General features: G+C 40.0%; 2 pseudogenes; both read left to right on the forward strand.

Moving 5' to 3' along the window:
* Positions 1-194,172: 194,172 nt before the first annotated feature.
* LOC147451966 (putative aquaporin PIP2-8) lies at positions 194,173-198,310 on the forward strand (annotated as a pseudogene).
* A 35,721-nt stretch (positions 198,311-234,031) lies between these two features.
* Positions 234,032-237,038, forward strand: LOC147451967 (putative aquaporin PIP2-1; annotated as a pseudogene).
* Positions 237,039-288,358: the final 51,320 nt, after the last annotated feature.

Genomic DNA, 288,358 nt, shown 5'->3' on the forward strand with positions numbered 1-288,358 from the left:
GGTGATTTTGGTAGGGTGAGGTAACTCACTGTGACAATTACAAAGAGCCGAAAAACGGCTATCAATACATTCATTGTTAACATAGAAGATATGTACCACTCCAGCCTATGTAAACTACTAATCAATTAACTTTTTGTTGGATGCTATAACAATAGGGATCACATGTGGTTTCAAATACAAAAGAAATGGCTTTACCAAAACATTCCCAAGAACACGAGGTGGACACAGGGAAGTTAAAATTGGCTCCTTGTTCGGTCAATTTCTAGTGTTGTAAATTTTAGTGCACAGGATTTGTGAGGCCTTTGACCCGGGGAGCTCACTAAAGTATGTGTAGCATAGAAAATGTGTTCAATAGAAGGGATTTTATATTCTTGTAAAGCTACATAAACATGTATAGATAAGGCCTATAAGGGCTACTTTTAATCCCTTATCGCGAACACACGTGATATAGGAAAATTTTACATAGTGAATGCTCGGGGCCTTTGAACACAAAGAAAAAGGGGGGGGGGGGGGGGGGGGGGGTGTTCTCTAAGTACATCAAATGCTACACCTCTATCTCATGGACATACATTGAAAACAAGATCTATTTGTCATTTTAAATTCCTAGGGACCCTCAACAAGAGGGGCCACAAGGGAACACCAAATGGCCCTGTTTGGCCATTTTGTACGCCCTTGTGGCCGCTCTTGTTTGTTAGGAAATAAGACGTAGCTAAATAGATTTTTGAGTAGATTACTTAATGGAGAGAGATAGATTTCACACACAAGAGATTATAGAGTAGAGAGAGAGAGAGTACACACGATATACGTGGTTCACCCAATGTGGGCTACGTCCACGGGAAAGCAGCCACTCAATGGCTTTAGCACTTCAAAAGAAGAAGTAGTTTACAAAACGATTAAACCCTTAATAGAGCTCCCACCTTGCTTCACTCTCACCACCTCACACTCACCTTGTTGCATCAACTTCACTGTAACATTTAATGGCCTAAAATCTTATGTGTAGCGGAAATTAGCATGAACATAGTGGGCATTTCATTAGAATAAATTCCTAATGAGAATTACAAGAGTGCTTGGGTGGAGAGAGCAACAAAAAGCATAACACCTAGTTAGATAGCATCGACAATACTTTCAAAAGAGAGAGCAATTAAATGTTATTGACAACAGTTGAGGACCGGATTTGCATGGAGCCGGTCCCCCCTCCAAAAGGCTTTGTATTATGGTTTCTCCCATCAAGAGAGACATTGTACAATACAATTCTTTGTGTTCCTTCAAGACTAGCTAGTGCAATGAAGATGGAAGCTTCATACACCAAGCAAAACACTTAATCAAACACAACTTGAATTATCCCCGTTCTCAGACCCAAGACCTCACACACCTTCGAAGATGGTGAGAGCTAGCAGGGTATGAGAGTAGATTGAGAGGAAAAAGAAGTATCTTACGAGAAAGATGTACATCTCCTCACATAATCACTCATATTAGCATAGCTTAGCTTAGTAATTAGCTTGTTAGAGAAGATGAGCATGCATTGAAGCTTGGCTCTTGGTTGGATTTGCATCCACATGCCAAGAGAGTGTTGATGTAGGCTTCTATCTCACAAGCTTGGAGTAGGTGATGAGCTCTCCATTAAAGCTTGGGAGGAGATAGAGTATTTTCCCTTCACACATGGTCAAGTGTGAGTGTGTGTGTGTCAATGCCAAGCAAAAATCAGCCCCCCCCCTCTCTTGGGCGAGCCCTAGCTGCTAAATAGGTCTGGCTTTTGCCTCATTGGACCTCCCCAGGTCAAGCCAATAGGAATTAAGCAGCATAAGTGATAGCCTTTAGACATGTGTCCCCCTTTCCCCTTTTGTGAGAGCTTTAGATAATTAAATAATTAAACAAAACTCTCATTGGACCCCTTTGTCTCCTGGCCAATAGGAATCAGGCAAGCCATGGGGCTCCTGAATGCTCATTGGACCCTTTGGGAGACCGCCCAATAGTCTTCTAGGAGACTTAATTCTCATTGGTTTCTTTTATTAAATGTTTTTAAATTAATTAAACTAGATTTACTCTAGCTTAATTCTCATTGGTCCACTTCAAGGGTCTTCCAATAGGAATTGGGCACACCTTGTGGGCATCTGGCCTAGGGAGCTGACATGTGTCCCTCATTCCCTTTGTGTAAAGGGAGCCTGTGTGTGTGTGTGTGGCTTTCTCTCTCATCCCCTAGCTTTGGGGCTCGCCCCCTCCCATGTAGGGATGTGGAAAGACTTTTAGGGCACACACAAAGCATCCAATTTTTCCTAGGGTTGACCTTTGGACACAACCTTTGAATTTTGGAACCTTAGCATTTTGGAAGTCTTAATGGGCTGAACCTTAGGGTCTTTTTGGCCCATTGTTTCACATGGCTCTTTTGCAGATGGCCCCCCCTTTGGATCCCTATTTTCCCTCCTTTGGATCCCTAACTGTGGCCGGTCTGCTAGCTTAACCAATATTCTATCTTTTTCTCCCTTGGCACTTCCCCACATTAAATGATCAGTTTAATATGAGAAAATCATTTAGGAGAATTAGATATTGATTATTATGACATTACCTCTCTCTTGAAATCATAGTCGTCCTCGACTATGGTGTAGGGAAGATAAAGCATATGCATGAGTCCTTTTCTTAGCGGGTAGAGGATCCCTATGTTACCCTACGACATCATTCCATAATGGATGACTAGTCCATTTGGCGCTTGAGAGCCTGAGGCTGCCGCAAGCATGTCCGCACATTAGTCCTATCAGTCTTCCATAGTAGAGTGACAAGCTCTACTTGGTGTTTGGGAGACGTCGTCTCCGCAAACTTGATCTAAGCATGCATACTACTTCATTTTTGTGCACTAATAAAGAAAAAGAGAGTCTTATAAGACAAAAATTTTGTTCATTTTTAACATTTTGTACATTTGCTTACTCTTGGGAAGCATTGTAAGCATTGACAAGGTTTAGGTTATCCTTTAATTGTATGCCTTGCATCCATCTAGCATCTTCAAAAGGATAATTCTTAAACTTAATAAGATATCGTCGGATAGTCTTACCGCCTCTTAATACCTTGTCTTCATGTCGGAGAATGGACTCGGGCTGCAGCACCTCCTCGTGGTCCTCGATCTCCGGTGGGTCTTCAATAGTTGGTTCTTGAGGTGGCTCTCCTTTGTAAGGCTTTAATAGGCTCACATGAAAAGCATTGTGTATGAGCCAATGATTGGGCAACTTAAGTTGATAGGCCATCTCATTGATTGGCCTAAGAATCTGGAAGGGACCATAGTACCTTTTTGCTAGTTTAGCATAGTACTTTTGGTGGCCCGTAGGATTCTTGCCCGTCGTGTGCCTTAATCGAGCCTTGGGAAACTTTAACAAGACCCAATCGTTTTCTTTAAAGGTTTGGGCTCTTCTGTGCTTGTCAGCAGCAGCCTTTTGCCTTTGCTGTGAGATAGAGATAGCATCCTTAATCTTTTGGAAAGATTCTTGTAGGTCTCGGCTATACTCATCTGCAGCGAAGATCTTCCCATGTACCTTAAGTAGAAAGGGACTTTTTGATCTTCCCTCAATTACCTCGAAAGGTGCTTTTCCTGTGGAAGTATGTACAGTGTTATTGTAAGCATACTCTACTAAAGGTAAGTACTTCTCCCATTGGGATCTTTGATCTACTTCCGTTACATAGGCTTTTAGTAGATCGAGAATGGTTAGGTTAGCTATTTCACTTTGGCCATCAGTTTGTGGATGATAGGCCGAAGAGAAGTTTAGCCTTGTTCCTAAATTCTCAAAGAGACCCTTCCAGAAATTACTGGTTATTCTAGGATCTCTATCCGACACTATGGACATTGGCAAGCCATGGTACTTGAAAATTTGTGAAATAAAGAGGGTTGCCATTTGATGGGCTTTGATAGTCTTTTTGACAGGTATAAAATGAGCTTGTTTACTGAACCTGTCTACTATCGTCCATATTCCCGTATTCCCATGGATAGACTTAGGCAATCCAAAGATAAAATCCATGGATATGCTCTCCCAAGGTGAATTAGGGATTGGCAAGGGTTGAAGCAATCCAAGTTGCTTCCCTCTATCAAATTTTGTCTTTTGATATACCACACATTTGGAAACATACTCGTGTATGTTCACTCTCATGGTAGGCCAATGTAACATTTAATGGCCTAAAATCTTATGTGTAGCGGAAATTAGCATGAACATAGGATTTTAGGCCATTAAATGTTACATTGGTATCAGAGCTCTTTATTGACTTGTTGAAAGCTGGTGTATGTACAATGGGGATGGTGTTACCCATCTCCTTAGCATCTATATACATGTCCTTTTCCCTGAACTTAAAGGAGATTCTCCTTTCAGGAAATTTAACATGGGCAGCCAGGCGGTCAAACCATGGTGCCCCTAGGATTACATCCTCATGCTTGAGAGGAGAGATAAAGAAGTCCTCTTTGTCCACATAGCCTTGGACATGAAGCCTCAATTTCCCGATTAAGGGAGTGACTGAAGCTTCTTGCCCCTTGAAGGCACTGTCTGCGGGTAGGATATCTCCCATCTCGTAGGATTGTATGCCTAGCTTGGTGGCTAACTCCATAGATATGAAATTGTGAGTAGAACCAGGGTCAAAGAGAATAAAAGCATCATGTTCTCTTACCTTTCCCCAAGCATGGCATAGAGGAGATCCTTTGTGGTGAGTTTGATGAATCTCCTCCTCTTGGATTTCAACCAGAGAAGCTCTAGGAGGATCTTGGCGGTTGTTCTTTTGGGGACAAGCGCGGTACGCATGCCCTTGTTCGCCGCACTTGAAACACCGGTTATCTTTACGATAACGCTCAAGCTCTTCAGGAGAGAGTTTATTCTTTCCTTTGTAAACTCCCTTCTCTTTAGCTTTGTTAGAATTGCCCTTAGGAGACTTTTGGACATTGTCCTTCCCCTTAGGCTCATTGGAACCCTTGTTTTCCGGGGGCTTATTATTTCTTTTACCCCCCATTTGGAAATTGATTCGCAAGGCCACCATAGTATGGTGTATTACCGCCGATATGGTACGTGGCCTTTGGGAGTTGACATACTCCGCCATTTCTTCGGTTAAGCCCGCACAAAATTGTTGCTTTTGCTCTCCAAAATCCAACTTTTTGAAGACAGTGGCTTTGAGTTGTAGGTCCCAAAACTTGTCTACATATTTGTGGATGGATTCATTGGGAGAGAGATTTAAGCTTCGCCATTCAGTGTGTACTTTGTCTTTGGCATCGGTGGCCAAAAACTGCTTCATAATGGAAGCTCTTAAAGCCTTCCATGTTCGTGGAGCTTCACCGTTGGCTCGTAGGCTAGACCACCATTGTCTGGCGGACTTTTGAAAGTGCATAGATACATGGCGTAGCTTAGAGGACTCCGTGAAGCCCTCATCTCCAAACGCCGCATCGAATTGTTGGATAAAGGCCAAAACTTTGTCTGTAGCACCGAAGGTGCCATCATAGGTAAGGAAAGAGATACTCTTCCCTCCCTCTTTGAATTTCTTCAGCTTGGACGACCTCTTCCATGCGGCATAGGATTTCCTATGGCCTCTTCTTTTTGATGGTTCAAAAGTTGCACCATCACTTTCTTCAGAAGATGAAGAATTTGAAGAAGGTGGAGAAGAGGGTGACCTCTTTCTCGCCTTTTTCTTGTCTTGATCTTTGTTGTCTTCACCATAGCTTTCATAAGAGGAAGAGGATGAAGAAGATGGAGAAGAGGGTGTCCTCTTTCTCGCCTTTTTCTTCTCTTGCTTTTTATCATCCCTCTTTGAATTATGGCGTGGAGAAGAGTGTGATGGTCTTCTCCGCTTTGGTGGTGATGGAGAGCGTTTAGCCCGCCGTCTTCATGGAGCCATCTCCGCCGAGGTGGCGGGAGACTCGCTTCTTTCTCGTTCCTTCGGTGGAGGCTCTTGAGTTCTCCTTTGGGAAGGAGATGCATCATCAAGAAGTAAGTTCTTGAGCCCTTCATATGGATTCTCTTCTTCTTCCCGAATCGGAGAGAGACCTCTTTTGGTAGTCTCACAAGGAGGCTTCCTAGGTGTTCTCTCGTCATGGTGATGAGCTTGGAGAATCCCGTGAGCACGGAGCTGCTGTTGCACTTCACTTTGGAGAGATGGATTGCCCATGGCTTGTTGAAGCCTAGAAACAAGATAGTTAACAAGCATTGAAGCATCATTAGTAGCTTGCTCATGAGCAAAATCAAAGTTATCAACATTAATTTCACTCTCTTTACTATTGTCAGCCATTCTAACAACTTTTAGGTGTAAACTTTTTAAGTGTACTTTGGCACTTCAAGCCCTAGTTGCTACTCCTCTTTACCCCTTTAGAAAAAGCACTCAAGCTACTGTACCCGCGGCTCGAATACCATTAATTGCAAGGAATAGAAGAGAGGGTCTTTCGACACCAAAACAGCACCGGCTCCTGTCAAGCTTCTAATAGCTCAATAGTGGTTAAGCCGTAGGCAAGCCCCGTAGGACTCCACTATTAAGACCATAGCTCTCGACGGTGATGCCCCGTTAACTGCACAAAGGCAGGCGCACTGCAAGGCTGAAAAATCCCTATTCTACTTACTCACAGGCAATTAATAATACCAACCATTTGTAGCTAGCTTGAGGACCTCCCTTCTTGAGCAAGAAAAGAGAAACCTTGAGCTCTGATACCAATGTAACATTTAATGGCCTAAAATCTTATGTGTAGCGGAAATTAGCATGAACATAGTGGGCATTTCATTAGAATAAATTCCTAATGAGAATTACAAGAGTGCTTGGGTGGAGAGAGCAACAAAAAGCATAACACCTAGTTAGATAGCATCGACAATACTTTCAAAAGAGAGAGCAATTAAATGTTATTGACAACAGTTGAGGACCGGATTTGCATGGAGCCGGTCCCCCCTCCAAAAGGCTTTGTATTATGGTTTCTCCCATCAAGAGAGACATTGTACAATACAATTCTTTGTGTTCCTTCAAGACTGGCTAGTGCAATGAAGATGGAAGCTTCATACACCAAGCAAAACACTTAATCAAACACAACTTGAATTATCCCCGTTCTCAGACCCAAGACCTCACACACCTTCGAAGATGGTGAGAGCTAGCAGGGTATGAGAGTAGATTGAGAGGAAAAAGAAGTATCTTACGAGAAAGATGTACATCTCCTCACATAATCACTCATATTAGCATAGCTTAGCTTAGTAATTAGCTTGGTAGAGAAGATGAGCATGCATTGAAGCTTGGCTCTTGGTTGGATTTGCATCCACATGCCAAGAGAGTGTTGATGTAGGCTTCTATCTCACAAGCTTGGAGTAGGTGATGAGCTCTCCATTAAAGCTTGGGAGGAGATAGAGTATTTTCCATTCACACATGGTCAAGTGTGAGTGTGTGTGTGTCAATGCCAAGCAAAAATCAGCCCCCCCCCTCTCTTGGGCGAGCCCTAGCTGCTAAATAGGTCTGGCTTTTGCCTCATTGGACCTCCCCAGGTCAAGCCAATAGGAATTAAGCAGCATAAGTGATAGCCTTTAGACATGTGTCCCCCTTTCCCCTTTTGTGAGAGCTTTAGATAATTAAATAATTAAACAAAACTCTCATTGGACCCCTTTGTCTCCTGGCCAATAGGAATCAGGCAAGCCATGGGGCTCCTGAATGCTCATTGGACCCTTTGGGAGACTGCCCAATAGTCTTCTAGGAGACTTAATTCTCATTGGTTTCTTTTATTAAATGTTTTTAAATTAATTAAACTAGATTTACTCTAGCTTAATTCTCATTGGTCCACTTCAAGGGTCTTCCAATAGGAATTGGGCACACCTTGTGGGCATCTGGCCTAGGGAGCTGACATGTGTCCCTCATTCCCTTTGTGTAAAGGGAGCCTGTGTGTGTGTGTGTGGCTTTCTCTCTCATCCCCTAGCTTTGGGGCTCGCCCCCTCCCATGTAGGGATGTGGAAAGACTTTTAGGGCACACACAAAGCATCCAATTTTTCCTAGGGTTGACCTTTGGACACAACCTTTGAATTTTGGAACCTTAGCATTTTGGAAGTCTTAATGGGCTGAACCTTAGGGTCTTTTTGGCCCATTGTTTCACATGGCTCTTTTGCAGATGGCCCCCCCTTTGGATCCCTATTTTCCCTCCTTTGGATCCCTAACTGTGGCCGGTCTGCTAGCTTAACCAATATTCTAGCTTTTTCTCCCTTGGCACTTCCCCACATTAAATGATCAGTTTAATATGAGAAAATCATTTAGGAGAATTAGATATTGATTATTATGACATCACACTATGAAATGTGTGTAGAAATGGCCTCCTTTTATAGGCCAAAAGGGCTGCCCTCTCTTATGAGAGACAGCCATGTGTAGCCGCCCTTGTGCGAATAAGTCCAAATCGGACCCTCCAATCCGCCCATGTGTGGCCGCCCTTGAGAAGACAAGTCCGCTTTTGAATTCGGCCACCGGCCACCGGCCATTGACTTCGGACCACCGACCATCGGATCGGCTGTTTTCCGACCACTTTTCGGCCGCCGTCCGGCCATAATATTCCGGCGAAAAAAAAGTCTCGGGGGCCTCCGCCCCCGAGGCCTCTAAAGTTGCCCCTGATTCTTGTCCGTGAAAATTTTGGTTTCCGGTGAGTGATTTTCCTTCACGCACGATGGCTTCTCCTCATAATGGGGGCCTTACAAATGTGCGCTTTTACCATAGAAAATTACAAGGGTAAATCACGCTCCATACTTGACAGTCTCCCACTTGGAGACTGGTCTCCAAACCAAACTTGTGACTGCTTTCCATTCTAGCTTCTTATCCTTGAATGTCGATTGAAGATGAGCAAAAACTCAACTTCTCCTTGTTGACCACCTTTATAAACATGTCTGTAGGATTTTCACTTGTATGCACCTTTCCTAGCTTTAGCTGTCCCTCTTCCAAAAGAGTGCGTATGAAGTGATATCTCACCTCAATGTGCTTTGTCCTTGAATGAAAGGCTGAGTTCTTTGCAAGATGGATAGCGCTTTGGCTATCACTGTACAAGACACAATTGTCTTGTTTGAATCCAAGCTCTTCTAAGAATCTGTGAAGCCACAAAATTTCTTTGCTTGCCTTCGTCATTGCTACATACTCTGCTTCCGTGGTACAAAGTGAAACCACTTTCTGGAGCTTTTAAGCCCAGATTACTACTGTGCCTCCAATCGTGAACACATAGCCAGTAGTGCTCCTTTGAGTATCTTTGTCACCTGCCATATCTGCATCAGCATACCCTTCTAGAAAAATATCAGTTCCTCCAAAATACAAAGCATTTGTTGTTGTCCCTTTTACATACCTAAGTATCCACTTCACAGCTTGCCAATGCTCTTTACCTGGGTTTTCCATGAACCTACTCACAACTCCCACTGCATGTGCAATGTCTGGCCTTGTCCAGACCATAGCATACATTAGAGAAGCTACCGCTGCAGCATATGGAACTTTAGACATATAGGCTATCTCCTCTTGTGTCTTTGGACACATATCCTTCATTAGTTTAAAATGACCAGCCAAAGGTGTAGAAATTGGTTTTGCATTTTGCATTGCAAACCTTTCTAGTACCTTCTTGATGTAATCTTTTTGAGATAGCTTTATTGTCTTCTTCGTCCCGTCCCTTGATATTGTCATACCAAGTATCCTCTTTGCAGCACCTAAATATTTCATTGAAAAAGATTTGGACAGCTCCTCTTTTAGGTCTTTGATGTCCTGCATGTTAGCACTTGCAATCAACATGTCATCAACATACAACATTAGGATGATGAATTTCCCATCTCCCAAATTCTTCGTGTAGACGCAGTGATCCGAGTTGCATCTTGTGAATCCATGATCCAACATCCATCGATCAAACTTCAAGTACCATTGCCTTGATGCTTGCTTTAAACCATACAAGCTCTTCTTTAATCTGCAAACCATTTTCTCCTTACCTTTTACTTCATACCCCTTTGGTTGAAGCATGTAGGTTTCCTCCTCTAAGTCACCGTGAGGGAATGCCATATTTACATCCATTTTCTCAAGATTTAGATCATGAGCAGCCACAAGGCTTAAGACAAGTCTAATTGAGTTCATTTTTACAACAGGAGAAAATATTTCATTGAAGTCAATACCTTTCTTTTGAGAAAAACCTTTTACCACAAGCCTAGACTTGTACCTTTTCTTCACACCTTCTTCTTCCTTCAGCTTGTACACCCATTTGTTTTAAAGTGTCCGCTTACCTTTAGGCAACTCAACCAACTCCCATGTTTGGTTGCGATGTAGTGAGTCCATCTCCACTTACATGCTCTTCGTCCATTGTTCTTTGGATTCATGTTGCATAGCTTCTTCGTATGATTCCGTCTCTCCAGAATCTGAGATCAAGAGATGGTTGAAGGAAGGAACAAACCTTTCTGGAGGTCTACTTGCTCTTGTAGATCTTCGGGGAATAGGTTGAGGCTCCTCATTTGGTTGGCGTTGTTGCACATTGTCACCGTTTACAGTCCTTGAGTCTTCACCGTCCTCAAGCTCCATGTACTCATCACCTGTTTCTTTTGTTTGTTTTCTTTCCAAGTAATCTTTGTACATATTTTGTTTGTTAAAAATTACATCCCTACTCCTTAAGATCTTACCATCTTCAGGATTCCATAGGCGATACCCAAAGTCACCTTCTCCATAGCCAATGAAGAAACACTTTTTGGACTTTGCATCTAGCTTTGATCTTAGGCTTCTATCTATGTGCATGAAAGCCTCACACCCAAACACTTTGAGAAATGCATAATTGACCGATTTACCTGTCCATGCCTCTTCTGGACTCCCCCATCCAATGCCGTTGAGGGTGACCGATTGATTAAGTACACAGACGTACTTACAGCTTCCGCCCAAAGCTCAAGCGGTAGGCCTGCATGTAGCCGCATGCTTCGTGCTCGTTCCATGATTGTCCTGTTCATCCTTTCCAAAATCCCATTTTGTTGAGGTGTCCTTGGGGTTGTCCTTTGCCTCCGAATGCCATTGCTAGCACAAAAGCTTTCAAAAGCTTGGCTGAAATATTCGCCTCCATTGTCGGATCTGAGGCATTTAACCTTGGTACCTGTTTCATTTTCCACAAAGGCTTTCCACCTTTGAAATATGGAAAATATATCGGATTTATTCTTCATGACATAAACCCATGTTTTTCTACTCGCATCGTCTATGAATGTTACATAGTACAATGAGCCACCAAGTGATGGTGTACTTGCAGGACCCCAAACATCAGAATGAACCAACTCAAGTTTTGTATTTTTTCTTTCATTTTCTGATTTTTGAAATTTTACCCTCTTTTGTTTACCATAAACACAATCTTCACAGAACTCTAAGTCCACTTCTTTCAAACCTGGTAGAAGCTTCTTTGTTTGAAGGATTTGCATTCCTTTGGCACTCATATGCCCAAGTCGGTAGTGCCACACCGCACTGTCAACTTCTGTAGTTGCTCCACAAGCTGAAGGTTGCGTGCTAACAGTACACAAGTAAAGTGTACCGACTTTTTCTCCCTTGGTAACCACCAAAGATCCCTTTGAGATCTTCCACCGTTTGTTTCCGAATGCAATGTTGTGACCTTCATAGTCCAATTGTCCTGTAGAGATCAAATTTTTGTGAAGAGAAGGAACATGCCTAACATCTTTAAGCTTCCATTCATTTCCGTTAGCAGTTTTGACAGAAACTATACCTTTGCCGACAATCTCACAAGCTTCATCATCTCCCAAGTATACATACCCAAAATTACCTTTGGTGTAGTCTTGGAAATGTTGCTTGTGTGGTGTCGCATGGAATGAAGCCCCGGAATCTACTATCCAGAAATTAGACACATTGTCTAATGAGAGAGTTAGAGCATATAGCTCTACTTTACCTGCCACATTGGCCTCCGATGTTGGCTTGTTGTCTTGAGACTTTGTCTCCTTCTTCTTCTTGGACCAGCAATCCTTCTTGACGTGGCCCTTCTTGCCGCAGTTCTAGCATTCAAGAACTAAATTTGTGCGTGACTTGCTCCGCCTTGAGCGATCACGACCCTTTTGGTTTTTGAACCTCTCCTTAGGCCTTCCTCTTGTTTCCACTGATAGTGAAGCACTTGATGATTCTCCTGTGCTTCTCCTTCGCATTTCCTCGCTTAGGAGAACACCCACAACATCATCAAACTTAAGAGTATTTGTGCCAGAGATAGAATTACTTACAGCCATCACAAGGCTGTCCCAACTATCCGGTAGAGATGATAGTATAAGGAGAGCTCGCACTTCGTCATCGAAATTTATTTTCACTGATTGAAGTTGACTTATGTTTGTGTTAAAGTCATTTAGGTGTTCTGCAGCTGAACCATTCTCTGCCATCTTTAGATTGAACAAGCGCTTCATAAGAAATACCTTATTGGATGCCGATGGTTTCTCGTAGAAGTCGTCAAGTGACTTCATCAAGTCCTCCGTGGTCTTCATCTCCGAAACATTGAAGGCAACCGTTGACGCCAAGCTTAACCCCAGTGCCTTTCGATCAAGGACAATCCATGCTTCATCTGCCATTGTTGCGGGCTTCTTCGCAAGACCGCCTAGTGGCAAATAGAGGTCCTTCTGGTAGAGATAGTCTTCAATATGCATCTTCCAATGTTGGTAGTTTTTGCCATTGAACTTCTCAATCTTGAGCTTCCCTTCCTCCGCCATAACTCCCACTCAATTCAAGGAATCCTTTCCTTGAGATAATTTAGCTACGAGCAAACCTTGCTCTGATACCAGTTGTTAGAAAATAAGACGTAGCTAAATAGATTTTTGAGTAGATTACTTAATGGAGAGAGATAGATTTCACACACAAGAGATTATAGAGTAGAGAGAGAGAGAGAGTACACACGATATACGTGGTTCACCCAATGTGGGCTACGTCCACGGGAAAGCAGCCACTCAATGGCTTTAGCACTTCAAAAGAAGAAGTAGTTTACAAAGGGATTAAACCCTTAATAGAGCTCCCGCCTTGCTTCACTCTCACCACCTCACACTCACCTTGTTGCATCAAATTCACACTATGAAATGTGTGTAGAAATGGCCTCCTTTTATAGGCCAAAAGGGCTACCCTCTCTTATGAGAGACAGCCATGTGTAGCCGCCCTTGTGCGAATAAGTCCAAATCGGACCCTCCAATCCGCCCATGTGTGGCCGCCCTTGAGAAGACAAGTCCGCTTTTGAATTCGGCGACCGGCCATTGACTTCGGACCACCGACAATCCGATCGGTTGTTTTCCGACGACTTTCCGGCCGCCAGCCGGCCATAATATTCCGGCGAAAAGGAATATTCCGATGAAAAAAAAGTCTTGGGGGCCTTCTCCCCCGAGGCCTCTAAAGTTGCCCCTGATTCTTGTCCGTGAAAATTTTGGTTTCCGGTGAGTGATTTTCCTTCACACACGATGGCTTCTCCTCATAATGAGGGCCTTACAAATGTGCGCTTTTACCACAGAAAATTACAAGGGTAAATCAGGCTCCATACTTAACATTGTTGAGGGTCCCTAGGGCTTTAAAATGACAAATACAATAATATTTTAGTTTTTTGGCGATGCCTTTACCAAGACATTTCCAAGAACATGGGGTGTACACAAGGAAGTAAAAACTAGCTCCTTGTTTGGTTGATTTCTAGCGATTGATGTTAAATGCATAGAGTTTGTGAGGCCTTTGAACGGCCTTTGAACATAGAGCAAGGAAGGGGGAGGGGGGGGGGGGGGGGGGGGGGGGGGGGGGGGGTCCTTGCTTTGAGTACATCAAATACTACACCTCTATGTCATGGCCATGCATTAAAAAAAGCCTATGTTTGCGGTTTTAGTCCCCAGGGACCCTCAACAAGAGGGGCCACAAGGGCGTGGGCACAAGATTTGTGAGGCCTTTGAACACATAGAAAAATGGGGGTGGGGGCAGGGGGGGGGAACTCTTTATTTTTGTCCATCAAACACCACATCTTTATCTCATAATCATGCATTAAATGAAGAATTTGTTTGCCATGTAAACGCCCCCGGGGCCCTCAAAAAAAGTGGCTAAAAGGGTGCGTAAAATGCCCAAACTTTTAGGATGTTTAACTTTTAGACTGTTTTCTAGATTTCTACTGATTTCTAATTGTATTCAACAATTATTGGAGATTCTTTACCTTCTCCTTGATTTCTTGAAGTTGTAGATTGAGAGAATCCTTCAGCTATAGTAGAAAATGGTTTTCCAGCTTCAAAATGTCCCTCTCTGCCTACAAGGTTTTGTGTATAGCCTAATAGCCCTTTCATACCATCTCCAAAAAATCTTATTAATGAATTGAAAAATTATGGAGTGCATTTGGTGATGGGGTCTATGGGATATAATCTACCATTTATCCATAAATCAATGTGCTTCTTTTGTTCTAATCTCAATGATTATATGACAGAAGTAGAAGTTTCAAAAAGCCTGTTTCTTTTTTGGAGAGGGAAATATTCATCTTCCAACTCAACATGGAGATGATAGATACCTCTTTTAAGAGGATTCTTGGAGATGATATGGGGAAGATGATGAGTTGAATATGGTGTAGAGAAAGGTGTAGAAAAGGGGAAAAATGAGTAGAGGGAATTTGAAATTTGGGCCAAAGAGAAAAAGGATACATTGGGAGGGAGAAATTTTGGAAAAGAGAAACACTCCCAAGAGATTTGAAAACAACACCACATGTGGGCCCCCAAAAAGTGACATCCCGTACACCTAGTAAAAAAATAGAGTTTCACCCCAATTTTGGGTTTTAAAATTCCTTGTTCATTTTTTCAAACATAAAAAGTGTTTTCTCTCTCTGCCATCTCTTAGAAGGAAAATTTGAGACCTCAAACTTCCCCTAATGAAAACTACTAGAAATGGCCATTCAAGGCCACCTTAAGTAGCTACAATAGAGAAACATGTATCCTACCTAAAAGAATTATAGATTTAGTCACCAAAAATGAGTGCTAATTAAAATAGCACTAAACTAGTTGTTGGTATCACCATCGACACATATGGGTGCATATATCAATGTTCATACTAGCATCAATATTGGTGAAATAACACCAATGCCTATTTTCATACTATTCTGATGATAGGGGATTTTTAAAGCCATTCTTGAACACCAATATAAGTGTGTATACTGCCCCCCTTTGTTGTGGTGAAGTGAGTGCTAAAAATATCATTAAAATAGCACTAAACTAGTTGTTGGTATCACCATCGACACATATGGGTGCATATATCAATGTTCATACTAGCATCAATATTGATGAAATAACACCAATGCCTATTTTCATACTAATCCGATGATAGGGGATTTTTAAAGCCATTCTTGAACACCAATATAAGTGTGTATATTGCCCCCCTTTGTTGTGATATGGCGACTTGGACTCTTATGCTCACCTATACGAGCATGAGTGACACAACGTAATTATGCTCAACTCTTCCAGCTTGAGCAGTACCTATAATAACTAAGATTCTTAGACCACAGAGAATATTACATGAAGCTTTGGGACTAACACCTCGCTCATTTAGTGGCTTAGCTGCTTGGCTTTGACTTTTATGCCATGTTTTTTTAATGGCGACTTGGACTTACCTGTTTAATGCCAGAAACACAATTCCATAAGTTCTAGAAACTTAGGCCTCTTCCATTGGGTTTTGGTCATTGAATGCCACCATTTTGTCGAGTAGGTTGGGAAATTTTGGCTCCTCTTGACTTGCTTGTCATATGTTCACACTGCTTTGTGAAACAAGTCCTTCAAATTTTGTAGGGACTGATGGAGCCTTTGCTTTATCTCTCAAGAGAAGAAATTGTTGAGATGTGTGGGTTCTTTGTGTTTGAGTTTCCACAAGCGGTTTTGGAACCCATCTTGTGTTTGGTCCTTGTGTGACCATCTTTGGCATTTTCTCTTTTGCTTTGGCTTGATGGATTCTTATGCTTTGGTAGCCATAATTGATTGTTTACGTTGTAGAATCCCTGATTTTGTAGTTGATGACGAGGTATCCATCTCTAGATTGCAGCAGCCTTGGTTGTAATTGGCTTCTTCTGGATGTTGGTGTCTTTGCTTGCGTTGGGATAGAAGCTTGTGCTACATGATTTTTCTTGGTTGCCCTAGACTGAGCTACAATTTTTGGTAACCATAACCTGGATAAAATCATTGAGCTTCAAGTAGCTTGACTGGAATCATCTGTTGCTTTACCTGTTTTTCTTTGGTAGCTTGACTAAGGTCTGATTTCAGCATCCATACTTTTCGGGTTGCCCGCTTGGAAGGTCTTTTTGTCTGCCTTTTGTTGTTGTTATTTTGCTTTCCTGAGTTTTCTGTATTTCCTTGATAGCTTGGCTCGCTCCTTGTAGAATGTATTTCTTGAGGTGAGTAATCCAAGCTGTTAGTTTAGGCTTTTTTTCCCAAACATTAGTGTTTTCATGGAAGTAGCTGTGAGTAGTGATTGACTCTTGTGATGCTACCCACCCTATCACCTTTTGGTGTTAAGGTTGAACCAGTGCTTCATGTATCCAAACTGGGTCTTTTACTTGGATGTGCTCTTTGGATACTAACACTTGGTTGATTATCTTTGGCTTCTTTCTAATGCTTTGATGTGATGGAAACTTTGGTTGATAAGCTTTTTGTTTCGGTTTCCATTATATTGTCGATGGTGTGGCTCTTGATTTAGAGGCTTCATGGGAAGTTTGATGGAGGCTCGTCAAAGGTAAAATCTCCTTGCAAGGTTGTTCTTCTTTAAAATTTACCTTAGCTTTACCTTTTTCCACGATGGTTGGTTGCTCCTTTTTTGCATTGACTTGAGGTGCTTTTGGGATTTTTGATGGTGTTGTTGCTGAAGATTTTCCTTGTGGTTGAAAGAAGATGCTCCTCCAGCTTTTTGTCAGGATCAGACTCTCTTTGATATGATGGGATTCAATTATGTAGAAAGTATCCTTGTACTACCCAGTACTCAACTTGAGTATGACTTCTACCATGCCAAAGCTAGAAATAGGTATTTTTGAACTTGTATATACTATCTTCTCTAGCTTGGTGATTGGCGGATTACCCATCATTACCTATGTACCATAAGACATAATATTCTTTGTCGTATCTGGATCTATCATACCTTAACATGTGATTTTGATTCCTGTATCTCCGTATATGCTGAATTTGATTGTCGTAGGAGACAGACCATCTTATTCCTTGTCCCTGTTCTCCTTTTTATCTTGCATTTGTTGAACATCTGATGTTAAACTTGGAAACTTTGCTCCTTCGTATGCTTTCATTTTCACTTTTTTGTAGTCGTATTCTTTGAAACAATTTTTGTCGATAATTCAGGTATGTCAATGATGACATATTCTTGTGGTTGCTCCGCCTCCTTCATTTTCAGCTTTGCCTCATGCTCCAAGTTGTAGCTATTTGTCTCAACTTTTTTGCCTTGACAACCTTCGTTAGCTTCCTCCAACACCTTTATCGTAAACAAGGGAGTTATATCATACCAATCTTCATCGCAAAATTTAGTCAGGGTCACCTCATTCACACACAGATCAAGAGTCGCTAGTATTTGATCCCATCCAAAGGGTTCAAATAACTCCTCTAGAAATGGTTTTGGAATATAGTGTGTGTCCTCCACAGGTCGAATGAGAATACAATCCTCCTTCCTCAAACTTACACTCTCAGGAGCTCCGTACATCCCAATATGCACTTTGCTGTCCAAATTAGCCGTGGAGTTTAATTCTTCCCTTGGGGTTTGTTCTACACCTCTATAACTATGATCTTTGACACTGATTTTTGTAGTGATCTCTTTGTGTCTCAAATAGATATAGTCATATCCCCAATCTTGTACCATTTTGAGTTGACACATGAATGGTCTACCCAATATGATGTCAAAGTTTCTACTCTTGTCAAAATTCATTATGACAAAGGTGTGCTCATACTCTATGCCACACTAGGATACAGTGATCTGTTCTAATATACCTATTGTTCTCTCAACGTATCTATATGCTAATTGCAGTTTCATTCGAGTTTTTGTAAGAGTAGGCTTTTCCCATTTTTTCCATATTTCTCTGGTTGCAATGAAAAATTCATGCCCCACTATCTAATATAGCAATTGTCTTTATGCCTTTGTACTCAAGTGGTAAGGTGGTGTTTCCTTCTTCTCCTGCACAGTAGTCACCCACCTTATTTACTAGTACTGGCTTTGTTTGTGGCTTTTTATGCATGGTGTCATCCATGTTTTTATCCACAAGTTGGTGATGTGAAGGGATTCTCAACCCCATGTTTTCCAAGTTTTTGCCCATTTGGCCCCATAGATGCGGTCTAGTTTTTAGTAGCCTTGAGATATAAAGTGTGCATTGTATAGGAGAAGACATCAATTCATGCAAGGTCTTGGTATCCATCATTTTTGGTGTGGCTTTCCACTGAGAAGATACCATTTGAACCTCCGATTTTGTTTCAAGTTCTCCTATGAAAGATGTAAAAGTCTGTAGAGAGCGTGGTTTTCTCTCTTCAGATGCGACAAACCCAACATCCCATATAGAGGTCCTTTATCTCCTGGGAAAAATTTGTGATCCATATTTATCTCAGGGATAGATGCTACCTGTAAAGTAGCACTACCATCTTATTGGTTTTAAATCGATTCCCATAAGGATTGTGGCCATGGTTCTTCTACCTCTGGGAAAGGAATCACTACTCGTGAGCCCACTCCATCTATAGTATTGGCTACTTTCCTTGTATCTAAAGGTGTCTCAACAACTAGCTCTTCCTCTTTGTTTACAGTACCACGACTTTCCAATTCTTGGATTTTTTTGTGGATTAGCAACTCCGTTTTTGGAGCCTTTTGGATGAGCTCCTTACACATTTGCAACCTCTCTTTTTCATACCCCGGGTGAGGGTACGTTAGCCATCTATCCTCTTGGGTTTGGTTGGTCTTTAACCTAGCATCATAAGCTTTCAAGATCGCATCCAAAGGTTCAAAGACTTTGTCGATCAAGACTGAACCTCCCGAGTTAGTCTTTGATTCTTTAGGTCCCTTTGCATTTTTCTTGCTTGTTGCTCTCTTCTAACCTATTCTTTTGTTTGATTTAGTTCAGCTTTCAAAGCAACTTTCTCCTCCTATAGCCTTTTTGCTTTTATTTTGTCTCATTTGGCTTTCCATGATATTCTTCCTGTTCTCACTATTAAGTTTTCAATTTCTGTTTGAACAGCCAATGTGGCTTCCTCCTCAACGATTGCATTTTTGGCAGCTTCTTGAGCTTGAGCTTGAGTCATCACCTTTAAAGGAATTGTAGGCTCTACCTCTAATCCTCTTGAGAAAGGGATCATGCCTACAACGTTCATTATTGCTTTCCCCCTGTAGTTTGGATTTTTAGCACACTGTTGGCGTAGATGGTCTATCCCACAATGTTCACAAAATACAAATAATTCAAATTGTAGACCCTTGTTTGGACAACTTCGTGCCCAATGATCACTTTCACACTCATAGCATGGACCTTCTTGTTTTAGAGCTAGTGATCCAGCCAATGGGTGTTCTAGCCTGGTAAGAATGTTCTTCGAACCATATTCTTAATTGGCTATGAACATGAGCGTATTCGCATCCATGGAGTACTCGTTTTTTCATGGGTTGTGGCACATGCATTGGTTGAGAATAGTTGATTGTCACTCTCCCATCATTCAAAATATGTGGTTGTTGACCTAGCACACGTAGTGACTTTGGTTGAGTGCTACACCATGGAGTGCGATGATCCCCTCCACAAGTATTACATCTCCTCAATTGAGTTTGTTGTATAATCAGGTTTTGTTTGTAGCCTTGGTTTATTATTCTAATTACCCCCTCAACCACTTGGTCAATGATTGGTTCCCAAGGAGTTTGACCATCTCTATTTGTTGTTGATTTTCTCTTTAGAGATGAGGCACTACTAGTTGCGTTGTCTTTATCTTCAGTCACCTCTTCGTAGGCCTTGCAATTGTCAACTAGATAAAGAGATTCTCTAGTGAATTGCTCAAATGCCATGCATCCTTTCAAATGTAGGTCCTTTTTTAGAGTTTCATTCCTCAAGCCCTCTATGAAGAGATTTGACAATCTCTCATCTTACGGTAGCTCTCTCACATGACATCTATCTATGCATTTTTTGAAGCAAAGTAGAGCTTCCTTCACTCTCTCATTTGTTTTTAGTTTGAAAGCGTAGACTTATATAGGACACTATGTTGTGTGTTTGATTCCTCTTTTTGAGAACTCCTCTACAAAGTCTTGTGAGAGTTGTGCTATGTTGGGAGATTCATCTCTATTTACTGGTGGGAACCATGTCAAGGCCGTTCCTTTCAATGTTAACCCAAATCCCTCATACTAAATATGGAAATCCGCAATTTGCTTAGTCCTCAAAACTTGTTTGAAGATTGAGACATGAGCATATGGATCCTCTAACCCATTGTACTTTGTCTTAACACATTGAGCCACTTGATATGGTCTTAATTGTTGTGGTTCAGCCACTAATCTAACCAATTTGTGGTCTCTTGGAAAGAATTCTGTAGTGCTCTTGTTTTCTTTTGGAAAGAATCCTGGTGGAATCCTCTCTAAAGTGTACTTTGGCATCGTTATTGGCTGAAAGTAAGTAGAGATTGGAGTAACCTTATACGTGTATTGCTCTAAGTTAATTGGATCTACAAGTTTTTACTCTCTTCCATACTTATCTACCATTAACACTTGCCCTCCATGGACATCTGTATACATGAATGCATAAAGGTTCTTATGGAATGTCAACTCTCCAGCATAGGGCTCTACACACCTGTAGAGGATTAATGGCTCCTCGTTTGTGAATCTGTATAAGCCATCATGATCATAATCTGTAAGCACTCTCATGGATTCGTTGGATTTCATGAATCTCACATTTGGTTTGTTGATGAGAGGATGCTTCTCCTCTATGTATTCTCTGAATCCCCTTGTTGTCGGCATTGCATCTTTTTGATGTCTCTGAGTGGAGTAGAGAACCCTGGTGGTGGATGATTTCTCATGGTCAAGGCTCACTCAAATCTCTCAACATAGTACTTGACAAGCCCAACTTGGATTAGAGCAACTTATCCCTTTTTGCCCCTGGTAAGGTCTCTCAAAAGTCAAAAATTTGTGACTTTTTCGTCTCTAGAAACTAGTCTTGGGGTACCCTAAAAGTTGGCCCTAGGAAACCTGCTAAAATTCAACTTGAAAACCAAAACTTGGAGGTGTCTATCAGAAGCTAGAGCAATTTTAGTGAACTGTACTTAAAACAGCACTCAAAAAAGTCTCAAGACCAGAACACAGGAACTTTGGCTTGTATCTTGGTCTCTAAAAGGTATTTTTAGCTCAAACTTGAGATTTGCAATGTACTCAAGTATATCTGCAAGATCATTAAGTCGGATACCCCAACTATGCTGAGGTACATGGATGGCGATCCATGCTCAACCACATCTGGACTTGATCTCTTGGAAGCTTGTTCCTGACTATGTCCACAAGCTAAATCTCAAATCTTTTTAAATTTGGACTTGTTTAGACAGCTCAAATGCCTAATACCTAGGTCTGCACAACAGTTTTCTGTGTGTCACTTGTTTTGCTCCGTTTTGACTCAAATTTGCTCAAATATTTTCAAAACTGGTCTTGGGAATATGTTTCCCTGTGTATGCACTATTGATTTGGAAAGTTCTAGGTCAAGCTGTCAATATGGGTACATGGATCACGATCTATGTTTGGAGCCCAAATTGACTTTTTTTGCTACCATCAGATTCATCATGATGTGTAGGTCCTATGGTATCTGTAAGGTCCCTCCCTAAACCCTAGAGCCATTCAGAATTTTTTCGGCCTAGAAAATAATTTAGAAAAAGTAAGACTGTCATAGGAACGGAATAATAGAGATAGATAGCAAAAGATAGAGAAAGAGATCTTTGTATTGATGGATTTTTGTAGAGTTTTGATACAACATAGGAGCAATTGAATATGGGCGCACTCCGTTGTACGGAGCTCAAACCTTCGGACCACCCCCGAGCTTGTATGCAGCGTCTCACTCGCACTAGCACTCACATTCGCAGAACAGGAGATTTCTGAATGATCCCCAAATGCACCACCGTCGTACTTTCATCCTTCTTTTCCTCGAAAAGCCCGCGACTTCTCAAAAGCCGCTTTTTTAGGCGTTCAGTCAACTTGATTTTCACACCAAGTATACTTTCATAATCTCAATTGCAATAGTCCACCATGAAGAAACAAATACACTTCTTGGTTGATAGCAGAGAGAGCAGTATGATGTTGTATGTCTGCCTGTCCCTGTGTATACTACACTGCTGCTGCCTTCTGTTTGTTTTCATCATAACTTTTACAAACAAACTCAGAACGGAGCAATCCAGGAACTCAAAACGACGGGAATTGGTCTGGTCTACAAGTCTTTACAAACAGAATTGCGAAAAACGTCTTTCTTTGGCTGAAAACGTAACTTTTAGGTCACGACTCATAAAAGCTCTATTTTTGGATCTCCACTACTTTTTCAACTTATTTTAAGCCTACCCATGCATTTTAAGCTAAAACATATAAATATAAAACATTGATGTTAATAAAAATCTCAATTTTACTGTTCATAGACAGACTATCTGTTATTCATTAATCTTTATCAAATACGTCTTTAGTGTATTATTGAAAAAAAGAATATATGTTCTCTCTTAATATCTCAAACTCATTCATATAAGCTCTATTTAATAGACTATTCAACAATCTTTCAAATCGTGCTAAACAAAAGATATGCCCTACTCCATTCTTTTCGACTTTTAGAACTTCAAAAATTAGTCCCATTACATTCTCCCCTTATCAAAATTAACTCTGTCCTCAGAGTTGGAAAGAGAGGAAAATTCTCTCTGCAAAACACTAAGATAAACCCATGATGCATCCTCTACTGGATAGTTCTGCCACTTAACCAAAACTTCCACAATGTCTTTATTTCTTAGATGTTTAACACGCCTATCTAGCACTAAGTCTGGTTCTACTGTCAATGTTCCATCATCTTTCAACTTAGAGTTGTCCTGTAAAACATGATGCACGTTAGGAACATACTTTTTCAATAAACTCACATGAAATACAGGATGCACTTTGACATGAGAAGGCAATTCCAATTTGTAAGCTAATGAACCAATGCGCTTCAAAATTTTAAATGGCCCAGCAAATTGTGCAGACAATCTCTTATCCTTTCCAAGAATCAAATGAGACTTCTCGGGAATAACCTTTAAGAAAACCATATCACCAGTTTCATACTCCACAACCCGATGTTTCTTGTCATAATACAATTTATGTCTCTTTTCAGCTTCTCTAATATTCCCCCTGATTTTGGCCAGCTCGTTATCCATTTTCTCAAGCATCTCACGTGATAGTTCTACCTTATTCCTGGAGTTAAGAAAATTAATAGGTGTGGGACAGTTATAGCCATATATTGCCTCAAACGCAGTCATCCTAATAGATGAATGATATGAACTGTTGTATGCAAATTCAACCAAAGGCAAATATTCATTCTAATTAGATTGGTTTTCATTGACATATATTCGTAACATATCTTCTAAAATACGATTCTCTCCAGAAATGTGAAGTGAACTTAGAATCTCTGTCAGACACTATGCTCTTGGGAATTCCATGCAAACGAAATATCTCTTTCACAAACAAGCGTGCAATGCTCAAAGCAGTATCAGTTATTTTTATAGGAAATAAGTGAGCCTGCTTTGTGAGTCTATCTACCACCACAAAGATCGAGTCATACCCTCCACGAGTAGTAGGAAGTCTAATGATAAAGTCCATGGATATAGACTCCGACTTCTGTAAAGGAATGTCTAAGGGTTGAAGGTCACCAGGCATCCTCTTATGTTCAATTTTAACTTGTTGACATTGAAAGCATTCACGCACATAATTCTTAACATCCAATTTCATACGCGGCCAAAAGAATGAACTCTTAATCTTTTCATATGTCTTATTCAATCCAGGATGACCAGAAAAAGGTGAGTTATGACACTCATGCAGAATTTGACTCTTAAAAGCAGAATTTGCAGGAGTACACAAGCGGTTATAATAATACATATTTCCCTTATACAAGTGATATCTGTTCTCATACATCTCACCAATATTCTCACGTAATAATTTCAAAATAGACATATAAAAATAATCATTTTCAACTTCAGCATCATGTATCATCAATCAAATTGGATCGCACAACAGTCAACAAATTACACATGGGCCTACGACTCAATGCATCTGCAACTTTATTTTCTTTTCCACACAAATACTTCAAATCAAAATCATACTCAGCCAGCAATTCAATCCATCTCCTTTGTCTGTTGTTTAACAATGGCTGAGTGAAAATATACTTCAAACTTTGATGATCAGTACGCAATTCAAATTTGACACCAAGCAAAAGATGACTCCAATGTTTCAATGCATGAACAACAACAAGAAATTTTAGATCATGTGTTGCATAGTTCAATTCATGTTGTCTTAATTTCCTAAAATCATATACAACCACTCTTCCCTCTTGTGTCAAAACACAACCTAATTGCTCACCACTAGCGTCACATGACACAACAAATGGTTTCCCATCTCAGGAACTTTTAAAACACAATTTTCCGCTATTTTAGCCTTCAAGGTCTCAAAAGCAGTCTCATAGGTAGAAGTCCACACAAAACCCTTGTCTTTCTTGGTCAATTCGGTCAAAGGACTTGCTATCTTAGAGAAATATTTAATGTTTGCTCTCTCATATTGTGCTAGACCCATAAAGCTTCTCACATCCCTTAATGACTTAGGTGTTGGCCACTCCACAATAGTCTTAACTTTGTCAAGATCAATGTGAATCCACTCTTTAGAAGTCACTCTTCCCAAATACACAATCTGATCCTTTTCAAAAGAACACTTACTTGCTTTGGCATACAATTTATGTTCACGCAAAACCTCAAATGTTTTCTTTAAATGCAATGCATGATCTTCTTCATTCTTAGAATACACAAAAATATAATCCAAGAATATCAGAATGAAGTCATCAAGATACGGATGAAAAATATTATTCATTAAGCACATGAAAGTTACCGATACATTAGTCAAATCAAAAGCAAGAACTGTAAATTCATAATACCCATAACGTGTACGAAAAGCAGTCTTTGGAATGTCCTCGGACTTAATGCGGATTTGATGGTAGCCAGAACGAAGGTCACAACTTTGAAAATATTGTGGCATTACTCAATTGGCTAAGCAATTCATCTATGTGAGGAAGAGAATATTTGTTCTTAATGGTCTGTTTGTTTTATCCCCTATAGTCAATGCATAACCTAGATGTACCATTCTTTTTCTTTTGAATTAATATAGGACTACCCCAAGGAGATACACTAGGTTTAATGAAACCCTTTTTCAAAAGATCATCAAGTTGTATCTTGAGCTCTTTAATCTCATCAATATTGAACCTGTATGGAACCCTTGAATCAGGTGTTGCTCCTGGATATAGATCTATAGCATGGTCTACAGCTCTAGGTGGAGGTATACCAGGAAGATCATCCGGAAACACATCCTTAAATTCATGTAAGAGATCCTCTACAAATTCTGGATTTGTCTCTTTCTGTTTATCCCCAGATTCTTCTTTAATCTCATTAGCAAACACAAGAAACGTCTCACACTCGTATCTAAGTCACCTTATCAATTCCATGGCCAAAACTAAATTTAGAATCTCTTTCTTTCCACTAAGAGTGTGACTTATCATCATCAAATGATTAAAGATATTTTTTTCTTTCTTAACAATCAATCAAAACATGATTTTCAATTATCTAATTGATACCAATGATAACATCATGCATATTAATGTGAATAATATAGAAATCATCTTTATGCTTCCGACTCTTCGAAGAAAAAAAAAATTCTACTAACTCTTTCGTGAAACTATGCTTACCACTAGTTAAGTCCACAAGTCTTTTAACTTCTCGATTTAATTTCAAATTTAATTTTTTAATCAATTTAGACGATAAGAAGCAATGAATATTATCCAAATCAATTAAGAAATTCAAATTTTAATCTCAACTTCTACGCATAAATTCGATCTCACAGAAGCTTTCAAAGGACGTATCAAAGACATAAAACATCACAAAGAAGGGGTAGATGACTTACCTTTATCGTACGCATCGCCAAAAGTCTCCAATTGAGCCATCTTGGTACGTATTGTCTTATCGGTCACCTTGCTCGAGCATTCAAAAATCTGGTGGTCGTGTTCTCGATATTGAAAGTATAATCCAAATCTTTGAGTTCTTCAATCCACGCTTCTAAATCTTTGCAAATCTTTCTTATGCCATCAAACTCTTTAAACTTAGCTTTCATTAAGAATGATTTGGTTGTCACTTCTCCCATATCCTCATTGTTTCTTTTTTTGCGTTGACGACCACCACCACTGTTCCCACCATCAGGTGTCCCAGCGCTGCCACAATAATTATTGTTTCATGGTGGAGTAGCATGGTTTTCGCCTTCATGTTTGCCATCAAGTCCACATAGATATCAGGCTCTCGTGCTGCTTTTCCCCGCAGAGCCTCAGCACGCTCCCGATTTTCTTATTCCAGATCTTCTCGTAGTTGTCGAATCAGGTCTTCTTGCTTCTTCATCCTTCTCAAGTATCCTTCCATGTCCAGAATCAACCGCTTGCTTGTAGAGTTTTGATACAACATAGGAGCAATTGAATATGGGCGCACTTCGTTGTACGGAGCTTGAACCTCCCGACAACCCCCGAGCTTGCATGCAGCGTCTCACTCGCACTCGCACTAGCACTCGCAGAAGAGGAGATCTGTGAATGATCCCCAAACGCACCACCGTCATACTTTTATCCTTCTTTTCCTCGAAAAGCCTGCGACTTCTCAAAAGCCGCTTTTTCAGGCGTTCAATCAACTCGATTTTCACACCAAGTATACCTTCATAATCTCAATTGTAATAGTCCACCATGAAGAAACAAATCCATTTCTTGGTTGATAGCAGAGAGAGCAGTATGATGTTGTATGTCTGCTTGTCCCTGTGTATACTACACTGCTGCTGCCTTCTATTTGTTTTCATCATAACTTTTACAAAAAAACTCAAAACGGAGCAATCCAGGTACTCAAAAAACGATGAGAATAGATCTGGTCTACAAGGCATCGCGAACAGAATTGTGAAAAACGTCTTTTTTTTGGCTGAAAACGCAACTTTTAGGTCACGACTCATAAAAGCTCTATTTTTGGATATCCACTACTTTTTAAACTTATTTAAAGCCTACCCATGCATTTTAAGCTAAAATACATAAATATTAAACATTGATATTAATAAAAATCTCAATTTTACTGTTCATAGACAGACTATGTGTTATGCATTAATCTTTATTAAATACGTCTTTAGTGTATTATTGAAAAAAAGAATATATATTCTCCCTTAATATCTCAAACTCATTCATATAAGCTCTATTTAATAGACTATTCAACAATCTTTCAAATCGTGCTAAACAAAAGATATGCCCTACTCCATTTTTTTGACTTTTAGAACTTCAAAAATTAGTCCTATTACAAAGACCGACAAAGAAGTTATACGGACAACGGAACTTTACTCCAGAATGAAAAGACAAGGATACTTCAGATAAGAAATTACGTTATCGCTATATTTTTCCTTTAAGATTAAAATTATTTTTATACTTCTTTGTCAAAAGCCACGTGGGAACTAATCTAGATTGATAACTACGAGAAAAAAAAAGGAACTAACTTAATTGAAAGATAAAGTTAAGGGATAAGAACTTAGAAGAAAATTGGGGTCCAATAGTAATTAAGAAGAGAATTGGGGTCCAATAGCATTTGAGAAGAGAAATAGGGTCCAATAGCATTTGAGAAGAGAATTATGGGTCCAATAGCATTTGAGAAGAGAAATAGGGTCCAATAGCATTTGCGAAGAGAATTTGGAGTCCAATAGGAATTGAGAAGAGAATTGGGGTCCAATAGGAATTGAGAAGAGAATTCCACCCACCATTTCCTATATAAACACCCCCTCTCCTTTGTATTTTTACACACACATATTTCTAAGCTACTTGCATACTTGCCATGCTCAAGACTATGCTTAAGTAACTCAAGGTTCCCATTAAACCTTGGTCTTTCTCTCTCCCTCTCTTGAAGGCCAAACCCTCAACTCTCTTCCTCTCTTGAAGGCCAAACCCTTGAGGGTTTTGTGAAGAAGCTCCTCTCTCCTCCGTCTTCACCATAAATCCCTTTCCTTCCTCCTTGAGCCTCACATCTCTTGAAGAAGGACTTCACCCCCACTTTTTTCTTGTTTAGAGGAGGTAATCTTCATTTTTTGTAGGATTAATTAATCCATGTGTTTTAATACTAGGAAGGTTTATGTGCATCATTTTAGGTTTAAGCTTTACTGAAAACCTTGCAATTAGGGTTAAGTGATAAGAGTATCTACGTATCATAAAGTTAAGCTTCAAAAGTAGATTTGTACTCGTAAGCTAAGCTTTAATGGTAGCTTTGCACTTAGATGTAAGCTTTAGTGATTACCTTGCATTTTTAGGTTTCAAGCTTTAATGGAAACCTTGAAATTAGGGTTAAGTGATAAGAGTATCTACGCATTATAAAGTTAAGCTTCAAAGATAGATTTGCACTAATAAGCTAAGCTTTAATGGTAACTTTGCACTTAGATGTAAGCTTTACTGATTACCTTGCATTTTTAGGTTTCAAGATTTAATGGAAACCTTGCAACTAGGGTTAAGTGATAAGAGTATCTACGCATCATAAAGTTAAGATTCAAAGGTATATTTGCACTAGTAAGCTAAGCTTTAATGGTAACTTTGTACTTAGGTGTAAGCTTTAGTAACTACCTTGCATTTTTAGGTTTAAGCTTTAATGGAAACCTCGCAATTAGATTAAGTGCTAAGAGTATCTATACATCATTAAGTTAAGTTTCAAAGGTAGATTTGCACTCTTAAGCTAAACATTAATGGTAACTTTGCACTTAAGTGTAAGCTTTAGTGACTACCTTGTATTTTAGGTTTAAGCTTTAACACTAGGTTGGTAATGGGACACTTTTATGTCCTGTTAAGTGACCATTTTCCTTGAATTATGTCAAGAGTTTCAAAATGGATTTTGAGGTGCTATCTGTCTAGAAAGTTGTCTCATGAGCTGAAAAAAACTCGACATTTTTTTGGAATATCAATTCCATCTTTAACCTTGTCCTTGCACAACATTTCACAACCTAAACTGTGTGAAAAAACGAGTCCTGTTTTTTGGCTTTTTTCAACTTTTTGCAACTATACCACTCTAGAATTCATGTTTGTGAGGTCTATAATGCTAGAGAACTATCTTTAGTAGTCCTCAACATGTCCTGATGCTTCTAGGGAGAAATAAATGTTAAAGTTGTGTGTTATGACCAGATTACAAAAATTGTCAAATCCTGTTTTTTAGCCAATTTTAGCTCTTCTATGATTTTTTTGGTGGCTTTCATGACATCCAAATGCAGTTTTGATTTTCTATGTCACATATTGTAACATAAAGCTAATATTCCTTGAGTTTTGGGGCACCTTATACCCTATTTTGCATTGTAGACAACAATGGTTGATTTTTTCAATTATAGAAGAAAACGAAACATTCTAGTATATCACGTATAGCTTTTTCAATATTGTTAGTTTCTTGTGACAACTACATGCATTTTGTAGGTAGTAACCATATCTAGTCATAAGGATCAAATTTGGCTAGATATTGAATAGTTTCTATTGGATTCTACAACTCATAATGTTGAACCCAGTTTTTTCATGTTTGCTGTATTTAGCACTTCATCTTTGTCCGCAAGATTCCCCTTGGTAAGAGATGTATTATTCTTTTGACATGCTCCATGGCTCGTTATGAACCTAAAGGACAATACGAAACTAAGAAAACATGCATATATTATTTGTATTGAGTGTCGCTATAGAAACTTTGATGATAGGTTCGCAGAATGGTAAAAATTCAAATTTTTTGTACCTATTTCTTTTGGCAAAACAAAAAATAGTGAGTGAGAAGCAATCATATGTTCTGATCACCAACCCATTGAAGTTAACTAGGGAATTTATCTCAAGTCCTACAAAAATCCCTAATCTTAATTTTATGCAACAAAACGTAAGAAATGACTGTTTTGATGAAAATGTACTGGTCCATCAACTTTGGAGGCTTGGTGTGACCAAAAGATGAGAAATTTTACAAGTTTCTTATTTTTTCCATGTGTAGTAGGCCTTGAACTATAACCTCATGAAAGGATTTTACAAAATGAGTGGATCTACTATGGTTTTGGAGGTTTTTTTCAAAACCCTGAAAGGACACTTTTATGTCTTGTTAGGTTACCATCCTAGTGTTAATGGAAAGCTTGAAAACTCATAAATTATAGGATGACCTTCTAGCTTTCTAAAATGGAAAGCTAGGTATCATAAGAAAAGAGTAGTTGTCTAAGATCGATAGACGTAGTTCAATTTTTGGTATTGAAGAGTATTTCTAAAGTTTTCAATTTCAAGTTTGTTTGCAAATACGGGATGGGGGAGATAGGGGATAACTTCGTGGAATTGATCTCTGTGTTGGTTGAGCCGAAAACTCTACAAGCTTCCATGGAGATGCCCCATGGATGGCAAAGGATTTCAAAAGAAACCTGGGACTAAAAAAAAACGGGGATTGAGCTTAAAAAGTTGACATTTCCGAAGAGATATTAACCATCAAATGCCTATGGCAAAAACTCGCTTGTATTTTCTAAATAAACTTGGTGGTAGATAATTAATGAAAGTAGGAATTAAGGTTGATAAATGAATGAACTTGGAAATTACCAACTAGGTGTTAAAAGGAATCTCGAGAGGTGATAGGGATAGCCCATTTCAAAACATAAAATTAACTAGGAGTTTTGAAGATTGTCTGGAAATAAACGGGAACCAAGAAGGATCTTCTTGGGGTCCATTTGATTGAAAGGCCAGCCCATTGAGAGGATTCTCTTGGGGAACTTGTCGGAGATTGACTCTTTTCGGCTAGGGCAGTGTAACCGGAAATTTGTTATACCTAGGTCATTCATGCCGGAGGGATAAGGGATGAATGGGTTTGTTTGATTTTTGCCTGGCCGGGTGAAGTACCCGCGGTATCTTATTGGAAATCGGACATAATCCGGGTATGGCTTGATGCCAATAGTTGGATGAAAAGGTTATACTCAGGGAGGATGATGTGAATTTAATTAAGGAAATTTATTTGACTTGGTTGCTTAAAAAGGAACTGGAAAGGCTAGGAATATAGAGGCTATCCTGTGCATCTGTCACCAGATGGTGCTATAACTCTCAAAATAAAATGCTTAGGAAAGAATGATTAAATTACTTCATGAGACTTTCCCAAACACTTAATTTTGGGAAATATTATGAAGGTGCTGCCATTTTGATTGCTTGTAACCGATTATCTTGGCCTGAAGGGGGAGGTAAGATGAATTGGTTGAAACTAAATGTGTTGCATGATTAGTTAGGAAACTAGTTACAAGCTAATTATAGCAGATAAAGTAAAGAAAATGAATTAAAAGTTTCTAAATAAAGATCTGGTGGGAACAACCAGATGAATTTCCCTAAAGGAGGGTATGCAACAGATTGCATGCTGCTTATTGTTTGATGATGTCTGATAGACTACAATCTTCCTGATTTTGTATTAGTTAAGTACTACCTTGGGAAGGGATTTTCATGAAATGGTTCGGTGGGTGGGCGGATCCGGAGGGTCAGATGGCGAATGTTGATTTAAATTTTTTATATTAAACGTTAGGACTACGTGGGATAAAAATGGGTAATCGGGGACGAGCGAGACCACGTAGGATTGCAAGATCCCTGTTCTTAGGGGAAAGTGATAACTGCCCTGCCTGCTTGTCAAGAAAAAGGGGTTATCGCCATGAACCAAGGGAGAACAAGAAAGCAAGAGCAGATCCTCAAGTTAAAGATCAAGAGATTCAAGACTAAGGACCACGATTTTGGGTGCGGAAAGTTGTCAAGGACAGATTGATTATGAGAAATGAATAGAATCATTGAATGAAGGGATGTACCCCCTTGGGTTGGCAATCGAGATAGGCCGGAGTCCTATCTAAGTGTCGGTCCCAAGTGGGAGGGATACCTGCAGATAGATCTACGTCATTCCCTAGAACGGTCTGGAGGACTGAGGGAGATGAGTAGGGTGGAGTCTGGGTATGGCCCTCACATTGGGATGGCGTTCGAGGTAGGCTGGAGTCCTGTCTTAGTGTCGGTGCCAAGTGGGAGGGATACTTGTAGATAGATCTACGTCATTCCCTGGAACGGTCTGGAGGATTGAGGGAGGTGAGTAGGGTCGAGTTTGGGTATGGCCCTCACAAGTGGTATCAGAGCTTAATTCTGAATCTTGGACCTAGGAATCTAGAATTTTGAATTTAAGATTAATGCATGAGAGAAAAACAACTCAGTCTAGCACCCAAATTTCAATTATATTACAAAATGAATTCTTGATGTTCCAATAAATTATTCAAAAAAAAATTCAAGTTGGCTTGGGATCTGCCAGAAGTAATTCAACGGATTATCTATGAGAGGATGAAAATTACGATACTAGAGCGAAAGCTCGCTATGCTGGAACATTTTAGGAAGTTCATAAATGAGAGATTTATGAAGGTTAGAATTTCTCAAGATTGGAAGACTACATGGAATGGCAAGGATGGCTTTTTTGTATAGACATGGTTATGGTTATTGTTTTGTTTAACTTTATGGTTATGGTTATGGTTATTGTTTTGTTTATGGTTATGGTTATCATTATGGTATTGATCAATATGGTTATGGACGGTTATGTTTTTAATTTGGTTATGGTTTTGCACAAAGTTTGTTTCATTTATTTCATTTTCCTTAAATCTCATGTTTTTTTTTTAAAGTTTATGTTAAAACGAAGGGAACTCTGCCAAAATTTCTGTGGGAGCACGGTTGGTTTTGGTGCTACTCGCTTCCTTGGGCAGAGGACAAGCAGTCTAGCTGTGGCTGTGTCCATCTTTTCACTGGGTACAAGCCAGGTTGCCTGTCCTCTGTCCAAGATTTTTTTTTTCTATTATAGTCGTCGAAATACGCGTCGATAGAGACGTCGAAATACATGTCGAAAACAATACCTTTCGACACGTATATCGATGCGTATTTCGAAGTTTTCACAGGGACAGGTATTTCAACGAACTGCGTCGAAATCTACGTCGAAGGCACCTTTTTTTGTTGTAGTGGTAGATCTTGTGATCCCTTATCCTTGATCTTGAAGATATAGATGATCTTCATGGGTGTTAGTTGTCTCTATTTTGCATGCGAAGTCCACATAAGATCTTTTACATTTCTATCCTCCCAACAATAGACTTCGATCCTAGGATTATCCGTACTAAGCCATTTCAAAGGCTTGAAATCAACTTGATCATATCCCTCAAATTCTAAGGTTAGTGGTCCTTTTTTAGCTGCCATATTTGGGATTATGGTGTTTACTTCTAACCCCCATTTGTCTATCATGTCAGGGTTTTCAACTTGTAAATACTCAGTTCTGTTTCTATCCATGTACATTTTTCCTTGTTTGTTTGTCCTGATTTCTTCTTAGAACTCAATACCATGGTCAAATGCGAATAGTATACTCCTCGTTAGGATCCACATAAACCAGACCTCCATGGCGATTAGTCTTATAAAATGAGAGTATATGCTTATAGCGCACTATTGTTCCAGTTTCTGATTGAGTCGAGTAAGAAGACATTTCAGATTTTGAATCTGAAAAAGTGTCTGAGACTTCTTCAGGGATAGTGTCCAAGTGCTCGCCTTGATTCATGCTTTCTTCAGTGGAACCTGATTCCTGTATCAATTTGGATCAAGTTAGGTATTCTTTCACAAAGACAGTGTGATTTTTGCTTACTATTGTGATTGGTCTGTGTGTATCACTTCAACTCAAGCTATGGGAGTCAACAATTGACTTTTAGATTTGACTTTTGTACAAAATTAAAGGATTAATCTATAACCTGGAAACTCAGTGAACATGTACCAATTTGGATCCGATTGAACCCAAATTTTCCCGGTGGCCTTGTATTATGCTGGTCTAACACTGTACAAGTTCAAAAGTCAAAACTGGTGTCTCTATTTAGCAGTAGTAAATAATTACGATTATTTACTTTTATCAAATTTTTACACTTTCTGCTTGGTTTTCCAAGCGTACAACCAGTTAAGGTCCTTGGACAAGCTTCAACAAGTTTGGACAAATTCTGTTTACGTTTATCAATTGTTTTGTGTCTGCAGACTCTGATTTTAAGAATCTGGCTTAAGTATCACTTTTGTGATCCAAATTTCACCAAAATTGATTTGTGTGGTCTACATGATATGCTTGACCTTGTGGTATGCTCAATTATGGAAGATTGTCAATTTTTGAAGCAAATGTAAATAATCGTGATTATTTACTCTAGCTAATTTTTTGCAAGTTTTTGTCCCAACCTTGACACAGATCTGTTAAGCACCTCAACTTAAGGTCTCTAGCCAAGTTTCATCAAGTTTGGATAATTTTTTATCAAATTGTCATCAATTTTCTATCTGCAAACTAACTTTGCAAATTTGCTCACAATTTTCAATCCAATGATCCAAATCTTACCAAATTTGGGTTTTGGGCTAATTACAGCATGTAAAAACTAGTGGTATGCTAACTTGGTCAAAAAAGTTGAAAAATGGGGCAGATATAAATAATCGTAATTATTTACAACTGACAATTTTTTGCATCTTTTTAGTCAACTGAGCATATACACATGTCTATCATATCAATATAAGTCTATGAATCAAATTTCATTAAGTTTGGATAATTTTTTTTAAAATTTACACTCAAGTTTTTAAAAGTCAGTACAACCTTTAGTTTTTATCCAATTTTTTGCGAGTTTGGTGATTCAATCCTATGTGCCCTTACAAAAGTTGTTTGCACACATGCAATGAGTCACTGGTATCAAGATTGGTCAATTTTGAGTTTAAAGTAAATAATCACGATTATTTACTTCATATCCAAAATGAACAATTTTTTTGCAATTTTTCAATGGACAGTCTTTTCATGAGCTATTTTAAGCCCATGAATCAAGTCAAAACTTATTTGGCCTAAATGTCAAGAAAAAGTAAATAATCAAAGTTTTTGCAAACTCTTGAAATTTTTACCTCATTGTTTTCGTAAGCTTACCCACTGGTTCATACAACCTTTAAGCATACTCTCCAGTCGGATTGAGTGGTTTGGAGTTTTTATGTGCTACTTCTAGCCGTAGACCTAAAATTTTGCAACTTCAAATAACAACTCACAATGATTCTTTTGGAGAGAGCAATGCTGTGTTATCCACCCCAGATCCTACTTACCCTATTTCTAGGTTCTCATGCAATGGGGTTGTGAAAAATGTCCACAAACACTAGTTTTCTTGTTTTTTATGGTTTATGATCATTGATCTTAAGACTTGTTTTCTCTATCAATCATCCTCAAAATCTAATCTAGTTCTACAATCCTACAATAGTAAAGGCACTTGGCAAGTTCAACTTACCTCCAAGCTACCTCTACACAGCAAAAGACGACAATCTTAAGCTATACGGTTTCTAAAAGAAAATTTTTACTCTAGAAATCCTACAGGAAGTTAAAGGATAACTTCACAAGATGCTGATATTTTACGCTAGTTTAGGTCTCTTCGATCCCTGGCAACGGCGTCACAAATGTGGGATGGGTGTCTAACCTCACTCCTATCTTATTGCAGATTTAGCGAGAACCACGATTAAATTATCAATCCATGGGATGAAGCTGAATTGTCTAGTGCATAAAGACTACAAGAGGTTGTCAATCCCTCTAAAAACAACAAACAACTCGCATCTAACTCTAAGTTACACTCAAGTGACTAAAATCACCAAAAGCCAATCGCTCATCGACAAACAAATCACATCCGTTACAGCATCCAATGACATCCAAATGTAACGGAACTTCTAGGATGTGTTTATAAAACCTAAGCACACATGCTTATGGTGTCAAATCCCACTTTAGGTCATGTGCCAAAATTGGGATTATTAATAGCAATGGATTTTTGACCTAGTTGTTTTTGACCCAGAATGCACCTAAATTCTTAGCAATGATGCCCCAATACCTCTCCTATGCTTATTTTATTATTTTAAAGTGTAAATTACTACTTATGATGAAATAAGGTTGTGGATTGGAGACGCCAAAAGCTACAAAATACTGTGAAGTGCTTATGTCAATGCATAGAGCTCTTACATGCGGTTGCAATGCAAGAAACGTGACTGTAATGTGACAATTGCGGAGGGAGTAGGAAGCGTGAGAAGGACAGGAGTGAGCATTGTTAGCTCACGTTGTATATTTCATTATCCAAAAATTACAAATAACTTACAAAAAATCGTTTTTATACCTTAGCCATGGTTTTTGGTGGTCAAAACTAATAATCTAGGAGCTCTAACTAAATATGGGTAATGATAGGTTGATATAATCTAGAACCTTGTAGCCCTGGCTTATCCCTTACAAGGTTTATTAAAAAACTAGGAGTTACAATATTATCGATTTATCAAAATAATAAGTGTTTTTATAGTGAGAGCTCCGAAAAATGGTATCCGAGTTAGCTTGCTGCTAACAATAAGCGACATGTAATACAACACATAATTCTAGTCATTCTTTGCAATACAACCATGAAGCAATCACCTTAAACTCTAAACCACAGGTCCACATGAATGTAATTTATGATTAATACATACAAGAACGCACACAAGATTATGCATGATGTAATTTATGATTATTCATATCATAAAAAAATATGTTATGAATTTTTGAATCAAAAACCTCGCATGTATGAGATATTATCAATAGGAATGTAACAAAGTTATACAAATATGCATTACTTTACAAATCACAAAGATCAATGTAAAGTGTGGTGTCACGTATGTATCCCTCTCATTGTCAGGATCTAAGTGTTGAAAGAGAAAGAGAGAGCACAGAAATAGAACCCCAAAGTGTGTAGAATACACACATGAGATGATGTATATATAGAGGGGACCTGGGTGCCATATATAGAGAAGCCATATATTGAGTAGCTTCACATATAAGATCAACACCCCCGCTCAAATAAGGGTCCCTAACTGTGGATGAAAAAACCCTTGGGGGATCAAGGAAAAAACCCACAGCTCTATATACACCCACCGTTATATTATAAAAATCATTGAATATACAAATGTTCATGAGGAGCTACATCACTCCTTTTACAATGAATATTTTATGAGGAGCTACATCACTCCTTTTACAATGAATGTTTTATGAGGAGTTACATTACTCCTATCCTATCAAATACAATTATGAATACAAAGGTTCAATAAAGAGGTGTAAAGGCTATCGATTAGCTCGTAATCAGAAGTGTCTCCATGAATTTGCTATGTAGCTTGTCATCACTATCGTATCACCAAACATATCTTCATGTTGTCATCAATATGACATCCCCAAACATATCTTTATAAATCTTTTATTGTCACCAAGTTTGTCTTCATAAAATCAATTCTTTGATGAATCCTACATAGATCATAGACTCAAAAAAAAAAAAACATAGTCATGAAAATTATTAGCATCGTTAGTGAAATAATTTACGTTCACAATGCCATAAGAGATGGTTCGCGACGCCACTCTTTTGACGACATATATACGCATGAAAACATATGGTACATAGAGTATGAACGTAAAAGTACAAGATGTGTGATTACGTGATGCAAATGATATGTGTATATACTACATAAAACAACATTTATCAACGTAGTGATCAATGAATATCATCAAAGTATTAACAAAACATCATCATTGTATCAATAAAAATGAATAAATCATCATGGTATCAACAAAAAGCATCATGATATCACCAAAAATAATCATTGTATCAACAAAACAACATCATGGCATCACCGAGAATAACCATGGTATCAACGAAAAAACATCATGGTATCACCGAGAATAACCATGGTATCAACGAAACAACATCATGGTATCACCGAGAATAACCATGGTATCAACGAAACAACATCATGGTATCAACAAAAATCACCATGGAATTCTGATGATATTAACGAAATATCCTCATGGAATCACCGAGAATAACCATGGTATCAACGAAACATCATCATGGCATCACCGAGAATAACCATGGTATCAATGAAATATCATCATGGTATCGACAAAAATCACCATGACCAGAGTACTAACAAAACATCATCAGGGTACCATCAAAACCACTATGGTATCAACGAGAAATTATCAATAAAACGACGAAACTATATCTCTAAAAGAATAATTATACGAGAATCAATAAACGAGTATATCATATAACAAAAGATCATGTACCAACAGTAGCTCGATAGAATTTGGACGATTATCAACTACTCGACTGAATCGGAACGATATGTAACTGGCTTGCAGCAAAGTTACATCAGTATCAAATATATGATTGATGAAGAAAAAATATAATTGAGAAGTTTTCAATTATGAGAAAAATCAAAAGCAAAAAGTAAAATTTTGCTTTTCAAACATATTCATAGTCCGCGAACGATAATCCAAAATCGGTGCAGAATTTAGAGAAACTTTCTTCTGCAAAGTTATAGACCACATCAATTCCGATGGCTCAAGCGAATAGTTTCTCATCGATTCCGATGCCTGTAGCGGCTAGTTTCTTTTGCAAAGTTGTAGACCACATCGATTCCGATCCCTCACGCGCGTAGTTTCTGCAAATCGTTTTCAATTAGCAGAAAAATCAAAACATAAAACGAAACTTTCTTTTCGGGTATGTACGCAGTCTGCGAACGATAACTCAAAATCGGTGAAGAATTTGACAAAACTTCCTTCTGCAAAGTTGTAGACCACATCGATTCCGATCCCTCTACGCGGGTAGTTTCTGCAAAATCGTTTTCAATTAGCAGAAAAATCAAAAACAAAAAATGAAACATGCTTTTTAGGCATGTACGCAGTCCGCGCACGATAACTCAAAATCGGTGAAGAATTTGAAAACACTTCTCTGTGCAAAGTTGTAGACCACATCGATTCCGATCTCCTTCGCGGGTAGTTTCTGAAAAATAGTTTTGAATTAACAAAGAAATCAAAAACAGAAAACAAAAGTTGCTTTTCAGGTATGTACGCAGTCCGCGAACGATAACTCAAAATCGGTGTACAATTTGAAAAAACTTCCTTCTGCAAAGTTGTATACCACATCGATTCTGGTCTCTTGTGTGAGTAGTTTCTGCAAAATTGTTTTCAATTAGCAGAACAGCTTAAAGATGTTTCAAGATATCCCACAACATTCCATCAAGTTTAAATTTTGAAAAGTACACATTGTCAAAATATACTTGGTAGATGCTATTTAGAATACTTAACTAGTACACTTAAAATGGCCTCCTTCTCTTGAGATTTTGAGTCCTTTGAGACATATAACATTGCATTACATAGTGAGTCTCGGGATCAGGATGGAACATTACATAATTTCTTATGGTATAGTCTCTCTTGTCTTTAGCATACAACCATCCATATAACCATGGAACAATTTCATCTTTTAAAAAACTTTGAAGCAATTGAGTAGGTTGGTTCCAAAACTTTGGAAAAATCATATAAGTTCCTTGCATATTCCACATCTTTCGATATGGACTATCATCAAAGATTATAGTGTTGCCCCCATCTAAGTAATCAAATAGCTTTCATATGGTCGAAAGATTTTTGTGATAGGCTCTTTTGTAACCGATCATGAAATTTGAATTTTGGCAGCACCGGTTATCCATAATCATCTTGAATTTGTGACTTTGTGTAGGAAAATAGGTCTTGATTATGTGTTGAGCTTTTTGTAAACGATGGCAGCTCCAAATCCAAACCTCAAAGAGCTCAAAGAAAAATCTTAAGAAATACTCTGCATCTGGACGCACCGCATACACCTCATTGTTATCTTCTACAATGCACATGTACTTGGTCCAAGTTGGCCTTGATTGAAGCTCAAATGTTGCAAGAAGAACACCCTCTAAATCCAAGATAAGCGTTCTTTTGTCCTATTTGAAAGATGTTGGTAGATAATGAAACCATTGCTCTTGGTTTGAATGTGATATTTGATGTAATATGAAAGGGAGCTCCTCTATTTTGTGATAATCTAATAGCAAAACATTTTTTTCTTAGAAGCCCTGAAATGATTTTTAAAAAAAACTTAATATAGAGATCTTAACTGTGTTGAAGACCTTAGGGACATAGGGTGCTAATTTTTGGTTACACTTAGTAAGTCCTATGCAAGAACACATGCCAAACTATGACCCTATGGCCTTAGATTCACATAGGGTGTTGAGACCATAAAGTGAAATTCTCCCAAGGACATATAGGGTGAGATTTGACCTTATGAGCATGTAGATTGTCCTTGATGGCATAGAGAACTCAAATTTCAAAGAAAACAACTATAAAAGGTTTTTAAAAAAAGAGCATTTGGCACATGAAACTCAGAAGTTACTTATAGTATTGAAAGACAATTTAAAAAACTATTAATCATTTACATCTTCATATATCTTGAAACCCTAAGCACTCTAACAAAGTCTTTGAGTACATCAAGATCTTTGTAAATGACAAAATGTTACAAAACATTGCTTCATCATTTCTTGATATAGGGCTATTTGAGATCATACTGAATTTTTAGATGCTTTATATAATTCCTGGCTTCATGTACTTTGATCATAGGCTCCTTGTATCCCAATTTTTGGGCAAGCATGATTGCTTATGTACCTTTCAAGGCTGATAATGATTTGATATTCTTTAAGACCCTTACTTTTTCTCGATCACGTGATGAAAGTTTCTTGTCTTGACTTCGAGTGGACATTCCACTAGTGCTAGATGTTGTAACTTTCTCATCGTGAAGAGGAGGAGAAACTTCTGGTAGTCTTCCCGTGGAGTAGGTTTTTCCTAGAAAAATTAGATTTCTCTCCTCCCACTCTGCAACAACCTTGTGTATACGGTTATAAAGCTCATGACCTTGAGCAATGGGTGCTTGTCCATATAAATGAGACCCTGTAACTGTGCGAATGTCATTAACATGATTGAGAGCTTTGATATATGGTAGCAGCTCCCCAAGGAGGATATTATCCTCCTCATCATCAACATTAAATGATGGTGGAAAAATACAATTCAATGCAGGATTCACACATCCCTTTAATGGTTCATCATCTACAAGAAGCAATCTTCTTGCATCAAGCCCAAATTTTGATGATGCAATAGCCATCGGTTTGAAAAGTGCTTCTACTCCTGGATTATCTAAGCGAGTGATCCTTGATTCTACGCATGGTTGACATTGGCTTTGCCCCCAGATCATAAAGAATGGAAATTTTTCTTTAGCTTCCTTTTCTAAAATCTTGATGATGTCCACAACATGCATGTCATTAGCAGCTGACCATATCCCTACATTGAAATTGCTAAATAGAGCCTTTAAAAACTCAATACATCCTGGAAGAAGAAAAATATGCTCATGTCCAAACTTTAAGCTCTTCATTTTCTTGGACTTTTGCCAGAATCTCCTCAGGAACAATCCACACAAGCTCACTATTATAGTCAGCATTGGTTTGTTGGTGGATGGAAGGTCTGACTCACCATGCACTTCGATTTCCAAATCCTGGGGTGCTAAAATATTTGTGTTGGATTCTCCTTCTGGCGTTGCACATGTTCTGGAACTTCCATTGCCTTCTACTTCCATTGTGGTGTCATGCAATCTAATTCCCAACTCTTGGGCTACTAGAATATTTTCATTGGATTCTTCTTCTTCCCTTGCACATGTTCTGGAACTTTCACTGTCTTCTTCCATTGGATTACTCTTTAAATTTATCTCCAGACGTTGTAGCAGTTGACCTTCAAAGGCTTGTAGATTCTTGTCATCTTCGTCAGAAACTCTTTGGTTGACATGTATATTGATAGAATCTTTCTCAGTAGGGTCAATGGCATTAGCATCCTTTATACCAACAATCTCGAGTAAAACTTTGTCAGCCGCAATATCTTGTTGAAGGACTGCAAGTTTAAAGAACACCTAATTTTAGATTCCAAAGTATCTACATTTTGATAACTCTGTTTTGTCACACTCTTAGAAAAATCTAATCGCAAATAGAAAACAACACATCTAAAATGAATTTATTTTTATGCTCCTTATTGTCTAGAGATTCCTAATCTTTATCTAGCTACATCAGTTCTTTGTCCATGATGGTGGCGCCTAGAAGTATACTTGGAGAAACATTTATGCCTTTAAGCTCTAGAGCAGAAGTCTCATTTTGTATTGCCATGATCTTCTTGCATTGGATGATTTCCTTGACTAAGTTTCTTATGGCCTTCAGGCCATACGGTTCTCTTTGTAGATATCTCTATGACTTTAAGATAATCCAAAATATGTTTTTTTTATGGCCTCAAGGCCATAGGGTTAGGATTGTTGGGGGGTCTCAACATATAAATAGATATATGGCTTCAAATCCATATGGTACTTTATTTATGTGTCACCCTATGGCCCTAAGGTCATGGGTTGTCATAGGGCCACAAGATGCCCTCTATGAGCACTAGTAAGAAACCATATATGCTTTAGGTTGGCACCCTATGACCCGAGGGCCACAAGGTCTACCTTTTATGCTAGTAAGAAACCCTTTATGCTACATGTTATCACTCTATGGCGTTTGGGCCATAGGGTGCCCTATGTGCTAGTAACAAATACTCTATGCTCTATGTTTGCACCCTATGGACCTAGGGCCACAAGGTACCCTCTATGATAGTAAGAAATCCTCTATTATCTATGTTTGCACCCTATGGACTTAGGGCCACAAGGTAGCCTCTATGCTAGTAAGAAATCCTCTATGGTCAATATTGAAACCCTATGGCCCCAAGCCCATAGGATGTCATCTATGCTAGTAAGAACAACCCTCTACGCTCTATGTTGGCACCCTATGGAGACTTGAGGGCCACAGGGTACCCTTTATAATGCTACTAAGAAACCTTGTATGCTCTAGGGGAGCACCAAATAGCCCCTAGGCCACAAGGTTCCCTTTATGCTAGAAAGAAAACCTCTACTGTCTACATTGGCAACCTATAGCCCTCGGGCCATAGGGTGCATCAAATGGCTCCTACTCCACATGGTGCCCTCTATGCTAGAGAAGAAACCTCTGCGCTCTACATTGACACTCTATGTCCCCAAGGCCATAGGGTGCCCCTTACGCCTAGTATGAAACCATTGAAACTCTATATTAGCATCTAAAGACCGTAGGCCACAAGGTGAGCTCTATGTTAGTAAGAAACCATATAAACTCTATGTTGGTAGCCAAAGGCCATAGGATAGCCAAGGAACCCTTTAGGAGAATTCCCCACAAAGACCACCTTATGGCCCCATGGTGATTTAGTGGCCTAGGTGCCCTTCTTAAGACTCTTTTATTTTTGTATCATATGGCCCCAGGGAAATAAGCTATCCTATATGCTATCAAAAAACCGTTTATGCTCTTTGTTGGAATCATATGGCCCCAAGTCCATAGAGAGCCCATAGGGTGCTCTCTATGCTAGCAAGAAACCCTCCATGCTATATGTTTACACCCTATGGCACGAAGAACACAGGGTGTCCTCCATGATAATAAGAAACCCTCTATGCTTTAAGTTTACACCCCATTTGACTATGTTGACACCCTATGGCCCTGGGGCCATAGGGTGCTCCCTAGGGCCACAAGGTGGCCTTCAACTTAGGAAGAGACCCTTTATGCCCTAAATTGGTACTCTTTGGCCTCAGGGTCATAGCATGCCTTCTATGCTAGTAGGATACATTATATGGTCTAGGTTTCCACTCAATTGCGTAGGGCTAAAAGGTTTGTTCTATGAAGAAACCATGTATACTATATGTTGGCAGTGTATGGCCCTAGGGATAGAAGGAAACCCTAGGCTTATAGGGTGTCCTCTATGCTACTATCATATGGTCCAAGGGCGAGATAGTGACCAAGGTATCATGTGTGTCCCAAGGGTAACAAGGTGGTAATAAAAAGCCCTGTATGCTTTATGTTGGCACCCTATGGCCCCAAGGCCATAGGGCAATCTTCATGCTAGTAAAATTCCCTCTATGCACTATGTTTACGTGTATTCTTATAAGAAGCCATTTATGCACTATGTTGGAATCTTATGACCCTAGATCCATAAGATGTCCTCTATGGTAAAAGAGAAATTGTACATGGGATATGATGGCATCCTATGGTCCTAGGGCCATAGGGTGTCCTCTATGCTAGCAAAATGTGTAAGTTAATACTCCGAAATTGAAAAATCTTTTGAGAAAAAAAAGAAAAAAAACTTCTACTTCCATTGTGGTCTCATGCAATCCAATTCCCAACTCTTGGGCTACTAGATTATTTTCATTAGATTCTTCTTCTTCCCTTGCTCATGTTTTGCAACTTTCATTGTCTTCTTCCATTGGATTACTCTTTAAATTTATCTCCAGTCGTTGTAGATTCTTCTCATCTTTGTCAGAAACTCTTTGGTTGACATGGAGATTGATAGAATCTTTCTCAGTAGGGTGAATGGCATTAGCATACTCTATACCAACAATCTCGAGTAAAACTTTGTCAGCCGCAATATCTTGTTGAAGGACTACAAGTTTAAAGAACACCTAATTTTAGATTCCAAAGTATCTACATTTTGATAACTCTTTTTTTTCACACTCTTAGAAAAAACTAATCGCAAATAGCAAATTGACGAACTGACAACACATCTACAATGAATTTATTTTTATGCTCCTTATTGTCTAGATATTCCTAATCTTTATCTAGCTATATTAGTTCTTTGTCCATGATGGTGGCGCCTAGAAGTATACTTGGAGAAATATTTATGCCTTTAAGCTCTAGAGCATAAGTCTCATTTTCTATTGCCATGATCTTCTTGCATTGGATGATTTCCTTGACTAAGTTTGTTATGGCCTTCAAGCCATACAGTTCTCTTTGTAGATATCTCTATGACTTTAAGATAATCCAAAATATGTTTGTTTATGGCCTCAAGGCCATAGCGTTAGGAATGTTGGGAGGTCCTAACATATAAATAGATATATGGCTTCAAAGCCATATGGTACTTTATTTATGTGTCACCCTATGGCCCTAAGGCCATGGTTTGGCATAGGGCCACAAGGTGCCCTCTCTGAGCACTAGTAAGAAACCATATATTCTTTATGTTGGCACCCTATGACCCGAGGGCCACAAGGTCTTCCTCTTATGCTAGTAAGAAACCCTTTATGCTACATGTTGTCACTCTATGGCCTTTGGGCCAAAGGGTGCCCTCTGTGCTGGTAACAAATCCTCTATGCTCTATGTTTGCACCCTATGGACCTAGGGCCACAAGGTACCCTGTATGATAGTAAGAAATCCTCTATTCTCTATGTTTTCACCTTATGGACCTAGGGCCACAAGGTAGCCTCTATGCTAGTAAGAAATACTCTATTCTCAATATTGAAACCCTATGGCCCCAAGGCCATAGGATGTCCTCTATGCTAGTAAGAAAAACCCTCTACGCTCTATGTTGGCAGCCTATGGAGATTTGACGGCCACAAGGTACCCTTTATAATGCTACTAAGAAACCTTGTCTACATTGGCAACCTACAGCCCTCCGGCCATAGGGTGCATCAAATGGCTCCTAGGCCACATGGTGCCCTCTGTGCTAGAAAGGAAACCTCTGCGCTCTACATTGACACTCTATGGCCCCAAGGCCATAGGGTGCCCCTTACGCCTAGTATAAAACCATTGAAACTCTATATTAGAATCTAAAGACCATAGGCCACAAGGTGAGCTCTATGTTAGTAAGAAACCATCTAAACTCTATGTTGGTAGCCTATGGCCTAAAGGCCATAGGATAGCCAAGGAACACTTTAGGAGCATTCCCCACAAAGACCACCTTATGGCCCCATGGTTATTTAGTGGCCTAGGTTCCCTTCTTAGGACTCTTTTAGTTTTGTATCATTTGGCCCAAGGTAAATAAGCTATCCTCTATGCTATCAAAAAACCGTTTATGCTCTTTGTTGAAATCATATGGCCCCAAGGCCATAGGGTGCTCTCTATGATAGCAAGAAACCCTCCATGCTATATGTTTACACCCTATGGCACCAAGGACACAAGGTGTCCTCCATGATAGTAAGAAACCCTCTATGCTCTAAGTTTACACCCCATTTGACTATGTTGACACCCTATGGCCCTGGGGCCATAGGGTGCTCCCTAGGGCCACAAGGTGCCCTTCAACTTAGGAAGAGACCCTTTATGCCCTAAATTGGTACTCTTTGGCCTCAGGGTCATAGGGTGCCTTCTATGCAAGTAGGATACATTATATGGTCTAGGTTTCCACTCTATAGTGTAGGACTAAAAGGTTTTCTCTATGAAGAAACCATGTATACTATATGTTGGCAGTGTATGGCCCTGGGGATAGAAGGAAACCCTAGCGCTATAGGGTGTCCTCTATGGCGCTACTATCATATGTTCCAAGGGCTAGATAGTGACCAAGGTATCATGTGTGTGAGAATGCTCTACTATCTATACAAAAACCACTTTATGGCACTATGGCGTCCCAAGGGCAACAAGGTGCTATAAAAAGCCCTCTATGATCTATGTTGGCACCCTAGGTCCCAAGGCCATAGGGTGGTCTTTATGCTAGTAAAATTCCCTCTATGCACTGTGTTTACGTGTATACTTATAAGAAGCCATTTATGCACTATGTTGGCGTCTTATGACCCTAGATCCATAAGATGTCCTCTATGGTAAAAGAGAAATTGTACATGGGATATGATGGCATCCTATGGTCTTAGGGCCATAGGGTGTCCTCTATGCTAGCAAAATGTGTAAGCTAAAAAATGCGATAAATATGCAACACGATATACAAAATTGAATCATTATCATACATCATACATTTGTTGCTGGATCATTATTTGTGCTGGATTCTCCTTATGGCATTGCAGATGTTTTGGAACTTGCATTGCCTTCTACTTCCAATTTACAAACTTAAACAATGGTTATACATTATACAATCATTTCTTTGCAATAAACCTTGATACAATGTTCCGATTGCTACATGACAAGCTAAAAAATTCTACTAGTCCTAGCTTCTCTCTATTGGAAAAAATTCAAGATATAAATTCCAATTCTCTGCATCATCTAGAAGACAAAATCATAGTTTGGAACAAAATACTCGCATTTTATATCTTTGAATAAAATCTTGTTACAATCAAAGAACTAGATCTTCACATAATCCAAAGGATAAATGCTTCAATAACCATTTATACTCGATGTTTACTATCTAAGAAAATAATTGGCATTTACAACAAATGTTGAATATATGTTTAATCTAGTTAGTTGCAATGCAAAGATAATTATTTCAAACACTTACACCATCAATTCACAAAAGAAGAACTTACACCCAACAAAAAATGATCATACATCAATTGTTCAAACTCTTATTTTGGAATTTTGAGGACTAAATACTTTTTAGTTTTTTCTAGCTTATTTCATTCTCAATAGAATATTAAACCTTAATCACAAGATAAGAAATATATGTCCCTAATGTATATGGACACAAGATATAAGGCCATTGAAAAATGTTCTTGAAACACTTAAAGAGTCTTTAGGTGACCTAGAATAACCAACCTATGGTCTAAAGGCCATAGGGTGTCATGTGATGTTTTATAAGATGTGTCCATAAGAGCTAGGTGATTTGCATCCATGGGGTGATTTAAGTGCCCCTGTGGAGATTCTATGTCACCACCCTATGGCCCTAAGGCCTTAGGGTATCCCAAATGCTCTTGGATAACTTATGTTTCCTTCTAGAATAGCCCAAACACTCATGTGCCCGTTTAAAGACTTTATGTAATCTCTCTATATACATAAGATTGTAGGATAGCTATGTTGACACCCTATGGCCTTAAGGCTGTAGACTAGCCCAAATGCTTATGTGACCTTTTAAAGACTCTATGTAATCACCCTTTATCCGTAAGATTGTAGGGTAGCCAAATGATTTTGGGGGATTCTATGCTGACACCCTATGGGCCTAAGGCTATAGAGTAACCCAGATGCTTATGTGCCCTTTTAGAGACTCGGTGTAATCACCCTACATCTGTAAGGTTGTTGGGTATCCCATTTTCTTTTGGGGGATTCTATGGCCCTAGGGCCATAGGGTGTCATGTCTACAAAGAAATCTATGATCCTCAAGTCTACAAAGAACTCTATGATCCTCAAGTCATAATGTATTCTTCCCAACCCTCATATGATCAATTAACTTTAAAGTATTACATAATATATATCTTATGACTATATATAAATGTAGAATTCTATTTACCAAAACATGTCAATATAATATCATACACTTAAGTCTAGTTCATTTATTGTGAAAAAACTCAAACTCACAAGTTCACATTTTTTCAAAGAAAATAAATTGAGAACAATAACAAGCCAAACATCAATGTTTTTAACATCATGGGAAAATTTGAGATGGGACAAATAAAATAAAATTACAACAATAATAATCTAAATATCAGTAATGTAATATCATGGGTGGCTAGCTTAACCTGTTTCCTGTAGACTTTCTAGAATGGCCTCAGCACTTGCATCCAATGGTTCTTCAATTTCTTCTTCCTCTCAATCCTTGGCATTGACTTTCTCTATGTTATCCACACCTGCCCACCTTCTAAGATCAAGGTCTTCTTCCACTATGGAATGGCAAAGAGATTCCAATTGCGTCATTTGATCACTACTACATGCAACTGATATCACCTTTCTCTGTTGTTGTAGTGCCTCTTTAGTCCCATAGCCTAATGAGAAGATGTCTATCACTTGATCATCTTCTTTGAGACAAATGCATTTGATTGCACGACGTACAAAAAAGAATTTGGCCATGGTCACAGCATCATACTCGTCGTCATTGATGCAGAGAGTATGCATTGGCTCCAACAATGACTCTTTAACACTAGAGTAGTTGGTGTACTGCTCTCCTTGACTGAAAAATGCCCAAACCCCAAAAACTACTTCGCGAAGAGCACGTGTTTGGATGGTCTCTGATCCCATTAAGGAGCTCAAAGGTAGAACGTGCATTTCATACCATTTAGCTTTTTCAGAAATTACCTTCTCTAGAAAAACAGCATGCTGATACTTGACTAAGCCGGCAATTAAAAACTCTGATGGTTGATGTGCTACCCCACATACTCCATCAATTACTTTACCAAATTGGGCAGCACTCCAACCACTAGATGTAAGACTTTTGTGTGTTGTGTCTATGATGCAAATACCAACACGAATTTTAGAGTTATTCTCACTGCAGAGAAACTCAATGCCTTCCAAATTCTTTCCAACACACTTGATTGTCCATGGTAAAATGAATTTCAAACTAAAAGTGCCATTCTTTTGTGCAATGATCCACTGCACATATCCCCTAGTGATCTCAGGAATTGGCTCTTTCTCCTTTCCTTTTTGTAGTAGGAGATTTAGCCATTGCGTACAACTCGTGAAGAGAGATTTGTAAATCTCATCTGTAATGTTATAATGAGACTTACATTTATCCCATGAAGTAACTGCTATTGCTGATGGATCTATCTATCTCATTAAATGCCATCAACATTTGAGGCTCAAAAACCTTGCTCTTCTTTAAGACCGTTGCACGTGCAGTGAGGTCGAGCATGCCCGCTTGTTGACGTGGTTGCTTCACTAAGCAAATCTTCTCATCTACCAGCTCTTGTTGTAGTAGCTTGACATCATTATCTTCTAAACCAGCTAGGCATCTAAAGGTTGTTATGCTTGGTTGTCGCCCACGAGAAGTTGATGTTTGATGCTTCTCCAAGATGTGTATCTAGTGATCATAGATTTCATCATCATACATGACCATGTGTGCTTCTTTGTTGGCAAATGATTTATGGTTGAACACGATGTTCGCCACATTTACAAAGGCCTTCAAAATAAAGAAAAGAAAATTAAATTTATTTCAAGACATAGTTGTAACAAAAACAAGCATAGGGAAGTGGAACTTACATCCCAATCTGCTCGACTTGGATGACCGACAGGAACACCTGCCTTGGGTTTTGTTGGTTTAGAATATGCAATCCATTGACTACGGCCATGCTTTAAGACCTCCACATAAGGCTGGTAGTTCATTGATGTTATTCTCTCCATGTTATCCATTTTGGAAATTCGAACAGCAACCTCTTTCGGAGCGTCTACCACTATCCTTGCAGTTCTAAACTTGTAGAACTCTTTTCTCAAAGCATACTTAGTGCTGTTGTTATGCAAAAAATCTATAGCCACTATGATGGAATGCTGACCAGCTAGAATCCAGTAGTGGTATGTTGATAGCTTGTCTCCATGCACTTCAGCTATTTGTAAAGGCATTTTTGTAACTGGGTTATACGGCATCAAGTCTGCTGCACTGGAGACTGGCCTAGAGTGCCCTGCAAATTGCTTCAAGAGATATCTCACATATACATCTCATAATGGTCTACATCTATAGCCTTCTGGTGCAAGGTTGCATTGCTCAACTGGGATCAATTGGGTAAATTGTACATCAAGTTTAAAATAGTGGTCAATTCCGACATATCCATCTAGCCCACTCTTAGAAGTTTTGGAAACTTCTTTATCAAGATCTTTTTCTTTGGGCTGTATAATAGAGTCCAACACAGCTAAGGATGCTGAGTCCACAACCACTGCCACTGAGGGGGTTCCAACTGTTAGGGTTGCAAGTCCACTAGAATCTCCTGCTTCTTGAGTCTGTAAGGGTATAACTGCAAGATTTTCTTCGACTACATTTCCACTATTTTCTCCAAGTGAGGGAGTCTGACTCTCCTTGGGCGTCTTAGATTGATTTGATGTACCTGTGTCTTCATTCTTTCGCTTCTTATTCTTCTTTGTGCTGCTCAATTTACCTAAATATTGATTGACTTTCTTAAAGCCCTCAATATATAAGTCTATAAAGTTCTCACTTGGAGTGTCGTCTTGAAGCTCCACCCACCCTGATTTTGTCATTGTCACTCCTTCATAATCAACCTTCACCAATTTTTGAGCAAAGGCCACAGGCTCCAACAAGTAGAAGTCACCATTGAGTAGTTTTACTCCAAGGCATGGAGACATTTCAAGATCTGAACAATCTTTCTTTATCTCCTTGACAATACCATGGTCCTTGAAGGGCAATTTCTCTTTATCTTGAAAGAACAAGTGGACTTTCTCATCACTTCCACCATTTGGAACGTGAAAATCTAGATACCAAGAACTTGGTGTTGAGCCTGTTGCATCAACTGACTTTGACTTTCTCTTCTGAGACATTTTCTGTAAAAAGAATGACATATATTTAGACAAGATTGAGATTATTACATCCATATGGACCTAGGGCCATAGAGTCACCTCTATGTTAAACCATGTGGTCCTAGGTCCAAAGGGTGCCAACAAAATGGTTCTACAAGTGTACCTAGGCAACTCTACGGTAGTGTGATCACATGTTCCCTTATGAAATTAGAGGACCTTCAAAGAAGTATCCTTTGAATGGACTAAATACCCCTTTAGAGCCTCTACACCAACACCATATGGCAATCTGTGGCATGAAGGCCATAGGGTCCCCTGCATGCTAGTAAGAACCTCTCTATGCTCTACATTGGCATCCTATGGCCCCAAGGCCACAAGGTGGCCACAATGTTTTAAAGAAACACTTCATGAGGGTTTTCTGGTAACCTATGACCCTAGGGCCATATGGTGCTCTCGATGCAAGTAGAAGCCAATATTTGCTCTATATTGAGGAGACCTTGTGGGATGAAGTCCATAGGGTCCCCTCTATGCTAGTAAGAACCTCTGTTTACTCTATAATGGCACCCTGTGGCCTGAAGGTCATAGGGTTCCCTGTATGCTACTAAGAATCTCTTTGTGCTCTATGCTTTATCGTCTATGCTCTATGATCTATATTGACTTCCTATGGCCCCAAGAACACAAGGTGCCCTAATCGTTTTCAAAAACACCTCATTGTTTTGCTATGTCCCTAGGGCCATAGCTCTCTATGCCGATATAAAGCACCATGCTCTATATTAGCTCCCTAAGGCTTGAAGGCCATAGGGTTGGCCTCAAGGGCCCCAAGGGTGCTCTGTATGCCAATGAAAAATACTATTTGCTCTATATTGAGAAGACCTTGTGGGCTAAAGGCCATAGGAACCCTTCTATGATGGATTTTTGACAACCAATCCCCCTAGGTCAGGATGTTCTTTATGCTAGTAAAAACACTATTTATCTATATTGGCACCATGTGACTTGAAAGCCATATGGTCCCCTATATTCTAGTAAGAGTCTCTCCATGCTCTATATTGGCACCCTTTGGCCTGAAGGCCATAGGGTCCGATCTTTGCTAGTAAGAACCGATCTATGCTCTATATTGGTACCCTATGGCTTGAAGGCCATAGGGTCCCCTGTATGCTAGTAAGAACCTCTCTATGCTCTACACATCCGATGACCCTAAGGTCACAAGTTTCCCTCTATGTTTTGAAGAAACCCTTCAGGAGGATTTTTTGGCAACCTATGGACCCAGGGCCATAGGGTGATCTCTATGCCATTGAACAACCCTCATTGTTTTGGTACCCTGTGGCCCCAGGTATAAAGCACTATTTGGTATCTCTATGCTAGTAAGAACTGATCTTTGTTCTATATTGGCACCCTTTGGCTTGAAGACCATAGGGTCCGCTCTGTGCTAGTAAGAACCGATCTATTCTCTATATTCAGGCCATAGGGTCCCCTGTATGTTAGTAAGAACCTCTCTATGCTCTACACATACTATGACCCCAAGGGCACAAGGTGCCCTCTATGTTTTGAAGAAACCCTTCATGATGGTTTTTTGGCAACCTATGGACCCAGGGCCATAGGGTGCTCTCTATGCTAGTAAAAACACTATTTGCTCTATATCCTGGAGATTTTGTGGGCTGAAGGCCATAGGTTCCCCTCTATGCTAGTGAGAACCTCTGTTTTCTCTACGTTGACACCCTGTGGCCTGAAGGCCATAGGGTTCCTTGTATGCTAGTAAGAAGCTCTCTATGATCTATGCTCTATGCTCTATATTGACATCCTATAGCCCCATGTATAAAGCACTATTTGGTCTCTCTATGTTAGTAAGAACCAATCTATGCTCTATATTGGCACCCTATGGCCTGAAGGCCATAGGGTCCCCCCTATGCTAGTAAATAACTCTCTATGTTATACACATCCTATATGTTTTGAAGAAACACTTCATGAGGGTTTTTTGGCAACCCATGGACCCAGGGCCATAGGATTCTCTCTATGCCATTGAGGAGACCTTATGGGCTGAAGGCCATAGGGTCCCCTCTATGCTAGTAAGAACCTTTATTTTCTTTATGTTGACACCCTATGGCTTGAAGGACATAGGGTTCCCTCTATGATAGTAAGAAGCTCTCTGTGCTCTATGCTCTATATTGACATCCTATGGCCCCAAGGCCACAAGGTGCCCTCATAGTTTTGTAAAAACCTTCATTGTTTTGGCACATTATGCTCCCAAGCATAAAGCACTATTTGGTCTCTCTATGCTAGCAAGAACCAATCTATGCTCTATATTGGGACCCTATGGCGTTCAGGCCATAGGGTTCTATGTATGCTAGTAAGAACCTCTCTATGCTCTACACATCTTATGACCCTAAGGCCACAAGGTGCCTTGTATGTTTTAAAGAGACCCTTCATGAGGGTTTTTTTGGCAACCTATGGACCCAAGGCCATAGGGTGCTCTATATGCCAGTAAAAAACACTATTGCTCTATATTGATGAGACCTTGTGGGCTGAAGGCCATAGGGTCCCCTCTATGCTAGAACCTTTGTTTTCTCTATATTGAGGCCCTATGGCTTGAAGGCCAAGGGTTCCCTCTATGGTAATAAGAAGCTCTCTATGCTCTATGCTCTATTGTCTATGCTCTTAATTGGCATCCTATGGACCCAAGGCCACAAGGTGCCCTCATTGTTTTGAAAAAACCCTCATTGTTTTGACACCTTAAGGCCCCATGTATAAAGCACTATCTGGTCTCTCTATGCTAGTAAGAACCGATCTATGCTCCATATTGGAATCCTGTGGCCTTCAAGCCATAGAGTCCCCTGTATTCTTGTAAGAACCTCTCTATGCTCTACACATCTTAAAGAAACCATTCATGACAGTTTTTTGGAAACCTATGGACCCAGGTCCATAGGGTGCTCTCTATGCCAGTAAAAAACACTATTTTCTCTATATTGAGGAGACCTTGTGGGCTGAAGGCCATAGGGTCCCCTCTATGCTAGTAAGAATCTCTGTTATCTCTATATTGACACCCTGTGGCCTGAAGGCCATAGGGTTCCCTCTATGGTAGTAAGAAGCTCTCTATGCTCTACATAGAGATCCTATGGCCCGAAGGCCACAAGGTGCCCTCATTGTTTCAGATGGAAACTAGGGCATCTTGTGACCCTAGGGAACATAGGGAATCCTATTGCCCTTGAGATTGTAGATTGTCACCCTATGGCCCTTGGATCACAAGGTCTTTAGATGGGAAAGAGGGAATCCAAGGGCCCGAGGGTGGCCTACGTACATAGGGTACACCATGGTGCATATTAACGGGCCCCATGGCAGCCCCATGCACCTAGGGCTCTAGGGCCATAGGATCTCCAAAAGGAACATAGGGAATCATATATCCCTTGGGATTGTACATTGCCACCCTATGGCACTTGGGCCATAGGGTCTTCAGATGGAACGTAGGGCACCTTGTGACCCTAGGGAACATAGGGAATCCTATGGCCCTTCAGATTGTAGGTTGTCACCCTATGGCCCTTGGGCCACAAGGTCTCTAGATGGGATGTAGGGCACCCTGTGATCCTATGGATATAGGGCCATAGGATCTCCAAAAAAAACATATGGAACCCTATGGCCCTTGATATTTTACAAATACACCCTATGGCCCTTGGGCCACAAGGTCTCAAGATGGAACATAGGGCACCTTTTGATCCTATGGCCATAGGTTCCTTTTGGAGATTTTATGACGCTAGGACCATAGGATCTTCAGAAGTAGCATAGAAGGAACCATATGGCCCTTGAGATTGTACATTGCCATCCTATGGCCCTTGGGCCACACTGTATCTTGATGGGACATAGGGCACCCTGTGATCCTATGTCCATAGGGAACCCTATGATCCTATGTTCCTTTTGGAGATCCTATGGCCTGAGGACCATAGGATCTCCAAAAGGAACACAGGGAACCCTGTGATCCTATGTCCGTAGGGCCATATGTTCATTTTTGAGATCCTATGGCTCGAGGACCATAGGATCTCCAAAAGAAACATAGGGAACCCTATGGCCCTCGAGATTGTACATTCCCACACTATGGCCCTTGGGCTACAAGGTCTCCAATAGGTCACCCTTTGATCCTATGGACCTAGGTTCTTTATGTCGCTTTTGGAGATTCTATGGCCCTAGTGCCACCCTATCTCCAAAAGGAACATAGGGAACCCTATGGCCCTTGAGATTGTACATTGCCACCCTAAGGCCCTTGGGCCACAAGGTCTCTAGATCGGACATAGAGCACCATGTGATCCTATGGCCATAGTGGAATATATATGTTTTGGAGATCCTATGGCCCTATGGCCATAGGATCTTCAATAGGAACATAGGGAACCCTATGACCCTTGAGATTGTACATTGGCACCCTATGGCCAGATGGGACATTGGTCACCCTTTAGTACAATGTGAGACCACCCTATGGCCTTATGGTCATAGGGTGCCTTAGGGCCATATGTTACTCTTTAGTATGAGGTGAAACCCTATGTAGCCACACCCTGTTTTCCCTTCTAAAGATTCAATTTCTAGTTTTATTTTAGTGACTACAAATGAATATAAAGAAACTATATTACACCATATCTTACAAGCACATATAGTGTACACTTTCTTTCCCACCTTCTTGCCTCTTTTTTTTTCCCATCCTCCTGCAACTGAACCCTAATCCATCCTCATACAACAACGTGCTCTACTCGTCCTCTTACAACGTGTGCCCAACTCTCCACAACCCAATTACAGGTATCCATAGTTTCAACATTTTCTGTAGTTGTTGTCTTTTGCATTTGCAGGTTTATAATTTTTTGTTGTATTAGAGATGTTTGCAGTTAGAGTTTTACAATTTTACAGCATTAGGTCACTTATGAGGAGTTTTCTGTTTTACAGATTTAGGTCCCTAATAAGAGTTTTTGGTTTTACAAATTTAGGTCCCTAATTAGTGTCTTCTGTTTTATATTTTTAGGTCTCTAACTAGAGTATTCTATATTACAGTTTTAGATCTCTAATTAGATATTTTTATGTTTTATAGTTCTACAGTCTACAATTTTACAGTTTTAGAGATGTAATTAATGATTTTTGTTTATTGTTCTAGAGAGAGGTGATTCACAACTTAGCTAAAATGTAATTAGATTAAGAACAGTTAAAACCGAATTAAGAAAAAAGATTAGGGTTTCTACAAGTTACCTCTGAGTAAATCTGTGTTTGATGAAAACCGGCTGCAGCAGTAGCAAGCAGTAACTTAGGTGTGTTGAGGCCGCGACGATGATGGTAATAGATTTTTGTTTGGGAGGTCGCGACAGCAGTCCTTCTGTTGAAGGTTGTGGCAATGGATTCGCGTAGATCTGTGTGCCCGTCACAACGATGGTGTAGAACTATATGCGTAGGGAGAGAGGGAGGGAGAGACAGAGAAAGACAAGCTCTGTGTGTGCAGGTTTCTGTGTAGGTTTCGAGCAAGAAACGAGAGAGAAAGAGAGCGATAGCGTGGAAAAAATTGTGGTAGAGAGAGAAAGAGAGAGATAAGGTTGGTTAGGTTAGGTTAGAAATTCAAAATTTGAATTTTGAATGTAGGGGTTGTTCTCATGGGGGGACAGTCGAGATTACTAGAGTTTCTAAGCTTTGTGCGAAAATGAGACATAGCTCGTCGGCTCCGAAATTGAAAGAGCTTAAAAAAAAAAAAGTTGGTGCAAGGCTTTGTCACTATCCATATCTTTGTAGTACGAGTGGAACGACACCCATGAAGCAAAATTTGACTTCAGAATCAAAATCTGCATAATAAAAAATACACTAAAAATATCTAAATTTTTTAAAAAATTATCCCGAAAATTGTGCGCTATTGTTTTGTCCGATATCAATAAGTGTATTTGAAAACCCATTCTGACAAAGTTTGTTGTAGCGTAAATTATTTTTTATTTTTTTTAAAATTATTTTTTAATTTCTTTTTAATTATTTTTTTAATTTATGCCACTTGCGGATATCCCTTGAATGGCCGATATTGTTATGAAGACACCTCAGCCACCCCTGGGCTCACACCATAGGACAGCAATGTTGGAGGTTAAGGATCAAAGCGTGCACTCAGTTCCATTTGAAAATCCTATGTCCTAGGGTTTTCTTCTTCTATCTTGTGAGATCCTTGTGGCCCTACGGTGGCAATGTGAAAGCTTGTGGACCTAGGGCCATAGGGTGGCAATGTATAAGCTCAAGAGCCATAAGTTGCCCTATATTCCATTCGGAAATCCTATGGCCCTAGGGTTTAGGGGCGACACTAGATAAGCTCCAATACATAGCCCTATGTTCCAGTTGGAGATCCTATGGCCCTAGGTCCACGACAATGTATAAGCTCAAGAGCCATACGTTGCCCTATTTTTTAGTTGAAGAACCTATGGCCCTAGGGTCATGGGGTGGCAATATGTAAGCTCAATGGCCATAGGGTGCCACATGTCCCATATGGAGATTCTACTGCCCTAGAGCCATGGGGTGGCAATGTAAAAGCTCAATGGCCATACATTGCCTATCTTCCATTCGGAAATCCTATGGCCCTAGGGTAATGGGGTAGCAATGTATAAGCTCAAGGGCCATACATTGCCTATGTTCCATTTGGAAATCCTATGGCACTAGGGTCATGGGGTGCCACATGTCCCATATAGAGATCCTATGGCCCTAGGACCATGGGGCTGCATTGATATCTTGGCCACCCTTGAACCCACACCCTTGAGCTTAGGGGCCTTAGGTTCTCTTATTGTATGTTGTGAGATCTTGTGGCCCTAGGGCCATAGGGTGGCAATGCATAAGCTCAAGGGCCATACATTGCCTATGTTCCATTTGGAAATCCTATGGCCCTAGGGTCATGGGGTGCCACATGTCCCATATAGAGATCCTATGGCCCTAGGGCCATGGGGTTGCATTGATATCTTGGCCACCCTTGAACCCACACCCTTGAGCTTAGGGGCCTTAGGTTCTCTTATTGTATGTTGTGAGATCTTGTGGCCCTAGGGCCATAGGGTTGCAATGTATAAGCTCAAGGGCCATACATAGCCTATGTTCCATTTGGAAATCCTATGGCCCTAGGGTCATGGGGTGCCACATGTCCCATATAGAGATCCTATGTCCCTAGGGCCATGGGGCTGCATTGATATCTTGGCCACCCTTGAACCCACACCCTTGAGCTTAGGGGCCTTAGGTTCTCTTATTGTATGTTGTGAGATCTTGTGGCCCTAGGGCCATAGGGTGGCAATGTATAAGCTCAAGGGCCATACACTGCCTATGTTCCATTTGGAAATCCTATGGCCCTAGGGTCATGGGGGGCCACATGTCCCATATAGAGATCCTATGGCCCTAGGGCCATGGGGCTGCATTGATATCTTGGACACCCTTGAACCCACACCCTCGAGCTTAGGGGCCTTAGGTTCTCTTATTGTATGTTGTGAGATCTTATGGCCCTAGTGCCATAGGGTGGCAATGTATAAGCTCAAGGGCCATACATTGCCTATGTTCCATTTGGAAATCCTATGGCCCTAGGGTCATGGGGTTGGAATGTATAAGGTCAAGGGCCTTAGGTTCTCTTATTGTATGTTGTGAGATCTTGTGGCGCTAGGGACATGGGGCTGCATTGATATCTTCACCACCTTTGACATCATGGCCATAGGTTGTCTTTTTGTATGTTTTGAATTCTTGTGGCCCTAGGGCCATAGGGTGTCAATGCTCACACCCTTGGGCTTAGGGCCATAGGTTGTCTTTTTGTATGTTTTGAAGTCTTGTGGCCCTAGAGCCATAGGGTGTCAATGCTCACACCCTTGGGCTTAGGGCCATAGGTTGTCTTTTTGTATGTTTTTAAGTCTTGTGGCCCTAGGGCCATAGTGTGTCAATGTATAAGCTCAAGGGCCATACGTTGCCCTATGTTCCATTTGGAAATACTACAGCCCTAGGGTCATGGGGTTGCAATGTATAATCTCAAGGGCCATACATTGTCGTATGTTTCATATGCCGATCCTATGGCCCTAGGGTCATGGGGTTGCAATGTATAAGCGCAAGGGCCATACATTGTCGTATGTTTCATTTGGAGATCTTATGGCCCTAGGGTCATGGGGTGCCATAGGATGTATATATACTTGACATGAAACTCCGTGAGGTGATCTTGAGGAAAACCCTATGGACTTCAGGCCTTAGGGAGCTAATATAGAGCAAATATGCTTTATACCAGCATAGAGAGCTATGACCCTAGGGCCATAGAAAAACAATGAGGTTTTTTTGGAAACAATGAGGGTGCCTTGTGGTCTAGGGGCCATAGGAAGTCAATATAGATCACAGAGCATAGACGATAGAGCATAGAGCACAAAGAGATTCTTAGTAGCATAGAGGGAACCCTATGACCTTCAGGCCACAGGGTGCTTCTCATACATACTTGTTATGCTTTATGCTACGTAAATCAATATACTCTGCAAGCGGGTTTTTTAACAATTATTCTTGCAATCTTCTTGCAGGTATCGCTAATTTCAATCATGGTGATAGAGTGTGCATGATTGTAGAGACACAAAAGGTTGCCATTGGGACTGTATTTGAAATAAATCCAAGTGCATATTGTTCTGGAATGCTTATTGGGGAAGGCAATGTATCGGTGTCAGTTGATTTGTGTTTTGAAAAGAAAGCACTCATCCCTTTTCCAACAATGGATGTATTGACAGTGGGAGATGCTTTTCATAGTATTGTGAAATGGAGTAGTGGGTTGTTGCAGCATATAAATGAGATCCAGTACAAAGGGGCTTCTATGCATGAGGCTGACAAAGGAGAAGGAGCATTGGATGCACAATGTAATGGAATGAGCTACAGAGAGGTTTGGAAGGATAAGAGGGTTCAGCTTTGGGATAAAAGCAAAACACATGTAGTAGCCGAAGGGGTTGTCATGTACGTGTGTCTGTTTGACTCTGTAAACTTTGGTGAGCTAGGTGAAGATAACATTGGTATTGGTATCAAAACATCCTATGCAGATGAGGCTACTATTTCTGTAGAAGCTAGTGTATGCAGCATTAATCTAGTTTGTTGGCCTATCAAGAGAGTGACAACTATGGATGGAAAAAAATTGTTATGCTGTGAGGATCTACATGCTATGCATGCGTTACAAGACATACGCATTGAATCAGCTTATTTGGTAGAGCCTATTTCAAAAAAGCGGAAATATTGCTTTGTAAATAGGAAGCCAAAAATGTCAATGAAAGCTTCTAAGAGATCCAATCAAGCATCTTGAGAGCGGGGAAAAGAGCAGTGCAATCGGGTGGCCTCTGTACTCGTGCACACTCCACAAACCACGCCTCATGCAAACAAGCAAAGAACAAAACAAAGGGGGCACCACCCTAAATTAAGAGGTTTAGGGACCTCACACATAGTGCACATAAGCAAGTGAGACTTTTGGCATTATGATGGCATCAAAACATATGGAAAAACACATAGAAACGAAGCTTAGGGACCTTATGTAGCATATACATACACAAGACATTATCTTAACAATACAACGGCATCTGATCATACATAACAAGGATATAGAGAAGCAAGCCAAGGATGGCATAATCCCTTGTCAAAAACAATCAACCCAGCAAGTAGGTATGATCCTACTAGCAACACATCAATACCTTAGAGAATGATGGCGAGGATGGTGGCCATGGAGCATGAGAGAAGACTCCTTATTTAGGTTTTAGGGCTAGTAATGTAGCATACTAGAGGGAGAGAGAGAGAGAGGGAGAGAGAGTAGAGCTCCATCCATAGCTCCTCGTTGTGAGCAATGTCGTCATAGATTCATTGCTTGGTGAAGGGGGTGAAGTGTGAGTTTTGAGTGAGAGAAGGCCTCCTTATATAGGTTTCTGAGAGGGTTTAGGATTAGGGATAAACATGCTAAAATCCACTGATTGGGGTTACTTTTTTCTTAGGGTGGTCAACAGATTGAGGTCATCTGATATGTCACCATCAAGATATTCTCTAGAGTGATGTGAGAGGGGAGGGTAAATGCTGATTTTTCTGATTCTGACACATGGGGATAAGGCCTTGACCAGCATTTAAGAGCAGGTAGGTGGCTGTTGAAACTGGAGGTTCTGCACATGTCAGGGGGGGGCCTGCGGGGGTCCTCCTGAATATCAAATTCTCAAAAAATCCTCAACCATGGCTTCTTTTGACATGTGTTCTTTGAAAAAATCAGCATGTCTGTTTTCAACTCAAAAGTCTTTATCCCTGTTGACTCACCTTTACCATAAGATTTTCTCCTTTTCTCCTCCTGTAACTACATTGTTGATGCCCAATCACTGCTTCTAGTAACAGTGAACTGTTACCTACCAAATACTTATGGTGCAGTAAAAAATATTTACCATGGGTAAAAAAAGTTACTGTAGGTAAAAAGTGATTTGTATTTACCATGTAGGTGAAAAATATTTACTGTAAGTAAAAAATATTTACTGTGGTAAAAAATATTTACTGTCGGTAAAAAAGTGAAAACGGAGTATGCTGTGCTGTGAGTCCACACGAACATCCTCGTGTAAATTTCACTAGAAATTCACACCTAGAATGGGCTATTCTGTAAGATATAGGTTGTAGGCATGCATAAGAGCTCGTTCCCACGTATCTTCTGTCCATGGCACTTTTACTCTTTGGTGCTTGTGAAGTAGATTTTTCTTTTCTTTCGAGATCCCTTGGACTACAGTATCCTCATCTCCCGAACAACTGACTGTGCCTTTATTGCATCTTCAGAAGGGGTCCTAAAAACCATGCATCATATAGCCCTCCCCCTTAAGCTAGAGGTATTTGATGCCTCTAGCTGTAGGTTGTGCTACAATAGGGTTCTCTTGAATACTTACCAACCTGGTACCAATTGAATTTGCCATGTCACTGCTTTCTTGGCTGATGCACCCTGTTTAGTCCTTTCTGATGAATAATTGTATCCATCCATGACTAACAACTGGTCTCCTAGACCCTTGAAAGCCATACCCCATCCATTGTCAATATCCACTTTCACTGGTAGCATTCTCTTTTTTTCTTTTTTTCTTCTCTTTTTTTTCCTTTTAAAAAAAAAATAAAAAAATTTGCCCAACCCCTCGTTGAGCATTCATGCTCAACCATAGTATTATTTAGGTAAAAGATGACTGTATAGGGAGAATTATATAACATAGAGCTATAGACTGTATAAGAAAAATGATAGTATAGTGGCTATATAGATAGGATAGAGATAGAGAAAAAAGCATCTGCTACTGCATCACCCTCCAGGGTCAAATGGAAAGCTCAAATCTCCCCCACGCATGGTGTAGAATCCACCTGGATCAAAAGTAAAGCATTGCTCATTGCCATCAACCTGTAAAACATGTATATCCAAGCCTTCCTTTGCACTTGTAGGCCAGTAGACAGGCCACCCTTCCAGCTCTTTATAGCACGGAGCTTCGTCACCCTGCATCCATAATCCTTCGTGTCCACTATAAGCATACTTGCCATCACTTGAGAAACCTGAATCATAAGCAGCTATCCTACCATCTGCTACAGAACCCTCCATGGTATAGTCCACTTCAATAAAAACTCGCCATTGACACAAAAATATATGTAAAGCAACCTCCAATAACACATGTATCCATAGCATCACATAACATAGAAAGACCCTGCCATTTGCCTCCACTTGCTGCATAGCCAAGAAAACCTGATCACTTTTCAAACCTGTATCCAAACCCTCTGTAAACGTCTCCACAACCATCTCTTTATACTCGGAAACATGACCTACTAGAGCTTCAACCTGTGCAAATACCTCATCACCAACAAGGTTGACGGCACCTTCCTTTAATTGGATATGGTGTTGGGTTACCGTCACTCCTTTAATGTGCTCGTAATCAGCTATAAAGAGGCCAGCATGCTTCTTTAGTACCTGCAAATAGGGTTCTCTCTCTTCTTCTAGTAGGTCCTTAGCTAGCATCTCCTCTAAGCCTGTGGCTTCTTCCTTGTTTAGAGAGTCTTGACAACCTTCTCCTTCTGGGTTTCGCAGTATTATACCCATGACTTCCAAAGAGCTAGCATCCTCCTCAGATGACTCATCCTCAGATGAAGAGCAGCTTCTTGTGCTCCATTCATCCATAGAAGTCTCCATCTCTAGGTCTTGTTGTCTACCCTGCTTCATGTCATACACAATTCTTTGTTGCTTGCCACCTACCTTATGATTTGGTCGCAACTCAAGGGAACGTGTCTAGCTTTCATAGCCATAAGCCAAGGTCTTCCAAGGATTAGCGGATAGCCCTCCCCCTTAGTTGGGATCACATAAGCATCAATTGAGATTGCCACACCAAAAGCTGAAGCCACCCTTACATTATTTTCCATCTTAGCTTGTAAGGAAGTTTGCTCGTTTACTTCCAAACCCAACCTGTGCATTAATTTCTCTGTCATAACACAAATCTCGGCTCCACCATCTACGTACACATTGGAGACTCGCTGACTCTTAATCTCTGCATCAATGACTGGTACGATATCCTTCATGCCTCTTGCACTAATAGACCCAACTAACTTTGCCTTAGCCCTCCTGGTGCTGACCATCTTAGACCAGGTTCTACACATCTTTGGGGAAAGGTGGAGGAGTTGCTGCCATGAAATCTTTGGTCCTTGCTTACTCACATCTGCTACCAGGTCGTAAGGTATAGATCCTACCCCAAGTGGAAAGTATTCTACTCCTATGTGCCTCCTTGACCTACTCTTCCTTTTCTTGTCTCCTATCACTTAGGAGGAACCCTCATTCCCTTTATCCGGCTCTGAAGCTTCCATTTCATCAGTTCTTTGTCTCCTAACTCTCTTTATTGGCATGGCAACAGCTTCCTCCATTTTTTCTTTCCCTTTATCCTTACCATTGTCAAGACTTATGACAGAGACAACCCTGTCCTCCCCTCCCAATGGTAGTGGAGGGATCTCTGCTGGTGCTTGTGGTGGTGGAGGAGGGGGTCTCAATATTTGGATTGGTGGAGCCACGTGTGCATTTTGTCCATTTAGTGGCCTAGCTTGAGGAGGAGTGACTTGCTGGCGAGGAGGCCGTCTTTGATTACCATTTCCTTGATAGCGTCGTGGATGGGGGCAATAATACATGCCGTGACCTACCTCTCCACAGTTGTAGCAAATGTACTCACGTGCTTGCCTTTGTCCTTCTTGTCTATTTCGTTCATTTCCTGGTTGGGGAGCCCTTACACCTTGAACCATATTGATGGACAGGCTCTCTAATTGATTGGTGATTTGTTGAAGTAATTCTTGTTGAGAGGACTCTTGGTCTGTTGCTCCTATCCCTGCTACTACCCTTGCCGTAGGTTGAGCTAGCGGTGGAGGCTCCATTCCCCCTTGTAGTTGAGCTTGGAATTTTAACTTCCTATCCTTCTCCCTTGCATAAGTCATAGCTTTATCAAAGGTATCTGGGAATTTACCTTTTACCTTTTCTCGAAGGATGGGGTAAAGCCCTGCCAGGAAACAGTCCTTCTTTAGGCATTGTGGCGCCCTTTCTCCTTCACCTAGTGATGCACACCATTTCTCCCACAAGTTGGAAAACTTTCCTTCATAGCTTCTATAGTCATTGGGTGATGTTTGGCGCAACTCTAAGAGCTGTCTCCATATCTCCTCTGGAGGCTCATGGCGGCGAAATTTTTCGATGAAGGCCATCTTTAAGGACTCCCAGTCTCTTCTTTCTTCAGGTGCCAAAGTTAGATACCATAATTTTGCACCTTCCCTCAAGACCAAAGAAAAGGCCCTTAACTTAGTAGCTTCGTCATCCCTTCCCGATACCAGAAAGGCCATTTCCAATTTATCCAAAAAGTCTAGAGCAACCTCCCGAGGCTTACCATAAAAATTAGGGAAGGCCATAAGTGAGAGAGTAAACAATTACACAAACAGCTCCAATTTATTTTAAAATAGAGTATGGTAATTACAATTTGGAGCTTTAGCACAACTTAGCTCAAAATAGGATGAAGATCGACACATCAAAGGAATGGTAATAGTCTAGTAAGGGTAGAATGACAGGATGAGGAGAGCGCAAGATTTCCCCAAGTCTCTCGGCTCCAAACAACAGGGCTATTCTTTGCTGATAAAAGATTTTTCTATCAATACAAATATTCACACGGATATGACGCACAAAATGGAAAGGAAACATGCGGGGATCATCATTCTCATTATTGGCATCCATACTTACACACAAGAGCCTAGCTTAGTTGCACCACCTTGGGACCAATGAGCCTGATCAGCCACAGAAGGTCAGCACCTCGGATCACTTCGACTCTTCCTGATGCATCTGTGAAGACGTAAGGCGTGATGGAAACACTTTGTACAATGCTGAGCCTTTTAGCAAGCAACAATTGGATGCTATTACCATAATCAGCATGACGAATGAAAGTGACACCATTAATGTGCAGCACATCATCAACTAAGATAATTTCCTTAGATTGAGATAACTTCTTGAAAATTAGCAGCAAAGGTAGGGCAGGGAGGCTTTTCACCCGGTCTCCAAAGCACTTTGGACAATATCCAAAGTGATCTTCACGCGGACAGGAGGTTGGCTTGGGATTGGTGGTGTCTGGATTCACAAAGTGCACTGGGAGCACTCGCAGACGGGCGGCAATCTTGTAGGCAAGCCTTCGCCTCTTTGCTTCAGGAGGATTTAGGGGTGAGAGTCGTGTTTGCAAGTTGGAGGTTGAAGTTGGTTGCTCACTAGCCTTTTTCTTGCCTGTAGTGGTCATGTAATCCCTTATTAATGAGATTAAGACAAATGTTACCTTACGCTTGAGCACACGCTGCGGACTTGGGCCACTTAGGTGTAGGGGTGATCTTCCTCCTCTTAGTCGGCTCCTCAGGAAAGAGAGGTCTGGTGATGCTTTCTCTTCCCTTAATGTGTGTCAGAGTATCTTCGTGTATGTTGATGTAGAATATTTCAAGCTCGTGTGCGTTGGAGGTTTCTGGAGCACTCATAGGTTGAGAGGAGAGGTATATCAAGCTCTTCTTCTTACTCTCCTTTGTTGGCGACGATCACGAACAAGGCATGTAGAAGAACTTACTTCTTGAATTTCAATGACACTGCAACCTGGTAACAAGACCTCGATGAAAGCTTTTAAGGCCTCTAAAGCCTCCTCCTCTTCTGTTCTCCAATTTGCAAACTCCTCACGCCATTCGTACATGTTGTAGATTGCACATCTTCATTTCTTGTGGACTGAAGGTCTATGTAGCCCTCCTCAGTGGGGGCACCAAAATGAGAACGGGAAAAAGAGCAGTGCAATCGGGTGGCCTCTGTACTCGTGCACACTCCACAAACCACGCCTCATGCAAACAAGCAAAGAACAAAACAAAGGGGGCACCACCCTAAATTAAGAGGTTTAGGGACCTCACACATAGTGCACATAGGCAAGTGAGACTTCTGGCATGATGATGGCATCAAAACATATGGCAAAACACATAGAAACGAAGCTTAGGGACCTTATGTAGCATATATATACACAAGACATGAGCTTAACAATACAACGGCATCTGATCATACATAACAAGGATATAGATAAGCAAGCCAAGGATGGCATAATCCCTTGTCAAAAACAATCAACCCAGCAAGTAGGTATGATCCTACTAGCAACACATCAATACCTTAGAGAATGATGGCGAGGATGGTGGCCATGGAGCATGAGAGAAGACTCCTTATTTAGGTTTTAGGGCTAGTAATGTAGCATACTAGAAGGAGAGAGAGAGAGGGGGAGAGAGTAGAGTTCCATCCATAGCTCCTCGTTGTGAGCAATGTCGTCATAGCTTCATTGCTTGGTGAAGGGGGTGAAGTGTTAGTTTTGAGTGAGACAAGGCCTCCTTATATAGGTTTCTGAGAGGGTTTAGGATTAGGGATAAACATGCTTAAATCCGTTGATTGGGGTTACTTTTGCTTAGGGTGGTCAACAGATTGAGGTCACCTGATATGTCACCATCAAGATATTCTCTAGAGTGATGTGAGAGGGGAGGATAAATGCTGATTTTTCTGATTGTGACACATGGGGATAAGGCCTTGACCAGCATTTAAGAGCAGGTAGGTGGCTGTTGAAACTGGAGGTTCTGCACATGTCAGGGGGGGGCCTGCAGGGGTCCTCCTGAATATCAAATTCTCAAAAAATCCTCAACCATGGCTTCTTTTAACATGTGTTCTTTGAAAAAATCAGCATGTCTCTTTCCAACTCAAAAGTCTTTATCCCTGTTGACTCACCTTTACCATAAGATTTTCTCCTTTTCTCCTCCTGTAACTGCATTGTTGATGCCCAATCACTGCTTCTAGTAACGGTGAACTGTTACCTACCAAATACTTATGGTGCAGAAAAAAATATTTACCATGGGTAAAAAAAGTTACTGTAGGTAAAAGTGATTTGTATTTACCATGTAGGTGAAAAATATTTACTGTAGGTAAAACAATATTTACTGTGGTAAAAAATATTTACTGTCGGTAAAAAAGTGAAAACGGAGTATGCTGTGATGTGAGTCCACACGAACATCCTCGTGTAAATTTCACTAGAAATTCACACCTAGAATGGGCTATTCTGTAAGATATAGGCTGTAGGCATGCATAAGAGCTCGTTCCCACGTATCTTCTGTCCATGGCAGTTTTACTCTTTGGTTCTTGTGAAGTAGATTTTTCTTCTCTTTCGAGATCCCTTGGACTAGAGTATCCTCATCTCCCCAACAACTGACTGTGCCTTTATTGCATCTTCAGAAGGGGTCCTAAAAACCATGCATCACATCTCTAGCATCTGTCCAGCTTGTTTCAACCATAGATTGTTGTTCCAAAAGGTGTTGTCAATATGCCAATCGAGATAAGGTCATGGCTATGCGCAATGAATTTTGGGGACAGAGTTTGAAAAATAGAACAAACTATGTGTATGATACAATGTTGACTGCATGGCGTGAGAACAAAACAACTACAAAGACATGCTATGTGTTTTCTTTTAATGGAAGTTAGGTTTGCAGTAGAGCTTGGTATGAAATTCATGGCATTCCAAAAACTTCATTTTATCGTTACCGTGAACATTTTGAGAATGGGGTTAGACGCTCAGCGCATGGTAATGATGCTGTCATGAGAAAAGGAAGAGACCATACAGAAATGGGAAGGGCATTGATGCGCTCTTTTGTTGATGAAAACTCAGAGAGAATGCCACATAAGAGTAGAACCGTGGAAGATGGTACTAGGGAAACTTTGCTTGCAATACCAAACACGTACAAGCAAGTAGACATTTTACATGATGTCAATAAAACACTTGACAGTATGAGTCTCAAGCCAATGTCTAGAACGACATTCAATAGGATTTGGAATATAGAGTTTGCTAATGTGACATTGTCAAAAACAAGTGAGTTCTCCAAATGTGTTGTGTGTAGTCTCAACTAGAGTCAACAAAGGATGACGAGATGATTGCACGTTTGAAGGATGAACGTCGAATTCACATGTTGCAACAACAAAGTTGTAGGAATGTGTACTACACTTGGCGTAAGTTCTCCTAGTTGCAAAAGGATAAGTATTTATGCATTATACATGATGAAATGGATCAAAAAAGACAGCAATACCTAGGTTGCGTGTGAACTCAAAAGATTATGCGAATGCATATCAATTGCAAGTATCATTAACATGTATGATAACACATGGACATGGTCATGGAATGTATGGTCACTTCTCACTTAATGGTCTATGGCCTTCAGATCCCAATGCTACAATTGGTTCCCTTGTATTATGCTTACAGAATCTGGAAAGAACAGAAAACCATGGACAAGGAGATTTATGCCATGACGGTATGCCACGTAGCAATGTAACGTTATTCAATGCATTGAGCTCAAGGAGAGCTCTAGACCTCCAAAAAAAAATGAAGCAAGAGCGTGAGAGGAATGCATCAGCAATGACACCACCGTTGGCCATCCAGGGATGTAATGAAGAGATTGTACACATTTAATCAACTTCCTCTCAATGTGTTGTGGATACCATATCCACTCCTGTATTTCAAAAATTGCCTGAGAATCTTTTGCTACAGCTAGATAGTTGTGCAGGAGAGAATAAAAATCGATATTTGTTTGCATACTTATCCTTGTTAGTAGCAAAAGGAGTTTTCAAAACCGTGCATTTGGGATTCTTAATGGTTGGTCATACACATGAGGACATAGATGCAATGTTTAGTAGGTTCTCAGAAAGATTGCGAACAGGAATGACATTCAATTTTCCACATCTGATGGAACATTTTCAAAAATGTGAAAGCTCATCTCAAGCACCATTTTTGCTGACACAAGTTCCCGACTTTAAATCCTTTGTGCAAGGGTACATGTGTGACGGACAAGATGCTCTAGTCGGACACTCTAAGCCACTTCAATTTTGTTTCTATATGCAAGGTGAAGTCCCAGTAATGCAGTACAAAATTCATCCCAAATCACCCGATTGGATGCCAAAGGAGTCGGGAATTGAGTTGTGGAAAAAAGATGACCAGGGAAAACCAAAATTACCAACAGGCTGTCCAGATGTGGTACCTATAGCAGACTATGTGAGAGATAGTCCGCTTGTTATTCAAGGGATTAAGTCATATCTTGAATTTTGGAAAAGATGTTCTCTATTAAAGGGAAAGGACCATGACTCCACAAAATACATGGAGCCTGTTATCACTTATTGGCAAAACATAATCAATGAGCTTGAACAAACAACCAATAAACACATTGGTGAATATACAACATTTTGGCCAAAGACTGTAGGGAGTCATAGAATGCAAGAGATAGAGGAAGACAGAGATGAGTTTCAAGGATATGAAGAATTGAATGATCACTATGTTGGTTCTCAAAGTGCAAGGCCACAAGAGGCCTTCAGGCCTCAAATTGATGTAAGAAAAGGGGATCTTGTTCTTGTGAGACCCGCAGATCCTGAATATCCGATATGGCTAGGAGTGGCAGAGTCAAACGTTGATGTAGACAAATCATCTCCTAACTACAAGAAAGTTCTGATTCAGTATTGGGCACCAAAACATCGAAAACGAAATCCCACAATCCAAAAACCGTATGAGGATTTTTGGAAAAAGAGTTGGTGCTTCAAACTTACTGACCCAAAGCGCAGGGAGTGTGTTGATACAATTGTATAGCCATGGACTCCAAGGGGTGGAAGAATTGCGGAAACAATCAAGATCCCATCAAATGTCATGGAGAAGGCACAGGCTAGCTTAATAGGAGAAATTGAATAGCATTTCATATCTTGCTCATTGTTTTATTTCCCCAGCTTATGTATGATTTTATGAAGTATTTTTAAATACCCACATAAAAATAAAAATTCTAAAAGGTGTTTCTCAACACCACCATTTTCTTGGGAATCTATCTCTTTTATGAAGTGTTTTGAAACACCCACATAGAAATAAAAAATTTAAAAGGTGTTTCTCAACACCACCATTTTCTTGAAAATCTCTCTTTTATGAAGTGTTTTGAAACACCCACATAAAAATAAAAATTTTAAAAGGTGTTTCTCAACACCACCATTTTCTTGAGAATCTATCTCTTTGTCACATTCCCAAATTAAATGAAAATTTCCCAAATTTAATGGGAAATAGGAATCCATAGGCGTTGAAATTAGTCCCAAAGTTGTGGGATTTTCCCATTTCATCTAAAATGGTGTTGGAATCAAATCTACACGGTGGACTCTAGTGTGCATCAAACAAGATACGACAGCTTAGTTCTACCATGCAATTGTGAGCAAGTGAGTGTTTACCAAATTTACCTTTATTTGTTTGTACTATAATATCAATGTCACTCCCTTGGAACTTTTTTTCTACACGTTGATGGAGCAAAAGACGCCATGCACACACTCACACACCCAGACAACTCAACACACCACAAGGAATTTTCTTAAATTCAAACCAGCACACACCACCACTCAAGAGCTCAATAAAAACACCACCCACAAGCTCGATTCAAACTCCAAATGCCTCGACCCACAAGCCCTTGCCTGCCCGTAGACACTACAAGGTGAGTCGAGTTGATCAACACTTGAAATCACACTTGATGGTGACCAAAATATACAAGAAAAACCATCACAAAGTCAAAAACTCCAGCCACAAAAGGCCACTCTCCCTCAATTCCTCGCACACACACATCCATGGAAACCTCAAAACTTCCATAGACTCTCTAAAGTGCAAAATTGAAGAGAGAAAGCTCTCGTTCACTCCTCCACACACTCAAAAACAGGACGGAACGCTACGGGACTGCACTAGACCACATGTAGGAACCCTGCTTCCTTCCCCACACAGAGAGGTGAAAGTTCCAAGACATGGCTTCCAAAATTCTCCTTCAGCCCAAGCACTCACGGCAGCGTCACTGATGTGGAAAATTGAAGCCTTTTCACACCATTTTTGGTCATTTTTTGACCCAGTTTTGGCCATTGTGGACCCCTAACGGGCATTTTTCGTGGGAAAAAACCCAAACAGACTCAAAAATTTACCAAATTTTTAACATGATCCTTGATACCCAAAGCACTTTGCCACATCCCCAAATTATATTTTTGACCACTTCTAGGGTGGTGCATGCATCATCGCAGATTAGGCACCGTAAATAGACGGTTACTGCATGTCCCAAATTTCTCGAGCCGGATGAGAGTACCCATACTTTTATCTTGCATTATTTACATTCTAGAAAGATCAAACACATTCTCTGGATCCAAAATAAGACACCTTGAACCATATCCAAGGCCCTGATACACTATCCGGGCATGTACATGTGTCCGACTGCTAGCACGCAAACTTGCCTATTCACAATCTGTATACGTTACATCTTTTTCGAGCTTGAAACCACTTTGCAAAGCTCCCAAATGCATATATTTACATATATTTGTACATATGACCATGCAGATAAACGCTACTTTGTACACGCCAAAAGCGGTCTATCATCATTGCCCACCCTCTAGGTAGAGCATTTATGCTCAACCAAGAAACTATTTGCATCTAGAATCACATCCCTCGCAAAATATTTCTTCAATCTATAACCATTTATTCTATAGTGAAAACTTTCACCAGAAAATTTTTCCAACTCATATGTGCCATTAGAAAATACATGCTTCACTCTGTAGGGACCCAACCATCTGTCACTCAACTTCTTTTGAAAATTAAAATCCAAGCGAGAATCATACTTCATCACCAGATCTACCTCTTTGATCTCTTTCTCTGGAAGCCTCTTATTCATTTTCTCCATCCTTGTCTCTGCTTGTTGAAGATGATAATCACTGGCTTTCTCTCTATTCATTTGCAACAACTCTAAGAAATAATTCTTTCTTGCAGCTTGTCATTATGCTCACCTTGCATTCTGCACAACAATTTCAAGGAATCCAACTACACTTGTATAAACATAAGAGCTTCTTTTTCATAAACAAGCTCATATGGTGTAAACTGTGTTGACACTCTATATGTAGTTCTATAAGCCCACAAACACTTTTCCAAGTCGAAGTCCCACTCTTTAGGATGCTCTCTAGCATACTTTGATAGCATCTTCACAATTTGACCATTGTAGTTCTCAACCAACCCATTGCATTTTGGGTAGTAAGGAGAAGAATGCCTATGCTGAATTTTCAATTTCTCCATGAGAGCAGCAACATTTTTTCCCCTAAACCCTGGTCCACGATCAGAAATGATAACCATAGGAGCTCCAAACCTGCAACATACCTGTTCATATGAAGAAGAGGCAACTCTTCCTGCTGTTACATCTTTTACTGCTCTTCCCTCCACCCGTTTTGTCAAATAGTCCACAGTCACAAGGATATACATTTTGCCAATGTTGGTCTTTGGCATTGGACCTACAGCATCTACTCCCCATTTTGCAAATGCATAAAAATACATTATAGTTTTTTGAGGCTCAGCCAAAAGCTTCCGATTTGCAAAAACTTGGCATTCATGTCATGACTTGCACAAAAAATAAGCATCTCTCATCATAGAGAGTCAACAGTAACCTGCTCTCAAAACAAAAAAGACAACCTGATCCTTGCCTTGATGGTCTGTTTCTTCATGGCAGTGCTCCAAAATCAAGCCCATCTCTTCTTTCTATGGCACTTTTTTTCAAAATGCTATCCTTGCCATAAAGCATGATATCCTTACCTACCAATGTGTATTTTCTTTCTTTTGCAACTATTCTCTTACGCTGAACCTTTGACATGCCCTCTGGACATTGCCCTTTACCAAGAAATACTTCTACATCTTGCAATGATTCCCTTCCTGCATACAAGGCTTCCTTGACCTTTAAAGGAGCTACCAAGGGCATCCAACTTGTCCCTAGCCAACTCACCAACCTCTTTATTCTGCTCACAAGGAACATGCTTAAACTGTATCTTCTCAAACTCATGTAAAAGCTTCTTGATGCCATATAACCACTTCTTCAAGTTGTCTTTCTTAACATTCCACAAACCAAGCAACTGATTCATGACTACCAATGCATCCCCTTTTGCAATGACCTTATTCAATCCAAACTCAACACACTACTTCAACCCAAGGAAAAGCGTGAGATACTCGGCCTCATTGTTGCTTTCAGCTTCATCAAAGTTGTAAGCTCTAGAAAAGATTACATCACCTTTTGGGTGCTTAATGACTACCCCATCACTTGCCTTTTGAAGAAATTTCTTGTATTCACCATCAAACATCATTATATATGCATCTGTAATATCTACTTTCTCTTCATGATCATGCTTGTCAACCCTTGGGTAAGATTGAAGCTCCTCCCCCTTATGTACCACTATGTCTGCCAAGTGAGCTTTAACAGAATGATCCACTTTAAACCCAAACTCATACTCTTAAAGCTCCAAAGTCCACTTTAAGATGCACTTGCTAGGCTTCAAATGTTGTACTACATCATGCAAAAGATTCGATGTGGTGAGCACATAGAACTTTTGGGGCAATAGATAGGTTTTGAACCTTTGACAAGCAAGAACCAAGGCAAATACCCATTGTTCCATTTGCGTGTAGGAGAACTCCCTTACATTTCTCATCTTGCTCTCAAAATAAACTGGCTTGAAGTTCCTTCCTTGCTTTTGTAAGAGAACCGACCCAAAAGCTATTGACCCCACACTAATAGATACATAGAAAATTGATTGCAAGTCGGGAGGACTCACTATTGGTAAAGCACACAATACCTCCTTGATACCATCAAAATCCTGCTGCATGTCTTCATTCCACTCAAACCCTTCAACTCTAATTTGACTCAATTTTTGGAGAGGATACACATACTGACATATCCAAAAAAAACGTGACAAGTACCTGAGCTTATGCACGAATGATGCCAAATCCTTTGTGTTGTTGAGCGGATCCATAAGCAATTAAGCCTTAACTTTTTATGGGTCATCTTCTATTCCATTTTGGGAAACCACATGTCCTAGAAAATGGACTCTGTCATGAGAAAATTTACACTTCTTTGGGTTGAGTTGCCCACCCTCTTGCGGAAGCCTTTCAAAACTCAACCTCAGCTTCTTCAAATGTGTGACCCTGGAGCTATAGCACCCAATGTCATCCATGAAAACACGAATGAACTTACCCAAGTTGGGACCAAACACTCTATTCATCCATCCTTGGAAGGTAGAATATACATTAACCAGCCCAAAAGGCATTCTTTTGTAGGCAAAACAACCCCTAGGAGTAATAAAGGTCGTCTTATATCGTTATCAAGATCTAAAAGTAGCCAGAAAATCCATCCATGATTGAGTAACGTTCATGACCTCAAACCTAATTGAGGATTTCATCTAGGAAGGGTAGTGGATAATGATTTCTTTTTGTGGCAGCATTCAAAGTTTTAAAATCAACACATATCCTAAATCTTTTGTTCTTCTTGGGCACAATAACAACTGGAGAGATCCGTTCAGACTCCTCCACTCGAAAGATGAAATCCGCTTTCAAAAGATCCGTCACCTCTTCATGAAGTGCCTTCTCATGAAAGACCCTCAACCTTCTAAGCTTTTGAAACTCTGGCTTGGCACCTTCTTTTAGGTTGATTCTATGCTCGACTCCTTTACATCCTTGAAACTCTGTATATTCAATGTGGAAAATAGATTTGGAAACTCTGTGAACATGTCATCATACTCCTTTTTCTCTTTCTTTGTCAGGTCCTCTCCTAGCATGCTCCTTGCGTTCACTTTGGCACGCTCTACGATTGCTTTTGGACTATCCTTCTCCTCCTTGACCTTCACATCATGCACCAATGCTTCCTTTTCAACACTTATCCCAAAAAGATCAAGACATAATTGCATCAAGACTTCCTCTACACTTTCTTATGATTATGTAAACGAAGCATCACTATCGTATGACGTGGTTTCTGTCGAATCCGTATCTTGCATCTCCACTAGGGGCTGTGTACGGCTCTCATGTGTCTTCATGTTGTAGACAATGGTCCTTCCTTTCTCTTTGTTGGGGATGCTGATCAAACCCGTGCCCCAATTCTGCTTAGCACCAAGGGTTACAAGCCATGGCCTCCCTAAAATGATCGGATAAGCATTCTCACCCGCTTGCATCAGGTAGAAATCAACCAAGCACTCAATCCCCAACAGTTTTATCTTCACACCTTCAGCTATTCCAAGACACGTTGCCTTTTTGTGGTTGGCCATCCTCATACGAATTGAAGCATTCATTAACATCTTAACGCCTACTTCCTTCACGATAGCCTCGGTCATGACACACACCTAGGCACCACCATCCACATATGCTTGCACTTCCGTCTTCTTTCCCAGCATAGCTTCAACTATTGGCACCATATCCACTCGGTGACCAACCCTCAAGGATGACACCATGCTTTGATGCTTTTCCTTCTTGGAAGGAAGCCATGTACTCACACACTTGGTCCATTGCCTCCTCAATTTAGCATTCAAAGCCACCAACTGACCAAAAGATATATTTGCCTTTTGATTTTGTATGTCGTCGACAATATCATAGTCTTCAACACCTTGGCCAAGGAGGTAGTCCTTTGGACCAATTTTCCTTCTTCGCCGCCTCTTGCTACTTTCTGGTTGTCTTCTACCTTAGCCTTTCCTTTCCTTGCTCTTGTTTCCCTCTCTTCTTCTGTCTCTTTCTCCCTATCATGCCTACCTCTCTTATTGGTAATGATGTTAATAGCTCTACCTTCTCCATTTCCAGGCAACGGGTTGTGGTTGTTTTTGTAGCAATGCTGCTTCTAGTGCCCGCTCTTGATGATTTTCTTCTATTCTCCCTTGACCACGTCCATATAAGGGGTATATCCCTCCTCTCTCTCTTGGTGGTTCAGGACAATCACGGGCGTAGTGAACCTCTTCATCACAATTGTAGCATCTACCTTGTAGCCTTCATCCCCTACCTCTCCCAGCTGGCCGCTCTTCTCTTTGGTTCTTATTCATTATGTTAATTCTTAATTCTTGCAAAAAATTACTGGTAAGATCATGCAAAACCCGGGCCATAACAGGATCCGGACCTTGAACCACTCACTCCACTCTATCATCCGTTGCCAGAGGGACCATTGGTGGCACCACAATTGGCCCAGCGTGTGTCATGCCTTGCTCCCACCTTCTCTTGATCTTCTTGCTCTTGGCCTTGGCAATTTCCACAGCTCTCTCGAATGTAGCAGGCTCATCTTGATCGACCTTCTCCCTTACACTTGGATGGAGACAATCCATAGACTGATGCACTTTAAAGAAATCCCCTGGAGGTGCTTGGGATGCCACCTCTAATTGAATCCAAAGTCCTTTGAAGTGTTGCAAGAACTCTGTAAAGTTAGCATGAACATCTTGCTGCAAACCTCTCAATTTTGTCAATGCTTCTGTTGCAGTTAGTTTCTTCCCAGACTATCAAAAATTGCCAGCTTCACCTACTCCCATGTTTGCTTTTTGTCTTCCTCTAAACCTTGAAACCACTCCCAAGCTTCTCCTTTGACCGCAAGAGGAAATACACAAAGATTTGCTTCGTCATTCACAATGTGCATACAAAGCGTATGCCACTCGAAGTCCGCAATCCAGTCCTTCACATCCTCCTTCCCTCTGAACATTGAACGACTATAAGCCATCTCTTTAGAGTTGCTTCTCCCATGCGTGAGTAACTCCACAAAAGTTGAAGTCTTGCACCTCAACCAAACCACCACTTTTCTTCAATGAAGCTCGAACTTCACAGCAAAACCGCTTCACCTCGGTGCACAACCGGAAAATTTCCGCTCCCCATTGGGATCTCCAAAAGATGATGGAGCAAAAGACGCCGTGCGCACACTCACACACCCAGACAACTCAACACACCACAAGTAATTTTCTTGACTTCAAACCCACACACACCACCACTCAAGAGCTCAATAAAAACACTACCCACAAGCTCAATGCAAACTCCAAACGCCTCGACCTACAAGCCCTTGCCTGCCTGCAGACACTACAAGGTGAGTCGAGTTGATCAACACTTGACATCACACTTGATGGTGACCAAAATATACAAGAAAAACCATCACAAAGTCAAAAAATCCAACCACAAAAGGCCACTCTCAAACCATAGCAAAGCCTTCACCAAAATCCACTCTGTTGGACTCTTTGGAGTAGGGCCAACCCTAATGGCACCGATACAAGGTCGCATGGTCTTGCAGAAAGCCACACGTTCTTCCCACAATTCCTTGCGCACACACACATCCATGTAAATATCATAACTTCCATTGACTCTCCAAAGTGCAAAATTGAAGGGAGAAAGCTCTCATTCACTCCTCCACACACTCGAAAACAAGACGCGAATGCTACGGGATTGCACTAGACCACCTTTAGGAACCTGCTTCCTTCCCCACACAGAGAGGTAAAAGTGACAATAATTGGCTCCCAAAATTATCCTTCAGAAAAAGCACTCATGGAAGCATCACTGATGTGGCAAATTGAAGCCTTTTCACACCATTTTTTGTCATTTTTTGAGCTTTTTGACCTCCGATAGGCATTTGTCATGGGAAAAACCCCAAACGGACTCCAAAATTCACCAAATTTTGTACACTTTATCCTTGATACCCAAATCACTTTGACAAATCCCCACATTATTTTTTTGACCACTTCTAGGGTGGTGCACGCATCATCGCAGATCAGGCACCGTAGATAGATTGTTATTGCATGTCCCAAACTTCTCGAGCGGGATGAGAATACCCATACTTGTTTCTTGCATTATTTACATTCTAGAAAGATCAAAAACATTCTCTAGATCCAAAATGAGCCACCTAGAACCATATCCAAGTCCCCGATACACTATCTGGGCATGTACATGTGTCTGATTGCTAGCACGCGAACCTGCCTATTCACAATGTGCACACATTGCATCTTTTTCGAACTTGAAACCACTTTACAAAGCTCCCAAATGCATATATTTACATATTTTTGTACATATGACCATGCATATAAACGCTACATTGTACACGCCAAAAGTGGTCTATCAACGTCATCTATATCCCATCAATATGCCAAGCAAAATTTCCGTTCGTAATTCCTATAATGTTTCAAGAAAGAACCACTTTTTCCGCTAATGAAGGGGATACAATCATCGACCCTCTCCCACCTACTAGTTTGGATGAGGAGGAGACCAAAGAGAGAGAGATATCAATGAATCAAGTCCTATCACCAATATTAGCAAGGAGGATGATTTTCATGATGATGAGGATAAGATTGAAGATGAAAAATCCAAAGATGATGAAGCCAACACATCTACAAATGATGATTCAAGTTCTCTCTTTGTTGATTTAGGAGCCATGGATTTAGATCCAGATGATAACACTTGTAGAGATCTTCTTAAAGATGATCCATTAACACTAGGTTGGTAACCTAACAGGACATAAAAGTGTCCTTTCAGGGTTTTGAAAAAAACCTCCAAAACCATAGTAGATCCACTCATTTTGTAAAATCCTTTTATGAGGTTATAGTTCAAGGCATACTACACATGGAAAAAATAAGAAACTTGTAAAATTTCTCATATTTTGGTCACACCAAGCCTCCAAAGTTGATGGACTAGTACATTTTCATCAAAACAGTCATTTCTTATGTTTTGTTGCATAAAAATAAGATTAGGGATTTTTCTAGGACTTGAGATAAATTCCATAGTTAACTTCAATGGGTTGGTGATCAGAACATATGATTGCTTCTCACTCACTATTTTTTGTTTTGCCAAAAGAAATAGGTACAAAAAAGTTGAATTTTTACCATTCTGCAAACCTATCATCAAAGTTTCTATAGCCACGCTCAATACAACTAATGTATGCATGTTTTCTTAGTTTCCTATTGTCCTTTAGGTTCATAAGGAGCCATGGAGCATGTCAAAAGAATAATACATCTCTTACCAAGGTGAATCTTGGGGACAAAGATGAAGTGCTAAATACAGCAAACATGAAAAAACTGGGTTCAACATTATGAGTTGTAGAATCCCATAGAAACTATTCAATATCTAGCCAAATTTGATCCTTATGTCTAGATATGGTTACTACCTACAAAATGCATGTAGTTGTCACAACAAACTAACAATATTGAAAAAGCTATACTTGATATACTAGAATGTTTCGTTTTCTTCTATAATTGAAAAAATCAACCATCCTTGTCTACTATGCAAAATAGGGTATTAGGTGCCCCAAAACTCAAGGAATATTAGCTTTATGTGAAATTCATTTGGATATCATGAAAGCCACCCAAAAAATCATAGAAGAGCTAAAATTGGCAACAAACAGGATTTGACAATTTTTTTAATTTGGTCATAACTTACAACTTTAACATTTATTTCTCCCTAGAACCATCAGGACATGTTGAGGACTACTAAAGATAGTTCTCTAGCATTATAGATCTTACAAACATGAATTCTAGAGTGGTATAGTTGCAAAAAGTGGAAAAAAGAAAAAAGCAGGACCCGTTTTTTCACACAGTTTAGGTTGTGAAATGTTGTGCAAGGACAAGGTTAAAGATGGAATTGATATTCCACAAAAATGTCGAGTTTTTTTCAGCTCATGAGACAACTTTCTAGACAGATAGCACCTCACAATCCATTTTGAAACTCTTGACATAATTCAAAGAAAATGGTCATTTAACAAGACATAAAAGTGTCCCATTACCAACCTAGTGTTAACATTTTGTATATTTTATTCTATGAGAATTTTTTTGTGTCTCCCCTTCCTCTCTCTCTCTCTCTCTCTCTCTCTCTCTCTTTGGGAAAGATTCTATATTATATTTACAAGAGCATTTTACAATTTAGCATACTTCCTCATCAAACTAGGAGTTTGTTGAGGATATGCAATACTCTATCTCTGAGGTCTTTATCTTTCAACACCATGGTGTCCTCTAGCATCCTATCTGTGATGACTTTCATAGGAACTGTATGGTTGAACCCTGTATACTTCTCAAAAAGCTGCATATTTCTCATTGACCAAATGAACCACATAAACTAGATTCTGAAGGATTGTAGAGAAAACTGAAGTGCAGAGTCTTGTTGTGTGTTCACTTTATCAAAAGTGAGCTTGTGTTTTGTTATCTGAACCCCCCAAGATGTAATCCACATGTACTCAACCCATTTCCACCATTCTGCAACAATTTTACAATGCCAAAAAACATGTCTCACAGTTTCCCTTTTCTTACATCTAGAACAATTCCCATTTGTGAAGCCTTTCCTGTTCAAGTTTGCAGCAGTGGCCAAAGTACCTGTACACCCTCTCCACAAGAAGAATTCAAATTTAAAATGATTTGGTACAAGCCAGATTTTACTGAGTACATTGTTTCACCATGATACATTCATATTGAGAGCCCATTGCTTGTTACATCTTTGATACATATTATTTGGGGGTAATAGCTCAGCATAAAACACTTCTGTATGAGAATTCCACCAGTTAGCTGAGTGGCCGGGCAATGTCTAGTCTCTGAATCTTTCTTCTGCATTGATTGAGTTGAATACTGCCAAGCTGTATACATGAGCTCCAAGCTGGTGCCAATCTCTTCTGCATCTGTACCCAAGTCCATATTGCATCCTTGCCACTGCAAAAATTTTCATTATAGGTTAGAGTCCAGCATTTGACTAATTTGAGAAATTCCCTTCTTTGACAAAGACAATGCAGATTTTCCAAGAAATTTAGCAGGAGGTATTTTAAAAACAAAGCTCCAAAACAGATTTTCAGCACCTAAAGAGTTTCCAGTATATCTCATTCTGCCCTGCCAAATGAGAGTAGAACATATTTTCTTCCAGGACCTAACAAGCATTATGGAAATGTCAAAACCAATTTTTAGAGGGGCTGCAGTAAAATCTGCTAGGATCCATGGAAATATACTACAGCCAGGTCTATAAGTTTCCACATACATAGGGCCCTGTGTCAGAGTCTAACATATGTTTGATGAGGCAGGCCTTCCTAGCATGAGCATGACTCTGCAAGTTCAGGATATGCAAACCACCTAGCTGATATGGGGAATTGATTTTCCCCCAAGACACCAAAGAAGAAGATGCTGAGGAGATTTCCCAAAGAAATTTATCCATCAAAGAAGTACACTTCTGAAGCATGCTATTAGTCCATGCCAGCAAAGGAAGGTATTAAAGCAGGTTAGGGATCAGAATAGCTTGGACTATTATGAGCCTCACATGAATTGGCCATTCATCACAGTGCCAACCAACTATTTTGGTCTGAACTCTATCTACAACCCATTGCTGTAGTGTGTTTTGGGGCACTTGCACTCCTATAGGGTAGCCTAGGTGTCTAAACACCTGGCCTTTATGCACTCTCTTACCAGGCCACACAAGGGCAAAAAAATCTATGGCTGATACATCTATCAAAGAATATTTTTGTAGATTTAAATGCAGACCATCTACTATAGCATACACATCTAACACTTTCATACACCTCATGATGTTTACATTATGAGCTTTCAAGAACAGGAAGGTGTCATCAGGAAAACCTTTCCCTGAGACTTGCTTAGAGCCAAGGTGCAGAGTTTGTAGGTGTACTTTATGAGCCAAGTTGTCCAGATATGCATACAAAGGATGAGTGGCAAGAGAAAAAAAAAGGGGGCTTATAGGACAGCCTTGCCTAACACATCTGGCAATATATACTTTATCAAACAATCTTCCATTGATTATGACTCTAGAATATGCATTCTGGACAATAAGATAGATGAAGCCACTGATTGAGGGTCCAAACCCTAGTTTATTTAAGACAATAGATACAAAATCCCATTGGAATGTATCAAAATCTTTCACAAAGTCAATCTGAAACATCACCATATCTTGCTGAGTAGCCAAAGCATGCTCAATACCTATCTGTACTGTAAGAATATTATCAAAGATAGATCTTCCTACTATGAAACCAGTTTGAGCAGGGTGTATACTCTTTCTAAGCTCAGGTGTAATTCTAATGGCTATGGTTTTAGCCAGGATCTTGTACAACATTCCCATCATGGTGATAGGCCTCCATTCTGCCAGAGATTTGGAAAAATTACTCTTATGAATCAGCTTTATGATACCTTGCTTGAGTGCAGGATCCATGCATTGAGAGATCCAAACTGCATTGAGCAATGGACAAACAATTTCTTTCAGTTCAGGCCAGAAGGAGATCATGAACTCCTTTGATAATCCACAAATGCCTGGACATTTCTCATTAGGTAATTTCTGCAATGCATACCAAATTTCCTTTTCTTGCAAACGTTGCTCCAATATATCAGCTGTGATCTTTTCAATGCATGGATTCACTGTATCAAGCAGGGTGTGAATAGCTGTCTGTCTGCTTTCTGAGTTTTGAGGTTGCACATTAAACAGCTCATTATAGTAATTTGCAACCTTTTCCAGGATATCACATCCCTTGGTCAGAGGAGGCCCATCATCTTGATGTAACACCACAAGATTCTGTCTGCTCTTCTTACATCTAAGTTTCTTATAGAAAGCTTTGGATACATCTTTACTATCTTTCAACACACCCACTGTCTACATAGAAACCTCTGTTTAACTGTTTGGGCCATTTTCCATTCCAGAATGGTGGCCCTAGCCTCAGCCAGTTCATTAAGCTCAGCTTGACAGAGAACCAGATTCTGACCAGCTTTGTGAATAAGCACCTGGGCCTTGGGTTTGGCTCTCAACAACTTCAAATTCCCCTGCTTGGCTACTATCTTGCCCATAGTTCTAATACATTGTTGCATCCCAGATACAATACATAACCATGCAGCCAGGGGGTTAGTGTAATGTGCATTTGCATACTGTATGAGAGCATTCACTTGCTGTTTAAAATATGCATAAGTTAACAAAGAATTGTTGACCATAAGAGGTTTAGTATGACCATACAGATGCATACTTTACAAAGCATAGTCAATAAGGTTCAAAGAAAGAGGAAAGTGGTCAGACATTACAGTAGATACATCAATAAACATCTTCTCAGAATTAGGCAGCCAGTGTGAACCAATGTAATAGATCCTGTCCAATCTAGACAAAGAGGTCTCGTGGGACATAGCGTGAAAATTAAAATGAGAAGAAGGTCTAACAACAGCCTCCCAAGAATCTATGAGTTTAGCAGAGTTGTGGAATTTTTCCCAGCCAGCACTCTCAGTAGCATTCATGACAGTAGACATGGAAGTGGTGTGAGCAGCATTCACAACCATATTAAAATCACCCCCAATTAAGTCGTGAGTCCAATCCAGATCAGATAACCAGTGCCAAAGGGAGAGCCTGTCAGCTGTAGCATTAGAAGCATAGATATTACAAATTTGCAGTGTTCCTTAGAGGGAATCAACACTGAAGAGAGAGCATCTTCCAGATGGGTGGTCTAGAATCCATTGAGGGTTCAGAGAGCTCTTAATGTAAGTCAAATTACTTGAGTAGCCACCCTTTTTCCCTCCATAAAAGGCATTGTACCCTTTAAATTGGGTGAGTGTACCAGCCTTATCATGAACTTTGTGCTCTTGCACTAAACAAATGTCCAAATCAGAGGTCAAAAGCCAGTTGTGAAAAGTAAGAAGCCTTGAAGGGTGGCTTAACCCTCTCTCTCTCTCTCTCCCTCTCTCTCTCTCTCTCTCTCTCTGTGTGTGTGTGTGTGTGTGTGTGTGTGTGTGTGTGTGTGTGTGTGTGTCACTGTCTCTCTATCTTTAATTTTATCAAGCATGCTAACTTATGTCTATCAAATGTGTGGCATTAATTTAATGATCAAATATCTAACATTGTTTATTCAATTGTTTATCAAAAATATCAAATGCTTTATAAATTTTTTGGCAAAATAGAAAGAAGTACTTGAATTTAAATATTTTTGCTCCAAAGTGCTGCATGATGATGCTACACTTCCACCTTCACACATTTTATTTTGTAGTTTCTTGAAGAGTTATGGCTGCAAGTGGAGTCATTGTTTTGTGTTTTCCGCAGTGTGAAAGTGCTTGTGCTATTGTAGAGTGATTAAATTGAACAAGAGCTCCTTTATTGTACTCCTTGATCAACATCTCTTTACAACAAGAGAGTTCACCACCATCGCTATGTAAAACCTTTCAAAATATGCAATGAATGCAAGAATTTTGTTTCTCGGGTGGAATACATGTGATGTTTGGGCGAAGAGTACAAATCTCTTCTATTTCTTGGAGGGTTGCCCACATAGGGCCACAATGGTTGTTGTACTTGCGAGCCATCATTCATGACGTAGTGACTACATGCCTAATGCAAGCTAATCCATCCAAATAGAAATTGTTTAATACCTCAATATCATTTTTTTGTCCATGTTTTATGAAGAATATCATGTTCTTTAATATGTTACATAAAATAGAAAACACCTAAATTTGAATATTTTAGCATCAAAGTGAGGGGCGATAATGTTTGCAATAATCATACAGTAATTTATAATGTTTGCACTAATTTATGTAGTAGTAACAATGGTAGAAAGCATTAAAATACACACAAAAATCTTTAACTTATGAAAAAAAACCCTCCCCATCCCCCTCTCTCCTCCTTAGCTGCCCCATTTTGGGATCTCACTCTACAAAATGTGGTAAATGGCCATGAACCTTTTGAAAGTTTTATAGTGGGAGTTGATATGAGGGATGTTGTCGTGATGTGAGCTTGTGACCTAGAGGTAGTGTTGAAAAAGTGATGGATGTGAACTCAAATGACTATTGCAAGGTGGTGTTCATGGATGCCATGGTGGAACGGCATGGAAGTAGTGGGGGAGATGAGGGAATTGAGCATGATGAGCTCACAACAAGAGCATATGATGAAAATGCAGAAAGAAATAGCAACATGAACAAAGCTAAGTGTAGGGTAGGATGGGCGACGAGCTAAGATGTTAGGGCTAGCAAGAGGATGGGCACAAGAAAAATCAGTGTGCTCTAGCCTCTGATATGTCAGCATTCATTCTTTATCTACAGAAAAAGTATGTCTCCTCTTTAGGGTGATTGAGATCCTTCAATAACATGTGCGATACTTTTTCTCTTTCCATCTTTGAGAAACCAAAAACAGCTCCCTAGTATGGTCAACTCTCTTTGTGTATGTGAGGGCCATGCCAAGGACCACCGGTTGCACCATCTCCAAATGGATACACCACAATTCATGACATCCCTCTCGCTTGAGAGCGACACCAAGAGAGGACTCCTCCTACTCTTTGATGCCAACTCAAGGAGGTGATAACAATCACTTTTTCTCATATGAAACCCTTAATCCCAAAATATCTTTTCTTATTGATTTAAAACTTTCCAAACAAAGCCATCATACTAAATTTGAACTCTACCTTAGACGGTCAATCGGTGAGAGTTCTCTAATTCACTCTTGGTTCAAGGTCACTAACGCCTTTTCCTCAACTATGACCAAGCATAGCCGTCAATGCATTCCCCTAAGATAAGTGTATTTACTAACTCCATGAATCGCTCCTTTCAAAGTTTGATCTCCACTCCATAGATTGAAATCCCTTCTCTCGTTCTTGACTTAATTTAATGGACAACATAAAATTGGGTCCGACTCTCAAGCCAACAAATTAACCTTCCAAAATACACTCTCCCACTAAACTTTTTGGTAAATGTGTCATTCTAAGGTAGTACTATGATACTAGAAAAAAACATTGAAAACATGTCAAACCCAGCATAAATTTCAAGCATTTGAAGCAGCTTGCAAATTGTTGTATATGCTTGTAAGTGTGCATTTATCAGGTCGCTCTCACCTTTTTTCATTTTAGAATGTTTTACTTTATTTTTTCTTTAATAGTATTAAAGTCATCTAGTTATCTCTCAAGAAATCACATATACTTCTTAAGGTATATCCCTATCCTCGTCCCAGGACTCACGTATCCTGTCTCCTCCACCGCTTGTAGAGGTGGTTTCTTTACACAACTTCCAATTCTTATTTTTCTTTATATTTGGGACATCCTTACAATTAATCTACCTTAATTTCTTTTAAAATAAATATTCCACAAAGCAAAGCAAAGGTCCAGCTGTTGATGAGGACAATTGTGGGATAGTACATTTAGATTCCTAGTCTTTCCAAGGTTCATTTTTACCAAAACAATTAGAAGAGTTCCTTAATTAAATCACATCCTCCTCCCTTATCTAATCCCCTCTTGGAATCTCTTTTTCCTTCCTCTTTCTCTCGTTGGTATCGGGCCTACCTAGAGTAGGCCGATTTCCAAACACTTTTATGGGTCTCACTCCTTTGATTATGATAAAATTACCCTTCATGTGTGTATGGTAGAGTCTTCTCTTCACTTTGGGTATTATTGGAGAATCTTGGTGGCGTAGTTATCTCTCTCTCTCTCTCTCTCTCTCTCTCTCTCTCTCTCTCTCTCTCCACCTTCACTTGAACACCCACCAATTGGGGTACTTGGAATGAGAAAAAAGGAAGGAGATAAGGGATATTCAATCTATGAAAATCTTGAGGGTTAGGAGAAAGGAGAGGAAGAGTGTAATGGCAAGCTTGATTATGATTTTGGCCATGGCTTCTCTTAGAGCGAGGTATGTGTGTAGGAGGTGTGTGTAAAAGGTTTGTTTGAAAGAGCTTTAGCTATGAATTTCCCAAGCTTACTCTTAAGTTTGCACTTAAAAAATGAGAAGAGAAGTGACGAACAAGTAGAGAATGCCTCCTTTTATGCTTAATTTGATAAAGGTATTAACTTACCTTGAAAAGTTATTTTTACATATCTTGATAGCTTTTCTTTCTTTTCAAAATTTCTTCAACAAGCTACTTACTCACCTCGTCCTTATCCTTATCTTCTCTTTCTTTTTCCTTTTGGTAATTTCCATAAGAGAAAAATTTAATTTCTCATGCATTGGTTATGCCCATATACCCATGGCGTAAGCCGGAACTGACTTGTGCATAAACTTTGGAGCTTGGTTTTAGCCCGAATTAATTCAAAAAAGATATATTTATTTTCTTTTTCTTTTTCTTCTTTTGAGTTTGTGGCTTAGATGTGTTGTCCATGCATAAGGGCTAGGACGAGGGCCTTACAAACTTTCCAACGAGAAGAAATTAGTGTTACTTAGAAGTTAGAGATGTAACTTGCGGCTGAAGATTTATTACCTTCCTTTATTGTTCCGAGCTGAGGATCTATACAAGGCGCAAACTATCCTCAACTCTTAAAGTATTCTTACCTTCATCTTTCTCTTTTCTTCCCATATTCTTAAGATTCTCTCTTTTAATCCTTTAGGGTGGCTCTTTGCTCATTACCTTACTCTGGATTGGTGGCAAGAGCTGGTTTTATCTGTGGCCATTTCTCATCTTCATCAAACAAGTGAATCTATAAGGAGAGATTTTGTGGAGGGATATGAGTGTGTGATCTTCCCTTACTTGTTAAAACATCAGTAGCACAAACCAAATGGTGGACATTTCATATCATAACAAGGGTGACACTTTGGGGTCAAGGTCACTTTCACAACAATGTCCGCTTGGCTATGGTAGTTGAAACTATGGGTTTGGTTCTTCAATATTACTGCATGATGAGGTCAATGCATCGGGGGTTTTCTGAACGAGTCTTTTTGCTTGCACAAGTACTTCCTTATCCTTTGGTATTTCTACCCTCACTTTGGTTTACCTCTTAGAGGGCCCTTTAACTTTTCACCTCATACTCAAGAAACAATTTCACAACAAACTCGTCCTATGGATGAAAGGCCTACTATGTTCCCTGCTACCCTCACTTTGGTTTACCTCTTAGAGGGCCCTTTAACTTTTCACCTCATACTCAAGAAACAATTTCACAACAAACTCGTCCTATGGATGAAAGGCCTACTATGTTCCCTGCTTGTGATAGTTTCTTTTGTGATCATGTGATGGATGGGCTAATTGACTTGTAGAAAAAAAAAAGTTTTCGTTGTATCTCTTAACAAGTTCATCATATATTAAGATCTTGGTTCTTGTCTTGGGTCCTTCTTTCTCTAATTTTTCTTGACAAACATAGATAAATTTGTTCCTGACTTCCTATGTATGCTATTTTGTAGAAGTCCCTAAGAGAATTTCAAACGTAACTTACTTTATTTATATATTTATTTTGCAATTCCATATAGAAACCCAAGTCACAAGAGTTAAAGGACAACACTAATCTTGCTATTATTTACCAAAAAGTAGTCATATAACAAAAGGTGGCATTAGTTAGATAACACAAAAGGTAGCAAGATGGAGTTTGTACTCATCAATTTCATCGGCTAGGAATGATGAGCAGGATTACAAAAAGGATAAAGTACATTACAAAACGTGAGAAAACGAAGAATTTAGACATTCCTAGTCCTCCTAGGAAGCATCTTTTGTGGGATGACCCTTGTTCAACACTTCTCTTATCATTTTGTAAAATGCAAGCTTAAGAGTAAGCTTGGTAAAGCCATAGCTAAAGCTCCTTCACACACACACCTCCTAGACACACATCTGTCTCCAAGAGAATCCATGGACAAAACTATAATCAAGATTTCCATTACACTTTCCCTCTTCTTTCTCCTAACCCTCAAGATTTCCATAGCTCGAACCTCCCTTATCTCCTTCTTTTTTTCTCATTCCAAGTAGCACAATTGGTGGGTGTTCAAGTGAAGGTGAAGAGAGAGAGAGAGAGAGACGACTACGCCATCAAGAGTCTTCAATAACTCCCAAACCGAGGAGAAGACTCTACCATACACACATAAAGAATAAGTTTATCATAATCAAAGGAGTTGTCATTGAAATATATTTTTTCTTCCAAGTAGGGTTATCCTCCATCCCTCTTACCAATTGGAGATAATCCTCTCCAAGGTTGTGGAGTATGCTTAGATCCCAGCTCAAAAAAAACTTCTTATTCATTTATACTTTATTTCATGCACATTTCCCACTACACTAACATGTCCACCATTAGGAATGATGCATTTTTACTCTTGAACTACCATTCATTGAAGGGTTCTATTCTTGCATAATCAATTTTAAAGAAGATGAAGTTTTGAGGATATATATCTTAGTATTATATATATTTTTTTAACGACAAGTGTGTTTACAACTCATGGTTCACACTAAAGAAAAGATTATTGTAGATATCATATGCATCGAGTTTGTCTACTTTCAAATTTATTTTGCAATTACGAAGAATGGGGGAGTAAGGGGATAGCTTACGATCATGTTTCTTAAACATAAAACTCCCATCGCTTCCATGGAGATTCTCCATGGATGGCAATAATGCAAGAAAACCAAATAGGATTCACCCAAGATGGGGCTAACATGAAACTTACATTGAGACAAAGCCTTCAACTCCAAGAGATTCATTGTATTTCTTAAGATTTTATTTGAGTAGACATAAAAAAGAAATAGAAACTAAGGGATTATAACTGGAGGAACTCACGTGGATAGACCTAGCATAACATAGAACTTTTAAGTGTGAAACTTATCTTGCATGTTTGGAAAAAGACCGGCATAGGTGTTTACTTGTGGGATGCAATGGGGATGGTTCTTTGTGGATAGTGCTTATAATTGTTGGTCTATGTTTTGCGCTTGGGCTCTTTCAAGGCCCTAGAACTGGGACTGGATGGGAGTGTGTCCCGACGTGGGAGGTGAAACTCGAGAAAGCGTCTAGAAATCAGCCTAGATCGGTAGGCGTGATATTGACGAGAAAAGCAGGATGGAAAAAGGGATTCCAAGAAGGGATTGGATAAGGGAGGAGGTGTAGTCTGATTAAGGAACTCTTCTACTTGGTTGGTAAAAATGAACCTTGGAAAGCTGGAAAGGCTAGGAACCTAATTGGGATATCTCACAATTGTCCTCATCAACAAGACCTTTGCTCTACTTCTTGAAATATTTATTTAAAAGGAATTCCAGGTAGAAAGAGGCGTTGAAGGCTTGTGATGACCTTAGTGACAAAAATAGATGGGGATGTTTTTATCCCTGCCATCGCTAAAAACTTCCCTATTAGGATCACAATGCTATTGTCGCTATGTGCATTGTTATGGCCGTCACTATGATCGTTGGTATAATCATCTCTATATAGTGACACTTATAACAATGATTATAGTGACTATATAAGTTTGAATATAGCGATGCTACAGAACCCCAAAGAGTGTCGCTTATAGTGATGCCCGAGGATAAATTCTCACTATGGGAGAATGCTGATGTTATCGCACAGCATTACCGCATAAGAGAAGAGAGAGAGCTTCAAGAAAGAGAGAGATTGTATGTTGCAGCCCCGCCGGCGCGTTTTCCAATTTTTTCGCGAGTATTACCGCACTTATTACCGCACATATAGCCACCCAGATTACCGCAATAAGAAAAGAATCCACGCGGCCCATTCCTCTCCCACTTTTCCCTTTCTATAAATCCTATTCTATTTTGTTACTTTTCAGAAATTGGTACCCCCTTTTTGCATGGAGTGTAAGAAATCCCATTCTCATTGGGATTTTTAGTACCTCTCTTCTCTTTGCTTGCCTCATCTATTGGTATGATTCTCCTACTCTACTCATTTGTACTCCATGAGATTCTACATCAAAAAATATTTTGTTTCCACCTCAAAATCTTATGTCAACTATGCATTCATATGGAAATGGCAAGCGAACGATGATCAAAATTGTATTGTCACCCCCTTTTTGCACGGAGTGTAAGAAATACCATTCTCATTATGAGATTCTATAAACAAAAATATTTTGTTTCCACCTCAAAATCTTATGTCAACTATGCATTCATATGGAAATGGCAAGCGAACGATAATCAAAGTTGTATTGTCTTGCGTTCATAAACAAATAGCCCTTTTGTACAACATAAGTAGAGAAAGAAGGAAAAATCCAAAAGATATTTATTAATTTTCATCCTCCAAGAGATCTCTACAAGTGCTTACATCCATGTTCAACCCCATGGTAGCCAAATCAACAAATAAATCTATTGATTCATTCTCTACAGCCTCTCCTATTGAATCATCATCATCCTCTCCATCCTCGTCCTCCTCCTCACTATGGTTGGTTATTGGGAATGGTTGGTTCTCCTCGACCTTAACTGCATCATCGTCATTGGTGTCTTCGTGAGATGGTATGGTGGGATCTGCCAAAGTCTCTATGCACGTATGTGCAAAGATAGATCCGCTCCATGGTGTGACAAGAATAACATACCAAAGTCATATTTGATACATACAAGGCACATAAAACACCTGTAGTTCATAGAGAAAACAACAACATGAATGTAGTTTTGTATGTATCATATAATGTTTTAGTGAGTTGCACATGGACTTTACCTGCTCACAACTACTAGGCTGCACCAAGTTGTTGGTCTTCCCGCGATGAAATTTTCCAAAGTCTACCATATAGAGCCCATTCTCATGTCTCTTAACCTCACCCGCAAACCATCGGTAGTCAAAGAGGTATTTGTGAAATGTTCTGAAATCCACTTTGATTATCCTCTCTATTGGTCCACATTCCCTCACCTCTTGTGTTGTCGTGTCAAAGTTGCCCATAACTCCGCTATCGTGAGTGGTTCGACGCTCATCTATCTTGCGGGTTCAAAAATGACGTCCTTCGGACCACATAGAGTTGAATGTGAAGGCCTGCAAAAACCAATCAAGATAGATGAGAGAGAGAGAGAGAGAGAGAGAGAGAGAGAGAGAGAGAGAGAGAGAGAGAGAGAGAGAGAGATGACACACATACACACAGACACACCCACACACACACACACTAAACACATTGAGTATATTACCCTTGGTAGACATCCTCGTGCGTACTCTCATTCTTTAGGGCTTATTTGTTCTCCTTGTGCCTTGGCCTTGGTCATGACATTGTGTATCCACCCAACTGGAACTAGATCAGGGTATTTGGCAAGCTCTTTAGGAGAGGGAGGTTCTCGCCTACCGCCATGGACCTCTTCCCTGCTTCTCTCTCCCTTTCTCTCGTTGTACGCACCTCCACATACATATCCACCCATTTTCCCATGATGGGAGCATTGAGTAGACAATGGTTGTTGACTATGGCTTGAAATTCCCTATCCAAAATCAAGAGAGAAACTTTCCCACTTGGAATGTTTGCGTGTTTATTTGGATCCTCTTCCTCCGTCTTTAAACGAGGCAATGATGGGTCTATTGTGAAAAGATATTGAGAGACATACACAAAAGCCTCTTGTACAATCCAACCCTCTTCCATGCTTGCCTGAACACATGTACATGAAACCATTAGTGATTAAATTTGTTGAGATGTAGAGAGAAAGAGAGAGAGACGAGACAAGAGACACACCATATACGCTCCCAAAGACTGACTCATATTGAGGACAAGATACAAATATATAGGTGAGACCAAGTTCAGTAGAATGAGCCATATATAGCTCCAACACCCCCACTCAAACAAAGGTCTCTAGCTTTGGATGAAAAAACCCTTGGGGAGTTCAAGGGAAAAACCCAAGCCCCTATACAATGTGAAATATGAACTAGCGCTGATGATGTGAAAGTGAATTGTGCATCTATGTAAAAATATTCAAGTGACTTAGATATCACAAGGTGCAAATGTGGAGTGTGCATAGTTCATGGTACCTAAAAGATTACAATGTCATATGTACAAAGCTATTACAATAGAAAAGAAGCTAATCTAGAAAGAGTGAGGCCGAAGCAACTCCAAGCTCCGAGCGCACGAGGATGAAACGTGACTCATTGAGGCCTTTGGTCAAAATGTCTGCAATCATCTGGTCACTTGGAAAGTGTTCAACCATAATGGTTCCCTTGCGTACTTCATACCTGACATAATGATAATGGACAGCAATGTGCTTTGACTTATTATGTTGAACATAGTCTTTTGCAAGACTAATAGCACTTTGGTTGTCACACCGCAAGGGTGTGCTTGAAAGAGGAGAGTGACCAATATCAACCAGCATTTGTCGAAGCCAAATCAACTCACGAGCTACAAGTGATGCCGCAACATATTCTGACACAGTCGTAGAAACTGCAACACAACGTTGTTTCTTGCTGGTCCAAGAAACAAGACAACCATTTATAAAGAAGCAATTTCCACTCGTAGATTGCATAGATAAATGTGAGCTTGCCCAGTCTGCATCTGTGTAACCCAAAAGAGAAAGAGATTACACAGAATCCAATGTGAGTTGTTGTCGATAGACTAAACCAAAATCTGTAGTGCCTTTCAAGTATTTCAATACACGCTTTGCAGCAGACCAATGCTTAAGAGAAGGACATGCAAGATGCTGTCCAAGATAGTTAGCAGCAAACAGAATATCAGGACGAGTGTTCATGCCAACAAATTGAAGACATCCAATCAAGTTAGCATAAGGTTGATTTGTGACAAGTTGACCGCCATTGTCAGAAGTATTCTTCGTAGAGCTCGCAAGACAAGGTGTGTTGGCTGAATGTGCAGATTCCATACCAAATTTTTGAATAGTATCTGCAATAAACTTTGACTGTCGAAGGAATAAAATACCTTTTGTACGGTTCCGTTGGATTTTAATGCTAAGACAAGAGTGAATCTCTCCAAGATCCACCATATCGAATGCAGAAGACAATAACTTTTTCACTTGCTGAAGAAATCCCAAATCATTGGAAACAAGGATGGTATCATCCACATAAAGAGCAAGAATCACAAAACTGCTACCTTGGCGTTTTATGTATAAGTTGGGGTCTGACGAGCAAGAGATGAATCCTTTAGAGGTGAGAAAAAGATCAAATTTTGTATACCAGGCTCGCGAAGCTTGTTTGAGACCATATAGTGCCTTATGGAGTTGAGCAACAAGGTCTTCTTTACCTGGAATAACAAACCCTTCTGGTTGTTCCATATAAATTTCCTCTTCCAAGTCACCATTAAGAAAAGCAGTTCGCACATCCATTTGATGAGCTTCTAAATCAAATTGAACAGCAAATGCCAATAAAAGTCGAACACTTGTAATGCGAACAACTAGTGAAAAGTCTCTTGATAATCAACACCAGCTACTTGGGAGTAACCTTTTGCAACTAAACGCGCCTTGAACTTGTCAAAAGATCCATCTGCTTTTACCTTTGTTTTATACACCCACTTACATTTAATAGTTGTACGACCAGGAGGTAATTCAGTTAGTATCCATGTACCTTTAGAGATAAGAGAATCGTACTCTGCTTCCATAGCCTCTTGCCATTGATCCTTTTGTGGTGAAGAGATAGCTTCATCATAAGTAACGGGATCTTCAGAAGTAGAAAAAGAATTATCACCAATATCGTCATCATAAACATGACATGAGCCATGTTCAAAATCAATAGGCAGATCAACAAAAATATCAATATCATCATTGGCAACATTTGGAATGGATGGTTGTGAAGAGGAAAGTTGCTCTATAGGAAGAGTTTCATCTTCTGAAAGAAATGGAAAAGCCTGAAGCAATGATTTAGTATCATCAGAAGCATCCATGGACCATGAGCCTCCCATAAGCTGTTCGTTAAAAGTAGCATCACGATTCACAATTACTTTCTTGGAGGAAGGGTCATAGAATTTGTAGCCTTTGGAAGTGTCAGAATATCCAATAAAAATAACTTTAAGACCAGGAGCATGAAGCTTTGTTCGTGTTTCTTTGGGAACATGAATATAAGTAATACATCCAAAGGTTCGAAAATGAGATACAGAAGGAATGTCACCTGTCCATGCTGTGATGGGTATCTTACCAGAGGGTGCAGTAGTAGGAAGATGATTCTGAATAAATGTTGTTGTCAAAGTAGCTTCAGCCTAGAAAACACGAGATAAGCCAAAATGAATCAGCATACATCTTACAACATTGAGAATAGTGTGATTCTTTCGTTTAGCAACACCATTCTATTGAGGCGAATATGGAATAGTATGTTCATGATGAATTCCACTGTCAGCACAGTAACTCACAAACTCTCGAGAAACATATTCGCCTCCATTGTCACTACGAAGCTTCTTAAGGCGACGACCAGTTTGAAGTTTCGCAGCCTTATGGAATTGTTTGAAAACAGATAAGGCCTCAGATTTTTGTCTAAGTAGAAATACAGTCGTATACCTTGAGAAATCATCAATGAAAGTAATGAATTAGCGATATTGTGATCTCGAAGAAGGTAGAGGTCCACATATATCAGTATGAACAAGATCCAATATGGCATGTGAATGAGTTGTATTTGAAAGAGGAAAGGATTTACGATTGTGTTTCCCAAGAGCACAAAATTCACAAATTCATATATGGGGATGGGTTTTAAGATCCATGCCATGAACAAGATCACGACGTTGAAGATCAAGGAGTTTTGAGAAATCAGCATGAACAAAACGGTGATGCCATACTTTGCAATCATGATCACCTAGAGCAGTGACAATATTTGCTACAGCATCGTTGAGAGAGAGTTCAAACAAATTACCGTTTCGAGGAGCAGTGCCTATAGTCTACCCATCTTTCTCAATTCGGCATTTGGTATAATCAAATCCAACAAACAGACCAAGATCAACAAGTCTAGCAACTGAAAGAAGATTACGTTGAAGATCTGGTACATGTAATACTCCTCGCAAAATTCGAGTGGAAGAAGATAAGGTACCAAGATATAAGTCTCCAATACCCTTTACTTGACAAGTAGTATCATCAGCAAGATAAACAACACGTTGAACTGGCAGTGGATGATAGTTATGGAGCCAATGAGACTGATATGTCATATTTCTTGTAGCACCAGAATCGACAATAAAAAGTGATCCATCACGTACATGAAGTATTCTGTCTGGAGCAACTGAACATAGGACGCAACTTGTTTTTGGTACAATGTTGTTTCGATGTTCAGTAGCATATGCTCTATTCCGATCTGTGTCGAATCGACGCTTATAGCACATATGAGTGGAATGATCATATCATCCACAATATTCACAACAAGAAGAAGAAGAGTCTCTAGATAAACGTGGTTGTTTTGTGGTAATACTGTGTTCTTCATCATATTGACGTGCCCAACAATCATCTTCAGTATGGCCATTTCTGTTGCAGTAAGAACATTGCTTATTAGGAAATTTGAGACGAGAGAAAATATTACCGCGACGGCCACCTCTGCGGTTTCCTCATTGAAATGGATGCCTTCGAGCATAAAAAGGACGTTCCATCTGTTGTGACTCAGTCTCCTCTTGTGAAATCATAGCTGTATCGTGACCAGCATTCCGATATTCTTGACGTTGAGAGTATTCAATTAAAGACATGCAAGCTTGGTCGAAATCAAGACCATATTTATTAGAGAGAATAGTAACAATGTTATCATAAGAAGAGTCCTTCACCGTATCAAGGAGAAGTGTAATCAGTTGCTTTTTGTGGAACAGGATCACCGACAGCAGCAAGTTGATTAATAATAGATTTGAAAGACTCAATATGTCCCGTCATGGCAGTACCAACTTCATATTGTAACTTGTTAAGCAACCCTCTCAAATAAAGTATTTCTGTAACAGATTTCTTCTGAAAGTTTGCAATAAGGTACTTCCATACGTCATGGGAAGTAGGCAGTTCATACATATCAAGAAAAAGGGAATCAGTAAGAACAGAAAGAATATACTCGCAAGCTGCTTTATCACGTCGTTGCCAATCTGTATCGGCAACATTCCAATCTTCAAATATAGGTCCTTCAGTGATAAGCACGTTATCATTATCCGTATCAACAGGCTGAGGCGGACAAACACGATTTCCAAGAACAACATCGGAGAGTTCATCGCCTTCAAGAATTAACAACATCTTTGCTTTCCAGCCTGGAAATCCTTGACCTTGGAAAGGAGGAACAGAACGCTGGCCAGAAGGAAAGCCGTTGACGAGAATATTCATATCCATATCTTGTTGCGATAAGACGTATAAGATAAGATCGCAGAATCTGCACACCATATATGGTGAAGGCCGCAATTGAGAATGAGAGAGATATGAGTACTGCGTTCTGTCAACGATAAACGTAAGAAGGATGCTCAAGGAACGTCCAAAGATGTGAGAGACGTCACCCAAAAAAGACAGGGTAAAGGAGACGTTAATAATAAACGAGTCCTCAAAATAGAGTGGCGTGAGACGCAAGATTGACGGCCACAATACGAATAGCAAAAAGCTAAATCTTCTCGAAAAAGTTAACACCAAAATAAGAAAAACGATCGCGGACGCTTCACGAAGAAGTAGGACGAAGAAAGCTGCGTCAAGCTCTATTGCAGTAAAAACAACATAACTTTCTGCTGCGAACTCCGATTGACGCAAACCTAGAACTCAAATCGAAGAGCTCGAGGAGACGAACAAGTTTTGGATGAAAAGTGACATTGCGCTATGCTCCATTGCGCTTTTCGCGTTTCTTCAAATTTTGAGCAGAACAGCAAGAAAAATTGAGATGAAGTTCAGGGTGTCATTAACAAGAAAACGTAATCAACGATTAGATTGATTATAAATAAACGCCACATAAAACACTAATCATATTCTTCTTAACAGAAAACAACCAGAGTTAACAAGAATCAACGCTCAAAAATAAAATTTGTAACAATTTTGAATCTTACATGCGAATCGCATACACATATTGTTGTCACCATGAATTGAATCGGCGCGTGATCGTTACCGCGCTGATACCATGTTGAGATGTAGAGAGAAAGAGAGAGAGACGAGACAAGAGACACACCATATACGCTCCCAAAGACTGACTCATATTGAGGACAAGATACAAATATACAAGTGAGACCAAGTTCAGTAGAGTGAGCCATATATAGCTCCAACAAAAGTAACCAATAAAAACCGTTGTGAATACAATCCAATCGTAATAAGGTTTAAAGCTTAAGATTGATGAATACCTCTGGTTGTGATCGTAGCCTTACAAAGTCTTTCAAGGTCTTTAGGAACCTCTCAAGAAAGAACATCCACCTGGAGTGAACCACACCACAAATGGCTATCTCCTCAACAAGATGGGGCAATAGGTGAACTTGGCTAACAAGGATAGAACGTGGGAATGCATCCTCAATAGCACAAGTTGCTTCAATCGCTAGAAGTCGAGCTGTTGGAATGGCTGAAACTTCGATTTCTTTGGAACTCAGAAACCTGTAACCATAAAACCCTTCATAATCTTCATAGTAAAGTAAGTCTTCAAAGTATAGTTTAGGAGGGAGGATCAAATCTTCTATACCTGACAACTTCTCCCACCTTGAATATTGCAGTCTTCACCTTCATGTCCGCAAATCCACTAATGCTAATTGGAAGCACAAACTATTGCACAAACAAAAAGACTTATTAGTATCCAGAACCCTAAATCACATACACACACACTCACATATACACACACATACACACATACACACACACACACATACACACATTACCTGAAGAATCTTGTGCCGATTATGGGATTTGAGCCCATACAATTGTGTGGATCCTCCTTTCTTAGTTTTAGTGAAGGAACCCTTGAGCAAACGCATATAACCTGTTGGAGTACAGATGGATGCAATGACTTGTTTCATCCGCTCTTGATCCACCCTTGATAGAATCCAAGGTGCCTTTGGAAGAACCATCTTCCCCCGAGGCCCCATGCGAGGTGTGGCCGAAGGAGGGAGCCTCCTTATGGCCCTCATGCCCTCTCTAGCCCCCAATGAATCTTTCTTGCCTACTATGTGATTCCATATAGCTTGCCCAATATTTTTGAACACATGCATTGGATCGAATAGGTGTTGGATTTTTAATGAAGCCCAATAAGGTAGTGATAAGAAAATAGAGGACCTAGACATACCCCTTGGTGGATCATTGGGAGGAGGCAATGTGTTGTGATGCTCGTTCCAATGTCTTGCCCAATCGGCCATGGTCCAATGGAGTGGCTCCATCCCATTGCACGGTGGAGCATAAGATTGATGTGTGGGCGCAATAAGCGATGGTTATTGGGGTAGATCACCTTACCAAGTAGAGCGGGTCTCTCTGTCACGAGTGAGGGTCCACAAGTTGGGCATGCCCTATGTCCAGATGTCGATAGTCCTACAAAAACAAAAGACATAACCGCATATAAGTGACCAATGCAAAGACATTAAAGAGAGTCACAAAGTAGAAGCTTACCAGAAATCTCTCCAAGCCCGGGGTAATCATGCATGGTCCACATGAGAATGCACTTGATCATTGTGTGCCAATCACGAAGTGGTCTTGATACATAAAAAAAAATCTATGCCATTCCATAGCTCTTAAGGCTCTTCAATCAAAGACGCTAAATATACATCCATGTGCTTCACCTTGTGTTTTCTTGGGACTAGAAGAGAGAGAAAAATGTTCCCCTTCTTGGTTGACTCCCATGGTGAAATGTTGTAGTTCACAAAAACCACTGGCCAAGTACTCCATGAGGTAGACCGATGCCCAAATGGGTTTACCCCATCAAGTGACGAGGCTCTTCTCTAAACTCCGGCCATGTCTGCTCAATGTGTTGCCATGCCGGCGAGTCAGCCGGCACTCTCATAACCCCATCGGTGGAGCGATTTGTCATATGCCATGTAAGAAGCTCGCTTGTTCCTTTGGTGTTGAACATGTGCTTGATGCGGGGAATGAGGGGGAAATTACGAAGAACCTTGTGAGGTAATGTGGTTCCTTGCATTCCCTCTTTGTACCTTGATTCTCCACACTCGGGGCAAGCATCAAGCCCTGCATGTTCATTGCGGAATAGCATGCAATCATTGACACATGCATGTATGCGATCATAGTCCATCCCAAGCCCTGTCACCACCTGTCGTGCCTTCCTTCGATTTTCTGGAAGATGATTGCCTTTAGAAATCATCTTGCCTAATAGCCTATGACATAATTAAAGAACACTCGTTATTGCATATAACCACGAAAAAAACTCACAACTAACATTTATTACACTTAAACGTACCTGAATAGTGTATCGACCCCTGCATTGCTCCATCCAAACATTGCTTGAATATTCAAGATCTCAAGAGATGCTCGTAATATGGAGTAGGAGCATCCCTCGTGCAAGAAGATCCTCAACCATATTGTGCAAATGATCTTCCTCCACCTCCATGTGGGGCAGGGTGGTGGGGAGATCCCCATATGTGGTGGATGTAGGATGCGCATGCGCTCGTGTGGACCCACCCACATCGGAGGGCGGGTGTGACCCCCCTCCCATGACAACTTCCTGGCGCAATCTCTCTTCCGTCCTCCTCCCGCCTCCACCCCCGATCACACTCCAATGGGGAGCGACATCAATGGATGCCAAACCCTCGGATCGCTAGTTTCCATTCGAGCGCGTTTTCGCAGATCGTCCCATAGTCCATAATCATCCATGTGAGCCAAGCATATATGCCGAAGCCATGCAATCACACTCTTCATTGTGTACATGGACATGGTAATCGCTCGCTCAACCATTGAGTGCGTTCTGCGCCAACCGGTGGACCCACGTCATCCCAATCGTCCTGCACACACGACCACACACTAAATAAGAAAAAATTAAATAAGAAAAAGAAGAATCAAGAATGTTGGTACTGACATGACTGACACTCATTAAAGATAGAGTGGAGGTGGGTACAAGAGGTCATGCAGTCGGCGTAACCTTAATGTCTCATCTGAGATTTTTACGATAATACAGGCAGTAATACAAGCGGAACTGGCATGGTAATATACGCGGTAAAATCTCAAGCAAATTTTTTTATATAAAGGGGGCATCTGCGTGCCCCCGCAAAATTGAATGCATAAAATTCAAAAACGAGCTCCTCTTCTGCACGGGCCTGTTTTCCTCTCCATCTCCAAGCTCTCTCTCCTTCTCCCTCTCCATCTTCAACCTCTATTACTCTCTTCATCTCCATCCCCACCATATCCAAGCGATCGAGGTCACGACTGTAAATGCTCGAACTCTCTCTTTCTTCTCGTTCTTCTACACACACACACAAACGCATACACACACACACACACACACACACACATGCACACACACACAATTCATACAAATTGCACACACACACACAATGCATACACACACACGCACACACACACACAATTTTGTGCACAATCACACACTAATGCTTGCATTAGTGTGTGCATGCATTATACACACACTAATGCTTGCATTAGTGCGTGCATGCGTTACAAGCACACACTAATGCTTGATTTAGGGTGTGCTTTTGCATGAATTAGTGTGTAAACACACTAATGCATTATACACATTAGTGTGTGTGTGTATAATGCATGCACACACTAATGCTTGCATTAGTGTGTGCTTGTGCAAGCATTAGTGTGTGCATGAATTAGTTAGTTTTTACACACTAATTTGTGCCCAAGCACACACTAATGCAAGCATTAGTGTGTGATTGTGTACAAATTAGTGTGTTTCACACACTAATGCCCGTAATGCAGACACTAATGCTTGCATTAGTGTGTGCTTGGACACAAATTAGTGTGTAAAAACTAACTAATGCGTGTGTGTATAATGCATGCACACACTAATGCTTGCATTAGTGTGTGATTGTCCACAAATTAGTGTGTTTTCACACACTATTTTGTGCACAATGCATGCATTATACACACACACACTAATGCTTGCATTAGTGTGTGATTGTGCACAAATTAGTGTGTTTTCACACACTATTCACACACAGTAATGCAAGCATTAGTGTGTGTATGTATTATACACACTAATGCTTGCATTAGTGTGTGATTGTGCACAAATTAGTGTGTTTTTACACACTATTTTGTGCACAATGCATGCATTATACACACACACACTAATGCAAGCATTAGTGTGTGCATGCATTAGTGTGTTTCCACACATTAATTTGTGCCCAAGCACACACTAATGCAAGTGTTAGTGTGTGTATACCTCTCTAGCACACACTAATGCTTGCATTAGTGTGTGCTTGTGCACTAATTAGTGTGTTTTCATACACTATTTTGTGCACAATGCATGCATTATACACACACGCACTAATGCTTGCATTAGTGTGTGATTGTGCATGCATTAGTGTGTTTTCACACACTATTTTTTTCACAATGCATGCATTATACACACACACACACACACTAATGCTTGCATTAGTGTGTGCATATCTCTCTAGCACACACTAATGCTTGCATTAGTGTGTCTACACACTAATGCATGCACAAGCACACACTATTGTGAGCATTGGTGTGTTTTCACACACTAATTTGTGCATTAGTGTGTGCATATCTCTCTAGCACACACTAATGCAAGCACACAGACATGCATTGGTGTGTTTTCACACACTAATTTGTGCATAAGCACAATGCAAGCATTTGTGTGTGCATGAGTTACAAGCACACACTAACGCTTGCATTAGTGTGTGCTTGGGAATGCATTAGTATACCAAAACATACCTCCATTAGCATTAGCATACCAAAACATACCTCCATGTGGCTGTGCGGTGAAGTTGATTGAGACCCCAATGGTCTCACTGAGAAGCCCAACGGTAGATTAAGGTCCAACACACACACACTAGATTAATTTCTTTGCCACACACTAACGCACACACACAATAGATTAATTAGAAGCACACACACACACACACACACTCTAAATTGATGCAAAAAAATAAGCACACAAACCATTTCTTAAATAGGAGATAAAAGGACTCCTATGCAAGGAGGAATCTTATGCAATAAAGAATCTCACTTTTACTAGAATCCAATGTTAATTAGGGTCCCTTTTTTTCGTGAAATTGTAGGATATAGCATCCTCTTTCACACCCGGCTATCGATCCATAGAGGACTTTCTTGCCGAGGGCCTCTCTTATGAGGACGCTTGTGATGCTTACTACTCACAGTCTTCCTCCCACCAGTCACAATCCACCTTCGGCTTTTGATGGTTCCGAGATGCAGTACACGACCTCGACCTCAAGAGGGCATACCGCGCCCAGGCAGAGTGGCTTTCCTCGTAGCAGAGTCTTCAAGGGAGGTACGCACCAGCACAATTGGCTGTCTATGGGCTCTCACCGCTTGCAACACTGGGCGCCGGCACTCTGATCATGCAGAGTGTGCCTCCCAGTGAGCCTCCCTCCACCTTACCCTCGACTTTCCCGTCATGTGGAGCTTACTCCACCTTGCATTCGTAGAAATCCACGCCCGCACCATCGAGTTATCCGTCGCCTACACCACCCAGCAGTTTCGGGCTCGGGCCAACGCTCTTGGGGTGGCCAGCGCTCTTCCCGTAGTGGTGGCTTACGCTCTCGTTGAGGTAGTGGCTCGTGCTACTTTGGTGGTGGAGGGGACAATGCTACAGATTCACCTCCTCTTACACCCCGACCTCCTCGCTCACCCCTTGGAGCTCCACATGAGGATGAGGACCGCGATGCGCCCGCCCCGGATGCTCGTGGCTACTACTATTATATACATCGAGGGGGGGAGGTGGATCTAGGGTCCTCTTTGGGGAGGACATTTTGAGGGCACCTGAACCAGCTCATCCACTCGACATACCAAGATTTCTTTAAATCTTTCAAAGATCAGGCCCATCCGACTTGACGTACATTCACACGACATTGCTCATGTGGTTCCCTAATCCGAAAGTGGAAGAGTTCTCGAGGCAGTGGGTCGAGGAGTACATCAAGAATTTCTTGAAAAATAAGAAGTCCAGTGTGCGGAGGGTGGCAAAGCGAACATTTGAATCTGAGCGTCACAACTATCCCCTTGGAAATGTTCACGACGTGGAGTGGGAGAAAGCCAAGGGCGAGCTGGAGGATGAGAGAGCGGCAGGTGATAGGGCGCACAGTCGGCAGGTGGAGGCGAGGGCCCAGAAAACGCCCACGCATTACCGCTCGGGCGAAAAAGCAGCATGGAAAGATAAATTTATGAGTGCGCGTATTTTCATTTGAATTGATTTAATTTGTGGTAATAAGGTTAGGTTTGTGATATTTTTTAATTGATATACAACAAAATATTACTATGACCCGCCCAAGCCAAGAGATCCAGAGATACAGAGAGAGCCACTCCGAATATCAGACATGGTGCTACTGTATGAAAACAACAAAATCAATCGTGAAGAATTTGAAAATGCATGTCATACACTACAGCCTGTAAGTGTGATTTTTTTAATAAAATCAGTGCATGCAGAATTATGTATCTATTTGTATTAATTAAAGGTTTTGTTGTTTTTTTCTTTTCCAGAGTCAAGGACTCCCTCGAGAGGTCCCAGGATCCGAGTAGCTCAATCCTCCAAGTGTTTTTGGGCCCACGCGTCTTCTTTTCGCCACAATTGTATAGCCCCCATGTATCGCCTATTTGGGCAATTTTGTAATATCCAATATAATTAAACACTTGATTTTGGCCCAAAGTCTCCTTTGGCCACAGTTGTATAGCCGCCATGCATCGCCTATTTGGGCAATTTTGTAATGAACAGTTTCTCCAATATAATTAAACATTTGATTTTGGTCCAAAGTTTTGGTGCAATGAAATTGTTGTTTTTTTAAAATTAAATGTATAGGAAAAAAAAGACAAATGACCATTTGGATGGGTCCTACCAAGGACCATCCAAATGTATAGGGAAAAAAAGGCAAATGACCATTTGGATGGGTCCTACCAAGGATCATCCAAATGGTCATCTGCTTTTTTTTATAAAATACTCACGTGCGCGGTAATGGTTGCGGTAATACTGGCGGCGGTAAGTACAACGGAAATAAGGGCGGAAATGTAGCCGGGCCGATTACCGCATGCATTGCTGAAGGACCATTACCGCGAGCATTGACTCGAGCATTACTGCCCCTGATATTTTTTGACTTGAACTTTTCCTTTGTTTTTGTGCGTCTATCTAAGCGGTAATGTGCTCCAAATGTCATAGTGTCTTTTGGTAGTAGGGCATTTTGAAATTTTCGGTGGCAGGCACACAATGCCCAACCACCCGATCAACCATATTGAACATAATACAAAAGCATAAATTGATAAAAACTTAAAATTTTCAAAAGCATAGAATTGACAAAAGCATAGCATAATGAGAAAATTGTGGGAAAATAAACCTGATCACATTGATTGATTGTTAAGCTGGATCAAAATGTATGAGTTACAGTTTATACAAGATTCATTCTAGAAAACTGTAGCACTAAATTACATTGTTGTGAATCATCTACAAAACTGAAGTATACACGTTATCTCCTGATATATGCGATATAAAAGTAAGACTAGTGTTAACTAGGACTGGTCTGATGTCGACTAACCTGATGTCTTATCGTGACCCAATGACAAATTCGTCGGATTGTGAAAAAAATAATAAGAATTTTTATAAGTATAAACATACAGATATAAAACAATCTAACAGCTTATTAATAAAACACAATAAATATCATAGAGTAAAGTTAAGTAATTTCATATCAAGTTGGGTCAAGAGCTCAAAATATCCATAAGGGCGTTTTAGCCCTTTCTATCCACATACTCGCACTCATACGATGTGGGGTCACGTTGTCGGGGGAGATGTGCTCGCTACATGAGCGGGGCAGGCGTCGGGCCTCTGGCTATGGGAGGTGCGAGAAACTAGATTCCAAACACAAAGCAAAAGAGTCTGAAAACACCTTAAATGCTTAAAATTTCACAACCGGAATGTTTTAGGTTGCTAATGATTAGCCGAATTGAAATTCAATTACAAATGTTTGTCGTTAATGGCACTGATGGTGTAAGGAGAGTTTAATGCTCTCAAATTAGATCACGACTATAAATATCTCACTTATGCCTGCCATTAGAGCCATTTGAAGCTGATCAGGACGTACATATCTGGTGAAATTCCCTGCTTGATGTCCTTGTAGTTCCCAAATATGTACCTCTCTCCTGGTTACCTTACTGCTCCCTTATCGTGCTACTTAACCCCAGACTCCCTGAGTGATTGCCAAGCGGATATTTGCTCTTGCCAAGCTTCTCTCGCCTTGCCAAGATCTACCTTACCTTTATTGCTCGGGTTGATGATGTATATCCCATACAACTCACAGATCTCCTCTGTCTTGATCAACGCCCCCCTCTGGCGGCTCTTGATCTCCTCCAATTACTAGCGACCTTAAACTGATATGGTGATTCCCTTTGCTTTTCTTCTCCCCGTTATCTCCTCCTCTTATGCCCTAAAAACCCTCATTTATCACTTTGCCCTTGCTTCATTTCTCCAACACGAGAGCGAGAGGAAGTGACTAGCCAAGGACAAGAGAGAGGAAGAGAGATCGTCTCATTTCCTTGCTTATCCGAGCCGAGGACAAGAGAGAGGAAGAGAGAGATTTGATTTGATTCTCCCCCGCTCTTCCCTCGTTGATGACTCCAATCTCTTCCCCATGCCCTTCATCTCCCTCATACCTTTAATCTCGCTCATACTGCCTTAAAATAGCCCCCCACCCCCCCCCCCCCCAAATTTTTCCTCGGCCCATCAGTCACGGCGCTGTGACTGACGTGGCGCGAGACACGACTTGATGATGTGGAAATCGACGGTCAGAGCCGCTTCAAAGACGGCGAGAGTGGGGCGGAACAGTGGCGTCGAGAGCTCCTGAGTGCATAGTTTTCCTTGCGCAAGCTCATCCGAGCAATGCCTCGCCCAGGGCGCGCTATTCTCCTTCTTTGCGCCCTATGCACCGCCTGCTCATGCTATCGACCTTTCTTTTCTTTGTTTTTACACACACCTCTATAATTAGGGTGGCCAATAGAGAGGCCTTTGGGCGGCCTTATTATTTGAGTGGGCGGTCATTGGCCCTTGGGCACCACACTTAGCATACATGTTCACTAAAGCCGTCCTAAGAACAATATCTTCCTGTAATAGTCCACTTCTTCTAATCTCTGCATGTATCTCATCACCTTTCTCAACTGCTCCAATGCTCCCACAGGCTTTTAGGATGCAAATGTAAGTAGCTGTACTAGGGGGAAATCCCCTCTTTTTGCATCCATCCAAAACAACTCAAATTTCCAAGCGAAATTTCCTCTTCAAGAAACCCCCTATCAAGAATGTCAGCATGTATTTTGGTGCACATCTGTAGGTCCTTTTGTTTGCTACAAGACTTGATAATGTGGAAAAGAGATCGAAGGTCTTCAGTTGTCCCTCCCTACTTCAATATGCTTTTACCCGATCCTCCTTCCACGCAAGGTGGGCTTCGCTTGTTTCTTAGCCTTGATGGCTCCTAAAGCACTTGCTACTCCCGCATATCAAAACCTGAATAAAGCTCAAAAAATCCCAGATGGCACTCCAACCGAGCCGACTAGACTCGCACGGAACCGTAACTCCAATCGACGAGCCGTAAAGACAGGCTGGTAGAGCACTTCAAGCACTGCAGTTCTAGATCCTAATCTTCCATCTATGCTCACTTCAAGAATTCTCATTTTTGGCATCTGTTGGCCCTTTTAAGCCGCATCTGGCATACATTAACCATTAAACTTAGCCTGTTAACAAGCCCTGATCATTGACCATTAAATGTGTAGACTTCAAAGAAGCTTAGCTTGCATTTCTCTCTCTTCATGGTAGCGGAGCTGCATGACATCCACCCCCTCTGAACCTGCACAACCTCCGGTCTGTGCCAACTGCACTTCAATCTGCATCTGCTTTAGGTACCTTAAGCTCTTTTCCATCATCAGACTCACATAACTGGTAAAAATTTGAAAAATGAAATAAGTCTTATACCCTATCATCAGTGTTCTAACTTAATCATTAGGTAGCTGCCCATCAAAAATCTATGAACTGTATGTGCCGCATCTTCAAAGCATTCAATTATGGAAAATCTGTTTAGTGAACCCTGCCAGACTCAAGTGCTCCAGTTAATGATGCACACGGCTTGACCATTAAGCTCTCTTTAAGGAACCCTGTCAAGCTCAAGTATGCCTTACTCTGTCTGCACACGGAATGGCCGTCATGTCCTTTACCTCAAGTTCTGGTAGCAGAACCAACTCAAAAGATGTGAAGATACTTCATCAATTGTCCAAAGAAGTCAGTTGAAAGCTAGTCATGTAATCTTATTGAATGCATAACGAAACACTCTTCTAACTTAGTGTAATCTAGAAAACAAAACCTTGCATCATGCAGCTTGCTACATCAGGCATTTAGTATCCTCTGCATCTGCAACTTGCACTTTAGTAACCCCTAGGATCAAATGGAATAATAAGGAATTGTCCACACACTAGAGCATCATAATATCCACATGAGTATACATTTCCTATATCAATCAACATCAAGAATTTTTGGTTCAAATATGCTACCCTTGGTGCAAATAGCACGCAATTACTATGCATACTGATCAGTATCCATCCATATTGAATCTGCTTATGAATATCCTTAGAATCTCTTGGATTAAACACCATCAAGATCACATAGCATTGATGGGCTCCGCAATATACTAGAGCTTCACCTGAAGCATAGTGCAACACCCATATCCTGTAAATTGTTGGTAACTTAAGCTCGTTACCAGAAAGCATTAAAGAAACCTGACTCCCTTTTACGGGTAGCCAAGACATCACTGACATAAGCATCAATAGGAATAGCATCCAAATCGAGCTACATTTGGCACATTACCCAAGGAAATGAAAAACCCTGTGCACTTTATGCAACATCAAGGATGATTTAGCATCATCACCCCCTCTAGCTTCATAGTCATTTGAAAACCCTTGGGAGTCTCTCGACCTGTATCATCAGAGGAATTTTTACCTGTTGGGTTTTCATCTTGATCATGCAAAGCAGCTTTATCCTGTAGATCTTCATCCGTAACATCCTCTGGAAAATCACCCTTGGAAGTCTCAACATTAATAAAGACTGTAGGAGTTATCTCCTCATGCAGCCCATGTAAAATCATAGATGTAAAATCCCTGTCTATAATCTGTTCACAATCAGCATGATCCAAGCAATCTTCATACTCATCCATATCATCCTCTGCTTCCTCATCTGCACTTAGCAATACATTATAGAACTATAAAGGCTCATCTGGCACCCCCTCTGAAGAGGTATACGCATCAGAAAGCTCTTCTATACTGCCATAAACATCTCCTTCAGGTCTAGACAGAAATTCGTCGATTATTGCATCCTCTTCTGTGATAGCATCATCTGCAAGCATATTGTTAGTAGCAATCATAGGTTCATTGACATCTTCAGGCTCATCCTGTGTTGGGTCCACAATTTTAGTCACTTCATCTATTGTTTACATAATAGCTTTATTTATGCACTCATCTGCACCAAACATGTTGTCCTTCTCGCCTATAGTGTTGATATTTTTAGAAATATCCTATAAAGGCGCATCTTCTTGATGAACTCCTTCAGAATAACCCATGTCAAGGTCAACAACTTGCGAACCGCATGCTGCACAGTCTATGTCTTCACTAGAACCATTACTAGAGGTAGCGTCCATGCAAGCAATCTTTGAAAAAAAATCATATAAATATGTTCCTACATTAAATTCATTGTTTACCTTTTCTTCGTTGCTCAAATTAAGATCCTCTGAAACTCAATCTGCTACTTCCAGCTTAGCATTCTCTTGGCTTTACTTCTTGCAGAAATATGTTCCCAGAATTCATCATCACCTTTACTGAAGACAACCTTATTTAGTTCAGTAATCTCCTTTATTTCCCGATCTAGAATCCTTGAGCTTTCGTAAATAAATTCCTATGCAAAATACTCCCACCGTGTGGGATATTTTTCTATCAGTTTTTGAACCTGCTTTTTAAAATCCGAGTTTACAACTTCCTTAAAAGCTGCAATCATCTGATCTTCTAGAACATTTCGGCTCTTCATCTTAGCTTCGTAACATGCAATAAAACCTTCTGGATCATATCCCTGATAAACATAATACTGCTCACATACAACATCAAGTGCTAGCTCTATAGCATCATCAATCTGCTTTTTTATCTGCATGGCTTTTGCTTCCTGCAGATACCCCTGAACCAATTCCATCATTTTTGGCAAATCTGTAACTGCCAGATTTTTATCAAATCCATTGGCACTGAAATATTCAATAAACTGCTTTAATTGTTCTGGCATCTCCATCTTTACCTCCCACCCCGGCTCATTTTGCATCGGGTTCACCAAAGATGTCGGGGGATATGTGCTCGCTACATGAGCTGGGCAGGCGCCAGGCCTCTGGCTGTGGGAGGTGTGAAAGAGAGAGAACAAGAACAACAAACGTAATTGACTCTGGCAATCCCCATACTCATCAATTAATCAATTCAACCTCAAAATACAATGTAATCGGTAGCCAAGGCAGGCTGTTACCAGTACCAACACTTGGATCAATTGAAATAGGAGTTTAAGCTCCCTTTATAGATTAACCGGCCCGTTAACGGCACCGGGCTTACTAAAATGCTTAATTAATTCCTTCAAACTGATGAAGTTGATGATAATTACTCTACCGCTTTAAACTGTCTTTGAATTACCTGCTTCAATTGCCTTCAAGAGCTCTCTACAGTGCTCCTTTTCCTTGCTTAACCTCGTTTTCTCCTTGCCTTTTTAATCATGTCTGCTCATCTTATGCTCATCAAAAGAGAGAGACTTCATGCTTGCTTAGCTTCACCTCACCTCTCCAAGAGTCTTACTTCTCAAGCACGAGAGAGTAGGCCTTCTATTTCTTACTTACCAAGGACTAGAGTGAGAAAAAGAGACTTTTTCGTGTACTTCTCCCCATGCTTATTCAATCCCTTCTTCCTCGATGCCCTATCTTCGCTTTTTGACCTTCCTCGCCTCTTTTCCTTTTTTGCATGCCGAGGAGAAGAGAGAGAAGGATTTCTTTTGCTTTTCTTGCTTCTCCTTCTCAAGAGAGAGAGAGAGAGAGCCTTTCCTTAGTGCTTTTCTTCACCTCCTCCTCCCTCCAAGCTTTGCTCGTTAGCTGATGACGAGAGCAAGAGAGAGGGAGTTTTGATTGTTGAGGATTAGAAGCTTCTCTCTTTTTCATGCCGAGGACGAGCCGAGGACAAGAGAGAGAGATAGATTTCTTCACCTGAGGTTTCTCGCCTTTCTTGCTTGCCTTAACCAAGCTTTTCTCATTTGCTTGCCTCAAGCTCTTCTCCCTCGTTTGCTTGCTTCCTCCTCAAGCTCCTCGCATGTAATGGCCTCCTCTTTGCTTTGCTTGGCGTCCGAAAATCATGCAGGAAAAAAACCTGTTAATAGCATGCTCTCCCTCCCTTAGCAATGACGGCGCCGTCGTTGCTAGGGAGGCATAAAAAACCCCCCTATGATGTGGCAGGCTCGGAATTCGACAATGCCGTTTGCGGCGGAGACAAAACCAAAATTGTTGGCCCTGGGCTGCTCACCAACACTCACTTCATGGCCACCGTGATCCGAGGATCACTACACTCGCATAGTGAGCGGATTTCTCTTCTACGCACTGCCTACTTGCAGCTTGCACGCCATCCCCCCAATTTCCTTCTTTTGCTTCATACTTTTTAACCTTAATTTACCCATTGGGTGGCCTTATTATTTGAGTGGGCGCCGGAATCCCTTAATTTGGTTGCCTTTGGGTGGCCTCACTTGGTATGCATGTCGGCAAAGCATTTCCAAGCACTGGATTTTCTCAGCATTACTTGAACAAATCCCGCAATCCACATGCTCTACATGACGACATTCAGACAAAGAGCTCATCGGGAACCTTTCGTGCTTTCATAATGGCACCACATTTAGCATACAATTCGGCCAGGCAATGTCAAGCACGATATTTTTCTCCAGTAAGCCTTGACTAACAATATCTTTGAGAATCTTATTGTCCATAACAGCATCCTGAATAATGCAAAAATTACCCATCTCACGTGCCAACAACGGACACCGGACTCTGCGTGCTAAGCCGGTAAATCCCATAAGACTTCTTAAACTACATAAAATGCATACAAACCCTATCGAGGCTGTAAAATTCCCAAATGGCACTCCGATCAAGCGGAACGAACTGGTATGGAGCCGGCCCCCGATGAATCTTTAACGGCTAATATCTTGGCGACCGGGACTCCGATCACTGATCTGAAAAGAACGACGCGCTCCAAAAAGTGAGCACTTTAGGCCCATGCATTCATTTCATCTCTGTCACCTCAGCTCCAGTTGCCCAATCCAGTACAGATCTACAATCGACTTAAACTGCAAACTGCCTTAACTTCTTCATCGTAGCTCCAATCGACGAGCCGTAAAGACAGGCGGGTAGAGCACTTCAAGCACTGCAGTTTTACATCATAATCTTCCATCTGTGCTCACATCAAGCATAATCATTTTTGGAATCATTAAGGAATCTGTTAGCCCTTTTAAGCTACATCTCGCAGACATTAATAACTAAACTTGGCCTGTTAACAAGCCCTCATCACTGACCATTAATCAAGTAGGCTTCAAAGAAGCTTAGCTTGCATTTCTCTACTCTTTTTCTCTTCATGGTAGCGGAGCTGCACGACAACGTTCAGTCATCGATCACTGTTCATAACATACAAAGAAAATGTAATGTTAAATTTTAAGATTATAAATACCCAAAATTACTAAACCTAGAGAGCAATGCAATAACAGTTACAAAGTTGTTCTCAGATGATTCCCATCCATCACTCCCCAAGTGGTGCAAGCTCCCTGCCTCTACTTGTGCTCTGGGTGCCTCCTTTTGTTGCTTCCACTTGTCCAAATTCTCGTTCACTTCTTGCTTGGAAATAATCCAGTTTTCTTTAGTTATCCATGTTGACCTGCTCCACACATTCTTTATTGCTTTCCGTACTTTGAAGCATTTGTGCTTCCAGTACTTTCCTCATTAAGTCTTCATTGAAGCGTATTTCTCAATTTTCCACAGAAAACGCATCATGCAGCATTTTGACGACTCTGTATTTCAATTCATTGGGCATACACACTCAAAAAACATGATATCTATGCGTGTTTTGCACCATCAACCATGAAGATTACATCCTCAACAAAATGGACTAGTAGAGATAAAGTAGAAGACGACAATGACATGAAGATAAATACAACAACAAACAACAATAACAAGATGAAGGCAAAGAAAAAGGTGACACAAGTTTGAGAAACAAATTTGCAAATTTGAAAACGGCATCATCAACACATTTGACCTTTCGACACTAGAGGCAAATACAAAAAACCATTTGAAAGCATCACTTTTGTATTTTTACCTACCGCCTAGTTGCCTACAAATCTATCGGGGAGGTGCACACTTTGATCCTGCACTTAGCTGACAAATTCTCTGGGAGGATTTTGTGACTTTGGCCTGACACCTAGTTGGAAATTCTTTATGGAGGAAATCTTTGTATTTTGTGTGCTACATTTGACACTCACTCAGATGATTCCCAGATACACATGAACACAAGAAAGCTTTGTAAACCCCAAGTTTGGCTTGAGGGGGCGTATGTTAGGTTAATCCCAACTTGTGGCACCACAATGGGAAATCTCTCTAGCCACCTAGGAAAGGACATATGAGGACATCGTCCAATAGCAAGAGGATGAAACCTACCTAGCCAGTGATTGTAAAACACCAATCCTATATAAAGGCTACTTTCTCAATCAATTTCACATTTGAATCTTATCAGTTGTCTCTATACTCTCTCTCACCTTTGATATTTCATCCTACAAAGTCTGTATCAAACTGGTGGTACGTCATAGAGGTAGCCCCTTGTAGTGCACGGACGTATGAGGGCTACCATGTGCCAATCAGAGTGGCATCAATGGAGGATATTGGAGAAGATGCTCAGGCAGAAGCCACTAAGGTGGTGCTAGACGAGCATCAAGTTGCTAATCTCTATGGGGTTCATGCTGAGGATCTACAAAATGAAATAGAGGATTTCTCCCTAAACGCAGAGATCTATATTGATATAGGGAGTTATGCTGAGCTATGCGAGGATGAGAGAGAGACCTCTTAAATCCATAAACATTGTATTTGAACAATTTTTCTCTGTTTTATAATATATATTGTATTCATGTGGCTATACTTGATAAATTTAAATTGTGTTTAATCGTCATTGCGTCCACTCAAGGTACGTATGCTCCAAGTATGTTCTCGAAACATTCAATATGGTTGATGGGTGGTAGGGCATTCAATGCCCTGCTACCCAAATGTTTTTACTCTCGGGCGTTGCTATAAGCGTCACTATATAAGGCTTTGCAGCATCGCTATAGGTAGCCTATAACCATCTCTATAAGCGTCGCTATATACATTGCTATATAGACATGAGTATAGCTACACATATAGTGACAGTTATAGCAACGTCAGGGAGTACAAAAACCCAATGTATTTCCGTCACTAAAAATGTCACAAGTGGACACAACCTCTTGTAGTGCTATGCTCTTGGATTTGGCATAACCTAGCCCTAATCACCATCTCTCTAGTCCTCACCCTAATTCTATGGTTAATTTAAGGCTTCACACTTTCGTAGGCTAATGCTAATCATCAATGATTAGGGAGTAAACTTTTGCAACCACTAACCCATCAAACATTGCATTGACCTACATGTTGGCTCATATCCACCACTTTTATGCATGTCCACAATTGTTGTATCTCTTCCAATAGTGGGTGAAGATATAAATCCATATTATTCACTTTATGCCGCCCCAATAAAATAAATCTTAAAAATAGGTAATAGGCTACCTATAGAGATGCTCATAGAGATGGTAGCCTCTCTCTATCTCTCTTTGCACGACCAACCGTGGGGGGGCACACACGCCGACACCACACGGAAAAAAACACACGCACACAAGTAGAGAAAAGAAGGGGGAATGACGTCGAGAGACAACAATGATGGCTTCCTTTGCAAATACACAGCCATGTACAACCACTTCCCTACCTGCACAACCGTCGGCAAAAAACTTCAACATGCCAAAAAGCCCTATGGCAAAAAAACAACATTGGCAAAAGGCCCCTAAAAATTCACATTCATCCCCTTTTATACGGATGGATTAGGCCAAAAAAAGAAAAAACGAGAGCTTCCTAAGCTCATACAATTCAACCTCAACTCCTTTTAGCATTTTTGTGAGTTGCATACACTTGGGTTACTCTCTTTAGTATCATTTTTACATGGTGGACATCTGGATTGGTTGCTTGCTTGGAACTTCCGCTTCCTTCTAGGCCCTTTGAACTCGCCCTTTGGGCCCCTTTGCATACAGCATCCCCCTTGGGGGATATTTGAATCCCTTCTTTGTCTCACTCTCTTTCTCTGCTGATACAGGACCGCTCCCTTACCTCACCACTAGCAATATCGCTACCGAGGGGGGGGATGATGTGCTCGCTTGCATTCAAAAAAGGGGGGATCCCTCACGAGCGCGTGTGAACCGCCTCATCTAGGCACACCCAAGTGCCACATCATCACAACCTACCACCACCACCCACCCTGCTAGACAGAACCACCACCGTCGACTACTACCATCACGCACCCTTATCGGCCAAAATTGTCGCATACGCGCCCAATGCAGCACCCAAGAAGTTCCGCCATCACCATGCTCAACAATAGTTCTCCCTCTCACCTTCACTTCCAATAGAGCTCACGCGTCACCCTTTATATCTTGTGGTTTCAACTCTTGGACTTGCCTATGGGCTTAATACCCACCACGTGGCACCCTTTTGGGCATTCACCCAAGCCTTCAAAAATTTCCAAAGCTCATCAAAGTAACCCCTTTCTGTTGCCCCTCCATTTCAAGGCCCTGCCATTTGTGGCTCCAAAATTCGGCTCTCAATCCACAAAGCCTGACCAAAAGTCCTTGCTTCCGGCTTCAATCCGCGTAACCCCTGCCTTATCTAAGATTTGGGATGACCTCACCGAGGCCGAAAAAATATAAACTTTTATCTACAACCAATTGCGAGAAAATGCACCCAACCTTTCAACTGCTATAACTTTCTGCTCCAAGATTCATTTGACTAGTAGTCAATTCTTATTAGCTCCAAACACCACATATCACCTTGTCAAACACGGTCCAGGCCCAAAAAACACTAGGTGGCATGACTCCCCATGAGATGAGGTGGACATCAACCTGGCCCTCAACAAAAATTTAATTGACCATAACTTGCTGTCTATACCTCAGATTTGCAATATGAAAAGACCGGCATGCTCCATAACTCAAGCACTATGCATCTATACACTGACATCCACTTGGGACACCTGTCCCCATCTACCCTTGCTGGCAAGGATCTGCAACACATTGCACTTTAAACTTAAATATATTGGGCTTCGTAGCTCAATTTGATGAGCCATCTGGACCTTCTCCTTCAACACCTCAAGCTCTACATATCTAGGCCCAAAGACTGCACCTTGAACCTCTCTCATATACTACCAAAATTAGCCCCTTTTTGAGCCTTTCTTCGGCTATAAACCATATCAGCCATACATATCCACTGCTACCTGTCTGCCCAGAATTTTTATAGCTGCTCTAACCCTTTGCTATGCATCTGCAAGTCTGTACATGTCTTGCCATTCCATCTTCTACAATCCACCAACTTTGGTTGTAGCAACGCTATCCATATGCAGGACGAGACTCAAATTTCAAGCTTCCCTAGAAAAATCCGACCATGTGTTGTCAATATGTTTCCATGCCGCACAATCTGCAAGGATACATATAGCACACCATTCAAAGATCTATTCTCCTCATGCCATGTTGCTATAACGGCCATGGAGTTCCATTTGAAAAAATGCTTGATGCAAGCCAACAGAGAAAAATATCGCAGCACCTTCTACAACACTTTTTTCTATGGAGATCCGTTTGATATCTCTTGGAATTACACCTTGAACACTTCTATAAGTCCACACATTCCCCCCTAAATAGAATGCGATCATTAGGACAATGTGAATGGAATTGTAATCCATCCCCAAGTTCACAAGATCTTTCTTGCATCCTCTCTAGAATCTGGCATCACATTATTAGCTGGCAATATGTGTTATAGAATTGATATTTTATTATCTATTGCAGCTGACAGGTGGCAAAAGCAACAGTAGATAATGGATTATGTAGAAGGATATTACATTTTATGTATATTTGATTATTCAAGTGCTCTTTATGAGCTTTGGCCAAATATGTCCGGTCGGCCAGTTTGTACTCATTTTTGGGCATTCAAGAAATCTATAAATAAATACGTGCAAGAGGGAAATGCTCACTCTTGCACGGGGGGAGATTGCACCCAGTGTCTGTGTATTCTTCTCTCCTCTCTTCTCTTCTCTCTCATCGTGCCAGCCGTAGCACTCCATTGTACGAGGTGTGTCTGCACGTGCGTTGTCTTGCTCTTGATCTCTCTATGTTCACTTATGGCCTCCATTCTGTGCTATGAGACTTGTCAGGTATGTGGATTGTGGAGATGTAGAGAGAGAGAGACACGACAAGAGACACACCATGTACGCTCCCAAAGATTGATTCATATTGAGGACAAGATACAAATATATAGGTGAGACCAAGTTGAGTAGAGTGAGCCATGTATAGCTCCAACACCCCCACTCAAACAAAGGTCTCTAGCTTTGGATGAAAAAACCCTTGGGGAGTTCAAGGGAAAAAGCCAAGCCCCTATACAATGTGAAAATATGAATGAGTGATGATGATGTGACAGTGAATTGTGCATCTATGTACAAATATACAAGTGACTCAAAGATCACAATGTGCAGATGTGGAGTGTGCATAGTGCATGGTACCTATACGATTACAATGTCATATGTACAAAGCTATTACAATAGCAAAGAAGCTAATCTAGAAATAGTGAGGCCAAAGCAACTCCAAGATCTGAGCGCAAGAGGATGAAACATGAATTGTTGAGGCCTTTGGTCAGAATGTTTGCAATCATCTGGTCACTTAGACAGTGTTCAACCATAATGGTTCCTTTGCGTACTTCATACCTGACATAATGGTAATGGACAGCAATGTTCTTTGACTTATTATGTTGAACATAGTCTTTTGCAAGACTAATAGCACTTTGGTTGTCACACCGCAAGGGTGTGCTCGAAAGAGGAGAGTGACCAATATCAACCAGCATTTGTCGAAGCCATATCAACTCACGAGCTGCAAGTAATGCTGCAACATATTATGACTCAGTCGTAGAAACTACAACACAACATTGTTTCTTGTTGGTCCAAGAAACAAAACAAGCATTTATAAAGAAGCTGTTTTCACTAGTAGATCACATAGATAAATGTGATCTTGCCCAGTATGCACCAGTGTAACCCAAAAGAGAAAGAGATTGTATAGAATCCAATGTGAGTTTTCGTCGATAGACCAAACCAAAATCTGTAGTTCCTTTCAAGTATTTCAACACACGCTTTGCTGCATACTAATGCTTAAGAGAAGGACGTGCAAGATGTTGTCCAAGATAATTAGCAACAAACAAAATATGAGGGAGAGTGTTCATGCCAACAAATTGAAGACATCCAATCAAGTTAGCATAAGGTTGATTTGTGAAAAGTTGAAGCCATTGTCAGAAGTGTTCTTCACAGAGCTCGCAAGACAAGATGTGTTGGCTGAATGTGAAGATTCCATACCAAACTTTGAATAGTATCTGCAATAAACTTTGATTGTTGAAGGAATAAAATACCTTCTATACGATTCCGTTGGATTTGAATGCCAAGACACGAGTGAATCTCTCCAAGATCCACCATATCAAATGCAGAAGACAATAGCTTTTTCACTTGCTGAAGAAACCCTAAATCATTGGAAACAAGGATGGTATCATCCACATAAAGAGCAAGAATCACAAAACTGCTACCTTGGCGTTTTATGTATAAGTTGGAGTTTGAAGAGCAAGAGATGAATCCTTTAGAGGTGAGAAAAAAATCAAATTCTGTATACTAGGCTCACGAAGCTTGTTTGAGACCATATAGTGCCTTATGGAGTTGAGCAACAAAGTCTTCTTTACCTGGAATAGCAAACCCTTTTGGTTGTTCCATATAAATTTCCTCTTCCAAGTCACCGTTAAGAGAAGCACTTCGCACATCCATTTGATGAGCTTCGAAATAAAATTGAACAGCAAATGCCAATAAAACTCCAACACTTGTAATGCGAACAACTGGTGAAAAGGTCTCTTGATAATCAACACCAGCTACTTGGGAGTAATCTTTTGGAACTGAACGTGCCTTGAGCTTGTCAAAATATCCATCTGCTTTTACTTTTGTCTTATAAACCCACTTACACTTAATAGTTGTACGACCGGGAGGTAATTCAGTTAGTATTCATGTACCTTTAGAGATAAGAGAATCGTACATTTCTTCCATAGCCTCTTCCCATTGATCCTTTTGTGCTGAAGAGATAGCTTCATCATAAGTAAGGGGATCTTCGGAAGTAGAAAAAGCATTATCAATAATATCATCATCATAAACATGACATGAGCCATGTTCAAAATCAATAGGCAGATCAACAAAAATATCAATATCATCATTGGCAGCATTCGGAATGGATGATTGTGAAGAGGAAGGTTTCTCTATAGGAAGAGTTTCATCATTTGAAAGAAATGGAAAAGCCTCAAGCAATGATTTAGTATCATCAGAATCATCCATGGACCATTAGCCTCCCATAAGTTGTTCGTTAAAAGTAGCATCACGATTCACAACTACTTTCTTGGATGAAGGGTCATAGAATTTGTATCCTTTAGAAGTGTCAGAATGTCCAATAAAAATAACTTTAGGACCAGGAACATCAAGCTTTGTTCTTGTTTCTTTGGGAACATGAATATAAGCAATAAATCCAAAGGTTCTAAAATGAGATAGAGAAGGAATGTCACCTGTCCATGTTGTCATGGGTATGTTACCAGAGGGTGCAGTAGTAGGAAGATGCTTATGAATAAATACTGCTGTCAAAGTAGCTTCAACGAAAAAACACGAGATAAAACGGAATGAATCAACATACATCTTACAACATTGAGAATAGTGCGATTCTTTCGTTCATCAATCTCGTTCTATTGAGGTGAATATGGAATATTGTGTTCATAATGAATTCCACTGTCAACACACTAATTCACAAACTCTCAAGAAACATATTCGCCTCCATTGTCACCCACGAAGCTTCTTAAGGCGACGACCAATTTGAAGTTCTGCAGCCTTGTGGAATTGTTTGAAAACAGATAAGGCCTCAGATTTTTGTCTTAGTAAAAATACAGTCGTATACCATGAGAAATCATCAATGGAAGTAATGAAGTAGGGATATTGTGATCTCGAAGAAGGTAGAGGTCCACATATATCAGTATGAACAAGATCCAATATGTCATGAGAATGAGTTGTATTTCAAAGAGGAAAGGGTTTACGATTATGTTTCCCAAGAGCACAAAAATCACAAATTCCCATATGGGGATGAGCTTTAAGATCCATGCCATGAACAAGATCACAACGCTGAAGATTAAGGAGTTTTGAGAAATCACCATGAACAAAATGGTGATGCCATACTTTGCAATCATGATCACCTGGAGCAGTAACAACATTTGCTACAACATCATTGAGAGAGAGTTCAAACAAATTACCGTTTCGATGAGTAGTGACTATAGTCTATCCATCTTTCTCAATTCGGAATTTGGTATAATCAAATCCAACAAAGAGACCAAGGTCAATAAGTCTAGCAACTGAAAGAAGATTACATTGAAGATCTGGTACATGTAATACTCCATACAAAATTTGATTGGAAGAAGATAAGGTACCAAGATATAAATCTCCAATGCCCTTTACTTGACAAGTCGTATCATCAGCAAGCTAAACAACACGTTGAACTAGTGAGGGTGAGCTTTTTGAAATGGGGCCTCTAAACCCAAACCAATGGGCCTACCCTCACAAAATTTTCGTAAAGAGGTATGCACACTACTTGGGGCACCACCTTCTTTTGGGAGTGGAGAAGGAAACCAATCAAAATAACACTTGCACTCACCCACTCAAGCAACACACTTTGAAAACCCCCTTACTCTATATACACTTTCGACACTTGAACACCATCAACGATTATGCAACCCAATGCCGTGCATCAAATGAAATATGCAATTTGTGGAATAGCATTCACCCTCTCCCCATAAGAATACCCATAATACATCCAAACTCCTCCTCTCTCAAGCACTCATCAAAAAATCATGCGCACAAGACTTGCCTCTCAAACACACAAGAGAATCACTTACATCAAACTAACACACTTTGCATAGAGAGGTCATCTCCATCTATGCAATGTCGTGACAAAAATAAAAATCACCATGAGAGGTAGCCACATGCATATGTAATGAAGCAAAAGAGAGTTGGAGTGAGAAATTTATGTAGACCAATTGAATAAGTGTGGAGAAACAAACCAATGGTAAATTGAGAATAGAACACTTACTTGATTTCTTGCACACCTTTTAAGGGGAGGACAGACGCTGGCTAACCATCACGAATTGCGACACTTGAAAGTTTTGAAGATGATTTAATGATCATTACATAACCATGAGAGAGATCATGATGTATTTACAAGTTATTGAGGTGCTACAAATGATTTATTGGGTTGATGGAGTAAGAGATTGTAGAATGGAAAGAGTGGAGAATAGAGTTGCACTTCCTCCAAAGTGGAGGGTTAGGAGGGAGGATGTGAAAGAGGGAGAGTTGGGGTTTTCTCTACTATTGATCAAGAAAACAACATGAATTTGAAAATATAGGTGTGTGTCCTTGAGTCTCTCCAAGGGGGCTATTTTTAGTTGTGTAGGAGTGGGATTATGCTACACTTAATTAGAGTAAGTGATTACACCTAATTAAGTGTCCTTTGACCACTCATTGAATATTGGACATAAAAGGGACTATTTATTCACCAAAAATATCATTTTAGACCGTGAAGGCTCCATAGGGGTGCATAATGTAGGTGGGCCCCACCATGAGGCCCTACGGGTGGCTCCTGCGGGGTATCTCAACTTGTCTGTCTTGGCATTTAGAAAGCATCTTCAGGTTGGTCCCATCACATGCAAGTGACCTTGAACACTCATTGCTCTTCTAGAAGATGAGTAGGGGAAAAATAAGATCTCACCCTCTTGATTTACTTGATTTACAGTTCCCTTTTGCTGCGAATCTGACAGATTTACACTATTTTGACCATAACTTTTTACCTGTAGCTCGGAATGACATGATTCAAAAGGCAAAATTGACCTTCTCAACATGTTTGATATGAATTTGGACTATTCTTCACACCCATGCACCAAGGAATTCGGTTTGGAAGGTCCACACTAGGCTAGGGAACCTTATGCTTTCAAGACTTCTTGTATGGGCCCTTTGCTTGTATGCATCCAAGGGGAATCATGCTTTTTCAAAAGGCTATGATGCTTAAACAAATAGAGGAGGGCCCAATATTATTTTCTTGTGAAAATAATATACAATTGGAGTCTTTTTTAAAGGAGAGAAACTATATGTATATTCTTAAGAGATATTGGGCCACCTATGCAGGGGGCATAGAAGACTTGTAGAGAGGGACCATAATCTTTGGTAAAGACAAGTGGAGAGTTGATTTCCATGGGAATTTATCTATATGGGGTGGAAGATGGATATATTATTTTTCTACTACTAATTCACAAGAGGTAAGAAAGTTTGGGAGTATATAGTTGGTTATTGTATGCTTATTCTATTTACAAAGCAAAAACGAAAACAGTGGTAATATAAATATATGACTAAGGTGAAATTTTTGGGAAGAGTATAATGTATGTGTCGCCACAAAGGTTAAACGAAGAGGGGGAATTTACTCTAGATAACTTAATAGCGTAAAAAATATATACACATATGAGGAAGAGGACGTTGAGTAGGCAGACAAATGTTGCAAAAAGATGGTTACCATTTTATGCCACTCATATTAGCCCTCCCCCAAGCCTAGAGATATTCATATCTTTAGGAGGACGGTGTTGCTTCTTTTTTCTTTTTTTTTTTCTCTCTTTTGCTTTTCCACTTTTTTTTTCAATAGGAGGAGTGTCATGCACTCTTTTACTCCATTAGACCTGCTTTTCATTACCTCAATCCCATAAATCGGAGATGGGAGGGTTGCCTTGGGTATGTTCAGATTCCAAGGCTGGTTCTGCTTTGCACATCAAAGCTTTAAAAATAGGTGGAGCATTTGCCAAGCCGAAGGGAGCCATGTCAATTTGGAGTTTAGACGATGTAGGCAGATGACTGCCTATCAACGGATTGATACGTTGAAAGTAGGGCTTTAATCTCCATCCATTGACTCTGGTCTTGTGGAGTTTTCCTGATAAATCTGCTAATCTGTAACTACCATTCCCAAACTTTGTTTTTATCATGAAAGGTCCCTCCCATCTTTGCAAAAACTTTTTGTCAAGTCGAGTATCAAGTCGGTTATCATAGCGAAGAACCAACATACCTTCCTTCAATCCTTTCCCCTTGAGCTTCTTGTTGATTTTATCCCTTTGGCTTGTCACTTTGGTGATGTAGTGATCAATGGACTCTTCTCTATCTAGCTCAAGTAGTTGGAGATCTACGATCCTTTCATGTAGAACCTCTTTTGGTTTTTTTGCCACTCTTGCAAGAACGCGCAAGCTTGAGAGCTCTACCTCAATGGGGAGAAGTGCCTCCTCTCCATAAACTAGATGAAAAGGGGTGAATTGGGTAGATACCTTGAAAGATGTCATATACGCCTAAAGAGAAGCCGTCAAATGGCGATCCCAATCATTAGGCCAGTCCACAACCTGCTTAGAAATGATCTTACATATCATTCCATTCACTTTTTCCACCAATCCATTGCATTGAGGATAGTAGGGTGTGGAATGCAGGTGTTTCACTTTTAACCTCCTCAAGAGATCATTCAGAAGGTCAACCCTAAAACCCGGGCCTCGATCTGATAAGATTTCTAGGGGTGTTCCAAACCTACTACAAATATGATCAAAATAAACTTTGATACCTCTTCAGCTGTGATTCGGGTTGTGCTTGTTGCTTCGGCCCATCGTGTCATGTAGTCAACACCCATGATGATGAAAACCTTCCCTGTAGAAGTACGAGGTAGGGGACCTATTGCATCCACACCCCACTTTTCAAAAGGGCCATAAGATATTATTGGGACTCGAGGCTCATATGTTAGTCATCTATCCCCAGCAATTTGGCATGGCTTACATGCCTTACACCAATATTGGACATCACGATGTAAGCTTGGCCAAATAAACCCTGCTTGTAAAATCTTCCTACTTGTAATATCTTGAGAAAAGTGACCACCATAGACATCATCATGACATGAAAGAAGAATTTTCTCTATCTCTTGCACACCTGGTACTCTCCTCAAGACCAAATCTTTCCCTTTGTGATATAAAATCATCCCCGATCAACTGGTAAGGTGTGGCCTTCTTAACTAGTCTATGTCTTTGCACCTTGTCTAAGTGTTTGGGACACTCACCTGCTTGTAGAAAGAAGATAATGTCTTTTAGCTCCTCTTGACCTTGATATTTGGGTTCATATAGTTTCACACCTCCTACCGCCATTTGAAGCTTTTCATTTGCGAGTGAGTCTGCTTCCTTGTTATGAGTTCTCACAATGTGTTGTACCTGTGTTGCTTTAAAACCCTTCATCAAAGTTCTTACACTACTAAGCCACTCAAACAATGTACGATTCTTGCACATCCAAGTCCCTTGGATTTGCCTGACCACTAGCAAAGAATCACCTTTTATAATAAGTCTTTGTATGCCTAATTCTTTGCATTCTTCTAACCCAAGGGTTAGAGCAGCATACTCAGCCTCATTATTAGAGTGAACACTGGGTAGAGTGATACCTTTTCTAACCATTACCTCCTTTTGTGGGTTCAAAATGATGATTCCCCCTACTGCTTTGTCTTGTTGGCGTTGATAAGCTCCGTCAAAGCATAAAGTATGGGCATTATCAATCTCCTTCACTTTGAACTGTTTTGAGCCTTCCTCTCTTTGTATTCGTGATCCTTCCCTTTCTCTCACTTTGTAGGTGAGAATGTCTGCAAGTCTTGCTCTTGTGCTATCATCTACAAGGAAAGTGTATTCAAGTTCTTGGAGTTCAAGCACCCACTTTGCTATTCTAGATGAGAGGCTCATGTGTTGTACTACGTATGGTAGATTGTGCTCTAAGGTGAAAAAAACAAATGGCACAGGGAGAAGATACGATCGAAACTTCCTTACCGCAAACAAGATTGCAAAGACCACTTTCTCCATTTCAGTGTATCCCTTCTCGGCCGGAGTCATCACCTTGCTTGCAAAATAGATCGGCCTCATGTATGATGTTTTAGGATCTTTTTGCATTAAAAAAACACCAATTGCTTCGAAACCTACACTTGGAGTGACATAGTAGGTCTCCTTTGGATCTGGTGGCATTAGGATTGGGAGAGAGCTAAGAATGCCCTTCACTTCCTTAAAACATTTTGCATGTTCCCTCCCCCATTCACATGTAGATTGGCTTGCCAACCTATGCAAAGGGGCGATGGCTTCTGCTAGGAGATGGATGAAGCGAGACATGTACCTCACTTTGTGGTTGAAGGTCATTAGCTCCTTAGTTGTTGTTGGTGGAGGTAATGACAAAAGGGCCTCTACTTTAGAGGGATCCACTTGAATTCCTTGTGAAGAAACCACATGGCCTAGCAAAACCACCTGAGATTCACCGATATGACACTTCTCTGGGTTGAGCTGTCCCCCAAATTGATGGAGCCTCTTAAGCCCCTCTTCAACCTTTTGGCAATGAAGTGATCTACAACTATAAATACAGAAATCATCCATAAAGACTCTTATAGATTTTCCAAAGAATGGCTGAAATACAAATATTGTGAATCTCATGAAGGTGCTAGGAGCATTGGTGAGCCCAAAAGGCATTACTCTAAATGCAAAACATCCCCAAGGTGTGATGAAGGTGGTTTTTGGTTGGTCCTCTTGTGCTATTCTAATTTGAAAATATCATGAATACCCATCACACACAGTGTAGCATTCGTGACCTGCTACTTCGTTCAAAATTTCATCTTGGAAAGGGAGAGGGAAGTGGTCCCTCTTTGTCGTAGTGTTGAGGGGTTTGTAATCCACGCAGACCCTCCACTTACCATTCTTCTTGGGAGTGACTACAATAGGTGATACCCATTCGGAGTTGGATACTGGATAGATGAAGCCAGCCTTCAAGAGTCGATTCACTTCTTGTAGGAGAGCCTTTTGTTTCACAGATCCTAGTCGCCTTAACTTTTGAGCCACGGGTTTGGTCCCTGGTTTTAATTCAACTCGATGCTCTATTACATCTACACCTCTTATTTGTGAGTAGTCAGTGATAAACAAATTGGGATACCTCCTTAACATATTGATGTAGGACCTCTTCTCCTCACAAGTAAGATCTTTTGCAAGCATCTTCTCAAATCCTTCTTCAAGGTGGTGGCATCTTTCATCCCCTCATGTGTGATTGTCTGTTGGCTTTTCTTCTATAGGAACATCTTGAGTGTTGGCGTTGAATACAATTCCCATTACCTCCAAAGAAGACTCCTCTTCACTGGTTGATGCACTGGTTAATGCTTCCTCATCACTTGAGTAAGGACTCTCCTCCTCACTCTCTTCATCTGCCGTGGTTTCATAGTTGATATCTAGTTGCTTTCCTTCTCGCCAATCATACACCACCGGTTGACCCTTCTTAAGAATCAAATGACCACTTCCCCATTTTTGATCTGCATTCACAGCAATGAGCCAAGGCCTCCCTAGGATGATGGGATAGCCCTCCCCCTTAGCTGGCATGACATACATATCCACTCGTGCATCTATGTTAGATACAGAGACTTTTACATTTTCAATGATCCCCAAACACTTCACACTTGAGTTGTTGGCTAGCCTAGCTTGACAATTAGAGGACTTTGTAATTTCAAGCCCTAACCTGTTCATTGATTTTTCCGTGATCACACACATTTGAGCTCCACCATCAACATATACATTAGACACCTTTTTACCCCTTATGTAAGCATCCACCATGGGTTCCACATCTTTTTGTAGCTTTGAGGCCACAACTTTAATGGAAAGATTTGCTTTCTTTTTTGGAATTCTTGTACTTACCAACTTTGGCCATTGCCTTCTTATTTTGGCTGATAGGTGTAGAAGTTGAACCAATAAATGTTTGGCTTTTAGGTTTGTAAATCCTCCAGGATGCTGTAGGGCTCTAGCTCCTTTCCCAATGGGAAGTCGTTGATACCAATTTCCCTTCGCCTTGATCTTTTCTTCCTGCTACTTTCAGCTTCTTCCATCTTTGACTTCTTCTTCTTGTCCCTTCTAGATGAATTTGTTCCTTCACTTCTCATGTCTTCATCCTTATCATGTGCTCTTGTGCGTTTTTCTGCCGGCATAACATCAAAGTTTAGAGTATGCTCATCTATTACCTCTTCTAGCTTGATGATGTTGACTCCTCTTTCTTCCTCCTCATGTGGGACGGGAGGTATATTTGCTGGTGGTGGTGGTCGACGAAGGATTTGTGGGCCTTGAGCTAGTTCTTGCTGCACAGTGAGAGGAGGCGGTCTGGGGGGATATATGTCTCCCGGAAGTCGCCTTGGATGTGGACAATTGTACATGCCATGGCCCATTTCATTGCAATTCCAACATCGCAACTCTTGAGCTTGTCTTCGTTGATTGCGATTCCCTTCTCTTGGTTGTCGTTGTTGAGGTAGGTCTTGTACTAGATTCAGAGTGAGGTTCTCAAGCTGTTGAGTTAGCCTTTGTAAAGCCTCTTGTTGAGAGTTATCTCCTATTTGTGAAGATTGTGCAAGAGGGGCCCTAATTGGTGCTTCCATGGTTTTTGAAGACTCCCTCTCACTCACTTCATTCAAACCCCTTGCTCTATGTGCTTGGAAGTGTAGTTTTCTAAACTTGATGATGGCTACCTCACATGCTTCTTCGAAGGTGGATGGGAATTTTATCTCTACTTTAGCCTTTAAAAGTGGATACAAGCCAACCATGAATCTCTCTTTTTTTAGAAAGTTAGGTGCACCACCATGATTTTCTAATGTAGCCTCCCACCTACCCCATAGATTGACAAAGGTTGCTTCATAAGAGGGATAGTCTTCAAGTGATACCTGCTTATGTTCAATAAGACATTTCCATAGTCCTTCAGAAGTATCACCTTGCTCGAACTTGGAGAGGAAGCTTGCTCGCAGTCTCTCCCAATTGGACTTGATTTGGGGTTGCAAGGTCTCATACCATGCTTTAGCTTCTGCTTTTAGAACCAACGGGAAGGCTCGTAGTTTTACTTCCTCTTCATCTCTCCCGGATATGAGATGTGCCATCTCCAAGTTGTCAAGAAACTCTTGCGCATCTTCCCCACTTCTTGCATAGAACGTGGGAAAAGAACTTGACATTTTGTTTAGTCTTTTTGAAATTTCTTTCTTTTAAAGAAACTTTTCTCTTATGGGCCGCACAAGATTGTTGACACTATAAATCTGATTACATTAAAATGAAGATGTACACATCCATTGTTAATTCGTACTTCATCATAGGTAGAATAAATGGATTAATTGAAGCATTCATTTCATTGAGGCGAGTGGATCCAAATATCCTCCTTATGATAGATTGAAACCTAAACTTAGTTGCAATGATTATATGAATGGATTGCCGAGCAATAGGCCTAAAAGGTTCATTGTTTTGATCGTGATTCATGTGCTACTCCTCGTTCCTTCATATGGCCCTTGAGCACCCCTTCACCACTCCTTGTTCCTGCCTTTAAAACAAAATGAAAACGTGAACATCAAAAGAAGTTTCATAAGATGATTGGAAGTATAATTGGATTGGGTGATGCCAGTATTTCTCTAAGTCTTTCTGCACCAAACATAAAAACAATGCGTTACTGGAAAAAGACTTTTCTATCTATGTGAACATTTACTCTAATGTGTTGTGCAAAATGAAATGGATAGATGGGAACTCCATTGTTCATCACTAAAAAATTTGAAGGTAACTTGGAAATATGTTCCTCAGTGGGGGCACCACTTTATGAGGGCGAGCTTTTTGAAATGGGGCCTCTAAACCCAAACCCATGGGCCTACCCTCACACAAATGTTCGTAAAGAGGTACGCACACTACTTGGGGCACCACCTTCTTTTGGGAGTGGAGAAGGAAACCAATCAAAATAGCACTTGCACTCACCCACTCAAGCAACACACTTTGAAAACCCCCTTACTCTATATACACTTTGGACACTTGAAGACCATCAACGATTATGCAACCCAATGCCGTGCATCAAATGAAATATGCAATTTGTGGAATAGCATTCACCTTCTCCACATAAGAATACCCATAATAAATCCAAACTCCTCCTCTCTCAAGCACTCATCAAAAAATCATGCGCACAAGACTTGTCTCTCAAACACACAAGAGAATCACTTACATCAAACTAACACACTTTGCATAGAGAGGTCATCCCCATCTATGCAATGTCGTGACACAAATAAAAATCACCATGAGAGGTAGCCACATACATATGTAATGAAGCAAAAGAGAGTTGGAGTGAGAAATTTATTTAGACCAATTGAATAAGTGTGGAGAAACAAACCAATGGTAAATTGAGAATAGAACACTTACTTGATTTCTCGCACACCTTTTAAGGGGAGGACGGACGCTGGCTAACCATCACGAATTGCGACACTTGAAAGTTTTGAAGATGATTTAATGATCATTACATAACCATGAGAGAGATCATGATGTATTTACAAGTTATTGAGGTGCTACAAATGATTTATTGGGTTGATGGAGTAAGAGATTGTAGAATGGAAAGAGTGGAGAATAGAGTTGCACTTCCTCCAAAGAGGAGGGTTAGGAGGGAGGATGTGAAAGAGGGAGAGTTGGGGTTTTCTCTACTATTGATCAAGAAAACAACATGAAGTTGAAAATATAGGTGTGTGTCCTTGAGTCTCTCCAAGGGGGCTATTTTTAGTTGTGTAGGAGTGGGATTATGCTACACTTAATTAGAGTAAGTGATTACACCTAATTAAGTGTCCTTTGACCACTCATTGAATATTGGACATAAAGGGACTATTTATTCACCAAAAATATCATTTTAGACCGTGAAGGCTCCATAGGGGTGCATAATGTAGGTGGGCCCCACCATGAGGCCCTACGGGTGGCTCCTGCGGGGTATCTCAACTTGTCTGTCTTGGCATTTAGAAAGCATCTTTAGGTTGGTCCCATCACAAGCAAGTGACCTTGAACACTCATTTCTCTTCTAGAAGATGAGTAGGGGAAAAATAAGATCTCACCCTCTTGATTTACTTGATTTACAGTTCCCTTTTGCTGCGAATCTGACAGATTTACACTATTTTGACCATAACTTTTTACCTGTAACTCGATCGGAATGACATGCTTCAAAAGGCAAAATTGACCTTCTCAACATGTTTGATATGATTTTTTACTATTCTTCACGCCCATGCACCAAGGAATTCGGTTTGGAAGGTCCACACTAGGCTAGGGAACCTTTTGTTTCCAAGTCTTCTTGTATGGGCCCACCCTTTGCTTGTATGCATCCAAGGGGAATCATGCTTTTTCAAAAGGTTATGATGCTTAAACAAATAGAGGAGGGCCCAATATTATTTGCTTGTGAAAAGAATATACAATTGGAGTGTTTTTGAAAGGAGAGAAACTATATGTATATTCTCAAGAGATATTGGGCCACCTATGTAGGGGGCATAGAAGACTTGTAGAGAGGGACCATAGTCTTTGGTAAAGACAAGTGGAGAGTTGATTTCCATGGGAATTTATCTATATGGGGTGGAAGATGGATATATTATTTTTCTACTACTAATTCACAAGAGGTAAGAAAGTTTGGGGGTATATAGTTGGTTATTGTATGCTTATTCTATTTACAAAGCAAAAAAGAAAAGGGTGGTAATATAAATATATGACTAAGGTGACATTTTTGGGAAGAGTATAATGTATGTGTCGCCACAAAGGTTAAACGAAGAGGGGGAATTTACTCTAGATAACTTAATAGCGTATAAAAATATATACACATATGAGGAAGAGGACGTTGAGTAGGCTGACAAATTTTGCAAAAAGATGGTTACCATTTTATGCCACTCACTAGTAGTGGATGATAGTTATGGAGCCACTTAGACTGATATGTCATATTTCGTGTAGCACCAGAATCAACAATAAAAAGTGAACCATAATGTACATGAAGTATTCTGTCTGGAGCAATTGAACATAGGACACAACTTGTTTCTGGTACAATGTTGTTTCGATGTTAAGTAGCATATGCTCTATTACGATCTGTGTCGAATCGACGCTTATAGCACATATGAGTGGGATGATCAGATCGTTGATAATATTCACAATAAGAAGAAGGAGAGTCTCTAGATAAACGTGGTTGTTTTGTGGTAATATTGTGTTCTTCATCATATTGACGTGCCCAACAATCATCTTTAGTATGACCATTTCTGTTGCAGCAAGAACATTGCTTACTAGGAAATTTGAGATGAGAGAAAATATTACCACGATGGCCACCTCTACGGTTTCCTCTTTCAAACGGACGCCTTCAAGCATAAAAAACACGTTCCATCTGTTGTGACTCAGTCTCCTCTTGTGAAAACATAGTTGTATCATGACCAACATTAGGTTGTTCTTGACGTTGAGAGTATTCAATTAAAGACATGCAGGCTTGGTCGAAATCAAGACCATCTTTATTAGAGAGAATAGTAACATGTTATCATAAGAGGAGTCCTTCACCGTATCAAGGAGAGGTGTAATCAGCTGCTCTTGTGGAACAGGATCACCGAGAGCAGCAAGTTGATTAGTAATAGATTTGAAAGACTCAATATGTCCTGTCCTGGCAGTACCAGCTTCATATTGTAGTTTTCTCACCAACCCTCTCAAATAAAGTATTTTTGTAACAAATTTCTTCTGAAAATTTGCAATAAGATACTTCCATACGTCATGGGAAGTAGGTAGTTCATACATATCAAGCAAAAGTGAATCACTAAGAGAAGAAAGAATATACCAACGAGCTGCTTTATCGCGCCATTGCCAATCCGTATACGCAACATTCCAATATTCAAATATAGGTCCTTCAGTGATAAGCACCTTATCATGATCCGTATAAATAGGCTGAGGCAGACAAACACGATTTCCAAGGACAACATCAGAGAGTTCATCGCCTTCAAGAATTAACAACATCTTTGCTTTCCACCCTACAAATCCTTGGCCTTGGAAAGGATAAACAAAACTCTAGCCAGAAGGAAAGCCGTTGACGAGAATAGTCATAGCCATATCTAATTGCGAGAAGAAGTATAAGATAAGATGGCAGAATCTGCACACCATATATGGTGAAAGCTACAATGAGAATGAGAGAAATATTACGACTGTGTTGTATCAACGATAAACGCAAGAAGGATCCTCAATACACGTCCAAAGATGTGAGAGACGTCATTCAAAAAAGCAAGGAAAAGGAGACGTCAATAATAAAAGACTCCTCAAAATAGAGTGACGTGAGACGCAAGATTGACGACCACAATATGAATAAAGCTAAAAATTTTCTCAAAAAGTTAACGCCAAAATTAGAAAAACGATCACGAACACTTCACGAAGACACACGACGAAGAAAGCTGCATCAAGCTCAATTTGTAGTAAAAATAGCATAACTTTCTACTGCAAACTCCGATTGACGCAAACCTAGAACTCAATCAAAGAGCTCGAGAAGACGAACAAGTTTTGGATGGAAAGGAACACTATATTGTGCTTTTCCGTTTTCTCCAAATTTTTAGCAGAAGACTCCCAAAAATTGAGACGAAGTTCAGGGTGTCAAAAAACAAATCAACAAGAAAACATAATCAATGATTTATTATATCGATTAGCAATAAACAATACAAAAAAAACTAATCATTTTCTTCTTAACACAAAACAACCACAATTAACAAGAATCAATCCTCAAAAAATAAAATTTGTAGCAATTTTGAATCTTACATGCAAATCGCATACACATAGTTTTTTGTCACCATGAATTGAATTGGCGCGTGATCGCTACTGCTCTGATACCATGTTGAGATGTAGAGAGAGAGAGAGAGAGACGAGACAAGAGACACACCATGTACGCTCCCAAAGAGTGATTCATATTGAGGACAAGATACAAATATATAGGTGAGACCAAGTTGAGTAGAGTGAGCCATATATAGCTCCAACACGGATTTGTCGGTTTTATGATTGCAACGTGTTACTTTGCTATTTTGCAGGGAACTCCACGCTCCCGTTTGTAGCAATGGTATTAGAGCAAGGCTACACTCCAAGATTAGATAAATTGATGAGCACCAGCTAAGTATTTTATTTTGTCATTCTTGTAGGTGTTGTTAGTTGCTTCTGCTTGCAGTAATTGGTGTTGATTGCATGATACTGTTAGTGACCTTTGAAATTAAAGAGAATTTTTTCTTTATCATCATGATAGAATAACTAGTAGCAAAAATTAAATTGTGATCTCGTTAAACATAGTTATTCAATAGATTAAACTTAATCTCATGATCTAAAGGGTAGGACCCACAAAATAGAGCATACAGAGTATCGAGGAGGTTCTTGATTTTCATGAAATTCGAAGACCATTGAATCAATGACTACGGTTTTAATTGGAATGGGTGAAGAGCAGCCATGCAATATTGGTGATGGTCAACATGATATTCGTCATGGAGTGCCGACTATACCATATGGTCGCCGAGCTTATGGCAGTGCACAAATCATGGCAGCTCAGAGAGAAAAATGATAGGCATTGAGAGGGGCAGGATGCAGCTACACTCTAGCGAGGCGCAGGAGCAGCCGACCATGGTTGTAGCACTAGGAGAAGAGGCATCGGCTTGGAAGTCAAGTAGCATGCTCACAGTCGAGCTCACCATCGAGCAATAGTAGGGCACCGTCACTCAGTTTTGATGGGTGTCGATTTGAGTTATCCGTGTGAACAACCCCGCTTTTCAGCAAACCATACCACCAGATGTTCCGCCGTCTGCAGCCTTAGTGCACATCATTTGCAAAGGAGATCCAACCCTACCATATGGCTTTGCATGGAGACTACCCACCAGACCCTTGCAGCTTTTGGCGCCTTCCAACAATCGACTGCGCACCCTCTAATCGCCACGTAGGCCATACCTCCATTCTCCCTCTCTGTTTACTGAACCACTCTCTCTCTTTGTTTACTAAACCAACCCCCGCCTACAGAACTAACAACCATTTTTTTTAAAAAAAAATTCTTTCATTTTGAAGTACCGATATTACGTAATGGCTCTAAGCCATTCCTTATCACTGCACAGCACGTAGTCCACCACCATCAATATATATATATATATATATATATGAGTAAATCTCTTGCAGATGTGGTTTGCCAACCCGCACATGCCCATGGGCCATCATCCCACTCTCCTTATCTCTATTGCATGGCGGCGCCCACCATCCAACCCAACACCCCATGCCCCCTCTTGCAACCATGCCACTGATATTGGATAAGGACCGATCCGGCCCCACCATCTTTAGTTTCCATTCAACAATGGCGTCGATGCTGCAGTACAAGTCGTTACATGCAGCCGCCATGCAACTAGCTTGGAGCCATAGAAGCACCACCACACCCAGCCATGAACTGCCAATAATTGGAGACCACTAGTGTACAAAACATTCATGATAATCCGGATGCGGCTCACCACATTCAACTACGAGTCTCTCTTTCTACGGCCGCCAACCACTCCCATGTAGTGGTTTCTCACTTTAATTTGATGCCTTACACAAACTCGAGTAATTGTTGCATTCTCGCTGGTTATGTGTGCTAGTTATGTACGCTGGCTGCTTCGTCTCCAAGGCCATCCCCTCGACGTGAGTGTGTGCTACAGTATCCCTTTTGTAGGCACTTTTGGCTGCGCTGCAATCCATCCATCACACTCCCCTCACACCATCAGCCCACATTGCCCCGCCTCCACAACCCCTTCCAAGTACACTACCTACATGGACAAAAATTGACTAGCACTTCAGTAACTAGAGCCCTAGTATTTTTTATTTCTCTCTTTGTCTCTGGCTGCATCGTCTCCAAGGCCATCCCCTCGACGTGAGTGTGTGCTACAGTATCCCTTTTGTAGGCACTTTTGGCTGCGCTGCAATCCATCCATCACACTCCCCTCACACCATCAGCCCACATTGCCCCGCCTCCACAACCCCTTCCAAGTACACTACCTACATGGACAAAAATTGACTAGCACTTCAGTAACTAGAGCCCTAGTATTTTTTATTTCTCTCTTTGTCTCTCTCCCCCAGGTGGGGCGTACAATCATAGACTTTGACAGAGCCCTCACGAATCCGGTTTTTGTCTCACCAGGAAGACGACGATCCTGCACTGCAATCCTATTTACTTGAAGATACCATACGAAGGGAAAAAGTAGACCTTCGACTTTGCAGCAGGATGTTTGCCATAATCAAATTTCCAAGCTTCATCAGCTTGACTGACTCTCCACTGCAATACCATAATCTCCCCAAGGTTTGCACAAGGTTTTCATATGATGCGGGTGTTGACATCTAAGCTCACAGTGAGCTGCCCTTGCTACTGGCATTGGTGGCTTTGGTGGGCTTTTTCCACTTGGTGATTCTAATCCTGTGGCTAGTAGAGATGGTGTGGAAGCCAAAATAAATCTTGTTTTTCAGATGGGAAATCATGATACCATAGGGATCAATTTGGTTGCTATGAGTGTCAATGAAATTGTCATTGTGACATCTGGTGAAAGCTGGTTTTTTGTTTCTTGGACTATTTTGCAACAAGTCAACTTGATGTTGACCTACCATATCAGGTAATAAATGGTATTATGGAAGGGTGTAGGCAATGAGATTTTGTCCTCCTCGGTGGTAAGAGATGCCAGGCTTTTCTGCAAAATGAGAGTATGATTTGCGGAGGGCACAAACGTACCACCTTCCGACACAAAGCTCGACTTCTCCCATGTAGGCCACAAACCCTCAACACCCCATATTGGCTTTCTATATCCTTGTTATTGTGCGAGAAAAAGTGATGCAATGACAATATGTATAATAGATAGAGTGTGCGGCTATTGAACAATATGCAGCAATAGGTGCTCATGTACTCACAATCGAAACAATTTTGAGAAGTTGACACCCAGCGATACTCGCTAGCACCACGCATTGGACACTCGGAGCTGAGCAAAGAAGCAAGACTCGATTAGTCAAGCCAACACGTCACCAACCATCCATGATGTCAGTTATTCTCTGCATCCTCAGAATGACACACACACACACCCTCCTAAACAAACCAATCTCTCTGTGATCTCTCTCTCTCTCTCTCTAGGATTTCCAACAGACTCTGTAATAATCATAGTTTGTAGCCATTGACAAAATGGTGTCATCATTCAAGTGCTAACCTCCATCGCAACTTTTAGTTAAGCAGTATTGACGGGTTCTAACAAAGGAATTAATTTTCTATCTACCTCACATAGATGACATAGTAATTTTGGTAAGAGATTATTGATCCTTTCACCACATCTTTTCAATCATAAGCCTTCAACCTAATATTTATGAATATTTTGTTCATCCCAACAACCTTATCAACTGATACCTTTAAGACAGGCTCATACTTTGAGTTCTCACAAATCCAAAATTCAAAAGTATCAACTTGATTTCTTTTGCTCGATTTTTGTAAGTTTTAGTTCATGTTAAGCTAACCTCTATGACCTTTACACTGCTTGTTCATAAATTGATGTTATTCTATATATATTAACATTTATGGCAACTAAAACTTGGTACTAAATTTCTTATTTTCATCATATTTAGATGACTCATTGTGATACTTTTCATTGTTACTTATATTTACACCATTTAGCATCACTATGTTTCCACAAATCTTAAGGGAATCCAAGTATCTATCTTCACTGAAATTTACCCAATGATTTTGATGACAACCTTCTTGCTTGGTGTCTAATAATTCACAAAGAACTATACAGACCATAATTTGGACTTTCTCCCTTTCTGAATTGCTGTACACTCACCATATTGTATCAGAATATATGTCAGCTCCCTTGCTTCTTACCAATCAAATATTGACACTACTCATCTATCATTCGGTACTTCATTAATTGCGTATACAACCCTCTCACACAAGACTGGGCCAACACTCTTAGATGTGCCTACTGCTCTCATTCAAAGAGAAAAAAACAAGTACACTTACTCATCTTGGCTAGCTTCAGCTTATCATTTTTCTTAATAGGTATTTTAAGTACCAGCTTTCCCAGCATAGTCTACAATTTAGGAAAATATTTGATGCATCGATTCCTATTGCAAACTCATTTCCTTATTTATAGTATTTCCAATCCTCTCATTGTGTCATACATCGTCTTCAACAAGCCAAGTCCTCCATGTGTATACTCAGATTGATTTCTGCCTTACATGACACTGCTACTCTCTTTGAGCACTTTTTGGTTGTATACTAATTTCCATCTCACACCAGGGCATATTGTTTTGCCCCCTACGTTGGTATTGTTTAACATTTTCACACATACTTTGGTGCAAGTTACTAAATGCACATCTCTTTACCTTGTATACAAATATTGTTTGTGAGACCCCCTGATTCAACTTGAGTTTCCTTCCATTATAGCTCGCCACACACACACACAAATACGTACATTTTCAGATACAAAATATCCTACAAGTCATGGCTTCCAATTGTATTGCAAGGACTTTTCATTGAGATGATTTGACATTAATCTATGCAGCTACTCATATGAGCTCTCGTGCTTTGAGTTAGTGAACAATAATTTGTAAGTAATCTGCTACTCAATTATACTCCAATGTGGTGTCACACAGGTAGTAAATGTTTTGTCTTTTTGTCTTGTCTAGTCCATTGGTCACATGCACACAGATCCGCCGATTTAGGTATTGTGTAGATGCTCAAATTGGTGTAGATTCACCGATTTTGGAAACACTAGTTATCTACGCAGTTCCGCCGATTTAGTGAGCACACTGACAAATTGCAAATTCACAATGGTAAATGCAAATCCGCCGATATAGGTAGCATTAGTGCAGATTCACGGATATAGGCAACACGTCTTAATGGTGTAGATTCGCCGGTTGAGGTAACACCAATCACAAAATCACACTGTAGTGGCTGGCCACCATTGTAACTAGTATGATTTTGTTACCCGGGTACATAAAGAAAGTGATATGGATTAGGACCAATCCTTTGTAATTGGAATTTGATTGGGATTTGGTATAAGATGATTTTTTGTCACGACAGTATTTCTGTAATTGACATTGAGATTGATGAGAATTGATTCTTGATGATGAGTGTGACTAATGATATCCTGATTCATCAGGGTATGACATATACTGCTTATTCTAGTGGTATGGGACACTAGAATAGGTAGTATGTGGATGATGGTAGGCATAACCAATGTGTCTAATTTTATGGATTTTTCTTTTGATTTTTGATACAAATTTCTAATCATTGTTTTTGACAAGTATTGTTTACAGATTTTTATCTTCGCAACTGAGGACAATTGCTTTCCAATGGCAGAGAGGTATGTTATAGAATTGATATTTTATTATCTATTGCAGATGACACGTGGCAAAAGCATCAACAAATAATGGATTATGCAGAAGGATATTAAATTTTATGTATATTTGATTATTCAAGTGCTCTTTATGAGCTTTGGCCAATTATGTTCGGCCGGCCAGTTTGTACTCATTTTTGGGCATTCAAGAAATCTATAAATAAATACGTGCAAGAGGGAAATTCTCACTCTTGCACGGAGGGATATTGCACCCATTGTATGTGTATTCTTCTCTCCTCTCTTCTCTTCTCTCTCGTCGTGCCAGGCGTAGCACTCCATTCAAGGAGGTGTGCCTGCATGTGCGTTGTCTTGCTCTTGATCTCTCTCTGTTTGCTTATGGCCTCAATTCTATGGTACGAGACTCGTGAGGTATGCGGATTTGTCGGTTTATGATTGCAATGTGTTATTTTGCTATTTTTCAGGGAACTCCAAGCTCCCGTTTGTAGCAATATGTGCTCTTGTAGCAATCCACATAGATCAAAAGAATAACATCTCTCATAATTTGGTACACTATACATGTATAGTTTTTTATCGATGTCGACACATTGTAAGAGATTACCTAAAAATTTCTATGATGCTAGTGTCACTTGATCCAAACTTTGTCTGCATGTTGAGAAGAACCAAGAGGGCTTGCATGTCAATCTAGTGCTTGGATCTTCTCAACATAGTAGACTTTAGAAACGATTTGCCGAGAGTTGTTTGCACATGTGATCTTGCAAATAACTACAAACCTAAACCTAACAAGCTAAATGTAAGCTATTTTTAACCTCACATGCACCAACGGCTCGCAGACAAGTCGTTTTCAAATTTTGTAGCTTTTTTGAGATGCAAAAATGCAGCGAACTTTAGAAACAACTTTCTTGTGAGTTGTTTCTGCATGTGAGCTTGCAAATGACTACATACCTAAACCTATCAAGCTACATGCAAGCTCATATGAGCAAACAGATTTCCGACAAGTCATTTTTGAAGTCCGCCCTGTTTTAAATATTCCTTACTCCTAAACTTTAAATTAAACATACATGCTACTTGCAATCTAGCATAACCTAATCAACCCAAGACCAAGATAATTATCAATCCTACGATCGGCAACCGGCTAGGACATGGAAGCACGAGCATATTCGGATGTATTGAATGAGAAGATTTAAGAGAATGCTCTTCCAATGAAAATAGAGATTAGCCATGAATCACTAACTCTAATCACATCATCAATCAACCATCACCTACACAGATTAAGCCCACCAAAATCTGACTTTCCATAGACTACAATCTCAAAGCACACACTAAGTGCATTGGTGTTGGCCTCTCCAATCACCACATACTAATCAAGGCATTTTATCAAAAGCTACACACACAAGGTAAATGGTGCTAGAGTGTCATTAAACCCATCCACACACAAGCAAACAATAGGGCACATACACTAATCACAACATTAAAAACTAACTTAATCAACCTAATTAGAGATGTTAAATATCACAAATCAAGTGCTCATAGAAGGATAGGAGTAGTCAATAAGCAAGAAGTCATTACACACACTCAAATGTAGAATAATGGTAAGGTGAAATTACTTCATGAAATAATGGAATATAGAAGAATTAAGACTAATTAAGAAAAATATATTAGATTAAGAAATACTTCTCTAATTACAATGGATTAGCACTAGCCTCTTAAGCATGGACATTAAGCTCAAGGCCAGGCCATCCATAGAGTGGACACTCAAGAGAGAGAGAGAGAGCTCTCAAGAATGGATCCTCAAGAATGACTAATCAATAATGAAGACTCCTTGCATAAATCATTCCTTATAAAGTCTTGCACCACAATCTTTTCTACTAAGGGATTAAGTTTGAGATATCTAGCTAGCATATACAATTTGGAACTCCCATTGAGCCCAAAACCTTATAGAATGTGGATAGGAAATATCATGCACATCCATAGGAAATCTCCAACTTGGTGCACAATCGGTGTAACATGTGTTAGGGTGAAAGCATGTTAACTTGTCATGCTTTTTCATGTTCCGGACAATGCTAACTAGCACAAGTTCGACATATGCTAACTAGTACAATAACTTGAGCTACACCTCCAAGATCTATGACATATGATATATCAATAGAAAGCACTTGAAACAAGGAATCCAAATGTACAACCTCCGACAAATTTTGATATTATTTGTAAAAAAATTACCGGATGCCCAACTTTTCGAAGATGTGCTAACTGGAAACTGCTAACTAGCACAAAAAGCGCGACAGGTTAACATGCTTTCATCCGTTAGCCGCTGCTAACATTCCTCCCTTCCTAATTTGGCACACGTCCTTGTGTGCCGCTGAAGCAAAGCATGGAGACATGGATGAAAGAAAGTCCAGGGAAGAATGTTGTACTGCAAATCCTTCCTTGAGCAAGAATCCACTTTTTTGTAGAGAAGTCTCTTGATTATCTTTATTTACAAATGAATCTTTTTTAAGCTAAGTGTAATACAAGCTACAAAATCCATTTATTGAAAGCCAGAAACACACACAAAAACGCTAATGAAAACCTAAAGCTAGGGTCTGTAATACCCAGATATGCCAAAGGGAGAAAACCCAAAGGAGAAAGTGCCATTGGTTTTGCACATGGTGCTCTTTAGTAGCAAATCTATGCATACACAAAAAAAATGAGAGAGAATGATCTTCTACATAAGAAAATTTTGCAATTTGGAAGTCTCTCATGCATAATTCAAAGTTGATACATTGCTAGCTCAACTGAGATATGGAATTTAAAACAAGAAAAGAGCTAGAAATAATGCAAATTTGATTAAATGAAGTGGCTCTTGAAAGCCAAACTTTACAATTTAAATCTCCAGAAAGTTGACTACCAACTAGCTTAAATGAAATTTTCACTTTAGACCAAGATATGAGTTGTAGATAACTACAACTTTTGATGGAATGAAAGTGAATGGTCCTCAATACCCAAATTTTGTACTTGAAAGCTCTTAAAAATTTGACTACACTAGCTCAAATGGAAAAATTTGGCTCTAAATAGCCAAATAATGCACTATGCTGCAATGCGGACTCTCGTTGGATTAATAAAAGTTCACATGTTCTCTCAAACCTTCAAAACAAAGCACAATTGTTAGTGCCAAAGCATCTATACATGCACATCAATCACTAAAAATTTCATGCTCTATCACAAACTCAGAATGATACTGCTCTCCCATAGTTATTCAAAAAAGCTCGATCTTGGTGCTATGCAAGGTTTTTCGTATTCAATTCAGACACTAATAATATTTTAAGGAATACCAAGTCCAAATTTTTATTGCCAAGAAAAATCTTTCAAATCAGGCCACACTCTATGTTTAAGCCATTATTTTTCTCTTTTATGCAGTGAAGTTCATTGATGTATGGAAGCGTTTCACATAATCATCATGCATTATACACAATCAATTGCATGCTTTCTCTCATGTATCAAAAAACAAAGAGATAAAGCATGATGATGAATTTAATGTTTAGCTCCAATAAATGCTCCATTTTGTGTGATTGGATATACCCCTTCAAAACAACTTAGTGGGCACATAGGGTTAAGTGCTTATCATCTTTTCTTTCAACATCTTACAAGGGCCCCTAATGAAGCTATGACAAATTGTTTTTGGCTTGACTTGGGGGAAGAGGTGGGACTTGGGGGAAGAGATGAGACCCTCCTCTTAGGAAATTCTAAAGAAATCCCTTTTTGTTTTCTTTGTTTTTTAAATTTATATATCATCTTGCTGGCTTGGGCTCGACTGTGGCGAACAAAGGGACAGAGTAATAGAGGGGAGGTTTGTGGCAGTGTGTGTGTGTGTGTGTGTGTGTGTGTGTGTGTGTGTGTGTGTGTGTGTTTGTATAGGTATGAGCCAAGCCGACTCAGGTGGTTGAAGGCCACAACGGGACCAGTAGATTATCATAATTGGGGGGACCAAGAATGGCAGACAATTTGTGCTCGACTATGGCGAACAAAGGGACAGAGTAATAGAGGGGAGGTTTGGCGTGTTGTGGCAGTGTGTGTGTGTGTGTGTGTGTGTGTGTGTGTGTGTGTGTGTGTGTGTGTGTGTGTGTGTGTGTGTGTGTGTGTGTGTGTGTGTGTGTGTGTGTGTGTGTGTGTGTGTGTGTGTGTGTGTGTGTGTGTGTGTGTTTGTATAGGTATGAGCCAAGCCGACTCAGGTGGTTGAAGGCCACAACAGGACCAATAGATTATCAAAATTAGGGGGACCAAGAATGGCAGACAATTTGTGCAGCTTGCAACACCAGCATCTCCAACTTGGTAAGCCACAAAGAGTGTGTGTGTGTGTGTGTGTGTGTGTCGAAAGCAAGCTTGGCAGGCAGATTCTGTGTGACTAGTGTGTGGTGAGCGCCAATCCACACAGATCATTGCAATAGAAATTGGGTGCCAGTTTGGCATTTTTGAAAAAAACGATATGTGTGTGTGTGTGTGTGATATGCACCAATTTAGGCAAGTGTGCATAATGGGTGTGTTTTTGTGTGTAGCCAAAAATGGCAGGCATGGCATGGCATTAAGAAATGGGATGTATGTGCATTAAATTCATGCCATTAAGGACAGGAGTCACAATGAAGGTACGTTTTTGGGTGTGTGTATTGGTCTCTGAAGCATGGTCACCAATTGTAATGAATTTTCCCCAAAATCAATGGTTTGTGCACCTAAAAAAAAAGGCCATTCTTAATGAAAAAAATCAATGCAAAATCCTTCAAGGTTTGATGAAGGTACATTGAAATGGATTGGAATTTGTGCATAGAAGATCCAATTTTCCAATCAATATTTACCCTTTCATAATCATTACAACAAAATCTACTCATTTTCATCATGAAAAATCATCAAACCTAATTAGGATTGTCAATTAAGATTGCATGGCCACACCCATTCTCAATTTGGCATTCAATAAAATTAAGCCAATCAATAATTACTAGCCTCGTCCAATAAGACATACACACAAAGTTTGATCGAGAAATCTTTCACAAGACTAATGAATCTCTCATCCATTTTCCACATGACGATGCTTGCTCTAGCACTCGTGAGTGATTAGAATTCATACATGGAAAAATTCATTTAGACATTGTACTTTGTTACAACTTACACTTGGTCAGGCAACTTAATGCACCTATTTTCTCATTGAAACATTCCAATTATATTAGCAATCATTGCAATTTCAATTGCTCATATCCCATGTAGCAATCATACAAACATAAGTTAATTTGTCATCACATTGCGACACACTTTCAATTTATATGGCATGCACAAATTATCATATCCAATTGGTCTACATAGCAATGGTAATTCATAATTTCATTTTCAATTGGGTAAAAATTGAATCATCTCAAGTCAGATACCATCCTTTAGGTCTTGCAATCATCAAGATTAGTGGTGGGACACCAATCATTCATCATTAAATTGGATAGATAATGCCATTCCATAGGCTCGCACATTAATGCATTTTTTCCATGTTCATCAAATGGATCCATAATTAGCATGGCAATATGCTAAAATTCTACACAATTGAGCATCAATTGAGTGACCTTCCTTAATTTTTAAAGCTAATTTGTGATCAAGTATTTGACCAATTCATCATCATAATTGGTAAAAAATACCAATTATGCGGCACATACACCTGAATTTAGGCCAAGATTTTATGAAAATAATCCATCAATTTCTCATTGCAATTCTAGAATTTCACACACTCTCAAGCATAAATGAATGCATGCATCCTCAATTTCTTAAAATATTAACACTATCTTGACCCAACAAGCAATGCACACACTCAAAAATTAAGCACAAAAGTGCAAAGTTGGCTCAATTGGCAATGCATTTAGGCTTACACTTAATGATTGCGCACACTTTTCATGAACATTTCACAATAAAAAATCATTTTGGTGATTGAGTTGACCATCAATCATTGGAAATCAAGTGGTCTTGGATGGGCACACACACTCAAATTTTGTCCATTATTTGGCATTTAGGCTTATCCAATGATTGAATTAGCCTAACATATACATCAATTACATGATTGCACACTCCTATATCATCAATTCCATCAATTTATATGCATGCACATACTCAAGATTAGGTGCACACACTTGAATTTTATGGTATATTTTTTCCTCTTTGGTGCACTACACACACAATGATTTTATGCATACACATGAATTCTTGTTGTAGATCAAGCTTAATCTTGACACACATCATTCATTATTCAAAATCAACCATCAATTTTATTCCATAAAAATAAAATTAGGCTCTCAAAGTAGGTCAATTGATTTACACACCTAGTTGTAGCAATAAATTAGCAACACATTGGAATCAAATTAATCACCCAAAAATTGAATGGATTAGGTCAATGCAATTATAATTGATTACATCCAAGATAATCCTTGCTCCACATGACGATTCCACCATGCACAAACATGTGTGGCTCTTCCACTTTTGGCCCAAAAATTGACCATTATAGGCCAAAAATCAAACACTCAAATCAATAGATTAGGCATGGGTTAGCACAAAGAAACTTGATAAAAGTGTTGATTTGACCTCTTATAAGGGGATTTAAACATCTATTACACATCAAATGTTAGCGGTTAGGCTAGCAAAGTTAGTAAAAATTAGCATGAAATTAGTACAATTAGCATGGAAATGAAGCGAAATTAGTAATGATTAGTGAGAAGATAGTGAAATTGGGGGTTTGGGGTATTCATAACTCAAAAATTAGCTCCAATTAACATCATCAAAATAAACCAAAATTGAGTTACACACACTTAAAACCAATGAAATTAGTAGTAGTGAAATTACTCTATTCTAAACATCCTATACTCACTACTTTAGGTTATCGAGCCCCGGCAATGACGCCAAATGTTTGAGGAAATCATAGCATAACCTAATCAACCCAAGACCAAAAACATTATGAATCCTAGGATCAGCAACCCGGCTAGGGCATGGAAGCACGAGCATCATCCGATGTATCAAATGAGCGGATTGAAGAGAATGCTCTTCAAATGCAAATAGAGACTAGCCATGAATCACTAACTCTAATCACATCATCAATCAAGCATCACCTACACACATTAATCCCACAAGGTCCGACTTGCCATAGACTAGAATCTTAGAGCACACTCTTGGCAAGTAAACACTAATTGCATGGTGTTGGCCTCTCCAATCACCACATGCCAATCAAGGTACTTCATCAAAAGCTACACACACAAGGTGAATGGTTCTAGAGTTACATTAAACCCATCCACACACAATCAAAGAATAGGGCAAATACACTAATATAACAAGAATAGGAACCAGCTTTATCAACCTAATTGGAGATGTTAAATATCACAAAAATAATGCTCATAAAAGGATAAGAGTGGTCAATAAGCAAGAAGTCAACACACACACACTCAAATATAGAATAATGGGAAAGCGAAACTACTTCATGACGTAATACAATATAGAAGAATTAATACTAATGAAGAAAGTAGAGACTAGATTAAGAATTAATACTAATGAAGAAAGCAGAGACTAAATTAAGAAATGCTTCTCTAATTACAATGGATTAGCACTAGCCTCTTCAGCATGGACATTAAGCTCAAGGGTAGGCCATCCATAGAGTGGACACTCAAAGAGAGAGAGAGATCTTAAGAATGGATCCTCAAGAATGACTACTCAAGAATGAAGCATCCTTGCATAAAGGCTTGCCTATAAAGGCATGCAACACAATCCTTTCTACTATGGGATTAAGTTTGAGGTCTCCAGCTAACATATACAATTTGGAACTCCCACTGAGCCCAAAACCTTATACAACGTGGATAGGAAACATTGTGCACATCCATAGCAAATCTCCAACTTGGTGCATAATCGGTGTAACATGTGCTAGCCGGCTGCATCCTCGTATTTATCGTATATTTTGAAACATTTTACATGGTGGTGGCAAGAAGAGCTCCCTTGGGTCCATGTTCACACTCGTTCTCCCCAATGTGCACATATGAGATGACAAAAAGCCACTGGCGAGCTAAGGTCTCTCTATATCTACCCTCTCTAAAGGGAAGAAGACATCTAATCATCCCTCTATCTACCTGCATCTAATTATCCCTCTCTCTCTCTAGAAAGGTAAAGAGGGGTAAGTTAAGCACAATATGATAAAGGGAGAGGAAAGAGAGAGCAATAGGAGATTTATCTACTATTACTCTCTCTATCCTCTCTCTCTCTACTCTCTACCTTCTCTCTCTATCTTCTTTTGCTACATTCTATCTAGTATAAAAGCGTAAACATAGCCTAAATCTAAAACTTGATCCTAACCTTATATTTAAACCGTAATCCTAGAGCTAAGCTTAAATTAAAAGAACTACAGCCTAAACCTAAATCCTGTCCTAACCCTAGATTTAAACGTTAATCCAAAAGCTATATAGATCATAAATCCTAATCCTTATCCTAATATTTTATCTCTTGATCTCTTAATGCTAATTTTCTATCTCCTGATCTCTCTATCTCTTTCTTTCCATCTCTCTCTCTCTCTCTCCCTCTCTCTATATATATATATATATATATATATATATATATCTCCCTCTCTTTATCTCGCTCAATATATGTATGTGTGTGTGTGTGTGTGTGTGTGTGTGTGTGTGTGTGTGTGTGCATGCATGTGTGTGTGAGAGGGAGAAAGAAGAAAATGTAAGGGATCATGAGACAGATGAGAGGGAGGGAGAATACCTGGCTCTCCCTCCTTTCCTTGTGTGTGTGTGTGTGTGTGTATGTGTGTGTATGTGTGTGTGTGTGTGTGTGTGGGTGGGTGTGTGTACCTGGCTCTCCCTCCTTTCCTTGTGTGTGTGTGTGTATGTGTGTGTGTGTGAGAGAGAGAGAGAGAGGAAGGTTTTAACTCTAAGAGTGTTCGTGACAAAAATGTCACAAACCCTCTTTGCTATTGTGCTCGGAATTTGCTTGTTTTGGTAGTCGAGATTATGATGAAAGGACCATCAAATCACATCCAATTTTACTTTAAAAGATCAATTAGGAACACTAAATTTTCAGCCATAAAATCTCAATTCTCATACAAGAAAAATTCTCAATCAAAACCCAAACCTCTTTGGTGGTATCATGTAGCCTTGCCCTCAATTACATAGTCGTAGAATCAAACAGTTGAAACGAATACACAAGCTTCCACCTTCAAAACGACCATTTGCTGAGTTTTCAGAGATTCAAGTGATTCTAGATTGAATCCCACACACCATTCTGATAACGGGAAACCCTAATTTACTCCCTCACAAGCTCAGATACAAGATTTCGAAGAGGCGGGACTGCCCTACACATAGATTGAGCAACCATGGAATCCATTGCACAGTAGTGATAAATTGCAGGTTTTTTTTGTAAAAAGTCCCCTTCTATCTCTTCCCCGTGGCATTATGAGCTGATGTATCAATTTTTGGGTCATTTTGCTACTTTGGACCAAAACTAGGCCATTTTCAGCTCATTTTTTACCCAAATAACGTCATTTTTAATGCGAAAAATCCCAAACGGAGTAAGGAAAATCCCTAAATTTGTGGGATCGCTTGCATAAGCATAAAAAACATATATAAGCATCATTTTTCATCAATATACCATTTTGGATCACTTTCCATGCAATTCTGCAACGGCGCCTATTAGTTGCTATTTTTTGCAGTTTTTGCCTGCATCAGTCTTTGTAGGCGAGATGAGTGTGCCACCATGAAACACTTGGACTATTTACAATGTCAAACCAAATTAGGCATCTTATCAAGTGAAAAAGCACGCAAATGAGCCACATCCAGGGCCACGACTCCCCGGATAGGTATGTACATGATAGCGACCGCAGTAGCCGCTTTAGCATATATCACGATATGTACATTAATGTTTTTCTTTCCATGCATAGAGAAGTGTCAAAAGTGAGGCCGTGAATGTTTTTATTTCACACTATGTACATGCCACGGCACGACAACAAGGAGTCTTGTCTTGGTGTTGGTCTCAAGCAAGAGGGATGTCATGAATGGTGGTGCGTCCATTTGGAGATGGTGCAGCCGGTGGTAATTGACATGGCCCTCACAAGTGGTATTAGAGCATAGTTTCTATCCTTGGCCAAATAAAGATTTATTAAAGCTTTTGTAGTAGGAGATTGAGGTACATACAATAAATGGCATGGAACTCTCAAGAATGAGAAGTTCTCAAAAACATTGTGTAAGAGCAAACAAAAAATAATAATGGCCAAGAACTCTCAAGAAGAAGGAGTTATCATAATTGTGCAAGAGGAAATTAAAGTAGAAACTCTACAAGAGAAAAGGAGACCATGCTATAACATTTTGTCCACTCATCTTTCTTATAAAAGATAATATTTCTTTTCAAAAACACAAACGATGAACAAGTTTTAGTGCAAGGTAGAGTAAGAGAAGCTCCCTTGAAAGTACTTAAACCAGTGATATTTGATAATAAGTGTTTGTTAAAAAAATTAAAGTTAATTATTGAAGATAATGACAAAGAAAGAAATCTTTGTTTTTGAGAAATCAGTCGATTTAACCAAAATAGATGAATGTTGACGAAGCCAACCTTTGTTGCTTCTATACTTTCCTTCTCGCTCCACCCGTAAGAGGTGGAGTGGGAGGGCAACTAGCTGGCAACTGAGAACCAAACTCCAGGCTTGAAAGATTTCATGAGAACCAAAGAAGTTGGTCACCATTTGTGAAAAAATTGAAAACCAATGCCTCAGGAGAACTCGGTCTATGTCATTCATTTTGAAGTGCGCCAAGTTCTATAATGATCAATATCTTTTTAAGCTTGAATTTGTTTTTTTTTCCAACAAAGTAGTTAACTTTTTATTAATAGAAGAAGAGAGAAGACATAAATTACATCAGTGGCATGATCCACCACATATTCCATGACTCTCATGTACAAGTGCATACCCAGGGAGACTCTCCCTCATTACAAAACATGGCATGTAAGTATTGTCGAACAGATATAGCATAACATGGATTGTAATGCCAAACAAATACAATATGGATTGTAATGCCGACCAGATGCAGTCTAGACACATTAATCCTTCAAGGCAATGATCATGTCTTGTATCTTTTCCATGAATTTTTCCAGCTTTGGAGACCGCCTCATAAGCCTCTTGAGAGGCTACCTGATGGGTAGCGAGCATGTTCTTTATTTCCAACATGTTTCTCTTATTGACGAGAAGCTTGAGGTCCTCATCATCCATTTCCATGTGGTCTTTCTCCGCATCTTTGATAATATTGTTCCTCAAATAGTAGATGTTCACTTAATTTTTTTTTAGTTTGAAGACCTGTAGCTTGAAATCCACAAAGAGAGGTCTTAGTCTAGGAGCCTGGTAAGCCACATTACTAAAACTATTTCTCAATTCCTAGATGATCCATGAGAACTCAGCCCTCCTTTGGTTCCAATAGCAGGTCAAGATACCTATGGAATCTCCTAGTAAAATTTGTCTCCAAGAGACTGGCTTTCTGAGTACAGTTCTGATAGGGGATAGAATGACATGAGACTGCAAACAGTTTATGAATAAGTGAAAAGATGTTTCAACCCTTACTTTGCATTTGAAATAGATTTTGGTAGATCTCCCTTCATTTATACTTTTCTCTCCTCTCCAAAGGGCTTTATGGAGGATGAGCCAAAGGAGGACATATTTATTTGGTTGAATTGATTTATCCCACAATTTTTTGAACTTGAACATCTTTGTCTTCTGTCTAGGTTGATATTCCAGTGCATGTTTAAGGTGATATCAAGTGGAGGACTTAAGTCACTGAGTCTCAACTGCGAGTGCTGCAGTTTGTATCCTCCTTTCCCTCCAAAGTATTAAGAGGGACTGAGTCATTGAGTGACAACTTCCATAACTCGGAGCTAGGGAATACTTTGAGTCTAGATATTATGAGTGTGAGTTCCCATGGCGGGAGGGGAAACTGGAGCAGTAATTCCTCAACTGATTTCCACCTATGCAGCTGGCCGTTCCATAGAACTCCCCAAGTGGTTATTCCTCTGTTGCGATATCAAAGTGTTGTCCTTATTTTATTATTAGTGATTGGGGTTAAGGGGGCAAGAGTCCACCAAATGGAGTCGTATTGCCAAACAGCATTAGCCCTATTGGTGAGAAAAAATACCAACAGATTTTCTCTAGGCCTATTCCACGCTCCCCATAAAGAGGTTAGCACTTTCAAACCTTTTCCTTGATGGGGAAGGGCCCAAAAAAGATAGTGATCCAATTCAGGTTCTGCCATGGCTTCGAGTTCTCCAGAGAGAAGTTTTTAAGTTTCCTGAACAACAGGAGGTGCCGTTCTTGGTTAGTATCCTCTAGGGCTTGGATGAGCAATTTTATTGCAGTTTTATGTCCCCAATTGTTCACATCTTTTACACACAATCCCCCTTTATGTACTGGTTGAAAGCAGATTTCCCACCGAACTTTAGCTGGAGCTTTCTTAAATGGATTTCCCCCCCAGAGGAAGATCATACAGTATTTACTAATAATGCCAATATGAGAGTCTGGAGGGCGCGAGAAACTAAGAAAGAACAAGATATAAGCATTGAGAAAGTGATTGATTACAATCACTCTGCCAGCCAATGAGCCTTGAAATCCTTTCCATTGGTCTAGCTTGGCCCTGAACCGTTCTAGCACCCAATCCCACCTTTGTTTGAGGGAGACCTTGAATCCAAATAGGATACCCAGCAGCCTAAAGATTTCACCATCAATAATGGGAGTGAAACCTTGATTCACAAGCTAGTCACATAGAGGAGTCCTAGAGGATCTGATGTCTGTCTTGTTGTGGTTGATTCTTGACCTAGATAGCAGACCAGAACTCTTGTATTGAATTATCTTTATTACATAGCAAGGCATTTGTGTCATTAGCAAATTGTGAAAGACATTGTTGGAGCCATCTAGAAGTGGGATGCCTTTGATGATACCCTCCACTATCTTACCTTTGACCAGGCAGTTAAGACCATCTAGACGTATTGCAATCCTTTCCAGGCTAAACAGGATAAAATACCATTCGAGGGGGTCATAGGATTTGTCATAGTCTATTTTTACAAATACATAATCAATTACCAAGTCTTCAGCATTCTCAATTCCTTCCCAAAGAGATATGACTGCCTAGATGATCCTCCTTCCTTTAATAAAGTCTTTCTGTTCCATACAAATCCATTTCATTAAGATAGGGGTGATCGGGAGAGCAACCACTTTGGCAAAATCTTATAGCATGTATTGAGCATAGTAAGAGGTCACCAATTAGACAGGTCTTCCTTGGAACCTTTCTTGTGGAGAAGTTTGATGATCCCCATGTTGATAGAATATGGGAGTGCCTGGAACCGAACTGCTTCTTCCCATATATTGAAGGGATAGGGGGCAAGAGTTTCTTTAAACACCTAAAAGAATTAAATAGGTAGGCCATCTTATCTAGGGGATTTATTGGGAGTGAGAGCCAGTGACTCGATTGCAGATTTAGTTTCAAAAATTGAGAAGGGGAGATCAGCTCAGAAACATGCCTTTTCTGGAACTACCTTCAGCCTATATTTCCAAATCTCCTCCCTTGCTTGCAGCACATGGGGAAAGATCACCTCATTGCGACTGAACAATTTCTCAAAGTGACTCCGAGTAAATTCTAGATTTTCTTTTTTATTTTGGATAGAGCCGTCGGATGCCACAAACAGTGGGGAGGATTGCCTCATTTTCTTTTTCTCAGTATCTTGAGAATCTATTTAGAGGGTCTGCCAATTTTACATGCCCACCACTCGCTGAAGAAGATAGTAGTATGTGTAGTGGCTACATCTTCTTGTTTCAATTTGGCTCTTAACTCAGTTATAGATGTCTAGGTATCTTCGCTCTAAGAGACTTGATTCAAGCTGAAAGAGGGTGTTATAGATCTTATCCATTCTATTCTGTTGAATCATTACTACTTCCTTGCAAAATTTAGACAAGCTTCTCTGATTTTTCTGCAACTGAACCATTCTCTGCAATATTTAGATTGAACAAGCGCTTCATAAGAAATACCTTATTGGATGCCGATGGTTTCTCGTAGAAGTCGTCAAGTGACATCATCAAGTCCTCCGTGGTCTTCATCTCCGAAACATTGAAGGCCACCGTTGACGCCAAGCTTAACCGGATTGTTCCAAGGGCCTTTCAATCAAGGACAATCCATGCTTCATCGTTGCGGGCTTCTTTGCAAGACCGCCTAGTGGCAAAAAGAGGTCCTTCTGGTAGAGATAGTCCTCAATCTGCACCTTCCAATGTTGGTAGTTTTTGCCGTTGAACTTCTCAATCTTGAGCTTCCCTTCCTCCGCCATAACTCCCACTCAATTCAAGGAATCCTTTCCTTGAGATAACTTAGCTACGAGCAAACCTTGCTCTGATACCAGTTGTTAGGAAATAAGATGTAGCTAAATAGTTAATTGAGTAGATTACTTAATGGATAGAGACAGATTTACATACACGATATTATAGAGTAGAGAGAGAGAGAGAGAGAGAGATAGAGAGTACACACGATATACGTGGTTCACCCAATGTGGGCTACGTCCACGGGAAAGTAGACACTCAATGGCTTTAGTACTTCAAAACAAGAAGTAGTTTACAGAGGGATTATACCCTTTTGGAGCTCCCACCTTGGTTCACTCTCACCTCCTCACACTCACCTTGTTGCATCAACTTCACACTATGAAATGTGTGTAGAAATGGCCTCCTTTTATAGGCCAAAAGGGCTTCCCTCTCTCATGAGAGGCAGCCATGTGTAGCCGCCCTTGTGTAGATAAGTCCAAATCGGACCCTTCAATCCGCCCATGTGTGGCTGCCCTTGAGAAGACAAGTCCTCCTTTGAATTCGGCCACCGGCCACCGGCCATTGACTTCCGACCACCGGCCACTGGCCATTGACTATCGGCCACCGGCCAACCGACCGGTTGTTTTCCGACCACTTTTCGGCCGCCTTCCGGCCATAATATTTCGGTGAAAAGGAATATTCCGGCCCCTAATTTTTGGCCGTGAAAATTTCGGTTTTCGGTAGTGATTTTCCTTCACGCACGATGGCTTCTCCTCATAATGGGGGCCTTACAAATGTGCGCTTTTACCACAGAAAATTACAAGGGTAAATCAGGCTCGATACTTAATAGGGGGGGAGGGGGGTTACATTGGGGCTACATTCAACTACCTGAGCCACCTTAAATACATTAGTAAGCCTGTGTGTGTGTGTGTGTGTGTGCATCGATGAATACTCTCATGGCGTGGTGAAAATAAGAGAAAACTTGAAATTCTCTCGTTTTTTTGGTAAAAATTAGAAGCTTTTGTCGGTAATTACATTAAAACTTATGTGAATTTCCTCATTTTCTTAAAGCCAATCTCAAACCCCTCTAATTTTTCAAAATTCCCAAAATACCCTTCAAAATTTTAAAATTTCCAAAGTACCCATGCATTTATTTTGGTCGGATTGATCAAACTTTTCTAATTTTCATTCCTTTTTGACAATTGAGATGCGTTTTTGAGTGGCTAGCATGTAATTTGTCACATATTACCTCACAAAACAGGCGATTATGTCCACAAAGATAGCACATAAAAGACCATATTAGGTATTTTGGTAAAAATCTCACATTATGGGAATCTCCAAATCGACTAAATTCATGTAATTTGGGAATTTTCCACTTAAAGTGGGAAAAATTGAGGTGTGTGGTTAGTAAATAAAGTGAAAATCTCATAGGATTGTGGTGTTGATAAACACCAAAAGTCAAGAGGATGTACAACACATGGATTTGAATAATAACTATAAATTACATAAAACAAAGGAAGATACAAAGAAGATTTTGTTTACAAACTGACTAGTACAGTCACAATAGAAGCTCCACATAATTCTACTCCACATTTGATACCATATCTGAACTTTGATCCAAGTGTGGTTGATGTGCACGAGTGAGGCCTTCTTTGGCTTTTATAGCATGCCTTTCTGGAATCTTTATTCTAGAAAATGGTCCTTCTTTGTTGGGTCTCCAGGATCAAACAATTGCATCTACAGTTTCCCACACTTGTGGGTCCTTATAGTTGACAGCCCAATAACCCTTCCAACAATTACTGTATGTAATGGAATTTGCCTATTCAATTTGAGAATAGCGGAATTTAATGAGAGTACTTTCAAGAAATGATTTTGTGAGCATAGCGGGTATACATAATTGAAGATAGCAACATAATCATAGCAATTAGTTAACTTGGCATAGACAATACTCTTGCAAGAGAGAGAGTTTAGAGAACATGACAACAATTGAGGACCGGATTTATGTGGAGCCGGTCCCCCCTCCAATAGGCATTTGTATTATGATTTCTCCCATAAAGAGAGACTTGTTACAATACAGTCTTTGTGTTCCTTGTGACCTAGGTGATGCCATGAAGATGGAAGGCTTCATGCACCACAAACATAACATAAACTTGAAGAAAGCTTTAACTATCCCAAGCCTCAGTCCCAAGACCTCAAACACCTTCGAAGGTGGAGAGAGCTAGCAGGGAATGAGGGTAGGGAAGAGGAAGAAGAAACATTTCGTAGGAGCAAGAATTAGTTCCTCACTTATCATACTCTTGTTGCTAGCATACATAATAGCATAGTAATGAAGAAGAAGGAGATGGCAAGCTTAAGCATTGAAGCATGGCTCTTGGTTGGATTTGCACTCCATAGCCAAGAGTGTTGGTGTAGGCTCTCAACCTCTACTTGCTTGGAGAGGGACCTCTTGCACTTTGCATATCACACAATGAGAGTGCTTGTGAGTGTGTGTGGGTGAGTATACCCCCTAGGCACCCCCCTAGCTTGCTTGGGTCGACCCCCCCTTGTAGCTCATGCCTGAAGCTCATTGGACCCCTCCAGGCCTAGCCAATCACAAGCAGGAGCCATTACAAGCAACATGGGTAGCCTTGGGACAAGTGTCCCCCTTTCCCCTTTGAGAGAGAGGACTTGATAAATGCTAAAACAATTAGATAATTCATGTAATTTATCATTGGACCCCTTGAAGCCTAGCCAATAGGCTTCAAGCAACACATGAAGGTAACATGGGTAGGGCCTGACATGTGTCCTTGCTGCCTCTTCAAGATGGGCTTCCCTTGTGTGTGTGAGTGGGTGTTCTCTCTCTAGGCCCTAGGAAAAGGGCTCGCCCCCCCTCTTGTAGGAATGCTTTTGACTTTTAGGTGATCAAGCACCTTACTCACCAAGCATGACAAAGCACTTGAACTAGGGGGGGTTCCCACAAGCATCTCAGGCAAGCTTCTCAAGGCACCTCAAGTACTTTAATCATGCAGCAAGTCAAGCACCTCAAGCATGGAGCCAGTCAAGCACCTCAAGCATCTTAATCAAGCAGCTCAAGCATGAAAAACACCTCAAGCATGACAAGCACCTCAAGCAGGACAAGCACCTCGAGCTTGGGCCGAGTTCCCACCTCAAGCTCAGCCCTAGCTTACTTAAGGTCAAAAGGACTTTTACACACATTTATTGGAGGTCTTCAATGAAGCTAACCCTAAGGTCTTATGCTCCATTGGTTAGCCTTGCTCTTTGATAGACCATCTCCCTTTTGGGCCCCTTTACATTGGCCCCGTGTTGAGATAGATCTAAAAGCACATACCTATATCTTAACACTTGTTCCCGTTTATTCTCCCACATTAAGTGATCAATTTAATATGAGAAAATCATTTGGGTTAGTTAGATATTAGATTTTATGACATTACCTCTCTCTTGAAATCATAGTCGTCCTCGACTATGAGGTAGAAGAGATAAAGTCTTAGTCATTAGTCAATCGTACTTAGCGGGTAAAGGATCCCTTTTTACCCTACGACATCTTTCCAAGATGGATGACTAATCCATTTGGTGCTTGGGAGACATAGCTGCCGCAAGCATGTCTGCTCTTTAGTCCATTTCATTCTCCCAAAGTAGAGTGACAAATTCTACTTGGTGTTTGAGAGACGTCGTCATCACAAACATGATTCTAAGCATGCATACTAGTTAAATTTGTGCACAATTAAAAAGAGGACTAGTCATATAAGACAAAAACATGAGTTATTTAAAAGAAATTTGTACATTTGCTTACTCTAATGTACCATTGTAAGCATTGACAAGGTTCATACTATCCTTAAGTTGTACTCCTTGCATCCATTTAGCATCTTCAAAAGGATAATTTTTGAACTTAATAAGATACCGTCGGATAATCTTACCATGTCGTAGTACCTTGTCTTCATGCCGAAGGATAGCTTCGGGTTGTAGCACCTCTTCTTGGTCTTCAACTTCGGGAGGGTCTTCAATAATTGGTTCAATTGGTGGCTCTCCTTTGTAGGGCTTAAGTAAGCTTACATGAAAGGCATTGTGTATAAGCCAATGGTTGGGCAACTTGAGTTGATAAGCCGTCTCATTGATAGGCTTCAAGATTTGGAAAGGACCATAGTATCTTTTTTCTAGTTTAGCCCGTAGGATTTTTGCCCGTCGTTTGCCTTAATCGAGCCTTAGGAAACTTGAGTAAGACCCAATCATTTTCTTTGAACATTAAGGCTCTTCTGTGCTTATCAGCAGCACCTTTTTGCCTTTGTTTGGAGATGGCTATAGCCTCCCTAATCTTTTGAAAAGATTCTTGTAGGTCACGGCTATACTCATCGGCGGCGAAGATCTTCCCATGTACTTTCAGTAGCAAGGGACTTTTAGGTCTTCCTTCTATGATCTCGAAAGGTGCTTTGCCCGTAGAAGTATGTACAGTATTATTGTAGGCATACTCTACTAGCGGTAAATACTTTTCCCATTGTGAGCGTTGATCTACTTCGGTAACATAAGTCTTGAGTAGATCGAGTATCGTAAGATTGGCTATCTCACTTTGGCCATCCGTTTGTGGGTGATAGGCCGAAGAGAAATTCAATCTTGTTCCTAGATTTTCAAAGAGACCTTTCCAGAAATTACTGGTCATTCTAGGATCTCTATCTGACACGATGGATGTGGGTAATCCATGGTGTTTGAAAATCTGAGATATGAAGAGAGTTGCCATTTGATGTGCCTTAATAGTCTTTTTGACAGGAATAAAATGTGCTTGCTTGCTAAACCTGTCGACTATTTTCCATATTCCTGTATTCCCATGGATAGACTTGGGTAATCCAAAGATGAAATCCATGGATATACTCTCCCATGGTGAATTTGGAATAGGCAATGGCTGGAGTAATCCAGGTTGCTTCCCTCTATCATACTTGGTCTTTTGGCATACTACACATTTTGAAACATACTCTTGTATGTCCACTTTCATGGTAGGCCAATAGAAATACGTCTCTACTCCTCGGAGAGTAGGTTGAATACCTCTATGCCCTGCATATGGAGGAGCATGGGATTCATACATAACCTTCTCACGAAGGGAATGGGTAACACATAGCCTATTGCCGTGGAGAAGATAACCATCCTGCAAGGTGAATGGTTCCTCTTTCTTCCCCAAAGCAAGGGCTGACATTATGTCTCTAAAGTCAGGGTCAGTAGCATACTCATCTATCATAGAGGATAGATCATTGTGAGTAGCTATAGACACCGCATTAACTTTTGGTCGTCGTGAAAGTGCATCGGCAACTTGATTGTGCTTACCAGCTATGTGAGCAATATGGAAATTAAATTGCGAAAGAAAACTTGCCCACCTCATTTGTTTGTCGGAAAGCTTGGTTTGCGTCATGAAATACTTGAGACTTTGGTGGTCGGTTCGTAGGATAAATGGAGTCCCCAATAGGTAGTGCTTCCATGTGTCTAGGGCATGTAGAACAGCTAAAATCTCTTTCTCATAAATGCCCAAGACTCGTTCATCACCATTGAGCCTTCGGCTCTCATATGCTATGGCATGCCCTTCTTGAAGCAAAACCGCTCCAAGGCAATCACCACAAGCATCACATTGGACCTCAAATGGCTTTGAGAGATCCGGAAGCACGAGGACTGGTTGGGAAGTAAGCTTCTCTTTGAGTTTTTCAAAAGCATTTTGCTCCTTAGCAGTCCATACAAACTTAACGTTCCTCTTGGTTAAGTCGTGTAGTGGTCCTGCTACTTGAGAGAATTTTGCTATGAAGCGTCTATAGTATGCACACATACCAATAAAGCTTCTTAGCTCACGTAGATTCCTTGGGTTAGGCCATGATTTTATTACCTCTAACTTTGATGGATCCATACGAATACCATCATGAGAGATAATATGGCCTAGATAGATATTGAATCTCTTGAAGGAAGAATTCACTTTTCTTTTGGTTGAGAAAAAGTTTGTTCTCCCTCAAGGCTTGAAAAATCACTTGGAGATGATGCTTATGTTCCTCCAAAGACTTGGAGTAGATGATGATATCATCGAAGAACACTCCAGTGAATTTTCGATATGGTCTAAAAATTTTCTCCATCAAACGATTGAACGTAGCTGGTGCATTAGTCAAGCCAAAAGGCATGACTAGATATTCATAAAGACCAAATGTTGTGCGAAACGCGGTCTTTAAGATATCCTCATCCACTATCCTTATTTGATGATAGCCACTCTTAAGGTCAATCCTACTGAAGTAGGTAGAGCCTTGTAGCTTATCAAACAGATCTTCTACCCGAGGTACGGGAAATCTGTTTTTGATAGTGATATGGTTTAGTGCTCGATAGTCCACACACATACGGTATGTACCATATTTCTTTTGCACTAAAAGGACAGGAGAACAAAAGGGAGAGGAACTAAGCCTCACCATCCCTTTGTCTACCAGCTCTTGTACTTGCCTCATGATCTCCTCTTGTTGAGCTTGTGAGACTCGATAAGGAGGTTTGTTAGGCGGTGAGCTTCCTGGAAGGAGCTCAATACGATGGTCATCATCCCCTCGTTTTGGAGGTAGGTGCATAGGGATATCATCGATGAACACATCTTGGAATCCTTTTAGAAAAGTAGACAAGTCTAACTCTTCTTGATTCCTATCATTTCCATTTGATGAAACATTATTAGCTTTTAGAGACTCTTTGACATAAATCATGTACGCAGAAACTGAGCTCTTCATTGATTTATCAAAAGAAAGAGGATTTACAAGTGGAATAGTGCGACCACGCTCACTAGCATCTATATACATGTTCTTTCCCCTGTAGGTGAAGTAAATTCTCCTTTCAGGGAACTTCATGTTAGCAGCCATGCGATCAAACCATGGTGCCCCTAGGATAACATCCTGATGTTGGAGGGGAGAGATGAAGAAGTCTTCTTTGTCGACATAGCTTTGGACATGAAGCCTCAACTTCCCAATCAAGGGAGTAACAGAGGCTTGTTGTCCCTTGAAAGCCGCATCAGCTGTTACTATATGTCCCATCTCAAAAGCTTGAATGCCCAACTTGGTGGCCAACTCTATTGATATGAAGTTGAGAGTAGAGCCAGGGTCAAACAAGATGAAGGCATCATGCTCTCTTACCTTTCCCCAAGCATAGGAGAGTGATGATCCTTTGCAATGAGCATCCTCTTTTGGAGCTTCGATGGTGGAAGCCCTAGGAGTCTCATTGCGAGTATTCTTCTTGGGGCAAGAACGATAGCCATGTCCTTGCTCCCCACACTTGAAACACTTATGGTCCTTGCGAAAAGCTTCAAGCTCTTCAGGAGAGAGTTTGTTTTTACCTTTGTAAACTCCCTTCTCCTTGGACCGATTGTTGTTGTTGTTGTTGGAAGTGCCTTGGGAATTATTTTGAGCATTGGATTTCCCCTTTGCATCATTTTTATATTTGTTTTCCATGGGCTTGACATTACGTCTAGCCCCTTGATGGAAATTGATGCGTGAAGCAACCATGGTGTGGTGGATTACTTCGGTAATAGTACCGGGCCGTTGAGAGTTGATATATTCGGCCATCTCTTCAGGTAATCCCGCACAGAATTGTTGTCTTTGCTCGGCAAAGTCTATATTTTGAAAGACAGTAGCTTTGAGATGTAAATCCCAAAACTTATCTACATACTTGTTGATAGACTCATGAGAGAGGAGCTTCAAGCCGCGCCATTCGGTAAGAACTTTATCTTTAGTATCGCTTGGAAGAAATTGCTTCATGATGGAAACTCGTAGAGTTTTCCATGTCTTTGGGGCTTCTCCATTGCCACGAAGGCTAGCCCACCATTGACGAGCTGATTTTTGGAAGTGCATAGCTACATGGCGTAGCTTGGAGGACTCTGTGAAGCCCTCGTCCCCAAAGGCTGCATCAAATTGCTGGATGAAGGCCAACACTTTGTTGGTAGCACCAAAGGTGCCATCGTAGGTGAGAAAAGAGATACTCTTTCCTCCCTCCTTGAACTTCTTTAGCTTTTGTGACCTTCGCCATGCAGGAAATGATTTGCGATGCCCTCCCCTCTTGTATTCTCTAGGAGAATAGCCATAACTTTCATCGGAAGAGAAGGAAAGTGAAGAAGAAGGAGAAGAGGGTGACCTCTTCCTAGCCCTTTTCTTCCTTTGTTTCCTCTCTTGCCTTTGAGAGTGATGAGGAGAAGGACTATGGGTTGCTCTTTTCCTCTTGGGAGGAGTAGGCGATCGTCTAGACCGCCTTCTTCGTGGAGCCACATCTTCAGAAGAACTTAGACTTTCATTGCTTTCTTTCTCTTTGGATTCCTCCTCTCGAATGGGAGAGAGTCTTCTTTTGGGGGTCTCATCAAGAGGCCTCCTAAGCTCTCTCTCCTCTTGGAGAGGAAGGGAAATTCCATAGGCACGAAGTGGTTGAGTAACTTCGGCTTGCAAGGTAGGGTTGCCCATAGCTTGTTGCAACCTAGTCACAAGATAATTCACAAACATGGGAGCATCATCATTAGCACCTTCATGTGCAAAATCAAAGCTATCAATGTTCATTCTACTCTCTTGATTATTGTCAGCCATGTTAACAAAATTTTATGTATGTACTTAGTGTATGCTTTGGCAATTCAAAACCTTAGTTGCCACTCCTCTTAGCCTTTGAAAATCGGCTCTTAAGTATCTACACCCATGGCTCAAAGTGGTTAATTATAGAGAGTAGAGGAGTAGGTCTAACATAGCAGAGTTGCCAAGGGCTAGCTCCTTTCGGACTTCTTATGGCTCAATAATGGTAAAGCCGTAGGCAAGTCTAAAAAGACTCCATTATTAAGTCCAAAGCTCCCGAGGTGTGCACCATCCCCCACATAGTGGGCTTAACAAAACCGGTATTAGATCCCATTTGCACTTACTCTATTATAATTAACAACATCAACCATTTATAGGCTACTTAAGGACCTCTCTTCTTAAGCAAGAAAAGAGAAACCAAATGCTCTGATACCAATGTAATGGAATTTGCCTATTCAATTTGAGAATAGCGGAATTTAATGAGAGTACTTTCAAGAAATGATTTTGTGAGCATAGCGGGTATACATAATTGAAGATAGCAACATAATCATAGCAATTAGTTAACTTGGCATATACAATACTTTTGCAAGAGAGAGAGTTTAGAGAACATGACAACAATTGAGGACCGGATTTATGTGGAGCCGGTCCCCCCTCCAATAGGCATTTGTATTATGATTTCTCCCATAAAGAGAGACTTGTTACAATACAGTCTTTGTGTTCCTTGTGACCTAGGTGATGCCATGAAGATGGAAGGCTTCATGCACCACAAACATAACATAAACTTGAAGAAAGCTTTAACTATCCCAAGCCTCAGTCCCAAGACCTCAAACACCTTCGAAGGTGGAGAGAGCTAGCAGGGAATGAGGGTAGGGAAGAGGAAGAAGAAACATTTCGTAGGAGCAAGAATTAGTTCCTCACTTATCATACTCTTGTTGCTAGCATACATAATAGCATAGTAATGAAGAAGAAGGAGATGGCAAGCTTAAGCATTGAAGCATGGCTCTTGGTTGGATTTGCACTCCATAGCCAAGAGTGTTGGTGTAGGCTCTCAACCTCTACTTGCTTGGAGAGGGACCTCTTGCACTTTGCATATCACACAATGAGAGTGCTTGTGAGTGTGTGTGGGTGAGTATACCCCCTAGGCACCCCCCTAGCTTGCTTGGGTCGACCCCCCCTTGTAGCTCATGCCTGAAGCTCATTGGACCCCTCCAGGCCTAGCCAATCACAAGCAGGAGCCATTACAAGCAACATGGGTAGCCTTGGGACAAGTGTCCCCCTTTCCCCTTTGAGAGAGAGGACTTGATAAATGCTAAAACAATTAGATAATTCATGTAATTTATCATTGGACCCCTTGAAGCCTAGCCAATAGGCTTCAAGCAACACATGAAGGTAACATGGGTAGGGCCTGACATGTGTCCTTGCTGCCTCTTCAAGATGGGCTTCCCTTGTGTGTGTGAGTGGGTGTTCTCTCTCTAGGCCCTAGGAAAAGGGCTCGCCCCCCCTCTTGTAGGAATGCTTTTGACTTTTAGGTGATCAAGCACCTTACTCACCAAGCATGACAAAGCACTTGAACTAGGGGGGGTTCCCACAAGCATCTCAGGCAAGCTTCTCAAGGCACCTCAAGTACTTTAATCATGCATCAAGTCAAGCACCTCAAGAATGGAGCCAGTCAAGCACCTCAAGCATCTTAATCAAGCACCTCAAGCATGAAAAACACCTCAAGCATGACAAGCACCTCAAGCAGGACAAGCACCTCGAGCTTGGGCCGGGTTCCCACCTCAAGCTCAGCCCTAGCTTACTTAAGGTCAAAAGGACTTTTACACACATTTCTTGGAGGTCTTCAATGAAGCTAACCCTAAGGTCTTATGCTCCATTGGTTAGCCTTGCTCTTTGATAGACCATCTCCCTTTTGGGCCCCTTTACATTGGCCCCATGTTGAGATAGATCTAAAAGCACATACCTATATCTTAACACTTGTTCCCGTTTATTCTCCCACATTAAGTGATCAATTTAATATGAGAAAATCATTTGGGTTAGTTAGATATTAGATTTTATGACACTGTAAGCTTGAGTATCCGTCATCCCACTTTTTCTCGCGCAAGGTGCCCAATATTGAATCAAGAGTTTTCTGTAGTTTGGTGATGTAGGCTCATTATCAATGTCAGATAAAGCCATTGCAAGCCACACTGGATAGATTTCTGTGTCACTGGGAACAAGCATAAGAAAGTCACCTTGGTGCACATCAGACATAGGGTCAAACTCTTCCCTTGGCCTATCTCGTTGAGGCCCACAAAAATGATCGTTCAACTCTTCAAGGCCTAGGAATGTTTCTGCTCCTTGTTGCAAATTCATTGTAGTGCTTTGTAGGTGAGAATATTCTTGAGTTTTTGGCCAAAACATTTCATACAAGACTCCCTATGATATGATTGCTTTTCCAATCTCTTCAATTACCTTACTCCAATAATCTATCACGGGTCTATAATATCGCGGAATACTTGAACCATTCCCTAAATTTTTCCAAAATTTTATATAGTTCTTTAGCCCCAAAATGACTTCTTCGTGGGCCTTGACATACTCCACCATTTGTACTAGAGGTGGATCTCCATGTGGTAACATTGGCTTGCCTTCTGTGTCTGTTTTCCAAAGGCGAATACTTCCACTCCAACTTGATACACCTACATGTGCCTTATATTGCATCATTGGTGTCTCATCCTGCATAAAGAACCTGAACTGAAGCGGTTTGGAATGTCCAACAAGCATGTCTTGTCCATCACAAAGATAGCCATCACAATATTGCTTGAAATCGGGGATCTTTGTGAGAAAAAATGGAGCTGGAGATGAAGATGAGCTCTTTCGTAATGTATCCATCAAATGTGGCAAAGTATAGGTTTGTGTAACTCTTAGCTTCTCTGAAAACCTACTAAACATGGCATCTATGTCCTCATGTGTATGCCCAACCATTAAAAATCCCAGCTGGATGGTTTTGAAAACACCCCTTGCAACAAGCATTGAAAAATAGGCAAATAAGTATCGATTTTTGTTTTCCCCTGCACAATTATCCAATTGTAGCAACAAGTTCTATGGCAATCTGTGAAATGTTGACCCCAATTCCTCTTCTGCAATTTTTGACGACTGCTTCTCTTTGAAAGTTGCAGACCATGCGGCTTTTTGACTTGCTACCCTAGAAAAGTGATCTTTCTTGATCCTTTCCATGGATGACTGAGCAATTGGGAGGTGGAACAGGTTGGGGTCCGTATGGAACCACTAGTTCCTGATCTTATTAGCTTCTGGTCAATAATTGCGATCATTGGGTAGTGATCAGACATGTAAGAATTGTACTTTATCTTGCACTTGATTCTGTTAAAGGAGCTAGGCAAGGGAAGAATTGTACTTTATCTTGCACTTGATTCTATTAAAGGAGCTAGGCAAGGAAAGAGAGATGTAGTTGCGGTCAAGTATGGCCTTCATCTCTAGAATTCCTCAGAAGTAATTTTTCCACGAGAAGACTCCGGTTCCCCACTACCCCACAGCTCAGAGTTGTCCTTCATATTGTCCCTGGCCATCTTCTCCCCACTATTGATGACCACTCCTTTGCCTAAGAATCTGTCATGAGTATCTTCCACCATATTGAAATCTCCGACTATCATGACATCACCACTCAACTAAGAGAGTTCAATCCACATCTTGGTTCTTTGGGTTGAGGAGACTGCAACATATAAAAAGACTAGTGTTGCTACAAACATAGCACAGATGGAGACCGCCACCCAATGATCCCACACCAAATTGTTAGGGTTCTGAGAAAGCCACCTCCCCAGGATGCCTATCGCTGTGCCACCCGACCCCTGAGAGTGTGAGGAGGAAAACCATCTGAGGGACATTGACACTTCCTTGAGATGCTTATAGAGGTTTTCTCCATTAACCTTAATCTCTTGAAGGGAGATGATGTCTGTAGGAATATCAAAGACCCAAGACCTAATTTTGGGGGATTTGCTAGGGTCGGTCAAACCCTTAATATTCTAGGTTAGGACTTTCATCTATGCAGTTTTTTATCCTTTTTGGCTTTCCCAGCAAGGGACTTGGTCGCTTTTTTAGTGGCTTCATTGTGAGATCTTTTGTTATCTTTTTGAATGTCCATGAGTGTCGGGGGGACAAAAGGAAAAAATTCTTCTTTTTGGTGATGTCTGGTTGGGGAGAGGAGGCCAAGTTCAGTTCAATGATCATGTCAGCATCCATTTTTCTAGCCTGGGTTTCCAGCTCGAAGGGGTAACACGACTGCTCCGCATACGATTCATACACTTTCGATTCTTGGAAGTCATTATCATCAAAGCCTATTAAGGGAGCTAGCATAGAGAATCTATTTGGTTTCCAGTTTTTACTCTTATCCTGCTGCTTTTCTCTACCCTTGTTATTATTCTGAGTAGCTGTTTTGCCTCTATTATGATTCATTGTGGTGAAACCACTTGAGTCCTCTTCTTTGCCCTGTTTAGACTTCTCACTAGTTGTATCTTGGGGGGCAAGGAAAAATTTGATAGGGGAGTTTCTCACAAAGTGAGATTTGGCCCCATAGTGGAAGCAGGTATTAGGTAGATATTTGTATAGTATCTCTTGATCAAATAGCTCTCGATCATCAATGCAAATGTCCATGGATGTAGGAAGGTTTATAGAAATGTCCATTTATATTAAGACCTGAGGATGCCAAGATGGGATGTAGCTGGCTAGCTATCTCCCTCCTAGGACCTTACCAAGTGGAGTGCTATTTCTTCCATGTGAGCATGATAATGCATCAAGAGATTAGGAAACTCCACCCATACCGGGTAATTAACTAGTGCAAATTGATCAATATTAAAGTCCTTTTTCTAGCAAAAAAGACTCAGGGGGGAGACCGAATTACCCAATATACACGAATGAGAACTGAGAACGCCATCTCTGCATTTTTGAAGAAAAACAGATAATGATGCTTAGGTAGGTCCTGAATGGTTTCTACCTCTGTAGCCAGAGTACCCCATTGGGTTCTAATCCAAATTCTAAGGATGTCTACATGGGAACATGGCCATGCTAGCAGACCAATGAGGGCTCCCTCTTCTAGATCCTTCTATTTCTTTCTTATTGAGAAGCACGTTCGGTTACATGGGGCTTACCTCTGTTACTTGACGCAAGGCCTCCTACAGTAGCTCCTTCGTTTTCTCCCCTGAGAATATCCTTGAACAGTAGATCCTTTGGCTTGTGGGATCCTGGGCAATCAACTTCACCACTTTCTTCAGCTGTTGTTTTGAGGTGTAGTGATGGCGAGGGGATTCCATCTCCTCCTGTGGTGATAGTAGCTTTAAGACGTTGGGCTAGACATTGAGGGAGCCCCTATAGGACCTCATGAAACAGAGAGAGCTTGAAGGCGTGATCTACTCGGGGCGTATTAGAGGCTTCAATGGGGAAGGAGATTCTACGGGTGCCAAGCATTGGGGGAAAGGTGAGTATTTACTTGGTGGGTGCTTATCATGATGAGAGGAAGGGGCATGGTCTCAAAGGGCACGCCCTAGCTCTGAGCCTAGGGCCTGTCATGTCCTCATTGCTAGGGTTTCATCACCGAGGTAAGGGCCGCGCTAGGATATATAGCAGGGTTGAGTTGGCAAGGGACTCACTATAGTGAGATTTCATCACTATAGTTTTTTTTTGTTTAAAACTCACTATAGTGGACTTTCGGAGCCGCTCTATGGGCTTTATTTGATAGTCTTTGTGAAGTTGAGGATGGCCAATGTATGTGGGTGACTGTAATAAGCTTCAATTCTATGTTGGGTCAATTTGAGGATAGTCTAAATTCTAACAACACGAAGTCGAGTAAGACGCTTGTCACACACATCCGAACGGATGAGTTACAAGGATATATTTCCCAAATTCCAAGGCAAGTTGAAGTAGAAAGTTGAAAATATCTGCAGAAAGGAATTGATGATGGAAATTGAGATAAGGATGGTGGGATGATGGAACAGCTTTTTCAAGTCCCCCACAATTCAAGTTATGAGCAAAAGTGCTCTTTTGGACGTTGGGACTCACTTGGGATTCCTGCAAAAATTCTTACCTCAAGGCTGCAAGAGAGTTTCAACTAGGATGATAGTGAGAGGTGCGCGAGCACAAATATTCTCCCCAATTTCAAATTTTTGATTGTAATATAAGGCCAAAAAATAAAATAAACGAGCCTATTGCTTTACAAGATTCCTCAAAGTAGTAAAAAAAAATCACTCCCCAAATATTCCGAGCCTGAAATTTTCGTGTAGAAAATTGGCATGCATTCTGGAAATTTGTATGCATTTTTATTATCGATTACACAAAAAAATAGGCCTATTGAAAATGCCTGCTATAAAATAATGGTGAAAATATTAGTTTCTAGGAGCAGTGAAGTGGAGGTATAAAAAGCACATAAAGTAGATTTAACGACAAGCGAAGGCCCGCCGCCAGCTGGCAGCCAACAATTCCATATATCCCAAAATTTATAGCCACAAATCATGATGCCAAAATTGCCCTCGAAAATTAAGTTCCAACAAAATTCAACCAAGATTTTTCATTTTCATTGGAAGTTCCCACTATTGCTTACAAGTTGTGCACTACTCTGGTGATTGTCTCTCTGCCCACCGTTGTTAGAGATTCTTTGAGCAGTTAAGGCTTCTAAGTGATAAAGTTTTGCTTATTTTACCATAAATGAAATGAAATATGTTTATTGAAGTTAGGGTTGTAGGAATGCACACAAAACTTGGAGAGGAATAATGATCTCTCAAGGCACACAATAGAGAGCATATTACTAAGTGTGTGAATAAAAGATTAGATAGCCCTAGAGTGATGGGCATATGTATTTACAAAACATGGGGGAAAAAAACTTGAAGTGAGGGAAAAAAGTATCCCTACGTTCCTACGTTTGTTCACACACATCACTACCATATATGTGGCAACAAATCACTCCTTGGAAGTTAATGAGAGCTAGCACAATGAGTATAGGGAATTTCCATGCTCTATGGACATAATGAATCCACAAAGGGAAGCAAGCCCAAAGCTTTGTAAAATGCTTCTAAGCTCTCATGAGGCAATGTCTTTGTGAACAGATCCACAAGTTTGTCACGTGTCGACACATTAGACAAGCTAATCTCTCTAGGTAATAGTCACTCCCTGACATAGTGATGACGCACCTCAATATGCTTTGTGCAAACATGATGGACCATGGTCCTCACAACTACCAATGCATTATGACTATCACTGTAGGTGAGAGTGTCATACTCATATCCCACTCCCAAATCATCCATGTGGAATCTAAGCCACATACACTCAATTGTAGTTGCGAAGCTATCCTATACTTAGTCTCACAACTAGAAGTGCGCACAACAGGTTTCTTATTTCTCCATGCAAGGTATGCATGAATTTTTGAGCATGAAACAAAAAACACTTGTGTACACTCATGTGTCATAGCAACCAATCCAATCCAAGTCAAGATCTAGTGGCAATGATCTCCCCTTGGATAAAACAATCCAAGATGTATAGTGCCAGTCAAGTAGCAAAAATATCTTTTAATTTCTTACCAATCTTTAGACCCTAGGCTATGCATACATATTCTCATTTGTGAGACTTCAAATTTGAATGTATTTGCATTTGGACAAGTAAACAATAGATCATCCACATAACAATGATAACAAATGCATCATCTACACGTTCCACATACAAAGTGTTCTCAATTGGACTATTTTGAAATCCATGTGTTTACCAAGCACAAGAAGATTCTTCTATATTATGTAATGTTTAATTACATTTTCACACTTTCTTTTATTGTCCTTTCTTGACAAAATCATGAGGTTTCAGTACATACACTTCCTCATACTAGTCATTAGTCAAGACAAGGAGCATAACCTTTTATAATAAGTCTACCTTGCTGCAATTAGTACTACCATTAGGCTTATCTTTCAACTTATTAAGGACTAAGGTGGATAGACCAACGAGGAATTAATCATACTAAGAGATAAATAAAAATTAGTAATAAGTATTAGAGAGAATGTGCTCAATGTAAAAGGAGATAAACTTGCTTGATTTATTAGGATTCCGAGAGAGAAACTTACAAGTTAACCATGTGATGGCCTTATATAGGATCAGAATGGAAGGTGGCATTAAATGCTAGAAAGTGATATGAATCCCAGGTGGGGAAAGGTCAAATATCATGTTGCTATACCAAATAGCATGTGACTATAAATAATCATGTGGGAAATCTATGTAGTAGGATGCATGCATGCACATAAGGGTACATGCTTAGTGTACTTGTCTTTAGGGTTTAGTCATGTATAGAGTGTAGGCTAAAGTCTTACGCTGTCAAACGACCACAAAAGCTGAAGCTTACATAAAATGCATGGATTCTACTTGAGGAAACTAATATGTGCTAAATATATATTAGCCATATGGGTAATTACATATGGATCATAAGACGAATCGGCAAAAGGATACGTCGAACCACCAAACTCTGGGTTTGGGATTGTGTCTAAACCATTTACAGTACATCCTCATAGTAGACAATGTTGACATTGCTTTCTTATTCATGTTAGGTGCACATGGTTTATTCATGTTAGGTGCATATTCATCATAGAGGCATGTTTTGTGTGTATGTATAATTATGTTGGTGCTTTGGTTATGGGGTGGTATTACCAATATATATTAGTAATGTCTATAAACGATTACAGTCTTGAGATTATGTGTGACATGCATAGTAAAACTGGTTGTGCTTTTCTATAGGAGTTTTGATGACTCAAATTTTGCATACATTACAATTCTACCCGAAAGCTTGAATGCATGAATGCCTTGAATTCTCATGCTTGAATGCTTTGAAATGCCCTGAAGCTTGGAATGCGTGAATGCTCAATTGTGAGAGTTTGCTTCGTTAGGCTTATGTCATGTTGAGGTAGGCAAGAGGTAGATTTACTTAAGTGGAGAGTCTGTATTCGTTGAGCAAGAAGGCAAAGATGGCACGAGTAACTTGTCAAAGGGGCAAGAAAACACCTTCAGCCAAGTTTTGAGACTCCATGGCCATCTGTAAAACATCACGCGAGAAAGAAGGTGATGAGTATCGATCCCAACTCTGCAAGTGCAACAGGGGGGCTTCACCACCTACCATACCCACCTCTGATCTCTCAAATCTATGTGTGATAGCAAACCAGTTGAACCCCTAAAAACCAAAGTGGGGCACGTGTCCCATTGTGACATAGTCCTTAGTTCCAAAATATTGCAAGGATGCTACGAGGCAAGGGGATTGTGTGGTGGACCCAATATCTCGCTGCTCCAACGGAGTTGAGTAGTAAGTTGTGGCACTTAATGGTAGCCCATGGGAATAAGGGCTAATGAGAGTTAAGTGGAAGTTCAAGTGAGGGTAAGTGGAAAAGGACACTTGGATAACTTTTAATAAAAAATGTTACCAAATTTTTTTTTACAGGTGGTCATATGCGAATGATGATTGTAGCTGAGCAATGGGGGTAATGACAAGATGAGCACCAGGTTCAAAGCTCGTGTGAGCAGAAAATTCGCAACAGAGTGGCATTGGTAACATGCGTGAAATAAGCGGTTTCACAATAAATATGTGGGAATATTGCTTGATGATGTGGCAAAGTAAGGCGGGCCAGGAAGTTCCTTTGAGCAGGTGACAAAGTCGACCAACAAGGCTAGCTGGCAAGCAATTGCGGCATTTGGTTTGGCACTTGCAAGAGCTGGGGTGCTAGTGTATGTTGATTGAAGGGTAGTCCTGATAGCTTGTAGTTTAGTAGTGAGGCAATTCTGGGCCAATCAAGTGATGAAAGCGGGAGCTAAGATTGGTCAATGGTAGGTGAAAATTTTAAAGCATATATTCAAGGGCGAGCTACCGCAATAGTAGCCGATGGCGGAAAAAACTCAAAGGCTTGAAAATGCACAATAAAGGAAAAATCTTTTTGGCTTTTAAGCACACAGTCACTCACACACACACTCAAGGGGCGTATATACTAAGTCAAAGAAATAAGGAAAAAATTAATGGATTTATTCAATCACAAAACAGTGAGAATTGAATCAAGATAGTATTAATTGGTGTTTGAGCAAAAATAGCCATAAATTAGTGCAATCAAAAGCTTTTAGGAGGTTTCTACACATACACGTATATTTTAATTCAATTAGTGCTCTTAAGCAATGTAATTTGGTTTGAGAAAAAAAAAACACAATGCCCACAACCAAGCAATGCAATTTTTTAAAAAGGGCATAAAGCCTAATGCTTGATCTTGATTAGCTTCAATCAGTTGGTTAGCGAAGTGCTTTGTAGATGTACCAAAATCCAAGGAGAGAGATAATTAGGATTGAGTTTAATTTCCCTACTCCTAAAGAGTTATGAATCTATTTAGTGCTTAGAAAGAGAGAACACTAAATCTAGCATAGGCATCTAATTAATGAATTAGGAGATACTAATTACTTACAAGCTTTGATACCACATGTAAGGCCTAAGGTGGATGGACCAACAAGGCATTCATCATAATAAGAGATAAATAAAAATTAGCAATAATAATTAGAGAGAATGTGCTTAATGTAAAAGGAAAATAACTGCTTGATTTATTAGGATTCGGAGAGAGCAACTTAGAAGTTAAGCATGATGGCCTTATAGACTCAAAATGAAAGGTGGCATGAAATGCCGGAAAGTGATATGTGTCACATGTGGGAAAAGATCAAATAGCATCTGGATATACCAAATAGCGCGTGACTGTATAGAAGCATGTGTTAGGGAAAGCTTAGTATGTTTGGCTTTAGGGGTCCACATATTGAGTGTAAGCTAAAGGCTTACCCGAAATCTGTCATGCAAATTATGCACCATCCATTTTGGCATACCTCCAGCTTTCTCCTTTTTAGCCCTATTCTCATCATATGCATCATTTACATCTGCATCAGAAATAGGTCGATTTGTGACATGCTTGAAACTTGTATGATAGGCTGAATATTTGGACGTGCATTTTTATTCACACCATTGAAAAGAGATAACAAGGTATCAATTTTTTTTTGTTAGCTTACATCTATCTCTTCAATCAATGAAAACAAGGATTGAACTGCACCTTTCACAAAACAACATCTTGAGAAGTCTGTTTTCAATAGTGTAGCCAACAAAACTGCATCTGACAATCTTATCATCCAATTTTCTACATTGTTGTTGTGGAATTAGAGCATAAGCCAAGCAACCAAAACCATACAAGTGACCAATAAATAGCTTCTTATCATGTCATGCCTCATATAGAGTCATAGACTACAAAGCTTTGGTGGGACACTTGTTACATATGTAGGTAGAGCACATGATATTGTCTAGCCAAAAAGTATGTGGAAAATCTTGTATTTTGACCATACATTGTGCCATATCCATAAGTGACATGTTTTTTCTTTCATCGATACCATTATTTTTTATGTGTGTAAGACATTTTACATTGGTGTTTTATCCCACGACCAACCATGAATGTGTCAAATTATTTTGACATATACGCCCTCCTCCATCAGAAGAAAGGGTACCCACAATACAACTTGATACATTTTCAACCAAGCGCAACAATTGATTGAAGCAAATAAACACTTTGGACTTATCCTTAAGCGGATATATCCATGAAGTAATCATCAATGAAATTCACATAGTACAAATTGTTACTAAAAGAAGGAGTGTGCATTGGGCCACAAATATCACTATGAACAAGCTTTAACTTGCAAGTAGCCCACATTGAACAATCTTGCAAACATAGAATGCAATAATTTTTTCAAAATACAACCTTTACAAAAATGCTTAGATGGGGCCTCCAAACGGGGCAAAGAGGCAACCTTATCATATTTTTGTAAGTCCATCAAGCAGGAGAAATTCATATGTTCAAAGCATGCATGCCATACGTTATCATCTAGAAAAACTCTAGAATCTGTAATTGCATTTGCAAAGTTTTCTATACGCTTTATTAATTGAGCTTGTACAATCAACCATACAAGGTACCCGATGCCACAATAGTATCACCTGAAGTAAGATCATGAATAGTCCGTCTCTCATTCACGAACTTTACAACAATAACAAGTCTTAGACATAAAATTCCTCTTGATTCTAGGCATAGAAAGTACATTGAAAAGTGAGAAGGCATTGCCATTAATTGTAGTGAGTACAATATTTTTGACTCGCGGCATTGTTGGCACGTGACAACATTTCCATCATTAAGAGATGTGAACATGCCATGATGAAAGGTAATGTGCTTTGTAGCACCACTCTCAAATATACCACACATATGAGTTTGCAGCATCAATCATGCATGCATTATGTAAAAAAGAGTCATATTGACACTGCACAACAAAATTTTAATATTCCACAAAGGCCACATTTGAAGAAGATTCACTTTATTTTCTAAGTTCCTCTTGAGCCTTTAGGTTGATGTTGCTTTATCAAATGATCATCCGTTATGCAATAACCACAAATGAAATTTTTTATTTCCTTTCGCAATAGATTACCATATGAAATACTATTATACAAATACATCAAATTAATAGCATTATCATTTTACCTATGCAACTAGCCTCAAAGTTGATGCAAAAGTCTGATATGAATATGTGAATACATCTGGGACAGTCTGCACAAGCTAATGGTTGGGAATGACTTCACCTACATCAATAAGTTTACCATTGATATCTTTGATTTCAACAAGAAAAGATTCCATTTCATCTTCCTCACACATTATGATTGATTATAGGTGTTTATGTAGATATGCTATTTTTGTCTCATGATATCTTTGATTTCAACAAGAAAAGATTCCATTTCATCTTCCTCACACATTATGATTGATTATAGGTGTTTATGTAGATATGCTATTTTTGTCTCATGGTGTCTCACATACAATCTGGCTAGAATGTCCCAAGACTGTTTTGTTGTTTTCTTTGAATGAATACGAGGAATAATGGTGCACATCAAAAGATAGTGCAATCAACACATGCGTCTTCATATCTCTACCATTCCAACAAGCATGTTCAATTGTAGGTTAAAAGAATTGGTATAATAGGAGCATAACTGCTAGAACTTGCAACATTCTCCATAGAACTTGAGCCCACTAAACCTGGGCATACATCAAGACGTACATCAAAACCTTTAACAATATTCCATAAACCCTTGGAAATAAGTATATGTTGCAGCATGTCAGCCCACAAATGTATAGATGTCTTTGTCCTAGTTTGTCATCAGTAGACAACATTTTGAAAATGTCATTGCTCTCAACTATAATGAGAGACTAAACATAATGTAGAAAATACCTAAATTGTGTAGAAATTGAAGGGAATATTTTTGTCCTATCTACTATAAACCAAATAGACCATCGAAGACTGGCTATGAAAATATTTTTAGTGGAAAAAATTTTGCACAAAGGAAAATTTACCTATCTAGTACCAACAATAATGAAAACGAAGGCCAAAATGAGTTGGAATCAAAATTTTGAGCACATTAAAATTGACAAGCTTTCCCAAAGCATTTCTCAACATATTGACGCTCACCAAAGCGCATGCAAATCAGAAAAAGTGAGCAAGGGGTGCTTACGACTATGCTTGTGGGCAAGGGGAAACAATTTGCTATAATACCAATTCTTGGATTTAGGGTTACATGAATGCACACATATCTTGGAGATGTATAAGGAGCTCAAGGCACACAATAGAGAGTGTATTATTAAGTGTGTGAATTCAAGAGATGGATTTAGGGTTGCAAGAATGCACGCAGAGCTTGGAGATATAGAAGGAGATCAAGGCACACAATAGAGAGTATATTACAAAGTGTCACTATGAAAAGAGTCAAGTGTTTATCATGTTGTTTTATCGTTTTTTGTAGAGAGAAGGTGCAAATTCAAGTAGAGAAACAAGAGAGAGGAGGGCGAGGGGTGGGTTTTCTGTGTTTGAAATATTATCACGACTGTTTTCGCTATTATTACCGCGTGTATTATCGTTGTTATTACTGCGTAAATTACCGTTGTTATATCCGACATCCAAATTTAGCACCTAAACTTTCAAAGTCTGCCTTAACCCCCCCCCCCCCCCCCCCCCTTCTTCAAATTTTGGTGTTTCCCTCCTCTCAATAAAAATTAAAAAACATTGTATAAAATTTTCAAATTTTAAAAAGAAAAGAAAGAAAGAGAGAGAGAGAGAGACTGGGGGGGAGGATAAAGGGGGGGATATAAGATTACACTTGGTTACAACTAGAATAATCACTATCAATTATTGAGCATATTTCCAAATCTAAAAGAGAGGAAGAGGGGGGAGACAGAGATGAATGGATTACACGACCAAGAAACTTCATAACTGCAAAATGTTTATGAATCATCTTCCACAATATCTCTACATGAGGCATCATCCAATTCTAAGCCCATGGCTCCTAAATCATTTGTGGATGCATTGCCTTCATCATCTTCGAGTTCTTCATCCTCCATCTCATCATCTTCATCATCATGACAATCATCCTCGCTAAGACTTGCTGCCGCTGGACTTGATTCATCGACCTCCCTCTCCTTTGTTTCCACCTCATCAAAATTCGGAGGTGGAAGAAGATCAAAGATAGTCTCCACATCATTAGGGGAAAAAATGGTTCTCCCCTGAGGTGTTAGGGGAAGTATGAACCAAAGTTTTATTTGATGGATTGTTGGGATATAGATGACCTATAAAATAGAAGCTCAAAGTGAGTAACATTGGTATAACTAACTCTACAAGAAAATAAGAATAAAAAAGGAACATGTCACTCACCTGCTCATAATTGCACGGTAAAACTAAATTTTCATACCTCCTTGTGTGATGCACACTAGATCCACCATGTAGAGGCCATTCTCATGTCGTCTAGACACATTTGCAAACCACTTTCACTCAAAGATGAAGGTATGGAAGGTTCTAAAATTAACCTTTAGTATCCTTTCAATAGTTCCGTAGTATCTGGCTTCATCACCGTCTGTGTCAAAGTTGCCCATGATGGCACAATCCATGGTGGTTCTACGCTCGTCAATGTGGCACGTACAAAGGTGACGACCCTTTGACCACATAGCGTTAAAGGAAAGGCACTACAAAATGGAAAAATATATTAATTTATCAAATACAAATTCAAGATAATAGCATTACAATATGGTTTACGTATATGAGTACTCTACTTTTGGTACGTAGCCTCGTGTATACTCCAATTCTTTGCAGGTGATGTCTTCTCCATGAGCTTTTGCCTCGGTCATTCTCTCATGAATCCACTCTGCACTAATGAGATCTGGGAAACATGCAAGGTGTCTAGGCACTGGGGGTGCCCTCCTTCCTCCATGTGCTTGTTTCCATATTTCCCTCTCTTGCAAACGCCTTGCCTTTGCCACTCTCCACAAGTCCACCCACTTGGTCATAATCTTTGCATTGAGAATACAAAATTGATTGACCACTTGGGATAGATTCATATCCATGTTAAGTATTTCCCCCTTCCACTTGGCAAGTGTGAAGTCATCCTTGTATCTTCCTCGTCTAACCACATGCACGGCATTGAAGGATCAACTTGTGCCAAATAATCTAATATGTAAACAAATGCCTCTTGAAAAATCCACCCTTGAGCCATACATGCCTGTGGTTGAGACCGTAGCCACACAAAATCTTTGAGAGTCTTTAAAAACATGTCTAAGAAGAACATCCATCATGTGTGTGCACTACTCCACATATAGAAATCTCCTCCACCACGTGAACCAGGAAGTGAATTTGACTAAGAAGGATCAATCAAGGAAATGCATCTCCAGTGGCACACAATTTTTTTTGCAAGTGTTTGAGTAGCAGGGCTAACATCTATTTTGATTTCCTTGGAGCTCACAAATCTGCAAGAAAACACACAAGGATACACTAAGTGCCTGATGAAATTATTATGTACATAAAAAGTGTAGTTGAGTGGACTCCTCTGGTGTACCTTACTAGCTCTGCTAGTTTGAAAATAGCATCGCTGACTTTTTGGTCCTGACATATACACATACTCACCGCGACAGATGAATGACAATGTAAATCACGAGAAGGGAAAGTGAGTGATAGTTATACACACAAACTATAAATAGAATAGGGAGTATGAAGATAACTTGAAGCATCTTGTGCCAATCATAGGACTTTAACGCACACAATTGAACGTTTCCACCCTTCTTCGCTTTTGTGAAATCTCCCTTTAGTGACCTCATGTATCCTGTTGGTGTGCAAATAGAGGCAATGGTACCCTTCACCTTGTCTAATTCTTCTTTTGCTAGCATCCATGGTGCTTTAGGAAGCACAATATTTCCATTTGGGGCACGACGTGGAATATCAAAGGTGGGGAGACATTTTAAAAGCCTCAAATCCTCCCTCATACCCAAAGAGTCCTTCTTGCCAATAATGTGGTCCCAAAGTGTTTGGGATACATTCTTAAATATGTGCATGGGATCCAAGAGGTGTTGTATTTTTAAGTCCTTCCAATATGGAAGCCTTTAAAATATGGAATACCTGGACATACCTTTTGGTGGAGGACACGGAGCCGGATTTTTGTTTGTGGTGTTCTTCCCAACTGGTTTCCCAATCTACCATCGTGAGCTTTACAGGGGTGTTCCCATGTTTTGGAGCCTTGTGCTTGTTATGCCCTTGGGGTAAGAAACGTCGGTTGTTTGGATAAATTACCTTGTATAAGGAATTGGGCCTCTCCATCACCAATGATGGAGTGCAAGTAGGACATGCATTGTGCCCCGATGTGGACAACCCTGCATACATATTATATGGTTAGAGAGATGAGTGAACTAAAGTGAACTAAAGGGAGAGAGGGAGAGAGAGATAGAGGAAAGGGGGTTACCAAAAATCTGTCCAAGCCCAAGATAGTCGTACATAGTCCACATAAGGATTCCCTTCACAATGGCCTCTCTCCCCCCCTTTGCAAGTGAGACATCGACAACAAGAATTCCTCTCCATAACTCCTCCAACCCCTTGATGAGGGGCTCGAGCTAGACGTCAATATTTGACACTTTGTAATTCCCTCGAACAAGCAAATAAAGAAGTATATTGCCCTTCTTGGTTGTCTCCCATGGTGGAATATTGTAGTTGACGATCACCACAGGCCAAGTGCTCCATGACGTAGACTTAGTGCCGAAGGGGTTGACACCATCACTTGCTAACCCAAGCCTCAGGTGTCGAGGCTCCAACCCAAACTTTGGCCATTGAGTTTTGATGTGCCTCCATGAAGGTGAATTGGCTACAACATGCATCATTCCATCATTTAAGTGATGGTTCGCGTGCCACGCGAGAAGCTCCACGATAGACCTCCTTTAAAACATGTGTTGTATGCAAGGAATTAATGGAAAATTTCTCATGACATTGTGGGGTATGTGCACCCCGCTCACTCCTGTCTTGTATCCTGCCTCCCCGCACACGGGACATGAGGTAGCATGTGCATGCTCCTTGCGGTATAGTATGCAATCGTTTACGCATACATGGATGCGCTCGTACTCCATTCCAAGTGCAATGACATACAATCTAGCTTGTTGACAATCTGGAGGCAAGTGGTGATCCTCTGGTAGAAATTTTCCCATCAAACTACAACAAACATGCGTATGAGTATAATTGCTAGAAGACAACACCATAAAGCGAGTGGAGAGTATATAAAATCCACAACCACATTCCATACTTACAAAAGTAGTGCATCAACACTTGCATTACTCCAACCAAATTTTTCTTGCATGTTGAGGACTTCCAACGATGCTCGGAGCACCGAGTACTGTGCATCGTTGTAAAGAGGTGTTCAGACACTCCTCATAAATCTATCCTCCGTTTTGATAGCCCATGTACTGCAGGGCTGACAATCCTCCTCTCACACGTTGCACTCAGGAGCTAGTAACTCATCACACATATCAAACGTGTGCTCATCCTCTACCTCAAAGTGCGACGGAGATGCCATATGAGCTGCCAAAGTACCGCACACAGGAGGATCACCATGTGGTGCATCCAAATTGCCCAGTCGTTCTCGTCTCTACTGTTCGGCCTTGCACACCGATGCACCACCATAGAACACAGACCAATGGGGCACCTCCTCAAGCGACGGGTGAGTCACGCTCTCATCTCTCGGAGCGCTTTTTTGATGATGCCAAAGCCCATGGTTCTCCACCTCCTCCAAGGGAATGCATCTCAAGCAAGGGATTTCCCTTTTGCACTTGGTGCAAGGACAAGAAGTTTTCCCTTGAGCCAATGATCACGCTTAGGGCCTCCAGGGGGACCACGATCGTCCCAGTCGATGTCCTGCACACGTGAAATGTTGTTTATTTAGTCATGTGTCCTAAAAAATAAATAATTACAAAAGCCCTAAGGTCAAAAGGGAATAAATTACAATGAGTAATAAAATTATTTTTAAATAAAAGAGAACTTAAAAAATCCAACTTATAAACATTTGAGAGGACTACGAAATAAAGTATCCATAAAAAATTAAAAATCTTCGTCAAAAAACTCAAAAGGCTAAAAAATGAAATAATGGATAGCTAAGGGTAGAGGGGGTGGTTTGTACGCTCCCCCCCCCCCCCCCCCCCCCCCCCCCCCCCCTTGGAACCTCGGATTCTCATGTATTCATTTGAAATGACTGGCCACGGTAATATACGCGAGCAATAATGTGGTGCCCAAGTCCAAAGCCACCATGACCTTAGCCGAGACGTCCATGCCTCGGCAGAAGATGCCGTCCATGCTTGGCTTCTCATCTCTAAGAGTGCTGCTTTACATGGAGGCGCAGGCATGACTCTGGGATGGAGCTTCCGCTTCATAGTTCATCTGCACGACTAAGAGGGGGAGAGCGAGAGGGAGAGAGAGAGAGAGAGAGAGAGAGAGAGACTCGTTGAGAGAAATGGAATTACTTATTGTATTACATTAGAATTGTAATGCTATGATCACGTCATCACTTAGACGTTGAATCTAGGTGCAGTCAACACAAAAGGATGGCTACATTTACAACCATAACTCTTTATCTCTACTCAAAATGTTGGCTACATTACGTATATGTATATATATTTGTTTATGTATGTATGTAGGTGCTAAGTATGGGAGCATATCACCCGAAGGTTAGATGCTTCCTCTTGGCTATAGTCCTTTTTTAATCATGGCATTACGATCATTGATCCACTCATGCATGGATTACCACAATGTACCTTTGGTTTTACCATGGTTGAGACTCTGATGATATCTAAAGCGGTGCACTTGACCTTTAGCACTACTAGCCTCTACTTAGGTCTACTAGTATGTATATATATCTACGTGTTTGTGTGCTAATATACTTGTGTACATATTGTAGATGAGTGAGTAGGGTGGAGACCTTAATCTTATATTGCTCTTTGTAATGTAGATGTCAGACGAGAGACCAATTGGAAGGGAGCAGCCAGTTGGCTCTTCTTTTGGTTGGTTCACATCCTAGGTGGGCTCCCACCTGGGGTGGACATTGCCTCCAGCGGACCCGAGTCTTGAGTCCATGAGAACAAGCAAAGAAATAAAGAATATTTTTTGCTAATTAACTCAAGACCATGTGTGTCATAGGTTTATTTTTGTAATTTGCAGGCATGGCCATCCTACACCTAGCCTTTTCAGGTTCCTCCACCGGGCGTAGATCCAAACCTGCAGCGCGGGCTCTCTCTTTACAAGACCAATACCTCCAAGAGACAGAGAATTTTTTTGGTCGCTACACTCCGTAGCAGCTTGCAACCTATTGTATTTCTCTGTAGACTACACCATGGGGGGAGTCACAGAGAGACTCCTTAACTACACACCCTTGCACTAACAGCACCTCACTCTATAGCCCCTTCCTATCGTCCTACTCTCATTCTATCACAAGGTTCTACTCCCCTTGCATGGAAAGCTCCCACTCCCATGGCATCACAGGGTCCTACGCCACTCCATTCCACTCCTGCTTGCCAGAACATCATCGACGGACTTCCTCTGGCAGCGTCGTCGATGCTCGTCTCAGGGTAGCGAGCGTCATGAGAGACAAAGCGGAAGTGTATCTTGTGTTTTTGCATGTTTTGGTAATGGCGGGGGAGCGGAGTCCCCACTTTCAGAGCGTGTCGTCCGTGACGCAGAGGACGAGGATACTGACGCGCCTGTGCTAGACATGCATGGGGACTACTACAAGGTTAAATATGGAGGGAAGGTGGACTTTGGCATAGCACAGGGAAAGGCATTTTGTCGCCATCTATAAATTCTTATACATTCAACATATAAAAACTTTTTTATAAAGTTTAGAGACCAACCTTCCGATCCTGCACGGTACATTGAGGACGCTCTGTTAGCTAGATTTCCAAACACCCCCGATCAACGTTTTTCACAACAATGGTTGGAGGGCTACATAAAGACATTTTTGAAAAACAAGCAGTCTAGTGTGCGGTGCACATCAGCCAACCAGGTCAGAGATCCAAACACGAGTTACCGCGGTGGCAACATGGCAGACGCGCAGTGGGAGTGGGAAATTCAAGAAAAGAGCGATCAAGCTGCGACGGGCTCATCATACAAATAACAACACGAGGCTCGCGCAAGACAAACTCCCACGCACTATGGCTCAGGAGGCAAGGGAGCTTGGAAGGATAAGTATGTAAGATTAATTGAATTATAACATCGATCGATGATTATAAAGATTGTAGTTGTTATTGCTAACTTAGGGAAATGTAACTCTCTCTCAACCAACCAGAGAGATGGTCAAGTATCGGGAGCAACATACAGAATTTGATACTTGGCAATGGTTGTTCAAAAACCACCACATCTCTCATGAGCCATTCGACGCGGCAGTTGGATCACTAGAAGCGGTACGTTTAAACAAGTATCAATTGTTTGGAGTTGTTGATAATTTCTTAGTTTTGTTTGGGTTTATGTAGAGTCAAAGCGATCAAACATACGTGTCTCTAGATGACGATGGGATAGAGGAGAATTAGATAGAAAAATATTTTGTCAAAAATTTTGTAAAGTCCCAATGTGGCACAATGTGTATACAACTATTTACTTTTTATTGTAACTTATACAAATAGTTGATCTTCTGCATTTTAAATTGCACGATAATGTAAATTCAATTTCAATTCTTTGGTATTTTTTTTACTCTTCCAAAAAACAATTGATGTTTCATTGTTTTATGCAGGTAAAAAATAAAGGTGCTCATTTGGACCACCCAAAATTGTGTGGCCCAAATGAGCACCTTTATTTTTGAATTGGCGTGTAGCGGCAATAGGTGCGGTAATAAATGTGGCAACTGGCACAGTAATAGCAACGGGTATATTGTCGCAACTATTACCGTGTTTATTGATGAGAAACCACTACCGCGTCCATAGCCGTGGTTACTGCCGCTCCCACAAATTTTTCCCTCTCCTTTTTCCTTTGTTTTTTCACGGCTATGGACACGGTTATAGACAAGTCCTCTTATAGTGTGTGTGAATTTAAGATTTTAGATAACCCTATAATGACGGGTATTTATACAAATCATTGGGGAAAAAACCACTTAGTGATGGAAAAAAGTGTCTCAGTGGTCCTAAATGTGCTCACACACATTAAGTGTATATGGTAGTGATATGTTCATACACATCACTACCATATAAATGGAAACAATGTTGAAAGTTAGAAAGCAATAGACAACATCGAGGAGGAAGCACTTACAACTTTATTAAGTTTTGAGTTGAAAGTGTTAGCATTTGCATCTCTTGAATAACCATGAGTGAAACCAGAGTTGAGAAAACATACAAAGTTCATACAAAGTTCAGTTTAGTGTTTATTTTTCAAAAAACAATAGTTTATGGACATCTATCTTTATGTGCCTTAGATAAGATGATTTCCCCCACTTAGCTCCAAAAAATGATAAGCATCTTGACAACTAATGAACAAGTTCAATCCATGATGCCAAAATACCATAAAAAATCATGATACATCGACAATACCATCAAGCTTTCCTTTTAGTTGCAAACCCACTTAGTACCAATCGCCTTTTGTAAGGAGGCAAGCCACACATACACTTTGTGCCATCCTTCATAGTATCATCCTACTTAGATCACATTGTAGCCAAACAGTTTACAAAATTTTCTGCTTCATTAAATGACAAAGGTTCATCCTCATCATAGGTACTAAACCAGTATATAACAATCGGATGCATAAGAGGTGCGTTGTAAACCTGAACAAGTACGACTAGACAAAGGTGCACCTAGTTTTCTATCATGTAAGATTTGCATGAGCCACTTTGACATACTTCTAGACTGCTCATTTTCAACCCTATCTTTGTCAATTACATTTATGAATATGCATGAGATAATGGATGATCTATAAAATCATTTGAAACTTGTATAGGTTGCACATGTGGACTTCCATTTGTACTCTCACCATTGAGTAGAGACAAAAATATATCATGATTCATGAATGCTCGCTCATAATGTCTCCGGTACATGCTAACAAGGGATGGGCCGCATCTTCCACAAAATGAACATCTTGACTAATCAATATATGATTTATCTATCCATGTTTTTGTGTTGCTACTCACATAAGCCAAGAAACCAAATGCATGCAAGTGACTAATGGATGGCTTCTTGCCATGACAAGCTTCATATGGAGTGATAGACTACAATGCTTTAGGAAGACACTTGCTTACTACATACAAAACACACATGATAGCGTAAAGACAAAATGCATGTAGCAAAGCTTGCCTCTTTGACATACATCATGCCTTCTCCAAGTGTAACCTATTTTTTCTCTTAACAACTCTATTTTGATAAGGGATATATGGCACTATAATTGGTGTTTTATCCCACCACTTGCCAAAAATGCATTAAAGTCTTTAGACTATACTCCCCCCTCGATCTAAACAAAGGGTATCCATGCTGAAATTAGGGTTACAGGAAAACGCATGCTACTTGGAGAAGACGAAGGAAGCTCAAGGCACACAATAGAGAGTTTATTACTTAGTGTGCAATGGAAAAGATAGATAGCCATAGAGTGATGGACGTATATACAATGCACGGGGGAAAAAACCTCCTAGTGAGGAAAAAAAAACCCCGACAGTCCTAAGAGTGTTCACACAAATCACTACCACATGTATATGGTAACAAACCCCCCCCTGGGAGTGATGCAGTGAACAAGAGCTAGCACATGGAGTATAGGAAAGTGCCATGCCCTGAGGACATGATCAATCCACAAAGGGAAGTCAGACCAAAGCTTTGAGCTTCTCATGATACAATGCCTTTGTGAAAAGATCGACAAGGTTTTCATGTGTTGGCACATAAGCCAAGATGATCTCTCTGTTAGACAAGAGGAACTAGAACCTCGGAGTCCACCTCCCAACCACCCACTATATAGCATGGCTCCTAGCCCTTTTCCGTAGTTGGACTCCCTTTCCACACTGCCTAGCCTGGCCTTGCCCTTGTCTAGTCCGGCCTTGCTGTTCTCCTGACATTACTCCCCCCTTAAAGAAGAGTTTTTTTTCTCGAAAACAAAAGTGGGAAAATTTCTTCTTAAGAACACTAATGTTTTCCCAAGTGGCACCTTTCTCAGGTCGATCTTTCCACTTGATTAAGGCTTTTTGACATACGTGATGACGTGTACGTAACTCATGATAATCGAGAACATGTTCAGGTTCATGCGGTAATGTAGGAGGTTCAACAAAATTAACCAAAATCTATTGGTCAATGACATTGTCGTCCCCATGTAACCGCTTATAGAAACGGCTTACATGAAACACCAGATGAATACGAGAATGTGTAGGTAGCAATAATTTGTAGGTACGATCACGTACTTGCTTGAGGATTTTGAAAGGCCCATAATATTGGGGAGATAATTTAGGTGTTGGCCGAGTTTGTAGACTTCTTGAATGTTCTGGCACACGTAAAAATAGTTCCTCCCCTTCCTCGAAGGTAACTTGTCAATGTTTCTCATCAGCATACTTCTTATACCAATCTTGCGCTTGTCGGACATTTTGACGAGCAAGTTTCAGCATATCCATGTGGTCTTGGAGAAAATCCTTAACTTGTTGGAGCTTTTCGGTTGCCAACCCCACCGTAACAGGTGACTTAGGTTGAAACCCATACATGAGCATGAAAGGACTAAATCCAATTGTGACATGCTTAGCAGTGTGTAGGCAATCTCGAGATAGGTAAGTATTCTTCGCAGTCTCACTGTTTTTTGCTGACGTATGCTCTTAGCATATCCTCTAGCACTTGGTTAACTCATTCAGCCTGACTATCTGTTTCTGGATGATCCGGTGTACTGAGGTTAAGTTGTGTACCCAATCGTTTAAGCACAGCCCTCCAAAAGGGACTATTAAACTTGGGATCACAATCACTAACAATGTTACTTGGCAAACCATACAACTTGTATAGGTTGTCCACAAATAACTTGGCTAGTTTTGGTGTCTTAACCAATAATTTGGTTGGAATAAACTTACATAGTTTAGTCAACCAGTATACTACCACCCATACCGAGTCATGACCTCGTACAGTGGTTGGTAGATCCACAATAAAGTCCATAGATATAATTTCCCATTTTCCATTGGGAATCTCCAAAGGATGTAAGAGTCCTCCTGCTTTCAGGCACTCTGCTTTGTTAGCTTGACATTTTTGGCAATGCAAGACATAAGCTTGAACAAAGCCATGTATACCTGGCCAGTAAAACTTTCATCGGACGAGAGAATAAGTTTTTCTAATACCCGAGTGCCCTGCACTTGAACTATCATGACATTCATACAGGATTTGGCACTGAATGTCTATGTCCGTCGGTACACAAACTCTCCCTTATGGAGTAGGTACCCATTGTCGATGGTGAAATGCTTCCATCACTGTAGTTCATCACTCAAGAGAGGAAAACTAGGTGTGGCGGTTAACGTTATACTACCATCATTGGAGTGAGAAGGATCCCTCATTTGTACATGGCTCCACACTTTGGAATATGATTCATCAAAATCATTTTTTCCTTTGAGAGAATCCAAAAATTCACAAAGTTTCATGAACAAGAGAGAATTGATGTCCGGCATACGACTTAGAGTGTCAGCCACCACATTGTATCGACCTTTACGATATCGAAGCTTGGTTTCATATTCCAGAAGAATCTCGACCCACCTAGCTTTCCGACCCTTCAAATCCGTTTGTTGTGTAAACCACTTGATGCTTTCATGGTCAAACACAATCTCAAATTGAGCACCGTATAGATAATGCCGCCATGTTTTTAAGGTAGTCAGTACTGCATAGAGTTCGCGCTCATAATCATAGTAGTTCTGTTGAGCTGCATCAAGATTCTTGCTTTCAAATGCAATTGGTCGTCCGTCTTGTAACAGGACTGCTCCAATAGCACGTTTATTGGCATCCGTGAGCATATCAAAAATGTGTTGTTGAGCGGGTCCCCACTGAAAAGATTTGCCTTTGCCTTTCAGTTGATCCATCATGAGAACAACAAAATTAGGATAGTTTTTAACGAACCTACGGTAAAAACCTACAAATCCTTAAAAATCTGTAACTCTTCTAGATTTTTAGGAGAAGGACATTTCCGGATTCTATCCACTTTGGATTGATCCATATATAGCCCATTAGTTAAGATAACATGCCCCAAATAGTGAATTTCTTCTTTCAAAAAATCACACTTAGATTCCTTGGCATATAATTTGTTTGTTCATAACAACTCGAACACCTGCCTGAGATGTTGTAAGTGTTCTTCTTCAGAAACACTGTAGACTAGAATGTCATCGAGAAAAACGATGACAAATTTGCCCAAGTACAGCTTCAAGACACTATCCATAAGTTTCATGAATGTTGCGGGCACATTGGTTAACCCAAAGGGCATCACCAAAAACTCGTAGTGTCCAAACCTTGTTCGGAATGAAGTTTTGGATATATCAGCAAGTCAAATACGAACGAATTTGGTGATAACCTGACCGCAAGTCTATTTTCGTAAAAATCATAACAGGAGTGAGTTTGTCAAACAACTCATCCACTTGTGGCAATGGGTACTTGTTCTTAACCGTAACCGCATTTAAGCCACGGTAGTCTACACACATGCGTATACTACTATATTTTTTTTCAGTGAGATAAGATAGGAGAAGCCCATGGTGAAGAAGTGGGTTGTATAAACCATCTACTAAGGTAGCCAGCAAGCTGACATTCCATCTCAGCATCTTTAGAGTAACTCATACGATAGGGAGGTTTACTGATAGGTTTACAACCTGCAACCACATCGATGCTATGTTGCACCTATAGTGTCGGTAATCGTGGTGCAATCATTAGGAAAAATGTCTTCAAATTCCTTTAATAAATTTTGTAACTCAGTAGCAACGTTTGCTTATTTGCAAGTAGCCATTGGTGGAAGAGATGAGAGAGAAGCATGCGACATTGAGGAATGTTCAACAGATTCAATGTTAGGGAGAAAATGAGACAATGAGTAACACAAGAAAACTTGATCTATTTCATTATCAGAAACGAGCTGCATCAGCTCAGCGGTACATACCAATAGTGAAGAAGGTAGATACTTCTCTCCTAACAACAACACATGTGCGCCATGGGATTCGAACATCAAGTTGTTGTGCTCATAGCTACGCTTTAGTAATGGTCCTAGGCTATGCAACCATTCCCTACCAAGGACCACATCTGCCCTCTCCATGTTTATAACCTAAAAATCCAAGGATGTGGAGTAGCCTTGTACTTCCAACGGAACAGCTCGGACTTGAGTATCCCAGATTTCGGTATCATGTCCATTCATCATTGCTACCTTGTAGTGGTGGGTACTTGGAGTTTGAGGCAATTTGAGTTTTTTCACCAATCCGTAATTGATGAAATTGTGAGTAGCACCGTCATCTACCAAGATGCACACCTTGTGCCCTTGCAAAGATCCGTGCATACGTACTAACTCATGTGGTTCGAAGGTTTGTTGCCACATGGAAGCTGTGAGATAGCATTCATGCACCAGCTCCGTGTGTGTTACTTCCACTGTAGGGAATCGTGAGGAAGAGTCAAGAGGCAGCAGTTGCACCATGTGCACTGCTTTCTCCTTGCCACGAGCAGCAGATTTCCCCATGGGACAATCCTTTTTGCCATGACCACTTCCTAAACATTGAAAACATAAATTCTCTTTCTTAGCTTTATCAAAGTCCTCAGGAGAGAGAGGACCTCTCGACCCCTTGGGTTTTTTAGATGCTTGTGAATTGGCTACTATAAATTTCCTTTTATTGTTCACATACTATGTGCGTGTATTAGCATACACGTGAGTATTATGTACTTTCTTTTCATCTGGATCATCGTGAATATGTGCTTTCACTATGGCTTCCTCAAGTATTCGAGGGTCTTCGGTCTTGACGTGCTTCTTAAGCTCTGTTGTCAGACCACATATAAATCCTCATACTTGTTGAAAGTTATCTAATCCTTCCAAATTGAGGATAACATCCTGATAATGAGATATATATTCAAGTAATGATGGATATTGGCGCATGGAACACGTGATTCAAGCCATCCAATTCCGATCGGCCTCATTTGTAGGCAAAACTTCTTTGCAAAACATAGCTTCAAAGGCTTCCAAACTCTGTGGCATGATATTATTCTCCTTGAGAGACATCCACCATTTTTAGGCCTTGCCTCCCAGAGTTAGGCTCATTTGTAGTGCTCTGACTACGTCAGGAGTACGTCATAAGGCATGAATTCCATCCCACTTATTGAGAAAGCTATTCACTGCATCCTTTTTGCAGTCTCGGTCTTCTCCCTTAAAAGTCGGTGTGGTTTGGTGTTTTTCCACAACTCATCTACCTCTTTTGCAATGAGAGTGTGCAAAGTATCAGCAGTTGGACCTTCTCCTTGATTAGAAGGGCCTTGCCCCTTTGTAGCAACGTGCTCATGCATGTGCCTATCAACAAGACCCTTGGACTGCTGTTGCCTTAATTGAATCACTAATGTGGATAATTTAGTGACATTTTCATTTAAAGATTTATAATTTCCTTCCATAACCGATATGCGTGTCTGAAGTGCACGAAATTCTTGAATGTCGAGCAATTCATAAGTGTCATCACTTGACGTAGCATCGCGGGTACTCTCCTTGAGAGCATCCAGCCGCGGGCCATCATGGGCAGGATTAGGCATACTTTGCTCAAAATCAAAAGTCATATTGATATCTGAATCCATGGCGACACAGTGCGGTGCAAGGAATAGTCAGAAAAATACCTGAGGTTGAGGGCACTTGCAAAGTTTAATTACCATTGCTAATCCCGTCGAAGTCAATATTATCCAAGTGGAAATTGATCCAAAATATCCTCCGTGTAGGGAATTCCTTAATCCCTTGTAGTCGAATCGATTATGGGTATAATTGTGTTTGATCCTAATCGATTTTGAAAAATAACGTCACTTGGAACTCCCCTTGAGATGCTTTATTAAATTTCCGAGTTTGTACCGATAATATGCAGAGAATGTGTGTGGTTGATGTACGTTCCGGCCGTGTTCAAATGCCGAGCTTCGCCGAAGCTTCACAAGAGGGAGGGGGGGGGGGGTACCCATTGTGGGTATTGTCCCTAGTTATTGAAAAAAAAGTTGATCACTAACCCCAATGGGGTTGGGCGCCCGCCGGGTGTGAAATTCGAGTTGCTCACCGGCTATGGCCGCCTACAAAAAGTGCGAGGGGTTGAGCAAAGCTCCCTCTGCCTTGTATGATGCTCGTCCCTACTTGCTACAGGCATGGGAGTTGGTCCCCACACCGTCGCGATGTCGTAGAGCCCACAAGGGTGTAGTTTGGTGCAGGTCATCGACAGGCGACTTCTCCTTGCAAGGGTTGTTGACCACATCTTTGGGCTTGTCATCCTCCTCACACAGGGTGAGCTCCATGCCCCCTTGACCCTAACATGAGAAAAAGCTTGCAAAATTGTGTGGCTCCCCTCCTCCATGGCTATGCCTTTGCCAAAAACGGATCCTTGCTCTTGATACCAATGTTAGACAAGGGGAACTTGAACCTAGGATTCCACCTCCCAACCATCCACTATATAGCATGGCTCCTAGCCCTTTGCCCTAGTTGGACTCCCTTGCCACACTGTCTAGCCCGGCCTTGCCCTTGTCTAGTTCAGCCTTGTTGTTGTCCTGACACTCTTAGTAATACACCTAAATGTGATTTGTGCGAGCATGAAAAACTGGGATCCTCACAACTGCCAATGTGCTCTGACTATTAGTGTAGATAATGCTGGTAGTGTCCTGTCCAACACCCAAATCAACCATAAGGCATCTGAGCCATACACACTCAATTGTAGCTGTGAAGACTGCCGTGCACTCAGTATCACAACTAGAAGAGACCCACAGTAGGTTACTTCGTGATCAACCATGATATGCATGTATTTCCAAGCATGAAACAAAAAACACCCATGGACAACCGCATGTCAAAATGACTAGCCCAATCTGAGTCCAAAAAAGCACGTGAGTCTTACGGCTATAATCCCCCCTTGGGATAAAACAAGCCAAGATATGAAGTGCCACTCAAGTAGATAAAAATCCTCTTCACATCCTGCTAATGCTTAGACCTTGGGCTATGCATAAATTTGTTGACTAGTGAGACTGCAAACTGAAAATCTAGCCTCTTGTTGCATACATAAATAAGGTAGCCAACAGCATTTTGGTAAAGAATGACATTGGCAGGATCACCACCATCATGAAGAATCAATTTTGAACCTGTTTTTCCTCTCAGCAACATCATTTTTCTTAGGTTTATACGACATTGTACATTGGTGTTCCCACAACTAGCCACAAATGCATTAATTTCATGAGACATATACTATCCCCTCGATCGGAACGAAGGGTGCCCATAGTACATTTTGAGACATTTTCAGCCATAGCTAGAAATTGTTTGAAGCACATATACTTTGCCTTAAGAGGATACACCCATGCATGCTTGAAGTAATCATCAATGAAAGTCACAAAGTAAAGGTAATCGCCCAAGGACAGAGTTTGCATGGGGATCACAAACATCACTATGCAAAAGCTGCAACGTGCATGTGGCCCTAGATGAACAATCCTTTGGAAACTTTGAATACTACATCCTACCCAAAACACACCCTTCCAAAACATGTTTGACAAGTGCCTCAAGAGGCAGCAAAGAAGCAACCATATCGGATTTTTGCAAATGCAGCAAACTCATAAAATTTAGATGCCCAGAACGTGCATGCCAAAGTTTCGAATTTGAAATAGCCTTACAATCCACAACAACATTTGCAAAATTTTTCCCACACTTTTCATACAAAGTGAGCTTATATAGCCCTCGACATAAAAAAGCCTGATGCAACAATCTCGTCACCAAAATTGAGATCGTGAATTATATATATGTCTTCCACAAATTTCACAACAAGAACAGGTCTAGCAAGTGCAGATACAGGAAAAAGTCTCTCTTATATCCCAGGCATATACAATGCATCAACAAGTATGAAAGAAATGTCATTTGCAAGAGTAAGTATTGTTAGCACAAGTGGCTGAATTACAATGAGGGACATACTCAAGGGAGGTAAACAAGTCACGATGAGAGGTAATGTGCTTTGTAGTATCACTGTCAAAGTACCACACATGAGCATCTCTGCAGGAGCTAACAAATATGCTTCATGGATAAAAGAATCATAAGTACACTATGCACTAAAAACCCATTATGCATCAGCATCCGCATCACAATCTCCTTTCACACAAGACTCGACAATAGCTGCATTTGTTGTGGAACCAACCTTTGTAGTGGGATCACCCTCTTTCTTCTTAGCCCCTTTTGCCTTCAACTTAAGACACTACTTGGTCAAGTGATGGTTAGCTTTACAATAATGGCAACCCATCTTCTTTTTTACCTTTTCACCAAAATTACCAGACGAATTGTTGCCAGCAGAACAATTGAGAACAAGGGATTTACCACTCGTAGAATGTTACCACCTTTTCTTTGAACAACAGTAAAGGCATGTTCAACTGCACACTGTCTAGTCCCATTTTTTCTGGAAAGTGACTCTTGCAACAACAATGTGCATAATGCATCAAACTTGACAATTTCTAGATTTCCTTGGGTGATAAGTCTCTAAATACTAGCAAAAGTCTGGTAACATTCTCACAAAGTATCAAGAATAGTCTGCACAAGGGAACTGTAAAAAAATGACTTCACCTGTAGAAATAAGTTGCTCATAGATATCCTTGACACTAGCAGGGAAAGTGTCCATTTCATCTTCCTCATGCATAATCCTCGACTGCAGCTCTTTACATAGCAATGCAATTTTTGCCTCAATGCGACTAGCATAAAGACCAACCAGAATATCCCAAGCCTGTTTTCTAGATTTCATTGAAACGAATGTGAGGAGTACTAGTGCTCTTCACAAAAAATGCAATCAATACATGAGCCTGTGCATCTTTTACATCCAAACGAGCTTGCTCATCCATAGGCAAAATAGCTCTCGCAACAGCAATCCTACCACCAAATCCCTCAACATCCTCTACATCCTTAGAACTAGTAAGTACATCAATGCCCTGCACAATATTCCAGACACCATTTGACCCAAGGTCATGTTCCATCATATAGGCCCACATAGGGTAATTGTCCCCATCCAACCTATCCTCAACAACAAACATCTTGAACACATTTGTGTTGTTGTCAACCATGGAAAATGTTGCACCCCTGTGAAAACTGCTTTAAAAGAGGAGAAATGAAGCGAGAACAACAAATGCTATATAGCAAAAACTGTAGAAGACTCTAAGTGACGTATTATGCAGAAAATGGTACTCACAGAAAATTTGCACAAAATTATGAAATTGCTTGCGTAGCACTGCCTATAGTGGAAATGGAGACCGAGATGAGCCCGAATAAGAAATATGATTTGACGCTTGCCAAAGCTCACAAAAATCAAAGAGAGTAAGCAGGCATGTGCTAGAGTTGCTGACGACTAATTAAACCCGGGAGGACGCAACCTGCTCTAATACCAATTGATTGAATTCAGGTTGCAAGAAAACACACACAACTTGGAGAAGACGAAGGAAGCTCAAGGCACAAAATAGAGAGTGTATTAGTTAGTGTGCAATGGAAAAGATAGATAGCCCTAGAGTGAACGTATATACAATGCACGGGGGAAAAAACCTCCTAGTGAGGAAAAGTTCACACACATCACTATCACATGTATATGGTAACAATCCACACTATAATCAGATACATTTTCAGCAAAAAACAAGAATTGTTTGAAACAAGCACTTCGGACTTTGCCTTAAGTGAATACACCTATGCATGTCTTGAGTAATCATTTATAAAAAATAGCAAATGATTCCCAAAAGACATTTAAGACATTCATTGATCCAGCTTTAATTTGTCCTAATCTCATTAATAAAACTTGAAAGAGGGGCTATAGGCTTGAGCTCTGCAAAAAAACATGAAGCATGTGCATAAAGAGTGTGTGGGGATGGTGTAGGTCCCTAGGGGCTATACTGTCTAGATAGAGTACATACATACACAGACACACCTTTATCACATTGGGCAACAATTCACTTAAGCCTTGCCTTGTGTAATGGGCTGGATGCTTCTTGTGAAGCACAAAGTATTTTATGGGCTCTTTTTGTTCCTACAGATGATGTGTGTGTGTGTGTGTGAGGTGTGTTATTGGAGAAGAGTTCTGAAGAAAGGAGCTTAAAACCAGAGTGTTCTAGAGATAATTGTGCACACTTGTTTCTTTGCAAGAAGGGATGGCCAACAAAGAGGGAGAGGAGATGAGGGGGAAAGACTACAATGATCCGCCCCCCACTCCGGCTCCCTTCATAGACTCTCCCGAGTTCTCCATGGGGTCAGTCTACAGAGCATGCATAGCAGAGTTCATAGACACCTTGCTCTTCCTCTACATCACAGTCGCCACCATCATCGGTGTCTCCGAGGCGAAAACCTGCGGTGGCGTCGGCCTCCTTGGCATCGCGTGGGTCTCTCTCTCCAACTCTCTCATTCACGTGCGCTTAAAAAACAATTAGAACAACCTAATAAAAATTTTCTTCGATTTCTCTAATCCTCGGTGAAATTGAAAAGTTCAAACATATGATCTAGACGTCAAACCCATTCCCACATAACCTTTCTGTAACTTCGCCTATAGAGTGCCTGAAGACAGCTCTCAACACATAGCCTCCAAGTTGGAGCTCGAATTTAACACTAGTTCTGTAATTGGACACTTAAGTGTCCTGAGACATTAAAGTGTCCTATTTTTCTATCAAGTTTTGACAATTTATTTGTCAAGCTAGAAAAAAAATTTTAACACCTTGCTTCTACCATAGATGGGTTATGAGGGAAAGAAAACACTCGATTTTTCTCCATATCAAAATACAATCTGTATGGAGAGAATTTTGGTAAGTTCTGTTTTTCCAAAAACAAATCATAGAATGATTATATCTTTTTGTAGAGATGGCCTTTTTTATGTTTATAAAAGCCAAGTGTTAGCACTTAGTGTTACAAAACAATGTAATGCACTTCAAAGATAAGTTTTATTAATTAATTTCAATTTCATTAATTAATTAACAACCAAGATTCTCTCCGTCCCATTTTACAAAGCCAAAAGTCCCACCCTTTCATGTTCCCATGGAGTGCTTCTACACCAAAGACCACGAGGCCAAGCCATTGGATCCCCTTGTCACCGTTCTGGACGTAGCTCGGCTCACCCCGCAATACACGTCTCGCTACGTTCACCCTTGCACAAGGGCGTCCCTCTTGCATGAGGTATAGGTGCAGCGTCGATGATCCTCCGCTGGCCTGTTCGTCCTCATTGTGCACCACTTCTTCTTCAAGCGTCTTGCACCTCCCATCTGCACCACACCTCGATTTTCCAACATTGATACCGCCCCTGTGATCCCTCAACCACAACTTGACTATTGTATGTGACTCCAAGCGTCGATCGTTGTCACCGCACACTCAGGAGATGGACACACAGCTGCAAGGCCAAGAATGCCTACAACACACATAGAGACCTTCAGCCTGTGCGTCTTGCCTTGCTCTACGAAGCTGCAGCCTCCACCTCTTCCCTTGGCGCAGAGCTCCCCCTAAAGAATCACCCCACCGTTCAGCGGCTATCTGCCAGGGCTTCAAACTATCGCAATAGACCAACAGTCCTCATTTGCCTCATGCATCCACATCACGAAAAAATATCCCTCTTTGTCCACGATCCTCCCAAATTCCCAAATCTCAATGCACATCATCTCTCTCTCTCTCTCTCTCTCTCTCTCTCTCTCTCTCTCTCTCTTTGCCACGTGCCAGTTCTAGGCTGTCTCACTCAGTCCATGCCTACCTGCGCGCACACCCGTAGCTTTGATGACACAAAATTGACCTCCTCCTTCGCAAGAGAGATCGACTCCCTGCCACCTAGAAAAGTATCAGGCTTCTCTCTCTCTCTATCTTTTTCTCTCTCTCTCCATGTTCCATCCCCCTCCCTTTTCCTCCCAAAGCCAGAGAAGCAACTCTTAAGATTCCTATCAATAAAATGTTTTGGAAAATTGGTCGGTCCTACTTGGTGCTTTATCCTTTTGAGTTTTGAGTTGAAGAAGGTTATACTTTTAGGAACATAATTGGATCTTGTGTTTAATGATCCTTAAATATCTTTATCTTTGTCTTTAACATATTATGTCCACATAGAAATATTTAGGCAATGTTGTGAAAGTTGAAGGTACTGATAATATATAGTTTTGTAATGACTATAGGAATAGTATGTCATTTTCCCCTTGCTTCTATGATAGCCTTGCATCCCATGTGATACACCATTTTTGTAAGTCAAGCTAGATCTTAGTATCCTACCCTACAATTCCCTCGTTTTTGGAGAGGGGGCGGGGGATTTGTGTATTCCACCTTCCTAAAATACTTATAGCATGCGCATTCAAGGGGTATTGATATAACATTTCTCCCTCATCTTTTCTAAACTTGAAATTTATTTTAAGACCTATTTTCAAACCCTTCTTGTTCATATAACTTTGTAACTCTTTGAAATATAAAAAACCCTCTAGGTGGATTCACATGTTACAGCCACATATTTTGAGGTGGACATCTCGAGTTAGTACCTTACTCTAGCTAAGGACAAAAGAAAAAATATATATTGACTTTAGATTGAAAGACACATTTTTCTTTACATTTAGAAAGTAAACTATGCTTAAAGTGATGGGTAGAAAACTTTGGTGTCAAGGACTACAATTAGTGGCTTCTTTATTTTTCTACTAGCACTCTTAGAACAATGGCATTAATGTCTTTTCCTCCTCTAGTTTAGATGTGGTTTGGCTGCCAAAGACTGGATCATTAACTAGTTGGTATACAATACACTTGAGATTTGTGATGATTATATACTCAAACAACAAATGTTTTTCTCATGCCTCTTGCTCCTAGATTACTTTAATAGTTTGCTAATGTTTTCTAAGGCTCGAATCATCAAAAGTTAGAGATGTTCAAACTTGCAATCTGATAACAATTTATGTCTTCTACATGGATGTAGGAGGGCACATCAACCCTGTAGTTACATTTGTTTTTTTTTTGGCTAGGAAGGTATCCCTACCAAAAGCATTTTTCTACATGGTGGCACAATGTTTGGGTGCTATATGTGGCGTATGCCTTGTGAAGGCCTTCCAAAAGACTTACTATGTGCAATCTGGTGGTGGTGCCAATGTGGTGCAACCGGGTTACTCTAATGGCACATGATTAGTAGCAAAAATCATTGGCACATTCTTCCTTGTATGCACAGTCTTCTCCACTGACGACGCCAAACACAATGCTCATGTTTCCCATGTTACAATAAGTTGAGCCTTAATCCTTGTCAAATTTTCCCAACCAAATCACAATGTTTGGAGAGTGTTAGGAAATTTAATCCTCATATTTTCCCAGCCAAATCACAATGTTTGGAGAGTGTTAGGAAGTTTAATGGACACGTTTTCAAACATGGGTGTGTGCTTGGATTTTTGTATGCTAACAACCAAGAAGCTTTAGGAAGAGAGGTTGTAGGAAATTAGAAAGACATGAACCAAAACCATATTTTTTTTGTGATTTCTTGTGTGGCAATGATAGGGATGTGTGATGAATAAACCAAACTATTTGGAGAGATGGTACAGAAAAATGACAATTATGCTTCTTTCAGCATGTGATTTTAAGGTTAATCAAGGGTTAATGTGTGCAGGTGTTGGATGCACTTCCCGTTGGATTTTCAGTATTTATGGTACACTTGGCCACAATCCCCATTATAGGCACATGCATCAATCTTGCTAGAAGCTTCGGTGAGGCTGTCATTTATGGCCATCAAAAGAGTTGGGATGACCATGTAAGTTCAAAAAACTATTTCTCCTTAGTTACTTTTGAAATTATTTTATCATTTATTGTTTAATATTCATAAGAAATGACTAATCTTTCTTTTTTATTACCATGTGATGTGGGAGAACATTACTATTAGTGTGTGTACCTATCTTCTGTCTTGCTTGAGACTTGGATGGCTTTCTAAGTTTGCCCTAGTTCCTTATGCTTGTTTATATGTAAGTCACTCATAGTAGAGACTAGTTGTGCAAATTTGGCATATGTTTTTTCTTTTCTCTAAGATTTGCATTCTAAGACAGGACTTCAACATTAAAATAAAAAACTCGGCTCACAACTTGTGAGCTATTACTAAAAAAAGGAAAAAAAAATATAGCCTTCGGTGGAAATCATCTCTTTGAAATACAACAATCCTTTATGATGATAAAACTTGATGATGATAGTTTTCTTGTATGCATGTAGTGGATATTTTGGGTGGGTCCATTTATAGGCGCGACATTGGCAGCCGGATACCATCAATATATTATGACACCTGGAGCTTTTAGAAGCCAAGGAAGTATGTCAAAGTGATCAGAACTTGAACTTGTTTGTTAGCTTCACTTTCTCTTTTAGCAAGTATATTTCCTCACTTAACCACATACACCCCTTGCTACTTGTACTTGATTTTTTCTCTCATATAGTTTTCAACTTCTTATTTGGGTCTTTCTAAACACTTTGCAACATGACGAGGGCTACTATGTCCTCCAAAGTTTACTCTTGAGGAGAGAGTTGTAAGAAGTCATTTTTTTAAATTCATGATTTTGACCCTTGTAGTTTTAATTCAAGTTTTCCAACAAAAATTAACGAACAGGTCCCTATTTTGAGCATTTGATGATCTTGTAACTATCTGCCTAACAAGATCGTAAATGTGCAAAACTTCTGGAAATGATGGAAACTTTTGGTGATCATTTTAATTCATTTTTTTCTTAGAAAGGGAAAAACCTCCGCCAGAGAGAGAGAGAGAGAGAGAGAGAGAGAGAGAGAGAGAGAGAGAGAGAGAGAGAGAGAGAGAGAACTTTCATCACCATCTTCCAAGCTCAAACATGACTGATATAACTAAAAGAAACATCTCATGTAGGGCGCAAGGAGCTGATAAGTGACTCTTGATACTCAAGAACCAAGGAATTGAGCATTACAATTGGGATCCCCTATCGTGGTTAGGAGAGAATGTGTGTAAGGAGAGCAAGTGAAAATCTAGGAAAGACAGATCTGTTGTGATCAAAAGTTGAGCACTAACTTGTTACTTAGGGTTGCTACTCAAGACTCGTGCACTTTTTGGGAGAAATATGTGCATAGTCAATGCGATTGTTTGCTTTTTGCCTCAATGCCTTGTCTCACATCTAGAGAATGAGATCTACAATAGGTGATGTTGATAGTAGGGATGACACTCAAGGGGATGGGCTTGAGCATCAAGGGGTGCGTGCAACTCCTTTGTTTAGAGAAAAAAATGGTTTGTCTTGGAGGAAAACATATGTGGTGTAACGTATGATGTAGCCCTAGATTTATCCTAAGTCATAATATAGTGGCGTTGTAAAAGTTTCGTTGACTTTGGAGTCTATCAAGGCATCATGAAGCAACTATATTGCATTCCATCTTCCAAACGACTTCTTGATGTCTTGCATCTCTTCAGCTTATTATTTTTAAATTTTTGCTTCCCATGAAAATTTTGGAAGCCGGTGTGAAGGGTTTTGCCCCGATCTTAATCTATACATGTCGACTCTCTCCATACCCATAAACTCAATTTGAAGTGACTCACACTCAAAAAGTAAGAGCATGTGTGGCACTTGTGTTTTGGGTTTGAGAAAGTTCACATGCAAATTCTTTCTAGGCATTCTCAAACTCTTTTCAAGTAGATTTAAAGTGCTATAACCCCTTCAACTCCATAAAGAAGCAGTAGATTTCAACTCCAAGGTGTCAAAAGGGTTTGGGAGAGAGAGAGAGAGAGAGAGAGAGAGAGAGAGAGAGAGAGAGAGTCACAGGAACAAAATAATAGAGATAGACAACAAACGAGAGAGAAAGAGATCTTTGTATTGATGAATTTTTGCAGAGTTTTGATACAACAGAGGAGCAATTGAATATGGGCGCACTCCGTTGTAGGAGCTCGAACCTCCAGACCACCCCCGAGCTTCAGTCCGCTTGCAGGTATTGTCTCACTCGTACTCGCAAAAGAGGAGATCTGTGTATGATCCCCAAATGCACCACCCGTCGTTCTTTTATCCTTCTTTTCCTTGAAAAGCATGCGACTTCTAAAAATAGCCTCTTTTTAGACGTTCGGTCCTACTCGATTTTTGCAGCAAGTATACCTGCGAGAATAAGATAAGAACGTGATCGCTAAGTGATCCCTGAAGGTTAGATTTTTATCATGACACTTTGCACAGATCCTGTTTCACACATTGATTTTTGCATCGCCTACAAAATAGCCAAAAGAACATACTCGTGCAACCAATTCAATATGATGATGAAAGTAAAAAATAATAATTATGTACCTTCATAATCTCAATTGCAATAGTCTACCATGAAGAAACAAATCCACTTTTTGATTGATAGCAGGTAGAGATGTATGATGTATGGCTGTCTGTCCTGTGTATACTACACTACTGCTGCCTTCTGTTTGTTTTCATCAAAAATTTTACACACAAACTCAGAACAGAGCAATACAGGTACTCAAAACGACGGGAATAGATTTGGTCTACAAGGACGCGTGGACAGAATTGCGAAAAACGCCTTTCTTTGGCTGAAAATCCAACTTTTAGGTCGCGACTCATAAAACCTCTATTTTTGGGTCTCCACTACTTTTTCAACTTATTTTAAGCCTACCCATGCATTTTAAGCTAATACACATAAATATAAAACACCGATATTAATAAAAATCTCAATTTTACTGTTCATAGATAGACTATCTGTTATTCATTAATTTTTATCAAATACGTCTTTAGTGTATTATTTAAAAAAAGAATATATGTTCTCTCTTAATATCTCAAACTCATTCATATAAGCTCTATTTAATAGATTATTCAACAATCTTTCAAATCGTACTAAACAAAAGATATGCCCTACTACATTCTTTTCGACTTTAAGAACTTTAAAGATTAGTCTTATTACATTCTCCCCTTATCAAAATTAACTTTGTCCTAAGAGTTGGAAAGAGAGGGAAATTCTCTTTGCAAAACACTAAGATTAACCCATGATGCATGCTCTACTGGATAGTTCTGCCACTTAACCAAAACTTCCACAATGTCTCTATTTCTCAAATGTTTAACACACCTATCTAGCACTAAGTCTGGTTCTACAGTCAATGTTTCGTCATCTTTCAACTTAGAGTTGTCCTGTAAAACATAATGCACATTAGCAACATAATTTTTCAATAAACTCACATGAAATACAGGATGTACTTTAACATGAGAAGGCAATTCCAATTTGTAAGCTAATGAACCAATGGGCTTCAAAATTTTAAATGGCCTAGCAAATCGTGGAGAAAATCTTCTATTTTTTCCAAGAATCAAATGAGACTTCTCAGGAATGACCTTTAAGAAAACCATATCACCAGTTTCATACTCCACAACACGATGTTTCTTGTCATAATACAATTTATGTCTCTTTTGAGCTTCTCTAATATTCCCCATGATTTTGGCCAACTCGCTATCCATTTTCTCAAGCATCTCACGTGACAATTCTACCTTATTCCTCGAGTTAAGAAAATTAATAGGTGTGGGACAGTTGTAGCCATACATTGCCTTAAACGGAGTCATCCTAATAGAAGAATGATATGAACTGTTCTATGCAAATTCAACCAAAGGTAGATATTTATTCCAATTAGATTGGTTTTCATTGACATACATTCGTAACATATCTTCTAAAATACGATCCACTCTCTCTGTTTCCCCATCGGTTTGAGGATGAAAAGCAGTAGACATGCATAACTGGGTGCCTATAGAGTCAAAAGTCGCTCTCTAGAAATGAGAAGTGAACTTAGCATCTCTATCAGACACTATACTCTTGGGCATGCCATGCAAACAAAATATCTCTTTCACAAACAAACGTGCAATGGTCAATGCAGTATCAGTTATTTCTACAGGAAAGAAGTGAGCTTGTTTTGTGAGTCTATCTACCACCACAAAGATCGAATCATACCCTCCATGAGTAGTAGGAAGTCTAATGATAAATTCCATGGATATAGACTCCCCATTACCAATGCATCTGCAACTTTATTTTATTTTCCACACAAATACTTCAAATCAAAGTCATACTCAACCAACAAAAGATGGCTCAGTGAAAATATATTAACAATGTATATTTTCACTCAGCCATTGTTCAAATCAAAGTCATACTCAGCCAACAATGTATATTTGAATTGTATACTGATCATCAAAGCTTGAAATATATTTTCACTCAGCCATTGTTCAAATCAAATTCATACTCATCCAACAAAAGATGGTTGAGTGAAAGTCATATTTAACAATGGATGAGTGAAAATATATTTCAAGCTTTGATGATCAGTACACAGTTCAAATTTTACGTCAAGCAAAAGATGATGCCAATGCTTCAATGCATGAACAACAGCAAGCAATTCTAAATCATTTGTTGCATAGTTCAATTCATGTCTTCTTAATTTTCTAGACTCATATGCAACCACTCTGCCTTCTTGTGTCAAAAGACAACTTAATTGTTCACCGCTAGCGTAACAGGACACAACAAATGGTTTGCCCATCTGAGGAACTTTTAAAACACAATTTTCCGCGATTTTAGCCTTCAGGGTCTCAAAAGCAGTCTCACAACTAGAAGTCCACACAAACCCTTGTCTTTCTTGGTCAATTCGGTCAAAGGACTTGCTATCTTAGAGAAATCTTTAATGTGTGCTCTCTCATATTGTGCTAGACCCATAAAGCTTATTACATCCCTTAATGACTAAGGTGTTGGCCACTCCACAATAGTCTTAACTTTATCAAGATCAATGTGAATCCCCTCTTTAGAAATCACTCTTCCTAAATACACAATCTGATCGTTTGCAAAAGAACACTTACTTGCTTTGCCATACAATTTATGTTCATGCAAAACTTCAAATGATTTCTTTAAATGCAATGCATGATCTTCTTCATTCTTAGACTACGCAAAAATATAATCCAAGAATACTAGAATGAAGTCATCAAGATACGGGCGAAAAATACTATTCATTAAGCACATAAAAGTTTCTGGTGCATTAATCAAACCAAAAACAAGAACTGTAAATTCATAATACCCATAACGTGTGCGAAAAGCAGTCTTTGGAATGTCCTCGGCCTTAATGCGGATTTGTTGCTAGCCAGAACGAAGGTCAATCTTCAAAAATATTGTGGCACCACTCAATTGGCTAAGAAATTCATCTATGTGAGGAAGAGGATATTTGTTCTTAATGGTCTGTTTGTTTAATCTCCTATAGTCAATGCATAACCTATATGTACCATCCTTTTTCTTTTGGAATAACACAAGACTACCCCAAGGAGATACACAAGGTTTAATGAAACCCTTTTTCAAAAGATCATCAAGTTGTATCTTGAGCTCTTTAAGGTCATCAATATTGAACTTGTATGGAGCCCTTGAATAAGGTGTTGCTCCTAGATATAGATCTATGGCATGGTCCACCGCTCTAGGCGGAGGCATACTAGGAAGATCGTCCGGAACACATCCTTAAATTCATGTAAGAGATCCTCTACAAAATCTGGATTTGTCTCTTTCTGTTTACCCCCAAGTTCTTCTTTAATCTCATTAGCAAACACAAGAAACGTCTCACACTCTTATCTAAGTCACCTTATCAATTCCATGGCCAAAACTAGATTTAGAATCTCTTTCTTTCCACGAAGAGTGTGACTTATCATCATCAAATGATTAAAGATATATTTTTCTTTCTTAATAATCAATCAAAACATGATTTTCAATCATCTAATTGATACCAATGATAACATCATGCATATCAATGTTTATGATATAGAAATCATCTTTATGCTTCCGACTCTAGATCTTCAAAGAAAAATAACAATTTTTCTACTAACTTTTTCGTGAAAGTATTATTACCACTGGGTAAGTCCACAAGTCTTTTAACTTCTCGATTTAATTTCAAGTTTAATTTCTCAATCAATTTAGACGATAAGAAGCAATGAATACTATCCAAACTAATTAAGGAATTCAAATTTAAATCTCAACTTTTACGCATAAATTCGATCACAGAAGCTTTCAAAGGACGTATCAAAGACATAAAACATCACAAAGAAGGGGTAGATGACTTACGTTTATCGTACGCATTGCCAAAAGTCTCCAATTGAGCCATCTTGGTACGTATTGTCTTGTCGGTCACCTTGCTCGAGCATTCGAAAGTCTGGTGGTCGTGTTCTCGATATTGAAAGTATAATCCAAATCTTTGAGTTCTTCAATCCACGCTTCTAAATCTTCGCATATCTTTTTTATGCCATCAAACTCTTTAAGCTTAGACTTCGTTAAGAATGATTTGGTTGTCGCTTCTCCCATATCGTCATCCTTTCTTTTTCGCGTTGCTGACCTCTACGTCCACCACCATCGTTCTCACCATCACCAACCACTATCACCACTATCACCAACGCTAGGTGCCCCAGCGCCGCCACGATGATTATTGTTTCCTGATGGATTAGCATGGTTTTCGCCTTCATGTTGGCCATCAAGGTCCACATAGATATCAGGCTCTCGTGCTGCTTTGCCCTGCAGAGCCTCAACACGCTCCCGATTTTCTTGTTCCAAATCTTCTCGTAGTCGTCGAATCAGGTCTTCTTGCTCCTTCATCCTCCTCTCGTATCCTTCCATGTCCAGAATCAACTCCTTGCTATGATACCAATTGTCACAGGAACAGAATAATAGAGATAGGCAACAAAAGATAGAGAAAGAGATCTTTGTATTGATGAATTTTTGTAGAGTTTTGATACAATAGAGGAGCAATTGAATATGGGTGCACTCCGTTGTACGGAGCTCGAACCTTCTGACCACCCCCGAGCTTCAGTTCACTTGCATGCAGCGTCTCACTCGCACTCGCACTCAGACTTGTAGAAGAGGAGATCTGTGTATGATCCCCAAATGCGCCACCCGTCGTTCTTTTATCCTTCTTTTCCTCGAAAAGCATGCGACTTCTCAAAATAGTCGCTTTTTAGGTGTTCGGTCCTACTCAATTTTTGCACCAAGTATACCTGCGAGAATAAGATAAGAACTTGATCGCTAAGCGATCCGTGAAGGTTAGATTTTTATCATGACACTTTGCACAGATCTTGTTTCACACATTGATTTCTGCATCGCCTACAAAATAGCCAAAAGAACATACTCGTGCAACCAATTCAACACGATAATCAAAGTAAAAAAACATAATTATATACCTTCATAATCTCAATTGCAATAGACTACCATGAAGAAAAAAATCCATTTTTTGGTTGATAGTGGCAGGGAGAGCTGTATGATCTATGTCTGCATGTCCCTGTGTATACTACACTACTCTTGCCTTCTATTTGTTTTCATCATAACTTTTACAAACGAACTCAGAACAGAGCAATACAGGTACTTATACGTCTTTAGTGTATTATTTAAAAAAAGAATATATGTTCTCTCTTAATATCTCAAACTCATTCATATAAGCTCTATTTGATAGACTATTCAACAATCTTTCAAATTGTACTAAACGAAAGATATGCCTACTACATTCTTTTTGACTTTAAGAACTTCAAAGATTAGTCCTATTACATAGAAACACCATATTAGTGAATTTGGGAATTTCCCAATTCCCACTTTCAAAACAAGCTTAAGATTTGACCACATGGCCAAATCTTACCCAAAGTTTTGAGAGCATGGCTCGGAAGAGCTTTTTACATACTACGTTGTGGAAGGCTTTTGCTTAAAAAAATAGTTTGAGATTTATCCATGTGGACAAATCTTCAAGAGATTGGTGATTTCCAAACTGGTTCTAAAGTCTCAAACTCTCTAATATGGTGTTTAGAGGAAAAGGGATAGAAGGAAGAAAACAAAGAGATATGGTGAAGGTCATCAAATCTATTGCAATGTATCTCCATTTCTCTAGTAGACTCTTTTGTATGCAATATACTTGACAAATAACAACCCACTTTTGCAGTTCAACATTGCAAGAGAGTAGCTAGACACTAATAAATCACATGTTTAGGAAAAATATAATACTGTATAGTCATAGGTACTCTAAATAGTCTACATGGAAAAAGATAGAGAAATTCTTGTGCTCATTCATTCCAAGGCACTAGGTATTGGATGCTTCTCAAGAACATGCGTTTGCTTTCAAAAAATCACTACACTTTGACACAGGCCGAGCAAAGCACTGCCACAACGGAATGGAGAAGAGACTATAGTAAACTTAATATGGACATGTGGTAGTGATGTGTGTGAACACACTTAGGACCATCGAGGCATTTTTTCCCTCACTAGGAGGTTTCTCCCCACGTGCATTGTATATGCACCCATCACTCTAGGGCTATCTTATCTTTTCCTTTGCGCACTAAGTAATACATTCTCTATTGTGTGTCTTGAGATTTTTTCATCTTCTCCAAGCTGTGTGTGTTTTCTTGCAATCCTAATTCCAACAATTGGTATCAGAGCAGATTGCATCCTCTCGGGCTTAGTCACCAACAGGTCCAACACACGCCTGCTCACTATCTTAGGTTTTTGTGAGCTTCCGCCTTCGTTTTTACTACACGCAGTGCTACACAAGAAATTTTTTCATTTTTGTGCAACTTTTTTGTCAGTGTCGTTTTCTGCATAATAAGTCCCTTATAATCTTTTATGGTTTGAGCTATATAGCACGTGTTGTTTTTTCTCCTTTTCTCCTCTTTTTGGGTAGTTTTCACATCACGTACAACATTCACCATGGTTGACAACAACACAGATGTGTTCAAGATGATTGCTGTTGATGATAGATTGAATGGGGACAATTACCCTATGTGGGCTTACATGATTCAATATGTCCTTGTGTCAAAGGGTGCATTAGGAAGACGATGGGGTGTAGAAGAGCCTCTTTATTTGCCATGAGCTTATGGAGGTGATTTAACATTTTGACGAATAGGTGTATGCCATGTGTGCAAGAATGGTGGGTGTGTAAGAGATGTGTAATAGTGGTCAAAGGATGCACTTTCCCCCCCAAAAAGGAGGTGGAAAAATTTATGATTTCTGCCCTTTCATAACTCCCACATATGATCTCCGATGTGAGCGGAGATCATAGATCTGCAATCTATGTGTCGTGCTCTTTCCATAGATATGCTACATGATATGGTTTTACCCACTAGATTTTAAATTCAATTTTGGGGGAAACTTTAAATTCAAATAAACTATCCGTTTTTCCTGTTTGAACTCAAAAGTTGTGCTTTGATTACTTCTTTAATACTAAAGGTTTGACTTCCTTAAACTGCCAAATAAAGAGGCCCTCCTAGACCCCATTCTCTTCCTAATGTCTCGAACATTGTGTCGAGCGTTGATGCAGGTTTTAGTTTTGAGGATGTAGGCATTGTTGAGGATGTTGCAGGTTTTGGTGGCCGATTGCTACTACTAGAGTTGTTTTGCCTATGGCTGAGCAAGCTCATTGGGATGTAAAATATGCACAAGCTCATGAATTGATTGTGTTGTCTGTGAAGCGCAATATTACTCCTCACATTCGTTCAGCAGAATTTGCAAAATAGACTTGGGATATTTTGGCAATGAGACTAAAATTGCATTGCTGTGTAAAGAGCTAGAGTCAAAGATTATGCATGAGGAAGATGATATGGACACTTTCCTTGCTGGTGTCAAGGATATCAATGAGCAACTTATTTCTGCAGACGAAGTAATTCTTGATAGTTCCCTTATGCAAATTGTTCTTGATGCTTTGCCAGATTCATACAAGAATTTTGCTAGTATTTGGAGACTTATGACCCAAGGAAATCCATAAGTTGTCAAGTTTGATGCATTATGCACATTGCTATTGCAAGAGTCACTTACCAGGAAAAACAAGCCTAGAGAGCATGCAGTTGAACATGCCTTTATTGTTGCTCAAAGAAAAGATGGTAACAAAAATGTAGCCACTTCTCATGGTTCTTTTGTGAGTGCCAAATCATCTGTTCCTAATGCTTCTGCTGAAAGAAATTTGTCTATGAATTTTGGTGACAAGGGAAAAAAGACAATGCACTACCATTAATAAAAAGGTAATGATCACTTGATCAAGTGATGTCCAAAATTGAAGGTAAAAGAGGCTCATTCCACTACAAATGTAGCTTTTGTTGAGTCTTTTGTGAAAGGGGTTGTGATGCTTATGTTGATGCAGTCTGGGATTTTAGTGCAAAGTGTACTTATGATCATTCTTTCCATGATGCACGTTTGTCAGCTCCTATAGATGCTCATGTGTGGTACTTTGATAGTGGTTCTACAAAGCACATTACCTCTCACCGTGACTTTTTTACCTCTCTTGAGGATGTTCCTCATTTTGTCACTTGTGCCAACAATTCCCCTTATGTGGTCAAGGGAGATGGAAAGATTATGCTAATCGGTGCAAATGGCAGTTCCTTCACACTTGTTAATGCACTTTATGTATTTGGGATCAAGAAGAACCTGTTGTCTGAATTTACACTTGCTAGACTTGGTCTTGTTGTGAATTTTGTTGATGATAGATGTCAGTTTATGATCTTAGTTTTGGTGATGAAATTGTTGCATCATGAATTTTATGTCCTGGACTGTATATAAGCTCACCTTTAAACTCTCAATCCAAACAAAGGGTTGTGACATATTTATAGCAACGACTCTTGGATATCGTGGGTATTGAGGTAGCTAACTAAGTATTGGTACTACTTGTTAAGCTTTCCTTTCGTTTTTTCCTCTGGTGAACTTGTGCATTCTCTTTTGGCTTCACAATCTTGAGCCAAACAATTTGTCAATTATTGAGAACTATGGTTGAGAATAGGCCGCTAAGTGGGTGTTGGTTGATCCATTTTCCATATCCGTGTATTGGTGTTGTCATTTGCATCATTGATTGTTGAGCAAGGGAGGGCATCTTGAGGTACAACATATGAAAATGAATAGCTCTTTCCTTATTGCATGCTGAAAGACTCCAAAGTTTTCCCAAGCCTCTTCAAAAATTCAAAACAAGGGGGCTGAAAAATCCTCACTTCAAAACTCCAAGACAGTTGGTGGAGGGTTTATGTACCATGCCCAATGGGCGATCAAAAAATCCCTCATCCTGCAATGTTTTAAAACGCTAGGAAAAAAGGAAAGTTTCTCAGTCTCGCCGATTAGAGATGGCCAAGGTATCCTAGTCAAGGGATCATCTAATTGTCATGTTGTTAAGTGGCGCTACCACTGCACATCACCGTCAAGTTGCGCGCTCATCTGTTGATCTAAGACGTATGTTGCCTGTGTTTTAAAACACTAATGGTAGTGATTTCCCATGGGCAACAATAACATTCACCTTGACCATGCACGAGATATTTTGTCAAAGTAAACTCACTTTTGTTGCTTAAATGCCTTAGCAACCAATAAAGCCATGTAATTAGGTTGTGGATCATCAAATGTAAACTTCTTCTTGTACAACCATTTGCAAGGCAAGGCCTTCTTCAACCTTGGATTCTCCAAAATCAACCAGCTTCCATGTCTATAAACTAAAAATCGAGTTCTACTCAAATAGCATGGCCTACTCCCACTTGACCTTGTCATCCATTTGCATGGCTTCTTTGTAACAAGTGCACCGTAACCAAGGAAAATGCACTTATGTGACTTTGAGTCTAGATTTTTTCAAAGCTCCTTGGGCACATGTATATATGTATCTCATCCAAAAACACACAAATGATCATATTGTGAATTCTTTTCAGACCACAACTCCTTTGGAATATGGTAATACAATGGTATACTATGTGATCGATTAATGATATATACAGCTATCAGTATTGCCTCTTCCCAAAAGCATTGAGTTAGATTTTCCATCTACAACTCCATTTTGATTAGGTGTGTAAGGTGAAATAAGGTGCCTCTTAATACCTCTCTTGCTACAAAAATTCTCGAACTCCTTGGAGACGTATTCTCCACTATTATCACTCCTCAAGATTTCGATCTTCTTGCTAGACTAATTCTTTAGCAATGCTAAGAGTTTTTGGAAAGTAGAGAAGACATGATCCTTATATCGCAAAGGATAAACCCACACATTTCTAGTGGAATCATTTACAAAAGTCACAAAGTAGCTGACTCCCCCTAGAGACTCAACCGACATAAGATCGAAAACGTTGCTACGGACAAGCTCTAGTGGTACAAACGCTTCCTATTCAATGGCGATGAGGTTGTCCTAGTTCTTTTACCATAAATAAAGTGCTCACACATAGAAAAGTTGGAATAACTTAACTCAGGTAAGTAACTAAAATGAGCTAGTGTTTTCACTCTCTTTTGGTTGATATGGCCTAGCCGGCTATGCCACATCTAAGTAGATAGCAACTTGGCTATGGATATATAATTCTCTTTTACACACGAAACAAACATAGAGTAAAGTGTTCCATGTTTTTGACCCATGAGAATAACAAGCTTTACTTTCTAAATTGACCATGAACCATTCCCAAAGGTGGTCGTATAGAGCCCAAGTTGTCAAGTTGACTTGCAAATGTGAAAATTTCCGCTAACTTGGGAATATGGTTGACGTTTGTTTTGCAAGGTTGTAGGACTCATAAGAATCTCTCATCTTTGACCCTTATTTGTATTTGGTGTGGTTTTACTGGTAAACACTCACTTATGCATTATATCATAGTGCAATTTGTACGTAATAGCTTGATGTAAAGGTCACCACTTCAAGGTACATTGGGTTGACACAAAGTGATGGACGTTTCATTCTAGGGTCATACTAGAATTCAAGTAGCTTAATTGGAGACTAATGTTAGATGTAGATCTGGTGTGGAAAGAATCTTGTAGTTTGGAACGATATAGGAAATTTTAACGGTGGATTATAGAGAGTTTAAAGTGGAGATATTTGATGTGCAATGGTTTAAGGTGAACATGTAGGGCCTTGTTGCTAGAGTAGATAGAGAAGATTCTAGCTTTCTTGAGGCGGACTCGAAGAAAAATTGGAGTAATCTTCAAGACACGTTTTCCACACCTCAGTATTGAAAAAAAAGTACATCATTGTATCTTACTGCACGTAAATGCGGGAATAGTATATAGATTATATCATGCAAACTCATGTCTCTTTTCAGGTGAATATGTATCCCAAGATTTTTCAGTCAAGATGGTGGTATGTCATTAAGGTTTCCATGCAAAGTACATGAGTCTACAAGGACTACAATCTCCGAAAAATAGAAAATGTAGAGGGAATGATAAGGAAAACTACGAGGAAAATGTAGAGGAAGCAGTGACTAGAGAAGAAGGCACTAGAAGCTGTGTATATAGAGAAAAAATTCGACGGCTTTTTGGATGATCATGAGGATGTATCTCCAAGTGGAGAGCTTTTAATGAATATGAAAATTTACATTGCGATGTGCCAAGATGAGAGGGAGGCCTCTTAAAGTGTCAATATATTGTATTCCAGGAAAGTTTCTCCCAGGGAAACTATCTAGACATGTTTCATTGAGATGAAAGCACACCCTTAGAGGATTTTTGGGGTCTTGAAAGGGCCCTTCAAAGAATTTAGTTCTTTGGGTCTTGTCCAATAAGAAAAGGGTCACTGCTATGGCTAAAAACACATAAAAATGGAAAATTTCTCTTACTATAGAGAGTCTCGTGTATGATCTTAACATTCAATGTGGAACCAAATTTTTTAGTTGATGCATCATGCTATGTAGTCATGGACTCTTTGCAGTTTGCGTATCTCCTACCTGAATAAGCTTCTAGGTAGAAAGTTCAAACCACTATATTTTTCCGGGATTGGATACGTGGGATGACAAAGTGGCTATCCTCTGATCTCGGTGCCATGTATTGTATTTGAATAGCTCGTGGTTTCTTGCATCTAGGTTTTGAAGAAATTTTGGATTAAGTTTGCAAATCAAAATATATGTATCAGCCTCGCTACCCATGTGTGCACATGTACGTGGATGCAAAGACACACCCATGTAGATTTATAACAAAATGCACTAGATTGACATTTTTGATACCAGAGTGTGAGTCATATTTGAGCAAACTTGAACACATATATAGATGTGCAGAGAGATGCACATGTATATGCTACATTTGTGATATCTAAGGACAAGCACTGGGAGTGTTGACACACTCAAGAGCTAGTTTGGGGTTGCATAAAGGGTCATTAGCATAGGTACGTATAGAATCTCTCTCTCTCTCTCTCTCTCTCTCTCTCTCTCTCTCTCTCTCTCTCTCTCTCTCTCTCTCTCTCTCTCTCTCTCTCTCTCTCTCTCTCTCTCTCTCTCTCTCTCTCTCTCTCTCTCTCTCTCTCTCTCTCTCTCTCTCTCTCTGTCTCAACAATAGCAGGTAAAAGGATGCATCACCACTAAAGGTGGAATATTCCTTCTTTCCTTGCTGGGTGATATAGTTCTTAAGGATTTAATTGGTCATGGACCTCTCAAGGTGGATTGAATTAGCCATGTCTTTGCTAGCCCATTCGATGGGATCTTCTTAGTTGAGGTGTATATGAAGGGGGATTTCATTAACCAGGTAAGCTATATCAAATTGATATCCCTTGAAGACTAATTATGTATGCTTTCTACAAGGAAGTGTCTATGACTCTTTTGGCATTTCAAGGTATTTGGAAACTTCAATGCACATATTGGAGCTAGCATTGTTGCCAATGTTAGAATAGAAGATATCATTAATTCCAATTTTAATTACTACACCTAGAATTTAAAAACCTTGGCAACATACTCAAATTCTTATATTATCCAATATTTATCAATATTTTCTACATGTTGAAATAAAAGTTGTTTTTTGGTAGCAACTCTCCTCTATACCTGATTCTTTGGGAAAAAAATCCTTAAAATAAAGCTCAATCTTGGTAGTGAATCTCCTCTACTTCCATTTCTTTCAAACACAAAAACTTTTGCACCATAAAGAATTTGTATGGGTAGCAAGAAAGATGTTGCTTCTAGAATTAAAAACCAGAATTACAGAGTGACCTATAATACACTTTTATTAGAACAAAGAGGCTTAATATTTAAGCTACAAAGAGATGAGTTCTGCATAGATTTGACTTGTTTCCTGCTAGGTTGAACTCTCAAATTAACCAGTTCAATTATCATCCATGTGTAGTAAGAACTGAGCTCTTGAGATGATGCACTATCTTGCATTGAGGGCGCTCTTCTTGCTCTTTTTCTTTTGAATCTTATATGTGGCATCAAAGAAGATGGCACCATTTGTGTCCTTATAAAGAGTGTCTTTCTTCAAAGATTTGGCAAAGTATTGCTTATCATTAACTTCACCATCGAGTGCTTGCATCAAGGGCAACAAATCAGGTCTGAATATAGAGAAGACGCGGCCATCATTACCAAAGTTTGGCTTTGTTGTTGTGAGGTTCTTCATTCTCGCAAATATGGAGGTGATGTGTCACAGGAACGGAATAACAGAGATAGATAGGAAAAGATAGAGAAAGAGATCTTTGTATTGATGGATTTTCGCAGAGTTTTGATACAACAGAGGAGCAATGGAATATATGGGTGCACTCCGTTGTACGGAGCTCGAATCTCCCGACCACCCCCGAGCTTCAGTCTACTTGCATGCACATCTCACTCGCACTGGCACTCACACTCGCACTCGCACTCGTACTACCACTCGCACTCGCAGAAGAAGAGATCTATGAATGATCCCGAAACGCACCACCGTCGTACTTTTATCCTTCTTTTTCTCGAAAAGCCTGTGACTTCTCAAAATAACCGCTTTTTTTTTAAGGCGTTCAGTCAACTCGATTTTCACACCAAGTATACCTTCATAATCTCAATTGCAATACTCTACCATGAAGAAACAATCCACTTCTTGGTTAATAGCAGGGATAACTGTATGATGTTGTATGTCTGCCTATCCTTGTGTATACTACACTGCTGCTGCCTTCTGTTTGTTTTATCATAACTTTTACAAACGAACTCAGAACACAGCAATCCAGGTACTCAAAACGACGGGAATAGGTTTGTTCTACAAGACATCGTGGATAGAATTGCGAAAAATATCTTTTTTTGGCTGAAAACACAACTTTTAGGTCACGACTCATAAAACCTCTATTTTTGGGACTCCACTACTTTTGCAACTTATTTTAAGCCTACCCATGTATTTTAAGCTAAAAAAAATAAATATAAAACACTGATATTAATAAAAATCTCAATTTTACTGTTCATAGACAGCCTATCTATTATTCATTAATCTTCATCAAATACGTCTTTAGTGTATTATTTAAAAAAGAGAATATATGTTCTCTCTTAATATCTCAAACTCATTCATATAAGCTATATTTAATAGACTATTCAACAATCTTTCAAATCGTGCTAAACGAAAGATATGTCCTACTACATTCTTTTCGACTTTAAGAACTTCAAAAATTAGTCCTATTACATGATGCCTGCAAGTCCATGATTGTTAGAAACATTAGAGTACTCATTACATAGAGTCCTTCCTCCTCCCATCAGTGTTTCCCCCCTGCTGGTTAAAATTTGTAACATCGTAACTATAGCCATGAATGTAATCAGATGCTTTGTGGATATTGTGACAGAATAGTAACCCCCTTTTTTGTAATTATCCATGTAGGACTCCTTGCCTATTGCATTTGTAATATTTCATAGCAAAGTTTTTGAGAATGACCAAAGAACCATCGCTGAGTTTCTTTGTATACAAGCAATGATGCTCTTGACTCCTTCTAAAGCCCTAGGACCGCATAAAAGTGTCAAACTTTGGATAGTACTTCCTTGAACCTTGCTATAAGCCATGAAGTGCTTTCTTGAGTTTGCATACAAGTGCCTCCAAGCTAGGCTATTCAAAACTTTCACGTTGCTTATGCAAATATCCTCTTCTAGATCCCCGTGAAGAAAAGTTGTCTTCACATCCATTTGGACAAGTTCCATGACCTCAATGGTTACTAGGACAAGCATTTACGCATTGCATTCACCTTGACCATGCACGAGATATTTTGTCAAATTAAACTCCCTTTTGTTGCTTAAATGCCTTAGCAACCAATAAAGCCATGTAATTAGGTTGTGGATCATCAAATTTAAACTTCTTCTTGTACAACCATTTGCAAGGCAAGGCCTTCTTCAACCTTGGATTCTCCAAAATCAACCAAGTTCCATGTCTATAAACTAAAAATCGAGTTCTACTCAAATAGCATGGCCTACTCCCACTTGACATTGTCATCCATTTGCATGGCTTCTTTGTAACAAGTGCACCGTAACCAAGGAAAATGCACTTATGTGACTTTGAGTCTAGATTTTTTCAAAGCTCCTTGGGCACATGTATATATGTATCTCATCCAAAAGCACACAAATGATCATATTGTGAATTCTTTTCAGACCACAACTCCTTTGGAATATGGTAATTCAATGGCATACTAGGTGATCGATTAATGATATATACAGCTGTCAGTATTGCCTCTTCCCAAAAGCATTGAGTTAGATTTTCCATCTCCAACTCCATTTTGATTAGGTGTGTAAGGTGAAATAAGGTGCCTCTTAATACCTCTCTTGCTACAAAAATTCTCGAACTCCTTGGAGACGTATTCTCCACTATTATCACTCCTCAAGATTTCGATCTTCTTGCTAGACTAATTCTTAGCAATGCTAAGAGTTTTTGGAAAGTAGAGAAGACATGATCCTTATATCGCAAAGGATAAACCCACACATTTCTAGTGGAATCATTTACAAAATTCACAAAGTAGCTAGCTCCCCCTAGAGACTCAACCGACATAAGACCGAAAACGTTGCTACGGACAAGCTCTAGTGGTACAAACGCTTCCTATTCAATGGCGATGAAGTTGTCCTAGTTCTTTTACCATAAATAAAGTACTCACACATAGAAAAGTTGGAATAACTTAACCCAGGTAAGTAACTAAAATGAGCTAGTGTTTTCACTCTCTTTTGGTTGATATGGCCTAGCCGGCTATGCCACAACTTAGTAGATAGCAACTTGGCTATGGATATATAATTCTCTTTTACACACGAAACAAACATAGAGTAAAGTGTTCCATGTTTTTGACCCATGAGAATAACAAGATTTACTTTCTAAATTGACCATGAACCATTCCCAAAGGTGGTCGTATAGGGCCCAAGTTGTCAAGTTGACTTGCAAATGTGAAAATTTCCGCTAACTTGGGAATATGGTTGACGTTTGTTTTTTCATCCATACAGGAACTTGTGTTACTCTACAAGTACGGTTGTTGTTACTCTTGATAGTGGTTGAGTTTTGACTCCCACTTTTACACAAGTTGTGTATGCTACGGTTTTCTTGCACATTGTTCATTCACATTGACACATTTTGGAAGCATATTTTCACTCACATATGTATGTCATTTGTGGCCTCGTTGAGTGATACTCCGACTAGAGTGGTTTGGCTCTGTGTATGACTTTGTGAGGTGATTCCGGATGAGTACATTCTTAGATTGGCCATTTGTTGTTGTCTCCATTGCAATTTACTATTGAGTTTTTTGCTCCAGTTACAGAGGAGACTCTACTGAAATTTGCCAAATATGTATGCCTATTGTAGAGGCTAGTGAGTTTGATCGTTTGCTCACCTTCTTTGCTTGAGACAGTGGTTTTCTCTTGGGTGGGAGAGTCTTGTGATCTTCAGCATTGTTTGCCATAGTTTTGGCATGGATATGGAGACACTTCAATTTAGAGGCCGTTCTCGCTCACGATCACGACTGACATGTTGGCACTGCAGCCATGATGGGCATATTAGGCACCGTTTCTTCAGGCGTATGAGGCAGGAGAAGAGACAGATGCATGGTGCTACTATGAGGACATATGCTAGAGAGTATGCACGTGACGGTCATGTCACTTTCGAGCCTAGCTTGCCTTTAGACTACTTTGTGTCTTGGGATAGCACATTGCCTACGCGTTTTCTATTAGACGAGCATGTAGGTTTTCACGTGATGCCATGTCGTGATTTGTTTTTCTCTTTCTGTAGTGGGAGACTTGGTTGTGTGCAGTATGCTGATGGTTCATATATGACATAGAGGGTGCTGGAGATGTATGCATGTCTTTACCTAGCGAAGCATTGCTTATGCTACGAGATGTATGTTATGTACCAAGGTTCAGCCAGAGTCTCATTTCAGTGTGTCACTTGCAAAGTAGTGGACATTGTGTATCTCTTGGAGAGCGGTCATTTCAGATGCATAGGGGATCATTCGTGATAGCTAGAGATGCTAGGAATGGTCTGGTATACCCTTTGCATATTTCTGACACACGAGGCGGTGTAGTCTCTGTGTATTTGCAGCCATGTTTGGAGTGAGAGACGAGGCGTGTCTCTTTTGCGGATGTGTTGCATGGAGAGTAGGTTGTGCATTTGTCTTGTGGTGACATTCACATAGACAATGATATCTCTAGAGATGCACAGCTTGGTCAGTCATCAGCTGAGGTGACATGAGTTGAGCGAGAGACCGATGCATTGTTCTATGATGCGTCTAATATGTTTGAGGGAAACAGTGTCCTTCAGACAACTGTGTGTGATTGCACTAGTGCTGATGTATTGATTTTGCAGTCATTCTCAACAAATATGCCTTTGCCAGACGATGCTGACATGGTGATGCATAGTCAGGTGGTTCGTGATGAGGATGCATAGTATGGCACTGAGGTTGCTAACAAGGATAGGTTGGCACACATAGTGCATGTTCATTGGCATTCGGGTCTCTCATGTCTAACCTTTTGGTCGTGAGACATAATCTTGCTTATGTGGTCGATGCATTTGCAGTGGGAGTTGTCAGTTGTGCAATGACTGACACTGGCATTGTGCATTGTGGAGCCATGCAGGAGTGTCATCGTGGCTCTAACCCTAATGATATGCATGTTGCATTTGCACTAGAGTGGTGAGAGCCGTCTTCTCTCACCTCTTGTATATACTAGTTGTAGGCTAGTCTTCTTGGGATAGTGGAAATGAAGGTGGACAAGGATGAGGGGCAAAAGCACATCATAGTGGTTTTGCAATGACAATGTAGATCGGACGTGGAAATTTGCAATACAAATACCTAGTGTTTGGGGAGAGCGCCACACATGGACTTTAGAGAAAGGAACAAATTTGACATCAAATAAATTAAGAATGTTGGATGAAGGAGGATTCAAGATTCAAAAGCGGGCAGTGAAAGATCCGACAAATGTGTGGTATTTTCCAAGAATTTTAGCTATACTATTGCTAAATGAATAGGCTATATGTAATATCTATGGAGGCAAACATTGAGGGCATGTCATTATATAAGGAAAAACAAAGTGACAGATTTTTGGTGGCCACTTCAAGTTTGCAAGTGCGTGATGATACACATTTATAGTATCAATGTGTGTGTCTTTGAAAGGGAGAAAAACCATAATATGCTTGTATATACATGTAAACTCATATACATGTATATACATGTAAACTCATAATATGCTTGTATATACATGTAAACTCATATATGAGAGTGCAACATGAGGACCTTGAATAACTATAAAATCCTTGTTGCACAGTATAACGTTTTGGAATGTATGATGCAAAATAGAGGTATTGGAGCTATGTCCATAAAATCTTTGTTGCACAATGTAACATTTTTGGATCGTTTGATGCAGAATAGAGGTATTTGAGCTATGTCCATATTGTGTGCATGCGGTGTGTGTTTGAGCATTTGTGGATTGTATGTTGATAGGCATTGATCTCAATCCATTCACTTAGGCCTTGAGTAGGTTTTCATGTGGATCTTGAGACTCACAACTACCCTTGTGGTATTTCCATCTAATGTGTGTCTTTAAAATGGGTGTAAGCCCAAATTTTCTCATCCATCAATGCTTCCTTGGAGAGATCTTTTTGAGTGAGCTTTGGGAGTGTGTTTTTTTGCAAAGAAACCAATTTTTAACAAAAGCCTCACTCCATAGCTCACTTGAAAAGCTCCCTTGAAACCTACACTCCTTTACAAAAAAAATTATCCCTTCCGTTGCAATAGTTGTCAAGAACTTCGGATTGATGGGCACAAGACACTTGCACATTGGTCATTTCCTGGGTCCCAACCATTATCTGCCCAAGGGGAAAAAATTGATCCTCAATGGCATCGGCTTACGTGTCAAGGGGAAACTACCTATGTTGCTAGAAGTCCGAAGTGTTACATTTGAAGCAAATAAGCCTTCGATGTCATGGAGGTAGAAAAAATCCTCATCATCTATCACCATGTTGGTGAAACGGGTGATCTCCACCTTTGAGATGGCATTTGCATTGTTGTCCTTATCCCTGATACTGGGAAAATCCTTAGCCCTGATACTGGGAAAACTAAACTCAACCAAGGCTCTAGCCATAATAGCACCCTTGACACTATTGAGGGATACCGTAAGAGTACCTGGGGTTCCTCAACAATGGCATCAATAGGAACTATGGGCACTTCTATTGCATCTTTGATCACACCCCCAACCTACAAGTGTGGAAGCTCTATGTCCTCAATGGGTTGTGTTGCTCTACAAGCAAGAAAAAAATGTGGCAAGCTGAAACAAGAATGTACTTCCAAGTGCTTTAAATTGGCCAAACAAATCTCAAACTATTTTTTAAGGTAAAGCTTTCCACAAGGTAGCACTTGAAAATCTCTTCCAAGCCATGGTTTGAAAACTTTGGCTAAGATTTGACCATGTGGTCAAATCTTGAGCTTGTTTTCAAAGTGGGAGTTGGGAAATTCCCAAATTCACTAATATGGTGTTAGAAAGAAGAAAAAGACTAACGCATTAGAATATCGAAACTAGGGCACCAATAGCAACATCTCTCTCTCTCTCTCTCTCTCTCTCTCTCTCTCTCTCTCTCTCTCTCTCTCTCTCTCTCTCTCGTCCAGATGCAGGAAAAATTTATTGGGCAAAGACAAACTTACAAATTTTTTATCGCTTTCTTCTGCTCATGTCTCTTACTTCTTTATAGAAATTGATTGGTTACTTTTTATACGAGCACAAAAGCTTTTCATGGCACTGCTTTTTGATGTTGCAACGTCAATGCGATGGTTTTTTAAAGAAATTATTTAAATCATGTCACGTGATGGCTTGTGCCTGCAAATAGTGCAAAAAAGATCCTTTGTCTCACGAAGTAATCGTTGAACCTAGTGGTGGTTTTATTGCATGTTAAACGAGACCTAACACATGGAGGAGGTTTAGTCTAAGAGGGTTCCGTAAAATCAACCCTATGGTTAGAAGGGTGCAAGGTTTTACCCTTCAAGAGCAAGGCTAGGAATTGTAGGGAAAAATGATTGTATGCCCTTCCAATTTAGTGTAGAGAGAAAATAGTGACCTTTCAAATTTAAGGACTGGTTCATAATTTCCAAATTGCTAATTATCAATGTAATGATTGGGTAAGGCATCTCTAGATTGAGGCAAGCCTCATCACCATATCACACGGGCATGGTCAAATGGGATCAATGGTGGAGGAGGAAAACGTGGGGTGCGCCAATCATGGACCGAATTTACAAATGTGCATCTTACGGTCTGAATCACCTCAACCGTAGATCCCATTTGAAGCTGCCCGTGTGAGCGAGTCTTACCACGCACCGAGAAAGTTTTTTTGAGCAAAGATCAAGCCGAGAAAATATTAGTATGCATCTATAAGCATCTAGCTCAACTCTAGCTTTCTAAATTTATTAACTTTCATGCTATGATGTGTTGTTTTTTGTATGGTGATGTTCATAATGCTCCATTGTCAAGTACATTGGTTTTTATTTTTCCTTTGCACCTATCTCTAGCCATGCTTATAATATATATATATATATATATATATATATATATATATATATATATATGTTTGCGTGCGCACACACACATACACATATGTGTGTGTGTATCTAGAGAGAGAGAGAGAGAAGCTCTTATGGGGTACAAACAATCCCAAGTGACCTCAAAGAATTATCCAACGAGTCTTCACCTCAGGACATGCTATTCAAAAGGAGTAGATTTAGAGCAATAAAGGGTAGCTAGGTTGAAGGCCAATCTCTCCTTAGCCAGCAGAGCTAGTACGGTTAGAGAGAGAGAGAGAGAGAGAGAGAGAGAGAGAGAGAGAGTTCCAACTTGGCTATCCATGCAATAAATGGGGTGGGGGGGGTGTTGAACTACCTAAACCTTCGTACCCTCAATTGAGCTGGCAAGCCTCCATTTGTTCAAAAAGAGGAGCTCAGTTCTGGGACCCACTAGATGGAAGCCTTTCCCCTCGGAACAGAGGCAAGTTTGGTACTTTTTGGTGCAAAATGGAGACAAGGGTTTGATCTCTAACCCTCACATGTAGTTGTGAATCACAAAACGACAAGCTTGTATCTCATCTATGTTGGAGCTATATATATGGCTCACTCTACTGAACTTGGTCTCACCTATATATTTGTATCTTGTCCTCAATATGAATCGGTCTTTTGGAGCGTATATGGTGTGTCTCTTGTCTCATCTCTCTCTCTCTTTCTCTCTACATCTCAACATGGTATCAGAGCGATAACGATCACGCGCCGATTCAATTCATGGTGACACAACAGTATGTGTATGCGATTCGCATGTAAGATTCAAAATTGCTATAAATTTTATTTTTGAGCGTTGATTCTTGTTAATTGTGGTTGTTTTGTGTTAACAAGAATATGATTAGTGTTTTATGTGGCGTTTATTTCTAATCAATATAATCGTTGATTACGTTTTCTTGTTGATGACACCTTGAACTTCATCTCAATTTTTCTTGCTGTTCTGCTCAAAATTTGGAGAAACGGAAAAAGTGCAATGGAGCGTAGCGCAATGGAAATTTTCATCCAAAACTTGTTCGTCTCCTCGAGCTCTTCGATTGGAGTTCTAGGTTTGCGTCAATCGGAGTTCGCAGCAGAAAGCTATGCTGTTTTTACTACAATTGAGCTTGACGCAGCTTTCTTCGTCCTACTTCTTCGTGAAGCGTCCGCGATCGTTTTTCTTATTTTGGCGTTAACTTTTTCGAGAAGATTTAGCTTTTTTCTATTCGTATTGTGGCCATCAATCTTGCGTCTCATGCCACTCTATTTTGAGGACTTGTTTATTATTAACGCCTCCTTTACCCTGCCTTTTTTGGGTGACGTCTCTCACATCTTTGGACGTTCCTTGAGAATCCTTCTTACATTTATCGTTGATAGAACGCAATACTCATATCTCTCTCATTCTCAATTGCGGCCTTCACCATAAATGGTGTGCAGATTCTGCGATCTTATCTTATACGTCTTCTCGCAACAAGATATGCCTATGAATATTCTCATCAACGGCTTTCCTTCTGGCTAGCGTTCTGTTCCTCCTTTCCAAGGTCAAGGATTTCTAGGCTGGAAAGCAAAGATGTTGTTAATTCTTGAAGGCGATGAACTCTCCGATGTTGTTCTTGGAAATCGTGTTTGTTCGCCTCAACCTGCTGATACGGATAATGGTAACGTGCTTATCACTGAAGGACCTATATTTGAAGATTGGAATGTTGCCTATACAGATTCGCAACGACGTGATAAAGCAGCTCGTCGATATATTCTTTCTGCTCGTACTGATTCCCTTTTGCTTGATATGCATGAACTGCCTATTTCCCACGACATATGGAAGTACCTTATTGCAAACTTTCAGAAGAAATATGTTACAGAAATACTTTATTTGAGAGGGTTGCTTAACAAGTTACAATATGAAGTTGGTACTGCCATGACGGGACATATTGAATCTTTCAAATCTATTATTAATCAACTTGCTGCTGCCGGTGATCCTGCTCCACAAAAGTAACTGATTACACTTCTCCTTGATATGGTGAAGGACTCTTCTTATGATAACATTGTTACTATTCTCTCTAATAAAGATGGTCTTGATTTCGAGCAAGCCTGCATGTCTTTAATTGAATACTCTCAATGTCAAGAACGTCGGAATGCTGGTCACAATACAGCTATGATTTCACAAGAGGAGACTGAGTCACAACAGATGGAACGTGCTTTTTATGCTCGAAGGCGTCCATTTCAATGAGGAAACCGCAGAGGTGGCCGTTGTGGTAATATTTTCTCTCGTCTCAAATTTCCTAATAAGCAATGTTCTTATTGCAACAGAAATGGCCATACTCAAGATGATTGTTGGGCACGTCAATATGATGAAGAACACAATATTACCACAAAACAACCACGTTTATCTAGAGACTCTTCTTCTTCTTCTTGTGAATATTGTGGACGATCTGATCATCCCACTCATATGTGCTATAAGCATCGATTCGACACAGATCGGAATAGAGCATATGCTACTGAATATCGAAACAACATTGTACCAGAAACAAGATGTCCTATGTTCAGTTGCTCCAGACAGAATACTTTATGTACGTGATGGATCACTTTTTATTGTCGATTCTGGTGCTACAGGAAATATGACATATCAGTCTAAGTGGCTCCATAACTATCATCCAGTGCAAGTTCAACGTGTTGTTTATCTTGCTGATGATACTACTTGTCAAGTAAAGGGTATTGGAGACTTATATCTTGGTACCTTATCTTCTTCCACTCGAATTTTGCGAGCAGTATTACATGTACCAGATCTTCAACGTAATCTTCTTTCAGTTGCTAGACTTGTTGATCTTGGTCTGTTTGTTGGATTTGATCATACCAAATGCCGAATTGAGAAAGATGGACAGACTGTAGTCACTGCTCCTCGAAACGGTAATTTGTTTGAAATCTCTCTCAACGATGTTGTAGCAAATATTGTCACTGCTCTAGGTGATCATGATTGCAAAGTATGGCATCACCGTTTTGTTCATGCTAATTTCTCAAAACTCCTTGATCTTCAACGTCGTGATCTTGTTCATGGCATGGATCTTAAAGCCCATCCCCATATGGGAATTTGTGAATTTTGTGCTCTTGGGAAACACAATCATAAACCCTTTCCTCTTTCAAATACAACTCATTCTCATGACATATTGGATCTTGTTCATACTGATATATGTGGACCTCTACCTTCTTCGAGATCACAATATCGCTACTTCATTACTTTCATTGATGATTTCTCAAGGTATACGACTGTATTTCTACTTAGACAAAAATCTGAAGCCTTATCTGTTTTCAAACAATTCCACAAGGCTGCGGAACTTCAAACTGGTCGTCGCCTTAAGAAGCTTCGTAGTGACAATGGAGGCGAATATATTTCTCGAGAGTTTGTGAGTTACTGTGCTGACAATGGAATTCATCATGAACACAATATTCCATATTCGCCTAAACAGAACAGTGTTGGTGAACGAAAGAATCGCACTATTCTCAATGCTGTAAGATGTATACTGATTCATTCTCGCTTATCTCGTGCTCACTGGGCTAAAGCTACTTTGACAGCAGCATTTTCTCATAATCATCTTCCTACTACTGCACCCTCTGGTAAGATACCCATCACAGCATGGACAGGTGACATTCCTTCTGTATCTCATTTTCGATCCTTTGGATGTATTGCTTATATTCATGTTCCCAAAGAAACACGAACAAAGATTGATTCTCCTGGTCTTAAAGTTATTTTTATTGGATATTCTGACACTTCCAAAGGCTACAAATTCTATGACCCTTCCTCCAAGAAAGTAATTGTGAATCGTGATGCTACTTTTAACGAACAGCTTATGGGAGGCTCATGGTCCATGGATGATTTTGATGATACTAAATCATTGCTTCAGGATTTTCCATTTCTTTCAGAAGATGAAACTCTTCCTATAGAGCAACTTTCCTCTTCACAACCATCCATTCCAAATGTTTCCAATGATGATATTGATATTTTTGTTGATCTGCCTATTGATTTTGAACATGGCTCATGTCATGTTTATGATGACAATATTGCTAATAATGCCTTTTCTACTTCTAAAGATCCCGTTACTTATGATGAAGCTATCTCTTCACCACAAAAGGATCAATGGCAAGAGGCTATGGATGCAGAGTACGATTCTCTTATCTCTAAAGGTACATGGATACTAACTGAATTACCTCCTGGTCGTACAGCTATTAAATGTAAGTGGGTGTGTAAGACAAAAGTAAAAGTAGATGGATCTTTTGACAAGTTCAAGGCGCGTTTAGTTGCAAAAGGTTACTCCCAAGTAGCTGGTGTTGATTATCAAGAGACTTTTGCACCAGTTGTTCGCATTACAAGTGTTCGAGTTTTATTGGCATTTGCTGTTCAATTTGATTTGGAAGCTCATCAAATGGATGTGCGAACTGCTTTTCTTAATGGTGACTTGGAAGAGGAAATTTATATGGAACAACCAGAGGGGTTTGTTATTCCAGGTAAAGAAGACCTTGTTGCTCAACTCCATAAGGCACTATATGGTCTCAAACAAGCTTCACGAGCCTGGTATACAAAATTTGATCTTTTTCTCACCTCTAAAGGATTCATCTCTTGCTCGTCAGACCCCAACTTATACATAAAACTCCAAGGTAGCAGTTTTATGATTCTTGCTCTTTATGTGGATGATACGATCCTTGTTTCCAATGATTTGGGATTTCTTCAGCAAGTGAAAAAGTTATTGTCTTCTGCATTTGATATGGTGGATCTTGGAGAGATTCACTCTTGTCTTGGCATTCAAATCCAACGGAACCGTACAAAAGGTATTTTATTCCTTCGACAGTCAAAGTTTATTGCAGATACTATTCAAAAATTTGGTATGGAATATGCACATTCAACCAACACACCTTGTCTTGCGAGCTCTACGAAGAACACTTCTAACAATGGCGGTCAACTTGTCACAAATCAACCTTATGCTAACTTGATTGGATGTCTTGAGTTTGTTGGCATGAACACTCGTCCTGATATTCTGTTTGCTGCTAATTATCTTGGACAACATCTTGCATGTCCTTCTCTTAAGCATTGGTCTGCTACAAAGCGTGTATTGAAATACTTGAAAGGCACTACAGATTTTGGTTTAGTCTATCGACGACAACTCACATCGGATTCTATGCAATCTCTTTCTCTTTTGGGTTACAAAGATGCAGACTGGGCAAGCTCACATTTATCTATGCGATCTACTAGTGGAAATTGCTTCTTTATAAATGGTTGTCTTGTTTCTTGGACCAGCAAGAAACAACGTTGTGTTGCAGTTTCTACGACTGAGTCAGAATATGTTGCGGCATCACTTGCAGCTCGTGAGTTGATTTGGCTTCGACAAATGCTGGTTGATATTGGTCACTCTCCTCTTTCTAGCACACCCTTGCGGTGTGACAACCAAAGTGCTATTAGTCTTGCAAAAGACTATGTTCAACATAATAAGTCAAAGCACATTGTTGTCCATTATCATTATGTCAGGTATGAAGTACGCAAAGGAACCATTATGGTTGAACATTGTCCAAGTGACCAGATGATTGCAGACATTTTGACCAAAGGCCTCAATGAGTCACGTTTCATCCTCTTGCGCTCGGAGCTTGGAGTTGCTTTGGCCTCACTCTTTCTAGATTAGCTTTTTTGCTATTGTAATAGCTTTGTACATATGACATTGTAATCTTTTAGGTATCATGCACTATGCACACTCCACATTTGCACATTGTGATATCTAAGTCACTTGAATATTTGTACATAGATGCACAATTCACTTTCACATCATCACCACTGGTTCATATTTTCACATTGTATAGGGGCTTGGGTTTTCCCTTGAACTCCCCAAGGGTTTTTTCATCCAAAGCTAGAGACCTTTGTTAGAGTGGGGGTGTTGGAGCTATATATATGGCTCACTCTACTGAACTTGGTCTCACCTATATATTTGTATCTTGTCCTTAATATGAATCAGTCTTTGGGAGCGTATATGGTGTGTCTCTTGTCTCTCGTCTCTCTCTCTTTCTCTCTACATCTCAACAATCTGTTGCTTCAAAAGCTGACGTTCTCTTTTGTATCTAGACGTTACAACAATAGTCTAAATGCGAGGCTATTGGAAAAAGGAATTTTGATGTTGGGGTATTGGGGAATGTATAGTATGAATGCACGCATTGAGTCATGCATGGGGGTAGTGGGGAGATGGATTTCACCCTGTGAAGCTGCCTTGGTCGGACAGTATGAATGCACACATTGAGTCATGATTGTGAAGCTACATAGCTACTTCCCCTAAAACCAAGCTGCATCTAATGGGTTTAGAAAAGGTGCCCATAACTTTTGGAAATTGGAGAATCTTGCACCGAGTAGTATGCCAAGGTAGGCAAAGATGATGCAAGAAAAGTTGGGGTTGACAGATATCTATATGTTAAAGTCAAGGAAAGTTGGGGTGGACAGGCAATCTACTCGTGAACTTTAGTTACCGCTTCCACTTTCACAAGGTAGTAGTGAGAGTTCGAGAACCCGCAACAGAATTTTCCCCAAGTGTGACCCCATTTTAGCAAGGTGATCATTTTCCCACTATTGTGAATCCCCCTTGGCAAGAGTCAGCTCTTAACACTAGGTTGGTAATGGGACACTTTTATGTCCTGTTAAGTAACCATTTTCCTTGAATTATGTCAAGAGTTTCAAAATGTACTTTTAGGTGCTATCTATCTAGAAAATTGTCTCATGATCTGAAAAAAACTCGACATTTTTTTGGAATATCGATTCCATCTTTAACATTGTCCTTGCACAACATTTCACAACCTAAACTGTGTGAAAAACAGGTCCTGTTTTTGGCTTTTTTCAACTTTTTGCAACTATACCACTCTAGAATTCATGTTTGTAAGGTCTATAATGCTAGAGAACTATCTTTAGTAGTCCTCAACATGTCCTGATGCTTCTAGGGAGAAATAAATATTAAAGTTGTAAGTTATGCCCAAATTACAAAAATTGTCAAATCCTGTTTTTTAGCCAATTTTAGCTCTTCTATGATTTTTTTGGTGGATTTCATGATATCCAAATGCATTTTTTATTTTCTATGTTGCATATTGTAACATAAATCTAACATTCCTTGAGTTTTGGGGCACCTAATACCCTATTTTGCATAGTACACAACGATGGTTGATTTTTTCAATTATAGAAGAAAACGAAACATTCTAGTATATCAAGTATAGCTTTTTCAATATTGTTAGTTTCTTGTGATAACTACATGCATTTTGTAGGTAGTAACCATATCTAGTCATAAGGATCAAATTTGGCTAGATATTGAATAGTTTCTATGGGATTCTACAACTCATAATGTTGAACCCAGTTTTTTCATGTTTGCTATATATAACATTTCATCTTTGTCCCCAAGATTCCCATTGGTAAGAGATGTATTATTCTTTTGACATGCTCCATGGCTCCTTATGAACATAAAGGACAATAGGGAACTAAGAAAACATGCATATAATATTTATATTGAGCGTGGCTATAGAAACTTTGATGATAGGTTTGCAGAATGGTAAAAATTCTACTTTTTTGTACCTATTTATTTTGGCAAAACAACAAATAGTGAGTGAGAAGAAATCATATGTTCTGATCACCAACCCATTGAAGTTAAATAGGGAATTTATCTCAAGTCCTACAAAAATCCCTAATCTTAGTTTTATACAACAAAACGTAAGAAATGACTGTTTTGATGAAAATTCACTGGTCCATCAACCTTGCAGGCTTGGTGTGACCAAAAGAGGAGAAATTTTACAAGTTTCTTACTTTTTCCATGTTTAGTAGTCCTTGAACTATAACCTCATGAAAGGATTTCTCAAAATGAGTGGATCTACTATGGTTTTGGAGGTTTTTTTCAAAACCCTGAAAGGACACTTTTATGTCCTGTTAGGTTACCAACCTAGTGTAAAGTCCGAACTCCCTCTAGCCATCCGCGCCGGCACGGATGGGTAGAGAGATTTTTTTTCCAGGTTCAATTTGCATTTTGGAGGGTGGGAAAAAGGTGGATGACGATGTTCATACGCAGCTTCACAGGGTGCAATCATCTCCCTCTAGCGATCCACGCCGACGTGGATGGCTAGAGAGAGGTTTTGCAGGTTCACGATGCATTCTGGAGGGTGGGAGGAATCTGTCCTTGTGGGTGTGAGTGATGTGTAAATGTAAGTCTCTGAAAGAACGAGAGACAGAGAAGGGGAGGGGGGCGACGAATGGATTTAGCGAGGCAAGCAGTCTGGGGAGAGGCGGGTTCGGAGATTGTGAAGCTACGAGACTACAAGCCCATATGATATCAGAGAGAGTGCGCTCTAACATACCCACTCTACTGCAGTTTATGGGAAATCTTGCTATGGGAAACCTCGCAGGGTGCATGCTCAAGCCACAAGACCTGGGGGACAAGCTGAGAGGTCAAGCCTCACACATTGGTGCCACACGTCCGCCTCTTCTTTCATTAATGCACGTATCCAAGAGTTCACGAGATTCCCTAACCAGCACGCTTTTGAAGCCGTGCAGTTGGCAGCCTCTCTCGCTAATCACCCAGCTATATTATGTTGCCGCTGCAGGAGTCGAAACCCTGCAGCAGACCCTGCAAATGGCTTCTTCCCAGCGCCCTCCGCTTCCTCTGCTATATCTCCCTGCTCTTCTTCTTATTGTGCTGCTTGTCATCACCCTCCACTGTCCTTGCAGGGTGCAGGCCCGCTGCAGCATCAAATTGCGGGGCACTGCCTTGTGCGACTCCTACCAACAAAACCGCCCCTCCTTCTATTCCCTGCCCATCTACGGTGAGTCTCTCTTTCTCTCTCTCTCTCACACACACAAAATGGAGACTAAACATAACTCAAAGTAAACACACGATCTCTACTCATTAGCGCGCGCACACTCACAGACAGAGAGAGAGAGAGAGAGAGAGAGAGAGAGAGAGAGAGAGAGAGAGAGAGAGAGAGAGAGAGAGAGAGAGATTTCACAATCGTCTTCAGAGGTCAGATATGACCTATGGGATCAAGAAAACATACATGCCCGGACCTCTTACAAGAGAGACAAAGAAAGAGCGCTCAAAAAATTTCTTTTACAAAGACAACGTGTGCGAAGCTAATAGTTTTGCTCGATTTTCTTCGTAGGTGGATCCATCACATTGACATGCAAGTGACCAAAGAAGCACACTAAGAGCCCAAATAACCACACCAAGAACACCCTCTTTGTTGTCAACTTGTAGGAAGTATCACACGCTATAATTAGCCATGTGCAACCTCGCTATGGCCTAAAGGATGTATCGCTGGCTATAAACCATGTCATCTTGTAGGGCCTCGTGGAAAGAGCAAGGCATGGGTGAGCCAGAAGGGGTTGGCGCCAGCTTGGAGTTGTGTTGAGACACAGCAGGCACTACAACACGTAAAGATCTCCAAGGGCTAGTTGAGATTGGTTTATGGCACCAAGGAGAGAGGTATTTTGGTAGCCTTGAGCAGATGCAAGTTTGGGTGTAGCGAGTGTAGGATGGTGAGGGTCTCCATGAGCTTGGCCTGCATTTTGCTGGATTGTGCCTGGAAAGTCTCTGTTGTTTCCATCAAGCAGGTCGCATGGAAGGTGTGTATCGTCTTAAAGGACTCGTGTAGAGTGTGTGGCTTGGACTGGTGCAGTAACTCGAGCAGCAAGGTCATAGTTGCAGGAGCATTATCATCCACAGCAAGAGGCCTGGGAGGGTGGTGCAACAGCTTTGATTGCAACTTCTGCGTTATCTGCAGGGTTTGCACATTGTCACCTAGTGGGAAACACCATCATTGTCGGTTGTTAAGCAAAGTGCTTCTAATGAAGCAATAAATGCTTCCCTAATGACGTTGTTGGCTTTGACTGCCACCAAGTTGACCGGGTTGGCATCGCCTGTAGAGGCAGACCTGGCTTGGGTGGATATCACCGCAAGAGGAGGGTGATTTGAGAGAGGTTCCTCAATGGAGGTAGCGACACCCTCAGCTTCAGTGCGAAGTGTCTGCGCCTGCAACAGGTTTTGCTTGGACGGATTTAACCACGACGCCAATGTTAGCAGCAAGAAAATGGTGGGCTCACTGTAGGTCCATCGAGAGAACCATTACTAGGTTCGTTGCGAACAACTGCAGGTAGTGCGCAAGTGTTTGCATGGGTGGGCTTCTCACAGAAGTGGGAGGATATTCTTGTGGCTTCCGCGAGATGCTAGTATCACAATATTGTGATGCTAACGGCATTGTTAGGAACAATGCCGTTAGCAAGTAGTAGAGAGGGCTACAGTGACACTGGAGCACTGGGCTCTGAGAGAGGTGCTCAATAGTTGAGCCTCTTCTACAAGGTCAATCTTTGCGTGAGGAAAATGGGTTAAGGCTATGGTAGATAGCTCTATAGATTCCAGACTCCTACTCAAAAGAAACAACACTAAGAGGTGAATTGAATATATATCAATATATCAAGGGTTTCACACTAAATTTCTCTAAATCTAGTAAGCTTTTCAACACAGGCAAAAGAGATCAAAGAGAGTGTCCCAAAAGGGGAGAGGTTGTAACCATGATTAGTAAACACACAGGTAGGTGAAATGGAGAGGCCATGTGCGAGCACAAAGTTGTCCTCAGTACATCAATCATGACTATCAACCTTGGTGAGTCTTTTATCAAATCACTGCAATAACCCTATCCCCCCCTTCGGTGGCGGGCTATATATGATGGGTTGATGCAAACCTCAATATATACCATGATGTGGATTTTCTTAAGCCCACATGGCAATAGAACTCTTCCAAAGTTCCCCCATGATGATCTATACAACAATTGATTGTACATCAAATAACAATATCTTGAGTTAGAGAGAGCGATAGTGAGACAGACAGAGGAGAATTAAAAAGAAGAAGAAGAAGTGAAGACAAGGTCAGGCTCCTCTCTACTTAGTCTTGAGATTTGTATTAGTGGCAAGAGCTTTACTTTGTTTAGCATAAGGCTCGTGGTTTAACCCTTGGGTAGAGGTCTAGGATTAAGTAGCATTTTCCTTTCTTGAAATCATCTCAGAAATCTTGTTTAACTTTGGGTTTTAAATAGTGTACCTTGCCCTGTCTTGCTCGGTCTAGGGATTGCTCGGAAATTCTTGCTCGAGGTTTGGGATTCCTCCGTGCAAGATAGTGTGGAGGTGAGGCCTCGCAAGAAGAAACGTTCCCCATGTCATATGAAAAGAGGCAAGTGGTGTTTACCTTTGGTGTGGGCGTGCATCGACCCGGACCCGGTGTGAAACATTACGGGGAATATTGGAATAATTGGGCAGCTTCTCTATGTCACTCTCGTCCAGAGAGACATAAACCTGCGTCGGTAGAGAGAGAGAGAGAGAGAGAGAGAGAGAGAGAGAGAGAGGGAGAGAGAGAGAGAGAGAGAGAGAGAGAGAGAGAGAGAGAGAGAGAGAGAGAGAGTTGTACCAAAGCACTATTTTTTTATGCGCCCATAATTTACATTGAACCTTTGTAAGTACTCAGCTATTGCTTTGGAGGTATAGTTAAATTTTAATGAACCCATGCACTACAGCCACATGAAGTTTTGAACAGATTCTCACAATATTTCCCACATAGTGACTTACCTCAACATCATGAGCTTCTGTGAGGGCGTCGCCACATACCTAGCTAGGTACGATTGGAAGCAGGGGACCGCCGGCCCGATGGGGGGCCAGTGGTCTCCTGCCTCCAATCGTACCTAGCTAGGTATGCGGTGCCTCCCTCACAGAAGCTCATGATGTTATGCATTGTATGAAAAACATTGAGTTAGAAAGACTCCGTTTTCCTACATGAGAAAATATATAGATCTTCTTGTGAGCCTCTCTCTCTCTCTCTCTCTCTCTCTCTCTCACTCACACACACACACACACACCATTTGTTCCTATCTATGTGGATAACACCAAATCTCAACAATGGGAGGTCCAAAATGATCCCAAAGAAGCAACAATAGTGCAAGCAAGTACAATTGGAGGGGCCTACTTTGTAAACTACTAGTACTATAAAAAGAAGGATGCCCCTTGATGAAGGGTCAAAGCTTAGCAAATTTTGTAGGTAGCTCATCCTCTTGACCTTGCAGTCTCTAGCAATTTATATATTATGGCATCTCCCTACAGTCAACAAACCTACACTCTCAACATTCTTCCCCAGCCGCATAGGCTCACTCATGTCCCTCATGTGAGCAAGGAGGACACCCCTAATGCCAGTGTCCTCACTACCAACATCTCCGGTAGGTAGTCTTCACTCGCGCTTGTCATCGAAATCCCAATTCGCTTTGCCGCTTGAAATCAATGAGCAATCAACCTGTTAGCATGCAATCATGGCTAGTAAAAAACTTGATTCATTCATGCATTCATGCCACCTTCATTTTTGGGTCTTCATTAGAACACACTTTTGAATGAATGTGGACATGTTTTCTTAACCTGCATTGATGCTATTTGCAACAGGATCTTCAAGTGCAAGTTGAGGACGATGAATACTTAGTTTTGCATTTGGGCATGCAGCTCGGAAATTTGATATGCCTCCGAATGCTTGCCTACAGAAAATCGATGCCACTTGCAACACAGACATCTAATTAACTATCACCATCCCCAAAAGAGCCATGGCTGCCTATCGTTGACGGGAAACTTTGAAGCTATATTATACAATAAGAATGTCCAAGACATGGCTTCTTTTTGCACTAGAGAGACCACCCACATAACCCAGCACAATAACTCACACTTTTGTGCACACATACATCAATCGACAAGAGAGAACTGAATACACATTCCCTTTCTCCCACCCACTCCATTACATTGAGCGGGCATTGAGCTCATTTCTGTACTTTGTGAGACATCCCTGATCATCACAATGCGTTACGGAGTGCGACAAATACCACCTTTTTACCGGCTTTCTACTATCCAAATCTGAAAATGATCACAGTTTTTGACATTCTAGCTGATGGACTAATTATATTGAATCTGAGTTTTATAGGGCTCTTTGTGTTTTCCCGCTTGCTTTACGTACACATGCATACACCAACAAACATGCATGTGTATTATTAAAAAACGGGGCTTTGGCTTGTTTAAGGGAATTAAATCATTGAACAAGATATAAGCTTGTGTTTTGTGTATTATAACCTAAATGTTCAGAGAAATGAAATAAAAAGGAGGCAAAGCAATGCTCATCACTACAGTAATCCGATCTTGGAGCCCACAAATTTGTCTCAAGAGGAAGCTTAATGTCCACTAGAGGTCTTGTAGATGCAAGTGTTCCTCTGGTTATCCTTAGAAAAAAAATGAAAGCGGATCCACGCGTGTGCAACCAGCTTCAAACAGAGAGAGAGAGAGAGAGAGAGAGAGAGAGAGAGAGAGGGGGGGGAGAAGAAGAAGAAGAGAATTTTAACGTCGTAGGAAACTATCCCAAGAGACCTTAAAGAGAGAGAGAGAGGATGCCATGGATCCTAGCTTGTTAGGACAACTTACATGAGCAGGTGCATCTGCTTTAAACATCTCATCTTATCATAGAGCTGATGTGTGTGTGTGTGTGAGGTGTGATACTGGAGAAGAGTTCTGAAGCAAGTGTTCTAGAGATAATTGTGCACACTTGTTTCTAATTTGCAAGAAGGGATGGCCAACAAAGACTACAATGATCCGCCCCCCGCTCCGGCTCCCTTCATAGACTCTCGCGAGTTCTCCAGTATGTGGTCCGTCTACAGAGCGTGCATAGCAGAGTTCATAGCCACCTTGCTCTTCCTCTACATAACAGTCGCCACCGTCATCGGTGTCTCCGAGGCGAAGACCTGCGGTGGCGTCGGCCTCCTCGGCATCGCGTGGGCCGTCGGTGGTATGATCTTCGTTCTGGTCTATAATTAACTGCACGGCTGGCATCTCAGGTCTGCTCTCCTCTCTCTCTCTCCGACTCTCTCATTCACGTTCGCTTAAAAAACAATTGGAACAACCTAATAAAAATTTTCTTCGATTTCTCAAATCCTCTGTGAAACTTTTTTGTTGGGATTAGGGCTCAAGCTCAAATATGATCCAGACGTCAAACCCATTCCCGCATAACCTTTCTGTAACTTCGCCCTGAAGAAAGCTGGAACTTAAGCTCACTCAATCGAGACAACAAATCCGTTCTGGAGCGCAACTTGCCCCTTACGTGTTGTGGACTTTGAATGGACTTTGTAGGTGTTAAGCTACAATGCATTGAAATTTGTCATATCTCTCCAATGAAAACTTGAAATCCTCCACGTCTTTTTGATTTTACTTGAGAAAAATTAGGTCAACATAGTTTTTAAGGTTACTAGAGCCAGATGCCTTGTAGACTCTTTTGCTCTTTCGTAAACTCAAAACTTTTGTAGAAGTCTCTTTTGTGTCTATTATGATGCGTTTTGCACTTAAACATAGTAGGTTCTTGTTTTATTATGATGCATAAAGAAATAAAACCAAAAATTGCTCTCTCTCTCTCTCAAAACTAGGATATGAACATGATCTCTACTTCCCTATCTCCATCATGGGGTTTAGGCAGTGGACGTCACACAATCACCAACTATCAACAATAGTCTTGTGCAACTATGGCAAAATCTGCATCGTTGCAAAAGACTCTTGCATATGACAAATACATGGTGCCCATGTGGCACACAAAGGAGGCATACTTCTCGTTTAAAGTATTGACTACTATGCCTTGGACCTTTGTGTTGATGGTTCTCCTATTGATGTGGGAGCCTCTTGGATTTGGTGCGTATTTGGTGCTTTATCCTTTTGAGTTCTGAGTTGAGGAAGGTTATACTTTTAGGAACATCAGGGGTGCATCTTGTGTTTAATGATCCTTAAATATCTTTATCTTTGTCTTCAACATTTTATGGCCACATAGAAATAGTTAGACAATGTTGTGCAAGTTGAAGGTACTGATAATATATAGTTTTGTGATGTCTATAGGAATAGTATGCCATTTTCCCCTTGCTTCTATGATAGCCTTGCATCCCATGTGATACACCATTTTTGTAAGTCAAGTTAGATCTTAGTATCCTACCCTGTAACTCCCTCGTTTTTGGAGGGGGGGCGGGGGATTTGTGTATTCCACCTTCCTAAAATACTTATAGCATTTGCATTCAAGGGGTATTGATATACCATTTCTCCCTCTTCTTTTGTAAACTTGTAATTTATTTTAAGACTTCTATTTTCAAACCCTTCTTGTTCATATAACTTTGTAACTCTTTGAAGTATAAAAAACCCTCTAGGTGGATTCACATGTTATAGCCACATATTTTGAGGTGGACCTCTCGAGTTAGTACCTTGCTCTAGCTAAGGACAAAAGAAAAAATATATATTGACTTTAGATTGAAAGACACATTTTTCTTTACATTTAGAAATTAAACTATGATTGAATTGATTGGTAGAAAACTTTGGTGGCAAGGACTACAATTAGTGGCTTCTTTATTTTTCTACTAGCACTCTTAGAACAATGGCATTAAAGTCTTTTCCTCCTCTAGTTTAGATGTGGTTTAGCTGTCAAAGAATTGATCATTAACTAGCTGGTATACAATACACTTGAGATTTGTGATGATTATATACTCAAACAACAATTTTTTTCCCCGATGCCTCTTGCTCCTATATTACTTTAATAGTTTGCTAATGTTTTCTAAGGCTAGAATAATCAAAAGTTAGAGATGTTCAAACTGGCGACTGAGAACAATTTATGTCTTCTACATGGATGTAGGAGGACACATCAACCTAACATTTACATTTGGTTTTTTTTTTTGCTAGGAAGGTATCCCTACCAAAAGCATTTTTCTACATGGTGGCACAATGTTTGGGTGATATATGTGGCGTAGGCCTTGTGAAGGCTTTCCAAAAGACTTACTATGTGCAGTCTGGTGGTGGTGCCAATGTGGTGCAACCGGGTTACTCTAATGGCACAGGATTAGCAATGAAAATCATTGGCACATTTGTCCGTGTATACACAGTCTTCTCCATTGACGGCGCCAAACGCAATGATCGTTCTTCCCATGTTCCAGTAAGTTGAGCCTTAATCCTTGTCAAATTTTCCCAACCAAATCAAAATATTTGGATAGTGTTAGGAAATTTAATCCTTGTCATATTTTCCAACCAAATCACAATGTTTGGAGAGTGTTAGGAAGTTTAATGGACAGGTTAATTTGCAAACATGGGTGTGTTCTTGTATTTTTGTATGCTAACAACCAAGAAGCTTTAGGAAGAGAGGTTGTAGGAAATCAGAAAGAAATGAACCAAAACCATGTTTTTTTTGTGATTTCTTGTGTGGCAATGATAGGCCTGTGTGATAAATAAACCAAACTATTTGGAGAGATGGTACTACAAAATGACAATTATGCTTCTTTGAGCATCTGATTGTAAGGTTAATCAAGGGTTAATGTGTGCAGGTGTTGGATGCACTTCCCGTTGGATTTGCAATATATTAAGGTACACCTGGCCACGACACAAGCATCAATCCTGCTAGAAGCTTCGGTGCGGCCGTCGTTTATGGCCATAAAAAGAGCTGGCATGACCATGTAAGTTCAATAAACTATTTCTCCTTAGTTACTTTTGAAGTTATTTTATCATTTATTGTTTAATATTATAAGAAATGACTAACCTTTATTTTTTTATTACCATGTCTATTTTCTTTTTTTTTTGGGACAACGTTACTATTAGTGTGCGTACCCATCTTCTGTCTTGCTTGAGACTTGGATGGCTTTCTAAGTTTGCCCTAGTTCCTTATGCTTGTTTAGATGTAAGTCACTCGTACTAGAGACTAGTTGTGCAAATTTGGCAATTTTTTTCCTCTAAGATTTGCATTCTTAGAAAGGATTTCAACATTAAGATAAAAAACTAGGCTCACATGTTGTGAGCTATTACTTAAAAAAGGAAAAAAAAAATTGTATATAGCCTTTGATGAAAATCATCTCTTTGAAATACAACAATCCTTTATGGTGATGAAGCTCGATGATGATAGTTTTGTTGTATGCATGTAGTGGATACAACATTGGCAGCTGGAGCTTTTAGAAGCCAAGGAACTTGTTAGCTTCACTTTCTCTTGTAGCAAGTATATCTCCTCACTTTACCACATACATCCCCTCGCATATACTTTTCAACTTCTTATTTGGGTCTTTCTAAACATTTTGCAACATGACGAGGGCTACTATGTCCTCCAAAGTTTACTCTTGAGGAGAGAGTTGTAAGGAGTCATTTTTTTAAATTTCGTTATTTTGACCCTTGTAGTTTTAATTCAAGTTTTCCAACAAAAATAAACGAACAGGTCCCTATATTGAGCATTTGAGGATCTTGTAATTATGTGCCTAACAAGGTCGTAAATGTGCAAAGCTTCTGGAAATGATGCAAACTTTTGGTGATCATTTTACTTCATTTTTTTTTAGAAAGTAAAAAACCTCTGCCTGAGTGAGAAAGAGAGAGAGAACTTTCATCACCATCTTCCAAGTTCAAACATGACCAATATAAATAAAAGAAACATCTCATGTAGGGTGCGTGGAGCTGATAAGTGACTCTTGATACTCAAGAACCAAACGACTTCTTGATGTCTTGCATCTCTTGAACTTATTATTTTAAAATTTTTTGCTTTTGGAATTTTTTACTTGTTTCCCATGAAAATTTTGGAAGCCGGTGTGAAGGGTTTTGCCCCGATCTTAATCTATACATGTCGACTCTCTCCATACCCATAGACTCAATTTGAAGTGACTCACACTCAAAAAGCAAGAGCATGTGTGGCACTTGTGTTTTGGGTTTGAGAAAGTTCACATGAAAATTCTTTCTGGGCATTTTCAAACTCATTTTAAGTAGATTTAAAGTGTTGCAACCCCTTCAACTCCAAGGTGTCAAAAGCGTAGGGTGGGGTGGGGTGGGGTTTGGGAGAGAGAGAGAGAGAGAGAGAGAGAGAGAGAGAGAGAGTTTGGCAAAGGGATAGAAGGAAGAAAACAAAGAGATAGGACCAAGGTCATCAAATCTATTGCAATGTATCTCCATTTCTCTAGTAGACTCTTTTCTATGCAATATACTTGACAAATAACACCCACTTTTCCAGTTCAACAATGCAAGAGAGTAGACACTAATAAAGCACATGTTTAGGAAAAATATAATCATAGGTACTCTAAAAAGTCCGCACGGAAAAAGACAGAGAAATTCTTGTGCTCATTCATTCCAAGGCACTAGGTAGTGGATGCTTCTCAAGAACACATGTTTGCTTTCAAAATAACACTACACTTTGACATAGGCTGAGCAAAGCATTGCCACAACGGAATGGAGAAGAGACTATAGTAAACTTAATATGGAATTTCCTTCATCACCACCCTTGTGCACTATTGACAATGTACTTCAACTTGAAAAGAAGAGTGTTACCATATACATGTGGTAGTGATGTGTGTGAACACACTTAGGACCATCGAGGCATTTTTTCCCTCACGAGGAGGTTTCTCCCCCCGTGCATTGTATATGCACCCATCACTCTAGGGATATCTTATCTTTTCCTTTGTGCACTAAGTAATACACTTTTTATTGTGTGCCTTGAGCTTCCTTCATCTTCTCCAAGCTGTGTGTGTTTTCTTGCAATCCTAATTCCAACAATTGGTAACAGAGTAGGTTGCCTCCTCCCTAGCTTAGTCACCAACAGGTCCAACACACGCCTGCTCACTATCTTAGATTTTTGTGAGCTCATTGGGATGTAAAATATGCACAGGCTTATGAATTGATTGTGTTGTCTGTGAAGCACACTATTACTCCTCACATTCGTTCAACAAAATTTACAAAATAGACTTGGGATATTTTGGAAATGAGACTAAAGTTGCATTGCTGTGTAAAGAGCTGGAGTCGAAGATTATGCATGTGGAAGATGATATGGACACTTTCCTTGCTGGTGTCAAGGATATCAATGAGCAACTTATTTCTGCAGGCGAAGTAATTTTTGACAGTTCCCTTATGCAAATTGTTCTTGATTCTTTGCTAGATTCATACAAAAATTTTGTTAGTATTTGGAGACTTATGACCCAAGGAAATCCATAAGTTGTCAAGTTTGATGCATTATGCGCATTGCTCTTGCAAGAGTCACTTTCCAGGAAGAACAAGCCTAGAGAGCGTGTAGTTGAACATGCCTTTATTGTTGCTCAAAAAAAAGGTGGTAACAACAATGTAGCCACTTCCCATGGTTATTTTGCGAGTGCCAAATCATCTGTTCCTAATGCTTCTGCTGAAAGAATTTGTCTACGAATCTTGGGGACAAGGGAAAAAAGGCAATGCACTGCCATTAATGTAAAGCTAATGATCACTTGATCAAGTGATGTCCAAAATTGAAGGCAAAAGAGGCTCGTTCCACTACAAATGTAGGTATTGTTGAGTCTTTTGTGAAAGGAGATTGTGATGCTGATGTTGATGCAGTCTAGGATTCTAGTGCAAAGTGCACGTATGATCATTCTTTCCATGATGCACGTTTGTCGGTTCCTATAGATGCTCATGTGCGGTACTTTGACAGTGGTTCTACAAAGCACATTACCTCTCACCGTGACTTGTTTACCTCTCTCGAGGATGTTCCTCATGGGAATTTTGTCACTTGTGCCAACAATGCCTCTTATCCGGTCAACGGAGTTGGAAAGATTGTGCTAACAGGTGCAAATTGTAGTTCTTTCACACTTGTTAATGCACTTTATGTACCTGGGATCAAGCAGAACCTTTTTTCTGTATTTACACTTGCTAGACTTGGTCTTATTGTGAAATTTGTAGATGATAGATGTCAGTTCATGATCTTAGTTTTGGTGATAAAATTGTTGCATCATGAATTTTATGTCCTGGACTGTATATAAGCTCACCTTAAAACTCTTGAGCCAAACAAAGCGTTGTGATATATTTATAGCAACGACTATCGGATCTCGTGGGTATTGAGGTAGCTAACTAAGTATTGGTATTGCTTGTTAAGCTTTCCTTTGCCTTTGTCCTCTAGTGAACTTGTGCATTCTCTTTTGGCTTCACAATCTTGAGCCAAACAATTTGTCAACTGTATTGAGAACTATGGTTGAGCATAGGTGCTAAGTGGGTGTTGGATGATCCATTTTCCATAGCAATGTGTTGGTGTTGACATTTGAGTCATTGGTTGTTGAGAAAGGGGGGGCATCTTGAGGCACAACATATGAAAATGAATATCTCTTTCCTTCTCGCATGTTGAAAAACTCAAAAGTTTTTCCAAGCCGCTTCAAAAATTCAAAACAAGGGGGGTGAAAAAACCTCACTTCAAAACTCCAAGACAGTTGGCCGAGGGTTTATGTACCATGCCCAAGGGGCGCTCAAAAAATCCCTCATCTTGCAGTGTTTTAAAACGCTAGGAAAAAAGGAAAATTTCTCGATCACCGGTTAGAGATGGCCAAGGTATCGTAGTCAAGGGATCATCTAATTTTTGTGTTGTTAAGTGGCGCTACCACTGCACATCACCATCAAGTGGCACACTCATCTGTTGATCGAAGACATATACTGCCTCTGTTTTAAAACTCTAATGTTAGCGATTTCCCATGGGCAACAATAACATGCAATGACACAAGGGCGAGCATGACACAATGGCGGGGTGACATGTCGTTTCTCGCCAGTGCTTCAAAATGCTCCCAAAGATGAGGAATGAATCTGGCAAGGTGGAGAAGGAAGATTCTCTTCATGGGTTGGCTTGCTCCATGAGAGCTGTGATACCATGTCAAAGTCAATGATGCAGAAGTGCATAGCAATGAGAAAAATACACAAGAGAGAGAGAAATCGGGAGAGAGAGAGATTTCTAAACCAACCAACCTTGGCAATAAATTGACATAATACAATGGGAGCTAGGTGTGCTTATATAGCCACCTCAGTAATGAGTCAATACTTTACCCTACCTTAACTTTGACAAGTAAGTGAAATAAATACCTAAAAGCCAAAATAAATATTGGAAGCACATGGGGCGGTTCACTTGAGATGTCATAACTTGATAGTTAGTGGGGTACTCACTACCTCCCCCCCCCCCCCCCCCCCCCCCACATATCAAAATGCTACAAAAACCTTGTGAATATATGATTCTTGACATAAATCAAGAATGCCCCTTTTCCTACCTCTCCTGATAAGCATACCAATCAAATGATTTGCTTTGCCCAAATCCTTCATAGCAAACTTTTTGAGAATGACCAAAGAACCATCACTAAGTTTCTTTGTATACAAGCAATGATGCTCTCCGCTCCTTCTAAAGCCCTAGGACCGCATAAAAGTGTCAAACTTTGGATAGTACTTCCTTGAACCTTGATTTAAGCCATAAAGTGCTTTCTTGAGTTTGCATACAAGTTCCTCCGAGCTAGGCTACTCAAAACTTTTAGGTTGCTTCATGCAAATATCATCTTCTAGATCCCCGTGAAGAAAAGTTGACTTTACATCCATTTGGACAAGTTCCATGACCTCAATGGCTACTAGGACAAGCATTGTATGCATTGTATTCACCTTGACCATGCACGAGAGATTTTGTCAAAGTAAACTCCCTTTTGTTGCTTAAATGCCTTAGCAACCAATCAAGACATGTAATTAGGTTGTGGATCATCAAATGTAAACTTCTTCTTGTACACCCATTTGCAAGGCAAGGCCTTCTTCAACCTTGGCTTCTCCAAATTCAACCAAGTTCCATGTCTATAAACTGAAAATCGAGTTCTACTCAAATAGCATGGCCTAGTCCCACTTGACATTGTCATCCATTTGCATGGCTTCTTTGTAACAAGTGCACCGTAACCAAAGAAAATGCACTTTTGTGACTTTGAGTCTAGCTTTTTTCAAAGCTCCTTGGGCACATGTATACATGTATCACATCCAAAGACCCACAAATGATCATATTGTGAATTATTTTCAGACCACAACTCCTTTGGAATATGGTAATTCAATGGCATACTAGGTGATCGTTTAATGATATATATAGCTGTCAGTATTGCCTCTTCCCAAAAGCCTTGAGTTAGATTTGCCATAGAAAGCATAGTTGTGACTTGCTCCTAAATTGGAAGATTCATCCTTTCTGCAACTCCATTTTGACTAGGTATGTAAGGTGAAATTAGGTGCCTCTTAATACCTCTCTTGCTACAAAAATTCTCGAACTCCTTGGAGACGTATTCTCCACTATTATCACTCCTCAAGCTTTCAATCTTCTTGCCATACTAATTCTTTAGCGATGCTAAGAATTTTTGGAAAGTAGAGAAGACATGATCCTTATATTGCAAAGAATGAACCCACACATTCCTAGTGGAATCATTTACAAAAGTTTGAACGAAGTAGCTAGCTCCCCCTAGAGTCTCAATCGACATAAGATCGTAAATGTCTCTATGGACAATATCTAGTGGCTACAACCGCTTCCTATTCAATGGCGATGATGTTGTCCTAGTTTTTTTACCATAAATAAAGTACTCACACTTAGAAAAGTTGGAATAACTTAACTCCGGTAAGTAACTAAAATGAGCTTGTGTTTTCAGTCTCTTTTGGTTCATATGGCCTAGCCGGATATGCCACAACTTTGTAGATAGCAACTTGGTTATGGGTATATAATTATCTTTTACACACGAAACAAACATAGAGTAAAGTGTTCCATGTTTTTGACCCCTGAGAATAACAAGATTTACTTTCCAAATTAACCATGAACCATTCCCAAAGGTGGTTGTATAGGGCCCAAGTCATCAAGTTGACCTGCAAGTGTCAAAATTTCTACGAACTAGGGAATATGGTTGACATTTGTTTTTGCAAGGTTGTAGAACTCATAAGAATCTCTAATCTTTGACCCTTATTCCTATTAAGTGTGGTTTTACTGGTAAACACTCACTTATGAATTTTGTCATAGTGCAATTTGTACATAATACCTTGATGTAAAGGTCACCACTTCAAGGTACATTGGATTGACACAAAGTGTTGCACGCTTGATTCTAGGGTCATACCAAAATTCAAGTAGCTTAATTGAAGACTAATGTTAGATATAGATCTGGTGTGGAAAAAATCTTGTAGTTTCGAATGATATAGGAAATTTTAACGGTGGATTATAGAGAGTTTAAAGTGGAGGTCTTTGATGTGCAATGGTTTAAGGAGAACATGTAGATCCTTGTTGCTACGGTAGATAGAGAATATTCTAGCTTTCTTGAGGTGGACTCAAAGAAAAGTTGGAGTAATCTTCAAGACATGTTTTCCACACCCAAGTATTGAAATCATTGTATCTTACTGTAGGTAAATGCGAGAATTGTATATAGGTTATATCATGCAAACTCATGTCTCTTTTCAGGTGAATATGTATCCCAAGATTTTTCAACCAAGATGGTGGTATGTCATTAACGTTTCCATGCAAAGTACATGACTCTACAAGGACTACAATCTCCCAAAAATAGAAAATGTAGAGGGAATGATAAGGAAAACTACGAGGAAATGTAGAGGAAGCAGAGAAGAAGGCACTAGAAGCTGTGTATATAAAGAAAAACTTAGACGGCTTTTTGGATGATCATGAGGATGTCTCTCCAAGTGGAGAACTCTTAATAAATATCAAAATTTACATTGCGTTGTGCCAAGATCAGAGGGAGGCTTCTTAAAGTGTCAATATATTGTATTTCAGGAAATTTTCTCCCAGTGAAACTATCTAGACATGTTCCATTGAAATGAAAGCACATCATTAGAGGATTTTTGGGGTCTTGAAAGGGCCCTTTAACACTAGGTTGGTAATGGGACAATTTTATGTCCTGGGACACTTTTATGTCCTTTTAAGTGACCATTTTCCTTGAATTATGTCAAGAGTTTCAAAATGGATTTTGAGGTGCTATCTGTCTAGAAATTTGTCTCATGAGCTGAAAAACACTCGACATTTTTTTGGAATATCAATTCCATCTTTAACCTTGTCCTTGCACAATATTTCACAACCTAAACTGTGTGAAAAAACAGGTCCTGTTTTTGGCTTTTTTCAACTTTTTGCAACTATACCACTCTAGAATTCATGTTTGTGAGGTCTATAATGCTAGAGAACTATATTTAGTAGTCCTCAACATGTCCTGATGCTTCTAGGGAGAAATAAATGTTAAAGTTGTAAGTTATGACCAAATTACAAAAATTGTCAAATCCTGTTTTTTAGCCAATTTTAGCTCTTCTATGACTTTTTTGGTTGCTTTCATGATATCCAAATGCACTTTTGATTTTCTATGTCATCTATTGTAACATAAAGCTAATATTCCTTGACTTTTAGGGCACCTAATACCCTATTTTGCATAGTAGACAACGATGGTTGATTTTTCAATTATAGAAGAAAACGAAACATTCTAGTATATCAAGTATAGCTTTTTCAATATTGTTAGTTTCTTGTGACAACTACATGCATTTTGTAGGTAGTAACCATATCTAGTCATAAGGGTCAAATTTGGCTAGATATTGAATAGTTTCTATGGGATACAACAACTCATAATGTTGAGCCCAGTTTTTTCATGTTTGTTGTATTTAGCACTTCATCTTTGTCCCCAAGATTCCCCTTGGTAAGAGATGTATTATTCTTTTGACATGCTCCATGGCTCCTTATGAGCCTAAAGGACAATAAGGAACTAAGAAAAGATGCATATATTATTTGTATTGAGCGTGGCTTTAGAAACTTTGATGATAGGTTTGCAGAATGGTAAAAATTCAACTTTTTGTACCTATTTCTTTTGGCAAAACAAAAAATAGTGAGTGAGAAGCAATCATATGTTCTGATCACCAACCCATTGAAGTTAACTAGGGAATTTATCTCAAGTCCTACAAAAATCCCTAATCTTATTTTTATGCAACAAAACGTAAGAAATGACTATTTTGATGAAAATGTATTGGTCCATCAACTTTGGAGGCTTGGTGTGACCAAAAGATGAGAAATTTTACAAGTTTCTTATTTTTTCCAGGTGTAGTAGGTCTTGAACTATAACCTCATGAAAGGATTTTACAAAATGAGTGGATCTACTATGGTTTTGGAGGTTTTTTTCAAAACCCTGAAAGGACACTTTTATGTCCTGTTAGGTTACCAACCTAGTGTTAAAAAATTTAGTTCGTTGGGTCTCGTCCAATAAGAAAAGGGTCACTCCTATGGCTAAAAACAAGTAAAAATGGAAAATTTCTCTTACTATAGAGAGTCTCATGTATGATCTTAGCATTCAATGTGGAACCAAATTTTTTAGTTGTTGATGCATCATGCTGTGGAGCCATGGACTCTTTGCAGTTTGTGTATCTCCTTTAGGAATAAGCTTCTAGGCAGAAACGTGAAACCACTATATTTTACCAAGATTGGATATGTGGGATGACATGGTGGCTATCCTCTCTCGGTGCCATGTCTTGTATTTGAATAGCTCGTGGTTTCTTGCCTCTAGGTTTTGAAGAAAATTTGGATTAAGTTTGTAAATCAAAATATATGTATCAGCCTCACTACCCATGTGTGCACATGTACATAGATGCAAAGACACACCCATGTAGATGTATAAAAAAATTGTAGTTGATTGACATTTTTGCTACCAGAGTGTGAGTCATATTTTAGCAAACTTGAACGCATATATAGATGTGCAGAGAGATGCACATGTATATCCTACATTTGTGATATTTAAGGACAAGTAGTGGTAGTGTTGGCACACTCAAGAGCTAGTTTGGGGTTACATAAAGGGTCATTAGCATAGGTACGTATAGAATCTCTCTCTCTCTCTTTCTCTATCTCTCTCTCAACAATGGCAGGTAAAGGATGCATCACCACTAAAGGTGGAATATTCCTTCTTTCCTTGCTTGGTGATATAGATCTTATGGATTTAAGTGGTCATGGACCTCTCAAGATGCATTGAAACCTGCAATTTAGCCATGTCTTTGCCAGCCCATTTGATGGGGTCTTCTTAGTTGAGGTGTATATGAAAGGGACTAGCACTAACCAGGTAAGCTATATCAAATTGATATCCCTTGAAGACTAATGTATGCTTTCTACAAGGAAGTGCCTATGAGTCTTCTCTAAAAGAAATTTGATATGGCCCTCTAAGCCATGCAACTCTTTTGGCATTTCAAGGTATTTGGAAACTTTAATGCACATATTGGAGAGAGCATTGTTGCCAATGCTAGAATAGAAGATATCATTAATTCCACTTTTAATTACTACACCTAGAATTTAAAAACCTTGGCAAAATACTCAAATTCTTATATTATCCAATATTTATCAATATTTTACATGTTGAAATAAAAGTTGTTTTTTGGTAGCGACTCTCCTCTATATCTCATTCTTTTGAAAAAAAATCCTTTAAATAAACCTCAATTTTGGTAGTGAATCTCCTCTACTTCCATTTCTTTCAAACACAAAAACTTTTGCACCATAAAGAATTAGTATGGGTACTAAGAAAGATGTTGGTTCTAGAATTAAAAACCAGAATTACAGAGCGACCTATAATACACTTTTATTAGATCAAAGAGGCTTAATATTAAGTGACAAAGAGATGAGTTCTGCATAGATTTGACTTTTTTTGTGCTCGGTTGAACTCTCAAATTAACCACTTCAACTATCATCCTTGTGTGGTAAGAACTGCGCTCTTGAGATGATGCACTATCTTGCATTGAGGGCGCTCTTCTTGCTCTTTTTTTTTTGAAGCTTATTTGTGGCATCAAAGAAGATGGCACCATTTGTGTCCTTATAAGGAGTTTCTTTCTTCAAAGATTTAGCAAAGTCTTGATTATCATTAACTTCACCATCGAGTGCTTGCATCAAGGGAAAAAAATCAGGTTGGAATATAGAGAAGATGCGGCCATCATTACCAACATTTCGCTTTGTTGTTGTGAGATTCTTCATTCTCGCAAATGTGGAGGTGACGCTTGCAATGCCATGATTGTTAGAAACATTAGAGTACTCATTACATAGAGTCCTTCCTCCTCCCATCAGTGTTTCCCCCCTGCTGGTTAAAATTTGTAACATCGTAACTATAGCCATGAATGTAATCAGATGCTTTGTGGATAGTGTGACAGAATAGTAACCCCCTTTTTTGTAATTATCCATGTAGGACTCCTTGCCTATTGCATTTGTAATATTTCAGCTCCTCTCTAATATAAATCACCTCGCCTTATTCTTTAAAAAAAAAGAAAAACATCAAGCTTCTACTTCTTCTTTGTCTTCTTCTTCTTCTTTCGCTTGTTTGGTGCATGTGCGAGCTGCCATGGGGCTTCTTCTAGATGGACATTATCATGGACATTGGGAGAGGCCATGTCTTTTACCGGTTTTGAAAATACTTAATGCAACTAAATATTGTATAACCAACGTGACAGTGCGTTTTGATTTTGGAGCTTTTACATCTCTCTCTCTCTTGCCTTTTAGCTTTCACCATTCTCTCTCTCTCTCTCTCTCTCTCTCTCTCTCTCTCTCTCTCTCTCTCTCTCTCTCTCTCTCTCTCTCTCTCTCTCTCTCTCTCTCTCTCTCTCTCTCTCTCTCGCTCAATGCAGAAAACACAGACGAGGAAGGTCGTAGGGCAACACCCCTCTTCTACCTCTGATAGTCTGTTACCTGTCACGGCTGTTTGGGGTTATGCTGGATAAAGGGTATTTGTATAAAATATCTCTTTGGGGTTGGGACTATGTTTGATTTAGTTCTAACGTCCTAATCAAAGGGTGTTGGACGTTTGGGTAAAAGGGCAATGACTTTTGTGACTTTTACACTTTCGCGTACTAAGTATATTTGGCTGATTGGCTATGGTGCTCACCCATTTAGTGGCTAGATCTGACCTTGAGGTTGTGTTTGTTGATTTAATTATAATACCCTAACCAAAGGATGTTGGACATTTTGGCAAAAGGTCTCTCTCTCTCTCTCTCTCTCTCTCTCTCTCTCTCTCTCTCTCTCTCTCTCTCTCACACACACACACACACACACACACAACAATAGCATGTAAAAGGATGCATCACCACTAAAAGTGGAATATCTTGCTTGCAGGTGATATAGAGCTTAATGTGGATATAATTGGTCATCGACCTCACAAGGTAAACCGTGTCTCTGCCAGCCTATATGATGGGATCTTCTTAGTTGAGGTGTATGTGAAAGGGACTTTCTCTACCCACATAAGCTAATTCAAATTGATATCCCTTGAAGACTAATGTATGCTTTTTACAAGGAAGCTCCTATGAATCTTTAACAGTTTTGATTGTGAACGGTAAAAGTGTTTGGAGGCTCTTCAGGAAGTTAACACCATTGGCATGAATAACATGTAGGAACTTAATATTTTAGGAATGTACACTATGAAAAAAATGTTCTCACAAAAGATTTTTCATTGGTGCATGTATTAGATTTCCCGCCTTCATAAGCTTTAATCTCAAGTTGACTTTAAAACGTGAAATCAATCTCCATGTTTAACATGTATCGATAGCAGGAAGAGTCTCATACGAGGTCACATAAAGCTCCTTTTGTTTAATATTCTACTTTGGAGAGTGTTGCGCATTACGATCTTCAGCTTGAAAACTTGTGTCATAAAATCTAATATCTATCTATTCCAAATGATTTTCTCATATTGAACCGATCATTTAATGTCGGAAAATGAATGGGAACAAGACTTACAATATAGATATGTGCTTTTAGATCCATCTTAGCATGGGACCAAAAGGGAGAGAAGGCTACCTCTCATTAAGGGTCCAAAAGGGAGATGGTCTACCAAAGAGCAATGAGCAAGTAGTGGAGCTTAAAAGACCTTAGGGTTAGCTTCTTTAAATACCTCCAAAGGTTAGTGTTAAAAGTCCTTAGACCTAGGAACTTAGGGTACTTTAGACCTTAGACAAGATAGACTTGTACTTGAGGTGCTTGTCGTGCTTGACGACAAGCAACTAAGGTGCTTGAGGTGATCCATGACTAGGGTTCTTGAGGTGGTCCAAAGTCAAAATTGACTCCTACATAGGAGGGGACGAGCCCTAAGATTAGGGGATGAGAGAGAACACACACACATACTCAAGGTAAGCCCAAGAACCAAGAGGCATTAAAGACACATGTCAAGCACCTACCCATGCTGCCTTAATGTTGTGCCTAAAGCCTATTGGATGGCGTTTAAAGGGGTCCAGTGAGAAATTAGTTTAATTAATTAATTATTCAAGCATTATTTAATCCCTCTCTCTCAAAGAGGAAAGGAGGACACTTGTCCAAATGCTAACTCTATTCCTACTTCATACCTAAGATTGTGATTGGCTAGGCTTGAAAAGAGCCAATGAAGATCAAGCATGAGTTAGGAAGAGGAGTTAAACAAGCTAGGAGGGGCCTTGCTTGTAGCATGTACCCCCCCCCCCCACACACACACACACATTCTCATTGTGTGATGAGAAAGAACTTGATATCCTTCTCAAGGTTGAGAAGTTGAGAGCCTACACCAACACCCCTTGGCTATGGAATGCAAATCCAACCAAGAGTCATGCTTAAAGCAAAGCTTTCCATCTTCTTGATCTCCATTACTATGCTATGCTTTAGGAAAAAGGATAAGTGAGAAGACAATTTCTTTCTGGGATGTTACATCTTCTTCCTCTTCCCTTCCCTCATTCCCCTCTAGCTCTCTCCACCTTTGAAGGTGTTTGAGGTCTTCGGACTGAGGCCGAGGAAAAGTTAATGATTTTGGCAAGTTAGTTACGGGCATAATCTTGGCGCATGAATGTTACCATCTTCATTGCACCAACAAGGTCTCAAGGAATACAAATCATGTATTGTACCAAGTCTCTCTTCATGGGAGAATCTGTAATACAAAAGCCTTTTGGAGGGTCGACCGGCTCCAAGTAAATCCGGTCCTCAAATGTTGTCAATTTCTCTAATAGGCTCTCTCTCTCTCTCTCTCTCTCTCTCTCTCTCTCTCTCTCTCTCTCTCTCTCTCTCTCTCTCTCTCTCTCTCTCTCTCTCTCTCGCTCGCTCTCTCTCTCTCTCTCTCTATCTATCTATCTATCTATCTCTCTCTCTCGATCTCTCTCTCTCTCTCTCTCTCTCTCTATCTGTTATGGAATTGATATTTATCCATTTTACTGCAGCTAACAGGTGGCAAAAGCATTATGAGATAATAGATTATCCTGAAGGCTATTATATTTTATGTATATTTGATTATTCAAGTGCTCTTTATGAGCTTTGGCCATTTATGGCCGGCCGGCCAATCTGGACTCACTTTGACCATTCAAGAATCTATAAATTAAATACGTGCAAGAGGGAAATGGTCACTCTTGCACGAGGGGAGATTGCACCTAGTGTCTATGTATTCTTCTCTCCTCTCCTCTCTTCTCTCTTGTCGTGCCAGCGTAGCACTCCGCTCTAGGAGGTGCGCCTGCACGTGCTCGCTTACTCTGTTTCTCTCTCTACCTCTTTCATGTGAGATTTTCTATGGCGTTTACGCGTACATGATGGTGAAGGTATGGAGATCTATTGATTTATGGTATGTAGCATGTTATTCTATGTATTTTGCACGGAGCCACAACTTTCGTTTGTAGCAGTGGTATCAGAGCTGAGGCTACGTTCCAGCGATTGCAAATTCGAATAACCAAAAGCTAAGTGCTCTTCTTTGCTTCTGGTTTTTAAACTTTAAAATTCTATGTCCTTGTTTTACATTATCATGTCAATCTAGCATTAATCCTTCTTAATTTGTAATTAGTGAAAGATATCTAAATAAGATAATAGAAATGACAATTTTATACTATGAGCAAAGTTTACATAGTATTAACACATAGACTAGTTATGTTAAAATTAATACATTAATTAGCACTAGATATCATTCACAATATCATCCGCAGGAATGATTAGCACATGAAAAGTTTGGTGCAATGGCGATAGATGTATAAGATGAAGGACAGACTTGATAGAAGAAGTTAGAAGAAAAAATATTAAAAAATCTCGACATTAGAATGAAGTGTAGAATATTGAGCAAGTAGAGAAAAAGAAAATCGCATTGGGAAAAATCCTTGCAGATTTTCTAATAGGAAGATGCAAGCGAAGATGAAGAAGAAAGCGTCTTGTCTGAAAATATATGGAATGTAGAACTCGATAGCTATCCGACAAGGTCTCACTCCAAGGAGATGCTTGAGAGTGGTTTGACGCGCACTTAGTTCAAAGATGACCTCTCGGCTTCGAGCCATCGTGAGAACTACACCATGTTGACCATATTTTGAAATAAAATTTTCAAAAAAAAAGAAGAAGCTCTTTGCACAAGTCTGTCTGTGCGACTGCCCCCTCTGCTTTCGATTCTAGAAAGCGCGCCCTCCCCCCTCTGCGGCATGGCATGGACCACCGATGGTGTGGCAAATTGCAGTGCTCCACCCAACTAAGGTCCTATCGTGTCTCTCCTTGTTAGCCACACACGCACACCCAACTACCTCTCTCAGGTAGCGTTCTCGCATGCCATAGGAGAACCGCAAGACGGCAACCAGTTGCATGATATCCAACTGCATGGCCGTGCATGACAACTAGTAGCGACCAATCACTGCAGGCGACATTACCTTGCGAGTCTCAACAACCACACACACACACACACACAAAATGCGTGTGGAAGACTAAACTCTCTCTCTCTCTCTCTCTCTCTCTCTCTCTCTCTCTCTCTCTCTCTCTCTCTCTCTCTCTCTCTCTCTCTCTCTCTCTCTCTCTCTCTCTCTCTCTCTCTCTCTCTCTCTCTCTCTCTCTCTCTCTCTCTCTCTCTCTCTCTCTCTCTCTCTCTCTCTCTCATCTGCAAGTGACGACGCCCACATTCTGTTTTTTTTCATTCTTTACCATGCATCTAGTCCTCCTCATCGACACAAAGCGGCCGCTCGAAATCGACAAACATACCAACCACTCTATTCAGTTGATGGCTGCCAGGCACTGGGCTGCGCACCACCCAGCCGCCATGCAAACTCGAACTCTCTCTCACTCTCTCCCTACCACCCTTTACTCTTGCAAAAACTGAACCTTCTTTCTCTCACACCCTCTTCCTGCATGTCCAGCCGCCACCCTTTTTGCTTGGCCAACCACCAAACTGGCACACACACACACCCAGTCTCCATATCTCTCTTTGTCACTAGTTCACCACCATACATCTGCCTCTCTCTCCGGTCGCCAACGACTCCCATGCAGTGGTTCTTTCATCCCCTGTCCCGTCCTCATTTTAGTCGGGCGCCTTAAAACAACTTCGGTAACTGGTTACAGGGCGGCCTCTGATTATGTCCAATGGTTGCATGCAGTCCAAGGCCAATACCTCGTCCAACATCCACCACTGGCGGTTTGTTGCAGGGCTGCAGCACGCACCCTCCCTCCCTCATTTCTTTTTCACTCCCACCCCAAAATCACTCTTGCTCGACTGCTCAGTAAAGTGAGCGTTTAGCTTGGCTTTCATGGTTGCTGCTCACAGAAAATTGAGGTTGCAGTATGCACGCCCACTCTCTCTTTTGCAACTACCTCAAATATATTCTTGGAGGCTTCTAGAAGCTGCAGTGCTGCAGACTCTCATGTAAATTTATGCGGCCACCTTCTAATGGTGGTGGAGGTTCACCAAATTACTCATTAGCTGCTGCAGTGTTTATTGCAGTACTAGTGATGATATTCCTATCATTTGCTGGCTACACTCGATGGATTATGCTCTCGACATCTTACGACCATCATCACTTATAGTACTACAGGTAAGCAAGTGAAATCATGCATTCTCCATAATTGAAAGACGTGTGTTATACGATTTCGAACAGACGCAGTATTAATACAGTACCTTCTTCATACATTTCTTCCCCCGGACATCATACCGACCGCTTGACAAATCGGTTAGCCAACTTCCTGGAGTACAGAACTATAGGACCAAGCAATTGACCACCAGTCAGGATCCTTCAAAACCAAAAACCTAGCCAGTTACACACAATTGTCCAAGCAAAAAGGACACTTACGTGCAGATCTCTCTCAAAAACTTTAGGCCGACGTTTTGGTCTCTGAGGGAGTTTGGTGCCCTTGATCATGAAAAAAATCATCTTCTTTCTCTTTCCGAAATAGGGAAATAAGGATCTTTGGCCAGTCAAGCTCAATCTTTGCTACAGTTATTTCGACGCTGCAGGAAAAACACTTCTGCAGGGAGAGCAGAAGTTTTGCTTACATAAGAAAGATGCGAGTTGTTCCTTTGAGAATTATGTGAGGGGGCAGCACCCTTGACTTCTTTTGAAACGGTTCCCAACTTTTCTTTAACCGGGTCAAGGGCTACTCCCCTCCTCCTCCTTTCATGGACGTGTGTACGCACTTCAACCTTGGGATGTGGTAGCCGAGGGCGTTCCCACATACCATTCTTGACCTTAATCGTCTCTGTCGCCACAACCTTCTCAACCTTTACTCTGATAGTCTTCCTCACACTTACACCGTCGCCTCATACTTACACCCCTTATGTAACTAATTAATTAATTGGTTGTAATTGGGGTAGTCTCTAATTGCTATCTTGTTTGTCTTCTGAGCTGTTGCTTTAGTGATCACAGCGGCAATCAAATAATTTCTTTATAGCATCACTTGCTAATGAGCAGCTCTCTCTTTCCCCCCACCACAAAACGTTATATTAATCGTCTTCAAAAAGGTCAAAATAACCTATGAGATCCAAGCAATACAATCTTAGTGGATCTAATACAATGTTTGGATACAACATAACTTGAAGTGAAATATAGACATTAGCAAGACTGGAACCTCCATATAGACATGTCAATATGTAAGTTGTATGTATTCATAAGTGACATAGAAGTCTTCAACAAATCTTCCAATTAAAATACTATTAATGTATATTGCAAATGGCACATAACCGTGATTATTTTGAACAAGTATATAACGCATTCCTAAAGAATCTTTTACTTCTTTTTGCAAACTTTGTAAAATTGATACTGATCTTGTCAATAATTTTTGTAATTTTTGTATGCTTCCTTCACAACTTGCTCTTATACAATGTTGTAGGATCTACACTTTATGTGCACTACAAAGTTGTGAAATTTATATTGATCATAATTGCATTGAAAGTGGCTTAAGATTTGTATTTTGGTTTAGTCTATAAATTTTGTTATATAATCCAATTGTTTATCTTGATTGACATTAACCAAATGATGCTTTTGCTACTAACCCTCATTTTTAAAGCAGTTGTTTATAATCACTTGTTTAGCATTCGACAATTTGACTCCTAGCCATTTTCTTGAACCACACCTAGGTACGTAATTTCTCAATGTTTTCTATTGCATTTTAATTCCCTTTAACGCGTCAGTTCCAAAACATACCTATTGCTATCATTTGTCTTATAAAGATCTCATCATTACGATCCATCTCCGCTCTGATTATACTATAACGCCCTCGTTTGATATACTACTATGATAATACTTACCCTCTCCATTTATTTATCAATTGTTTTTTCTTGATACATATATTTAGGGAGACCAACTCAAGAAGTTTTCAATAAGGAAAAAACACATTGGACAATTTCAAAAAAAAATAAAAGAATCCTTTGTATATATACCTTCTCTTATAGAAGGTGCGATTAACCATCTCTAAAGGTAGGGCATGTGCTTGCACTGAATATTGAAGAGGATTTGTTATTAAGCTATACATCTACTCATGTGAGCTAAGGTACCCTCGATAGTGAACAACAGTTTGTAAGTACCCTCCTCCTCAAACATGCTCCAAATTGGTCTCATACATGTGCTCAATGTTATATTTTTATGCCTAGCCTAGTCCATCGGTCTCACAGACACACAGATTCACCGATTTAGGCAGTGTGTAGATACTCATCTTGGTGTAGATGCGCCGATCTAGGCAAGACAACCACAATTTGCAGATTCATGATTTTTTAAACAATATCAAATGCAGATTTCCCGATTTAGGCAGAACGTCTTATTGGTGTAGATTCGCCGATTTAGGCAACACCAATCACAAAATCATGCTGCAGTGGCTGGCCACCACTGCAACTGGTATGATTTTGTTACCCAGGGATTTTGGATTTGGATATTTGAATTTTGGATTTGAAATGGATATATATTGGCAGATATTTGCACTTGGATTTTTTGTGGGTTGTCGCAACACTATTTATGAAATTGGATTTGAGATTGATGAGAATTGATTATGATGATGATGAGTGTGACCAATGATATCCTGATTCATCAGGATATGACATATACTGCTTATTCTAGTGGTATGGGACAGTAGAATAGGTAGTATGTGGATGACGGCAGGCATAACCAATGTGTCTAATTTTATGGACTTTTTTATTTTTACTATTTGATATAACAAATTTCTAATCATTGTTTTTGCCAAGGTGGCTATTATATTTTATGTATATTTGATTATTCAAGTGCTCTTTATGAGCTTTGGCCATTTATGACTGGCCGACCAATCTATACTCACTTTGACCATTGAAGAATCTATAAATTAAATACGTGCAAGAGGGAAATGGTCACTCTTGCACGGGGGGAGATTGCACCCAGTGTCTGTGTATTCTTCTCTCCTCTCCTCTCTTCTCTCTCACCGTGCCAGCGTAGCACTCCGCTCTAGGAGGTGCGCCTGCACGTGCTCGCTTACTCTGTTTTGCTCTCTACCTCTTTCATGTGAGATTTGCTATGGCGTTTACGCGTACATGATGGTGAAGGTATGGAGATCTATTGATTTATGGTATGTAGCATGTTATTCTATGTATTTTGCAGGGAGCCACAGCTTCCGTTTATAGCACTATCTCTCTCTTACAAGTATTTTTCATGCCAAGCTAACTAGGTAATATGGTCATTTGTCTATCACCAATCAAGTTCTCTTCTTATGCTATCACAAATAAAGTATCCTAATTCTACTATTTTCAATGTTATTAGTCCAATTTCATTTCATTGTTATTAGAGCTAGTGGTTTCTCTTTTCTTGATTAAGAAGAGAGGTCATTAAGTTGTCCATGAAAGGTTGGACTTGTTCATTGCTAGACATTAGGAGAAAGTTGGACTCACTTTTGGGCACTGTAAGAAGTGCCAGGTCGGCTTAGAGAGAGAAAATGAAAATGTTAACTTGTGCATTTTATATGATACTTTTTTGGGCAACAAAAAGCCAAAATGACATTCTTTGGTAGGTAGCCGCCGTCTTTATCATTCTTATCCTTCGTTCTCTTGTCAGGAATCCAACTAACCGTATGACTAATGATTTGAAATGCCAACTTACAAACGTTCTCTCCAGAAACATAAGCCACACGAACTCTATCAACTCTAAACTTGAGAATATGGCTTTCCCTCCCAAAACCTGAGGCATTTCTCCGTCTTCTTCTCTATCAACTCTAGGAATGGAGAACGCATCTTTTCCTGATGAAAACACTAATTTGAACTTACAATCCTCGGCCCCTTCATCTTTAACGCTTACCCAAAGAAAGAACACACATCATCTTCATGTTGATGTATTTCAAGAGTACGCACCGTTGCAGAAACGTAGGAGGGAGTCTTTCTTATCTCAACGGGAGAAAGAACTTAGAAGGACAAACAAGGAACATCATTTGTATTTGTGGACCGATGGGTCTATTTATCCAAAGGATCCTACGACAAATGCGCCACCTCCCTTTGATAATCCTCGATTGGGTTTTTAGTCAAACCCAAATTCCTTCTATCATCAGTGAACAAAGAAACGGAGCTGTTCTTTCAGTGGAAGGATTTGGCGACTACATAGTGGAATGGCACATGGTAGGTGACTTAAAGACTCTTAAGTGTATGTACAACATAACACACGGAGCAGCTGTGGCAAATCCATGCTTATATTGCATGGCTGATGCACAATCACTTGAGAGTGGACAGTGGATTAGAGTCCCAACAGACATCTTCAAGATAAAACTTTTAAAGCAGTGCTTGATATTCCTCTGAGTAGAGTTCACGTCTGTACACTTCCTGCACTCTGTCGAATAATTGAAAAGGTGGTTCATTTGTACATATGTTTTGCATGGACATTAAAGCCAGAGAGTGATTCAAAGCATTAGAGGGAGTGCTCTCAGACATTGGTTTGCATGGAGGCAATGTCAAAATCAAAGAGGATCCTAAGATGTCTCAAAGTAGGTACAAGGTACGGAGGAAATCATCGATAGGCAGAGTGAAGGCAAGAAGGTTTTTTGGGTTTAGCCTCAAAGATTCAGATAGAGCAGAAAGGAGAATAATGTTCAACAAATGGAAACAGTTACGTAAAGTGGTTAAAGACAATGCTGGTGGTGGGTCAATCCAGAATCACAAGGCGAACGTGTGGAAATCACTAGATAAAATTTTCCACTACCTTGAGCAACATTCTTGGGACCAAAGTAAGCTCACATCATTTCAAGCAGCCTTGCTGGATTGGAAAAAGGCTTACCTTACAGGGTGGGGTGGGCAACATATCACACATTACATGGTAGGTTGGCATTCTACGTATACAAAACAAAATTTTAAATTGTACTCAACTGACCATTTTGTTTTATTTCAATGCAACACATACTGTTCAACCATGGTCCATATTTTTCCAAGACATACGGCTCACTATCAATATGGTCCACACAAGGCATGGAAAAAACCCACTACATGGCAAGAACATATTATTTTAAGCACACTCGACATGGGGGAGGAAAAGAAAAGGACAATAGCCTATTAGAGTTACACCAATGGACTTATAGACGACTAATTCATAGAGCAAGGCAGAAGGAACTTCTTAAGATCTCAGAAATTACACGGTCTTTACAACACATCCACAAAGAGAAGAAACAGATGGCTTAGGGAGCTTCAAATACTGCAGAGCGCCATGCAAGGTGGCGCCGGTCACGAGTCAGGAGCGGGAGAAGATGGACCTGAGCCTGTCGTTTTTATCCTCTTCGATGCACCTCCTTCCTCCTCACTTTGTACCTCTTCGATGTGCAAGCTCTGTAGACGAGCTCGTTCCTATCTTGATGGCAGAATCCCTACGGGCATCATGCGTCTTCTTTCCCTCAAAAATAGCCGCTTATTGTATGGATCTAAGCTTTTCGGGTCTTCAACCCCTGCAGCCAGAGCCTGAGCTGTGTAGGACATGAAATAGGGGGCTCTGAGTGCCTGGCACCCATACCCAATGCCAAATACATGTAGAGCAAACTGTTGTTCAATCAGAATTACTGTTTCTGCATTTAGTGGGAGAGGGTGCCCACCACACAATCTTGTAATAGCTTTCATTGCAAACAGAGGGAACTTTGCATTGTCATCGGAATATTCCTTGTGGTATATTATGATCTACATAATAATTGCAATGAATTTATGGGCCGTAAGTGAGATGAGTACAATTCTCAAGTACTTGAATTGTTTCTACAAACCTTTTTGTGGTTGAAACGCCCGATGTAGTGAGACAACGCCGCATCCTTGCCATGGACTCCAGTGACAAGCCCTTGGCGTGAGCCTCCCGCTCTTCTAAGGAAACTATCGTCATACACTAGCACCTGGCAGCAAAAAAAATGTTCATGATATTTTATCACTCAGCCATCTCTAATACCATCTGAATGATCGACAAAAATTACCATCTGATTCTCGTCCATTTCCAGCATCGACCTCCCCCACAAGTGAATAGACTGACTATTCATTACATGATCTTCGGGTGCCACGTGTCTACCCATGTTTTCCAAGCTGAGTTGTTTTGTTGTCAATTCAAACTGCTCATTTGTTGGCAAATTGGCCTCTCCGGACTTCACCTCATATAACGTATCTTTAATCAGTTCGACCCTGAAGTGAACTATGAGTCACGGACAACTATGTCAGCAATAAGATATTGGTCCACTCCATCATCGTCCACAAACCCCATGTCTACTTCACAAAAATTTGCAATTGCCACTAGGCAGTAGTCCTTCCGTATATTGAGCTCATGCATGATATCTGTGAGCAGAATATAGTGGGTGTCGCCCCCCATAGCAAAGCTGGGGGCACAATTGAGAGGCAAAGTCGTTTCCATACTTGGGCTTTCTTGCATGCACCCTATTGCTGCATCCGCAAGAGAAAAAAGAGTTAAGCCCACATCAAATGTTTCCTTTAGTACCTCTTCCTGCTCTTCTTCTAGATTGAATTGCACCTCCACATCCTCTACCTCTTCCTCGGGCGCCAATGGACAACTAGCGAAAGTTGTTGACTGCGAAGTCTCTAACTTGCCATCCGTCTGCAAGTATAAGTAACAGACAAACCCATGGTAGAATTCCAATAATCGACATTTTTTTAATTGCTTCATACACCTGTCTTGTACAAGTAGTGCATTGGAGGGACACTTTTCAAGACAGCGATTCAGTCTCCTTGAAGCACTCTTGTGAGGGTCAAGGTCGGCAGGGTGGACACATCTCATGCCATCAACTGTCATGGAATTGTCACAATTGATTGCCTCATACTGTTGCAAATGGTTTTGTAGGTACTCAAAGGAGCAATCTATAATCCTCTGTATAGAAAACTCTGCATTGAACATTCCTGATAGTTCTGGTGCACGGTGATGAGCACCGGCGTTATATAAGAATGTGAATAGTTTTTCTTCACATGTATCCTCACTCACGTCTCTCTCCAGAACTATGATCCCCATGACTGAAAAAAAATCAAGCTAAAACTATTTGGTGTCATAACAAAGCGAATGTTGGGCCTCGAGTACCTCTCAATGTCCTATTTTGCTTGGTTCGGCCCCGTGCGCTCATGTCATAAGAGGTGACATTAGTTGAGTCAAAGCCAAGCGAGTAGGGTCCCCAAGAATTTCCGAATGACCCTCTTTGCTAGGTTCTGCCCCATGTGCTAAAGTCATAACAGTTGACGTTAGTTGAGTCAGAACCAAGCGAGTAGGGCCTCCAAGAATTTTCCAACAACTCTATTCGCTTGGTTATGTCCCTTGCGCTAATGTCATATTGATGGGTTATGTCCCGTGCGCCAATGTCATAAGTGGTGACGTTAGTTGAGTCAGTACCAAGCGAGGAGGGCCCCCAAGAATCTTCGAAGGGCCTTATTCGCTTGGTTCTGTCTTGTGGCATTCGGAACAGGTGGATAAGAACAGAGCATATTATGTTATCAGTGATAGATTTATAGGCCTACTCACTACTATGCCCAAACTCAGGCACGGTCACATAAGGAGTAATTATTCCAACCATGAATGCAATACGGTCACCACATAAGGAGTAATTATTCCAACCATGAATGTGATACGGTCACATAATGAGTAATTATTCCAACCATGCATGCGTTTTTACCCTAACGGAGTGGCTTCGGTGCGCACATAGTTAACAACACACGGGAAGGGGAGAGGCAGGGAGAAAGAACCTATCTCTGCAATATCCAATGGCGCCGAGTTGGATGGTGATGTCGCAGGCCACCGACAGCAAGAACCAGTAGGGGGGCGATGGCGATGGCGACGCGGCAGCAAAGGACTCGACCCAGTGGAGGTCACTCAATGCAGGATCACAAGAGCTGGGCAAGGGGAAGAGCGCAAAAAATGCAAAGGCGATGGCGAATGCAAGGGCGATCGGCGTCTGACTCTAAACGTAGGATCACGAGAGCTGGCCAAGGAGAAGGGTGCAGAAAAGGCAAAGGCAATGGCAAATGCAAGGGCGATCGACGTCTGCCTCTAAAAGCAAGATCACGAGAGCTGGCCAAGGGGAAGGGCGCAGAAAAGGCAAAGGCACGAGAGCTAGCCAGGCAGAAGGTGCGAGATGGATATGGAGATGGCGACTGCAAGGGCGATTGGCGTCTGTCTGACCCTTAACGGTCACTCAAAAAGGCACATGGGCTACGCTCTCAAGGACAACCAGTATTAAATGGTCTCAGATTACCATGCAGTAATCTGAAAAGAAGAAAAAGTTACATTCACTCATAGTGTATTAAAGACAATCAAAATTTTTCGATTTAGTAAGCACCTTTCTATTGTTGAGACTGAATGCATACAATTATGGCAAAAGTGGAAGTTATTCACATGTAAGATCTATCCTGAGTTGTGCCAGAGTTGTGCTTGACATTGTATCCATTAAAGTAAGTAGGCTGTCTCGAAAGTAGAGCTCCATGGATAAAGGTTTGTTCTCAACGCTGTTCTTTGTATCTTGGTCGAGTGGAATAAGCTGCCCACTAAGAAGATGATATCTAATATAGTAAAACGATACTAAGAAATTTTGAGAGCTTATAATGAACTTCCAAATTATGGACTTCTTTTGCAAAATACAGATTTTGTTCTGTGATTGTTTCCTATCCGAGTTATCATCTAAAAAGTCCAAACAGCTCTCAGACTTGCAAATGAACATTGTTGCGGTAGTTCTTATTTGCTCATCGAAGAAAAACTCTGCAAACACTTCAAGAGGCATAAATAGTGCGAGCTGAACTATTTTTGTGGCAATTGAATACTTGAGGGACTTTTGTATATCCTGAAACAACTTATTCCTGAAGCTTTCACTAGTTTGTGAAGTAGGCAGGGACCAATCCTTGCTGTCAAAGGATGAAAGTGACAAAGGAGCTACACGACCCCAACCGATGGAAGTTCTCGGTTCCACATAAGACATATCATAAAAGAAAATTCCATTATCTGCAAGTTCCTTGTGTTTTCTTCCTCGGTACATTTTCTCACCAATAAATGCATGGAAAGCATCAAAAATCCCAACTATACTCTCAATTGGTTGCCAATCTGTCCTATTCGATGGATAAATATCTAAAACATACCAAAGATGATATCCACCACTTAATATTCGAATATAATCATGCACTAAGCGAGATGCTGAAATAACTTACAGTTGGGTCGATGCCTTGGAAACCTTGGAGGAGATGTTTGCAACCTTAAGTCTACATGCTGGAAATCATGTTGTATGAGGACCTCTTTCACTCGCTTGCTTTGTGCACACACTTTAAACTCTTTAACTTGACCCTTGAAAGCCTCCACGAAATCATTGCGTCGCCTCCTCTTCCTCCTCCTAGTTTGCAGTAGAACCCAACTTCCGATAGTTATACGAGATGGAATCCATGCTTGATCGTCTGTAGTATAACTGTTAAAAATGCTAACAGAGTCAATGGTAGTGCTAGGCCTTCGAGAAGTAGACATGGTGTGCAGTAGAATGAATACACAGAAAGGTTAGCGCAAATATAAAAAAGGGAAGAAGTTTTGAGAGGGAAATAGAGCTACTCAAAGTCATATTTGGGCGGGAACAAAGTACTAGATAGAGTCTTCAATGAAAGTTCTGAAATTCCTCGGTACATAGTTAGTATGACTTACGGCATTTATGCCTTGAAAGCGTGAAATTGTGCAATTTGATGAACCAGAATAAAATTTCCTCCCTTTTTTTAAAAAGAGCTTGACTCCAAAATGTCAATTTTCAACGTAACGTTAGCCTCTTCCTCATTGTCCGAGCGCCACTCTCTCTCTAGAGCTGAAAGGCCCAAAAGTGAGTCCAGCTTTCTCCTAATGGAATAGTGACACATGTATTTATTATCCCGATTGAAAAGAATTTAGTTCGAGGTACACCATTGTGAACTATAGACTTAATAAAGGAGTCTTTCGGGGCTTGCCTCTGGCATAACGATTGTTGAGCTACTAGCAAGCTCAACATGAACTATATTCAATCGAGAAGTACTAGACCCTCTCCACTACTCTTTGCAATCAACAATCTCTAAACCACGGGTATGGATGCTTGAGAGATAATTTTCAAAAGTAAAGAAGAGTAGCAACTAAATTTTTGAGTTTCCAAATCACAATGTGTCATATACATAAGTTTAGCCAGCATGGATGGCAATAATAAAGAGAGGAATGAATACTGATAACTTTGATTTTTCACATGAAGGTGCTACTAATGATGCCGCCATGTTTGTGAACTATCTTCTTACTAGGTTGCTACAAGCTATAGGCAACCTTGCCTTGCAAGCTAAAGTTAACCAGCAACTTCACACTCATGGGACTCTCCAAACTCCCCAGGCAAAGAGAGAGAGAGAGAGCTTAGGAAGCCTCTTGTAGAGATTGTCAAAAGAAGACTCTTTTTGGTGAGATAAGAGGAGAAACCCTATGAAAGAGAAAGAAGTGAATATCCAAATTCTTCGTGGCTCCACAAGGAAGGCGGTCTTGACGATCCCCAACTCCTACTAAGAGAAAAAGATCCTCATAAAGTCCCTCTCCTTGTCATTCTGAAAAGGAATAGAGGAATCAAAAGAAGAAAAAATCGAGAAAGAAGCACCCTCTTCCTCCATCTTCATCATCTTACTTCTCTTTTGATGAAATCAGTGGTTTTTCTCCTATTAGAGAATACAAGAGCGGAGGACATCGCAAATCTTATGCTGCTTGGAAAAGGTCCTACAAGATTAAGAAGTTCAAGGAGGGAGGAAAGAGCGTCTCTTTTCTCACCTTTGGTGCTACGGATAATGTTTTTTCCTTTTCCCAACAGTTTGATGCAGCCTTTGGAGATGAGGGCTTCACAAAATCCTCTAAGCTACATCATGTAGCTATGCACTTCCAAAAGTCTGATTGACAATGGTGGGCTAGCCTCCGTGGCAATGGTGAAGCTCCAAAGACATGGAAAAATCTACGCATTTCCATCATGAAGCAAATTTTTGCAAGCTATGCCAAAGATAAAATGTGACTGAATGGCGAAGCTTGAAGCTACTCCCCAACGACTCTATCCGCAAGTATGTGGATGAGTTTTGGGATCTACCTGTCATAGCTACAGTCTTCCAAAAGATAAACTATACCGAGAAAAAGCAACAATATTGTGCGAGACTACCTGAGGAAATGGCCGAGTATGTCAATTCTCAAAATCCTAGGACCATCACCAAGTCATATACCACACTATGGTTGCCTCGTGCATCAATGTCCAACAAGGGGCTAAAAGAAATGCTAAGAACATGGAAAACAAAGAACGAAATGAATCAAGAGGGAAGAACAATGCTCAAAACTCTTCCCAAGGTAACTCCAACAACAACAAGAAGAACAAGAATAAAGGAATTGACAAAGGTAAAAATAAACTCTCTCCTAAAGAGCTAGAGGCTTTTTGCAAGGATCATAAATGTTTCAAGTGTGGGGAGCAAGGACATGGTTATTGCTTTTGCCCCAAAAGAAATGCATGCAATGAGACTCCTAGAGGGTCTATGGTCAAAGCTCCAAAAGAGGATACTCATTGCAAGGGATCTTCCCTTCCCTATGCTTGAGGAAAGGTGAGGGAGCATGATGCCTTTATCATTTTTGACCCTGGCTCTACTCACAAGTTCATATCAACGGAGTTGGACACTAAGATGGGCATACCAGCTTTCAAGATGGGAGATATTGTGACTGCCGATGGAGATTTCAATGGACAACAAGCCTTTGTTACGCCCTTGATTGGGAAATTGAGGCTTCATGTCCAAAGCTACGAAAGAGGAATTTTTCATTGCCCCTCTCCAACATGAAATGTTATCTTAGGGGCACCATGGTTCAACCACATGGCTGCCAATATGAACTTTCCTAAAAGGAGAATTTATTTCACCTATAGGGAAAAGAACATGTATATAGATGCTAACGAGTCGAGTTGTACTAAACCTCTTGTGCTTTTGATAATTCAATGAAAAGCTCAGTTTTTGCGTATATGATTTTTGTCAAAGAGTTCATAAATGAACATAATGTTTTATCAAATCAGAATGATAGGAATCAAGAGGAATTAGAGTTGTCTAATTTGCTCAATAGATTCCAAAATGGTTTTATCGATGACATCCCTATGAAGTTACCTCCAAAATGAGGGGATGATGACCATAAGATAGAGGTTCCACCTTGGAGCTCACCGCCTAATAGGCCTCCTTATAGAGTTTCTCAAGGTCAACAAGAGGAGATTATGAGGCAAGTGCATGAGCTAGTAGACAAGGGGATGGTGAGGCCTAGTTCCTCTCCCTTTTGTTCACCAATCCTTTTAGTGCAAAAGAAAGGCGACACATATCGTATGTGTGTTGATTATAGGGAACTAAACTAGATTACTATCATGAATAGATTTCTTGTACCATAGGTAGAAGATCTATTTGATAAGCTACAAGGTTCTACCTACTTCAATAGGATTGACCTTAAAAGTGGATATCATCAAATAAGAATAGTGGATGAAGATATTGTAAAGACCACTTTTTGCACAACATTTGATCTTTATGAATATATTTTCATGCCTTTTGGCTTGACAAATGCTCCAGCCACATTCAATCTCTTGATGGAGAAAAGTTTTAGACCCCATCACAAGTTTACCTCTTTGATGATATCATCATCTACTCCACTTCTCTCGATGAGCATAAGCAACATCTTTAGGTAATCTTTCAAGCATTGAGGGAGAATAAACTTTTCATTAATCAAAGAAGAGTGAAATTTTCCTTCAAGAGATTCAATACTTGGGTCACATTGTCAAATGGATCTAGTAAAGTTAGAGGTATTACAAGGATGGCCTAATCCAAGGAATCTACATGAGCTACAAAGATTTATTGGCATGTGTACATACTATAGATGTTTCATAGAAAAATTTTCACAAATAGCTCGATCATTACATGACTTAACGAAGAAGAAAGTTAAGTATACATGGATTGCAAAAGAGAAAAATGATTTTGACAAGCTCAAAGAAAAGCTTACTTTCCAACCTGTCCTTACACTACTGGACCTCTCGAAACCATTTGATGTCCAATGTGATGCTTGTAGAGATGGCCTTGGAGAAGTCTTGCTTCAAGAAGTGTATTCCATACATAGCATACAAGAGTCGAAGACTCAAATTTGATGAGCGAGTGTTGGTCATATAGAATAAGGAGCTACTAGCTATTATACGTGTCCTTAAAACATGGAAACACTATCTTTTGGGGACTCCATTCATGCTATGAACAGATCACCAAAGTCTTAAGTACTTCATGACGCAAACGAAGCTTTTTGAATAACAAATGAGGGGGGTAAACTTTTTCTCGCAATTTAATTTTCATATTTCTCATATTGCTGGCAAGCACAATTGGGTGGCTGATGCACAATTATGACAACCAAAAGTAAATGCAGTGTCTATAGCAACTCATAATGATCTATCTCACTATCACGACGACCAAAAATAAATGTAGTGTCTATAGAAACTCCACAATGATCTATCTTCTATAATAGATGAGTATGCTACTAACCTTGATTTCAAGGATATAATGTCAGCCTATGCCTTAGGGAAGAAAGAAGAACCGTTCACCTTGCAGGATGGTTATCTTGCAGGGCATAGAGAGATTCAACCTACTCTTCGAGGAGTAGAGACATATTTCTATTGGCCTACCATGAAAGTAAACATACAAGAGTATGTTTTAAAATGCGTGGTATGCCAAAAGACAAAGTATGATAGAGGGAAGAAACGTGGATTACTCCAGCCATTGCCAATCCCTAATTTACCATGGGAGAGTATATCCATGGATTTTATCTTTGGATTACCCTAGTCTATCCATGGGAATACGGGAATATGGACAATAGTCGACAGGTTTAGCAAACACGCATATTTTATACCTGTCAAAAAGACTATTGAGGCACTGGCAAATGGTAACCCTCTTCACATTGGAGATTTTCAAACACCATGGCTTGGCAGCATCCATAGTGTCACATAGAGATCCTCAAATGACCAATAATAGTTGGAATGTGTCTTTGAAAATCTAGGTACAAGGCTAAATTTCTCTTTGTCCTATCACCCACAAACGGATGGCCAAAGTGAGATAGCTAACCTTACGATTCTAGATCTACTCAAGCCCTATGTCTCAAAAGTAGATCAACACTCACAATGGGAGAAGTACCTACCTCTTGTAGAGTATGCGTACAATAACACTGTCCATACTACTACAGGGAAGGCACCCTTCAAAATCATTGAGGGAAGACCTAAAAGTCCCTTGCTACTTAGGGTACATCGGAAGATCTTCGCTGTCAATGACTATAGCTGAGACCTACAAGAATCTTTTCAAAATATTAAGGAGTCTATAGCCATCTCATAACAAAGGCAAAAAGATACTGCTAACAAGCAAAGAAGCTCCTTAAATTTCAAGAAAAATGATTGGATCCTACTCAGGTTTCCTAATCGAATAAGGCAAACGACACGAAAAAATCCTACGCGCGACAAAAAGTATTATGATAAGCTAGCAAAAAGATACTTTGGTCCTTTTCAAATCCTGAAACCAATCAACAAGATGGCCTATCAACTAAAGTTTCCCAATCATTGGCTCATAGAAAATGCTTTTCATGTGAGCCTACTTAAGACTTACAAAGGAGAGCCACTAAGAGAACCAATAATTGAGGACCCACCCAAGATCGAGGATCAAGAAGTGGTGCTCGAGACCAAATCCATCCTTCAACATAAAGACAAGGTACTAAGACATGGTAAGATTATCCGAGGGTATCTTATTAAGTTCAAAAATTATCCTTTTGAAGATGCTAGATGGATACAAGGAACATAGCTTAAGGATAATATGAACCTTGTCAATGCTTACAATGCTACACTAGAGTAAGCAAATGTAAATTCTCTTTAAATGAACAATTTTTTTGTCTTATAAGACTAGTTATCTTTTATTGTGCACAAATTTAAGTAATATTCACGCTTAGAATCATGTTTGTGATGATGACATCACCCAAACACCAACTAGAAATCTTCAGTCTACTATGGGAGTATGATATGGACTAAAGTGGAGACATGCTTGTGGAAGCTAAGTCTCCCAAGGACCAAATGGACTAGTCATCCATTTTGAAATGATGTCGTAGGGATCCCTCTGCCCGCTAAGAAACATTGACTAATGACTAAGGATTTATCTTCTCTACCTCATAGTCGAGAATTACTATGATTTCAAGAGAGAGGTAATGTCATAAAGTCTAATTTGTACCTATCCCACATGATTTTCTCATATTCATTCTCATATTGAATAGATAATTTAATGTGGGAAAATATTAGCATCTGTATTAGAGTAATTAGCATTCCTTAATCATTGCTATGATTTGTTGGCATTGTCCATAACTAGTTGAATCTCTCACTAATTAAGACCTTATCTAGCTATGTGTGGGCATGTCCTTGGCACACCCAAGAGGCCACTACCCTCCATGGCTAAGTAGCCTTCGTTAGGGAGACGACTAGTATTCAATTTTTTATTTGCATTTAGGTTGTTTTGTGTCGATGTTTTAGTGGCTTTCACAATCAATTAGTCTTTCCCTTCTTGCACCCATCAAGCATTGTTCATCTCATCCCAAAACTTTCCTTGCAATCTCTCCATAGAGCCCTCAATTGCCCCATTCCCACACCATATGCCCATTCAATTTTATTTCCATATTTAGGTGTATGTGAACTTTTGTGTGTGTATGAGATTTGAACCTTGCTTTGTACTTCATTGTTGAGATCCTCATAGCCCCAAATCTTTGCTTTTGATGTATGTGCATCAAGCCCCTCAAGCACAAATTTCTCTCAAATGAGCCAACCCATGCTCATTTTGGGGTACATTTGATCAACTATGCTCTCGGCCGAACTACAACACCAAGCTCAAACTTTACAGAATACGCCTCCCTTGACAAGAAGCTGACTTTGGCAGCATGGTGTAAGGCAAATGTGCTATATTTGGGGGCTTTACAAGGTTGAGGGGTCAATCCTTGTCAGTTTTGTGTTTTAGAAATGAGGGCAGACGTCAAACCTTGATTGCATTCAACTTGAGAGCTTTGGAATGGGTTTGCAAGTAATGTTTCCTCTGCAAATCTTTTTTGACTACAATCGGACGCAATGCCACCTTAGTAGGGCATATTAGGAACACTCCCGTAATCTCCGACAAGACCCTTGTTGTCATGCCCCAGTGCCTTGGTCTCACGGACTTGATAGCCCTCATGGAAAGTGGCTCATACCCCTTTGAGGTCTACCTACTCACTACAAGAGCTCGCTTAAATTCGGACGTCAAATTATTGGTGTCAATGGCGGGTGACGGTATATGTGTAGGTAAATCTGGAGGGAGATCAAGTTTTTAAAAAAATTAATTTTTGAATTTACGACGCTCATACCGGTGGCCATATTGGCACCTATATAGATGATTGTACCAATGTGCATATCAATGCTCATACCGACGCCTATACCAACTCTTGTGCCAAAGGACCCTACAAAAAAGAGAACCGCGGGTCTTTCCTGCGCATTTCCATTCTATTGCCCTCCTCCTCCACACTTGCTCCGGATCTGCTACCTAACGACTTGTCGGAGTTGCTCGCTCATGGACTACTCCCCATAATCAAGGTGAAATATCAAGTTTCCTTATAGGTTTGTGCAATTTAGTGTATGTGTGTGTAACATAGCGTGTGTGTGTGTGTATTTTTGCAGGTTTGAGGACGTTTTTCCAACTCTTTCTTTCTCAAATAAGCTTCATGTGAGTTCTCTAACTTTCTTTTTTGTTGCATACACACGTTCATATAAACATGCATGCAAGTAACCAAAAATGCACACTAAACAATACACTAAACAATGCACACTAAACAATTATAAACATGCATGCAAGTAAAACAAAATGCACACACAATCACATTTTAAATTTATAAATTTTCAAAAATTTTATGCAAATTTACTTTAAAATTATGTTGTACTTTAAATTGTGGATTATCTTAGGTGTTATGAATGTCAATGTAGAAATGTTCAAGTTATAGAGCTGGTTTTAATTGATTAGTTTTGATTATATTTGATTAGTTTCATATGTTTGTTCATGTTAAGTTTAGCGATTTAGCAGTTCTGCCTCCGTTTGGCCTCTCTCCAAAGCATTCATGACCCTACTAGCAAAGTATATGGGTCACATCCTGGTACTGTGGGGATCTTATTGTAATAAAACATCACCAATTGTTTCCTTCCCAACACTAGAGCTAAAAAGGAATGTGTACTCCCCACAAGGAGGCATGAGTGTTGGTAGCTCTGGTAAAATGACTTTAATGTTACAAAAATACTCTTCAAGCTCATAAAACCATGCAAATTCTACTTGTTGTGTCAACTTTTGCAAAGGGTGAAGTAACTCTAAGGCTAAGTGAATGAAGCGTGACATATACTTCACCTTTTGAATGAATGAGATGACCTCCTTATAAGACTGTTGGGTGATGGTAACTCAATAAGAACCTTTGCCTTTGAAGGATCTACCTCGATGCCTTTGTAAGAACCTTTGTGACCAAGCAAGATCACTTCATTCTTACCTATGTGGCACTTGTTGAGGTTGAGTTGACCTCCCATGTCATAGAGCTTCTTCAATCCTTCTTTTACCTTCTATAGATGCAACAATTTTGGGCTATATGAGAAAATCATCAATGAACACCCTAATTGACTTTCTAAATAATGCTTGAAATACCATGTTCATGAAGCGTTGGAAAGTTGTAGGAGCATTTTTTAGACCAAATGGCTTGACTCTAAAAGCATAACAACCACAAGGAGTGATGAAGGTTGTTTTCAAGTGATCTTCTAATGCAATACCTATTTGAAAGTATCCTGAGTAGCCATCACACATAGTGTACTTATCATGATCATCTACGTCATTTAGTATCTCATACTGAAATGGAAGGGGTAGGTGATCTCTTTTTGTCGCCTCATTCAGTGGACGGTAATCCGCAAACACCCTCCACTTGCCGTTCTTCTTGGGAGTGACAACAATGGGAGAGACCCACTTTGAATTCTCCACTATATAAATGATACCTGTTGCGAGAAGCTTTCTTGCCTCCTTGAGTACATCTTGCTTCTTGATAACTCCTAGCCTTTGTAGCTTCTCAGCTTTATGTGTGGCCTCAAGCTTTAACTCAATCTTGGGTTAAGAAACATCTACCCCATGCACATATGTGTAATCTTGAGTAAAAAGCCTAGGAAACTTCCTTAGCACACATTTGAACTCCTCTCTTTCTTCCTTTGTAAGTGTTGCTGATAGCATATCTTCTATCATTTATTTATCTTCCACACCTTGATTCTCATGAAGACCTACCTCTTCCAAGCCTTCCCAAGAGGTCTCTTGGTTGCTTGTCTTAAACCTTACCCCCATAACTTTGATGGAAGACTCCTCTTCAGTAATGTTGCCGCTACTTTCTTCTTCTAAAGTGTTATCGGTCCAATCTTCCTCCGTCTCACTTTGAGATGATTCTTCGTGGAGCTCCTCTTGGTGTTGCTCCTTCATGTTGAAGACAACATTCTTATGATTCTCATTCCTACAAATTAACTTTCCACTCTCCCAATCGTGCAAAGCTCGCATTTTCATTAGCCATGGTCTTCCTAGGATAAATGGGTAACCATTTCCTTTGGTAGACATAACATAGAAATCCATTGCCTTCTTAATGCCAAAGGCCTCCACAATAACATTTTTACAAATGCATATGCACCTAGTCTTGCTATTGCTTGCCATTTTTACTTTGATTTCAGATGTCTCATGGATGTGCATGTCTAGTCTCTGCATGAGTCGTTCTGTCATGATGCAAATTTGTGCACCCCCATCCACTAGACCTTTCCTAACTAACCTTCCTTTTATGTAATAGTCTAGCATCAATGTAATGTCCTCAATCATTTTAGCTTGTGCAATTTTTACCACAAGGACACTCTCTTTTAACTTTCTCCTAGTGCTAACTGTCTTCATTAAATTCCTCCTAACTTGTGTACATAATACAAGAAGTTGAGGCCATGAGATATCAAAACTCTTACCTCTCATGTCTTCCAACAGGTTGTATGGAGCCATACCTTGTCCAAGAGGGAAGTCTTGGAGATTGATACGACGTCGAGTCCTCTTGGCTTCCTTGGTCTCCTTTGCCTTCTTTCCTCGTCCACGGTTAGTTTGTGATGTGACTTCTTCTTTCTCCTTACCTTTTCCACGGCCACACTTAATGCCATTTGATTCCATGTCAATATCATTTGAATTTGTCACCTCTACCACGTGCACATTCATCATTGGGGGAATTCAAGTTAGGCCTTCTTGGCTCCCCATGGGGCCAAGGATAATTATACATCCCATGGACAAACTCTTCGCAGTTCTGACATTGCAAAAGTTGCCTAGGTCGTGGCTCTTGCTCCTCAATTTTCTTTGTTTTTCCCTTGGGACCTACAACTTTTGGAAGTTAAATTGAGAGGTTTCTTAAAAATTTATTTAACTTCTCAATCACTTCAGTTGCTACCTCAGGAAGCTCTCTAGATGTTGATGCTTGCAATCTCTCCTTGGGTCTAGGTCCCTCTATTGGAACCTCTTCCCTTAGGCACTTGAGGTTTCTATACTTCTCAACATCCCTAGTTTTAGATGCATCAAAGGTAGCAGGTGCACCCATCTCAACTTTTATCTTGAGTGTGGGAAAGAGATCAGCTATGCACCTCTCCTTATTTAGGAACTCTGCACCATCACCGGGGCTAGCAACATTTCTCACCCATACAACCCAAAGATGTAGAAACTCTTGTTTGTACATGTAGTAATTATCTATTAAAGTCTTTTTCTTGTGAGAAACAATGTCTTGCCATAGCTTTTGAGTGTTTTGGGGATCAAAGAAGTACCGCTTGAAATAATCAATGACTTTCTTATAGTTTCTCTTAAACTCTTGAGATAGAGAGTCAAACCAAGTGCTAGCATCCTTCCTCGGAACTACCTCAAACATTTCTAAGCATTTTGGATCTCCTATCACTCTTTTTATGCGGTAAGCCATTTTGAAATTTGCTAGAAATAGCTTGGCATCCTTGCCAAGCTGTCCAAAGAAGAGGGGATATCATGACATTTGGCGTTGGGCCTCCATTGAGTTGATTTCAAAGTGACAACACATTTTTTTTCTTAAAAAGGTTTACACAGTTTTGTTTTCTAGATTATAATCTATTCTACAACAAGATAAAAATATGCACATCAAAGGATCTATGATAGTCAACAAGAGGTAGGATGACAGGGTTTGGTGACATGAGAATTTATCCTACTATTTGGATACCAAACATGAACACCAAATGTTGCTGTTGAAAATGGATCTTTCTACTAGTTGCAACATTTATTCTAATGTTAAGAGTGAAATGGAAGGGAAAAAACTATATTCGTGGGCTATTATTCATGGTCTATGAATGACCTAATGCTCAAAACAAAACAAAAATGTAGACGTGGTCCAAACTAAGGTTGTACCTAATGAGAGGCAAAATAAATAAAAAGATTTATAGAACCATTTCTCTCATCCAACCTAAGAGGGACAAAAATTCTACTAATTACTCATTAAAGTTGTAATTTTGTGCTTACAATGATATGCACCTTTTGCCTTGCAAATACAAGTTCTCGTGATTCATGTAACCTACCTGATTATGCTAAAAGCTAAGCATACATGCAATATGAAACAACAATAGACACAAGTCCCTCCTCCATGGGGGAACCAAAATTGAGGCAGTTCGGGTGGGGCAACAATAGAGGAGACCTCTAAACACCACTCAAGGATCCTATGTTGCTCAATTGGGGCTAGGGAAACCACAAGCACAACACAACAACAAACCCACAGACAAACCCAAACAAGATAGGGAGACCACCTAGATATGGAATGCATTTAGGACGCAAGAGAGGGTGCAAAAGAATGCACAAAAAAGATCGCACACAAAGATACACACCAAATGGCGCAAGAGAGAGTGAGAGCAAAGGGAAGAAAGACAGAGAGGAGTAGAGTTTGTGCAAATACTTGATTGATAGCTTGCAAGGTAAGGCTGTATACTTATCACACTATCACAGAGCTTGTATAAACTAAACAATCAACAATTAGTGAATGGTAAGCATTGCTAGCACACACACATTTTCTTAGGGTGTGGGAAACCTCTCAGCGCAAAAACCTCTTACAATGAACAAGAAACTTGGCAATGAAAACACACTCACCACTTTCTCAAACAAGCTCAAATGACGAAACTTAAAAGATACAAGTCACCTTGCATTCACCAAACCATGTGGCACAAGTGAAGGACGACAATTATAGAACCAAGACATGCCTTTGAAGCACCAAAACCTCAAATTGTTGAAAATGGAAGAGCATATACAATAATGGTTTTGGATATGGAACTCACACTCTCTCACTTGGAATGTGTAGCATCAAAGATTCTCTCAAACCAAGCGCCAGACTCACAAAGTGGTTGCTACACCTAAGTCTCTCCTCATGCCTATAGTATTGGGGTGCTATGTGAAAGCTTGGAGATAGTTTTACAAGAGGGAGAGGGGTCTATTTATAGGTTGGAGACCCGTCATTAAGAAAACTAATCAATATTATGATTTTTTTTAATATCAAAACATTGCGGGCCTTCTTTGTCTGCTTAAGTCATGGACGTGGGCTCAAGAGAGCACATTATTGATAGTAGATAAGATAAAAGTAAAGTTTTAAGGAGAGAGAGAGAGAGAGAGAGAGAGAGAGAGAGAGAGTTTTATTATATGTACATGTCTTGAGGGAAGGTGCTTTTTAGAGTTGGGTTAATGGGTGTTTGTGTTAGTAGAATTACTAAAAAATGTTAGTAACATATTTACAATGGGTAAAATCATTAGGCAAAATTTGGACTCACAAAGGGGCCCTTTAAGGAGTTTGACTTTACCTCTCTCTACCAAAACGGGCGCATGGATAAATTTTTGCAAACAAACTCCAAAGTTGACGGAGGTTTGACAGTTAGAATGTCCTCTTCAAGCTCTATCTGCTGATATATAGCACGCCATGAGATTCCTCATATTTTAGAAGATTCTTTTTTTTTATTCACCTATGATGTGACAACTCTGTCGGAATCTAAGTGAATAAAAAAAAGAATCTTCTAAAATATGAGGAATCTCATGGCGTGCTATATATCAGTAGATAGAGCTTGAAGAGGACATTCTAACTGTCAAACCTCTGTCAACTTTGGAGTTTGTTTGCAAAACATTATCCATGCGCCCATTTTGGTAGAGAGAGGTAAAGTCAAACTCCTTAAAGGGCCCCTTTGTGAGTCCAAATTTTGCATAATGTGACTTGAGAGGTGAATGAGATGGGTGTACCCTTGAGATGGTGAATCCTTGAGGAATCTTGAACTCACCCATGCGTAGATTGTCGAAAATGACCTCCATTCTTCTTCTTCTTCTTCTTTTCATGATGCCACCATAGTTGATTCACCACAAAGAGAATGAGGGTTGTGTTGATAAAAAACCCCCATTGTTCAGAGATTAAGTATGGTTAGGTTGTTGCTGATTTTTTGTACATTCTTAAAAGGGTAGAATACAATTGTAATATTGGAGTAACAGAGAGAAATATTATGGAGATGGTGGATGCAGGTAGATCTTCAAAAGAGAGCTATGGGTGTGAAAGGGGAGGCTAATGGTGAAGAGGGTGAGAGAAAACCATGGAAGTTGTAGGTTTGAGTGAGGATTAGAGATAAATGAGCGTGTGTGTGTGAAAGTAGGGAAAGATGTGAGAGAAGACTATGGGCTACTTGTGAGAAAAGTGGGTAGACTAGGGTCCACCAAAAACATCGTATCTCAAAAACTATCAAAATTTTTGAGGTGATTACTTAGCTCCATTAGGAAAAATATAAACCTTCTAGGGGCCCTTTGGGATTAAGGTTAATTAGAGGCTAGCCAATAGGAAGAGGGTGGTGGACACACTCTATATCTTAAAAAAAGTAGGGGGACAAGGTAGCCTTACACCTCTTAATGTCCTCTTACCTAGTGAGAAGGTAAGGGCGGTGGCTAGGGGAAAGGGAGGGGGGGGGGGGTACCACTTTGACCTCTTTTACCCCACTTTTTGGCTTGGATTTAAAACTACACTAAAAATTTCAAATTTTAAAAAAAAAAATCAAATTTCAAGTTTTCCATCCTTAAAAGGTCCCCAAACCTATTTCATGGTCAAAAAAGTAATATTGACCTCCAAAAGTAAAAAACGTACACTAAAAAATCTAAAAAAATAATTTTTATAAAAAAGTCAAAACATTATTTTTACCCTCTATACTCTTTCCAAACGTATTCTATAGCTAAAAAGTGATTTTCTCTCTCTTCTACAAACCCTTTTCCAAACTCTCCATTGCTGCAACAACCACATGCAACCCCTATAGTCCAGCATTATCTCTCTGCTAGCTTTCGTCCACCTCCATTGTAGCAAAACAAGCAAGCTTCTCCCCCATCTCTTCCCCTTGCCCACCACATAGTTTCACACAAAGCTAGCTCCTCTCCCTTCTCTCACCTCCATTACAACATGAAAAAATATTCTACTCCTTCAACTTTCATTCACTCACACTACATGGAAACTTCTACTCCCGAAAGTGCCAAAAGTATGAGCTCACAAAGCTTGCTTACCACAATAACAGGAGGTGTGAATATTGCGTGGGCATTGCCAGGGTTCATCTCCAACATAAAGATAGAATGGTAAGAAAACTACCCTTGTAGCTTACATACAGAGCTTAACATCATCTCCATCTTTAAGTCTATCATGCTGGAGAGAATTAACCTCTTTATGAATTTCAATGTTTGGGATTCACACCTCATAACACTGGGTGGTGCTATTTCATTGATGGATTTGGTGCTCCATTTATAGCTGTGTAGCATATGATTGAGTCTCACACTGCAAGTAAGTTGTGTTATCTATGGAGAGTTATCTCTAATTTTTCTTATAATTTATTATTTGTAAAGTTGTAATTAGATTATTAGAATGATATCATTTTGCACTCTACAACTTTGTGCTCACATAATTTGTTGTTTACTTACAGAGTCAACTTGTTTTGAGAGGACATGAGCAAGCAACCATGTGCAAAGATGAAAATCACTCTATTTTTGTTACATGAGGAACCTTCCATTACCATGTTAAAATATTTTGATAAGAATAGTTGGATTTTTGTAGAATCTTGAACCAGTAGGTACTCTCTAGGATCTCCTAGAGAAGCCATCCATATAGTACTACTATGTTCCCTAGTGTCATAGACACACAAATACTCAAGTGTATATGAATCTCTAGATGAGGAATACAAATACTTGTAAGAGAAGCCTAACAGCAACAACATTGTCTCTATTTGTAAATATTTTTCATGAGGCTGGATTCCTCTATAAATGCAATATAAATATGTTTTTTTATTAAATGGTGTCGCATTGAGTGAGAGTATTTAATTTAGATTATTGGAGTTTCATACAGACTTGAGAAATATTGTTGACCTTTATGGATATTTTGATTTTCCTGTAAGATGTTTCAAGTCTCAAGTCTTAATCACTCCACCATGAAGAAATTCAAGGAATATTTTGACTTCAGTTTAAGTATTAATGGTTATTCTCATTAAAGAGGATCGTAAACTTTGTCAATATTTCCTCATTTGGGGATGTTGAATCTATATCATTAGCAAAGTTTCACAAGTTCAACAATCTAAATTCTTGCTTTTCAACATGTTATTGCTTCCATACTATGCCTATGCGAAGCTTGACTTGGAGAAATGACAACTTGAGATGGAGGTGTTGATGTATAGGGGTGAATTATTATTGATTTGTGTTTCATCATACATATATTGTAAAGCCTTTGATTTTTCACCTGCTTGACTAGCGTTAAGTTTTTGGTATCAAATCTTCTTAAATGTCCGTATTCATTAGCTATTGGTAGCTATTTCTTTGGTATTGCTAAAGATGATACCAATAGCTATCACCTTGTGAAATTAAGTGTTAAATTGTGGAGTTTATTTTTACTATGTAGCTCATTTGGATAGAGAAAGTGTAAACATAAATTATAGATACATGCATTGTTTAACATAAAAGATATGTACCACTCGAGCCTATGTAAACTGCTAATCAAGAAACCTTTGGTGGATAATATAACAATAGGGGTCACATGTGGTTTCAAATACCAAAGAAATGGATTAACCAAAACATTCTTCAAGAAAACAAGGTGGACACAAGGAAGTAAAAAGTGGCTCCTTGTTCGATCGATTTCTGGTGCTGAACGTTTAATGCACAGGATTTGTGAGGTCTTTGACCTGGGGAGTTTACTAAAGTATATGTAGCATAACACATGTGCTCAACAACAGGGATTTTATGTTCTTGTAAAGTTACAGAAACATGTGTAGATATGGCCTATAAGGGGTACTTTTAATCCATTCTGGTGAACACACATGATATAGGTGAATTTTACATAGTGAATGCTTTGGACCTTTGAACACAAAGGAGGGGGGGGGCTCTGATTACCTCTGAGAGAAAAGAAGTGGAATTTGTATTGTCATGTTGCATAAACATCTACTTTCACTTAATCTAATTTTTTTGGTATCCTAGGGTGCAGACAAGGCCATATAATGCAAAAAAAAGGGTGGCCACAAGGGCGAATAGATGGTGCATTCAGAAGTTTTGGATGGCTGTCCTGAACGCCTATGTGGTCACCCTTTTTTTTGCATAATTAGGCTATTGTTGCACTCCCGGACCCTAGAAAAGGTGAAATGAACCTACAATTTAACTTTGCAAGCACCTTATGCCTTCCTTCAACTCAACTTACTAGTTCCCTGCACCAAAATGCCAAATCACAATGGACAGTCTAAAAAATAGTATTACGAGTGGCGAGCGCATATTTCCGATCAAGGAAATGACCGAGCGGCTTGCTCCCAAACCCATAGCAAAAGAATTTAGGTTTTTGCACTCTCTGTCACCACAAGTACCACAACACGGGTATGCTATAGAGATGCAACAAAAAAACTTGTTTGTTTCAAAAATCATTGCATCTTTGATATTGAGTTATTTTTCTTATATACTTCAATCAATATATTGGACACTATGGATGTGCGCACAGCCTACGCATAAGTGGAGTAAAAGAAATTCGTGTTCCTTGGCAAGTAATGGTGGACATTGAGTGGATACTAATCCACTATCTTGGGTTCTCAAAACCTAGCCTCTCTCTCTTTGTCTCTCTCTCTCTCTCTCCCTCTCTCTCTCTCTCTCTCAAATGATTCCCTGAAGATTACTTCTGCATGCTCAAAGAGCAAGGATTTTTCTGATGAAAGAAACCATCATTGCTTTATATATCTCCATTTGCGCATGTTTCATGAATTTATTGAATGTAGTGGAGAGGATGAAAGGAAGTAGAGAGAAAGACGAGAAAGTAGCATGTGGAGTGATGATGCTGCAAAAGATATATTGATGTGAATTTTCAAAAATATTGAATCCCTCCTTAGTCAAATGTGAAATTTAAACCTTACTATTAGTTTTCATGTATAGTAATAGTGTTGGGGCATACTAGAGCTGCAGGAAGATACTACCTTCACATAATTAGTGTCGAACCAAGCCCAGTGGCTTCAAAAAAAAGAGGGATGAGTAAACCTTTAACGATAGATAATTGATAAGAAAGTTCATGCAAGTAGGGTTTGCAATGGGCTTAATGCATGAGACGTGGTGAGCCTCACAATCATTAGCACGACTTAGAGGTGATGCTCAATAGAGAGGCAGCAAATCCGTAGAGGTAGAGTTCGAAGCATGTCCAAGAGGTAGAGTTGGCTAAGGAGTGCATGTAGTAGAACTATTGTGCTTGGACAAGGAGAAGCAATGGCAAAGGCCAAGAGTCAGCCATTGCAGGAAGATCCAAATGATTCAACTCCCTCTCTCATGTGAATACTGTCCAGATGCGCCTGAATGATTTAAATTGAAGTTCCACTTGCCATGATGCACCTCTAATGGGGTTTTCAAGCTAAGATTGGAAGGGACCAAGGAGCGTGAGGGACTTGGGAGAATGGCAAGGCTAGCGGGACAACAAGGAAATTATAGACATGGAAGGATGGATGTCTGGAAAGACATAGCAAATAGGAAGAACTCTGTGAAGTCGTCAAGAGGAGTAGAGTAGCGAGTCCACAATGTGTTTGGGAAGCTCAGAGAGGAGGTCTCTCTCTCTCTCTCTCTCTCTCTCTCTCTCTCTCTCTCTCTCTCTCTCAGACACACAAACACACACACACACACACACACATTCTCCAAGCGTTGATGGCTAGAGAGAGGCAAAGAAGCACGAGAAGATGCACACACATGTGCCTCTCTCTGAAGTCGACTTGTTTGAACACAAGCTGAGATTACAATCTGAAAGTTTTTAGATTCATCAAAGAAATTTGACATTGCAGTAAACTAGGATATGTGACAAATGAAATAATCTCTCTCTCTCTCTCTCTCTCTCTCTCTCTCTCTCTCTCTCTCTCTCTCTCTCTCTCTCTCTCTCTCCAATTTGCACTAGATGCATATTGAAACAATGATGACCAAGTTCAAATTATAGATGTTTCAACCTTTTAATCTTATACATTCAAATTTTTAACTCTTAAATGTTGCCAATGTCACCCCTTGTCTTTGACAACAACGCTTAATGAAATTGGCATAGTAATGTATTTATGTGGATCACAATTTTATTTTTATTCATGTTCATAACATGCCTTTGAGTGCCATATTTTTCACTTTGTATTTAAAATAACCACCCTCATTTAGTCACAGTGAAAGGAGGTAGTAATAGAAGAACGGTATCCATTGAATCATGGGGCCACTATGTCCAAAAATTGTTAATGTTTATGTAGCAATAACCGGGGTCCATACATGCATGAATAGCAATAGCCAGGGTCAATAAAAGTACATTATCTTTCATTTGTTGTACCATTATCTGTGTGACGTGCCCATAAATGGTTCCAACTATTATACCCATGGGGGATGTTCCCTCAAGGACATAATCAAGGAGAGATGAGAAAACTTCTTGTTTTACACTTGTGGTGGTGTTTCAAATCAATAGGTAAACCTTGATGGGTTTGCCTTTTTTTATGATGTACCGTGTTTTCTCCTGCTCAGTTTAAGGCCTGCTCAAAAAATCTCACTTGCAATTTGGAATTCTTCTATAAAAATATAGTCTCATGCTGCATAAACATCTACTTTCACTATATATTAACATTTTTGGTCATCTAAGGGGCAAACAAAGCTAGAAAATGCAAAAAAAAATGGCCACAAGGGCGCACAGGTGTGCCATCCAAAACTGCTGGATGGGCCATCTACACACCCTTGTGACCACCTTTTTTTTGCATTTTCTAGCTTTGTTTGCCCATTAGGATAGCAAAAATGTCAATATTTGATTTAAATTTAACTCTTCATGGCCAGAAGCACTTAACTTAAAACACATGGATAATCCAAAAAGCCAAATGACTATGGAGATAGTAGACACCACTCTTAATCGTTTTGTCATTGCAAAGTCATCTGAAATGATGTGAGCCTCTACAGCTTCTTGAATAGCCTCCAACGCTATTGCTTGCATCCTATACTAATTTCCATAGCTTTGAAGCACCTCCTTCACCGTGTGAGCATATTTTTGATGCATGATTATGATTCAAGTGTTGAACTTTTAGGCTATTTTCAATAGCTTCTAGCTTCCAATCGGCTATGAATCTGTTTGGGCTTGTCTCACATAAATTTGTTCATCTCATCACACTCTTTGACCATCATGTGATGCGAAAAAATCATACCTTGCTCAAATTCTCAAAAAACCAACGTGCAAGTTGGCAATTTCTTTAAAAAATGTAAAACGGACTTTCTTACTTTTTCCTTAATCTAGAGGCTCTAACGAGCATTAAAACCATGAAACCTAGAAATAACCAAAGAAACAATGTTTTTTATTCTGTTAAGAATTGTATTTCCTACATATTAAACTTTCCCAAAATCTCACCGTAACACCTTCAAAGGTGGTCTCCAAGGAGTGCACTCGATCAAAATTTGAAACTGAAGGAAAACAATCAGAATAAACTCCTAGACTGCGTGTACAAACTTTATTTAATAACCAAAATTTCTTTCAAAAAAAAGTTATGCTAAAAATTTGAAAACAGTCCCTCCTTGGACTTCCCACAACGATAAAATTCAAAGGGTTTAAGGAGAGGTATGGTGTTAGAAGTGCATGGTAGGAATGTCATTGAGGTTTATCCGTCAAGATCTCTTGTACTTTATAATTTCTTCTCATGTACAATCTTACCAAACAAAGACAAATTTAAACTTTAAATGACTACAAATCTTATTTAATTTATCAAACAATCTAAAATATGGTAAACCTAGAGTGCTCTTACACATCAACAAACAAAAAAAGTCCAAATTTCTTCTCATTAACTTTGATAAACATACATTCGTGTGAACAAATTCCAAGGGATAGTGCGGTCATAGTTCTTACATCCATTCCATGACATGGGGTGACCTATCACATAAAAATATCTCTGGTCGGGTACCCTCACGTTAAGAAAGGGTGTGTTGCTGATGAAAAGCTGTTGTATTGTCCTACTAGGGATCTCTCCATGTTAGCATAATGATTCTTGATGTACTAGGAGCCACATTGCTTCAGGAGAGCTTTGTGCCACCCTAAAAGCTACAAGTTATGCTAGTTCCTTGAGCCATTCTTGCAAACAACACCACTCAACTAGCATAGTAAGAGGTCACCTTGTCTCATGACGCATTAGAGAGATGTTCTTCAAACAAAAGCATGTATGAATTCAACATTTGTAAGTTGTATAATAAAGACACTTGTTATGTATATGCAGTACAAATTTGCAAGTATTTCCATCCAACTAGGAATAAAAAATCCTAAAATATACATTAGGATGAGATTACCCACCTCTAATAAGCATGGATTTGAAGCACCTACTTGCAAGATGTAGCAAAGAAGACTATTTTAGAGGAAAAGTGGTGACATTTGACCTATCCTAACCTGCAACCTTTCACTATTTATGCACAAAAGCAACCTTTGTGCCAAGCACTACAAAAAATGTAGAAGCAACACTTTAAACTTCAAAGTCTACGATAAGAAGAACACAACCAAAAGTAAGAAGTATATTGCTACCTTGCACCAAGGGGTGTTTCTTTCAACTATGTGATGGCATTGGCAAGGTTCATAATGTACACATGCTTTTCCTACAATTGTTGTTTGAGAGTTTCAACCTCCGTCTTTGAAGAGGCAATAATTTCTTGTAATGTCATTGTTTTGAGTTGAAGAACTTGACATTCGTGCATCCAGAAATGCAGAGAAACACTTGCACCCATACACAACCAATTGCAATAGCCTAACAAGCATAGTTCTCCCCTCCCAAGATATTGAAGAACCATCAACACTTGTCTCATTGACGGTACGACGTTCTTGGGATGACCTCTGCTCACCCTCACGTGCGGCCTTCGGTGTAAACGTTGCGGACAAGAAAAATTATACACTTTTGTTGCTGAGAGTACATGGTGATGGAGGCATACAATTTGTGATGTCCGTTAGCACCATGGCAGCTATTGCATGAGGAAGCAAAGAGTGAAAAGAAACAAGGGGGAGGGAGAGGGAGGAGCATGGGAGGAGAGAGAGGGGAGGAGGAGGAGAGAATGGGACAAGGAGGGAGAGCAAAGGGAGAGAGGAGGAAGGAGGAGAAGAGAACAAAGGTTTTTTTTTTTTTTTGGGGAGGGGGGGATTTTGTTTTTGAAATAGTGGACTTTCAGTGCTTGTAGGTTTAAAAAAGGTCAAAAGTGAATTTTTAATATGTATATATGTGGGGGGGGGGATGTTTTAAGTCACAAATAAGTAAATATAACTTTTTGAAAAAAAGGTAAATTTTGGCTCTTAGTGACCCATGTTTTTGTTGATGTAGCCACACCCCTTTACTCCCTTCACTTTTCAAAAGCTAGAGAGAGAAAGTGACCTCCTAGGTCCACATCCTACATGTGTCTTAAAAAAAAGCTAGAAAAAGCCTACTCAAAACTAGCTTATTGAATTCCCTTAGTCCCCTTAACCTTACACAGCATTAGCCTTAATCCCTAAAAATTAGGATTCCTTACAAGGCCCATGTAAAGTCCATATTTCTCCTAATGCTTGGTTGAGATTTTGGTTTTTAACCACCACTTCAAGTTCAGACTGGAGATGGATATTAAAAATCCCACCAAATTGCCTATTTTCCTTCATAAAATAGTCTTTAGCGGCCACCCTTTTGTTGAATTTGCATAAGGCTCCAAAGGTAAGCCCCTCCTTGCATGAGATCATGATCTCATAGATTTTTAGGGTTTTGAAAATATGAATGGTTGTGGATTATGCATAAATATAATATATGCATATGATGAAAAAAACAAGATAGTATATTTTAGTGTACACGGGATTAATACCAAACTAGGCTTATTTTCCACTAGCGAGGAAACCACTTATATTGATTATCATGAAGCTACAGGAGACTTCCATCATCTTGGCACACACATGACCTCGGGACAGTCACATTACACCTTGGGCGGCTCACACCCTACACACCACACCTCCCCCCTTAGGGAGAAAAAAGGTGGACATCTTTTTAGAACTTTGGGCTGAGAAAGAACTCAACACAAAGGGATCAACTCCGACGCCTCATCCGGGGGGAGTGATCATACAATGGTTGTGGGGCTAAGGGATTGATCTTGGGGGCTAGACTCCTCATCATGCCTATCATCATCATCAAGGCACGGAACTCGAACATCTCCTTTATGTAAACATTAGGTCGCTATCCCAATGTAATTGTTGACAAGACTAAGAAGAACAAATTGAGGGCTAGGGGTGATATTTTTGCAACATATATCCATCTCTAATAAGGGGTTTGATGGGCTTGACTTGATGCTTTATTGAATGGGGAAAAAATCAACTAGAAAGAGTGCTAAATTGAAGAAGAAAACTAAAACTTTGCAAGAAAAATTGATTAACTGAAAGTGAGAAGGGAATAAAATTGTCGTGATCTACATCTCTTGACTTCTCTCATTGACAAAAGCACCTCTATAGTGATGCTACATCAACTCAATTTGCCAACAACCAGAAAACTTCCACCCATAGAATACTGGAATGAGGACTTATTGTTGTTGTCATTGAACTGGTCTCAGCACCTTGAACTACGACATCTTTTTCCTTCTGCTATTTTGATAATTGTCCCCTGTACTTTCTCAGATAATGCATTGAAAGTTGCTTGCACAAAGTTTTCCACATAATATTGCAGATGCTTGAATACAGTGATCATGACCGTTGCTTGCACCACTGAGTTGCCAGGTTTTTGACCATAATCCAACTGAAAGGACAGCCCCATAAATGGGACCATCAATGTTGGTTGCAACCTTGATGCATGAGAAGCTACACTAGCGACAGAGGTGTCCATGGCACTGCTGGTTTCTTTCCATTCTTTGATAACAACCATAGCAAAAGTGAATGCGATGCTTCAGAAGCAGCTGGCTCACGAGGCACCATCATGCCCGGACCAGCTAAGATTATTCCAAGCACCTCTGCAGACTTGAGCAAAACTGCTTTCATCTGCTTCTTGAAGAGCCAAGATAGCATGACTTTGGAAGCATAAATGGGTCTTGAAACCCTATGCACTCTCATGCACAAACCTCTAGAAGAAAAGCTTACAGATCAAGAGCTCAATACCTTTTTGGTACATGTGAATTTCTCTGAGGGCGCTCATGCCGACTTGCAAGCGGCGACTTGCAAGCCGCCTTGCTAGCTAGATGCTTGCGGGAGGCCTTGCTCCCAATCGACCAAGAAATAGCGGATGCCCAGAACTGGAAGAAGTAAGCCGTATAACCAAGCAGGGGATTTAGCAGGAGACTTAGGAGCAGTCTTCTTGGGTGCTGGATTTGCTATATTATTGGGGGTTGTTGCCTTCTTTGGCACTGGCTTCGAACGGCCTTGATGAGAACTTGAGAAGGCAAAAAAAATGCGAGCAACAAAAAAACTAGATGGGGCATCAGAGATTCTTGGCTGGGGCTAGGGTTTGAAAGGATAGATTTGGGGCTTCTTAGCTCGGGCTCGGGTTTGACAGGATAAAGTTTGGGCTTCTTGGCTGGGGCTAGGGTTTGACAGGATAGAGTTGGGGATTCTTGGCTGGGGCTAGTTTCCATTGAATTTGAGCGCTCATCAAGGAATCTTGATAAAATGGGTACGGTATTAGCATTGTATCTTGTGTGAGGATAGGGGGCTGCTAACCTACATGAAAGGGAAACACCATAGCTTCCCGTCTCCTCCACCAATGTAGTGTACACGGGATTAATACCAAACTAGGCTTACCTTTCACTAGCGAGGCAGCCACTTATAATGATTATCACGAAGCTACAAGACTACCATGATCTTGGCACACACATGACCTCAATACATTCACACTACACCTTGGACGGGCTCACGCCCTACACACCACAATATATAAACAATTCATGGAATCTAAAATAGTATGAGCTATATATATAAAAAATAAATATATTAAAATATAGGAAAAAAAATAGGGAGGGCTCTCATTTGTTTTTATATGTATATTTATTTACAAGAGTTAATCAATAATACCATTAGGAAATAAAAATTTAGTGAAAGGCAATGACTGATGGTGAAAGGTATTTTTGAGGTTATTCCTTGAAGTGGATTCACAAAAAAAATAAGAGAAGCTTGCATGAAATGATTTTTTATAGAATACATGATAAGAAAGATCGTGGTAATGGTGAGTAAATGTACATAGCATACTTAGGTAAACAACACACATCTAGACATACTTATTTAAGTAAATACCAAAAATAATTATAATAAAGTCCCTATATTTAGTCCCTATACACAATGAAACACTTATACACAAAAGGGCCAATATATTTTGGATTTTATTTTTATTTATTTTTTTGGCACAACTAGCCCAATGACTAGCTCGGTGAGGGTTTTTAGGGAAATATAGGAAAAGTCCCCTAACTCACACACACCTATGTACATTGAAAGGGTGAAGATCGCCATAATGTTTGGGTGATTTTAGGAGGGTGAGGTAGCTCACTATGGCAATTACGAAGAGCCAAAAGACTGCTATCAATCTAAAAATTGTACAAAGAGGTTTGAAGATGCATGGTTTGGTAAAAGATGGTGAATGCATTGCATGTGTCTTTGATGAGTGTTCATTTGTGGATATTATGCAAGACTTGGAGTCTTTAGAGGATTGAAATTGCATATGGCAAGTGAGGTCGTGAAAGTATGCTCAATAGAAATGTACAAAGTCATTGAAGATTGAAATCCACTAAATACTTGGAGTCTTTAGTGGATCGCAATTTGCATATGGGAAGTGAGGTTGTGAAAGTATGCTCAATAGAAATGTACAAAGTCATTGAGGATTTCAAAAATTCTCAAGGTGTTGATGTACGAGTGGAGACAAAGTACAAGGATGTGGCAAAGAAAGTGAAACCAATGGCATTACCTCTTCCAAAATATTGTACGAATAACATGGATCAAGCTTCTTTGCAACCTAGTCCTTGTACCTCTTCATAAAAGACAAGGTGCTTCTTGCCTTTGTCTTTTTTGTCTTCTACCATGTGAGCTGACCCTTTGATAGGTCTCTTCGCTTTGTATCTTCTGTTGTTGCTTCTATTAATGCTCCGGACTCCTACTACTGCTTCCATTTGCGTAGCATCGAGAAGGAGGGTGTCCCTTCTTACTGCACTTTTTGCAAGGATTGTTTGTGTAGAAGTCTTTTGCTACATGTCCCGTCCTTCCACATTCATAACTCTTTCTTCTAGTTCATATTGTTGATGGAGAATATCTTCCCCTTGTGGATGTCGTGACATAAGCTCCTCTTGATGATGTTAATGAACCTTTTTTCTTTCTTTTTTCGTCTTGGATTGATTTGATGACATCTTGGAAATGTGGGGATGGTTCTTTTTCTTCAAGAATTGTGACTAAGTGGTCATAGGAACGTGGAAGTGCACTTAATAGTACAACCACTTTGTCGTCTTCTGGTACTTCGACCTGGATGTAGGTGAGCTACGTGACAGTGCTCTTAAGCCTATTTACTAGGCTAGCAATGTCCTCCCCTGCAGTCATAATGATCTTGTAAAGTTTTCTTTTGAGAATTACTTTACTTCTTTTTGCCTTGGCTCCAAAATTACTTTCTAGGACATGCCAGGCATCATGTACATGCTTACATTCGTCTATGAAGTGGACATAGTTGTCATGCAAGGAGGTGATAATGATTCCTAATGCTTTTTCATCTTTGGATAAATTCTCTACACTTGCTATG

This window comes from Adiantum capillus-veneris, chromosome 8 (assembly GCF_014529385.1).
Source record: "Adiantum capillus-veneris isolate H3 chromosome 8, ASM1452938v2, whole genome shotgun sequence".
In the NCBI taxonomy this organism is placed as follows: Eukaryota; Viridiplantae; Streptophyta; class Polypodiopsida; order Polypodiales; family Pteridaceae; genus Adiantum; species Adiantum capillus-veneris.